Raw genomic sequence first — 288,358 nt, forward strand, 5'->3', positions numbered from 1 at the left:
TTGATGGGGGATTTTAATATGTGTGTTGATTCTTCACAGTCCATATCGGAGCATTCGGTAATGGATGCTCCGGAAAGTCATGTGTGGAATGTGTTGGCTCGTGACGTTCTTAAGCAAGACCTTTGTATGCGACTACATGGTCGCGGTTGGACCGCATGTACATCATGCAGACAGATGATTTTCTTCCTGAGATGCTCGAAATGAAAGTGTTGCAACAATATGCCTTGTCGGACCATTTCCCTCTACAGTTTGAGATGCTTGCACAACCCATTGCACCTTTTAAGCAATTTCTAGATAGACTCCCTTTGCGTTTCAACTCGTCTTATTTGAAGCATTCAATCTTTCAGGGCTATATGCAGCAATTGATTGATAGATTCTTATTGGACTTCTCTTCAAAGGGCAATGCTTCGTTTCAACGATTGCTCTCTAATGTGCAGCGGGTTGCCCGGCAGTATGGGATTCATCATGCTTCTCTTTGTCAGCGGCGTGGATAGGCAGCGGAGGACTTATTGGCTTTGGTTCGTTCTCTACAGGTGGACACTCTAGATGATGTTTTTCTGCTGTCACTAGAGATGCGTTTGGCTGCTCTTATTAGAGAGTTTCAGTTGAAATCTTATCAGTAGGCCAAATTGCAAAATCTAACGAAGAATTCGCAAGACAGTGCTTGTCAGACGCATAAGTTCTTTCGAGCTCTCCATGCCTCTCCTACTCGAGAGAATATGACTAGACTCCAGAATGCAGAAGGTCAAATGGTCCTTGATCCGCAGACTATTGTGAATATGTGCAGGAATTATTTCCTCGACCTTCTTGGTTTCACTTCTCCACCTTCACACCATATTACCCATGCTTGCTCAGTTTTCTATGATCTGGTCCGCAATCAGGTTCCACAGGACATGCAAACTACTTTGGAGATAGACATTTGTGAGGTGGAGGTTATGGATGTTTTATTACACTTGCCCAAGGATAAAAGCCCTGGCTGGGATGGTCTCACCAATGAGTTCTTTGAGGTCTTTGCTACCCAACTGGCGAAACCATTGACGGCTACGTTTCAGCAGGTGTGGGAAACGGGGTTCATGCCTTCCTCATGGAAAGGACTTATTAAACTGCTTCCAAAAGTTCCTTCACTGTTTATTGGCGACCAATTTCTTTGATGGGTTCTATGTATAAAATCTTTTCCAAACTCATGGTGAATCGGCTCCATAAGCATCTTCCTGTCCTGGTGCATCCTCTCCAATATGGTTTCATTAAGGGCCGCAACATTCTGCATGATGTATTAAATGCGCAACTAGCTATTGACTATGCAAGGCATTCTAATCAGGAGGTGGTACTGATTCAATTGGACCTAGAAAAGGCTTTTGATTATCTGGACTGGTCTTTCATTGCAGAACCTATGTCTACTATGGGCTTTGGTGCTCGGATGTCTCGTCTGATCTACACCATTAGTGCTGCAGCTTCTTCGCGAGTCATGCTGAATGGAGGTGTTACCGCACCTTTTGTCCTTGCCCACTCTGTGAGACAAGGTTGCCCTTTGAGTCCTCTCTTTTTTGCCCTTGCGACTCATCCAGTTCTTTCGATGTTATCTCATCTGGCAGTTTCTTTACAGTTTGCTGGATTGTCTCTTCCTTCTGGATAGCACTTCATTGGTCAGTCCTTGGCTGATGATAGCTTTATGATTCTGCGTGCGGACAAGGATAATCTTTGTAAAGCATTAGATGTTTGGGCTCTCTTTGGTCAGGTCTCTGGTCTTCGCATCAATGTTTTAAAATCAGCTATTCTCAGCTGCACGGAGTCGGATTTGCACTCATTGGACTGGTTGTTCCTCGTGGTTCCATTGTCAAGCATCTTGGGTACCCTTTGGGTGTTGATGTTCCGCCAAAGCAGCTACTAGAGTGGATTTCACAGAAACTGGCAGCAAAATTTCTGTATTGGAAGTCACAGGCTTGGCCCTTCCATGTTCGCCTCAAAGTGGCTTAGACAATTATGTTGCCAATGCTCACATATTTCTTGCCATTGCTGCCTTGGACTACTACTACATTGAATGCTCTTACGCAATATATTCGTTTCATGTTATGGAAGAGGGATTCCTTGCATGCAGGCATTTCATGGATTTTTTGGTCGCATGCATGTACCCCGAAACGCATGGGTAGTGGGGCTATCTTAGATGCCAAAACTCATATGCTGGCACTCCGTTGGTCTCTTTTTCGCGCCACGTGCTTGGATCATCACCCGTGGGTTGTTATAGCCCATTATTTTCTTGAGGATCACGGGCTTCTGCATGGTAATACCCCAATTCGGGGTTCTTGGTGGCATGTTCTTAATGCAAACGCTACGTTTTCTAGTCCTTCATCATCTCTGCTTGCCCATTTGGTATGTTCCTGGAGACTGGTCCTCCAGAAGGCTCAGTGGCATCCAACGGAGGACCGCTTAGCTACTAACTCCTTGCAACTGGAATTGTTTGCAGTCTCGCAGTTACTTTCTTGGGAAGGGAAACATGAGCTTAGACCAAAATTTAACCGCATGGCACATTTGGGCTTGACTTCAGTCGCAGATGCCACCCTTGCCAGCCGCAATGTGTTGATAGCGTTTCATACAACCAGGAGACTTTTCAGGATCCCTCGTGGATACAGGGATTTATGGGGACAGCTTTTGATGATGCTCCAGAACAGACAACCCTTTCCTTCCCTTGCTTCAGATCGCCTGGCAGGACTGGGACCTTGCAAGCCGGCTGAATTTGGAAAAGGCTTCAGCTAACCAGGTGTGTCATCTTGTGGCACATCTTCCATCTCTTGATTTGGGGTTTTATTTTCAGCAGGCTTTGGTTGTTCAGGCGTTCTTCTAGTTAACCGTTTCAGAGGGTCAGACGGGAAAGGGCCAGGTTCATCTTCTCTTCTTCTCTTTTCTTCAACCAAGACTTCTTGATGATTGACTTCAGCCAAATGTGCAAAGGTGGAAAAAGAATCTACCGATTCTTCCCAACCAGTTATTCTTCGAATGCACTAATGTGTTAGTCAAATCATCTTTGGCTGCTTTGCCACGTTCCATTTGATCCAATGCTTGCATCCATACTTTAGATTGCACATAAGCTTTACATGCTTTCAAATTAGATTTAATTGGCTCAATTCGTAGCCCGTTAAAGATCATCAATGGCTGGTTACTAAAGCTAATACTCTATGGGGATTGCGTAAATCTCGGTCGTGTTGGAGGGTAATGGTGATGGAAGCCTGGTTGAACAAGACACCTTTCAAATATAAGGTCTTTCTTTGGAGGGTAATGATTGGTGGTCTTCTGCTGGCTTCAGCCCTTTCCAAGCGTCGCATCTCCAATGGCAATTGTTTCTTTTGCACCACCAGTGTGGAATCAGCTCGCCATCGATTTATTTCTTGCCCTCTCGCTAAGAAAATCTGGTCCTTCTTGTCGGCAGTTTGGCGCGCAGTGGTCGGTTTCTCGCTACGCCCGTTTGATTGGGTTTTTGTGCAGCCCAAATACCCCACACCGACACAGCCACATATGAAGATCTTGTTTCACTTTCTTAGATATTGCGGCTGTTGGCATAACTGGACCATTCAGAATGCTTTTATTTTTTATTCCGCCTCTAATGTTCAGGGGCACATGGCCAGGCTTAAAGGTCTCTTACTCTGGCAGATAGATCTTATTCGGCTCTCTGACTTGCTCCCTCAGGAGGACTTACTTCCCTGGCATATGGCAATTTCCGTTGCGTCTTTGCCATGACTTTTTGTAACTCTTGGGTTGTTTACTTCTTGTAGCGAGAGAGAGAGTTCTTGGACACGATGGCGTAGAGCCACCGTATATCTTGTAATCATGTAAACTTGTAATTTTTTTCGTAATTAATACAATTACCTTTTACGAAGAAAAAAGAGAGAGAGAGAGACTTCTATGTCAGCAGACCTAGTCCTTCCGGACATTGCTGCTCCTTGGCTAGCGATTGTTCGCTCTACTCTAGCTGTTCTTTCTGCCTGATTTATTAGAATTGGTTATGTAATAGGTTGTTCTAAGAAGCTTGCTCATATCTTGTAAATTTCTACAGTGATAGTGTGAGAGAGATCGAGTATGCTGACCTGATGGTTTGATGATGTAATAGCATGTAAGAGATACAGTGAGAATGTTGACCTGATGGTCTCATGTAAATATTTTACTACTTAATTCAATTATCTTCACGAAAGAGAGAGAGAGAGAGAGGAGAGTAGAGATGCGTCGCCTGCGCCCCGTTGCCTGCGCCACGTCGTCGTCGTCGTCATCTGCAGCCCTCTTGCCATCGCCCGCAGGCACGTCGCCTACATCTGGAGGCCCGTTGGCTGCGTCCTCCGCCCTGCTGTCGCCCGCCTGAACTGTGGGCTCTACGCCTGGTTGTCGCCCATCCGCCCTGTGCGTCAGGGTTCCTGCCGTTGCCTGATCCCTGCCCTGCGCCGCCGATTGTCCAGCCCAGCCGTCGGACCTGGCCCCTCTGGATCGTCGCCTGATCCCTGCCCTTCTCTGCCGACTGTCCAGCCCTGCTGTCGTCTGCCAGTCCTTTGTTTGGCCCTCTTGCACCTGCACTGTTAGGGTTGTGCCCTGCCACACGCGTTATTGGAACAGGCCACGACCCTGGACAGCGCCTCTGTACAGAAGAGAGAGAGAGAGAAAGAGCAAGCGCGTGTGTGAGAGAGAGAGAGAGGGAGAGCGGCCTGCGTTCGTTTTCTACCACCCGTGAGCTCCTGGCTCTGCATCTGACCTGCACAAGCAGTGATTCAACATGGCTGGTCTGGATATGGCTTTAAGCGACCAAACGGTGGCAGCCCTTGGTCCGGATTCTGATACAGAGGAACCAGAGGATATGGTTCCTTGCACAGAGGAGATGCCCCCTGGTCCTGATTTCCAGCCTGCGGGCAAACGCACCAAGCATACTTTGGAAGCGACAATGGATCATTAGGAACGTTCTTATGCACAGGTTGCCTCGGATTCTGTGGATTCTCAGGATGTTGACTAGGAGCATTTGCTGGAATTTGCCAACACTTTGCTTGGCGATTATGTCCAACATAATCATGAAGCTTTTTCTGACTCTGGAACTGAAGATGTGCTGGAAACCACGGTGGACCCGAAAAATGTCTTGTGCTCATTTTCAGTGTTTTATGACCATGCGGTTATACTCTTCTTCACTGGCAGGATCCCAGTGCTTTCCCATATTCGCCAATGGCTGCAGAATCTACTACAAGGGGAGTGTGTTGAGGAGATTTTTGTTGGGCCCCGAGGCTTCTATGAGATGTTGTTGAAATCTGAGAAGTACCGTGCTGATCTCCTATCTAAACTACCATTGTTCTTTGATCGCCGTTTGGTCCATGTTGTGCCATGGAGCCCAATGGCAGATTTTCAGCGTCTGCTTCAACGGGAATGCCCTGTGTGAGTTGAAGTGGAAAATTGTCCGGCTATCTATTGGCCGCTGTTAAAGGATGCCACGGTCGTTGTGGGCGCTGTTCTGGTCCCCCCGAGCGTGAGGGCCATGAATCGTAACCGTTTGTGTATGTTATGGGACACTGCTAGGAAAAGGCCGGCTTGGTTACATCTTAATTGCTCTGGCATGCATGCTTTGCACTTTCGTTTGAAATGGGGAAACTTTGCAGGACATTGCTTTTCGTGTGGAAAATTGGGGCAGTTTATGGCCGAATGCCCAGAGAAACAATAGACTTCAGGTGCTGAACATGTTGTGCTGCCCATGGAAGATATGGTGTGCGATGCTCCGTCGCAGGATACCACTCAGCCACCTAAAGTTTTGGATAAAGGTAAACAACCTGTTTTGGGTTTGGATTCCTGAGGCAATGACTGGATGGATGTACGTGCAAAAAAAGGTAAAAGGTTTGATGCTGGCCTGGCGGATTCTGGGCCTAATGCTTCACAAGATTCCATGTGCACTTATATGCGCCGGAAAGAGATGCTGTCTTCAGAGCATCCTGCTCATCCTATGGTTTCTTCAGCACCTCGTAATCAATCTACTAGGAAAGTATATTCGGACGGTCCAAAGGGCCCACCTGCTAAGTTGGCTTTTGATACTAGAGGTAATGTGATTACCCCATGGGATCGTCGTTATCCCCGCTCCACCCCCAAGACAGTGGATATTCCGTCTACCTCTAAAGCGGGCCGTCAGAACTCTTTTGCCGCGTTAGCTGATTTTTTGGATGAGGGAGTCCTTGACATTCTAGCAGAAAAGGTTAAATCGAGGCAAGCTGTGCCTCGGTCCTGATTTTCTTTTGAATATACATGAAGATAGCCACGTGGAATGTGTGAGGCATTTGTTCTCGCTATAAACAACATGCCATGTGGACTCTATTGCATGAGAATTAGTGGGATGTCTTGTGTGCTGTTGAGCACAAGAGTCACGGTGAAGCAGGAAAAGTTGTGGATTGCCATGGGTTCCGCTTGTTTTACGCAGGGACACATGCCATGCATTATTCTGGTATGCTTATGATTGTACATGAGAAATATCAGCCTATTCTTATTAAAATTGATGTACATGGCCGTTTTGTGGTGATTAAAGTTTTATTTGAAGGAGAGATCTTCTGGTTGCTGGGCCTCTATGCTCTGAATGACGGTTATCCCGCTAGGATCTTTGGAATACTTTGTAGACCTCCTTGTCACTTGGCAGACGGGGTTTTTTGATGGGGGGTTTTAATATGTGTGTTGATTCTTCACAGTCCACATCAGAACATTCGGTGATAGACGCTCCGAAAAGTCGTGTATGGAATGCCTTTGCACTTGCTGTACTTAAGCAAGATCTATGGTCTTGGCTACACCCTTCTTCTACAGGGTTTACTTTCCATTCTGCGTAGTATGTCACTACATGGTCGTGGTTGGACCGCATGTACATCATGCAGGATGATGATTTTCTTCCTGAGATGCTGGAAATGAAAGTGTTGCAGCAATATGCCTTGTCGGACCATTTTCATCTGCAGCTTGAGATACTTGCACAACCCATTGCACCTTTTAAGCAATTCCTGGATAGACTCCCTTTGCGCTTCAACTCTTCTTTTTTGAAGCATTCAATCTTTTAGGGCTATGTGCAATAATTGATTGATAGATTTTTATTGGACTTTGCTGCTGAGGGCAATGCTTCTTTTGAACGATTGCTCTCTAATGTTCAGCAGGTTGCTCAGCAGTATGGGATCCATCATGCCTCTCTTTGTCGGCGGCGTCAGCATGCAGTGGAGGACTTACTGGCTTTGGTTCATTCTCTGCTAGGGGGCACTCCAAATGATGTATTCCTGCTGTCATTGGTGAGGCGTTTGGCTGATCTTATTAAAGAGTTTCAGCTGAAATCTTATCAGCAGGCCAAATTGCAAAATTTGACTGAGAATTTGCAAGACAGTGCTTCCTAATGATTTCGGGAAAAGGTCAGCTCATCAGATCTATCATTAGATGGCCGAGGCCAAGAGATAGGTCACTGGAAAGGCTAATAAATTATGGCATAATCTGGACAACAAAAAAAGTGCCAAGAAAGATTTATCCAACTCTAAAAGTCAAAGGTTCCTTATCATGGTAAAGTGTTCATGTGGAGGTTGCTTATTGGGGGTCTTCCAACTAGGGACGTGTTGCGTGCTCGCAAGATCTATGGTGGCCGCTATGTATTTTGCACTACATGTGATGAGACATTGCTTCATCTCTTTGTCTCTTGCCCTGTTGCTTAATAGATTTGGAGTTTTGTTTTCCGTGTGTGGTCCTCGGCGACTCAGCAGTGGATATGAGCTCGTTTGTGGATTATGGGAAGGATGACTTCTATGTCTGCTTTGCAATCAGATTATTCCCGCCTCTTCCATTTCCTTAGATGGACAGATCTATGGCATATTTGGCGTACTCGGAATGCTTTTATTTTTGATTCGGCCTCAGGCATCCATGGTCATGTGGCCCGTGTTCATGGCTTAGTGTTATGGCAGATCTCCTCTATGGTTTCAGCTGATTTGGTTCTTCCTGACATTGCTGCTCCCTGGTTGGATATTGTTCACTCCACACCAGCTGTCCTTTCTGTGTGATATTTGTGTGTTGTCTTCGTAGCCTTTCATTTGTGTTTGTTCTGTTTTTCTTAGCTGACCTCATGGTCTGATGTAAATATTGCTACTTAATTCAATTATCTTCATGAAAAGAGAGAGAGAGAGATAGAGAGAGAGAGAGAGAGAGAGAGAGAGAGAGATGCGGCTTCTTCAAGAGTTATGCTTAATGGTGGGGTTACAGAGCCATTTGTCCTTGCACGCTCGGTCCGACAGGGTTGCCCTTTGAGTCCTCTCTTCTTTGCCCTGGCGACTCACCCGGTCCTTTCAATGTTATCCTCCATGGCGGCTTCTGCCCAGCTGGCAGGGTTGTCTCTTCCTTTGGGGCAGCACTTCATTAGCCAATCTTTGGCTGATGACTCCTTTATGATTTTGCAAGCGGACAGGGACAACATTCGCAAGGCATTAGATGTTTGGACGCTCTTTGGTCAAGCCTCTGGTCTTCGCATCATGCCTTTAAGTCAGCCATTCTCAGTTGCACGGAGCCTGATTTACAGTCATTAGACTGGCAGGGCCAGGTGGTTTCCCGTGGCTCCATTGTCAGGCATCTTGGATACCCATTGGGGGTGGATGTACGGCCAAAGGACCTGCTGGAATGGATTTCACAAAAACTGGCCGCGAAGTTTATGTATTGGAAATCGCAAGCCTGGCCGTTCCATGTCCGCCTCAAAGTGGCTCAGACAATTATGCTACCAATGCTAACGTATTTCCTGCCATTACTGCCATGGACGCCTACTACTTTGAAGGCTCTCACTCATCCCATTCGTTTCATGCTATGGAAGAAAGATTCACTGCAGGCAGGCATTTCCTGGATTTCATGGTCACATGCATGTACCCCTAAGCGCATGGGTGGTGGAGCTATTTTGGATGCGGAAACTCATATGCTGGCTCTTCATTGGTCTCTTTTTCGTGCCATGTGTGTGGATCATCACCCGTGGACCATCATAGCCCGTTATTTTCTTGAGAACAGCGGGCTCTGCCAGGGTAACACACGGCTTCGGGCCTCATGGTGGCATGTCCTTAATGCTGACTCTCGATTTTCCAGTCCCTCTTCCTCTTTGTTACTGCACTTGGTCGGCTCTTGGAAAGTGGTGCTCCAAAAGGCCCATTGGCATCCTGTAGGGGACCGCTTGCAGACTAATTCCTTTCAGCTGGAATTGTTGGCAGTATCCAGATTACTTTCATGGGAAGATAAACATCAGCTTAGACCAAGATTTAACCGCATGGCCCGTTTGGGTGTGACTTCGATTGCGGATGCTACCCTTGCTACTCGCAATGTCCTCGCATTGTTTCGGACTGCTAGGAGACTTTTCAGGATCCCGCACGGATACCGTGATTTATGGGGGAAGCTTTCGTCAGAACTTCAGGGTAGGCAACCCTTTCCTGCCCTGGCTATGGATCGCCCTTGGCAGGACTGGGACCTTGCAGGCCGGTTGAGTCTGGAAAAGGCCTCTACTAATCAGGTGTATCATCTTCTCATTAAAGATCACCAATGGCTGGGTGTGAAAGCTAATACTGTTTGGGGCCTGTGGAAATCACTGTCATGGTGGCAGGCAACGCTGATGGAGGGATGGCGGAATAAGGCAACTTTCAAATGCAAGGTCTTTCTTTGGCGGGTAATGATTGGTGGTCTTCCTCTTGCCTCGGCCCTTTCCAAGCGTCGAATCTCGAATGGCAATTGTTTCTTCTGCACCACTACGGTGGAATCGGCCCGACATCATTTTCTTTCTTGCCCGCTCGCCAAGAATATCTGGTCACTCTTGTCGCAAATCTAGCGCGCAGTGGTGGGGTCCTCACTGACTCCTTTCGATTGGGTTTTTGTGCGCCCAAAGTATCCCACACCGCCACCGTTACATATGAAGATCTTATTTCACTTTTTCAGATACTGGGGATGCTGGCACATTTGGACCACCCGCAATGCTTTTCTCTTTGATTCGGCCTCTAATGTACCGCGACATATTGCAAGGCTTAAAGGGCTCTTGCATTGGCAGCTAGATCTCATCAGGCACTTTGACTTGCTCCCTCGGGAGGATTTGCATTCCTGGCATTTGGCAATTGCCGCTGGGTCCTTGCCATGATTGGTGTAACCTTTTTAGTGTATTAGTCCGGGGATTTCCCACACGTTGGCCTAGGGCCCTCGTGTCTCTTGTACTCATGTAATCATGTAATCTTGTACTTTTTTCCGTAATTAGAGAGAGAGAGAGAGAGAGAGAGAGAGAGAGAGAGAGAGAGAGAGAGAGAGAAGAGAGAGAGAGAGAGAGAGAGAGAGAGAGAGAGAGAGAGGCAGAGAGAGAGAGAGAGAGAGAGAGAGAGAGGTTGGGGTCCGGAGAGAGAGAGAGAGAGAGAGAGAGAGAGAGAGAGAGAGCGAGCGTGAGAGAGGAGCGATGGCGGGGAGCGAGCGATCAGCCCGTCTCTGCAACTGTTGATGCTGCGCCTATCGTTTCGGCGCCTGTCGCGACTCGCAGGTGCGTTGCACATCCTGTCGTCGTTCGTCCCTGACCTGCCCACGCTTGTTCGAACCAGGCCGCCCTGGTTCGCGCCGTTTCTGCTCGCCTTCGTCCGCCCTAGTTCCTGCCGTTTTTGCCCGCCTTCGTCTGCCCTTTGTCCGCCCCACTTCACGCCTGGTCGCGCCTGCCTGCGCCCGTTCGCCCAAGCTCACCCTGGTCCGCGCCCTGACTGACCACTGCCTGACGTTGATCAGCCCGTCTGCGGGACCCCGCGCGCACGACTGAGCCGAGTTCCCTGCCAGCCGCCGCCTGCAAAACCCTACCTGTCGCCACCCCGCGTTTGCCTCAGGCGCGTCGTCGCCCCTGTTCGCCAGGCGTTCGAGTTCGTCACCACCATCATCCCTGGTGCCGTCGTCAGGCAGTCCAGCTCCTGGAGCCGGCGGGAGCAGTTGCCCTGCCCCTGGAGCTCGCATCTTCTGTTCCGGCCGCCCTGTCAACGCCCAGCTGCCCTCTCGCTGTTGCCCTGTTCAGGATAGCATCCTCCTAACGCCCTGTTCCCGGACGCTGCCGACGGACCCCTAACCGACATCCCAGCCTGTCCCGTCCTGCTGTGGAGACCGCCCGGCCTGTGTTTCGCCTGTCTGCCCCTGCACGGAGACAGGTAAACCTCGGTTTTCATTAGCTCTCCTTGCTGAGTGCACCCCTGGACAGCGCCTCGGTACAGGAAAAAGGGAAAGCGAGAGAGACGGCAAAACAGAGGGTCAGTCCTCATTCGAGAGCAAATCATCATCTACGATGGCTGGTTTGGATCTGGACTTCATAGATCAAACAGTGGCAGCACTGGGCCCGGATTCTGATGCGGAGGAACCCGAGGATATGGTTCCATGCAATGAAGAGATGCCCCCTGGTCCTGACATCCAGCCTGCGGGGAAACGTACCAAGCATGCTTCGGAAGAGATAGGCGTTTCTCAGGATCGGTCCTATGCCCAGGTTGCTTCGGATTCGGTGGACTCTCAGGAAGTGGACTGGGAACACTTGCTGGAATTTGCAAACACTTTGCTGGGCGATTATGTTCAACATAATCAGGAAGCCTTTTCCGACTCTGCACCTGACGATGTGCTGGATGCCACCGTGGACCCAAAAACGGTTCTACGCTCCTTTTCGGTATTCTATGATCGCGCTGTGATACTTTTCTTCACTGGTCGAATCCCGTTGCTTTCCCGTATTCGCCAGTGGTTGCAACATCTGCTGCAAGGGGACTGTGTTGAAGAGATTTTTATTGGCTCCCGGGGTTTTTTTGAGGTCCTGTTAAAATCAGAGACGCACCGTGCTGCTCTCCTGTCGAAACTGCCTTTGTTTTTTGAACGCCGATTGGTTCATGTGGTTCCATGGCGTCCAATGGCAGATTTTCAGCGTCTGCTGCAACGTGAATGCCCGGTTTGGGTCGAGGTGGAAAACTGTCCGGCTGTTTATTGGCCGCTATTGAAGGATGCTATGGCCGCTGTGGGCACTGTTCTGGTCCCTCCCAGTCTCCGGGCTGTGAATCGCAACCGCTTGTGTATGCTATGGGACACTGCAAGAAAAAGGCCTGCCTGGTTACGCCTCAATTGCCCTGGCATGCACCCGTTACACTTTCGATTGAAATGGGGCAATTTTGCAGGGCATTGCTTCTCCTGTGGACAATTGGGGCACTTTATGGCCGAGTGCCCGGAACAGCAACACACTTCCCATAATGGCCATGCTGTGCCGCCCATGGAGGAGATGGTGTGTGATGCTCCATCACTGGATGCTACTCATCAGCCCCAAGCTTGGGCCAAAGGTAAACAACAGGTTGCGGGTCTGGATTCTAGCGCCAATAATTGGGTGGAAGTAGGTGCAAAAAAAGGCAACAGGGTTGTTGCGGCCATGCAGAACAATGTGCCTACTACATCTCAAGATTCCATGCGTACATACATGCGAAGGAAGGAAATGCAGTCGGCTGAGCGCTCGGCTCCTGCTATGGTTTCCTCTGGCCCCCGGTATCAGTCCGCTAGGAAAATGTCTTCGGATCGTTCTAAGGGTCCCTCTGCGAAGCTCGCATTTGATACCAGAGGTAATGTTATTACCCCGTGGGACCGTCGTTATCCCCGGTCCATCCCAAAGCCAGCAGATATGCCGTCTACTTCCAAATCTGGTCCGCAGAACTCTTTTGCAGTGTTGGCAGATTTCTTGGACGAGGGAGTCCTAGACATGCTCGCTGACAAAGTCCAATCGAGGCAAGCAGTGCCTCGCACCTGATTTTGCTTGGAGTATACATGAAAATCGCCACGTGGAATGTGCGTGGAATTTGTTCTCGCCACAAGCAACATGCTATGTGGACTGTGTTGCATGAAAATCAGTGGGATGTCCTGTGCGCTGTTGAGCACAAGAGTCACGATGAAGCCGGACAAGTGGTAGATTGCCAGGGCTTTAGACTGTTTTATGCTGGGTCACAGGCCATGCATTATTCGGGTGTGCTCATGATTGTCCATGACAAATATCAGCCTGTTCTGATTAAAAATGATGTTCATGGCCGTTTTTTGGTGATTGAAATTATATTCGAAGGCGAAATCTTATGGCTACTTGGCCTCTATGCTCCGAATGATTCCATATCTCGTCGGGCGCTTTGGCAAACTTTGCAGGCCTCCTTGGCGCTTGGTAGACGGGGCTTCTTCATGGGGGATTTCAATATGTGTGTGGATTCCTCCCAGTCCACATCGGAGCATTCGGTGATGGATACGCCGGAAAGTCGTATGTGGCAGGCGTTGGCTCTTGACGTCCTCAAGCAAGATCTTTGGTCCTGGTTACACCCGTCCTCTACAGGGTTTACTTTCCACTCTGCCCAGTATGCCACAACATGGTCGAGATTGGATCGTATATATATCATGCAGAATGATGATTTTCTTCCTGAGCTGCTCGAAATAAAAGTATTGCAGCAATATGCCCTGTCGGACCATTTCCCTCTGCAGCTTGAGCTGCTTGCACAACCCATTGCCCCGTTCAAGCAATTTCTAGAGAGACTCCCTTTGCGTTTCAATTCGTCTTACCTGAAGCATGCCCTCTTTCAGGGCTATATGCAGCAATTGATCGACAGATTTCTCTTCGACTTCTCTTTTCAAGGCACTGCGTCATTTGACCGATTGCTCGCTAATGTGCAGCGGGTTGCGCGGCAGTATGGGATCCACCATGCCTCTCTTTGTCGGCAGCGTCGCAAGGCAGCTGAGGACATGCTGGCTTTGGTTCGTTCTTTGCTGGGGGACACTCCGGATGATGCCTTTCTGCTCGCACTGGCCATGCGACTGGCGGATCTTATTAAAGAATTCCAATTGAAATCATATCAGCAGGCCAAACTGCAACATCTGACAGAGACGTTGCAAGATAATGCATGTCAAACCCATAAGTTCTTTCGAGCTCTTCACGCCTCTCCTGCTAGAGAAAATATGACCAGACTTGAGGATGCAGAAGGTCACCTTATCATGGATCCGCAGACTATTGTGCAGATGTGCAGGAATTATTTCCGTGACCTTCTCGGCACCACTTCTCCACCCTCAGATCAAATCACTCAGGCCCGTTCCGATTTTTATGACCTGGTCCGCAATCAGATACCGCAGCACATGCAAGCTATTATGGAGTCGGATATTGGCGAGGCAGAGATTATGGACGTCTTGTTACATTTGCCCAAGGATAAAAGCCCGGGTTGGGATGGTCTCACCAATGAGTTTTTCGAAGCTTTTGCTACCCAACTGGCGAAACCATTGCAGGCCTTGTTTCAGCAGGTGTGGCAAACCGGGATCATGCCTTCCTCATGGAAAGAAGGCCTTATTAAACTGCTTCCAAAAGTTCCTTCGCCATCTACGTTGACACAGTGGCGCCCCATTTCTTTGATGGGTTCAATGTACAAAATCTTTTCCAAAATAATGGCGAATCGGCTTCATAAGCATCTCCCGGCCATTGTGCATCCTCTACAGTATGGTTTCATTAAGGGCCGAAATATTCTGCACAATGTATTGAATGCTCAACTAGCTATTGATTATGCAAGGCATTCTAACCAGGAGGTAGTACTGATTCAATTGGACCTGGAAAAGGCTTTCGACTATCTGGATTGGTCTTTCGTCGCTGAACTTATGTCGGCTATGGGCTTTGGTCCCCGGATGTCTCGTCTAATCTACACCGTTAGCGCTGCGGCATCTTCGCGAGTCATGCTGAACGGAGGTGTTACTGAGCCATTTGTACTTGCCCGCTCCGTCAGACAAGGATGCCCTTTGAGCCCGCTATTCTTTGCCCTCGCGACACATCCAGTTCTTTCCATGTTATCCCATATGGTAGCCTCTTCTCAGTTGGCCGGTCTGTCGCTTCCTTCAGGCCAGCACTTCATTAGCCAATCCCTGGCGGATGATACTTTTATGATTTTGCGGGCGGACAAGGACAACCTCAAGCGCGCATTGGATGTTTGGGGCATCTTTGGGCAAGCCTCCGGCCTTCGCATCAATGCGCTCAAATCAGCCATTCTCAGCTGCACGGAGTCGGATTTGCAGTCCTTAGACTGGCAGGGTCTGGTTGTTCCTCGTGGCTCCATTGTCAGGCACCTTGGGTATCCTTTGGGTGTCGACGTTCCACCAAAGCAGCTTCTGCAGTGGATTTCTCAGAAAATGGTGGCCAAGTTTATGTATTGGAAATCTCAAGCCTGGCCCTTCCATATTCGTCTCAAAGTGGCCCAGACAATTATGCTGCCAATGCTGACATATTTCTTGCCATTATTGCCCTGGACTACTACCACTCTCAATGCTCTTACTCAGTCTATTCGCTTCATGCTATGGAAGAAGGACTCATTGCATGCAGGTATCTCCTGGATTTCGTGGTCGCATGCCTGCACCCCTAAACGCATGGGTGGCGGAGCTATTTTAGATGCCCAAATTCACATGCAGGCACTCCGTTGGTCTCTCTTCCGCGCCATGTGTTCAGATCATCATCCATGGGTCGATATAGCCCGTTATCTCCTTGAGAGCCATGGGCTTCTACATGGCAATACCCAAATCCGGACTTCTTGGTGGCATGTTCTTAATGCTGATTCGAGGTTCTCCAGTTCCTCTTCGTCGCTGCTCAATCATTTGGTATTTTCCTGGAAACGGGTCCTTCTAAAGGCTCAGTGGCATCCAGCGGAGGATCGCTTGACTACGAATTCTTTTCAATTGGAATTATTGGCAGTCTCGCGTTTACTTGCATGGGAAGGCAAAAATGAGCTTAGACCACAATTCAACCGGATGGCTCGTTTGGGCTTGTCTTCGGTCGCGGATGCCACCCTTGCTAGTCGCAATGTGCTTATCTCATTTCGTACAGCCAGGAGGCTTTACAGGATTCCGCGGGGATATAGGCCTTTATGGGAACAGCTTTTGCGGATGCTCCAGAGCAGACAACCCTTTCCTGCCCTTGCTTCAGATCATCCCTGGCAGGATTGGGACCTACAAGGCCGGCTGCCTTTAAGCAAAGCTTCTGCTAATCAAGTTTATCATATTCTGATCAAAGATCAACAATGGTTACTTACCAAAGCCAATGCTTTATGGGGCCTACGAAAATCCCGGTCCTGGTGGAGGGCAACTGTGATGGAAGGCTGGTTGAACAAGACCCCCTTCAAATGTAAAGTATTTCTTTGGAGAGTGATGATTGGTGGTCTTCCGCTTGCGTCGGCTCTTTCCAAGCGACGAATTTCCAATGGCAACTGTTTCTTTTGCACCACTGCGGTGGAATCAGCCCGCCACAGATTTATTTCTTGCCCTGTCGCAAAAAAAATCTGGTTCTTTTTGTCGGCTGTTTGGCAAGGAGCGGTTGGAGTCACGCTGCGCCCCTTTGATTGGGTTTTCGGGCAGCCCAAATACCCCACTCCTGCACAGCCACATATGAAGCTCATGTATCATTTTCTTCGATATTGGGGCTGTTGGCATAACTGGACAATTAGGAATGCTTTTCTTTTTGACTCCGCCTATAATGTTCAGCGACATATTGCGAGGCTTAAGGGCCTTTTGTATTGGCAGTTAGATCTTCTCCGGCATTCTGATTTGCTCTCTAGGGAGGACTTCCGTCCCTGGCTTATGGCTATTTCATCTGCCCCCTTGCCATAACTTTGTAACATGTAGCACTTAGCCCCTCTTTACATGATGGCCTGGATTGGCGTCATGTATCTTGTAATCAAGTTATCTTGTACCTTTTTTCGTAATTAATACAATTACCTTTTACGAAAAAAAAGAGAGAGAGAGAGAGAGAGAGAGAGAGAGAGAGAGAGAGAGAGAGAGAGCACACATTGGCCCTCCGTTGGTCTCTTTTCCGTGCTATGTGCTCAGATCATCATCCGTGGGTCGTTATAGCCCATTATTTCCTTGAGGAGCAGGGGCTTCGGCATGGCAATACCCAAATCCAGAGTTCGTGGTGGCATGTCCTTAATGCCGATTCCCGATTCTCTTGTTCCTCTTCATCACTGCTTACCCATTTGGTATGTTCCTGGAAACTGGTCCTCCGGAAGGCTCAGTGGCATCCAGCGGAGGATCGCTTAGTTGCTAATTCTTTTCAACTGGAATTGCTGGCAGTCTCACGGTTACTTTCATGGGAAGGTAAACAAGAGCTTCGACCACAATTCAACCGTATGGCACGTTTGGGCTTAACTTCAGTCGCGGATGCCACCCTTGCCAGTCGCAATGTGTTAATATCATTTCGTACAGCCAGGAGGATCTTTAGGATCCCTCGTGGATACAGGCATTTATGGGAACAGCTTTTGATGGTGCTCCAGAGCAGACAACCCTTTCCTGCCCTTGCTTCGGATCGTCCTTGGCAGGATTGGGACTTTGAAGGCCGGCTGAGTTTAGACAAAGCTTCCGCTAACCAGGTCTATCATCTTCTGATTAAAGATCATCACTGGCTGGTCACTAAAGCTAATGCGCTATGGGGATTGCGTATATCCCGGTCATGGTGGAGGCCAACTGTGATGGAAGGGTGGCTGAACAAGACACCCTTCAAATATAAGGTCTTTCTTTGGAGGGTGATGATTGGGGGTCTTCCGCTTGCTTCGGCTCTTTCCAAGCGACGAATATCCAATGGCAATTGTTTCTTTTGCACCACCAGTGTTGAATCTGCCCGTCACCGATTTATTTCTTGCCCTATCGCTAAGAAAATATGGTCGTTCTTGTCAGCCATTTGGAGAGCAGTGGTTGGTTTCTCACTAAGGCCCTTTGATTGGGTCTTTGTGCAGCCCAAATACCCAACACCGGCACAGCCACATATGAAGCTCGTGTTTCACTTTCTTCGATATTGGGGTTGTTGGCATAACTGGACCATTCGGAATGCTTTTCTTTTTGATTCCGCCTGTAATGTTCAGCGGCATATTGCTAGGCTTAAGGGTCTCTTGTATTGGCAGATAGATCTTCTTCAGCATTCTGACTTACTTTCCCGGGAGGACTTGCGTCCCTGGCATATGGCAATTTCCTCTATATCTTTGCCATGACCTTGTAACTCTTAGAACTTGAACTGTTTCACATGATGGCTTAGTGCCATCATGTCTCTTGTAATCAAGTAAACTTGTACTTTTTTTCGTCATTAATACAATTACCCTTTACGAAAAAAAAAAAGAGAGAGAGCACACAAGCTCTATTATCCTTTGGAGGCCAAAATTGACCTAAAGGATAGATCAAATGATTCATTACATTCCACTTCAAGTATCAGAGCCATGAGGACACATAAAATGGAAAGAAGGAAAAATAACTAAAAAGGGATAAAGTCTAAGCTGTTATGACTCATGAGAACTTTAATTACAACATTGAGTTCCATTACAAAAATAGAGGGTAGCTAAATCCCATTAGAAGATACATTTATTTCTGGGAAAGTGGGGTGGAAAACTCCTTGATGATTGCTTTTCCTTCTTGATACATTGCCCACATACCATATCTTTGTGCTTCTTTGACTTTGGCTAATTCTATTGGTCGATTTTTAAGTTGGAGATGGTGTGACTTTGTTGCTGCCTCGAGCCCTATCATCGCCTGATTGAGCCCTGTCACCACCCTGCACCCTGCATCTTGGTGCCACTCTCTACTTGCTTGCCACACACCACTGGTCCATGTGCTCGCCTATCTCACATCCCTCTTTGCACACCTTCAGACCTGTTCGCCTACTCGTCTGTAGACCTGTTTGCTTGCACGCTTGCAAACATGCGCCAGTCTCAAGCCCATTGTCTTGCAGCGATTGCCTTGTCTCCTTCAACAGTTCTATGCATGCCCTGTAGACTTGTTCGCCTGCTTATCTACTGGGCTTGTGTTGTGCAGAGCAAGGCAGTAGCAACATCCTGTGAAGAGCATGGCGTTTTGACATCTTTCGCTCCATGTGCACTTCCCCAACCATGGTGTGGCATCTTGCGTCCCACCCCAACCCAAGCATGACATGGCAGCCCTCCCACCCCCACACATTTCAAAGTATACCTAAACTGTCATAGTACACTATTTGAAATATACTAGTATGGAGTTGGATGTTTGAGTATCATGTTGATAATAGTCCACTACACAAAAAGTGAATTTCTTTATGAGTAAGAGAGCTAGTGTAGCATCAGCTTTCAATGAATAGACACAATGTAATGAAAGGATAAGCTGAATGAGAAAATTGAAAAATGAGTTACCATATCACTGGTTGCTGTGTATTGGAAGACAACGTCTGATCCAGAATCATGACAAGAATCAAAGTCCCCATCGTAAACATTTTGGTACTTTGAGGTGTCATCATAGTAATAAAATGGAAGGGATGGCATAACTTTAGGATTTTCTGCAGTCTGTCCACAAGGGTTGCTTGGCGTATATTTGCAAACATCTACAGAAACATCCATGAAACACCTGAAAATTTTCAGAGTATGCACAAGGTTTCTTGGAATACATGTGCAAAGATCTATACAAATTTCGAAAACATAATCAGGTCCATGCTTTCAACAGACTCTACATGTTACAGATTTCTTCTGTAGTCATTTTTCATATCAACTTTTCTGGCGTAAATACTAAAATTTCCAGTTTTCCAAGTGTCTTTTTTTCTCCGCTTCTTGGAACTAACCATGATGCATCTTTGTTGACTTGATGTTGGAAGTTTATTAGTACTGCTAACATTTTTGTCTTCCTCAATTCCTTCTCCCAAACATTGTTAAATTGAAACTAGGAAATCAAGTAGCTTCTAGAACTTCTATAGAAGTTTAGTAAACCCATCTTTGTGTGATGTCTACAACTACTTTCATCAAACCCTTGATATACCCAATCTGGTAAGGATGCAACATCCTACTCATATGCATGAGGCATTGCATAGTGCATTAGTATTAAAGTTTTATGTGGATAAGAAATAAAATGGTTCATGGAGAGAGAGAGACACATTGCCTATGGGACTCCCCTAAAGTCTATGAGGTTTGGAGGAGAGCACAACAAAGACCACAGTGGCGACTTGCGGGGCTATAGCATGGGTCACAAATAGAGGTCTAGTGCGTGGCTAGGAGGATGTTTAGGGGAGCTAATCTTTTCTCATCATTAGACAGCATCTGAGCAGGATCCCTACTGGCAGGCAGAGTGGACCCAAGGACACTGCCATTGATGGGAGTTGATTGCCAGTATCATAGCCCAGTATATTTGGACTGTGAGATGCATCCATGGTATTGACCTTCTGGATTTATCCACAGCAGAGTCTATCAAGGATCTGGACAGAGATACATTTACACTCCACATGAAATGGGAGAGGATGCAGGGCAGCTCTGAGAAGATGAGGAAGAGAAGAGAGGCTTTCTTGTGGACATGGAATTCAGGCACTTACTTCCATATTGCCCTCATATGGTTTGGCAATTATAGCCCACCAGATTGGTTGTTCACACAACCATTGTATTTGTGATGTACTTAGTTCCTCTTCATAGAGTTCTTTGAACTTTGTATTTTACCTTAGGCTTTTTGCCAAGGTGTTACTAATAGAAATTTATTTTCTTGAAAAAAAAAAGGTTCAATGAAAAGCCATTAAATCCTTTTTATGAGGACTTGACAACAGTATACTATTTGGATGCAAAGGATCTCTCTCTCTCCCTCCCTTTCTTTGATGGTCAATTAGGTGTTCTTAGACTATTCAATTTCTTGCTGAATTTTCCCTAGAAGTGCAATGGAGCTTAAAGTCCCTCTCCCTCCTAATTGATTGCAATACTGATGGGGAAAAGTTGTACAGTGTATGTTTTGATTTTTGTGTTAGTGTAGAATATTTGTATTTGATTAGGGCGCACAAGGATAGGGAGGTGTTTATGGAGACGATTAGCCATGACTTTAGTGAAAATTTTGTACATAGATTCCATCAAAGAAACCACTCTTTTAGCATCAAGGGCAACATCACTCTTGGAATCAGCTTAATGACCACCACCTTCCATGAGCCATGCATAATTGTAGTCTACCTGATGTGTTGACACATGGCTACCAAATGTTTGGCAAGAGTGGCAACATAGACTTCAAAAAACTCATAAGTCAAGCCATCCCATCCTAGACTTTTGTCCTTGCATAGATGCAACAAAACATCCATGACCTCTCCCTCTCAGATATCTCTATCCAAGTCATCATGCATATCTCACGCCACTTGATCCTTGAGCAAGGCATAGAAAGCAAGACGGGCTTGGGCAGTCTCCTTAGTAAAAGGAGATGAAGTACCAAGAAGGTCAAGGAAATATTCTCTATACATACACACAATGGACAAGAAATAAATCTATAATAGGAAGACTCCACACTGGTAGTACAAAAGAAACGGTTGCCATTTGAAATACGGCACTTGGAAAGAGCTGAGACAAGGGACATGCCACCTATGAGCATTCTCTAAATGAAAACTTTTAAATGGAGTCTTATTGAGCCACCCTTCCATGACAGTCGATTTCCACTATACCTTGGTTTTATGTGGTCCACAAAAAGCATTGGCTTTGGTCACCAACCCATGGTGATCTCTAAATAGAAGGTGCAATATCTGGTTAACTGAAGTGCTCTCTAGACTCAGCCAACCTGCAAGATCCCAATGCTATCAAGGATGATCTAGATGCTGGGTGGGGAAGGGCTATCAATCTTGCAATTTTATTGAGATTTGCCCCATAGATTACGGTATCCACGAAGGATCCGTAAGATCCGTCTAACTGTGCAAAAATACATCAACACATAGTGAGCCAATGGAGTCCCACTGCAATAGAGAACAAAACCAAACGTGCCATCCAATTGAACTTGACCAAAGTAGGTGAGAACATCCAAAACAGCCCCATCACCCATGCTTTTTAGGGTACAAACATGGTTTCAGGAAATCCAAGAAATACTAGCATGTACTAAATCCTTTTTCCACAGCATGAAACAGATATGCTTGATAAGGTTGTTCAAAGTTATCCTGAATTCTAGGCTACAACAAAAGTAGTAAAAAATAGGTAACAATAGACAACATAATAGTCTGTGTCATTTTGAGGTACACATAAAATGGCCTATGCTTGATATTCCAATAAGCAGAGTTAGTTTCCACCTTTTGCGAGATCCATCACAGCAATTGTTTGGGCATTGAAGTTGATCCCAAACAATCTAGATGTCGTGTGATATTGCCACATGGAACCACCACACCCTACCACCCCAAGGCCTGTAAATCTAATTGAGTGCAACTAATAACAGATGATTTAGCAGCATTAATATGGAGGCCTGAAGAATGCCCAAATATCCAATGTCTTATAGAGGTTATCTTTCTCTTCTTTCAACTTCCTACCCAAAAAAATGTTTATTCAAAGGAAGGGATTGCCGAACCAACTGCCTAGTTTGAGCTAGATGTGATAACATGGACAGAACTGGATGTATATCAGGGGCAAAAAATAGGAGACTAAAAGGGAAGCCCTATCTAACTAGCCATGCAAGAGTAAAGGGTCAAGGCATCATTTGGTGCACAACCCCCAAGCAGCCATAAAATCTCACATTCAAACATAATTTCGATTACTAAAAAGCATCCAAACATATCATTCTTTACCAACACCGGTTGATTGTTTTAATGGACCACCATGAGGATGCCAGAGTAATGCATTGCAATACCCCCAACATAAAACACTCCGAACCCATGGCAATCCAAAATGCTACCTGTTTTGTGTAACTTTTATGTTCAACAGGATACAATACATCCCAATTATTCTCATGCAAAATACACCGCATGTCGTGCTACTTATTTCAAAGAGTAAATTCCACAAACATTCCAAGTGGAAATCTTCATATATTAACAAAAACTAAATCAGGTTCTAGGCTGATCCTGCCTTGATTTAACTTTCTCTGTCACTGCCTCAAATATCCCATCATCCAGAAAATTAGCCGGTCCAAATGTATTTTATCCTTGATGGCCAAACATGGAAGTAGAGGGATTATCTCGAGTCTTAAGAGCCGATCATGGATATCCTAGGGAGTGATCATCTTGCCTTCCCTACCAAAGGCAAGATGGGTTGGTAGATCCCGAGGATAATCAGAAGACACTTTAGCATTTCGAGACCTTTGCTGACCAGAAGGAATCACTTCAGAAGCAATACATTCAGAAGAAGGCTTATCCTTCCTTTGCACGCATGTATGTAAGGAATCTTGAGTCCTTGTGTGCATGGCAACTAGCAAACCAACATCAACCTAACCAGATTCAGATTGATTTGAGGGCTGCATAGGCTTTTTCATTTTATCCATATTTCTCTGCACAGGGATCTCATCATTATTAGGACCCTCAACTATCACATTTGCAACAGCGACAAGACCAACGTTGGCATTGAATTGTTCTAGACAATCAGCCATATAATGACCCAATTTCCCATAGGAAAACTAGTGGCCTGTGAAAGTGCCCCATTTAAGACAAAAGAGTAGTGGATGCATACTTGAACAATTCAAATGCAGCAACTGGGCCTTCTATGAGAAGTATCCTACAACATGCACAAGCAATTGCAATTTTCTGCCCTAATAGTCGGGGGAACCAGAACACGGCCAACAGTCACCATGGTATCTTTTAATAGAGGCCAATACATTGCAGGGCATCCCTCAACTTGCACCCAAATCGGGCATTCCTGTTGAAACAGACTAGAAATCCACCATAGCTCTCCTTGGCAAAACATGCACTAGCTGGCAATAAAAAACAAATGCAACCTTGTTAGGAAGTCATCATGATTCTTAGATGATTTGCGTAGCACCTCATTTAAATCCCTTGGTCCCAAAAAATTTCATCCACACCTCCTTCCAACAGTGAAAACAAGCATTGACAGATCCAGAAAAGCACAAGGATCCTTCCTGTGAAAAAGAGAATGACACCTTTCTCCTAGAAAACCTGAAAGAGGACACATCACATCCTTGGTGTCCACATATGCATCCAGAACCTCATCCTTATTAGTGTCAAGAAAAGCATTATGATTATGTTGAATATAGTCACTCAACAAAGTATTCGCAAATTCCAACAAGTGCTCCCAGTCCAAATCCTGAGATAACAGATGCTGATTATTTTGAGAATGCTTTTGGGATTGTAGATATTGCCATGTATATTGAGATGCACAAGTGCACTGGTAGGCATTTACCAGGTGGGAGTCAGCCTTTCTCACTCACACACAGCAGGGGGAACAAGAGGATTTGAAGGAGTAGCAGTATTATTTAGGGAGGAGCTCCATGATCAGGTTCCATGTACATAGAGATACTCAGGCATGATATGTATGGATCTGAGTATGCAAAGATGGACTCAAAGACGTGTACATAGCAGTTTGTTATTTTCCACCAGCTGATCCTAGGTATGTACCATCAAGAGATGCAGCAAAGGAGTCTCCTTACATGACATTATGTGCAAATACCTTACGGTTTGTGAGTGTAGGTGACATATTGTGAGTCAAAGATTTCAATGCATGCATGGGTACTGCCAAGACAGTGATGTATGACACACATGATGTCATGTATCGAGAATGTCCTACAAAATGTAAACATGCAAAGATCATCGTGATGGGACACTAGGAAAATAACAAAGTATGGTAGACATTTCATTGAATTGGGGACTGTACATAGGATGGTCAGATTTAATATCATGTCACAATGGCCAGGTTTAGGAGGGTTTACATGTTGAAACCCCAAGGGGGATATCGAGTATAGTAGACTGTTTTATAGGACGACCCTCTTTGTTCCCAGATATCATTGAATTTAACCTCTCAGGCAGACCTACTGGTTTAGTAGCAGATCATGCATATCTGAGTTTTACAATGGCAAGTGTCAGCACCAAGAGCTCACTTGTCACTCCAATTCCTAGACATCCTAGATACCAGATTCTGCAGGAGATGGCTCATGTATATAGAACTGCACTATATGATGGATTGTTTACTATGGACCCATGTTGCTCTTTGGATGAGATCACGATAAGGGTGGGAGCAGTTTTGCATGCATCTGTGACACATAGCTTCCCTCATATTATGGCTTCTTCCACCCTGCCACACTCTCATGAAACACAAGCATATACCAAGTACTTGTGTCTCCAGATCTTTGGTAAAATCTCATCAAAAAGAAAATAGTCTTACCTGTGTCTAATGATGTGATAAAACCTTCAGGACAAACAACAAATCTTTGATCTCGACTAGTGAATGACCATTGTATTAAGGAGCTATGATCCAAAAAATCTGTACAGCAAACAATAGGATGAACTAGTAAGCCTTTATCAGTGCTCAAACATGTTGATGTATGCCATAGAACAAATTCAATGAAATGGTTTTTATAAATTAACAACAATAGAATGAGCTAGTAAGCCTTTATCAGTGATCAAACATGTTGATGTATGCCATGGAGCAAATTCAATGAAATGGTTTTTATAAATTAACAACTAGTTGTAGATCTTCTGCTGCCATATTTTCTATTAATCCAATTACATAAAAAGGCATAGCATCCATCTAAGACAGACGGGATGAGATGCAGGCAGATGTCTGTATCTGCATAGGTGAGCATTGGCCTCATGCAGTTTAGACCGTCTGTCCATGACCCACATTAACCCGAGTCCACCATCATCATCCATGAGTGTCGTGGAATACAAATCTAAGGGCTCTCCTCAAAACTTCTGGGGCCCTGTAATAACCCCAAATCTAGTGCTTCGGAGTCTCCTCTGCTGTTCCGCATTTCAGGTAGGCTTCTGGGGCTTTGTCAAACTCCAAGCCAGCTGCGTACTGCAAAGCTCCTATGTGTCAATAACTACAAGAACAATGAGATGCTTTGGGCTGGAAGCTATCCTCCAATCTCCTCTTACTCATTTGTATCCACTCTCTTAGATCCCACTTGAGTATCTGCAATATTCTCCTCTAATATGCCCAAAGCTCCACCCCAGGACAACAAGCTGGGTGGGGGGTAGTGTACAATCTTTAGTTGATGTTCACTACTACTAATCCTCTTATCTCCCTGAAGCTATCACCAAAAGTAATGCATCTTCCAGGAAAAGACCAATCCAAGCTTGTAAGGTAAGAAAATCTATCTTCTACCCCTTCACAGAGTCCCCTTGTATGGACTGAATCACCATCTAGCCTCACCTAAGAGATTGTAACCTCTCTCTCTGAATGTCTAGAGGGAGGTCTATGAAGGAGAACGACTCCCCCATGATGTTCCCTGTCTACAATGAGAATCTCCATGAAAAAGATGTGATCCATATCCTTGAGCGTATCCAATGTATGATCTAACCTGGTTATTCAATGAATGAGACTGCCTCAACCTCTCTTCAACATGTGCAGGAACACCAATTCTAGCCTTTGCTGGAAGAAAATCCATCTGACAATTATCTATTAAGGACCACCCTTAATCTCCTCTAGTCTCCAAAGAAACAGCACCTTCTGAGCCCCTTCACATAGGTGGCCTCTAACTACAAACTTGACCAACAAGACCCTGCTTCAAGAATTTGGGTAAATGATCCCAATTCTGCCTCTGAAGCCTGGCTGAATAATAACCGTCCCTCTCTGAAAAATAATACTAATAATAATAACGATCACCAGCCACCTTCAACCTAGCTTGGTTGCCCTCTCCCCCATACCAAATGAAGTTATTTATGAGACACTTCAGTTGGCCAATGTAGCATTTGGAGAAGGCCCAATGGGAAATCATATACCATATAGTCACCAAGAGAACATGGATAAGCACCACTACTCTCCATGCTGGAGAGAGTTACTCCAAAAGTGAATTTTCTATCAAATGCTCGATAGAAAGAGAACCAGTTGATGCTTTGAAGCAATATTTATCCCCACATGGTATCCTGAATACTTCACCGAGGTCCAGGGAGAAATCCAAGTAAAGAGCACCTAAGGCCTTCAGACACAGCCAATACCCAGAATCCTCAAGATGTTTGCTGATTAATGAAGCTGCGTGATGCTAGGGAAAAATGTATATAGCTTCCGCAGAGGCCCTAAAATTACCCTCAGCACCATCAGGAAATACAGTTGTATGAAAGGATACTCTCTCCACACTCTAGCATTTCTCTCCTCTCTAATAGCCCTCTTTGGACTTTCAACTTTTTTTCCGGTAATGGGTAATTTTATATTAATTACGAAAAAAAGTATAATATTTCAAGATTACAAAGGGCAGGTTGGCTCTAGGCCATCATGTATGAACCAAATACAATGGATTAACTACAACAAGACAAGAGTGCAAAAGACATCTCGAGACTAGACAGATACGAAGGATCACAAGTTTTAGCACGATTTAGTTGCATGGGCCTGGGCTTTGGCTACCAATGTCTCTTTTTTTGCAAGTAAAATGTGGCTGATTATATTACTCAAAAAAACTGATTACAACGGAGTACTCTTTTTTTTTTTTTTCCAAGAAAATGTGGCTAAATATATTACTCAAAAAGCTGATTACAACAAAAAGCTGATTACAACAAAGTGCTCAAGCTCAACAGAATAAACTGGAGCTGATGCAAAGTCACCACTACATCATGTATACAAGCCTCTCAGGGCGGTCTACCGATGGGGGCAAGGAGCCATGGGGGAGGGGTATATCGCCAAATGGGACTGCCTGCCTGCAGCACAAAGAATAGGCCCTAGCCGCCCCGGGTATGCATGAAGTGACCACGGAGCTCCTGACGAACCCTGGACTCACCCTGCACTTGCTCCCATCGGCTGCAGAGGGAGTGAATGATGGAGGTCCATAGCTCTGCCAAGGTCGCAAGTGCTGAAAGTCTCTCTCCGGCGAAAGCCACCTGGCATCGCGCCTTCCAAATATGCCATCCAGTAAGACTCCCTATGATCTCCCATATCTCTGAGCGGTCTGCTGTGGGCTCTAGTACCTGGCGGATGGGTATAGCCTCCAGACCAACCACTGCACATGACCCTGCCTCGATCATGAAAATCGTGTCCTGCATCCCGGCCTCATACAAAAGGTGACGGCCCTGGCTAACTGCCTGCCAACAGAAAGCTCCCCATGAAATACACCCAAGGCTGGGGGCTATACATCGAAGGATACGGCATGCTCCTCTCCATACAAGCTGCACCTCCTCACAAGACCAAAGGCAATGCTTTGGGGTTTCTAGAGGCTGCTGTGTGCAGCGCTTACAATCTCCTTCCTTCTGCATGTGGGCAAGCCAGCTTTCCACCGCCAAACCTCCATGTGCCACCGGCCATAAAAAATACGACACCCTCCTCGGCCTCCAACTATCCCATAGGCAGTGCGAGAAGGTCCGTCAGAAGGGCTCCGTGATGCTGTGCTCCGCCCAGTGTCTGCTGCGTGACGGCACCCAATCCATATCCTCCTGCATCAATACATGTCTGCCAATCCTGGCAGTGTATTCTAGGAGCCTGGGTGGCTTTTTTCCAACCGCAGAGGCCGGCCATAGCCACTCTCCTGGGTCCCACTCTAGCTCATCAAGTGGTCTACCCTCCCAGATCCAAAGGCGCCACTCCTTGAGCTCCATCCAGAAGACATAGGGGTCTAGTCGCCATGTCTTCCCCTAAAGACCCACCACCCGAATCCTCCTCCATGAAAGGGTGGCAATCCCCTCATCCTCTTGCCCTCTGTCAAGGGCCAGACGTCCCCCCTCCTGAACGGTAAAGAAGGTCCCCTGGGGGGCGCCGCCCACTCTACCTGAAGAGGGATGCCTCCTGGAGAGAACCTGGCTGCCCATACCTCCCCGGCCTCTATCGGTTCTCGTATCAGGGGGGCAAGCCATTCCGGAGGTATTGCTGCGTCTATCTCTCTTCTCCTCAACTCCACTCCTCTCAAGCACCCTGATACTCGCTATAGCACCTCCTTGTTTGCCATCCTGTACACCTCCTGCCATGTCCTGATGGAGCAAGCCAGGCCGGCCTCCCACCCACCCAGCCCATTGGATGTGGGGGCGCTCACCTAACTGTGCCCCTTCCCTGTCTTTGACCTGGAGGTTCCAGATCACCGGCTGACGGTCTATTTCCTCCTGGTAGCTCGGGGGGCTCTGAATTAGGGCCTTATGGAGGCCCTGCCACACGCAGAGTAGGCTCCGCAGGAAAGGTGATCTGGGCGGGGTAATCTGGGCTGAAGTGAAGATCCATCTCAGGGACGGCCTCCATTCCCTGCCAAGCCTCGGTTTACAAACCTGAAGGCCCTCCTGCAGTAAGACCTTCCAAGTTTGCCCACCTGATGTGAGACCGTAGACAACTAACTTGCCCAAGAGGGCCCTACTCTGATATTCTAGGTCTATGATCCCAAGCCCTCCCTCTGATCGATGTCGTATGATGGTCACCCATGCCACCTTGGCCCTGGAGTCTCTGGAACCATCAGACCCTGACCAAAGGAAATTCCGCACCAGGCGGCGAAGCTGCCCTGCGCATGATGAGGAGAAACACCAACACGAGGCGATGTACCAAGCCGTCCCTAGGAGGACCTGGTTAACCACCAGGGCTCGACCGGCTAGTGAGAGGCGAGTCACGCTCCAATAGGTCAGTTTCCTCCTAATAAGCTCTAGAACAGGAAGAAACTGCTAGGCAGGAGTGATATCAAGTCCCACCTAGAACCCTAGGTATCAGACGGTCTGCCCTCTACTCACCCATCTAAATCCCAAGGGGACTCCCCACTCCGTGCTGGATTCTGGGTCTGTGAGGAAGCCAACCAACTTTCACCAGTTGATTTTCGCACCCGCTGCAACACAGAACACCTCAAGAGCCAACCTCATTCTTTCCAGGATCACCTCATCGTCCTCTATGTAGAGTCCTATGTCATCTGCGTACTCTGAGTCTAGCAACTCAGTCTCCTCTCTCACTAGAAGTCGGAGGCCGCGTAGTCCACTCACACGTGACCTGAGGAAGTGGGACATCGCCTCTGCGACAAATAGGAACAGGTATGGGGCCACGGGGCAACCTTGTCGGACCGATCTCTCCATTCGGACCTCCTCCCCTCGCCTTCCGCCTATGAGAACCCTGTTGGTGGCTGATCTGTACAGGCCGGAGACCCCGCGAATCCAAGCGTGGGGAAATCCTAACTTTACCATGGTACCCTCTAGGAAATCCCAGTCCACCCTGTCGTAGGCTTTCTCGAAGACCAATAGTAGTACTGCCAGCCTTTGCCCACTATGCTGAGCCCACTCTGTCGCCTCAAAGAATGTAAATACATTGTCTAGGATGCTCCTATCCTGTACAAAGCCTGTCTGTGTGTCATGAATGATGTTTGGAAGCACATGGCGTAATCGTCTATCAATCATCTTTGCCAGAGCCTTATAGGTCACTGACAATAAGGTGATCGGTCTCCACTGGGATAGCTCCAACCGGTCTCCCCCTTTGGGGAGGAGACTGATAAGGCCTGTTGATAGCCTCCCTGGCATCTCTCCTGAGGAGAATATCTCCTGGAAAGTCCTCAGTAGGGGATCCTTCACCACCTCCCAGTATGTAGTGAAGAAGGCCTTAGAGAGGCCATCCTCCCCCGGGCATTTTTGCCCATCCTGTGTATGGAAAGCCTCCTCTAGTTCCTTCTCTGTGAAGGGAACTAGGAAGGCGTGTCCTATCTCCTCTGTGACGAGGGACGGGATGTGATCCCATACCTGTTGTCTGCATCTCTTTCCTCTAATTGAAGCTGTCTCCTGCTGGAAGAGGCGTGTGTAATAGTCGGTGGCAATCTCCATCACCTCATCAGGGCTAGAACGGGTCCTCCCATACTGATCCCTAAGGCTGCGTATCTGCTCTCCCGCGGTGCGGAGCTGGTGCACCTGGAAGAACTCCTTGCACATCGTGTCTCCCTTCCGTGCCCAAAAAGCTGCTGAATTGCGGAAAGAGAACTCCGAGCGCCTGTCCTCTAGGCCAGCAATGGCTGCACGCGCGCGCACCTCCTGTGCGTGGAGGATGGGGTCCCCTGGTGCCTCCCGCAACAATCTCTACGTAGCTGCCAGGTCCCGCCGGAGTGCTTTCTCCTCCCAGCACTGCTGCCTGGCCTGTAGGGCTGCCTCTTGGCAAATTCTACTTGACTCGACTAGGACCTCTGCGACCTCCTCTGCTATCCTGTCCCTCCTCTCCCACTCTCTGGTCTAGATCTGCTCTATCTGTCTCGACACCTCCTCCCTCCTATAGATCGAGTCAGGGATCCGACAGGATTGTGTATCTAGGGCGGATGCTGGGGGATCAAGTGCGAGGAGAACCAGGCAGTGATCGGAAGTGTGGTACCTGCCAACTGCTCAATCTAGCCTCTGCAAGAACCTCCCCACTCTCCTACATAAAACCTGTCCAACCGCTCCAGCAAGACTCTGCCTAGTCGCCTGTATCCCCAAGAAAAGTCCAACGACCTCTCCCTCTTGTGGAAGGCAGGGCCTTTCCAGGCATCCGGTGCTCCGACTGCAAGCAAAAAGACCTCCGATGCCTCCTGCTCCTCCCCAACCATACTCTCGTAGTTTCTTCCCCTGCCCTGCTGGTCCTCCAAAGCCTCCAGATTGTTGAAATCTCCTCCAACAATCCAGGAGTTCACCTCAGGGAGTCCATTTACAATTTCCCCCCAAAACCTGCTGCGTGCCCTAACCTCCGTAGGGGCATAGACATTGAGGACTCCAACACACGAGTCCCCAATATCCAGTCTGATCCATAGAGCCCTTCCTACCACTATCGTCCCATGGTCTCGTACACAGGTGGTGAGACTCGGACCAATCGATGTGCATACACCTCCGCTCCTGCCGTGGGCACCTATGGCTTGCTCCCAATAAGTATGCGAGCTGCCTGGCAGTACCTTCCCAACCCGCTAAGCTTGGGCGAGGGTGAGCTTGTGCTCCTGCAGTAGCAAGATGTCTATCCGTCTGGCGAGGGAAGGCTGCAGCTCTTGTCGGACAATCAACTTCCTCGAGCTATGCGCCCCATTGTAATGGAGACTATTCACATTCCAGGATGCAAGGTGTAGGCTCATGGGGAAACTTCTGACTAACCGAACAGGCATCTATTCGGCGTGGAAGCTGCAGATGAAGAAGAGAGACTGCGAAGCATGCAGGTACGTTTTGCCGCTGGCCTGGATGGTGAGCTCCAGTCCCCCATGGTGGCCCTCGGCCGACCATAGGGGTGATAGATGCTCCAGGTGGTACTATCAATGCATCTATTAGCCATGCTGAAAACCCCGACTCTATACACTGGTAGAAGCGGGCCGCCTGTGCCGGGGGCCACGCAATCACATCCCTCGGCGCTCCCCACTGTGGGGGGGCTCGAAAGATAATGCTCAAATGCGGGACGTCGGCGTCAGCCCATCAGTTAATGTCCATCATGCAGCCTGGCCACTGTTGTGCGAACAGTGCTAGTCCTTCATCTCCCATCCACTGGGAGATGTGATCTGCCACTTGACTCTTCAATTCCTCCTCAATCTGTGTAGTCGTCCACTCCTCTGAGAAGGATGACTGGAAGAAGAAAGCGTAGTTTGGTCCATCCGGTGGTGCTAGTAGGTGGACCTTTCCCCTCCTTGACTTACGAACCACGAAGATCCGCACCTCTAGAGATAGTGGGAACTCTCCACGCTCCGCAACTCGCAGGTAAGACCATGGGCCAGTGTGAAAAAACTCGTGGTAGTAGCTGTGCCCGTCTCGGGAAAGTAAGGCGGGTGACAGGGGCAGATGAGCTAGTGGCTGTGTGGATGGGGGGGGCTGCTGGTGTGCAGAGGAGGTAGGTGTGTGTGGCTCATCACCTCCTGTGGGAGGAGGGGGAGTGGGTCTGGGGGGAGTCAATTGACCTGGGTGCGGATCAAGGGGAGTGCTCCGTAGGGGGGGGGGATGGGGGTGGATTGGATCGCGCTATGGTGGAGTGGCTAGAGATGCATGGTGGGTGTGGGGAGGGGGTGGAAGCCCTGGAAAGGGGGGGCTGTGGGCCATGGTCAGTGGAGGGAGGGGGGGGATGGGATGTGGGGGAGGGGTGGGTGAGGGGGCTGTGGGGGCTCCGGCGAGGCAGTCTATGGCTCATGTGGATAAAATGGGGGGGGGATTGGTCCTGCCGAGTGGGGCGGGCAGGGGGGGCTGTGGAGTGCTTTGCCAAGAGGGGGGCGCTCGTCTGCCATCACCCTACTCACGAGGCTGGGCTTGAGGGGATGGCTGTGCCCCCCCTTGCCGTCTCCCTCTCTGTTGCCTCTGGACCCTTGTGAAACCGTCAGAATCCACCTGCGGACCTATAGGCGGAGCCGCCTTGGCTCCAAACCGTGTGCAAACTGCTGCATGATGCCCAAAGTCTTGGTAGCGCAAGCACTGCCCTGGTTGCCCAGTCACAATGACCTGCTACCTAAAGGAATGCCTGTCTACCTCAATCTCTAGGAATTGTGGGATATTCTTTACCTCCTTCACTGCCACCCATACCTTTGGGACCCTTGCCGCCGCTGTCACTGCATCCGCGAAGGACGCAAGAAGGACAGTGCCGAAGAGCCTCCCGAAGTCTTCCACTAACTGGCGGTACTCAATCACTAGGCCGGGGAAGAGGAGGGTCACCGGGTGCCGAAGAAACCTGTTGTGGAGTGCAAACGCCTCCACCGTAAAGCCACTGTACCAAGGGACCATGTATATGACCCCCTTCGTGGATGCATAAGGTGAACTAGCGAGTAGCTCGTGAGCTGCGTCTGCCAATTTGAGGCGGAGCATGAAGATCCCTTGGCCCACTAGGACCGCCTCCATGATCTGCACCGAGCCGATGCTCGGCGTGGAGTGGAGCCAGTCACGAAGCTGTGGGAAATGTCCTACTACCTGACCATAGATTGCTGTTTCCATTAGTTCTAGCTCCTTAGCTCGGACGGCTAAGAGCTACATCTTAGAGAGGACTATGCGCAAGGTGTTCGACTGGGGGGGCACTCGGTGAGTACGTCGGCGTCTGACCAAAGGTTTCCATTGCCCGTCCCTACTGGGAGAACCTACCTATCGCGCTGTTGTGTCGCTGAATGGGGAGTGGCTATAGGAGGAGGGAGCAACTGGAGGGGAAGGGAAGAAAAAAGAGGGGACGGGAGGGGGGGTGTTCTGTTTTCAGTGGTGGTGGTGTTGCAGACTGATTGTGGGCCAGGCCTCTCGTCAAGGCGGCACTCGGGAGGGGGGGGGAGGGGGGGGTGTGCAGAGACGGTCAACCCCGGGGGATAGCCAGGCAAGAGGGGGGATAGGCGGCCGTTACACACCTTGGGGGCGAGGGCGCGCAAGCCGAACAGAGAGGCGCGAGCAGTGCTAAGACGGCCACGATCAGTCGGGCAGTGTGCAGGACAGTCGGACAGCAACCACGACCAGCCGAATTGCGCGACCGTCGGACAGTGGGCGTGACGAAACGGAAGGCGCGATCGGACGGGCGACCAATCGGATGGCACGTGTCAGGCGGGGAGACAGCAGCGCGACGTGTAGGCGGAACTTTTTTGAGTTATGCAACGGAGTACTCATGCTCAACAGAGAAGCTGGAGCTGATGAAAAGTCACTGATACATCATATATATAAGCCTCTCAAGGCGGTCTAGGGGGGATGGGGGGCAAGAAGCCATGGAGGGGGGGTGTATCGCCATCTGGGGCTGCCTACCTCCATCATGAAGAACACGTCCTGGCCGCCCCAAGTGCGCATGAAATGACATCGGAGCTCCTGACGAGACTTGGACTTGCCCTGCACCTGATCCCATCGGCCTCGAAGGGAGTGGATGATGGAGGTCCAGAGCTCTGCTAAGGTCACCTATACTGAAAGTCTCTCTTCGCCGAAAGCCACCTGACACTGCGCCTTCAAGATATGCCAACCAGTAAGACTCCCTATGATTTCCCATACCTCAGACAGGTCTGCTGTGGGCTCGTGTACCTGGCGGATGGGTAGAGCCTCTAAACCCACCACTGCCCACGACCCTGCCTCGATAATGAATATCGTATCCTGCATCCCGGCCTCATATAGAAGGTGACGCCCCTGGCTGACCGCCTGCCAGCAGAAAGCTCCTCAAGAGATACATCCAAGGCTGGGTGCTATGCGGCGAAGGATGCGGCATACTCCTCTCCACACGAGCTGTGCTACCTCACACGACCAAAGGCAGTGCTTTGGGGCTTCCATAGACTGCTGTGCGCAGTGCTTACAAACTCCCTCCTTCTACACCTGGGCAAACTAGCTTCCCACCGCCAAGCCTCCATGTGCCACGAGCCATAAAAAATACGATACCCTCCTCACCCTCAAGCTGTCCCATAGGCAGCGCCAAAAGGTCCGTCGGAACAGCTCCGTGATGCTATGCTCCGCCCTGTGCCTGCTATGTGACGGTGCCCAATCCATATCCTCCTGCATTAGTACGTGTCTACCAATCCTGGCGGTGTACTCCAGGAACCTCGGTGGCTTCTTGGCGACCACAGTGGCCGGCCAAAACCACTCTCCCAGATCCCACTCTAGCTCATCAAGTGGCCTTCCTTCCTAGATCCAGAGGCGCGACTCCTTGAGCTCTTGCCAAAAGACCAAAGGGTCCAACCGCCATGTCTTCCCCTGAAGGCCAACCACCCGGATCCTCTTCCATGAAAGGCCAGCTATCCCCTCGTCCTGCTGCCCTCTGTTAAAAGTCAGACGCCCCCCTTCCTGCACTGTGAAAAAGGTCCCAGGTGGAGTGCCACCCACTCTTCTTGCCACCTATAGGGGGATGCCTACTGGTGAAAACCTAGTAGCCCATACCTCCCCGGGCTCTATCGGCTCTCGTATCGGGAGAGCAAGCCACTCCTAAGGTATTGCTGCATCTATCTCCCTTCTCCTCAGCTCCACTTCTTGCTACCAGCCTGATACTTGCTACAGCACCTCCTCGTCCGCCATCCTGTACACCTCCCGCCATGTCTTGATGGTACGAGCCGGGCCAGCCTCCCAACCAGCCCACTGGATGTGGGGGCGCTCGCAAATCTGTGCCCCTTCGCGGTCCCTGACCTGGGGGTTCCAAATCACTGGCTGATGGTCTATCTCCTCCTGACAGCCTGGGGGGCTTTGGATTAGGGCCTTACGAAGGCCCTGCCACACACGGAGCAAGCTGCGTAGGAAGGGTGATCTGGGGCCTTGGAATCCCTAGAGTCGTCTGACTCGAACCAGAGGAAATTCCGCACTAGGCGGCGAAGCTGCATTACACAGGAGGAGGAGAAGCACCAACACGAGGCGATGTACCAGGCCGTCGCTAGGAGGACTTGGCTAACCACCAGGGCTCAACCGGCTAGTGAGAGGCGAGCCGTGCTCTAGTAGGTCAGCTTCCTCCGAATAGAATTGAGGACTAGAAGAAACTGTGGGCGGGAGTGCTGTCCAGTCCCACCTAAAACCCTAGGTACCGGACGGCTTGTCCTCTGCTCACCCATCTAAATGCCAGGTGGACGCCCCACTCCATGCTAGAGTCAGGGTCTATGAGGAAACCAACCGACTTTCGCTAGTTGATTTTTGCTCCCGCTGCAGAACAAAACACCTCAAGAGCCAATCTCACTCTCTCCAGCATCAACTCATCATCTTCTATGTAGAGCGTTGTATCATCTGCATACTCTGAGTCTAACAACTAGGTCTTCTCTCTTACTGGAAGTCGGAGGCCACATAATCTGCTCACACATGACCTGAGGAAGTGAGACATCGCCTCTCCAAAGAGAAGGAACAGGTGCGGGGTCAGGGGGCAGCCCTGTCGGACCTCTCTTACTGGAAGTCGAAGGCCACATAATCTACTCACACGTGACCTGAGGAAGTGAGACATTGCCTCTGCAAAGAGAAGGAACAGGTGCGGGGTCAGGGGGCAGTCCTGTGGGACCGATCTCTCCAGTCGAAACTCCTCCTCTCGCCTCCCTCCTATGAGAATCCTGTTATCTATAAAGTGTGGAGACCCTGGAAATCCAAGCATGGGGGAAACCCAACCTCACCATGGTGCCCTCTAGGAAATCCCACTCCACCCTGTCATAGGCTTTCTCAAAATCCAAGAGTAGTACGACCAGTCTCTCCCCACTATGCTGGGCCCACTCTGTCGCCTCAAAGAAGGTGAATACATTGTCCAAGATGCTCCTATCCTGGACAAAGCCTATCTGTGTGTCATGGATGATGTCTGGAAGCAAGGGGCATAGTCGCCTACCAATCATCTTTGCCAGTGCCTTATAGGCCACTGACAACAAGGTGATCGGTCTCCACTTGGAAAGCTTCAGCAGAGCCGGCGGTCTCCCCCTTTGGGGAGAAGAGTGATAAGGCCTACCGAAAGACTCCCTAGCATCTGTCCTGAAGTGAAAATCTCCTGAAAGGCCATCAGTAGGGGGTCCTTCACCACTTCCCAGAAGGTAGTGAAGAAAGCCTTAGAGAGGTCATCCTCTCCCGGGCATTTTTGCCCGTCCTGTGTATGGAAAGCTTCTTCTAGTTCCTTCTCTATAAAGGGGGCTAGGAGGGAGCGTCCCATCTCCTCTGTAACGAGGGACGGGATGTTATCCCAGACCTGCTATCTACATCATTGTCCTCTAGCTGAGGCTGTCTCCTGCTGGAAGAGGTGATTGTACTACTCGGTGGCAATCTCCATCACCTTGTCTGGGCTAGAACTGGTCCTTCCATACTGATCTCGGAGGCTGCATATCTGCTCTCCTGAGGTGCAAGGCTAGTGCACCTAAAAAAACTCCCTGCACATCGTCTCCCCCTTCCGCGCCCAGAAGGCTGCTAAGGTGCGGACAGAGAACTCTGAGGGCCTGTCCTCTTGGCCAGCAATGGCTGCTCGCGCATGCACCTCCTGTGCGTGGAGAGTGGGATCCCCTGGTGCCTCCTGTAATAATCTCTGCGTGGCTGCAAGGTCCCGCCGGAGTGCTCTCTCCTCCTCCTAGCTTTGCTACCTGGCCTGTATGATTGCCTCTTGGCAGATTTGGGGGTGTGTGGCAGATTTGCTGGTGCAAAGAGGGTGTAGGCGTGTGTGGCTCATCACCTCCTGTGGGAGGAGGGGGGGTGGATTTGGGGGGGATCGCCTAAACCAGGTGCGGATCAGGGGGGATGCTCCGTACTGGGGGTGGTGGGGGAAGGATGATCGAGGGATGGTGGGATGGACGGAGGTACATGGCGGGTGTCGGGGGGGGGTTGGTGGCCCTGGAAATGGGGGGCTCTGGGCCAGGGTCAGTGGGAGGGGGGGGACGGGGGCATGGGATGTGGAGGGAGGTGGGTGTGGGGGCTGTGCGGACTCTGGAGAGGTAGTGTGTGGCGCGGGTGGTGGATGTGGGAGGTTGCGGTTCTGCCGGGTGGGGCGGCCAGGGGTGGGCTGTGGAGTGCTTTGCCGCGGGGGCGTAGCACGCCCACATGCTCCCTGCTGCCGAGGCTAGGTCTGAGACGCTGGCTATGCCCCCCCCTGCCGTCTCCCTCTTTGTCGTCTCTGGACCCGTGTGAAGCCCTCAATGTCCACCTGCGGGCCTGTCGGCGGAGCCACCTTGGCTCGGAAGCGCATGCAACCTGCTGCCTGATGCCCAAAGTCGTAGCAGCGCAGGCACTGCCCTGGCTGCCTCGTCACAATGACCTGCTCCCTAAAGGGGAGTGCCCGCCCGCCTCAATCTCTAGGAACTGTGGGATATTCTTGACCTCTTTCACTGCCACCCATACCTTTGGGACTCCTGCAGTTGTCATTGCATCCGCGAAGGACGCGAGAGGGATAGTGCCAAAGAGCCATCCAAAGTCTTCCACGAGCTGGCGATACTCTATCACCAGGCTGGGAAAAAGAAGGGTGACCGGGTGCCGAAGAAATCTGTTTTGGAGTGCAAATGTCTCCACAGTAAAGCCACTATACCGAGGGACCATGTATATGACCCCTTTCATGGATGCATATGATGAACTGGTAAGCAACTCGCGAGCTGCGTCTGCCGAGCTGAGCTTGACCATGAAAATCCCTTGGCCCATTAGGACCGCCTCCACGATTTGCGTTGTGTTGACGCGCAGCATGGAGTGAAGCCAGTCCCGAAGCTGGGCCCCGGCTGGGGAATGTCCTACTATCTGACCATAAATCACTGTTTCCTTTAGCTCCAGCTCCTTAGCTCGAACGGCTAAGAGCTGCTCCTCAAAGAGGACTACACGCAAGGTGTTTGACTGGGGGGGACTCACTAAGTGCGCCGGCGTCTCACCATAGGTTTCCATTGCGCGTCCCTTCTAGGAGAAACCACCTATCACGCTGCTATGCTACTGGAGGGGGGAGTTGCTGCAGGGGGAGGGAGCAACTTGGGGGGGGGGGGGGGGGGGGGGATTTTGTTGTTTTCGATGCCGGTGGTTTGCGGGGGGTGGGGGGAGGAAAAGACAGGCGGGGGCGGGGACTGCGGCCAGGGGAGAAGAAAACGGGGCTGGGGTGGGTGGGACATGTGCAGGGGGGGGGGGGGGGGGGACAGGGCGGGCGCAGGCGGCGCGGAAGCACAGACGGTGGCGCAGGGGGATGGCGATGTGGCCCTGGCGATGGAGAGGGGGATGGGACGCAGGCGATGAGAGGGATGGCGATGGCGATGGCCTTGGCGATGGGGATGGCCCTGGAGAGGGGGATGGCGATGGCAATGGCTCTGGCGATGGAGCGCAAGTGATGGCAAGGGGGATGGCGATGGGGCCTTGGCGCTGGTGATGGCAATGAATTCGGCGAGACATGACGATCGAACGGGGGCGGGGGTAGCGTACACGACGTGATGGGGGTTCGAGCTCCACAATCCCTCTTGTTTGACTACCAATGTCTCTAGTACACCATCTTCAAAGAAGCCCACCAACACGGAAAAGTTCAACCCCATGGAGTGATGACTCTACCAATAGCATCAAAAGCCAACTGAGGCGATGGATCGTGGGTGCACGGTGATGATAGGGATGGTTGCTGATGTGGTTATGACTCTTTAGAGGGTGGCGGTTTCTTGGTAATAGTAGGGGCTTGAGTGGTAGGTGCATCCAAGGATTTGTCTCTGCGATGGGAAAAAGTGCAGAGAGGGTCCTGTGAAGAAGAAGGGGCACATGTGTGGCTAAGATAGAAGTCTCCTTTGCCTTTCTTTTGTTTCATCTGGCTTCCATCCACCCTTGGGTTTCGAAGTTTGAAGAAGGAGCAGGTTGCTTGCCTTTTGACTGATGAGGCTGAGCAATCTGTTGCTCAACAGAGTAAGGAGACAAATTTTGGTCCTTGTCCATGGGCTGATCCACCAAAACACTCTTGTGATTTGAACATTTGCCCATGAAATGACCCACTTGACCACATGAGAAATAGTGGCTAGCAGAAGTACCCCACTTGAGCCAGCACCAAAGAGGCCACATGTCTGTACAATTGAGGCACAACCAGTTGGGTTGCTTCCTGGCAGTATCCCACAACATGCATAATGAAACCAGCCTTCCTTCTTGGAATGGGTGGTGATAACCTGATTTAAGAGTTAATTACAGCAATAAATAAATGCACATAAAATGAAATACACACTTTACCATAACATTCTTGGACAGTAGACACCCTGTTGGCCCCAAAATTGGCGCCCCTTGCGGTATTTCTTTAGCTTTCATCCAATTGCAAGGAGTAAAACTCGAGATTCTTCAATCTCCTCCTGCTAACCAATTGCTCTTGCTATCATAAATGACCAGCAAGCCTTTTGGGTCATTTGCCCTTGATTCACCCAGGACTTCTTCTCCAATTTGACCCTTGGCTGGCCAAATGCTACCCCAAATCAATTTGGGATGGGTTGGCTCCTGAAATCCCTTGATAATCTTCAATTATCAGCTGCAGATTTCAGTCCCTTGAGCCTTCAATCTCTGGCACGGATCCCAAGGTGACTGCTAAACCCTAATTTCTGTTGTGAATTGGGGTTTACTGCAGAAATTACAGATCAGCCCACCAAAACTGGCTGAGATCTCCTCCGAATGGCTGAGAATTGCTCAGAATGGCTGAGCATAGGCTGAAGGAGATGAGAGAATGCTGTAGAGAGAGAAAATTTTGAGATTTGTCACGAAGAACTGATCAAAATTAGCTGTTGCCCTGTTGTACCAGCCCCAAACGGATGCAACAACCACAATAGGAGCATCAGACACTGCGATCTTCAGGAGAAAGTGCATCAGCAGCAATTGCCAGCTTCCCAAGGTCAAGAATATGCAATCTCCATCACCAAAATGGTCTCCAATGGTTGGGAAATGGCCCCAAAAGCTGGCAGCAACAGTCCAACACCTCTTTCCAACAACTCCAAAATGAAAAAACGAGATTTCCCTCTCCCTTCAACCCTATTTAGCCTTTCCCCCACTTGCATGGGAAAGTTTTGCCAAGTGGCAGCTTTCTTAATCCATTTTCAGCAATTTCCAGTCATTTAATTAATTTTTAGAAATAATTAATTCTGAAAATTAATTCAGCCCTTAATCCATGCCAGAAAATTGACCTTGCCTATCCAAATATTAATTGGCTAGGCCATTTGCAACCCAAAGTGGTCCCATGCATTAATTGACCCTTGGACAAGCATTAATCCATTAATTAATGCCTAGTCCCTAGTGTCACCACTGACACTTAATGGCCAATTAATGGTCCTAGGGGCAAACTGACACCAAAATTCACCTAGAATCTAACAAATGTAACTTGTTACAACTTTTGTCTTTGACACCCATCTTTTTCACTGGGTCCTTTAGCCTTCAACTGTGAAAAAGTAGCTTGCACCTCACATGTGCAACACATGTGCAACTTTTAATTGCGCATTTGATTAATCCTTTAATCAAATGTCAATTAAGCATAAGTAAAGCTACAAATTTTCACATCCTCATGACAGACCACCCCCTTGAAATCCTTGCAATCGTCCTCGATTGCACTGTAATGTGTCAAAGCAAACAATATTGCACTGGAATTTTCACAAGGCATCATAGTCAACACAACATTGGCCACTGTTGACTAACTATCTCTTATGCCCACCATTTGCTGAAAATTTCCAGCCAGCATAAACATAGCATAAAGCTCAACAATAGTCCAGAACTGTTGCCGGAAACTCATCAAATGCATCCCAAACGCTTGTTTCTCAACAGTGCTGACTACACAACCATAGTAAAGCATAAACCGAGCCAAAACCATGGCTGATTGTCAATGGCATTCAATACACATGTTGCTGTCCATAGAACCAGCTGAATACCACTGAAACTAATGATCATACACTGAAAATCAGCACTCGGTAATCGGTCTCTCATGATCATAACCTAATGCAAATGTATAGTTTCAGAGCTGCAATGAAAACCATACTCATCTGCATACATACTACAGTGACTAGTACACTGAATAGTGACCTCATGGCAGACATACTGTCAGCATAGTACCTTGGATGCATGCTGAATACATCCGAGATCCACTATACACGAGAGCAGTCCATTCCCTGGAGGAGTGGAAGTGCTACCTCCCCCTTGATTATCAAGTGGTACTCTGGACCCTTGCCCTGCTGAACCTGAAAGAGCCCGATCCAAAGTCGGCTCTAACTGAAAGGCATCAAGGTAAAGCTGTAACAACTGAGGATGGTCTACCAAGTCATCCTCTTCCATCCATTTAGCATCCATTGGTGAACAGTTGTGAAACTTCACCCAATAGCTTATGGAAGCTTTACCTTTGACCTTTTCTCTTTATGTGCCAAAATCTGCTCGGATACCAATATCTCATTCAACTCCTCTACATTGGACTGAATTTCAGTAGATACATCCTTAGGCACATCAGCATAAAAAGGCCTCAACAAGCTCACATGAAAGGCATAGTGTATCCACTAGTGTAGAGGCAATTTCCATGATACCAGCATTAAACAGAGCATTTGCATAACCAGTACTCATTCCTTGAGCCCCAAAAGCACGACGGAATACTGATGCTTGCCCATATGCGTGATTTTGCACACCAGGCATCATACCGATGCCGCCATACATCAGATTATGCATTCCATGAGCCATGCCCGATACATTGGGTTATGCAAGCCATGCATTGGTTACTGAAAATTATGGGGAGGTGTGCCATACATTCCAACGTTCGGTCGCTCACACACCATAGCATGACAAATTGTGCTACCACCGAAGTAAGCCGGTTGCCCCAAATTCTCATGCAAACCTTGCTGTCCAAAAACCATAGGATTAGCATTTACATCATGAACTTGCATTTGCATTTGCATTTCTTGCCCAACTGGCACCAACTGCTTTTGACCATGAGCATCTTTAGGAGCAACTTGAGAAGGCTTTGGCTTGTTCTTTGGTGCATCTGACTTTCCTGAAGTTCTAGAAGAGGATTTTCTCTTCTTGCCCTTGTTGTCCTTCGTAGGAGTGTTCAAAAACCGAGTAAACTGAGGATCTTTTGCCAATTCAGCAAAGATATTGGCTGCTGCCCTCATTTGATTCTTGAATGCATTATCGAATTCCATTTCCCCTTATTGATCATCATCCTCTTTCTGTATTGAGGGTCCAACATCTTGGCCTTCGACCACGTTTTCAACATGCTGTCCATGATTTGTGCCTTGTCCAAGATCAGGCATTGCATTTCCTTCTTCCCCATGTGAATGTGCATCATGAGAGGCATCATTACTGCTTGATTGCATCCCACTCTATGAAGACATCTTGCTATAATTTCTCAACTGAGCACAAAGATAAACACTAGCACAAAGCTTTGGCTTGCAATCAGGTGCCTCGGGCCCACCAAATCAAGAGATTTGATGTATCCCGGAAATGGAACCATGAAACCAGCCTTCCTTCTTGGAATGGGTGGTGATAGCCTGATTTAAGAGTTAACTACAGCAATAAATAAATGCACATAAAATGAAATACACACTTTACCATAACATTCTTGGACAGTAGACACCCTGTTGGCCCCAAAATTGGCGCCCCTTGCGGTATTACTTTTGCTTTCATTCAATTGGAAGGAGTACAACTCGAGATTCTTCAATCTCCTCTTGCTAACCAATTGGCAAGGTCAATTTTCAACCCAAAGTGGTCCCATGCATTAATTGACCCTTGGACAAGCATTAATCCATTAATTAATGCCTAGTCCCTAGTGTCATCACTGACACTTAATGGCCAATTAATGGTCCTAGGGGCAAACTGATACCAAAATTCACCTAGAATCTAACAAGTGTAACTTGTTACAACTTTTGCCTTTGACACCCATCTTTTTCACAGGGTCCTTTGGCCTTCAACTGTGAAAAAGTAGCTTGCACCTCACATGTGCAACACATGTGCAACTTTTAATTGCACATTTGATTAATCCTTTAATCAAATGTCAATTAAGCATAAGCAAAGCATCAAATTTTCACATCCTCGTGACACATAATCTATTTCTATTGGATGCCTTCACATTGGGACATACCTATACATGGCCTTTGGCAGCCATTGCATCCTTGAGAAGGACCCAGTAAAGAGTCGGGCAATTCTCCACTTCCACCCATAATAGACATTGTTGCTTGAGTAAAGATTGCAGTTCTGGGAATGGATGCCAGGAGACAATATGCACCAACTACTTTTCAAAGAAGAGGAGATGCTTTTGGAGGAGAAGTTTGTGGGCCTAAATTCTCTCCCAACATCAGCTTTTCTCTCTCTTTTTTTTCATATAGGGTAATTGTATTAATTACTAAAAGAGTACAAAAGTCACAAGCAAACTAAATGGCCAGCAAAGGAATTGAAGAAACTACAACATGCCAAGAAACGGAATCGTCCTTGGGAAGAATGCTTATATATTGCATGATACCAAACTGCCGATGGAAAGACCTCTGAGTCAACCAATTTGACTTTGCATTTTGGAATGGGAATGAAAATGAATGCATTTTGAGTAGTCCAATCATGCCAGCAAGACCAGAAATGCAAAAAGTAAAACACAATCTTCACATGCAGCTACATAGGATCTGGCAACTTAGGCTTTCTAAATACCCAATCATGGGGATGCATGGTACCTCCAACCACACGATGCCAAATCTCGGAAAAATGAGATCAGATCTTTCTTCAACCGAAACTGATGAGGACAGGCCTCCACACTCGTAGTGCAGAAAAAGCAGGAATCATTAGAATTAGTGTCTTGAGAAGTGCAAAAGAAAGAGGGAGACCACCCACCAAAATATGCCAAAAAAATACTTAGTATTTGAAGGAGGTTCTATTGAACCAACCCACCATCTGTGAATTTCCACTAGGTTGTGCTGCATTCCTCTCTCTGTGTCCTCTCTCTAGTGTTTCTCTTTTCTCCCTAGCAGCACTCTTTGGACTTGAAGTCTTTCTCTCTGGACTTCAGAATTTCTCTCTCAAAACTTCCTTAGAATTACATTTTCCTCTAGACTTCACCATTTCTCTCTGGATTTGCGTTTCTCCTTAGAGATTCTACTTCCATTTGTCTCAAAACTTCCAGCATGACACTCTAGAAATTTTATTTGTACTTTAGACCTCCATTTCTCTGGACTTCCTAGACTTGCAGTTGCAGAAACATTTCTTTGTACTTCTCCCTAGACTTCCATTTTTTTCAAGACTTTTTGCACCACCTCAAGATTGGCATCTCTCTAGCAGTTCACAATTCTAGGTGATCATGAGCTTGCATTCTTTTTTCTTTGACTTGGAGATTCTCCATGGTATCTGAAATCTCTGTGAGATTTTGATATCTCAAAGACTACCCAGCTATACAGCTAAAAAAGCATATTGCTCTAAGGAACCCATCTGCGCCTTGCACTCCTACTCTAAAATGAAGACAATTCACACCCAACGACGCACATTTGAGATTGTACAATAAATGTGTAACACTAAAAACTTGGCACTACATGTGATCATATCGTCTCTTAAGTCTTCTTAAACTTTTCAAAGTTGACTTTCAAAAGTTACTATGACTTCCAATCGTGTCCAATTGTGACTACTATAATTAAGACATGAACTACTTAATGATTGGCTCCACCTAAATCTTCATTAGTATCCAAACTAGGTCTTTTTGTGCAGTCAAAATAGTCTAGAAAGTGGAAAGGTCAGTAATGAATTCAAAAAATCCAAATTGTGAGAGATGGGGAAAATCGAAGCTTAGCTAAGAGTACACAGTTGACAATGAAGACAGTGTGAGAGTGAAGACATGAATCCCAATACAGTAGTCAAAGAGTAATGTGCAAGTACAAAGTACAACCCATAAACCTTAGGGTTGTTAATGTGCGTTCACACCCAAAAGGTGTAAAACATGATAAGTGCCTGAATTGTGTAACATAAGCACATAAAATAAAGAACAAAGCAACTGGGGGGGAAAAATTCTCACAAGGAGAGTAAAAAGCGCCCCAATGTCCTACCGAGGATCACTGATACTCCTCTATGAGCATACGTGTAAGTCAAACCCAACAAACCCCCCTGGAGTGAAGAGTGATGAGCATACAAGGATCATCCACCAAAGGAGATCAAATTTGAACCATTGCGGAATGTTTCAAATTTATCACGAGGAAAAGCTTTGGTGAAGATGTCTACCACATTATTGGTGGTAGGACAATAGACAAGGCTGATATCTCCTGCATGTAGCCTCTCTCTAACAAAGTGATAGTGGATCTCTATATATTTTGTGTGTGCATGAAACAGTGGGTTCCGTGCCACTGCAATGGCACTCTGATTGTCAGTAACCAAAGGAGTAGGCTACGTGACAGATACATTAAGATCAACTAACCAACATCTCAGCCATACACATTCAACTTTGGTAGTGAAAGTTGCCTTGTATTCAGCTTCACAAGGCGATGTGGCAACAATGGATTGTTTCTTGCTAAGCCAAGAGATGCAAGATGAGCCAAGAAATAAACAATTTCCACCCGTAAAGTGACGTGAATCAAAATCACCAACCCAATCTGAATCACTGTAAGCATGTAGTTGCACTGGTCCTTCTTGGCATAAAGCAATCCTAGAGTCCTAGTCCCCTGCACATAACGAAAAACACGCTTCACAGCTTGCTAATGTGACATGCATGGGTTGTGCATATATCTACACAGGGCTGAAACTGCAAATTGAATATCTAGCCTTGTGTTGCATAAATAAATGAGACATCCGATTGCTGGAGCATATGTATGGATGTCAAACAAATCATTGTCATCATGCAAGGACTGCTGGAGTACAGTCTCCATTGGTGTGCAAATTGGCTTGCAATCTTGTAAGCCAAACCTCTCAAGAAGTCTATCAATATATCTAGTTTTAGACAATCCAATGCCTCTAGCATCATGAATGAACTGAATACCCGAATACTAGTGCAAAGCCCTAAGTCTAATATCTCAAAAGTTTGCTGCAAACTTTGCTTGAATGCTGAAATCTGATCAGCATGTGTCCTTGTGAGTAGAAGATCATCTACATAAAAACATATGACCAGCAAGGATCCCCCCTCTTTGCATACATAAAGAGTAGACTTTGATGAGCTGTTAATGAACCTTTGGCTGAGTAAAAAGGCATCAATTTTTGTATACCAAGCTCGTGGAGCTTGCTTTAAACCATACAAATCCTTTTTCAGCTTATATATCAAGTGTTCGGATCCCTCAATTGCAAAACCAATGGGCTGCTATACATACACTTCTTAAAGTTCCCCATGTAAAAATGCAGTCTTAATATCAAGCTGGTGCACAATCCAATCATGATGGGTAGCCAAAGCAACAATAAATCAAATGGTAGTCATACGAGATGTGGGAGCAAATGTCTCCTCATAGTCAATACCTTTCTTTGGTGTTTAGCCTTTGGCCACAAGCTTGGCTTTATACTTGTCAATGGATCCATTTGCATTTCTTTTCAGCTCATAGACCCACTTTGTACCAATGGCTTTCTTTCCAACAAGCAATGTTACTAAATCCCATGTTTGATTCTTTATGATAGAATCAAATTCAGCTTGCATTTGTGCCATCCAGTGCACACTTTGTTGTGCATCCTCAAAACATTCAGACTCATCATCGAGTGTATGTAGAGAAGTATTATTGTGGGTTACCAAAGGAGATTTGTGACTATCGAACGCTCCTATCTGTTGAGCTGCTGCCGGCCATCGCACCCAACCCCCCCCCCCCCCCCTTTGCCCATTGCGCTGCGCCTCCTCCCGTCGCCCAACCTCCCTCCCCTCCCTCCTATCCCGCTGCGCCTCCCCCTCTTGTTAGCTTCTCCTCCTCACGCTCCCTCCCCCCCCCCCCCCCCCCCCCCCTGCTCACTGCCAAGCAAACTCCTGCGCTGCCCCGCACTTGTAACTCCCCCCTCCCTCCCCCCCCCCCCGTGCTGTCCCCGCCTCCTTCCCCCTGCGGCCCCATCCAGCAAGTCCCCACCTGTGTGTCCTCATCAGGAGCCAACCATCCGTGGAGTCCAATGCCTCCCCCACCGCCAAAAAACAGCATCTGCCCCTCCTCGCCATCGTCCCCCTCTCCCCCAAGTTGCTTCCTCCATCTGCAACAACACTCCACCCCTCCGGTAGCATAGCAGTGTGATTGGTAGGTTCTCAGCAGGGACGTGCAATGGAAACCTCTAGTCAGGACGCCGGCGCATTCTGCGAGTGCCCCCTAGTCAAACACCTTGCGCATTGTCCTCTCTCTGAGAAACATCTCTTAGCCGTCCGTGCCACAAAGCGGGAGCTGAAAGAAACAACGATCTTTGGTCAGGTCATAGGACACTCCCCATCTAGGGCCCATCTTCGGGATTGGCTTCACTCAATGTTGCGCATTGGCACATTGCAGATTGCGGAGGCAATTCTCATGGGTCAAGGGATCTTCATGGTTCAAATCACCTCGGCAGACCTAGCTCGTGAGCTAGTGGATAGGTCACCTTATGTCTCCATGAAGGGGGTCATCTACATGGTTCCCTAGTATAGTGGCTTCACAATGGAGGAATTCGTGCTCCACAACAGGTTTCTTAAGACATCCGATCACTTTACTATTCCCTGGACAGACAATGGAGTACCGCCAATTAGTAGAGGAGTTTAGACGTCTCTTTGGCATAGTTCTTCCTACCTCTTTCGCGGATGCAGGGTAGGCGGACACTCCTTCAGGCAATAGGTTATAGTGACTGGGCAGTCAGGGTAGTGCCTGCGATGCCATGACTTTGGGCATCAGGCAGTAGATTGCACACGCTTCGGAGCCAAAGCGGCTCCGCCAACAGGCCTGTAGGTGGACGCTGACGGCTTTACATAGATCCAGCGAACAACGACATAGAGGGAGACGGCAAGGGGAGCCTTAGTTAGCCCCTTAGACATAGCCATGGCAGCAAAGAATAGGAGAGCGAGTGATGGACCCCCGACAGAGCACCTCGCAGCCCCCCCACCTCATCCCACCTGAGAGGAACACAGACCCCCACATCCACCACCCACGAAGGCGTCACATGTTACCTCACCCGAGATCCCACAGTCCCCACACACACCCCCCGACCCTGGTCCACAACCTCCCCCTTCTAGGGCCACGAGCCTCCCCCCACATCCGCCTCATACCTCTGATCACCCCACCATCCCTCGATCTTTCTTCTTCCCACCATCTCCCCCGCCGATTAGTTCCCCTAATCCTCACCCAGTACAGGTGAGTCCCCCCCCCCTCCCCCCCCCAAATCCCCCCTCCTTCCCACAGGAGGTGAAGAGCCTCATACACCTATATCCTCCCCTCACCAGCAGCCTAGCCCTCCCCCTCCCCATGGAGCCACAGCTCATTTGTCCTTATTGCCCGTCACACTTTCCCGAGACAAGCGCGGTTGCTACCACATGAGTTCTTTAGCAATGGTCCGTGGTTCTACTTGAGAGTTGCGGAGCATGGAGAGTTTCCACTTCCTCTGGAGGTATGGATCTTCGTGGTCTGCAAGTCAAGGAGCCGCAATGTCCATTTACTAGCAGCACTACATGGACCAAACTATGCTTTCTTTCTTTACACCTCTCATTCAGGAGACTAGACAATGACACAAATAGAGGAGGAGGTGATCTCCCAATGCATGGGAGAAGGAGGACTAGCACTCTTTTTCCAGGAGTGGCCAGGTTGCATGATGGATATTAACTGGTGGGTAGGAGCCAAGGTCCCACATCTGAGCATTATTTTTGGAGTCCCTCAACAATGGAGAGCATCGATGGATGTGATTGAGTGGCCCCTAGCACAGGCTGCCCGTTTCTACCAGTGCACAGAGTCACGTCTCTCAACCTGGCTGATAGATGCCCTGGTGGTATTTCCTGGAGCATCTATGACCCCCATGGTCTGCTCGAGGGCCACCATGGGGGAATGCAGTTCACCTTCCAGACCTGTGGCAAAGTATATTCGCATGCCGCTCTTCTTCTTCATCAACAACTTCCACATCGAACAGATGCCTGTTTGGTTAGTCACAGGTTTCCCTATGAGTCTACATCTAGCATCTTGGAATGTGAATAGCCTCCACCACAGTGGGACATGTGGTTCCAGAAAGTTGATTGTTTGGCAGGAGTTGCAGCCTGCCCTTGCCAGACGAATCGACATCTTACTTCTATAGGAGCACAAGCTCACCCCCGCCCAGTCCCATCAGGTAGGGAAGATACTCCCATCAGTTCGCGCAGCTATTGGGAGTATTCCATTGGTGCCCATGGCAGGACTGGAGGCATATGCACCTCTATTGGCCTGAGTTTCACTGCTTGTATATGTGACCATGGGATAATTGTGGTAGGGAGGGTCCTATGGATCAGATTGGATATTGGGGACTTGTGCCTTGGAGTCCTTAATGTTTATGCCCCTACTGAGGTCACGACACGCAACAGATTTTGGGTGGAGATCACAGAGCAGAACTCCCAGAGGTGGACTCTTAGATTGTTGGAGGAGACTTCAACAACCTGGAAGCCTTAGAGGACTAGCAGGGCAGAGGCACAGATTACGAGGGTATGGCAGGGGAGGAGCAAGAGGCATGGGTGGTCTTCCTCCTCACAGTAGGAGCACGTGATGCTTGGCGAGACCCAGCTTTCCACAGGAGGGAGAGGTCACTGAACTTCTCTTGGGGATATAGGCAGCTCGGCAGAGCTCTTCTGGAGCGGCTAGACAAGTTCTATGTGGGAAAGTGGGGGTGCTCTCGCGCTGGCCACGTAGGGCAATTGGCTCACACCACTTTGTTTGCCTGGTCCTCCTTAACACTTGATGCTCCAGCTTCAGCCCTGGACACACAATCCTGCCGGATCCCTGACTCAATCTACAAGAGGAATGAGGTGCGGAGGCAGATTGAGTAGCTCTAGACTAGGGAGTGGGACAAGATGGACTAGATCGCAGAGGAGGTTGCAAAGGTCCTAGCCAAGTCGAGCAGGATCTGCCAGGAAGCAGCCCTACATGCTAGGTAGCAGAGCTAGGAGGAGAGAGCACTTTGGCGAGACTTGGCAGTCACACAGAGTCTAATCCAGGAGGCACTAGGGGATCCCACTCTCCACTCATAGGAGGTGCATACACAGGAAACCCTCGCCAGTCTCGAGGACAAGCGCTCGGAGTTTTCCTTCCGTATCTCAAAAGCCGTTTGGGCACGGAAGGGAGGCACGATGTGGAGGGATTTTTTCCAGGTGCATCAGCCTCGCACCTCAAGAGATCAGATTTGCAGCCTCCGTGATTAGTATGGGAGCATTGGCTCTAGCCCAGATGAGGTGATGGAGATTACGACTGACTACTACAGACACCTTTTTCAGCAAGAGGCAGTCTCAACTAGGGGGCAGTGCTGTAGAGAGCAGGTGTGGGACCACATTCCGTCCCTCCTCACACAGGAGATGGGACGCTTCCTCCTAGACCCCTTAATAGAGAAGGAATTAGAGGAGGCTTTCCATCCACAGGACAGGCAGAAATGCCCCGGAGAGAGTGGCCTTTCTAAGGCCTTCTTTACTACCTACTAGGAGGTGGTGAAGGATCCCCTACTGCTAGCCTTTCAAGAGATCTTTAACTCAGGACGGATGCAAGGGAGTCTATCGGCAGGTCTGATCAGTCTCCTCCCCAAAGAGGGACCAGCTGGATCTATCCCAATGGAGACCAATCATCCTGTTGTCAATGGCCTATAAGGCACGGGCCAAGATGATCGGTAGGTGACTCCGCCCTGTACGTCCAGACATCATTCATGATACACGGACAGGTTTTTTCCAGGATAGGAGCATCCTAGACAATGTCTTCACCTTCTTCGAGGCAACTAGTAGGCCCATCATAGTGGTTAGGGATTATCTGTACTTCAACTAGACTTCGAGAAAGCCTATGATAGGGTTGACTGGGACTTCCTAGAGGCCACCATGGTGACGTTCAGCTTCCCCCAGGCATGGATCCGTGGGGTTTCTACACTTTATAGATCAGCTACCAGCAGGGTTCTCATAGGTGGCAAGAGGGGGGAGGAGTTTCGGCTTGAGAGATCGGTCTGGCAGGGCTTTCCTCTTGCCCGTATCTATTCCTACTCTTTACAAAGGCGATGTCCTACTTCCTCCGGGCACGTGTGAGGGGGCTACGTGGCGTCCGACTTCCGGTGACGGAGAAGACGGAGCTGTTAGATTCAAAGTATGTAGATGATATTGCCATTTATATAGAGAATGATGAGTTGAGAGTGAGACTAGCCCTGGAGGTGTTTTGCAGTGCAGCTGAAGCGAAAATCAACTGGCGAAAGTAGGTTGGTTTTCTTATGGACCCGGACTCTAGCACGGAGTGGGGCATCCACTTGGGCATCCACATATGTAAATACATCACTCTCTCCTCGATTTCCCATGGTAAATGTCACCGTTTCAAAGAGCACAAGAACAAGAGCTAAAATTGGACCGATCTGGAAATCTGAAATTTTCCAAAAATTACAGCAAGCACCATGCTGTAATTGACAAATCTGATCACATTTTGTCAAAACTATCCAATGTACACACTGTCCAATGCACAAACAGTGCTTAGTAGCATAAAAAATGCAAGAGCCCCAAAAGTTCATTGTCCAAAATGCACAATTTCAGTCTATTTCAGACTGAACTTGAAGTACATATGCTGCTGCATTGAACCAAAAAGCCCCAAATTTTTGGCCCGAATTTCAAGAAATTTCTGCAATAAATGTGTCCCAGACACATCCAAGAGCAGAAAATAGACTTCCTGGGTAAAAGCCCCTATTTGAATTCAAATTTTAAATTTAAAAATTTGGATAAATGTCTCCTTTTACCTCTAATGTTGGCTTTGAGAGCCAGTTGGCCAGGTGGTGCAGGAGTCTGTGATGTTGGCGAAGGCGGAGAGCTGGTGGAGGAGATCTGGAACAGGCGGCGCAGTTACAAGTGACATTGGCTAGTGGCAGTGCAACTGTAGGTGACCAGGCTAGTGGCGGTGGTGCTGGACCAGGGTGCAGGCAACTGGAGCAAGAGGCACAGTTTGCTGCACTGCAAGCGGCGTTGGAACAGGGTGCAGGTGGTGCAGGCGACCAGACTAGCTGGAGGATGTGCTGTCGAGCAAGCTACAGGCTAAGCACTGCAGGTGACTACGCAGGCAGCTGAGGGCTACCCTGCAGGCACTGTAGGTGGCTGTACAGTGGCAGAGGCAACAACTGACCAAGCTGGAGCTGACCAAGAGCTCAACAAATCTGGATGCTGCTGGTACAGGACTGGACAATGTGAGAAGCTGAGCTGGACCTAAGCTGTATCCCTGCTCTGATACCGAATGTGAGAGATGGGGAAGATCAAAGCTCAGCTGAGAGTACACAATTGACAGTGAAGAGAGTGTGAGAGTGAAGACACAACTCCCAATACAATAATCAAAGAGTAATGTGCAAGTACAAAGTACAGCCCTTAAACCTTAGGGTCGTTAATGTGCGTTCACACCCGAAAGGTGTAAAACACAATAAGTGCCCGAATTGTGTAACATAAGCACATAAAATAAAGAAAAAAATAACTAGGGGAAAAAAACTCTCATAAGGAGAGCAAAAAGTGCCCCAGTGTCCTATCGAGGATCACCGACACTCCTCTGTGAGCATAGGCGTGAGTGAAACCATCAGGCAACACATCTATCCATTTTGAGAATATTAAATTGGAATGTAACCCTTATATCATATTATCCTAGAACAATATCACCAAACCAACAAACCTGATTTTTTTGCTACAACTATTTTTATTACTTGAGCAAAAGACCAGCTTGAATCCATTCGGAATACTAGTTGACTTGGTGAAAAGTATCCTGCAAAATGCAAAAGAATTCAGGATTATATGTATATGTACTCTTATAGTGGAAATGATTCAGTATATCAATGACTACATCTATCATTTTACGAAGCTGAATATTTTGACACTGACCTATGCTGGAGTCCGAAAAGTAGGGAGTCAACGTGACCAGATATGATGGCTTGTTCATCAAGCTTACAACAACATAATAAGTTGATCCTTCAGTTGCATTGTACAATGATCTAGGATGGATGTTTACTGGAGGTGACTGCATATTCACATTTAGTAGCTTATCCGTTGTGGAAGCTTTCACATTTGAAACTGCTTTAGGCTCAGAGGCATCAAGAATACTTTGCCTGACTTCTGAGGGCCTGGCATCTACATTTTGAGAAAGATATAAAGCAGCCGCTCCTGCCTGTGCAATTGGAAATACAGAAAAACATGCATGTTCTTCAAAATTTGCTTAGGCAGAACTTTTAGTGCTATGTTACTTTCATCTGCAGTTTTGACTAACTGCACTCAAAGAAAACTCTGTGATTATGACTTTGAAAGACATTTTGAGTACAAATTTGGTAGTCAACTGTCTTTAAGAATTTAAATTTAAAATATCTAATGGTGATGGTTTGCTTGATATTCTAGGAACATCAGCACGCCAAATGATCATCTCTACCAATGCTTACATGTTTGCAACAGGATCAAAGTCTAAGAAAAACTCAAAGAAAAAGAGCTTAATGGACCTAATTCTACATGATGAGTATGAGGTATCCTAATTTAAGTATCAACTCAACTACTTGGCTTGGTTATGGTATAGACCATGTTCCCTTGTGCTAGTTACAGGGAACCAGAGGAGACATAGAGACACTGCATTTGAGGAGTCCATGAAGCACAATCCTCATTTTCTTTTTCCAAGTAAAATGTGATTGATTATATTACTATTTTTTTTTTTTGATTACAACGGAGTGCTCATGCTCAACAAACGAGCTGGAGCTGATGCAAAGTCACAAATACATCATGTATACAAGCCTCTCAAGGCGGTCTGGGGGGGATGGGGGACAAGAAGCCATTGGCGCGGGGGGGGGGGGGGGGGACCACCAACTGGAGCTCCTTGCCTGTATCATGAAAAACAGGTCCTGGCTGCCCCAAGTGCGCATGAAGTGACAACGGAGCTCCTAATGAGCCCTGGACTTGCCTTGCACCTGGTCCCATCAGCCGTGGAGAGAGTGGATGATGGAGGTCCAGAGCTCTGCTAAGGTCACCTAAACTGAAAGTCTCTCTCCGCCGAAAGCCTCTTGACACCACCCTTCCAGATATACCATCCAATAAGACTCCCTATGATCTCCCATACCTCCGAGTGGTCTGCTGTGGGCTTCAGTACTTGGCGGATGGGTAGAGCCTCCAAACCAACCACTGTGCACCACCCTGCCTCGATAATGAATATCGTGTCATGCATTCTAGCCTCATATAGAAGGTGACGGCCCTAGGTGACTGCGTGCCAACAGGAAGCTCCCCATGAGATATATCCAAGGCTGGGTGCTATATGGCAAAGGATGCGGCACGCTCCTCTCCACACGAGCTGCGCCTCTTCACATGACCAAAGGCAGTGCTTTGGGTTTTCCAGAGGCTACTGTGTGCAACGCTTACAACCTCCCTCCTTCTGCATCTGGGCAAGCCAACTTCCCACCGCCAAGCCTTCATGTGCCATGAACCATAAGAAATACGACACCCTCCTCAGCCTCCAGTTATCCCATAGGCAGCGCTAGAAGGTCCGTCGGAAAGGCTCCATGATGTTGTACTTTGCCCAGTGCGTGCTACGTGACGGCGCCCAATCCATATCCTCATGCATCAATACCTGTTTGCCAATCTTGGCAGTGTACTCCAGGAACCTGGGTGGCTTCTTGGTGACTGCAATGGCTGGCCATATCCACTCTCCTGGATCCCACTCTAGCTCATCAAGTGGTCTGCCCTTCCAGATCCAAAGGCGCCACTCCTTGAGCTCCTTCCAGAAAACATAGGGGTCCAGTCGACATGTCTTCCCTTGAAGGCCCACCACACGAATCCTCCTCCAGGAAAGGGCAGCTATTCCCTTATCCTGCTGCCCTCTGTCAAGGGCCAGAGGCCCCCCTTCTTGAACAGCGAAGGATGTCCCCTACGGGGCGCCGCCCACTCTACCTGCCACCTATAGGGGGATGCCTGCTGGTGAAAACCTAGCTGCCAATACCTCCCAGCTCTCGTATCGGGGGAGCAAGCCACTCCAGAGGTATTGCTGTATCAATCTCTCTTCTCAACTCCACTCCTCTCTGGCAGCCTGATACTCACTACAACACCTCGTCGTCTGCCAACCTGTACACCTCCCGCCATGTCCTGATGGTACGAGCCGGGCTGGCCTCCCAACCAGCCCATTGGATGTGGGGGCGCTCACCGATCTGTGCCCCTACTCGATCTTTGACCTTGGGCTTCCAGATCACCGGCTGATGGTTTATCTCCTCCTAGCAGCCTGGGGGCTCTAGAATAGGGCCTTACGAAGGCCCTACCACACGCAGAGTAAGATGCATAGGAAAGGTGATCTGGGGGGGGTGATCTGGGCTGACGTGAAGATGCATCTCAGGGACGGCCTCCACTCACCGCCAAGCCTCGGTCTACATTCCTGAAGGCCCTCCTATAATAAGACCTTCCACGTCTTGCCTGCCTGGTGTGTGAGGCCGCGGACATTAGCTTCCCCAAGAGGGCCATACTCTAATACTCTAGGTCAATGATCCAAAGCCCTCCCTCTAACCGATGCTGTATGATGGTCGCCCACGCCACCTTGGCCCTCGATCCCTGGAAGCATCTGACCCTGACCAAAGGAAGTTCTGTACTAGGTGGCGAAGCTGCACTACACATGATGAGGAGAAGCACCAACACGAGGCAATGTACCAGGCCGTTGCTAGGACTTGGTTAACCACGAGGGCTCGGCCGGCTAGTGAGAGGCGAGCCGTGCTCCAATAGGTCAGTTTCCTCCGAATAGAATCAAGGACAGGAAGAAATTGCTGGGTAGGAGTGATGTCAAGTCCCACCTGGAACCCTAGGTACTAGATGGTCTGCCCTTTGCTGACCCATCTAGATCCTAGGTGGATGCCCCACTCCGTGCTAGAGTCCGGATCTATGAGGAAACCAACCGACTTTCACCAGTTGATTTTCACTCCTGCTGCAAAATAGAACACGTCAAGAGCCAGCCTGACTCTCTCCAGCATCAACTCATCGTCCTCTATGTAGAGTGTTGTATCATCTACGTACTCTAAGTCTAAAAACTCAGTCTCCTCTCTCACTGGAAGTCAAATGCCGTGTAATCCGCTCACATGTGACGTGAGAAAGTGAGACATCGCCTTTGCAAAGAGTAGAAACAAGTATGGGGCCAGGGGGCAGCCCTCTCAAACTGATCTCTCCAGCCGAAACTCCTCCCCTCGCCTTCCACCTATGAGAATTCTGCTGGTGGCCGATCTGTGAAGGGCGGAGACCTCGCGAATCCAAACCTGGGGGAATCCGAACTTCACCATGGTGCCCTCTAGGAAATCCCAATCCACCCTGTCATAAGCTTTCTCGAAATCCAAGAGTAGTACGGCCAGTCTCTGTCCACTGTCCTGAGCCCACTCTGTCGCCTCAAAGAAGGTAAATACATTATCTAGGATGCTCCTATCCTGGACAAAGCCTGCCTGTGTGTCATGGATGATGACTTGAAGCACGGGGCTTAGTCGCCTACCGATCATCTTTGCTAGTGCCTTATAGGCCACTGACAATAAGGTGATGGGTCGCCACTTGGAAAGCTTCAACCAATCTCCCCCTTTGGGGAGAAGACTGATAAGGCTTGCGGAAAGACTCCCTGGCATCTCTCCTGAAGTGAAAATCTCTTAGAAGGCCATCAGTAGGGGGTTCTTCACTACTTCCTAGTAGGTAATGAAGAAGGCCTTAGAGAGGCCGTCCTCTCCCGGGCATTTATGCCCCTCCTGTGTATGGAAAGCCTTCTCTAGTTCCTTCTCTGTGAAGGGGGCTAGGAGGGAGTGTCCCATCTCCTTTGTGACGAGGGACGGGATGTGATCCCAAGCCTGCTGTCTACATCTTTGTCCTCTAGTTGAAGTCTCCTACTAGAAAAGGCGCGTGTAATTGTCAGTGGCAATCTCCATCACCTCGTCTGGGCTAGAACGAGTCCTCCCATACTCATCCCGAAGGCTGCATATCTACTCTCCTGCGGTGCAAGGTTGGTGCACTTGAAAGAACTCCCTGCACATCGTGTTTCCCTTCCGCGCCCAGAAGGTTGCTGAGGTTCGGAAAGAGAACTCCTCGTCTGTCCTCTAGGCTAGCAATGGCTGCTTGTGCGCGCACCTGTGCGTGGAGGGTGGAACTCCTTGGTGCCTCTTGTAGTAATCTCTGGGTGGTTGCAAGGTCCTGTCGGAGTGCTCTCTCCTCCTCCCAGCTCTACTGCCTGGCCTGTATGGTTGTCTCTTGGCAGATTTTGCTCGACTTGGCTAGGATCTCTGAAACCTCCTATGCTATCCGGTCCCTCCTGTCCCACACTCTGGTCCAAATCTGCTCTATCTGTCTCGTCACCTCCTCCCTCCTTTAGATCAGTCAGGGATCCGACAGGATCGTGTGTCTAGAGCGGATGTTGGGGGATCAAGTGCCAAGAGAGTCGAGCAATGATTGGACAATGTGGTGCCTGCCAAGTGCTCAATCTGGCCTCCACGAGGGCCTCCCCACTCCCCCACATAAAACCTGTCAAACCGCTCCAGCAGGGCTCCACCTAGCCGCCTGTATCCCCAAGAGAAGTCCAACGACCTCTCCCTCTTGTGGAAGGCAGGGTCTCTTCAGGCATCCGTGCTCCTACTGCCAGCAGAAAGACCTCCCATGCCTCTTGCTCCTCCCCAGCCATGCTCTGGTACTTTCTGCCTCTCTCCAGCTCGTCCTCCAAAGCCTCTAGGTTGTTGAAGTCTCGTCCAACGATCCTGGAGTCCACCTCTGAGAGTCCATCCACGATCTACACCCAGAACCTGCTGCGTGCCCTAACCTCCATAGGGGCATAGAAATTGAGGACTCCAAGGCATGAGTCCCCAATATCCAATGTGATCCATAGAACCCTCCTTGCCACTATCGTCTTGTGGTCTCGTACATAGGCGGTGAAACTCGAGCTAATATAGGTGCATACGCCTCCACTCCTGCCGTGGGCACCTATGGCGTGCTCCCAGTAAGTGTGTGAGCTGCCCGGAAGTACCTTCCCTACCCGCTGGGCTTGGATGGGGATGAGATTGTGCTCTTGTAGAAGTAAGATGTCAATCCGTCTGGCAAGGGCAGGCTGCAGCTCCTGCCGAACAATCAACTTCTTGGAACTACATGCCCCACTGTAGTGGAGACTATTCACATTCCAGGATGCAAGGTGTAAGCTCATGGGAAAACCTATGACTGACCAAACATGCATCTGTTTGGTATGGAGGTTGCTGATAAGGAGGAAAAGCTATGGGGCATACAAGTACGCTTTGCTGCTGGTCTAGTTGGCGAACTCCAATCCCTCATGGTGGCCCTTGATCGGACCATAGGGGTGATAGATGCTCCAGGTGGTACTATCAATGCATCTATCAGCCATGTTGAGAGTCATGACTCTGTACATTGGTAAAAACGGGCTGCCTGTGCCAGGGGCCACTCGATCACATCCCGCGGAGGTCTCCACTGTGGAGGGGCTTGAAAGATAATGCTCAAGTGTGGGACCTCGGCACCAGCCTACCAGTTAATGTCTGTCATGCAACCAGGCCATTGTCGTGCAAACAATGCTAGTCCTTCCTCTCCCATCCACTGGGAGGTATGGTCCACCACCTGACTCTTCAGCTCCTCCTCTATCTGTGTCGTCATCCACTTCTTTGAGTGAGAGGATTGAAGGAAAAAAGCGTAGTTTGGTCCATCTGGTGGTGCTAGTAGATGGACCTTGCCCCTCCTTAACTTACGAACCACGAACATCCCCACCTCTAGAGGTAGTGGAAACTCTCCACGCTCTGCAAGTCTCAGGTAGGACCATGGGCCACTGCGGAAGATCTCCTGTGGCAACAGCTATGCCTGTCTCGAGAAAGTGTGACGTGCGGTAGGGGTGGATGAGCTGGTGGCTCTATGGAAGGGGGAAGATTGATCGTGCGAGGAGGATGTAGACGTGTGTGGCTCATCACCTCCTATGGGAGGAGGGGGGGTGGGTCTGGGGGGGATCACTTGAACCAGGTGCGGATCACGAGGGGTTCTTGATAGGGGAGGTGGTGGGGGGGAGGAAGATCGAGGGATGGTGAGATGGACAGAGATGGCGAGTGTTGGGGGGGGGGGGAGATGGATGGGTGTGGGGGTTGTGGAAACTTAGGTAAGGCAGTCTGTGGCACGGGTGGTGGAGATGGGGGGTTGCGGTCCTGCCGGGCGGGGTGGGCACGGGGGGACTATGGAGTGCTCTGCCGAGGGGGCATCGCTCGCCCACCGGCTCCCTGTTGTCAAGGCCGGTTTTGAGGAGCTGGCTACGTCCGCCCCCCGCCGTCTCCTCTCTATCGCTTTGGACCCATGTGAAGCCGTCAGTGTCCACTTGAGGGCCTGTCGGTGGAGCCACCTTGGCTCCGAAACACGTATAAACTGCTGCGTGATGCCCAAAATTGTGGCAGCGCAAGCACTGCCCTGGCTGCCCTGTCACAATGACGTGATGCCTAAAGGAGTGCCTGCCCGCCTCAATCTCTAGGAACTGTGGGATATTCTTGACCTCTTTCACTGCCACCCGTACCTTTGGGACTCTTGCTGCTGTCACTACATCCGCGAAAGATGCAGGAAGGACAGTGCCAAAGAGCTATCCAAAGTCTTCCACCAACTGGTGACACTCTATCGCCAGTTGCCAGGGGAAAGTAGGGTGTGACCGGGTGCCAAAGAAACCTCTTGTGGATTGCAAATGCCTCCACAGTAAAGCCACTGTACCAAGGGACCATGTATATGACCCCCTTCGTGGACGCATATGGTGAACTGGTGAGTAACTCGCGAGATGCGTCTGCCAAAACTGAGCCCGACCATGAAGATCCGTTGGCCCATTAGAACCACATCTACGATCTGCGCTGTGCCGATGTGCAGCGTGGAATGAAGCCAGTCCTGACGCTGGGCCGTGGGTGGGGAATGTCCTACTACCTAACTATAAATCATTGTTTCCTTTAGCTCCAGCTCCTTAGGGAGGACAACATGCAAGGTGTTTGACTGGGGGGCACTCGCTAAGTGCGCCGGCGTCTGACCAGAGGTTTCAGTCGCGCGACCCTTCTGAGAAAACTACCAATAATGTCGCAGTGCTACTTGAGGGGGGAAAGTTGCTGCAGGAAAGGGAGCAACCCGAGGGTGGGGGAGAACAATGCTTGGGGGGGGGGGGGGGGGGGGGGGGGGGGGGGTTGTGTTGGACACGGCGGATGGAACCGAGATCGTAGATGGAGGCAGCGTGCCAGGGGGGGGGCAACAGGACGGGGGGTGGGTATGGCGGGCGGCGGGGGGGGGGGGGGGGGGGGGGGCTCGCGTGGGGGGGCGAGCTGATGTAGCAGGAGCTGACGATGGCGCAATCAAACTGGCCAGGCACGAATAGACGTGATGGGGGGGGGCAGCTTGTGACGTGACGGGCGTGAGCTTATTACGAAAAAGTCACACAAGCACTTCTCTATGATGCTCGAAGCACAATCCTCATATGCCATTAGGGATGAAGAAGATAATCACTAGTTGTCAAGGGACCGAAGTGTAATCCTCAGATGCTAGCCAGGGCTGCAAGCACAGATGTCTGGAAGGACCATGGCTCCAAATGCAAATGCCAAAGGCCTATAGATGATGGCACCTGTGTGGGAGAAGGTCACCAAGTGGAGTAGATGCCTGAGAATGGCAAACGCAAAGTGGTGGAGCCTCGTGGCTGACAAAAGCAAGTGGAAGGACTGTAAACTTGATATCAAGAGCTTAATGGTGGCGTCAAGCAAAGAGGAGCCCTCTAGAAAGCTAAACACAATGATGAGTGATGCATGAAGGGAGAGGAATTTTATGCCAATGCTGTGGATTCTGACACCAGGTTGGAAGGAAGCTGCAAACGCAAGCCTCGAACTGCAATGTCCTCCTGTAGGGGTATAAGCAGTAGTGGTGAGGAGAGAGAAGGGTGTCAAAATGATGAAGAGAGAGTGTATGGAATGAATGAAAGAGCTGGACGATGAATGAGGGAAGAGATGGTCTATATATAGACCTCAGCTATTCAGGGTGGCACACCATTGTGGGCACCCACTGATAAAGTGCCCTAAATGACGCCGCCAGCCCTTTTTGTGGCTGTCACTACAAAACCCTATCTGATTTGAATAATTGAAGAAGTGGTTTCTCGATACATGACCAACATGTCTCGACTGATTGAGACAACAAATACAGCTGATGCATTGCCATGTATTGAAAAGCTAAGGCTAAAATAGATGGAAGGAGAGGAGCCTTGTATCAAAAGCTGAATATGCACTATGGGGCACTTCCAAGTGTTGGAAAAGACAAGTGATGTAGTAAGATGAAAGAGGATGACTTGATAGATCATCCTCAATTGTAGCTTTATCGTGATGCATTTTAGTTAGAGCTGACACTAGATTGGGCTCATTCAAGTTCAAGAGGGCAAGGGATTTTGAGTATCATGTGATACTCAAGGGGGAGGTAGCACTTTGACTCTAGTGATGGAAAACTCACGTATATAGTGGACCTCGAATGTACTTTTCTTGCATCCAAAGGATTCTTTGCTGACAGTATTTCTCCCATTGGGATTAGCATTTAGTGTATTAGGCACTATTTTTTGGTACGTAGATGAATATGGTTTGCACTAGGATCTCAAACTATGCATTCCTATCAATTATGTGGGATTCGTAGCTGATGTGTGCATGGGTATCATGTCATATATCTTTGTTGTAATGCATTGTTTATGCCCAGTTTTCACATCACTTTGCCTCGGTGGTCAAAAGGTTGGTGGTATTTGGAGTGTGAATGCATTCTTTATGGTTTTAACAACAATTATGGTTCGTATGTAAGAATTATGACTTGATGTTGCTGGCTGGAAATTTCAAGATCCTAGGGGTAACAATTGGGTTAAGCAAGAGGTGCATATATTGTTTGACTATGATGATGTATGCTTTGCCAATGGTTACACATGCTTCTGTCATATTGTATTGCAGTTGAGGTTGATGACGAGGATTTAAGGGGGAGGACTGTCATGGGGTGTGAAATTTCAACATATTTTTTGGGAATGATTAAGTTTTCTACATGTGAGGTGTGCATGTGAATGTAAATTAAATCATAGGCACAGTAAGAGTCAAGGCGGTGGAAGACATTGGCACAAGTTATGGATAGGTGCCAATGGGTGCTTGGTGTAAAGTCTTGGCTCTAGGCATTAAATGTCCCCTTGGAAATGATTTTTTGTGTTATAGGGGCAGAGAATTAAAATATGTAATGCCTTCCAGGGCAGTTCCAAGTAATTTTTAATGTTTACAAATTGTTGCTGGAAATTTCTTTCTAGAAGCTGAGTTATACATAGGCAGGTTTGCCACTTGGTACTCAGGAGGAATCATGCCATGCAAGGCAATTTATCATCATTTTTCTGCTGGTGACCTGATCTAAGGAGTCCCAGGTTGTAGGTGACGGCATTTTGCATACCTAGATGATCTGATTGTTGGACAATTCTGCAGAAATCAGCAGGCAACAGCTGCTGTTGGATTTTCTTGGCCTAAAATGGAAGATTTCTCTCTGTTCTATTGCTCTTTTCTCTTTCTCGCATCAGTTTGAAGGTTCATAGCCCTGTAATTTTCTGTTACAAACCTGATTATAGCAGTATTTATGGTTTTACAGCTGAGTTGGAATGTGTGCCAGAAAATCTCAGTCTTGTATGAAGGGATTTTCGGATAAACTGAAGATTTACAGTAGATCTACAAAGAGGTCACAAAACAAGGGTGACTTGCATATGACTGTAGAAGACCCAATTTGTACCCAAGCACTTCAGATCAAGGGGAAATTTTGGGGACTTTGTTGCTGGTCATTTGAGACAACCATTTATTCCTGATTTTGTGGGAGAGTTGGCTTGATCAAGCGAGAAGTTGAGACCCGAGGCACATGTCTTGAGTGTGTGGCAAGGCCTTCCATTTTCTTGGGGATTCAAACCTATTCTCAATTGTACTATAACATCTTGCAATACAATCTAAAGAAATACTGCAAGGGGAGAAAAATTTGGGGCCAATCGAGTGTCAGCTCTCTCTTGAAGTTGTAAAGTGTTAATATTATTTTATCTTAAATTATTGCTTGTTGTAATTTTCTGGAAGGACTTCCAAAACAAAAAATACACAAGAAATGGAAAGTCTATTACAAGGCCCAAGTGAATAACCAATCAAGAGATCTGTAGTACTTGACCATGCCTGGTTAACAATGAAAGAAAATGTCAAAATCCGAAGTTTTGAGAGAGTCTCTGCAGTGGATATGTCCAACAGATTTTTAGCATGGCTACATCTGGTGATTCAAATCTACCAAGCAATGATGCTATCTATGACCTCCCATTTGTGGCACTACCCTCGAGTTCATAAAACTTGGGAAAGGTCTGACATGGAAATCCTGCTCAAGAGCTGCCCCTACATGAGATAGGCACGAATCCCCTATACATCCTAATATCCATAGGTTGGGCCTCTATTCATGACCTGGCCCACCATCCCCTGAGTCACAATCACCCACCTCTACCCTCTCCATTGCCAACGCCAGAAGCCCCCCCCCCCCCCCCCCCGGCCTTTTGCCTATGGCCTGTTACCTTGCCCTAGCCGTTGCCCCTGACCTTGCCATCTGCCACCGCCTTGTCAACCCCCCTGCCTGCACTTCCACCTGCTTGACAACTGCCCGCGCCTCCCCCCCCCCCCCGCACCCATGTCTGCAGCTGTACTAGATCTGCTTTCCCCCCGCCTGCAGATCAGTGGAGCGCCTACCCTACCAAAGGTGGGACCAAGATGCCATGGCTATGCTGATTGCAAAGCTAAGATATTGAAGGAGGCTTTGAAGAGCCCCCTGCGCTGCCCCTGTTGCCTCCACCCTACAGCACACGGTCCAGCCATACAAACCCACCATCCGTTCTTGCCCCCCCTGCCCCCTGCGCCCCGCCAAGTTGCTCCCTTCCTTTGCAACAACTTTCCCCCACACCGATAGCAAAGCAACGCGCTAGGTAGGTTCTCCGCAGGGACGCGCAATGGAAACCTCTGGTCTCTGACCCCAGCACATTTTGCGAGTCCTCCAGTCAAACACCTTGCGCATCATCCTCTCTGAGGAACAACTCTTAACCGTCCGTGCCACAGAGCTAGAGTTGAAAGAAACAGTGATCTTTGGTTAGTCAGGTCGTTAGACACTCCCCATCGAGGGCCCAGTGTCACGAGGAAATGAAAATTTGATGCTTTGCTTATGTTTAATTGACATTTGATTAAAGGATTAATCAAATGTGCAATTAAAAAATGCACATGTGTTGCACATGTGAGGTGCAAGCTACTTTTTCACAGTTGAAGGCCGAAGGACCCTGTGAAAAAGATGGGTGTCAAAGGCAAAAGTTGTAACAAGTTACACTCGTTAGATTCTAGGTGAATTTTGGTGTCAATTTGCCCCTAGGACCATTAATTGGCCATTAAGTGTCAGTGGTGACACTAGAGACTAGGCATTAATTAATGGATTAATGCTTGTGCAAGGATCAATTAATGCATAGGACCACTTTGGCTTGCAAATGGCCTAGCCAATTAATTTTTGGATAGGCAAGGTCAATTTTCTGGGCATGGATTTAGGGCTGAATTAATTTTCAGAATTAATTAATTCTGAAAATTAATTAAATGTCTAGAAATTACTGAAAATGGATTAAGAAAGCTGCCACTTGGCAAAACTTTCCCATGCAAGTAGGGGAAAGGCTAAATAGGGCTGAAGGGAGAGGAAAATCTCGTTTTTTCATTTTGGAGCTGTTGGACAGAGATGTTGGACTGTTGCTATCAGCTTTTGGGGCCATTTCCCAGCCATTGGAGACCATTTTGGTGATGGAGATTGCATATTCTTGACCTTGGGAAGCTGGTGATTGCTTCTGATGCTTTACAGCAGAAATTAGGGTTTAGCAGCCACCTTGGGATCTGTGCCAGAGATTGAAGTCTCAAGGGACTGAAATCAGCAGGTGATAATTGAAGATTATCAAGGGATTCCAAGAGCCAGCCCATCCCGAATTGATTTGGGGCAGCATTTGGCCAGCCAAGGGTCAAATTGGAGAAGAAGTCTTGGGTGAATCAAGGGGTAAATAACCCAAAAGGCTTGCTGGTCATTTATGACAGCAAGAATAGTTGATTAGCAGGAGGAGATTGAAGAATCTCAAAATGTACTCCTTCCAATTGAATGAAGCTAAAGAAATACCGCAAGGGGCGCCAGTTTTGAGGCCAATAGGGTGTCTACTGTCCAAGAATGTTATGGTAAAGTGTGTATTTCATTTTATGTGCATTTATTTATTGCTATAATTAACTCTTAAATCAAGTCATCACCACCCATTCCAAGAAGGAAGGCTGGTTACATGTTCCACCGTATAGCACCCAACCTTGGATATATCTCATGGGGAGCTTTCTGCTAACAAGCACTTAGCCAGGGCCATCACCTTCTATATGAGGCTGGGATGTAGGACACGATATTGATTATTGAGGCAGGGTCGTGCACAGTGGTCAGTTTGGAGGCTCTACTCATCCGTTAGGTACTGGAGCCCACAGCAAACCGCTCTGAGGTATAGGAGATCATAGCGAATCTCACTGGATGGCATATCTAGAAGGCGCGGTGTCAAGAGGTTTTTGGTGGGGAGAGACTTTCAGCACAGGCCATGTTAGCAAAGCTCTAGACCTCCATCATCCACTCCCTCCGCGGCGGCCAATGGGATCAAGTGCAGTGAAACCAGCCTTCCTTCTTGAAATGGGTGGTGATAACCTGATTTAAGAGTTCATTACAACAACAAATAAATGCACATATTAGGAAATACACACTTTACCATAACATTCTTGGATAGTAGACACCCTGTTGGCCCCAAAATTGGAGCCCCTTGCGGTATTTCTTTAGCTTTCATTCAATTGGAAGGAGTACAACTTGAGATTCTTCAATATCCTCCTGCTAACCAATTGCTTTTTCTGTCATAAATGACCAGCAAGCCTTTTGGGTCATTTGCCCTTTGATTCACCCAGTACTTCTTCTCCAATTTGATCCTTCGTTGGCCAAATACTGCCCCAAATCAATTCGGGATGGGCTGGCTCCTGAAATCCCTTGTAAATCTTCAATTATCAGCTGTTGATTTCAGTCCCTTGAGCCTTCAATCTCTGGCACGGATCCCAAGGTGGCCGCTAAACCCTAATTTCTGCTGTAAATTAGGGTTTACTGCAGAAATTACAGATCAGCCCACCAAAAATGGCTGAGATCTCCTCCGAATGGCTAAGAATTGCTGACAATGGCTGAGCATAGGCTGAAGGACATGAGAGAATGCTGTAGAGAGAAAATTCTGAGATTTTTCGCGAAGAACTGATCAAAATCTGTTGCTGCCCTGCTGTACCAGCCCCAAACGGATGCATCAACAACAATAGGAGCATCAGAGACTGTAATCTTCTGGAGAAAGTGCATCAGCAGCAATTGCCAGCTTCCCAAGGTTAAGAATATGTAATCTCCATCACCAAAATGGTCTCCAATGGCTGGGAAATGGCCCCAAAAGTTGGCAACAACAGTCCAACACCTCTTCCCAAAAGCTCCAAAATGAAAAAATGAGATTTCCCTCTCCCTTCAGCCCTATTTAGCCTTTCCCCCACTTGCATGGGAAAGTTTTGCCAAGTGGCAGCTTTCTTAATCCATTTTCAGCAATTTCCAGCCATTTAATTAATTTTCAGAATTCATTAATTCTGAAAATTAATTCAGCCCTAAATCCTGCCCAGAAAATTGACCTTACCCATCCAAAAATCAATTGGCTAGGCCATTTGCAACCCAAAGTGGTCCCATGCATTAATTGACCCTTGGACAAGCATTAATCCATTAATTAATACCTAATCCCTAGTGTCACCGTTGACACTTAATGGCCAATTAATGGTTCTAGGGACAAACTAATACCAAAATTCACCTAGAATCTAACAAGTGTAACTTGTTACAACTTTTGCCTTTGACACCCATCTTTTTCACAGGGTCCTTCGGCCTTCAACTGTGAAAAAGTAGCTTGCACCTCACATGTGCAACACATGTGCATCTTTTAATTGCACATTTGATTAATCCTTTAATCAAATGTCAATTAAACATAAGAAAAGCATCAAATTTTCACGTCCTCGTAACATGCAAGGTGAGTCTCCAGCTCGGCAAGACCTCCCTTTTCATTTCATGTGCATGTGGGGTGGCCAGGTCCTGATTTTTGTGATACGGGTAGATAGCCCCAGATGGCGTTACACCCTCCTCCATGGGTTCTTGCCCCCATCCCCCCTAGACCACCCTAAGAGGTTTGTATATTTGATATATCAGTGACTATGTATCAGCTCCAACTACTCTGTCGAGCATGGGCACTTCCTTGTATTTTGGTTTTTTCTGAAGTAATATAATTAGCCACACTTTATTTGCCAAAAAAATTTAGCTTTTCTTCACATAGCATGATTCAGCACTTCATCATCTTGTTCTTCTATGTTTTTTGAGTTTTCTCTCTTGGTGTTTGCTATGCACACACTATGTTTCTCCTTGCAAACTCTACTATCTCTCTTGTTTGTCGCTTACTTTGACAGATTAGTGTTGTCCTAAAATACAAATCTTGTATTTTCCTTTGGCAACCCACAACATTACTTATACTTGCATTGAGAAGCATCCAACTTATGCCATGAAGTCGTTATACCCACTTAAAATTTACTTGTCAACTACGCACAAGCAAACACTTCCTTCAACTATGTCCAACTAGATGGTGCTCTACCTTGAATTAAGAGAGAATTCCACCACTGCAAAGGATTACCTTTAAAAAAAGTGGCAGCCTTATGCACCTCTGAAGACCAAGTGAAATTGCCTCTTCAGTAGGAAACTACTGAATGAAAGTCAAAGTTTTGGATTTATCCTACACACCATTGAATGTGTCAAACTTGACAGCCTCGCTATCTTTGTTAAACTCCTTTGCTCGTGTCTTTGGGTCCAACATTATCATAAATAGATGGCGGCAAAAATGGTGCATTTTTTGCCATCCCATCTTGACTAACATTAAACATCACCTTCGATGGACCATGACCAATGCCATGTGTACCAAATATGCCAGAAGTAGAAGATGCACTACCGAACATGCTTGTTTTGTGCATTGGGGGACCATACCAATATGGCTGTACATGGAATTTTGCATTCCATCAACCAATCTGTGATACATTTGCCCATGCATTCCATGCATCCCTTGCTATGTATCAAAAGCATTTGGACTATGCATACCAAATAAGGTAGTACCATGGCCAGCGATTACATGAAACAAGGAACCACCTCCAAAGTACCCCAGATGGCCAACATTGGGATTTCCAAGATTGTCGTGCATTTGTTGTCCTTACCCCTACCCAAGCATTTGCATTTGTTCACTCATAGCATTAGGTACATTTTGAGGCTGTGCCACCTCTACCTTGGTGGCCCATTCTTCTAGAAGCTTTAGACAACGTTTTCCTCCACTTCCCCTTGCTATCCTTCTTCAAAGATTGCATAAAATCAGTAAATCATGAGCCCTTTGTGACACAAGATAGAATACCCATTATTGCCATTAACAATGCTTTGAACTATGTATCATGATCTTTTGCTTCTTGATGATTCTCAGCATCATGTGTCCTTGAAGTATTTCCTTCATGACCTTGAGACACTTTTGACATTGATGCATCATCAAAGCATGATTTTTCACTGCTAGATAAAGAAATGCTTATTGATTTCTAACAAAACCAGGAAGAATTTCAGCAAATTGCTTGCATTCTAGCTTGCCATCAAGTGCCTTGGCCCACCTACTCAAGAGAGTCGATATATCCTAGAAATTTAGCCATGAAACCAGCCTTCCTCAAGGGAGAGGGTGGTGATATACTTGATTATCCAGTAAAACATAGCATGCAATAACTTGAAATAAAATTAACTCTTTAACACTTTGAGGGAGAGAGACAACATCCAACTAACCCCAAAATTGGTGCCCCTTGCAATCTTTCTTTAGACTGTAATCCAAAGCCTTGTAATATAACTGAAAATAGGTTCCAATGCCTACAAACATGGAAGTCCTTTCCACAAACTCAAGAAATGCCCCCTCCAGTCTCTCCTTCCTCTACTAATCAGGCCCCTTCTCCTATAAAATCTAGAAAAAATGGCTGCCTTGAATGACCACCAGCAAAATCCCAAATTTGCCCCTTGATTTGAAGTGCTTGTAGATATGAATTGGGTCTTCTACACTTGCGTGCAACTCACTCACCCTTGCTCTAGATGATCAATCCCTCATATATTTGCTGTAAATCTTTAGTTTACTACCAAATCCCCTTTATGCATGGTTGATATTTGTTGGCATGCAGTCCAAGGCAGCTGTTGAACCCTAATTACTGTTGTAATCAGGTCTGGCAGAAAACTGCAGGGTTGTGAGCCTTCAAACTGATGTGTGTGAGAGAGTAAAGAACAATAGAACAAAGAGAGATGTTTAATTTCAGGCCAGGAGTAGCCAACAGCTGCTTCCACCTTGATTTTTGCCCAAAAATCAGATTGCCTTCGTCAATAGGTGTGCAAAATGTTATTGCATATAGCTTGGGAATCCTCAGATCATGTCACAAGCAAGGAGATGATGATCAGCTGCCTCCAGAACCTCCAGAACTGCCATCCACTAGCTGAGAATGCACTTCCTTGGACCTCCTGCCAGGTCAACGGACTCCCTGCCCCAGCCTTGCATAGCATGGTTTCTCCTTGTGTGCCAAGTGACAAACCTGCTCAGCCTCTAGAAATGAATTTCCATCAATAATTTAATTTTTTGGAAATTAAAAATTGTTTGGTCTTGCTCCAAAATTGGCCTCTGCCCATCCACATTTCAAATCCTAAGCCCTTTGAACCTAAAAGTGTGGAGGGATATAACAAACCTTTCGTATATCAATTGTTAGAGACATATTGGCTCAATGATTCCAAATTAATTTGATGCTCATGTACTTTGAAAGGTGATTTATATTATTTAAGTGTTTCAAAATATGATTAAATGTTCATCTTTCTATTTAAGGGTGGCCAATGGCTAGAATGCCCTACAACTATACTTGGGTTGTCATTGACAAGATGCCCAAGAGAAATTAAAAGTTTAGTCCGGTGGTCAAACAGACCAAAAAGCTCAGATGACTAAGATTTTTACACTCAGATAGTTACATTGATCAAAAGCCCATATAATGAGTAGTTTCAGAAAGTGAAACTAAATACTCATGATCGAAAACAAACCATGAACTGGTGAACCTATAGCTCTCCAGAAGCTAAATTTAGCGAATTCCTAAAATTTAGGAGGTTACTATTTTTGGAAGTTGCTCAAATGGAAATTCTGTTCACTTCAAAGGCTCTGGAATTTTGCAAGGAATAATTTTTTATCCAGTAGCTATCTCAAATTCTTAACCATTTGAGAGATTTTTAGAGCAAAAGGCTTAGAAGCTTCTTTCTCCAAAAAAGTGACATGTGGCATCTAGAAGAGGACATGTGTCATTTTGAAGAGACAAGTTCCCTATACTTATCATTTTCAGCAAACACTTGTCATTTGTAACCTCTACTTTTCACTTTTAAGCACCTAAGCCCCACACCTATACATTGGAGGTCTCTCTCTTTATTTAAGAACAAGCTCTCATGCTGAAATTTCAGCCGTATACTTTGTACTCTCCTATCCGTCTCTCATCCAAGAAAGACTTTCTACTTAGCTTCATCTAATCCAACCACTAAAGAAGAAAATCAACTTGCAGCTTGAAGTTTGCAGAAATTAGGGTTTCAAAATCCTCATTTTCAAAATTGCAGCAAATCAGTCCTTTTATATATGGTTTAGGCACTTGGTGCTCATGGTTTTGTTTCAATAAATTCCTATAAAGGGGGAGGGGCCAGTTCCCCTCTCAATGTGGTGTCGACTCTTCTCTCTTTTTTCGTAAAAGGTAATTGTATTAATTACGAAAAAAAGGTATAAGTTTACATGATTACAAGATACACAATGGCTCTGAGCCAGCGTGTGTCAACTGTCAGTACAAAACCAAGACAGAGTTACACAAGTCATGGCAAAGACGTAGAGGAAATTGCCATATGCCAGGGAAGTAAGTCTTCCCGAGGGAGCAAGTCAGAGTACCGAATGAGATCTATCTGCCAAAGCAAGAGGCCTTTAAGCCTGGCAATGTGTCCCGGAATATTAGAAGCCGAATCAAAAAGAAAGGCATTCCGAGTGGTGTCGACTCTTCTCTCTCTCTCTTTTTTTCTTCGTAAAAGGTAATTGTATTAATTACGAAAAAAAGGTACAAGATTACATGATTACATGATTACAAGAGACACGAGGGCCCTAGGCCAACGTGTGGGAAATCCCCGTACTGATGCACTAAAAAGGGTTACACCAATCATGGCAACGACCCAGAGGCAATTGCCATATGCCAGGGAAGCAAATCCTCCCGAGGGAGCAAGTCGGAGTGCCGGATGAGATCTAGCTGCCAATGCAAGAGCCCTTTAAGCCTGGCAATATGTCTCGGTACATTAGAGGCCGAATCAAAGAGAAAAGCATTGCGCGCGGTCCAAATGTGCCAGCATCCCCAGCATCTGAAAAAGTGAAATAAGATCTTCATATGTAACTGTGGCGGTGTGGGGTACTTTGGGCGCACAAAAAGCCAATCGAAAGGAGTTAGTGAGGACCCCACCACTGCGCGCCAAATTTGCGACAAGAGTGACCAGATATTCTTGGCGAGCGGGCAAGAAAGAAATCGATGTCGGGCCGATTCCGCACTAGTGGTACAGAAGAAACAATTGCCATTCGAGATTCTACGCTTGGAAAGGGCCGAGGCAAGAGGAAGACCACCAATCATTACCCGCCAAAGAAAGACCTTGCATTTGAAAGGTGCCTTATTCAGCCAGCCCTCCATCAGCGTTGCCTACCACCATGACTGCGATTTCCGCAGTCCCCAAACAGTATTAGCTTTCACACCCAGCCATTGGTGATCTTGAATGAGAAGATGATACACCTGATTAGTAGAGGCCTTTTCCAAACTCAACCGGCCTGCAAGGTCCCAGTCCTGCCAAGGACGATCCACAGCCAGGGCAGGAAAGGGTTGCCTACCCTGAAGCTCCGACAAAAGCTGTTCCCATAAACCACGGTATCCGCGCGGGATCCTGAAAAGTCTCCTAGCAGTCCGAAACGATGCGAGGACATTGCGAGTGGCAAGGGTAGCATCTGCAATTGAAGTCACACCTAAACAGGCCATGCGGTTAAATCTCGGTCTGAGCTGATGTTTGTCTTCCCATGAAAGTAATCTCGATACTGCCAACAATTCCAGCTGAAAGGAGTTAGTCTGCAAGCGGTCCCCCACTGGATGCCAACGAGCCTTTTGGAGCACCACTTTCCAAGAGCCGACCAAGTGCAGTAACAGAGAGGAAGAGGGATTGGAAAATCGAGAGTCAGCATTAAGGACATGCCACCAGGAGGCCCGAAGTCGTGTATTACCATGGCGTAGCCCGCTGTCCTCAAGAAAATAACGGGCTATGATGGTCCACGGGTGATGATCCACACACATGGCACGAAAAAGAGACCAACGAAGAGCCACCATATGAGTTTCTGCTTCCAAAATAGCTCCACCACCCACGCATTTAGGGGTACATGTATGTGACCATGAAATCCACGAAATACCTACCTGCAGTGAATCCTTCTTCCATAGCATGAAACGAATGGGATGAGTGAGAGCCTTCAAAGTAGTAGGCGTCCATGGCAGCAATGGCAAGAAATACGTTAGCATTGGTAGCATAATTGTCTGAGCCACTTTGAGGCGGACATGGAATGGCCACGCTTGCGACTTCCAATACATAAACTTCGCCGCCAGTTTTTGTGAAATCCACTCCAGTAGGTCCTTTGGCCGTACATCCACCCCCAATGGGTATCCAAGATGCCTGACAATGGAGCCACGGGAAACCACCTGGCCCTGCCAACCTAATGACTGTAAATCAGGCTCCGTGCAACTGAGTATGGCTGATTTAAAGGCATTGATGCGAAGACCAGAGGCCTGACCAAAGAGCGTCCAAACATCTAATGCCTTTCGAATGTTGTCCCTGTCCGCCCGCAAAATCATAAAGGTGTCATCAGCCAAAGACTAGACGAGAAAAGCTCCCCAATTGAAGATGCTACAGCTCTTGCCACCAAAATTGGAGCTACAAATGTACCCATCATTGGGGCTTGGCGAGTCGGGAAGGCTGACACAAAAACAAAAGTCCTCATCTTGAAGTTTGGAGACCTGGAAAAGAAGAGAACCTTCCTCTCTAAGAGGATCGCTCTCAAAGGAGAAAAGATCTACCTAGATGAAGACCTCACCCCAGCCCAGTTAGCCCACAGGAGGGAAAATATGCCACGTGTTCTAGAGGCACGGAAAGCAGGTAAATGGGCTGTATACAGAGATGGAAGAGTCATTATCACAGAGAAAAGGACGGCATGACGGTGCGCGGCCTATGAGACCCTGAAGTTCACACTGTGGAATTGCAATGGCTCCCTTAAGACAGATGTAGGTTATTTTGAGGATACTTTCAAAGGTATAGACATTGCTATGTATACTAAGACACATCAATGTAAAGACAGCCGTTTACCTGATGTATATGGATATAGATGGGAAAGTGTATATCGCCCTCAGCCTAGACGGCCTGGAGGGACGAGGGGATCAGGAGGTGTGGCAATTCTATTTAGAGAAGAGCTCCGAGATACAGTCCAAGTGGTACATAGAGATGTAGAGGCAAGATACATGTGGATCAGGTTACGTACAAGCAGAACTCGCGACATGTATATTTCCATATGCTATTTTCCCCCTGCATACTCTAAGTTTGCCCCTAAAGAGGCATCCCCGTATACACCACTATATGAGGACATAATGGGATACATGAGAATTGGGGATGTTCTACTAGCAGGAGACTTTAATGCACGCACAGGAAACAACCAATCTGCTTTCTTTGACACTAGTGATGAGATGTTCAGAGATATTGCATTAGATGAAGTGGGATTAGTTAGATCAGCCCAAGATAGAGAGATAACAGAATATGGAACACACCTACTGGCACTGGGAAGTGCACATGGTTTGGCCATCCTTAACGGGCTACCACAGTGGCCAAGATCTAATGGCTTCACATGTTGGAATAACAAGAAGGGGTCAAGCACAGTGGACTATTTGATTGGATCACCCAACTTGCTACCTGACATAAAAAGTTTTGAAATCTCAGACAGACCAATTGGATTAGTAGCAGACCATGCTATTCTAGCTTTCACAATGCAATATGGGCAATGTATTCCATATTCTTGGGACAGGACAGCAAGAGAGCATGGAAAAAGATGCATGAGAACCAGCCACCCTTACAGATTACTAGACCGGATGATTGGCATGGATATGCTTGCACACTCTATGCTGTTCCTGGCCAAGAGCCTATGCCACTCCCCTCAACCTCAAGACCAGCAAATTGCAGATTTTTCACAGAAAAAAAAGTGAGGAATGCCAAATGGAAATTGAAAAATGGAAAAGCCCAAGATCATGATGGTTTAATAGCTGAACACTTCGCGCATGCTTGTGATATCTTGGCACCAACGCTGGCTCACATCTTTAATAGGGCAGTTTGTGAGGGATTTCCAACCTGTTTGTTAGACCATATTATTGTGCCGCTCTTTAAGAGTGGAGACCCCGCGCTACCTAGTAACTATCGAACTATCATGATTGGACACATGCTGGCCAAAATATATGGCTCTATCGTGGAACAAGGATTGAGTGAATGGGCCGAGATGCATGGCCTGAGATCAAAAGGTCAGGCTGGCTTCAGGAGGGGATATACAACTCTAAACCATATCTTTACATTGAGGGCAATCATCGAAGAAGGCAAGGCATTCAAGAAAAAGATCTACTGCTATTTTGTGGACTTTCGCAAGGCCTTTGACATAGTGCCACGTGCTAGACTCATGAGAAGAATGCAAAACATTGATGTGCCTGTAGAGATACAGTGGAGTATCTATGCCTTGTATGAGACAGTGACGGGCAGAGTACGAACACCTGAGGGCATCTCAGATACAGTTAATAGCACCATTGGGGTGAAACAAGGCTGTCCACTTTCACCGACACTATTTGGGTTGTACATAGATGAAATTTCAGAATATGTGGACAAAACTGGTGGAGCCGGAGCCAGCCTAGCTGGAGTGCTGATACCATTATTGCTTTATGCCAATGATATTGTACTTATATCTGACTCACCTGAGGGACTAAATAGACACTTGGATGCATTATCAGCTTTTTGCAAAGATTGAGATCTTAAGGTGAACCTTGGGAAAACTAAAGTTATGGTATTTAACACTTCAGCTGCTTGGGTGACAAGAGCTAAGCACCAGTTTACTTTTGATGGAGAGCCAGTGGAGATGGTTAGGCAGTATGTCTATTTAGGGGTCACATTGAAGGGACCACAGTTCTCTTGGAGAGAGACATCAGAGGCTCGTTTGGCAAAAGCATATACAGCCTTAGATGCATTGGAGAGGCAATGTGCTCACATACAATTTCATGAGCCGCGCACCAAATTGTGGCTTTTTGACACCTTGGTTACACCCATACTCCTATATGGGGCAGCTATTTGGGGTCCGAGTCTCTTTCACATGAGGAGACAGCCTTTGGGAGACCAGGATGGATCAGAGAAGGAATACTATGACAGGTGGGAGCATATGGAAAGACCACTGGTCATGATGATCTCACGTATGATACGAGCGAAGAGCTCGACCCCACATGAGATTATCAGAGCTGAGTTGGGAGCATCACCCATGGTGGCTGAGGCCTTGGTCCAGGCAGTGACTTTCATACATAGACTATGGGAGCTTCCCCAAGATAGATACCCACGGCTAGCCCTGGCCTCTTCTAGACAACTAGCAGCAGATGGTGACAGACATTGTTGGTATGCTCAGATGAGTACATGGATGAGTCTACATGGGCTGCAGCTTGACAGACTACCCCCCTTTGACTATAGCATGGATTGCCCTACACTTGACCTAAGCCGATCAGAGCTAAACCATGTGATCAGAGCAGACATACTGAAGTTAGATACGGAGAAGACCTGGATCCGACCCCCCTCCCCCCATGGCACGAGGATGGCACACTACTAGACCCACTTCCTTCAGGTATCTGAGGATGGTTTCATCACCCGACCCAATTACATGGACACACAGCTGCCTCATGGACTACGCACAGTTATTAGTCAGATCCACATCTCATCCCACCACTTGAGGATTGAGACAGGCGGATGGGAGGGTATACAAACAGAGGAATGCATATGCCCACTATGCGACAGAGAGCTAGAGACAGAGGAACACTACATCTGTCGATGCACTGTATATTATGATATACGAGGTAGATACCACTGTCTGTTTCGAGAGGGTTTTGGACCCCTGAGACGGATCATGCAGTTTGAGGATCAGAGATGCTTGGGATTCTTCCTCTTGGAACTCCAAAGGCGCAGAGCAACAATTCTACGGAGTAGGAGGCCCCCACAGCTCGGCTCACATAGACAGAGAGCAGTCACTGACTTTTTCACTGATACACGACAGAGTATGGCAGATACCACTACTACTGCCACACAGCCAACAAGAGTACATCATCATTGGACCTCATCATCTGTAGGTGTCCCTTTGGATAGAGCAGTGGCACTTAGCCGGTCTAGGCGCCCACGTCCACCCGGACGAAGGCCTAGACATCCACACCACAGACAAATTAAAGCCATCATTGAGCGCCACAGGAGACAGATGCTGAGACGCCTCAGCCATGTAGAGATACACCTCCTTAGAGGACAAACATCTCATTGATGGAGAGTTTTTCTTTTTCTACTTTCACTTTTAGATCATTGACATGTTTCCCTTTTATAGAACACTATTTCATTTTTTTAGTCTTATAGGCATGTTTTTCATCTTTTCTCGTTCCAAATGAGAAACACACCATCATTGTATGTATTGCTTTGGTCTCATAGGCCACATTGGCCTCTCTCTCTCTCTCTCTCTCTCTCTCTCTCTCTCTCTCTCTCTCTCTCTCTCTCCTAATTTTCATGGTGATAATTGATGGAGTTGCTTAAGTGCAAAGCATTATAATTCTCACGTTCTAAACTTTTATTTACCTTCATCCTTGGCATAAAATGTCTTAAGTCTCTAACCCCCACGACACCAACATTCATGGTGCATTTAATTCCTAAAACCAAGATTTCACACCAAGCAAGCACTAGCACCTATCCCCCACTGTCCAAGATAGCACCTCACATATGCACAACTTAATAGTTCCAAAAAAAAAATTTAAAATTTCACATCCCCATAACATACTTTGTCCTAAGATGATTTATTAATATAATCATTATTTTGTTTGATATGAACTCAACTAAAAAAAACACACACACACATTGATTCCTTTCCTATTTTCCCTTGGCCTTATTTTGGCACAAAAGAGTTTATAGACCTAATAGTGGAACATGGATATGAGGCATCCTTAAGTGTCAACTCAAACTCAATATCATATGTGAGACACACACACACACGTGCACACACACACACACACACACACACACAAAACATGGTGTATTTCTTTCATTTTTCCATTTGGGGTTATCTTGGTGGAACCCTAGTAAGTTTGCTTGGTTGTCTCGTGCATAAGCTATAGGAGCTTCACAAACCCCAAACTAAGTGTCTACTTCTAGACTCATGTGTTCTAGAAACCAAAGAAGAGAGTATTCCTTGGCCTAAAGCTCTTCTCCAAAATCTGTAAAGGCAAAATAACACATTGTCTATACCAATGTTATGCAGCAAGATGCAATTGTCCTAATCTTCAGTCATTTGACTTCTCCTCCCAAAGGCATGTCTAGAGTGTCATCCTAAAGTCGGCATCCTCTCTCATAAACCTCAGCAATTGACTTCTTAAATTCTTCATCACCTTATAAGAGTTGTTGCAAGGTTGTCAGGTACGAAAGGTAGGATATGGTACGGTACGAATTGGTACCTTAGGATTTTATAAGGTACGGTATGATAGTAGTACAAAATAAAAAACAAAAACTTGGTTATTTTAGATTACAAATAATAGAACACATGTTTAGAGCTAAAGAGCAATGTCACTTGAGTTAATAGGATGAATATATGAGGGTAACAAGGCAAAACCTCATGCACAACATGCATAACATGCTACTAGAAGACAAATGGGAGTGTATACGTAATACATCATACATCATACATCATACAACAAAGCAAAGTGTAGGGTGGATAGACAAAGAGGCTCTTCATTCTTTTGTGTGTGTGTGTGTGTGTGTGTGTGTGTGTGTGTGTGTGTGTGAGAGAGAGAGAGAGAGGGATGTGCTTGGAATTGCATATTCATCTTGAAAGTTGGGACAGAGAGAGAGAGAGAGGCTTGAAATTATGGTAATAAACATAAGGCTTGGGAGTTGGAAGATATTCTGTGCCCTAGTCTTCATAGGCCAAAAATAGCATGTTTTTTGGTACAAATTAGTACGGATATGTACCGTATGGCACGGTACAAACCGTATGGAACAAACTAGTCCGTACGTAGTATGAATACAACTATGAGTTGGTGGTATTACGCTCCACTAACAAACCATTTTCTGTAAATCTAAACACAAATCTTTAAAAAATGCATGCTCCAAAAAAGCCAAGAAATACCACAAATGCAATAGTACCAAAGAAAGATTTTTGAGCAGTCTTCATACCATGTGGGAATTTTTGGTGTATGCCTTTTCCCACAATCAAGCCTCCATGTGCAAACTTAAAGCAATAAAAATAGCCAAGAAAGTCCACAAAATGCAAAAATGAAATAGAAAGATATTTGGACAATTGACGACTATTCAACTGACCAAATTGCTTCATTTTGCACTTTTGCATTTTATGGGATTTCCTGGGTGATTACCATTGCAGATCAGTTGGCATCTGTTGGTTCACAGGTTGAATATGAAGACATGGTTGCTGTGACTTTGAATGGCTTGGGGCCTGAGAATAAGTCTTTTGACACTTCTGTGTCTGTGAGGGCCCCACAATCAAGCCTCCATGTGCAAACTTAAAGCAATAAAAACAGCCAAGAAAGTCCACAAAATGCAAAAATGAAATAGAAAGATATTTGGACAATTGACGACTATTCAACTAACCAAATTGCTTCATTTTGCACTTTTGCATTTTATGGGATTTCCTGGGTGATTACCATTGCAGATCAGTTGGCATCTGTTGGTTCACAGGTTGAATATGAAGACATGGTTGCTGTGACTTTGAATGGCTTGGGGCCTGAGAATAAGTCTTTTGACACTTCTGTGTCTGTGAGGGCTGAAATGCCTGATTTTAATGAGCTGGTTGCGTTGCTTATCCATGAGGAGGTTAAACTTGGCTTGGCTACAGAGTCAAGCAGTTCTAAAAACAAGGATGCAGTTTTCTATTCCAATCAATGCGGCCGTGACAGCCGTGGTAGAGGCTATGGATCTGGCAGAGGAGGCCAGCAGAATGCATCCTATGGCAATAACAACCAGCAAGTATCAAACACAAGAGGTGATGGAAACTTTAGAGGCAGGGGAGATCTAGTCTTAGAGGCAGAGACTCCTAGCAACAGCAGCGCCCATCTGACAATCCCATGATAGCATTTTGTGGGTTTTGAGGTGCTGATGCCAATCCAATGTGGTAGCCAAGGTACCTCATTTAGAAACTATGTGAAATATTCATGAGGTTCCCAAGCAGGTTGTTACATGTCCGAATCCAGGATCTATATGACCTAGGCCAACAATGAAGGTGCCTAAGCTTAAAGCCAAAGATCTCTATATTTGTGAATAAAAGGCTTTAGATTTACTCTCATCTCCTAAGCAAAAGATCTCCATGTTTGTAAGAAGAGGCCTTACTCTCATTCCCATCCAAATAGACAACCTTCACATCCACAAACTTGATACTTTTCTCAAAAGCTGGGATTGTGGCACTATCTTTCACTGTCAGCCACACATGGTTTGGCACTATAGACCTCTTGATTGGTTATCTACTCGAGCCTTGTAATAGAATTTTACTTTGTTGTATATTTTTTATTTTGAAATTGCCTTATAGACCTCACAATGTATTTTGTACTTGTGTAGGGATATTGTCCCAAGGGGATCTAAAAATAGAATTTTATGTAACCTCACCAAACAAAGTTTCATCTTTATGGTGCATTTTGTGCTTTTCAATCAAGAAGAAACTGAGATCCTCTACTATTAAAGGGAACAGGAAGGGATTTAGTGTGAGAAAACAATAACACTTTTGGGCCTCCATTTTACAGCCTTCTATTGTGACTTGCACCCACAAACATTGTAATTTCACTAGCCATGATAAAGACCACATGCACCCTTCAACTAATTTTATGAGCATAGAAACTTGAACGCAAGTTGTTTCTAGGATTCCAAGAAAAAATCCAGAACAAAGTATCAACCTACCACGTGGGGGCATGCCATGGAAGTTCCCGAAAGCGTAGCAAATGAAGTGTCACTATCCTTGTAAGCACTTAATATCAACTCTCCCTGTATCAGAAATAATGCAAAACTTAAAAATTCTCCATTGACCTTATTAGATCATCAGTAGGATATAGCTATACATATGTTCAGTTGCTTAGTTCATCTTTTGAAGACGAACTTACTGAAAGACCAAATACGCTAACTTTTGCTGATTATGGGAAGCATATATTTTATTTTCTTCCACTTCATCCCTCGTAAAATAGTTTATATCAATAATAAATGGAATCCTTTGAACTAAATGGATGCAGATATTTTACTTTTGAGTTTATATATACTCGAGAAAAAAATAAATCCAAAAACAAGCTTCTAATGTATGAATTTCATCTCATATACACAGCAGTTTGACAAGCAATACCTCCCATGTGTCCAACAATGCACCTAAGACATCATTGTCCTCTACCTCACTTGAATTTACTTGATGATTTTGAGAATATTCAGGAAAAAGGGAGTTTGCAACTCCAGCAGTGAATCTGTCCAACTCAATCTTCATGAATAGTCTCAACCCTTGCCGAATTAGGTCTGCTCATATGTTCATCAGGGTGGCAGCCACCGTGGAAGTATCAACAACTTTCTCTGTCATGTGTATAGTTCATTTTGTCTTGATAACCCGATCAGGTTGGCCTTCCATCATCCTCCGAGTCTGAACTTCTCTGGTGCACGAGTTTGTCTATGTAGGTGACATTCAGGCCTGTTGCCATTTTCCCAAATATCTCCAGCACCAAAAACAAATCTGTCCACTACAAAGGAGTGAAGGGCTGGAGTGAAGTAGAGTGGATGAGGTGGAGTGAGAGGATGGAGCCAATGAGAGTAGGTGAAGTTAAAAAGTGGAATGAGATAGAGAGACAGTAAGAGTATATGACTAAGACTTGGAAATAGAAAAAACACACTATATTACACACTACAATGTTGTGTTGGCCCTTGTTATAGAAGGGAAAAGGCAAGAAGAAAACCTAGATACAGCTCTTTCCAATGGAGATATCTTTGTGGGGAAAGAGAAAATCTTTATAGAACCCTAAAGAGAATCTCTGCTTGACCCAAATATTTTCTGGAGAATCCCTGTGGTTGAGTATAGTATCCCCATAGAAATTTGTCCTCAAAAAATACAAAAAGTTTACAGAAAATGTAGGCATATCTATAAAATTCAAAGCATGTAAGGTAACTTGGTACATCTATTGACAACTGGCTGAAGATGTCAAAGTCCTAACAAGATTATATTTATGGTACAGTAAAACTTAAAAGTAGTGCATAGTAAGCTCCAAACGTATGCAAGTCACCCACCACTGGATGACTCAGTCCTCAGCGAAAATCACTAAAGGTAGTTTGGAGACCTTCAAAGAACTCATGGGGATGCTGGGAAAGCCCACCAATCTCTAGGTAGGACAGAAAATTCAGCAAACAAAGGCTGAATCAGAGGGCAGCAACTTTTGCCTGCCCAAGAAGAGGCCCAACAGCAGGTTGCCTGCAGATGCCCAAAATCAGGTCACCCTGCCCGAGACGCCCCTAATCAGGTCACTTGCTGTCCTCAGGGTTCGTGCTGCACTTTTTCAGCCCAAAATTGCTGTCACCTACAACAAATGGATCTCCTCTCAGCTGTCCACTGCACAAAATGACCCAGAATAGTCTTCTACTCTGGCATGGCATCTGTTCCACTTCATGCCAAATGGCAGACCTGCCTATGTAGAACTCAGCCTCTAGGAATGAATTTTCAGCTAGTACTTGACCCTGCCTAGGTATTTGTCACTGCCCAGCATCCATTTTAAATTCCTAAGCCCTATGAACTTGGAACTGTTGAAACTTCTAGAAACCTTAGTCTAAGATATTAAATGTTTTAATACTCTAATCCCCATGACACCAAAAAACATTCCCAATGGCATATTCAATTTCTTTGACCAAGATTTGTCACCAGGAACCTACTGGAACTTGTCTACAACAACTTCCACCAACATTGCCAAAGCTAGGATTTGCATGCCAGTATGACTCACATTCAACATGGATAGCCAAAGAGCATGAAGTTAAAAATCACAACTCCTTGACAGAACTCTCCCTTAAAACCCCCCTGCAATCGTCCTTGAGTACATTGTAGTGAGACAAAGGCATCACCTACTGCTAGAAATACATGTGGCATCATAGTTAGACAACATCTATAGCTATTGCTTAAGCATGCTCATGTTCTCTGGATGCTGAAATTCAAGCCCCCAAAACCATGTTAAAATTCACACATGAATCATAACCACTGTTGAAACAAAAACCTATGTACCAACATATCAAAAATCCAAATATGTTACAACCATACAAAGGAAAAATAATGCAAAACCAGGAATAAATAGTGCCTCAAACCAAAGATATATCACAAATCCCTCGTGCAAAATGTACATCTTATCTATACCATGCATATGTATATCACCTGCTCATTGCACATAACTTATGCAAAGGTATAGTTTTCAAATCCTATATCCAAACCATATTCATCTACATACAAAACCACAACGACTAGTACATTGAATAGTGATCGTCTAGGCAAAAAAAAATCTTAACATACAATACCCTTAATGAAACCCATGTATATCCAAAATTCTTTCAATCCCAAAAAAGACAGAATGTTAGAAGAGGCCAATTCTGTACTCTTGGATCTTTCAAGATGTTATGTATCAAAGCATAAGACACAACGGGAATATAGTATTTGCCATCGGTTGGGTTTTCATACAACAAAACAAGGCATAGCTCTAGTTGAGATTGTGGAAGGTGGTAAGAAAGTTTTTCCTATCTTCCAAGCTAAGGATAAGATCTTTGAGGATGAAAAGTATGTGAAAAGCATGGATGTACTGACACTTCAAAGATCTCAAGATAAGCAAAAAAGCAGCTAATTACCATAGATATGCATTGGATTTCAGAGAGGGTGATTGGGTGCTTTTGCATCATGAGAAAGCAAGGCTGAAAAAGAAGAAAGACAAGGAGCATTTGTATCCAAAGCTGAACGTGCAATATTAGGGGCCAATTTAGGTGTTTGAAAATATCAATGATGTGGCTTCTAGGCTGAAATTACCTCAGCATTGAAAGATACATAATGCCTTTTATGTTAGCTTGTTGAGGTCTTTCCATGAGGATGTGGCAAAGAATGTATTTGCTGAAATTCAGCCTGAGGTTGAGGAACAAGATGAGGTTTTGGTACAATAGTAGATATTGACACGTAAGGAAGCTTAAAGTAAGAGGTAAAGTTTCCAGGCACTACTTCATGAAGTTTCAGCGTTACTAACCTATGGATGCAAAATGGATGGAAGAGGGTGACGTGGCAAATCATCCTTAGATGTTACAACTTTACCTCCATGCATTTTGGTTGGAGCCACCATTGGATCATGCTCATTCAGGTTTAATGGAGCATTATGTGAGGGATTCCTGAAGTTTTTTTAGACCATACTATACTACCACTCTTTAAGAGCAACAACCCTTTGGTGCCCAAGACCATCATGATTGTCCAAACACTAGCAAAGATATATCAATCTATATTGGAGCATGAGCTAAGTGTATGGGCTGAGATGTTTTTTTTTTTTTTCCCAAGAAAATGTGGCTAATTATATTACTCAGAAAGCTGATTACAACAAAGTGCTCAAGCTCAACAGAATAAACTGGAGCTGATGCAAAGTCACCACTACATCATGTATACAAGCCTCTCAGGGCGGTCTAGGGGGGATGAGGGCAAGGAGCCATGGGGGAGGGGTATATCGCCAAATGAGACTGCCTGCCTGCAGCACAAAGAATAGGCCCTGGCCGTCCCAGGTACGCATGAAGTGACCACGGAGTTCCTTGCGCGCCCTGGACTCACCCTGCACCTACTCCCATCAGCCGCGGAGGGAGTGAATGATGGAGGTCCATAGCTCTACCAAGGTCGCAAGTGCTGAAAGTCTCTCTCCGCCGAAGGCCACCTGGCATCACGCCTTCCAAATATGCCATTCAGTAAGACTCCCTATGATCTCCCATATCTCTGAGCGATCTGCTGTGGGCTCTAGTACCTGGCGGATGGGTAAAGCCTCTAGACCAACCACTGCACATGACACTGCCTCAATCATGAAAATCATGTCCTGCATCCCGGCCTCATACAAAAGGTGACAGCCCTGGCTAACTGCCTGCCAACAGAAAGCTCCCCATGAAATACACCCAAGGCTGGGGGCTATACGTCGAAGGATACGGCATGCTCCTCTCCATACAAGCTGCGCCTCCTCACAAGACCAAAGGCAATGCTTTGGGGTTTCTAGAGGCTGCTGTGTGCAGCACTTACAACCTCCTTCCTTCTACATCTGGGCAAGCCAGCTTCCCACCGCCAAACCTCCATGCACCACCAGCCATAAAAAATACGACACCCTCCTCGGCCTCCAGCTATCCCATAGGCGGCGCCAGAAGGTCCGTCGGAAGGGCTCTGTGATGCTGTGCTCCGCCCAGTGTCTGCTGTGTGACAGCACCCAATCCATATCCTCCTGCATCAGCACATGTCTGCCAATCCTGGCAGTGTATTCTAGGAGCCTGGGTGGCTTTTTTGCAACCGTAGAGGCCGGCCATAGCCACTCTCCTGGGTCCCACTCCAGCTCATCAAGTGGTCTACCCTCCCAGATTCAAAGGCGCGACTCCTTGAGATCCATCCAGAAGACATAGGGGTCCAATCGCCAGGTCTTCCCTTGAAGGCCCACCGCCTGAATCCTCCTCCATGAGAGGGTGGCAATCCCCTCATCCTGTTGCCCTCTGTCAAGGGCCAGACATCCCCCCTCCTGAACGGTAAAGAAGGTCCCCTGGGGGGCGCCGCCCACTCTACCTGCCACCTGAAGAGGGATGCCTGCTAGAGAGAACCTGGCTGCCCATACCTCCCCGGCCTCTATTGGTTCTCGTATCGGGGGGGCAAGCCACTCCGGAGGTATTGTTGCGTCTATCTCTCTTCTCCTCAACTCCACTCCTCTCAAGCATCCTAATACTCGCTGTAGCACCTCCTTGTCTGCCATCCTGTACACCTCCCGCCATGTCTTGATGGAGCGAGCCAGGCCGGCCTCCCACCTAGCCCACTGGATGTGGGGGCGCTCACCTAACTGTGCCCCTTCCCTGTCTTTGACCTGGAGGTTCCAGATCACCGGCTGACAGTCTATTTCCTCTTGGCAGCCCGGGGGGCTCTGGATTAGGGCCTTACGGAGGCCCTGCCACACACGGAGTAGGCTCCGCAGGAAAGGTGATCTGGGCGGGGTATTCTGGGCTGAAGTGAAGATCCATCTCAGGGACGGCCTCCATTCCTCGCCAAGCCTCGATTTACAATCCTAAAGGCCCTCCTGCAGTAAGACCTTCCAGGTTTGCCCACCTGGTGTGAGACCGCGGACAACTTGCCCAAGAGGGCCCTACTTTGATATTCTGGGTCTATGATCCCAAGCCTTCCCTTTGATCGATGTCGTATGATGGTCGCCCATGCCACCTTGGCCCTGGAGTCTCTGAGCCATCAGGCCCTGACCAAAGGAAATTCTGCACTAGGCGGCGAAGCTGCCCTGCGCATGATGAGGAGAAGCACCAACACGAGGCGATGTACCAGGCCGTCGCTAGGAGGACCTGGTTAACCACCAGGGCTCGACCGGCTAGTGAGAGGCGAGTTGTGCTCCAATAGGTCAGTTTCCTCCTAATAGACTCTAGAACAGGAACAAGCTGCTGGGCAGGAGTGATATCAAGTCCCAACTGGAACCCTAGGTATCAGATGGTCTGCCCTCTGCTCACCCATCTAAATCCCAGGTGGACTCCCCACTCCGTGCTGGATTCCGGATCTGTGAGGAAGCCAACCGACTTTCGCCAGTTGATTTTCGCACCCGCTACAACACAGAACACCTCAAGAGCCAACCTCATTCTTTCCAGCATCACCTCATCGTCCTCTATGTAGAGTCCTGTGTCATCTGCGTACTCTGAGTCTAGCAACTCAGTCTCCTCTCTCACTGGAAGTCGGAGGCTGCGTAGTCCACTCACACGTGACCTGAGGAAGTGGGACATCACCTCTACGACAAATAGGAACAGGTATGGGGCCGTGGGGCAACCTTGTCGGACCGATCTCTCCATTCGGATCTCCTCCCCTCGCCTTCCTCCTATGAGAACCCTGCTGGTGGCTGATCTGTACAGGCCAGAGACCCCGCGAATTCAAGTGTGGGGAAACCCTAACTTCACCATGGTACCCTCTAGGAAATCCCAATCCACCTTGTTGTAGGCTTTCTTGAAGTCCAAAAGTAGTATTGCCAGTCTTTGCCTGGGCTGAGATGTAAGGTAGGAGAGTAGAGGGAAAAGCCGGTTTCAAATGCGGATACACCACACTGGATCGTAGCCTCACACTCAAGGCAATTACTAGGGAGGCTAGAACCTAAAACAAGAGGATTTATTGTTCTTTGTGGATATTCACAGGGCATTTGGCACATCATCTCTAGTACTTTTAATGTAGAGATTGCAGGGTATTGGAGTGCTAGAGGGTATGCCGTGGGGTGTTTATGCATTGTATGAGAGAGTGATAGGTTGTGTACGAATACTTAGAGGAATGTCAAGGAGCATTGACATCACCATGGAAGTAAATCAAAGATGCCCAGTTTCACCCACACTATTTGGATTATAGATAGACACGATGTCCACTTTCACCCAAACTATTTAAATTCCACAGACATAGTGTTCAACTACATTGATAGGGGAGCTGGAGTTGGAGCTAGTGTAAACACCTTGTACAATGCAGTATGCTTACAATTATGATATTCACTCATTTCCAAGACTTAATAGTTCAACGAATTTGAAAGAAAGAATACTTAAATCTCAATATGATAGTTATTGAGAAAATTACAACCATGGATACAAAAGAAATGAAGTCAAAGTTGAGGATTCGAGATGGGCAAAAGCTCTCTCTCTCTCTCCTTTTTTTTTTTTTTTTCGTAAAAGGTAATTGTATTAATTACGAAAAAAAGTACAAGATAACTTGATTACAAGATACATGACGCCAATCCAGGCCATCATGTGAAGAGGGGCTAAGTGCTACAAGTTACAAAGTTATGGCAAGGGGGCAGATGAAATTGCCATAAGCCAGGGACGGAAGTCCTCCCTAGAGAGCAAATCAGAATGCCGGAGAAGATCCAACTGCCAATACAAAAGGCCCTTAAGCCTCGCAATATGTCGCTGAACATTATAGGCGGAGTCAAAAAAAAAAGCATTCCTAATGGTCCAGTTATGCCAACAGCCCCAATATCGAAGAAAATGATACCCAATCAAAGGGGCGCAGGGTGAATCCAACCGCTCCTTGCCAAATAGCCGACAAAAAGAACCAGACTTTTTTTGCGACAGGGCAAGAAATAAATCTGTGGCGGGCTGATTCCACCGCAGTGGTGCAAAAGAAACAGTTGCCATTGGAGATTCGTCGCTTGGAAAGAGCCGACGCAAGCAGAAGACCACCAATCATCACTCTCCAAAGAAATACTTTACATTTGAAGGGGGTCTTGTTCAACCAGCCCTCCATCACAGTTGCCCTCCACCAGGACCGGGATTTTCGTAAGCCCCATAAAGCATTGGCTTTGGTAACTAACCATTGTTGATCTTTGATCAGAATATGATAAACTTGATTAGCAGAAGCTTTGCTTAAAGGCAGCCGGCCTTGTAGGTCCCAATCCTGCCAGGGATGATCTGAAGCAAGGGCAGGAAAGGGTTGTCTGCTCTGGAGCATCCGCAAAAGCTGTTCCCATAAAGGCCTATATCCCCGCGGAATCCTGTAAAGCCTCCTGGCTGTACGAAAAGATATAAGCACATTGCGACTAGCAAGGGTGGCATCCGCGACCGAAGACAAGCCCAAACGAGCCATCCGGTTGAATTGTGGTCTAAGCTCATTTTTGCCTTCCCATGCAAGTAAATGCGAGACTGCCAATAATTCCAATTGAAAAGAATTCGTAGTCAAGCGATCCTCTGCTGGATGCCACTGAGCCTTTAGAAGGACCCGTTTCCAGGAACATACCAAATGATTGAGCAGCGACGAAGAAGAACTAGAGAACCTCGAATCAGCATTAAGAACATGCCACCAAGAAGTCTGGATTTGGGTATTGCCATGTAGAAGCCCATGGCTCTCAAGGAAATAACGGGCTATATCGACCCATGGATGATGATCCGAGCACATGGCACGGAAGAGAGACCAACGGAGTGCCTGCATGTGAGTTTGGGCATCTAAAATAGCTCCGCCACCCATGCGTTTAGGGGTGCAGGCATGCGACCAAGAAATCCAGGAAATACCTGCATGCAATGAGTCCTTCCATAGCATGAAGCGAATAGACTGAGTAAGAGCATTGAGAGTCGTAGTAGTCCAGGGCAACAATGGCAAAAAATATGTCAGCATTGGCAACATAATTGTCTGGGCCACTTTGAGACGAATATGGAAGGGCCAGGCTTGAGATTTCCAATACATAAACTTGGCCACCATTTTCTGAGAAATCCACTGCAGAAGGTGCTTTGGTGGAACGTCGACACCCAAAGGGTACCCAAGGTGCCTGACAATGGAGCCACGAGGAACAACCAGACCCTGTCAGTCCAAGGACTGCAAATCCGACTCCGTGCAGCTGAGAATGGCTGATTTGAGCGCATTGATGCGAAGGCCGGAGGCTTGACCAAAGATGCCCCAAACATCCAATGCGCGCTTGAGGTTGTCCTTGTCCGCCCGCAAAATCATAAAAGTATCATCCGCCAGTGATTGGCTAATGAAGTGCTGTCCTGAAGGAAGCGACAGACCGGCCAACTGAGAAGAGGCTACCATATGGGATAACATGGAAAGAACTGGATGTGTCGCGAGGGCAAAGAATAGCGGGCTCAAAGGGCATCCTTGTCTGACAGAGCGGGCAAGTACAAATGGCTCAGTAACACCTCCGTTCAGCATGACTCGCGAAGACGCTGCAGCGCTAATGGTGTAGATTAGACGAGACATCCGGGGACCAAAGCCCATAGCCGACATAAGTTCAGCGACGAAAGACCAATCCAGATAGTCAAAAGCCTTTTCCAGGTCCAATTGAATCAGTACCACCTCCTGGTTAGAATGCCTTGCATAATCAATAGCTAGTTGAGCATTCAATACATTGTGCAAAATATTTCGACCCTTAATGAAACCATACTGTAGAGGATGCACAATGGCCGGGAGATGCTTATGAAGCCGATTCGCCATTATTTTGGAAAAGATTTTGTACATTGAACCCATCAAGGAAATGGGGCGCCACTGTGTCAACCTAGATGGCGAAGGAACTTTTGGAAGCAGTTTAATAAGGCCTTCTTTCCATGAGGAAGGCATGATCCCGGTTTGCCACACCTGCTGAAACAAGGCCTGCAATGGTTTCGCCAGTTGGGTAGCAAAAGCTTCAAAGAACTCATTTGTGAGACCATCCCAACCCGGGCTTTTATCCTTGGGCAAATGTAACAAGACGTCCATAACCTCTGCCTCACAAATATCGGACTCCATAATAGCTTGCATGTCCTGCGGTAGCTGTTTGCGGACCAGGTCATAAAAATCCGAACGGGCCTGAGTGATTTGATCTGAAGGTGGAGAAGTGGTGCCGAGAAGGTCACGGAAATAATTCCTGCACATCTGCACAATAGTCTGCGGATCCATGATAAGGTGACCTTCTGCATCCTCAAGTCTGGTCATATTCTCCCTAGCAGGAGAGGCGTGAAGAGCTCGAAAGAACTTACGGGTTTGACATGCATTATCTTGCAACGTCTCTGTCAGATGTTGCAGTTTGGCCTGCTGATATGATTTCAATTGGAATTCTTTAATAAGATCTGCCACTCGCATGGCCAGTGCGAGCAGAAATGCATCCTCCGGAGTGTCCACCAGCAGAGAACGAACCAAAGCCAGCATGTCCTCGGCTGCCTTGCGACGCTGCCAACAAAGAGAGGCATGGTGGATCCCATACTGCCGAGCAACCCGCTGCACATTAGAGAGCAATCGTTCGAATGACGCAGTGCCTTGCGAAGAGAAGTCGAAGAGAAATCTGTCAATCAATTGCTGCATATAGCCCTGAAAGATGGCATGCTTCAGGTAAGACGAATTGAAACGCAAAGGGAGTCTCTCCAGAAGGTGCTTGAACGGGGCAATGGGTTGTGCAAGCAGCTCAAGCTGCAGAGGGAAATGGTCCGACAGGGCATATTGCTGCAATACTTTTATTTCGAGCAGCTCAGGAAGAAAATCATCATTCTGCATGATATATATATGATCCAATCTCGACCATGTTGTTGCATACTGGGCAGAATGGAAAGTAAACCCTGTAGAGGACGGGTGCAGCCAGGACCAGAGATCTTGCTTGAGGACGTCAAGAGCCAACGCCTGCCACATACGACTTTCCGGCGTATCCATCACCGAATGCTCCGATGTGGACTGGGAGGAATCCACACACATATTGAAATCCCCCATGAAGAAGCCCCGTCTGCCAAGTGACAAGGAGGCCTGCAAAGTTTGCCAAAGCGCCCGACGAGATAAGGAATCATTCGGAGCATAGAGGCCAAGTAGCCATAAGATTTCCCCTTCGAATATAATTTCAATCACCAAAAAACGGCCATGAACATCATTTTTAATCAGAACAGGCTGATATTTGTCATGGACAATCATGAGGACACCCGAATAATGCATGGCCTGTGACCCAGCATAAAACAATCTAAAGCCATGGCAATCTACCACTTTTCCGGCTTCATCGTGACTCTTGTGCTCAACAGCGCACAGGACATCCCACTGATTTTCATGCAACACAGTCCACATAGCATGTTGCTTGTGTCGAGAACAAATTCCACACACATTCCAGGTGGCGATTTTCATGTATACTCAAAACAAAATCAGGTACGAGGCACTGCTTGCCTCGATTTGACTTTGTCAGCGAGAATGTCCAGGACTCCCCGTCCAAGAAATCTGCCAACACTGCAAAAGAGTTTTGCGGACCAGATTTGGAAGTAGACGGCATATCTGCTGGCTTTGGGATGGAACGGGGATAACGACGGTCCCATGGGGTAATGACATTACCTCTGGTATCAAATGCCAGCTTAGCAGAGGGACCCTTTGAACGATCCGAGGACATTTTCCTGGCGGGCTGATGACGGGGGGCAGAGGAAACCATAGCAGGAGCCGAGCGCTCAGAAGACTGCATTTCCTTCCTTCGCATGTATGTACGCATGGAATCTTGTGATGTAGGAGGCACATTGTTCTCCATGGCCGCAACAACCCTGTTGCCTTTTTTTGCACGTACTTCCACCCAATTAGTGGCGCTAGAATCCGGACCCGCAACCTGTTTTTTGCCTTTGGCCAAAGCTTGGGGCTGATGGGTAGCATCCAGCGATGGGGCATCACACACCATTTCCTCCATGGGCGGCACAGCATGGCCATCATGGGAAGTGTGTTGCTGTTCCGGGCACTCAGCCATAAAGTGCCCCAACTGTCCACAGGAGAAGCAATGCCCTGCAAAATTGCCCCATTTCAAACGAAAGTGTAATGGGTGCATGCTAGGGCAATTGAGGCGTAACCAGGCAGGCCTTTTTCTTGCAGTGTCCCATAGCATACATAAGCGGTTGCGATTCACAGCCCGGAGACTGGGAGGGACCAGAATAGTGCCCACAATGGCCATAGCATCCTTCAATAGCGGCCAATAAACCGCCGGACAGTTTTCCACCTCGACCCAGACCGGGCATTCACGTTGCAGCAGATGCTGAAAATCTGCCATTGGACGCCATGGAACCACATGAACCAACCGGCGTTCAAAAAACAAAGGCAGTTTAGACAAGAGAGTGGCACGGTGCGTCTCTGATTTCAACAGGACCTCAAAAAAACCCCGGGAGCCAACAAAAATCTCTTCAACACAGTCCCCTTGTAGCAGATGTTGCAACCACTGGCGAATACGGGAAAGCAACGGGATTCGACCAGTGAAGAAAAGTATCACAGCGCGATCATAAAATACCGAAAAGGAGTGAAGGACAGTTTTTGGGTCCACGGTGGCGTGCAGCACATCGTCAGGTGCAGAGTCAGAAAAGGCTTCCTGATTATGTTGAACATAATCGCCAAGCAAAGTGTTTGCAAATTCCAGCAAGTGTTCCCAGTCCACTTCCTGAGAGTCCACCGAATCCGAAGCAACCTGGGCATAGGACCGATCCTGAGAAACGCCTATCTCTTCCGAAGCATGCTTGGTACGTTTACCCGCAGGCTAGATGTCGGGACCAGGGGGCATCTCTTCGTTGCACGGAACCATATCCTCAGGTTCCTCCACATCAGAATCCGGGCCCAGTGCTGCCACTGTTTGATCTATGAAGTCCAGATCCAAGCCAGCCATCGTATATGATGATTTGATCTCGAAGGAGGACTGACCCTCTGTTTTGCCGGCTCTCTCGCTTTCCCTTTTTTCTGTCTCCGTGCAGGGGCAGACAGGCGAAACACAGGCCGGGCGGTCTCCACAGCAGGACGGGACAGGCTGGGATGCCGGGCAGGGGTCCGTCAGCAGTGTCCGGGAACAGGGCGTCAGAAGGATGCTACCATGAATAGGGCGTCAGTGACAGGGCATCTGGGCGTGGACAGGGCGGCCGGAACAGAAGACGCTGGCGGCTCCAGGAGCAGGGCGACTGCGCCCGACGGCTCCAGGAGCAGGACGGCCGGAAGACGACACCAGGGATGCCGCCGGCAGCGCAGGGCGCAGACGCGACTGGCCGAAGTAGGCAGAGATGCAGCCCGCGATGGTGGCGATGACACGCGAACGCCTGGCGAACAGGAACGACGACGAGCCTGAGGCGAACGCGGGGTGCCGACAGGTAGGGTTTCAGGCGGTGGCGGCGCAGGTAAACGCGACCGCAGGACGCGCCAGACCTGGCGATGGCAGGGCGGCACGGAGCGGGATTCTCTTTCTCTCTCTCTCTCTCTCTCTCTCTCTCTCTCTCTCTCTCTCTCTCTCTCTCGCTCTCTCTCTCTCTCTCTCTCTCTCTCTCTCTCTCTCGCTCCCCCCCCCCCCTCTCGAGTACCCCTGTAGCTCCTCACCAAACAAAGGAATATATTTCTGCTAAACCCAAATCCTTTAGGAATGAGCTCTTTTACAATCAATCTAAGAGTGAGGAGAAGTAGTTCTCACTCTCACAAGATCATGCGAAAGTTGTAAATGCACATATGTATCACATACATATAGTCACTATAGAATAAGACAGCTAATTTCTCATAAACTCAAAGAATGTAGGGGTGTAGGTATGCACATGCAGTGTGGGGATTCCTCAGAGCAACATCCTCCTTTACAATCAGTCTAAACATCTCCAAGTGCCTTAATGTTTCCTGAAAGGAGAGTATAAGATGATCGAATGGTGTTTAGACCATCGAAGGAGCCACAACTCCAGGACAGACTTCCTCACTACTAGCATAATCCCAAAGATTTTTTGCAATCGGCACAATCTTCATCATAAAAGACCATAGAGAATAAATATTGCCGTCCAATCTATCCTCCTTGGATACATATGTAAATACATCACTCTATCCCTAATTGGCCATGGTAAATGTCACTATTTCAAATAACAAAAAAGCAAGAGCCAAAACTAGGACAACCTAGAAATCTGGAAATTTCCAGAAATTACAGCATGCACCATGCTGTAATTGACAAATCTGTTTCACACTTTGTCAAAACTGTCCAATATACACACTGTCCAATGCACAAATAGTGCTCAACAACACAACCAATGCAAAATCCACAACATTTTGCCATCCAAAATGCAAAATTTTCAGTCTATTTCAAACTGAACCTATTGTACATGTGCCAATGTCTAGCCTGCTTCCCAAGAAATCTCTACAATAAGTGTGTCCAAGACACATCCAAGAGCAGAAATAGCTCAGGCAAAAGCCCTCTACTGTGATTCAGATTTTGGAATTCAAAAATGAATAAATGCCTTCTTTACCTCTAATGTTGGGCATGACAGCTATCGTGCCTAAAGGAGCTGGCGGAGGGATGGACAGAAGTGACCAGCTAGAGGAGAGTAGCCAATTTCTAGTTGGCAGTGCTCATGTGGCTGAGACTAAACCAAGGCAAAGCTAAAAGGCGGCGGGCCTACAAGCAGAGCCTGGGCAGAGCTGACAGGTGACGGGCCTGCAAGTGGAGCAAGCACAGGTGGCTCCTATACTAGCACACCAGGAGGCAGAGTACTTGCAGCAGCTGGCGGCTGGTGACCAAGTAGCAGAGTTACTGTAGGCTGAGGTGGTGCTGGCGATTGCTGGAGATGCTTTGCACTAGACTGGTGGTAGCACTGGTGGCGGAAGCTACAGGTCTGAACGGCCAGCAGCTAACTGGCCCACAACTTTGATACCAAATGTGAGGAGGTGAGGATCGAAGCTCAAGTGAGAGTACACAGTTGACAATGGAGAGTGAGAGAGTGAAGACACAGCATGACTCCCAATGCAATTACCAAGAGTGTGATGAAAGTACAAAGTACAACCCTTAAACCTTAGGGCTATTAATGTGCATTTACACTCAAAAGGTGTTAAACATGATAAGTGACCAAACTGTGTAACATAAACACATAAAATAGAAGATAAGTAACTGGGGGAAAAAAACTCTCATAAGGAGAGTAAAAAGTGCCTTAGTGCCCTACTACAGATCAAGGATACTCCTCTATGAGCCTAGGTGTGTGTCAAACCCAACAATTTTCATTCCTTGCACGATTTTTTTGCTACATGCGCATTGTATATTCAATATTTATTCATTCATTCAGGTCTTCATTGTGTTCATTTTCTCTAAGTTACCCTAGCCCTAATTGTGTTCTATTGAGTTTATGCTTCGACATACGCTTTCATTTATGTTTCTGTCTTAGGGTATTTCTTCACACCAAATCCTCCATCATAGCTTCTACTGGCTCAAATTTACCAAACTTGGGGTGGCATCATGTGGTTGTTCAATAGCGAGACATTGCAAGACATCTTGGCTATCCATTGGGTATTGAGGTGCAACCAAAACTCTTGCTCAAATGGATATCACAAAAATTAGAAGCCAAGTTTATTTATTGGAAATCTCAAGCTTAGCCATTTCATGTGCACCTTAAAGTGGCATAGATCATTATGTTCCCCACCCTCACTCACTTTTCGCCATTGCTGCCTGGAACTTGAAGAATCTCACCTGGTACTTTTGTTTCATGCTATGGAAGAAAGATTCTGTGAATATTGGTATATCTTGGATATCCTAGAGCCATGTTTGTACCCTAAAATATCCATGGGGGATGGGGCTCTTTTGTATGTTGAGACCCATATGGCAGCCCTTCATTGGTCTCTTATGCAGGCGATGTGTGTTGGCCAACAACCTTGGATTGTTATCGCCCATTTTGTTCTCTCCTCAGCTAATGGAAGGAGGTATGCATCTATCACATAGCAAGTCGTATACCGTGAGAGAGGAGTGTGTCCATATACTATGGTTAGACAATAGATCTAACCTCAAAGAGGTGTAGGAAGTGGCTCCAATAAAACTCCATCTTTGGTCCTGGAGGAAGCAATGCTAGAGCCAAGTCCTCCCTGTCTTAGTTGTTAGGACATCAGCCCTAGCGACTAAATTTAGCCCAGATCAACTAAGGGGGAGTATGGTAAAATCCAAGATATAGTCAAAGGGCAGGAGCCAATTGATGTCCATCCCATGTAAGTTCATCCAAGTTGCCATCTGTGGAGTATTAACATTCCCACTCACCTGCCTCTGCTAGCTACCTAGAGGAAGTCAATGCCAATCTTAAATATCCATGGTGCATCCCAAATCTTGTGTAAGAAATTCATTGCTCTAAAGAGTGTCTTCACAACCATAGTTAATGCTCCTAACACTCCTTTGATGATAGGGTGTGGAGTGGAGGGCTTACTCCCAATCATGTGTGATATTATCCTCATCAATGGCTTCTCTATGCAGTTCTAGCCATCATAATTGTCTCTCTTTGTAGGCTAGTCTAGTCATTGAGTGGGTTCAATCGTTTGTGATATTTATTGAAACTGCAAACCTCAGCTCCATATGGAAGGGTAGAATGCTTAAATTCTTCTCCTAATGGCTCAAATTGTTGGAAAATAATGAGATAACTAGAGAGATGGTTGGGGGATGAGAAGGAATGCTGTAGAGAGAGAAATTTCAGAGTTTCATCATGAGAAATGCTGAAAAGCTATTGCTGCTCCGCTCAAACAACCATAGAAGCTACCACCTACAACATAGGACCACCGAAAAGAGTGTTGCCCCCTCCTTATGATGTCATTTGCACTAGAAGGACCTTGGGTTATTGTTACCTACTCCTGGAGGGCTCCAACATGTTGTAGGACCAATCCCTAGTGGTTGTAAATCACATGAGCAGCCTCTCCTTACTCTCTAACAGCCTCTTGCTCTCTCACAATGGCTGAAATAGACTTCCATGAGCTCCTAAAAACGTTTTTCTTGCTTACATGGGCAAGTTTTGCTAAGTGGCAGCCTTCTAATCCCATTTTCTAGCATTATCCATCTTATTGAATTAGTTTTTAGAATATTATTTCTAAAAATTAATTTAATAATTATTCTAGTTCTCAAAAAAATAATTCCACTAACTAGCCAATAATAAATTGGCTAGGCTAATTTGTCTTTCACATATCCTTGAGTAATTATTGACCCTTAAATTGGCATTAGTTAATTAATTAATGTCTAGTATCTAATGTCACTACTTACATTAGTAGCCAATAATTTGGTGTAGGCCCAAATCTAACACCACGTACCACCTAGTATCTATCAGGCATAACTTATTACAACTTTTGCCTTTGGAACCAACTAATACCTTGGGGTCTTGGGTCCCACACTGTGAAATAATTAACTTGTGCTTCCCATGTGTAAGTGACATTAGCACATTTGTTTAACTTTTAATAAAATGCTAAGCAAAGCAATGAAATTTCACATCCTTGTGACACCGACACCTTGTTTATGTATAGTCCAAATAGTGTAGATGAGAGTGGGCATCCCTGTTTTAGTGATATGGTGCATCAATCCTCTCAAACATCCCCCTTCGTGTGTGAATACGGTCTACCACTCTCTTGTACACTGCATCAATGCCCCACAACATACCCTCTAGCACTCCAATCTCCAGCAATCTTAGCATGAAACACATTCAAGGTACCGTGTCAAATGTCTTACCAAAGACTACAAAGCAACAAACAATAGGTCCTTCTATCTTGTCTCAGACCTCCTTAATGATCACCCTTAGTGTGAGGCTATGATCAAATGTGGTGTATCCGTGTTTAAAATCAGCCTGCCCTTGTGTTCCCCTATCCTACATAGCCCATGCACTGAGCTCATGCTCCAATATCGATCCATATTTCTTAACTAATATGTGGCCAATCATGATGGTCCTATAGTAACTAGGGAATAGAGAGTCACCACTCTTGAAGAGTGGGAGTAATAGTATGAACTGAATTTTAGAGAATTCCTCACACATTAATCTGTTGAATATACATGTCAATATGGGTGTCAATGTGTCACATGCATGTGAGAAGTGCTTTACCACTACACCATCATCATCCTATGCCCTCCCATTTTGTGGGTTATAGATTGCCTCTCTAACCATCTGACTAGTAAAAAGGATCATTGTGTTGGCCTATGGGGTTGTGGAGAGAGAGAGAGAGAGAGAGAGAGAGAGAGAGAGTATATTAACGTCTCTAAAAGGCCAATGTGGCCTATGAGACCAAAACAGTACATACAATGATGATGGTGTGTTTCTCATCTAGAACGAGAAGAAAGATGAAGAACATGCCTATAAGACTGAAAAGGAAATGAAATGAAATGAAATAGTGTCCCATAAAGGGAAACATGTCAGTGATCTGAAAGTGAGAGTAGAGAAAAGAAAACCCTCCATCAATGATATGTCTGTTCTCTAGGGAAGTGTATCTCTGCATAGCTAAGGCGTCTTGGCATCTGTCTCCTGTGGCGCTCAATGATGGCTTTAATTTGTCTGTAATGTGGATGTCTAGGCCTTCGTCCGGGTGGACGTGGGCGCCTAGACCGGCTAAGTGCCACTGCTCTATCCAAAGGGACACCTACAGAAGATGAGGTCCAATGATGATGTATTCCTGTAGGCTGTGTGGCAGTAGTAGTGGTATCTGCCATATTCTGTCGTGTATCCATGAAAAAGTCAGTGACTGCTCTCTGTCTATGTGAGCCGAGCTGTGGGGGCCTCCTACTCCGTAGAATTGTTGCTCTGCGCCTCTGGAGCTCCAAGAGGAAAAATCCCAAGCATCTCTGATCCTCATACTGCATGATCCATCTCAGGGGTCCAAAACCCTCTCGAAACAGACAGTGGTATCTACCTCGTATGTCGTAATATACAGTGCATCGGCAGATGTAGTGTTCCTCTGTCTCTGGCTCTCTGTCGCATAGTGGGCATATGCGTTCTTCTGTCTGTATACCCTCCCATCTGCCTGTCTCAATCCTCAGGTGGTGGGATGAGGTGCGGATCTGACCAATAGTTGTGCGTAGTCCATGAGGCAGCTGTGTGTCCATGTAATTGGGTCGGGTGATGAAACCATCCTCAGATACCTGGAGGAAGTGGGTCTGGTAGTGTGCCATCCTCGTGCCATGGGGCGAGGGGGGTCGGATCCAGGTCTTCTCCGTATCTAACTTCAGTATGTCTGCTCTGATCACATGGTTTAGCTCTGATCGGCTTAGGTCAAGTGTAGGGCAATCCAGGCTATAGTCAAAGGGGGGTAGTCTGTCAATCTGCAGACCATGTAGACGCATCCATGTGCTCATCTGAGCATACCAACAGTGTCTGTCACCGTCTGCTGCTAGTTGTCTAGAAGAGGCCAGGGCTAGCCGTGGGTATCTATCTTGGGGGAGCTCCCATAGTCTATGTATGAAAGTCACTGCCTGAACCAAGGCCTCAGCCACCATGGGTGATGCCCCCAACTCAGCTCTGATAATCTCATGTGGGGTCGAGCTCTTCGCTCGTATCATGCGTGAGATCATCATGACCAGTGGTTTGGCGAGAGAGAGAGAGAGAGAGAGAGAGAGAGAGAGAGAGAGAGAGAGAGAGAGAGAGAGAAGAAATAGAGTCTTGTCAGCAGTTTGGCGAGCGGTGGTCGGGTTCTCACTACGCCCTTTTGATTGGGTTTTTGTGCGGCCCAAATACCCCACACCGACACAACCACATATGAAGATCTTGTTTCATTTTCTTAGATATTGGGGCTGTTGGCATAACTGGACCATTCGGAATGCTTTTCTTTTTGATTCCGCCTCTAATGTTCAGGGCATATTGCTAGGCTTAAAGGTCTCTTCCATTGGCAGATAGATCTTATTCGGCACTCTGACTTACTCCCTCGGGAGGACTTACTTCCCTAGCATATGGCAATTTCATCTGCGTCTTTGCCATGACTTTTTGTAACTCTTTTGTCGTTTAGTTCTTTTAGAGAGAGAGACTTTTTACACACGATGGCATAGAGCCATCGTGTATCTTGTAATCATGTAAACCTGTACCTTTTTTTCGTAATTAATACAATTACCTTTTACGGAAAAAAAGAAGAAGGAATAGAGTCAAAAAGGAGATGCCAAGAATGATAGGCACAAGATTGTTAGTGAGAAATTTTGTGATAACCAAGAAGTTTTGTGATCAGAGCATTATTGAAATGTGTGCCATGATCTAAAGAAGTGCTTTGGCCTAGTTGGTAGCAAAGCTAGTGGTGACCAAGATATACTTGTTACCCGCTCGGGTCCACATCTCTAACAAGCATCTCAACTCTAGACATACACATTGGGAGAAGATATTTTAGAGCATGTGAGAGAATATGTATACTTGGGAATCACTTTCTCTGGCCTATGATTTTCATTAAGGGGGGCAAATGAGGCTATGCAGCACTAGGGGCCCATGAGAGTTGATATGCCCACACCCAAATTCAAGAATCTCAGACCTGTTGTTTAATACTCTACTCACACCTACTCTTCTATGTGGAACTGACATTTGGGGTTGCAACATATACCATAGATGACTGAGCCCGCTCGCTGATCACACTAGCCTAGAGAGAGACCATTATGATGGATGGGATCACATAGAGAGGCCATTGATGATGATGATATCATGCATGATTAGGAGTAAGCCCTCCACCCCACAATGGAGCTCCCACACTAGAAAGAGATCCCAAACTGGCATTGACATCCTCTTGACAGCTAGCAGTGGGTGCAAGGGAATCTCAGTCAGTACTCACACATGGCGACCTGGATGAGCTTACCATTGGCTGGGCATTCATCGGCTCCCGCCATTTTTGATTGTAGCCTAGACTGCCCTATACTCCCCCTTAGTTGATCTGAGCTGAACTTAATCTTTAAGGCTGCCATTTTGAGATTTGAGTCAGGAAGGACATGGATATAGCCATCTCTCCCTCTACAACCAAAGATGGAGTTTTACCGGGGTCATTTATTCTCTCTGAGTATAGATTTATTGTCTGACCATTATATACATACACACACCTCTCCCACAATATGTGGGCTGCTATTGGATATATGTGCACCTCCTTCCATCAGCCGAGCACAAAGACAAGCAAATGGGCAGATATTCTAGTAGAGGAGAGAATACGTCAGCTTTATGGCTAAGAACTCGAGACAGAGGAGCACTACATATGCAGTGTACAGTGATGATATATAGGGAAGATATCATCCCCTCTTCCATGAGGGGCTTGGACCCCTCAATCGTGTCATGGAGGGTGAGGACAAGATATGTCTAGGGCTTTTCCTCTTGGAGCTCCAGAGGCACCACAAAAGACTACTACAAGATGGGAGACCAGCTCACCTAGAAGGACCTAGGCATAGAGTAGTGAAAATTTTCTTCTGTAGACCAAATTCTACACACACTATTAGTTCAGCACACAAAGTCATCCCACCAAGCTTCACCTACCCCACACCACAGAGTCACACTAGACAGGGTCATTGCACTTTTCTGAGCACAACAACCTCAACCACCTGGTCCATGACTAAGGGGCATATACCATAGTCAAATCAAAGCCATCATTGCGACGCATTGGATACTCACCCCACCCCATACCAGTAGAGTGTCCATGGACCACATCATAGTCAGGATCATGTGCTGACCTTGAGATTCAGAGAGGAGCTACTATATCTAGATATCTTGTACCGAAAGGTTTTAGGCTTAGAGATCTTTAGATATTGGTCTTATAGACGAATACAATTTTCACTTTCATGATGAGATGACATTAGGAACATATGTACATTGGTTTTGCCGCATAGGCCACATCAGTATTCTCTAGATAAGATCACATAGTTTTGTCTTTTTTAAAGCTGAAAGAAGGATATAAAAATTCTTCAACAGGAATGTCAAAGGTGATTTCAGAAAAATGACCATTTCTTAGGGCCTAATGAGAAGTTTTGATTGTGTTCTAGCACCCTCAAGATCCTACACATAAAGCCACTACAAGCTCAAGCATCCATTCTAAGAGTAAATCATACAAAAGTCCATAAAACCATGTCCAGAACGACAAAGTGAATTGGAATCAAGATTGCACTATCCGAATAATTTTCTGTTGGCACACGATTGTCCTCTACATTGTTGTAATAAATGCATCCTACGATTTCAAATGATGCTGATTAGTCAATAACCTGATCTAGTGGAGGCCACACAGTCAAACCATCCCAATATCCAGTTTGTGATAAATTATCAAGCTAAACAGGAAAAAGTTATTTAGTCTTAAGAGGCCCTAAGCTCATTTGTTTAAGAAAATCAAGTCCAGAAATATAGTCATTAATAACAGAACTTCATGGCATCTAGTTATGCAAACCAAAAACAAACAATCAAAGTTATCCTGTACCGGTGCAAAAATCGTTGTGCAGTTTCCATAGTTTGAGAACCAACTCATTGAACCAGCACTATTTGAAGACGCTACAGATAGAACTCCACTTGCTCTGGAAGGTGAATAGTCACATGCAGGTTGAAGAAAGTTTCCAGAAGCTGCAACCTACCAATAGTTTGTATATGAAATCAATTTTCAAGCATTTTCATATGGTTTAGGCAGGTCCATTATCATTACACAGACCAGCTATAAAACCAGCATCCTTGCACAATTCAGGTATAGATAAATGAAAGAATGGCATATAGGTAATATCTGCTATTAAGAGAACTTCTTAAAAATTGAAAGTATCTTCTCTTAAGAGAAGTTCATAAAAAATGAAGACAAATATGGTAAAAGAATCAAAATTGCACAGCAAAGAAATAAGTTCTTACATCATTTAGTAATTTGTTTGCTTATGAAAAGTTTCACAAATCAAAGAACATTCTAGAACAATTGTAAAAAGGTAACTAAAGGAAGCCCCATGAAGGTTTAAAAAGCAGGTTGTTTCAATCATCATAAAGGGCAATGACTTGTCTACCTGATATCTTTGTCATTGAAAATGTTGAACATAATATTTCATCATCCTTGTTATGCATGATTGTATGTCTAACACATCATTACAGAAAGTTCAAATATGTGAAGAAGTTGAGCAGTCTACGAATAAAATAGCCATCTACAAAATGGAACATGCCTTGCAAGAAAAGGACAGTATCTGAACATCTACAGCACACACAAGTAAATGTGGTCATTGGAACCACTAACCTAAACCTACTATTTAGGAATGGGAGATCAGTGAACATGATTTTTGGAATGCCACATCTATGAAAACCTCTCAAGAGGGGGTTTATGTGTGAAGGCCTAACCATTGCTCCCCCCTTCCAACTAACCCCCACTCCACCCAACTCTCCTATGACAAGGCAAACCTCTCCCCCCCGCCCCCCACACACAAAAAAAAAGAACCCTGCCCCACCCAACTCCCCTACAACATGGTGCACCCCTCCCTTCCTCGCAAAAACCCACCCTGCCCAACTCCCCTATGACATGGTGTACAGGGCCCTCCCCCTGGAAAAACCCTGCCCCACCAAACTTTCCTACAACCCCAAGCATTGCAAATCAGCAAGAATAAAAGGATTCAGATGCATGGGAATCTTGGTAATGCAAACACTGCACCTTCTAAACAACAAGGTATGCATCCAATGTGGGACATCCAAGTAGACCGTCATGATCTGTCATACATTGTTCAAGATATATGGATCTATAATGGGGCATGAACTTAGTGAGTGACGTGAAATGTAGGACAAGAGGAGCACAAGGACATGCACGTTTCGGATGCGGGTATACCACACCTGAACATGTCCTCGCACTCAGAGCCATTATTGAGGCCATTTGAGCCTGTGACAAGAGGTTCTACTCCCTACTTTGTGGATTTTGGCAAAGCATTTGATATAGTGCCCCTTACATGCATCATGCAAAGACTACAGGACATTGGAGTATCAAAGGGGTAATTGTGCACTATATGAGACAATGGCAAGCTGTGTACGAGCACCTAGGGGGTTATTAGAGAGGATTAAGAGTGCCAAGGAATGAAACAAGAATGCCCACTTTCATCCATGTTGTTTGGTTCATATATAGATGAAATGTTTGACTACATTGAACAAGGAGGAGGAGCCAGAGCCAACCTAGCATGGGTGCTAATACTAATATTGTTATATGCAAATGAACTAAGATTTTCAAATTTACCAAAGGGATTACAATGCCACCTAGATGCTTTACAAGTCTTTTGTAGAGACAAAGACCTCACCATGAAAGTTGGGGATACCAAAACCATGTTCTTTAACACCACAACATGGGTGACTAGATCCATCTAGCGGCTCACATTCAAAGGAGACATAGTGGAGCATATGGAGGAGTATGCTTATCTAGGAGCCATCTTCTCCAGCCCATGAGTTTTCTTTGAGAGAGGTGGTAGAGGCTTAGGTGGCACAAGGCTATGTAGCACTAGGGACACTCAATAATCAACATGCTCACATATAGTTCCAAGGGCCTCACACCTAACTATGGTTGTTTGATACCCTAGTGACACCTACACTATTATACAGAGTAGAGAAATGGGTCTATAACTTGTACTATAAGTGCCTAAGTCTGCTTACCAATCAAAAAGGAACAAATAAAAATTACTATGATGGCTAGGATAGCATGGAGAGGCCATTGATTATAATGATAGCACATATAATTCACAATAAGCATCACCTACGTCCCTTCATCAGAGTAGAGTTGGTGGTAGTGCCTATAGTCACAAATGCACTCTTTAGAGAAATGGATTTTTGGCACAAAATATAGGAGCTTCCACACCCTATATGCTCCAAATTTGCATCCAAACTAGTACCAAAGTGTGAGGACTCTTGGTTTATACAAATGTCTTTTTGGATGAAGCTACATGGTTTGCTAAAACTGGCCTCTAGAAATAATGTAAAGAGCAATGAACATAAATTGACTTGCACACATGACATAAATCAACAAATAAACAAAAAACTCACTCAACAAGAGAGCTAGAATGCTCTTGTAGGGTAGATGACACATTATATAGGCCCCAAAGGTTAGCACCCGTTTTGGTATTTCCTTATCATTATTCAAAGCTTGTGCAAATCACAAGTGACCTATTGTAGTGGATGGTTGTCGCATGATGGTACATGTGGCCTCGAGGCACCAGGGGGTAGGGAGGGCATGGGCCCCGGGGGGGGGGGGGGGGGGGGGAGGGGGGGATGATGGGGGATTTCTTTAGAGCACTATGCTCACTTTGCAATCAATACATACATCTCCGAACTCCTTGACGTTGCTTGTTCATGCAAGAGAACCACGAAAGGTGTAGTGAAGATAGGAGAGTAGTGTAGGAGGAAAGGGGAGTCTAGAAGGATAAGGGACAATGCTGCAAGTACATCTATGAGTGGTCCTACAGGTGATGGGTCACCTACAGTAAATCCTTGGTCAGGACGCTTGCGGAGTTGTACTCCTACGTCCACTGACACGGATATGTCAGTGAGGGGGAGATTGGATAAGGGAAAAGAAAAGATACTTGAGGATGTGACAAGTCCACTTACAGCAGGTTATGAGTCATCCAATAGCGACAGTTTGGATAGTGAGTTGGGCATTCCGTCTATTATGATGCTTGGAGCAAGGCAGAGTCGTTATGGATGCCATGTGGTATCTCCTGGAATGCATTGCAATTGATTGATAAGCTTTGACCAACGCTGAGAGGATAGGAAACCTAAGCTGTAGGTTTAGATGGGTGCTTCCAATGGGAAAAGTTTTGTGAGGCAAGTCAAAATCTCCTGGAACACTGAATTATGAAAGAGTGGAGTTTGTCCGCATGTTATATGTATTAGAGTGACGCATCTTGGGGCTAATCCCCGAGGTGTAGGAGAGTTGCAGTGGAGTCACGGCAATCAGCCGAGAGGTGCTTCCCTATGTGTGTATTATGAGGTATTATGCCTATATGTTATGGGATCTCCCTCTGAGGAGAAGGGAAGGTGAACATTGGACTACATATTGGATACAAACGCAAAATCGTCATAAGCATTTAGTGTAAAGTGAGTTTTAGATGCTCCTGGCCTGTGACGCCGTGTGGTGGGGTTGTCTGTCGTATGCATGAGGTCCGGCTAGTGCCATAGCTAGTGCAAGCCCATTTTAGGTCCCATCAATCTTCAACGTGAGAACCAACAGATGCCAGCTGATCTCCAGTGGTCTTGATCTGTGTCACATAGTCCTGCATAGACCTGCTCTTTCTCTCCATATTGTTAAATTTCTACTTTAATTGCATCTTCCTGGCACTTGTAGTGGTTCCATAGTACCTGATCGAAATGTCCCATGCATCCTTACGAGAGCTGCAGTTCATTATCAGCATTACCATGGCATCTGATATACATAGAGACAGCCAATGCAACACCTTGCAAGCTCTTTCTGTCAAAGCTCAGTGTAATCATCTTTGATCAGCGGTAGGTCTCTTTGAGAGCTTAGCGGCAGCTCTAAAGGGTGTGGGAGGAGGAGGTGTGGGACAAAGATAAAGATAGTAGTGAAAGAAGTGGTAGAGTCTCAAAGTGGAAGAGGTGGAATGTTTAAGGAGATTCTGTACATGGCTATGAATGGCAAGATGGGTGATATTAATGTGGCAAAGGTGATTAGCAGGTAATGGTTCCTTAGGGAGGATGAGAATGGTGGCGATGTTGTTAGAGTCAAGCTTCTGACCTTTGAGGAGATGAAGATGCTTATATATGTAGGATTTGCAAAGATGTTCATCAGGAGGGGGAAGTTTAGAGGTGGGGGTATCTAGCTGGGCAAGTGAAAAAGGAGAAGCATAGCGGGGATGGATGGAGGAAAGAACAGGTGGGGGATGATCCATAAATGTGAAGGTGGATGTTTCCTATGAAAAGGATGGTTGGCATACATACATGAAGGGGAATTTTCTTGGGAATCTGATGAAGCTGATTGGAAAGATGGTCGATACGTCTCATTGTTAGTGTCACCACCGGTGCTCATAGAAGTATCCGTGGAGGAGTTGACCTCGTCCTCATCTTGATGGGATGAAGATCCTAGGATTTCTGAAGTATGGGGTGGAGTTTGGGAGAGGGCACCCAAGAAATTTTATGTTGGGCTGATGCGATAGGACGGGAGGAATATTAGATAAGCACGAATAGGCCGAGAAGAAGGGCGGATGCCTGCTCAATAGTGGCGCATGTGTGTGAAGAAGTGGCAAAGACCATGTGACCTATGGGAGAGTTGGGAAGTGCCACTGAAAGTATAGGTTGAGGAGGTGGCAATGGCCCTAAAGAGACGAGTGGCAACATCATAGACGACATGGGAGTTGCATTGAGGTTGAGCTCCTGGGATGGTTCTATAGATGGTGTGATGGGGCTTGCTAACAACTCCATGGCAACGTAGAACTACTCTCCTTTCTTCTTCTTCTTCTTCTTCTTCTTGAGTGTAACAGTGCATACCTGGTCCCACGGGTCCGCACGCGAAACCCGCACAAGCAACATGGCCCGCGAGCACATAGCACCGTGTTGCATCCTGAACACACAGCAGAAGCCAACTTGCAAGACATGTCAAGGCGACACGCCGTCGCATCACAGCATGACCCCGTCGCGTCGCATTGCGTCACGGGCCGTTACGCCCTTGATGTCCCTCCCGCCTCCTGGCTCGCTCATAGCACGCATAAAACGTTTTTCTAACTCACACAAAGGTAACATGGCGCTTGGAGTCACCGGATCACACCACGGAAGAGTTCCGAGCTCACAAGGATCCATAATCAACCATCTTGGAACACGGCGCCATGGGGGCGACACGGTTCATAACCCACCTCTCCTCATAATAAGTCATGGCGACTCAAACTCGGAGCAGGGGGCCCGGCTGCCTCATGAAGGGCTCTACTGTAGGAAATGCATCCACTCATACGGGGTCCGATTCTCCCGCATGAGCATCTTCACCCCTGTTCTTCAAGGAGACAAGTATGAAACATGCTTCCCGGAGACTGGTAACACATTCCATCCTCATCCCTTGCATGATATAAGTCCTTCAACTTCACACTGGGTCCCATACCCCACTGTGTCGCTTCCAGACCTGCACATGTTGCGCCCTTCTAGCTTCCACCTCGGGTCCGAGACACCTTGGTTTCCACGTAGTCGGGCGAAGTCCTAGGCCCGGTTTCTTTAAGCTCGCCCCAGGTACACGAGCATCCAATTCTTCTTCTTCTTCTTCTTCTTCCCCCTTCTCCCTTCTCCCCTCTCCCTCTCCCTCTCCCTCTCCCTCTCCTTCTTCTTCTTCTTCTTTTGTACTTACTTTCTTTTTCCCCCTTTTTGTTTGGCGGGGCGGGCTACCGAATGTAGGTGTGGGAAAGGGGTATAGAGGAGGGAGGTTAGGTGGAATAGGTGGGGAGGGCGGATGAGTGGGGCTGGGGAAAAGGCCAAGTCCAAGGGAAAGGACAAGGCGCAAGGTCGGGGGGGCAGGGCAGTGGGGTAGATACGGTGCAAGGTGGGTGCATGGCAAGGCGAATGAAGTCTCTCCCCATCTTTTTTTTTTTTGGCGGAGCGGACTGCCGAATGTAGGTGTGGGAAAGGGGTATAGAGCAGAGAGGTTAGTGGAATAGGTGGGGAGGGCGGATGAGTGGGGCGGCTAGGGGAAAGGCCAGGCCGGAGGGAAAGGACAAGGCGCAAGGTCGGGGGCGGTAGGGCAGTGGGGTAGATGCGGTGCAAGGTGGGTGCGGGACAAGGCAAATGAAGTCTCTCCCCACCTTTTTCATTTTCTCAAATTTTTTTTCTTTTCTTCATTTTCCCTTTCTTTTAAAAATGATAAATAACAATACATGCCTATGTATATGCGAGGTGAAACTTGCAAAAGCGAAGAGAGAGAGGTATGGTGAGGCAGTTGTTTTGCTTGTGCAAATATGAGAGAGAGAGAGAGAGACAGAGAGAGAGAGAGAGAGAGAGAGATCGATGGCGGGCCTGCAACCCCCGTGACCTAGCGACTGTCCGTGCCTGTCGCTGCCTGCCGTGCTGCGCCCGTCGGGACCTGTCCGTGCCTGCCGTGCCTGCCGCCGCCTGACGTGCTGCGCCCGTCGATACCTGTCCGTGCCTGCCGCTGCTGCGCCCGTCAGTACCTGCCGCTGCTGCGCCCGCCTGTTCCAGCCGTCGCCACGCCTGTCGCAGGTACGCCCGCCCGTTGGTACCTGCGCCTGTCTGTCTCTGCCCGTCGTCTGGACCTGCGCCCGCCTTCATCCGCGTCTCACGACTGCTCGCCGGACGTCGGCTGCGCCTGGGTGTGCCCGCCTTCGTCGACGTCTGACGTCTGCCCTGCTGGTTAAACGCTGCTCGTCGCCTGAACCTGCAGTGCCCTTCAACTCTGCACCATCGACGCCTGCCCTGGGCCTGACCCCGTGGCACCTGCCCCGTCGACGGCTGACCTGTGCAGAGTGCGCCGCCTGTGGTTGACCGCTCTGCGTCAGCGTGCAGGGCTGACGCAGCCCCGTTTACGCCTCCTGTGTTTGACCCGTTACACGGCGCCCCGGTGCATCGGCGCGTGTCTGTCCTGTTCGTCGTTGCAGTCCTGTTGCTGCAACCGGGTGATGCACTGATTTTGCAGGACTGTGGGACCTGCAGAGCGCGTGAGAGAGAGAGAGACAACGAGAGGGAGAGAGAGAGAGAGAGAGAGAGAGAGAGAGTTCGTCCTCTGTGTGAAGACAGCAGTATGGCTGGCCTGGATTTGGATTTTCTTGACCGGACGGTGGCAGCCCTTGGCCCTGATTCCGATGCAGAGGAGCCGGAAGATATGGTGCCATGCACGAAGGAGTTGCCGCCGAGTTCTGAACAGCCGCCTGCCGGCAAATGCTCCAAGCCTACGCTTGATGAGCCAATGAGTCCTCCGGAACGCTCCTATGCGCAAGTGGCCTCTGATCCGGTGGATTCGCAGGAAATCGACTGGGAGCATTTGCTGGACTTCGCCAATACTCTGCTTGGCGATTATGTCCAGCATAATACCGAATCTTTTTCTGTTGCGGGAACGGATGATGTGCTGGAAGCCACGGTGGACCCCAAATCAGTCCTGCGATCTTTCTCGGTGTTCTATGACCGTGCAGTTATTCTTTTCTTCACTGGCAGGATCCCAATGCTTTCGCATATTCGCCAGTGGCTGCACCATCTATTGCAAGGGGAGTCGGTTGAGGAGATTTTCCTTGGACCTCGCGGGTTTTATGAGGTCCTGCTGAAATCGGAAACGCATCGCGCTGAGCTCCTGTCCAAGTTGCCGCTATTCTTTGATCGCCGCCTGGTTCATGTTGTGCCATGGCGCCCCATGGCCGACTTCCAGCGTCTGCTTCAACGGGAATGCCCGGTGTGGGTAGAGGTGGAAAACTGTCCGGCGGTCTATTGGCCTATGTTGAAGGATGCGATGGCAGTTGTGGGAATAGTGCTGGTTCCCCCAAGCCTCAGGGCGATGAACCGCAACCGTTTATGCATGCTATGGGACACAGCCAGGAAAAGGCCCGCGTGGCTTCGCCTCAATTGTTCGGGCATACATCCTTTGTATTTTCGCTTAAAATGGGGCAACTTTGCGGGCCACTGCTTTTCATGTGGAAAATTGGGGCATTTCATGGCCGAATGCCCTGAAAAGCAATCGTCTTCGGATGATGCGCAGGTTGTGCTGCCCAAGGACGACATGGTGCTTGATGCCACGCCCCAGGAAGCCCTTCAGTCTCCTCATGTCATGGACAAAGGCAAACAACAGGTCCGAAGTGTGGATTCCCGTCGTACTGACTGGATTGAGGCACGTCCTCAAAAAGGTAAAAAGTTGGATACAGGCTTGGCGGATCCTGGGCCTCCCGCTTCCCAGGATTCCGTGCGCACGTATACGCGCCGGAAAGAAATGGCCACTTCACAGCAGGCTCCGCGTCCTAGGGCCCCGTCGGGCCCCCGCAATCAGTCTCCAAGGAGAGCCTATACCGACGGCCCCAGAGGCCCACCTACCAAGCTGGCGTTCGATGCCAAAGGAAATGTTATTACACCCTGGGATCGGCGTTATCCCCGCCCCTCTCCCAAGGTAGTGGATTGCCCTTCTACCTCCAACGCAGGTCGCCAGAATTCTTTTGCAGTATTGGCTGATTTTCTGGATGAGGGTGTCCTGGATGCTCTCGCGGAAAAGGTGAAATCGAGGCAGCAGGTGCCTCGTTCCTGACTTCCGTCTTTGAGGATACATGAAGATAGCCACGTGGAATGTGCGAGGCATTTGCTCTCGCCATAAGCAACATGCCATGTGGACCGTCTTGCACGAGAACCAGTGGGATGTATTGTGTGCAGTCGAGCACAAAAGTCACGGTGAAGCAGGAAAAGTGATGGATTGTCATGGATTCCGCCTGTTTTATGCAGGGACCCATGCTACGCACTATTCGGGCGTGCTGATGATTGTCCATGAGAAATATCAGCCTGTCCTTGTTAAAAATGATGTGCAGGGCCGCTTTCTGGTGATCGAAGTCTTATTTGAAGGCGAGATTTTATGGTTGTTGGGCCTCTATGCTCCGAATGATCCTGCATCCCGCCGGGATCTTTGGTCCACTTTGCAGGGCTCCATGTCACTCGGCCGAAGGGGATTCTTGATGGGAGATTTCAATATGTGTGTCGACTCTTCTCAGTCCACTTCAGGGCATTCGGTAATGGATACGCCGGAAAGCCGGGTGTGGAGTTCTTTTGCTTTGCACGTGCTCAAGCAAGATCTTTGGTCGTGGCTTCACCCTTCTTTTTCAGGGTTTACTTTTCATTCCGCTCAATATGCAACTACCTGGTCGCGGCTGGACAGAATGTATATCATGCAGGGCGATGACTTTCTTCCCGACATGCTGGAAATGAAGGTCTTGCGGCAATATGCGTTGTCGGACCATTTCCCCCTCCAGCTTGAGATGCGGGCACACTCTATTGCACCTTTTGTGCAATTCCTGGATAGGCTCCCTTTACGCTTCAACTCCTCTTATCTGAAGCATTCAGTTTTCCAGGGCTATATGCAGCAGCTGATTGAGAGGTTCTTATTGGACTTCGCCTCGGAGGGCTGGCCTTCATTTGCAAGGCTGCTCTCTAATGTGCAGCGGGTTGCTCGCCAGTATGGGATCCATCATGCCTCGCTTTGCCGCCGGCGTCGACATGCAGCAGAAGACTTACTGGCCTTGGTCCGTTCCTTGCTCCTGGATTCCCCTGATGATGATTTTTTGCTGTCTCTGGAGAGGCGGTTGGCCCATCTTATTCAAGTGTTTCAGTTGAAATCTTATCAACAGGCCAAGCTGCACAACTTGATGGACACAATGCAAGATAGCACCTGCCAGTCTCATAAGTTCTTTCGCGCCTTGCATGCATCTCCGCTCCGCGAAAATATGACCAGACTCCAGGATTCGGAAGGTCGCATGGTCACGGATCCGCAGACCATTGTCACTATGTGCAGAAACTATTTTATGGATCTTCTTGGTTCCTCTTCCTCGCCTTCTAGCCAGGTTACGCATGCCCGTGCAGTCTTCTATCATCTGGTCCGCCAGCAGGTTCCAGTTGATATGCAAGCCGCTTTGGAGACGGATATTTGCGAGGACGAGGTTATGGACGTTTTGTTGCACCTGCCGAATGACAAAAGCCCTGGCTGGGATGGTCTCACTAATGAATTCTTTCAGACCTCGGCTACGCAGTTGGCGAAGCCATTGGTGGCCATGTTTCAGCAGGTGTGGGAAACGGGGGTCATGCCCTCCTCATGGAAAGAAGGCCTTATCAAACTAATTCCAAAGGTCCCTTCGCCGTCAAAGTTGCAACACTGGCGACCAATCTCTTTGATGGGTTCCATGTATAAAATCTACTCCAAAGTGCTGGCGAATCGGCTCCACAAGCACCTTCCAGCTATTGTGCATCCTCTCCAATATGGTTTCATTAAGGGCCGCAACATTCTGCATAATATCTTAAATGTGCAAATGGCCATTGACTATGCGCGGCACTCCGGTCAGGAAGTGGTATTGATCCAATTGGACTTGGAAAAGGCATTTGATTATGTGGACTGGTCTTTCATTGCAGACCTCATGTCGGCCATGGGCTTTGGTACCCGAATGTCCCGATTGATCTACACCATCAGTGCTGAGGCTTCCTCCAGAGTTATGCTTAATGGTGGAGTTACAGAGCCATTTGTCCTTGCACGCTCGGTCCGACAGGGTTGTCCTTTGAGCCCTCTCTTCTTTGCCCTGGCGACTCACCCGGTCCTTTCAATGTTATCCTCCATGGCAGCCTCTGCCCAGCTGGCCGGTCTGTCTCTTCCGTTGGGCCAGCACTTCGTTAGCCAATCCTTGGCGGATGACACCTTTATGATTTTGCAGGCGGACAGGGACAACATTCGAAGGGCATTAGATGTTTGGACACTCTTTGGTCAGGCCTCTGGGCTTCGCATCAATGCCCTTAAGTCAGCCCTTCTCAGTTGTACGGAGCCTGATTTGCAGTCCTTAGGCTGGCAAGGCCAGGTGGTTTCCCGTGGCTCCATTGTCAGGCATCTTGGATACCCATTGGGGGTGGATGTACGGCCAAAAGCCCTGCTGGAGTGGATTTCACAAAAATTGGCAGCAAAGTTTATGTATTGGAAGTCGCAAGCGTGGCCATTCCATGTCCGCCTCAAAGTGGCCCAGACAATCATGCTTCCAATGCTAACATATTTCCTGCCATTGTTGCCATGGACTCCTACTACTTTGAAGGCCCTCACTCATCCCATCCGTTTCATGCTATGGAAGAAGGACTCACTGCAGGCCGGCATTTCCTGGATTTCTTGGTCACACGCGTGTACCCCTAAGCGCATGGGTGGCGGAGCGATTTTGGATGCACACACTCATATGTTAGCTCTCCGTTGGTCCCTTTTTCGTGCCATGTGTGTGGATCACCACCCTTGGTCCATCATAGCCCGTTATTTTCTTGAGGACAACGGGCTCCGCCATGGTAACACACGGCTTCGGGCCTCCTGGTGGCATGTCCTTAATGCTGACTCTCGTGTTTCCAGTCCCTCGTCCTCTTTGTTACTGCACTTGGTCGGCTCTTGGAAAGTGGTGCTCCAAAAGGCCCGCTGGCACCCAGTGGGGGACCGCTTGCAGACTAACTCCTTTCAGCTGGAATTGTTGGCGGTATCGAGACTCCTTTCATGGGAAGATAAACATCAACTCAGACCAAGATTTAATCGCATGGCCCGTTTAGGTGTGATGTCGGTTGCGGATGCTACCCTTGCTACTCGCAATGTCCTCGTCTCATTTCGGACTGCTCGGCGACTCTTTAAGATCCCGCGTGGATACCGTGATTTGTGGGAGCAGCTTTCGTCGAAGCTTCAGGATCGGCAACCCTTTCCTGCCTTGACGGTGGATCGCCCTTGGCAGGACTGGGATCTTGCAGGCCGCCTGAGTCTGGAAAAGGCCTCCACTAATCAGGTGTATCATCTTCTTGTTCAAGATCACCAATGGCTGAGAGAGAAAGCTAACACTGTTTGGGGACTGCGGAAATCGCTGTCATGGTGGCACAAAACGCTGATGGAGGGCTGGCAAAATAAGACACCTTTCAAATGCAAGGTTTTTCTTTGGCGGGTAATGATTGGTGGTCTTCCTCTGGCCTCGGCCCTTGCCAAGCGTCGCATCTCGAATGGCAATTGTTTCTTCTGTACCACACCGGCGGAATCGGCCCGACATCGTTTTCTCTCTTGCCCGCTCGCCAAGAATATCTGGTCACTCTTGTCGCTCATTTGGCGCGCGGTGGTGGGATCCTCGCTAACTCCTTTCGATTGGGTTTTTGTGCGCCCCAAGTATTCCGCACCGCCACAGTTGCATGAGAAGATCTTATTTCACTTTTTCAGATATTGGGGATGCTGGCACATTTGGACCACGCGCAATGCTTTTCTCTTTGATTCGGCCTCTAATGTACCCCGACATATTGCCAGGCTTAAAGGGCTCTTGCATTGGCAGCTGGATATCATCCGACACTCCGACTTGCTCCCTCGAGAGGATTTGCATCCGTGGCATATGGCAATTGCCTCTGGGTCGTTGCCATGATTGGTGTAACTTTTTCAGTGCATTACTACGGGGCTTCCCCACATGTTGGCCTAGGGCCCTCGTGTATCTTGTAATCAGAAAAAAGAGAGAGAGAGAGAAAGAGAAAACCTCTTCACATGATGGCTTTGTGTCATCATGTATCTTGTAATCCAGTAATCGTGTATTTTTCTCGTAATTAATATAATTACCTTTTACGAAAAAAAAAAGAGATTGTGTGTGTGTGTGTGTGTGTAATACATACTTCTTGCACATGTATGATAGAGAGAGAGAAAGAAAGAAGAAAGAAAGATATATTAACGTCTACATAAGGCCAATGTGGCCTATGAGACAAAATCCAGAGTACATCCATGTCTAATGTCATCTCATCAATAAGGTAAAGATAACATTACAAATAAGTGGATGGCCTATGAAACAATACTAAAAATAACTATACGATGGGACTATACTAGGGTTGAACCATGTGTAGTGTTGTTCCATCAATAGAAAAGAAAAGGAAAGGAAAGGAGAACCAGATCTGATAGAACCATGTACAAAAGTGTGGTGGAGACTATGGGCTATAGCTGATCTCAAGATCTGCACATGATCCCAGCTATGATACGGTCCCTAGCTGCTTCACTGATATGCCTGGTGGTGATTCTGCGGTGTCTCTTGATAATGGCTCTAATCCGACTGTGGTGTGGCCTCCTCAAATGTGGTCCTGGTAGATGGGGTCATCGTGCTCGACGAGGGAAATGGCTCTATCCAATGTGACTCCACGGTGTGGCCTGTAAGGTGTCTAGCGGGGTGGCTCTGTCACTGCTAGGCTGGTAGTATCAGTAGGGTCGGCTCTATAGAAGAAGTATGTCACTGTTCTCTGTGTGTCTCCCTCTGGGTGAGCTGGCCTCCTATCTTGCAGTAGTGCAGATCGGCACCTCTCGAGCTCCAAGAGGAAAAGACCTAGGCATCTCTCGTCCTCGTACTCCATGACGCGACAAAGGGATCCAAATCCATCACGAAAGAGGTAGTGGTACCATCCTCGTATGTCATAGTATACTGTGCATCTGCATATGTAGTGCTCCTCCGTCTCAGGCTCTTGACCACAAAGCTAGCAATTCCTATCCTCTGCTAGGGTATTTGTCCATCTGCGTGTCTCCATTTGAAGCCTATGTGAGGAGGTGTGAATCTGTCCGATAGCAACCCATATGCTATGGGAGAGATGGGTGTCCATATATGCTGGCCGAATAGTGAAACCATCATCAAAGAGACGCAAGAAATGACTCTTGTAGAACTCCATCCTCGATCCTAGACGGAGTGGATGGATGGATCCTAGAGAGAGAGAGAGAGAGAGAGAGAGAGAGAGAGAGAGAGAGAGAGAGAGAGAGAGAAGAGCGATGGCGCGCAACAGGATGGCGATGGCGATGGCGAACCTGTCCGTGACCTGACTGCGGCAGCGATTTCTCTGCCTCTCCTGCTCGTCCAGGGCAGCCCGTCGCCTCCTGCAGGTGAGAGAGAGAGAGAGAGAGAGAGAGAGAGAGAGAGAGAGAGAGAACGAGCGCCTGCTTCGGACGCCCTTTGCGCTGCCCTGCGCGCCGCCCTGCCCTGTCGCCCTTCGCTACCCCCTGCGCGCCCTTCGTCGCCCCCTGCCCCGTCGCCCTTCGTCGCCCCCTGCGCGCCATCCTTGACCTGCCTGCGTGTTGCACTGCCCTGCCCTGCGATTTCTTCGCCGCCCTGCTCTGCGTGTCGCCTGGCCCCTTCCCCCAGGGCAGCGCAGGCTCGACTGGACCTTGCGTGAAGCTGGGGCCCTGCAATCCGACCCTGCGCAGGATCGACCTCACCTAACCTAGCTCGCCCTCTGCCAGGATGTTCCGTCGCCCCCTGCCTGCTGCCCGCCCTGAGCCACCAAGGGCCAGTAGCCAGTCACCCCCAGGTTGCCACACAGAGCGCGCGACAGCGTGAGCCAGCAATGGGAACGAGCCCATCTCTGCCTGCGAAGAGGAAGAACGGCCGGTGCAGTCCTGCTTCCCGTGAGATTTTCGTTCAGCCTCTGACCGGTATACGCAGCAATACACCATGGCCGGCTTGGACTTGGATTTTATAGACCAAACGGTGGCAGCGCTTGGTCCGGACTCTGATACCGAGGAACCCGATGATATGGTTCCGTGCAATGAAGAGACGCCCACTGCTCCTGACTTTCAGCCTGCAGGCAAACGCACCAAGCACACTTCGGAGGCGTCAATGGATCATCAGGATCGTTCTTATGCGCAGGTTGCTTCGGACTCTGCAGACTCTCAGGATGTTGACTGGGAGCATTTGCTAGAGTTTGCAAACACTCTACTTGGTGATTATGTTCAACATAATCAGGAAGCCTTTTCTGACTCTGCACCGGAAGATGTTTTGGAAGCCACTGTTGACCCCAAATCTGTCTTGCGCTCCTTTTCAGTATTCTATGGTCGCGCGGTGATACTCTTCTTCACTGGTAGAATCCCCCAGCTTTCCCGTATTCGCCAGTGGCTGCACAGCCTGCTACAAGGGGAATGTGTTGAAGAGATTTTTGTGGGGCCCCGCGGTTTTTTTGAGGTGTTGTTAAAATCTGAGACGCACCGTGTTGCTCTTCTGTCTAAACTGCCTCTGTTTCTTGATCGCTGTTTGGTCCATGTTGTACCATGGCGCCCAATGGCAGATTTTCAGCGCCTGCTACAACAGGAGTGCCTTGTATGGGTTGAAGTGGAAAATTGCCCTGCTGTTTATTGGCCGCTGTTGAAGGAAGCCATGGCTGCTGTGGGCACGGTTCTGGTCCCTCCAAGTTTAAGGGCAGTGAATCGTAATCGCTTATGTATGTTATGGGACACTACCAGGAAAAGGCCCGCGTGGTTACGTCTCAATTGCTCTGGCATGCATCCCTTACACTTTCGTTTGAAATGGGGCACTTTTGCAGGACATTGCTTTTCCTGTGGTAAATTAGGGCACTTCATGGCCGAATGCCCAGAACAGCAACACCCTTCAGATGCGGGGCATGTAGCACTCCCCATGGAAGATATGGTATGTGATGTCCCATCGCAGGATGCTATTCATCCACCCAAAGCTCTGGATAAAGGTAAACAACAGGTTTCGGTTTTAGCCTCCCATGGCACCGACTGGGTTGAAGTACGCACAAAAAAAGGTAACAGGGTGATTGTTGGCATGGAGAATTCTGTGCCTTCTGCGCCACAAGATTCCATGCGTACTTATATGCACAGGAAAGAAATGTTGCCGTCAGAGCACTCTCCTCCTGCGATGGCTTCCTCTGCCCCCCGTCCTCAGCCCACTCGGAGAGTGTATTCGGATCGTCCAAAGGGTCCACCAACTAAGCTGACTTTTGATAACCGAGGCAATGTCATTACCCCGTGGAATCGTCGTTATCCCCGCTCCATTCCCAAGCCAGCAGATATGCCGTCTACCTCCAAATCTGGTCCGCAGAACTCTTTTGCCGTGTTGGCTGATTTCTTGGATGAGGGAGTCCTAGACATTCTCGCGGACAAGGTCAAAGCAAGGCAAGCCGTGCCTCGTACAGGATAAAAGTCCTGGTTGGGATGGTCTCATCAATGAGTTCTTTGAGGTTTTTGCTACCCAATTGGCGAAACCATTAACGGCTTTGTTTCAGCAGGTATGGGAAACGGGGATTATGCCTTCCTCATGGAAAGAAGGACTTATTAAATTGCTTCCGAAGGTTCCTTCGCCATCTATGTTGAAACATTGGCGCCCAATTTCTTTAATGGGTTCTATGTACAAAATCTTTTCCAAAGTAATGGCGAATCGGCTCCACAAGCATCTCCCTACCATTGTGCATCCACTTCAATATGGTTTTATTAAGGGCCGAAACATTCTGCACAATGTGTTAAATACGCAACTGGCGATTGATTATGCACGGCATTCTAATCAGGAGGTCGTACTGATTCAATTGGACCTGGAAAAGGCTTTCGACTATCTAGACTGGTCTTTTGTTGCAGAGCTTATGTCTGCTATGGGCTTTGGTGATCGGATGTCTAGACTGATCTACATCATCAGTGCAGCGGCGTCTTCGCAAGTCATGTTGAATGGAGGCGTTACCGCGCCATTTGCCCTTGCCCGGTCTGCCAGACAGGGGTGTCCATTGAGCCCGCTCTTCTTTGCCCTTGCGACTCATCCGGTTCTTTCAATGTTATCTCATATGGCCGCTTCCACTCAGTTGGCTGGATTGTCGCTTCCTTCTGGACAACATTTCATTAGTCAATCCTTGGCTGATGACAGTTTTATGATTCTGCAGGCGGATAAGGATAACCTTCACAAAGCATTGGATGTTTGAGATCTCTTTGGTTAGGCTTCCGGCCTTCGCATCAATGCGTTGAAATCAGCCATTCTCAGCTGCACGGAGTCGGATTTGCAATCATTGAATTGGCAGGGTATCGTTGTGCCTCGTGGTTCCATTGTCAGACATCTTGGCTACCCCTTGGGTGTTGATGTTCCACCAAAGCAGCTTCTTCAGTGGACTTCTCAGAAACTGGCAGCTAAGTTCCTGTATTGGAAGTCTCAGGCTTGGCCATTCCATGTTCGCCTCAAAGTAGCCCAGACAATTATGTTGCCGATGCTCACATATTTCTTGCCCTTGCTGCCCTGGACTACTACTACTCTGAATGCTCTGACTCAGTTTATTCGTTTCATGTTATGGAAGAAAGATTCCTTGCATGCAGGCATTTCCTGGATTTCTTGGTCGCATGCGTGCACCCCCAAACGCATGGGTGGAGGAGCTATTTTGGATGCCCAAACTCACATGCTGGCCCTCCGTTGGTCTCTTTTCCGTGCTATGTGCTCAGATCATCATCCGTGGGTCGTTATAGCCCATTATTTCCTTGAGGAGCAGGGGCTTCGGCATGGCAATACCCAAATCCAGAGTTCGTGGTGGCATGTCCTTAATGCCGATTCCCGATTCTCTTGTTCCTCTTCATCCCTGCTTACCCATTTGGTATGTTCCTGGAAACTGGTCCTCCGGAAGGCTCAGTGGCATCCAGCGGAGGATCGCTTGGTTGCTAATTCGTTTCAACTGGAATTGCTGGCAGTCTCGCGGATACTTTCATGGGAAGGTAAACAAGAGCTTCGACCACAATTCAACCGTATGGCACGTTTGGGCTTAACTTCAGTCGCGGATGCCACCCTTGCCAGTCGCAATGTGCTAATATCATTTCGTACAGCCAGGAGAATCTTTAGGATCCCTCGTGGATACAGGCATTTATGGAAACAGCTTTTGATGGTGCTCCAGAGCAGACAACCCTTTCCCGCCCTTGCTTCGGATCGTCCTTGGCAGGATTGGGACTTTGAAGGCCGGCTGAGTTTAGATAAAGCTTCCGCTAACCAGGTCTATCATCTTCTGATTAAAGATCATCACTGGCTGGTCACTAAAGCTAATGCGCTATGGGGATTGCGTAAATCCCGGTCATGGTGGAGGGCAACTGTGATGGAAGGGTGGCTGAACAAGACACCCTTCAAATATAAGGTCTTTCTTTGGAGGGTGATGATTGGGGGTCTTCCGCTTGCTTCTGCTCTTTCCAAGCGACGAATATCCAATGGCAATTGTTTTTTTTGCACCACCAGTGTCGAATCTGCCCGTCACCGCTTTATTTCTTGCCCTATCGCTAAGAAAATATGGTCCTTCTTGTCAGCCGTTTGGAGAGCAGTGGTTGGTTTCTCGCTAAGGCCCTTTGATTGGGTCTTTGTGCAGCCCAAATACCCAACACCGGCACAGCCACATATGAAACTAGTGTTTCACTTTCTTCGCTATTGGGGCTGTTGGCACAACTGGACCATTCGGAATGCTTTTCTTTTTTATTCCGCCTGTAATGTTCAGCGGCATATTGTTCGGCTTAAGGGGCTCTTGTATTGGCAGATCGATCTTCTTCAGCATTCTGACTTACTTTCCCCGGAGGACTTGCGTCCCTGGCATATGGCAATTTCCTCTATATCTTTGCCATGACCTTGTAACTCTTAGAACTAGAACTGTTTCACATAATGGCTTAGTGCCATCATGTATCTTGTAATCAAGTAAACTTGTACTTTTTTCGTAATTAATACAATTTACCTTTACGGAAAAAAAAAGAGAGAGAGAGTAAGTCAGAGAGAGAGAGAGAGAGAGAGAGAGAGAGTGAAACGAGCGATGGCGGGAGCGGGACGGAACACCTGCTGTTGGCCCGTCCTCTCAGCGCCTATCTGGTCCGTCGCCGCCGTCGTCTGACACGCGCGTCACAGTCTCCCCCATCGCCTGACACGCCCGTACCGGTCACCCCCGTGCCGGGCCATTAAGCACCATGTCATCCTTAGGCAGCACAACATGCGCATCCTCGGAAGACGGTTGTCTTTCGGGGCATTCGGCCATAAAATGCCCCAATTTACCACATGAAAAGCAGTGTCCTGCAAAGTTGCCCCATTTCAAGCGAAAATGCAAAGGATGCATGCCAGAACAATTGAGGCGAGGCCACGCAGGCCTTTTCCTGGCCGTGTCCCATAACATGCATAAACGGTTTCAATTCATAGCCCTGAGGCTTGGGGGAACCAGTACTGTTCCCACAACTGCCATCGCATCCTTCAACAATGGCCAATAGACCGCCGGACAATTTTCCACTTCCACCCACACCGGGCATTCTCGTTGAAGCAGACGCTGCAAGTCTCCCATAGGGCGCCATGGTACAACATGGACCAAGCGGCGATCAAAGAATAATGGCAACTTGGACAGGAGCTCAGCTCGATGTGTTTCCGATTTCAACAGCACCTCATAAAAGCCGCGAGGTCCAAGGAAGATCTCCTCAACACACTCCCCTTGCAATAAATGGTGCATCCACTGGCGAATATGTGAAAGCACTGGGATCCTGCCAGTGAAGAAAAGTATAACGGCACGGTCATAAAACACCGAAAAAGACCGCAAGACTGATTTCGGGTCGACCGTGGCTTCCAGCACGTCATCAGTTTCCACGTCAGAAAAAGTTTCATTATTATGCTGGACATAATCGCCAAGCAGAGTATTGGCAAAGCCCAACAAATGCTCCCAGTCAATCTCCTGCGAATCCACAGGATCAGAGGCAACCTGCGCATAGGAACGTTCCTGAGTACCAATTGTCTCGTCAGAAGTATGCTTGGAGCGTTTGCCCGCAGGCGGCAATTCAGAACCCGGAGGCATCTCCTCCGTGCACGGCACCATATCCTCCGGCTCCTCTGTATCAGAATTAGGGCCAAGGGCTGCCACCGTCCGGTCTAGAAAATCCATATCCAGGCCAGCCATACTCTTATCTTCTCTCTTTGTCAGGGTCTCTCTCTCTCTCTCTCTCTCTCTCTCTCTCTCTCTCTCTCTCTCTCTCTCTCTCTCTTGCTCGCTCTGCAGGTCCCGCAGACCTGCAAAATCAGTGCACCACCCGGCTGTAGCAACAGGACTGCAACGGAGAACCGGGCAGACACGCGCAGATGACCCGGGGTGCCGGGTAGCAGGTGAAACACGGGGGAGGCATAGACGTGGCTGTGTTAGCCTCGCACGCTAACGCAGAGGAGTCTACCACAGGCGGAGCAGATGTCAGGCAGGGCGGACAACAGGCGGAGCAGACCTCAGTCGAGGCAGACGTCAGTTAGGGCGGACGTCAGGCGGGGCAGTCGTCAGGCAAGGCAGTCGTCAAGCAGGGCAGACGTCAGGCGGGGCAGCGTTTGACAGGTGGGGCAGACGCCACACATCGATGCAGACGGGCAGACGAAGTCGCAACAGCCGTCCAGCGAGCAGGCGCGAGGCGTGAACGAAGGCGAGCGCAGGGACAGACGACAGGGAAAGATTGACGGGCGCAGTTACAGACGGGCGGTGGTACCTGCGACAGTCGTGGCAACGAGAGGGACTAACGGGCGCAGCAACGGCACGTCCCGACAGGGTCCGCGGCTGCACAGGGTCGATGACGGGGTCCCAACTACATCTCTCTCTCTCTCTCTCTCTCTCTCTATCTCTCTCCTTGCCACACACACACACACACTCTCTCTCTCTCTCTCTCTCTCTTTTTTCGTAAAAGGTAATTGTATTAATTACGAAAAAAATACAAGATTACTTGATTACAAGATACATGACGACAATCCAAGCCATCATGTGAAGAGGTTCTAAGTACTACAAGTTACAATGTCATGGAAAGGATGCTGAGGAAATTGCCATATGCCAGGGACGGAAGTCCTCCGTAGAGAGCAAATCAGAACGATGGAGAAGAGCTAACTGCCAATACAAAAGGCCCTTAAGCCTCGCAATATGCCGCTGAACATTATAGGCGGAGTCAAACAGAAAAGCATTCCGAATGGTCCAGTTATGCCAACAGCCCCAGTATCGAAGAAAGTGATACATGAGCTTCATATGTGGCTGTGCGGGAGTAGGGTATTTGGGCTGGCCAAAAACCCAATCAAAGGGGCGCAGGGTGATACCAACCACCCCTCGCCAAACAACCGACAAAAATAACCAGACTTTCTTAGTGACGGGGCAAGAAATAAATCGGTGGCGGGCGGATTCCATAGTAGTGGTGCAAAAGAAACAGGTGCCATTGGAGATTCGTCGCTTGGAAAAAGCCGAAGCAAGCGGAAGACCCCCAATCATCACTCTCCAAAGAAAGACTTTATATTTAAAGGGTGCCTTGTTCAACCAGCCCTCCATCACAGTTGCCCTCCACCATGACCTGGATTTACACAATCCCCATAAAGCATTCGCTTTAGTAACTAGCCATTGATGATCTTGAATCAGAAGATGATACACTTGGTTAGCAGAAGCTTTGCTCAAATTCAGCCGGCCTTGTAGGTCCCAATCTCTCTCTCTGGTATGCACAGACTAGAGCTTGGTTTGATAGACATGGGCTGGACATTGATAGACTCCCACCTCTTCTATATGATACTCAGGCTCCCACTTACACCCTCTCTCTCTCTGAGAGGAACAGAGTCATCAGACAGGAGATATGGCATATTTATATACAGAGGACATGGGTCAGCCCTGCACAGCCACTGCCATTGAAGATGGCACACTATTATACACAGTTCTTAAGCATATCAGAGCAGGGATTCATAGAGATTCCGAGATATATGCAGATCTATATGCCACATCGATTGAGAGTTCTTATTGGACAGCTCAGGGTATCATCACATCAGCTTATGATTGAGAGTGGCAGAGCTAGTGGCATCCCACGGGAGGAGAGGATATGCCCCCTTTGTAGATCAGAGGTGGAGAGTGAGGAGCATTTTGTTCTCAGATGCCCGGCATACTCAGAGTTGAGATCTAGATACACATTGAGCAGCTCACTTCAGGGATGTATGACTGATATGGATCAGAGATCATTTGGCCGTTTTCTGGGAGAGGCATGGCACATCAGAGAGCAAAGCACACAGCGGGTCCCAGTCAGAGAGGGGCCCACCCAGACGACTATTACACAGTTTTTTCAGACAGACAGAGTGAGAGCTACTATACCAGCCTCCAGCCAGACCTCCGGGCTCACACTACAGCAGGCTGAGGACCAGCGTACCCGACGCCGCACGAGGATCCGGGGGTTTCGAACCCCACAGCCACACCGACAGGAGATCCGGAGGATTCTTGATCTACATCGGCAGCAGACTGAGATCCGACGACACTCGACACATTGGATCTCAGATCTCCAGTTTGCTCTTTCTCCACCGCCGATGTACCACATCCTGCATCCAGGAGGGATCACCTGCTATTAGCGACTTCGACGACTGCTACTACATCCCAGGATAGTATATCTCCCTGCCTCTGTTACATATACACATCGCACCACTTTATCACAGCCGACAGTTGTTCCCCTATCACAGCCGACATTTGTTCTCCTTTTGTAGCCATTATCTGGAGTACCAGAGCTACATACACACATACACATATACGACACTTATCACACTCACAGCACTGTATTTTCAGTTTCTAGTTTTTAGCTTTTCATTCAGCACTTTTATTTTGGATAGCTGGACCTCATCAGTTGTATCACAGTTTGTCTCATAGCCCAGTTTTGGTCTTTAGAAGACGTTAATATAACTTTATCTCTCTCTCTCTCTCTCTCTCTCTCTCGTTCATACCTTCATGATATCCTCTTATATGTACCTTCATGATATCCTCCCTATCAGTGGCTCTATACCTCATGGATAGTTGAGGATCTTGTACACTAGGATTGTATCAGCTAGGGTGTTACCACTATATTGTAGCCTATTTAGCTATTTTTCTTTTACACTTATTTTCTTCCAAACAGTTGTATCATCACAAATGGTTGTAACTCATGGTCTAATAGGTCATTTTGGCCATTTGTAGACGTTGATATATCATTTCATCTCTCTTTTTTTTTCATAAAATCATTTCATCTCTCTCTCTCTCTCTCTCTCTCTCTCTCTCTCTCTCTCTCTCTCTCTCTCTCCCCCCCCCCCGGGCCCCAAGTCGACCCACCTTGCCTTGACTTGCCCTCCCCCTCCCTCTCCCTCTGCCCCCCCCCCCCCCTCTCTCGCTCTCTCTCTCTTTTTTTTCGTAAAAGGTAATTGTATTAATTACGAAAAAAAGGTACAAGTTGACATGATTACAAGATACACGATGGCTCTACGCCATCGAGGTACAAAAGTCATGGCAAAGACGCAAAGGAAATTGCCATAAGCCAAGGAAGTAAGTCCTCCCGAGGGAGTAAGTCAGAGTGCCGAATGAGATCTAACTGCCAATGCAGGAGACCTCTAAGCCTCGCAATATGTCCTAGAACATTAGAGGCCAAATCAAAAAGAAAGGCATTCCAGGTGGTCCAATTGTGCCAGCAGCCCCAGTATCTAAGAAAGTGGAACAAGATCTTCATATATGACTATGCCGATGTGGGGTATTTGGGCCATACAAAAACCCAGTCAAAAGGACTTAGGGAGAAACCAACCACTACTCGCTAAACCGCTGACAAGAGTGACCAGATATTCTTCGCGAGAGGGCAAGAAATAAATCGATGACGGGCCGATTCCACACTAGTGGTGCAAAAGAAACAGTTACCGTTAGAGATACGACGCTTGGAAAGGGCGGAAGCAAGAGGAAGACCACCAATCATGACCCTCCAAAGAAAGACCTTGCATTTGAAAGGTGTCTTGTTCAACCAACCCTCCATCACAGTTGCCTTCCACCATGATTGAGATTTACGCAATCCCCATACAGTATTTGCTTTAGTAACCAGCCATTGATGATCTTTAATCAGAAGATGATACACTTGGTTAGCTGAGGCTTTTTCCAAATTCAAGCGACCTGCAAGGTCCCAATCCTGCCAAGGACGATCCAAAGCAAGGGCACGAAACGGTTGTCTGCTCTGGAGCACTAGCAAAAGCTATTCCCATAAATCACGATATCCAGGAGCGATTCTGAAAAGCCTTCTGGCTGTACGAAATGATATCAACACATTGCGACTGGCAAGGGTGGCATCAGCCAACTGAAGTCAAGCCTAACCGTGCCATGCGGTTAAATTTTGGTCTGAGCTCATGTTTGCCTTTCCAGGAAAGTAATCCCGAGGCTGCCAACCATTCCAATCGAAAAGAGTTTGCATGTAAGCGGTCCTCCGCTGGATGCCACCGAGCCTTTTGGAGGACAAATTTCCAGGAGCATACCAAATGAGCAAGCAGGGATGAGGAAGGAGTAGAAAACCGCGAGTTTGGATTAAGAACATGCCACCAGGAGCTCCGAATTTGGGTATTACCATGCACAAGCCTATGATCCTCAAGAAAATAACGGGCTATAACGACCCACGGGTGATAATCCAAGCACATGGCACGAAAAAGAGACCAACGAAGAGCCAGCATATGAGTTTCGGCATCCAAAATAGCCCCACCACCCATGTGTTTGGGGGTACATGCATGCGACCATCTCCCTCTCTCTCTCTCTCTCTCTCTCTCTCTCTCTCTCTCTCTCTCTCTCTCTCTCTCTCTCTCTCTCTCTCTCTCTCTCTCTCTCTCTTTCAGTACAAGTTTACATGATTACAAGATACACGAGGGCTCTAAGCCAACGTGTGTAAAATCCCAGTACGAAGCCACGAAAAAGGAACACAAGTCATGGCCAAGACCCAGAGGAAATTGCCATATGCCAGGGAAGTAAGTCCTCCCAAGGGAGCAAGTCCGAGTGCCGAATGAGATCTATCTGCCAATGCAAGAGACCTTTAAGCCTGGCAATGTGTGTGTGTGTGTGTCTCTCTCTCTCTCTCTCTCTCTCTCTCTCTCTCTCTCTCTCTCTCTCTCTCTCTCTCTCTCTCTCTCTCTCTCTCTCTCTCATGAACATAATTGAATTAGATAGTGAATATTTACATCAGACCATCAGGTCAACATTCTCTTTGTATCTCTTACTTTCTATTACATCAGCTCATCAAGTCAGCATACTCTGTCTCTCTCACTCTCTGTGTAACTGATATTTATATAAGGCGTGCAGGCTCTCAGAACAACCAAAACAACCTATTACATGAACAATACTAACAGATCACACAAAAGGAACAGCTAGAGTAGAGCGAACAATCGCCAGCCAAGGAGCAACAATATCCGGAAGATCCAGGTCCGCTGACATCATAGAGGAGATTTGCCATAGCACTATTCCACGCACATGGGCCACATGCCCATGGATGCCCAATACTGAATCAAAAGTAAAGGCATTGCAAGTACGCCAAATATGCCACAAGGCTGGCCATCTAAGGAAATGAAATAGGTAGGAACAATTTGAACTCAAAGAGGGCATAGAGAACATATTTCCCATAAACCACGAATGAACTGATAGGTGAATCTATGTCTCATCATACGTAGTGCAGAAAACACAATGCCCACCAGTAGAGATCTTTCTGGCACGGAGCACTTCTCCTGTTGGAAGACCCCCAATGAGCAGCCACCACATGAACACTTTTCCCTAATACAGGACCTTAGACTTCCAAAGCTGGATAAATCTTTCCCGCCACTTCTTTTTACTATCCCTACGATGTTATAACCTATTCACTTTCCCCATGACCCATCTCTTGGCTTCCACCATCTGATGATCAATTTGATTAGCTAACCTTTTCCCAAAATCATCAGAAAGCACAAACATCTAGTCATACCACGAATCCAATGGCTGTAACGCAGGCAAAGGAAAGAACCTCTGAAGTCTGCCCTGTATGGACGACCAAATGTCCCTGTATCCACGAGGCACCCTAAAGTACTAATGAATACGCCTAAAGGAATAAAGACAGAGCTGCCCAGGAATAATACCATCGTGGACTGTCTTCAACCCCGACCTAGCCATCCGATTGAACTTGTCTCGCTGCAAATCTTTTAGTCCAACAACCTTGAGGAAGCCAGTATTTCTCCTTGCAGTGAATTTTCCTCTTTACGAATATCCAGGGGACGCCAATCTACAAAACGAAGCATCTCCTACCAGGAAGCTATCAAATGAGAAAGGAGAAAAGACTGGGAGATCTTTAAAGGCCTTGTAGAATTAAGCGCATGCCACCAGGAAGCATGAATAACCGTGCTACCATGAGAGATGCCAGTCTTTTCTATGAAGAATTTGGCAATGTTTGACCAAGGATGACACTGACAGTGAGTACATAGACTCTGCAACAGGGATAGCCTCAAAGCGGCCATATGCAAATTGACACCTAGCAAAGCTGCACCCCCCCCATCCTTTTCGGAGTGGTCACATGCTGCCAAGAGATCCATACCTACCCCAAACGATTGCCTTTCTTTTTCCAGAGCATCAATCTGATAGGCTGAACCAATTCCAAAATGGATTTCTTAGTCCAAGGAAGCAATGGCAAAAAGAATGAGATCATACTGATCATAATGCATTGAGCCACTTTTAGTCTAACATGTAGTGGCCAACTGTGGGATTTCTAGTACATGAACCTGTCATGAATTCGGGAGGCCATCCAATCCAGGGGGAGCAACCTCCACACCAATAGGATATCCCAAGTGCCTGGTTATATTACCCCTCGTGATCACAATTCCATTCCATCCCAAGGCCTGCAAATCATTCTCTGTATAGGAAAGAAGGGTGGATTTCTGAGTATTAATGTGAAGACCTGATGCCAAAGCAAAAAGATTCCAAGCCACCATTGCCCGGTTAACACAATCCGCCTTAAGGAACATAAAAGAATCATCTACCAAAGATTGACCCACAAGCTGGTCACCGCCTTGAAGAGTTAAGCCAAGTATCTCACCTTGAGCTGCCAACTTATCCAATAATGAGAGCATGGGGTGAGTTACCAAAGCAAACAGCAAAGGGCTGAGAGGACAGCCTTGCTGAAGGGACTGAGATAAGGCAATTTCCTCTGTAATCCCTCCATTAAGAGCAATACGGGCCACAGCACCCTGACTGATAGTATCAACTGGAGAAATCATACAGGGCCCAAAACCCATTGTGGACATTAATTGCCGCAAGAAAGACTAGCTGACATGATCAAAAGCCTTCTCAATATCCAGCTGAAGCATAACAAGCTGCTGGCTAGAAGCTTTGGCATAGTCAATTCTGAGCTAAACATTCAAAATGTTGTGCATTATATTCCGACCTTTAATAAAAACATATTGATGTGGATGAATGAGGTGCGGAAAAACTTTTTGCAATCTGTTGGCAATAATTTTGGAGAAGATTATATAGCGATCCCATAACAGAAATGGGTCTCCATTGTTTCAAAGAGGTCGGAGAGGGAACCTTGGGCAACAACCTGAAGACAACAATCTTCCAATCCGTAGGCATCATACCAGAGTTCCACACCTGCTGACACAAGCGAGTTAATGGGTCCTTAAGCAGTTGCACATGGGCTGAAAACAGCTCATTAGGAAGCCCATCCTAGCCTGGACTTTTCCTTCGAGGCAAGTGAGATAGCACTTCTTCCACTTCATCTTCAGAAATATCAGCCTCCATTAGATTCACCCATTCTAGTTTGACGTGATTACTAACCAGGTCACAAATATATGTTCGAGCAGAGAGAACAACATCGGAAAGAATCTCTTGCGGACCCAACAAGGCCCTATAAAAGTCAACAGTCATCCGAATAATAGAGGTAGGATCGGTCACCATATCACCTTGCCCATCCTTTAAGCGCACAATATTTTCCCGAGCATATTTCTGATTCAGACGAGCAAAAAATTGATGAGTTTGACAGTTGTTATCGTGTAAAGCTTCAGCTCTAGCCAACAGTTTGTATTTTGCATATTCCTCTTCCTGAAGAGATTGGACCCTGCCTTTCAGCCATTCAATGCATGTGAGCAAGTCATCATTGGAATCCCCAATCTGACACAGAGACAAGGAATGAGCTGATAAGGATTGAGCATACTGCAATCCAGATCGAAACGAGGAGGCATGTTGAATACCATATTGTCGGGATAACGCTCGTGCATTATCCCTAAAAACCACCCATGCTTCCATCCCTGTAGATAGGACCCTCAAGCTAAAAGAGGCTATCAGTTTGCTGAACACCTTCCAAAAACTGATTTTGCTGCAAAAAAGATTGATTAAACTGAAGAGGCAAACGGGCAAGGAGAGCCTTAAATGCATGAACAGGTCTATGGCTCATTTCCAGGACCAAAGGGTAATGATCTGACAAAACATGCTGTTTTTCCTCGCATATATCGATGACTGCAAGAAGAAAAGAGTCACTTTGGCAAATATATATTCTATTCAGTCTGGCCCAAGTGTTTGGATGCTGAAAAGAACGATAAGTGTATCCAGCTTGTGATGGATACATCTAGGACCGCATGTCATGTTTCAAAGATGCCGCTGCAAGAGCGTCCCAAGCCTCTCTCAAGACCATCCATAACCGAACGCGGAGAGGTCACCTGATCTACAGAAACACAGGCATTAAAATCACCCATAACAAAGCCTTGACGAGCCATGGCAAGGTAGTGCATGTCTTCCCAAAGCTGACAACATTCCCTTGCATTAGAAGGATCATACACACCTACATCCACAAAACCTCAGCCTCATAAATTATTTCTAGAATCAAAAATCGGCCACGAGGAACAAGGACAACCAGAGAGTTCTTAATAGACTACTCAAGGCACATAAGAGAGAACCGCTCAATAGGAACCCTCTTGGAACCAAAGAAAAGACCACAACTACTAGAAACACTATGATAGCTTCTCAAGCTATTGGGAATAGAATTGCATCTAAAAGGGGGAAGAGATTTAGGGAAAGTAATCAATAACATCAATGGTGGAGAGCTAGCACAAGGCCGTGATGGTGCCCAAAACATTGCTCCATGCTCAAGGGTTTTATGCGGGAAATTGTTGGATTTGGTTATCAACTGTCGATAGTGTCCATGGGGATGCTAGGGCCTGTCTGAGGCAGCTCTCTCTCTTTTTTTTTTGTAATGGATGTTATATTTATAAAGTACTAAACAACAAAAGAGTTACAAAAGTCATGGCAAAGACGCAGAGGAAATTGCCATATGCCAGGGAAGTAAGTCCTCCCGAGGGAGTAAGTCAGAGTGCCGAATGAGATCTATCTGCCAATGCAAGAGACCTTTAAGCCTAGCAATATGTCCCTGAACATTAGAGGCTGAATCAAAAAGAATAGCATTCCGAAGGGTCCAATTGTGCCAACAGCCCCAGTATCTAAGAAAGTGAAACAAGATCTTCATATGCGACTGTGCCAATGTGGGGGTATTTGGGCCACACAAAAACCCAATCAAAAGGGCTTAGCGAGAAACCAACCACTGCTTGCCAAACCGCTGACAAGAGTGACCAGATTTTCTTAGCAAGAGGGCAAGAAATAAATCGATGATGGGCCGATTCCACACTGGTGGTGCAAAAGAAACAATTGCCGTTGGAGATTCGACGCTTGGAAAGGGCTGAAGCAAGAGGAAGACCACCAATCATCACCCTCCAAAGAAAAACCTTGCATTTGAAAGGTGTCTTGTTCAACCAGCCCTCCATCACAGTTACCTTCCACCATGACTGAGATTTACGCAATCCCCATACAGTATTAGCTTTAGTAACTAGCCATTGATGATCTTTAATCAAAAGATGATACACCTGGTTAGCTGAGGCCTTTTCCAAATTCAGCCGATCTGCAAGGTCCCAGTCCTGCCAGGGACGATCCGAAGCATGGGCACGAAAGGGTTGTCTGCTCTGGAGCACCATCAAAAGCTGTCCCCATAAATCACAGTATCCACGAGGGATCGTGAAAAGCCTCCTGGTTGTACGGAACGATATCAACACATTGCGACTGGCAAGGGTGGCATCTGCAACTGAAATCAAGCCCAAATGTGCCATGTGGTTAAATTTTGGTCTAAGCTCATGTTTCCCTTCCCAAGAAAGTAATCGCGAGGCTGCCAACAATTCCAGTTGAAAAGAGTTAGTAGCTAAGCGGTCCTCTGCTGGATGCCACTGAGCCTTCTCGAGAACCAATTTCCAGGAACATACCAAATGAGCAAGCAGGGATGAAGGACTAGAAAACCAAGAGTCTGCATTAAGAACATGCCACCAAGAGCTCAGAATTTGGGTATTACCATGCACAAGCCCGTGATCCTCAAGAAAATAACGGGCTATAAAGACCCACAGGTGACGATCCAAGCACATGGCACGAAAAAGAGACCAACGGAGTGCCAGCATATGAGTTTCGGCATCCAAAATAGCCCCACCACCCATGTGTTTGGGGATACATGCATGGACCAAGAAATCCATGAAATGCCTGCATGCAAGGAGTCCTTCTTCCATAACATGAAACGAATGTACTCAGTAAGAGCATTCAATGTAGTAGTAGTCCAAGGCAGCAGTGGCAAAAAATATGTGAGCATTGGCAGCACAACTGTTTGAGCCACTTTGAGGCGAACATGGAAGGGCCAAGCCTGCGACTTCCAATACAGAAACTTAGCTGCCAGTTTCTGTGAAATCCACTCTAGTAGTTGCTTCGGCCAAACATCAACACCCAAAGGGTACCCAAGATGCCTGACGATGGAACCACAAGGAACAACCATTCCCTGCGAGTCATCTGACTCCGTACATCTGAGAATGGCTGATTTCAAAGCATCGATATGAAGACCAGAAGCATGACCAAAAAGAGTCCAAACATATAATGCTTTGCGAAGATTATCCTTGTCTGCACTCAAAATCATAAAGCTGTCATCAGCTAAGAATTGACTAATGAAGTGCTGTCCAAAAGGAAGAGATAATCTAGCCAACTGAGTAGAAGCTGCCATATGAGATAACATCGAAAGAACCGGACAAGTTGCAAGGGCAAAAAAGAGAGGACTCAAAGGGCAACCCTGCCTCACAAAGCATGCAAGGACAAATGGCTTGGTAACACCACCATTCAGCATAACTCGTGAAGAAGCCCCAACACTAATGGTGTAGATCAAACGAGACATCCGAGTATCAAAGCCCATAGTAGACATAAGTTTTGCAATGAAAGACCAATCTAAATAATCAAAAGCCTTTTCCAGGTCCAATTAAATCAATACCACCTCCTGATTAGAGTGCCTTGCATAGTCAATAGCCATTTGCACATTTAAGACATTATGCAGAATGTTTCGGCCCTTAATGAAACCATATTGAAGAGGATGCACAATGGCAGGAAGATGCTTATGGAGCCGATTCGCCATTACTTTGGAAAAGATTTTATACATAGAACCCGTCAAAGAAATTGGTCGCCAATGTTCTGACATAGACGGCGAAGGAACTTTTGGAAGCAGTTTGATAAGTCCTTTCCATGAGGAAGGCATGAACCCCGTTTCCCAAACCTGCTGAAACATAGCCGTCAATGGTTTCACCAATCGGGTAGCAAAAACCTCAAAGAATTCATTGGTGAGACCATCCCAACCAGGACTTTTATCATTGGGCAAATGTAACAAAACATCCATAACCTCCGCCTCACGAATATCTGTCTCCAAAGTAGTTTGCATGTCATGTGGAACCTGATTGCGGACCAAATCATAGAAAACTGAGTGGGCATGAGTAGTTTGGTCAGAAGGTGAAGGAGTAGAACCAAGAAGGTCTAGAAAATAATTCCTGCACATATTCACAATAGTCTGAGGATCAATGACCATTTGACCTTCTGCATCCTGGAGTCTAGTCATATTCTCTCGAGCAGGAGATACATGGAGAGCTCGAAAAAACTTATGAGTCTGACAAGCACTATCTTGCAAATTCTCAGTCAAATTTTGCAATTTGGCCTACTGATAAGATTTCAACTGAAACTCTTTAATAAGATCAGCCAAACGCATAGCCAATGGCAGCAGAAATACATCATCTGGAGTCTCCACCAGTAGAGAACGAACCAAAGCCAATAATTCCTCCACTGCTTGTCAACGGTGCCGACAAAGAGAGGCATGATGGATCCCATATTGCCGAACAACCCACTGCACATTAGAGAGTAATCGTTGAAAAGAAGCATTGCCCTCACAGGAGAAGTCCAATAAAAATCTATCAATCAATTGTTGCATATAACCCTGAAAAATTGAATGCTTCAAATAAGACAAGTTGAAACGCAAAGGGAGTCTATCCAGAAATTGCTTAAAAGATGCAATGGGTTGAACAAGCATCTCAAGCTGTAGAGGAAAATGGTCCGGCAAGGCATATTGCTGCAACACTTTCATTTCCAGCATCTCAGGAAGAAAAGCATCATCCTGCATGATGTACATGCGGTCCAACCGCGACCATGTAGTTGTATACTGCACAGAATGAAAAGTAAACCCTGTAGAAGAAGGGTGTAGCCATGACCAAAGATCTTGCTTAAGTACGGCAAGAGCAAACGCATTCCACACACGGCTTTTCGGAGCGTCCATCACCGAATGCTCTGATGTGGACTGTAAAGGATCAACACACATATTAAAATCCCCCATCAAAAAGCCCCGTCTGCCAAGTGACAAGGAAGTCTGCAAAGTATTCCAAAGATCCCGGCGGGATAAAGGGTCATTTGGAGCATAGAGCCTAAGTAACCATAAGATCTCTCCTTCAAATAAAACTTCAATCACCACAAAACGACCACGTACATCATTTTTAATAAGAACAGGCTGATATTTCTCATGTACAATCATAAGCATACCAGAATAATGCATAGCATGTGTCCTTGCATAAAACAAGCGAAACCCATGGCAATCCACAATTTTTCCTGCTTCACCGTGACTCTTGTGCTCAACAGCACACAAGACATCCCACTGATTCTCATGCAATAAACTCCATATGGCATGTTGCTTATTGTGAGAACAAATACCTTGCACATTCCACGTGGCTATCTTCATGTGCATTAAAAAAAAAGAAAATCAGGAACGAGGCAAAGCTTGCCTCGATTTAACCTTTTCTGCTAGAATGTCAAGAATGTCAAGGACTCCCTCATCCAAAAAATCAGCTAACAAGGCAGCTCTCTCTCTCTCTCTCTCTCTCTCTCTCTCTCTCTCTCTCTCTCTCTCTCTGTTTTTTTTTTAAGAGACACGAGGGCCGTAGGCCAACGTGTGGGAAATCCCCGGACTAGTATACTAAAAAGGTTACACCAATCATGGCAAGGACCCAGAGGCAATTGCCAAATGCCAGGAATGCAAATCCTCCCGAGGGAGCAAGTCAGAGTGCCTGATGAGATCTAGCTGCCAATGCAAGAGCCCTTTAAGCCTTGCAATATGTCGCGGTACATTAGAGGCCGAATCAAAGAGAAAAGCATTTCGGGTGGTCCAAATGTGCCAGCATCCCCAGTATCTGAAAAAGTGAAATAAGATCTTCATATGTAACGGTGGCGGTGTGGGATACTTTGGGCGCACAAAAATCCAATCGAAAGGAGTCAGTGAGGACCCCACCACTGCGCGCCAGATTTGCGACAAGAGAGACCAGATATTCTTGGCGAGCGGGCAAGAAAGAAAACGATGACGGGCCGATTCCGCCATAGTGGTGCAGAAGAAACAATTGCCATTCGAGATTCGACGCTTGGAAAGGGCCGAGGCAAGAGGAAGACCACCAATCATTACCCGCCACAGAAAAACCTTGCATTTGAAAGGTGCCTTATTCTGCCATCCCTCCATCAGCGTTGCTTGCCACCATGACAGTGATTTCCGCAGGCCCCAAACAGTATTAGCTTTCACACCCAGCCATTGGTGATCTTTAATGAGAAGATGATACACCTGATTAGTAGAGGCCTTTTCCAGACTGAACCGGCCTGCAAGGTCCTAGTCCTACCAAGGGCGATCCATAGCCAGGGCAGGAAAGGGTTGCCTACCCTGAAGTTCCGACGAAAGCTTTCCCCATAAATCACGGTATCCGCGCGGGATCCCGAAAAGTCTCCTAGCAGTCCGAAACAATGCGAGGACATTGCGAGTAGCAAGGGTAGCATCCGCAATCGAAGTCACACCCAAACGGGCCATGCGGTTAAATCTTGGTCTGAGCTGATGTTTATCATCCCATGAAAGTAATCTGGATACTGCCAACAATTCCAGCTGAAAGGAGTTAGTCTGCAAGCGGTCCCCCACTGGATGCCAACGGGCCTTTTGGAGCACCACTTTCCAAGAGCCGACCAAGTGCAGTAACAAAGAGGAAGAGGGACTGGAAAATCGAGAGTCAGCATTAAGGACATGCCACCAGGAGGCCCGAAGTCGTGTATTACCATGGCGTAGCCCGCTGTCCTCAAGAAAATAACGGGCTATAATGGTCCACGGGTGATGATCCACACACATGGCACGAAAAAGAGACCAACGAAGAGCCAGCATATGAGTTTCTGCATCCAAAATAGCTCCACCACCCATGCGTTTAGGGGTACATGTATGTGACCATGAAATCCACGAAATACCTGCCTGCAGTGAATCCTTCTTCCATAGCGTGAAACGAATGGGATGAGTGAGAGCCTTCAAAGTAGTAGGCGTCCACAGCAACAATGGCAGGAAATACGTTAGCATTGGTAGCATAATTGTCTGAGCCACTTTGAGGCGGACATGGAATGGCTACGCTTGCGACTTCCAATACATAAACTTCGCCGTGACTTTTTGTGAAATCCACTCCAGTAGTTCCTTTGGCCGTACATCCACCCCCAATGGGTATCCAAGATGCCTGACAATGGAGCCACGGGAAACCACCTGGCCCTGCCAGCCTAATGACTGTAAATCCGGCTCCGTGCAACTGAGAATGGCTGACTTAAAGGCATTGATGCGAAGACCAGAGGCTTGACCAAAGAGCATCCAAACATCTAATGCCTTGTGAATGTTGTCCCTGTCCGCCTGCAAAATCATAAAGGAGTCATCAACCAAAGATTGGCTAATGAAGTGCTGCCCCAAAGGAAGAGATAACCCTGCCAGCTGGGCAGAAGCCACCATGGAGGATAACATTGAAAGGACCGGGTGAGTCGCCAAGGCAAAGAAGAGAGGACTCAAAGGGCAACCCTGTCTGACCGAGCGTGCAAGGAGAAATGGCTTTGTAACCCCACCATTAAGCATATCTCTTGAAGAAGCCTCAGTACTAATGGTGTAGATCAATCGGGACATCCGGATACCAAAGCCCATAGCAGACATAAGATCTGCAAGGAAAGACCAGTCCACATAGTCAAACGCCTTTTCCAGGTCCAATTGAATCAAGACCACTTGCTGATTGGAGTGCCGCGCATAGTCAATAGCCATTTGCACATTTAAGATATTATGTAAAATGTTGCGGCCCTTAATGAAACCATATTGGAGAGGGTGCACAATAGCTGGAAGGTTCTCTCTCTCTCTCTCTCTCTCTCTCTCTCTCTCTCTCTCTCTCTCTCTCTCTCTCTCTCTCTCTCTCTCTCTCTCTCTCTCCGTAAAAGGTAATTGTATTAATTACGAAAAGTTTTCATGATTACAAGATACACAATGGCTCTACCCCATCGTGTGTACAAACTGACTGTTTACAAGAACCAGAGGGCCAAATAGTTACAAAATCATGGCAAAGACGCAGAGGAAATTGCCATGTGCCAGGGGCGTAAGTCCTCCCGAGAGAGGATGTCAGAGTGCTGGAGAAGATCTATCTGCCAATACAAGAAACCTTTAAGCCTAGCAATATGCCGCCGAACATTATAAGCAGAATCAAAAAGGAAAGCATTCCGAATGGTCCAGTTGTGCCAACAGCCCCAATATCGAAGAAAATGAAACAAGATCTTCATATGTGGCTGTGTCGGTGTGGGATATTTGGGCTGCGCAAAAACCCAATCAAACGGGCGAAGCGAGAAACCAACCACCGCTCGCCAGATGGCTGACAAGAATGACCAGATTTTTTGAGCAAGGGGGCAAGAAATAAAACGATAACGGGCGGATTCCACAGTGGTGGTGCAAAAGAAACAGTTGCCATTGGAGATTCGGCGCTTTGAAAGAGCTGAAGCAAGCGGAAGACCACCAATCATCACCCTCCAAAGAAAGACCTTATATTTGAATGGTGTCTTATTTAACCAGCCCTCCATCACAGTTACCCTCCACCATGACCAGGATTTATGCAATCCCCATAGAATATTAGCTTTAGTAACCAGCCATTGATGATCTTTAATCAGAAGATGATACACCTGGTTAGCTGAAGCCTTTTCTAAATGCAGCCGGCCTGCAAAGTCCCAATCGTGCCAGGGACGATCCGTAGCAAGGGCGGGAAAGGGTTGTCTGCTCTGAAGCACCCTCAAAAGCTGTTCCCATAAAAACCTGTATCCACGAGGGATCCTGAAAAGCCTCCTGGCCGTACGAAATGACATGAACACATTGTGACTGGCAAGAGTAGCATCCACGACCGAAGTTAAGCCCAAACGTGCCATACGGTTGAATTGTGGTCGAAGCTCATGTTTATCGTCCCACGAAATTAACCGCGAGACTGCCAACAGTTCCAATTGAAACGAATTAGTGGCCAAACGATCCTCCGTTGGATGCCACTGAGACTTCCGGAGGACCAGTTTCCAGGAACACACCAAATGGGCAAGCAGAGATGAGGAAGAACTGGAGAACCGAGAATCTACATTAAGAGCATGCCACCACGAACTGCAGATGTGGGTATTACCATGCAGAAGCCCGTGATCCTCAAGAAAGTAACGGGCTATGACGACCCAAGGATGACAATCCGAGCACATGGCGCGAAAAAGAGACCAGCGGAGTGCCAGCATATGAGTGTGGGGATCCAAAACAGCCCCTCCACCCATGCGTTTTGGGGTGCATGCATGCGACCAAGAAATCCAGGAAATACCCACATGCAAGGAATCCTTCTTCCATAACATGAAACGAATAGACTTCGTAAGATCATTCAGTGTCGTAGTAGTCCAGGGTAGCAATGGCAAGAAATATGTAAGCATTGGCAACATTATTGTCTGGGCTACTTTGAGGCGAACATGGAAGGGCCAGGCTTGAGACTTCCAATACAGAAACTTAGCCGCTAGTTTCTGTGAAATCCACTGTAATAGCTGCTTTGGGGGAACATCAACCCCCAAAGGGTACCCAAGATGCCTGGCAATGGAGCCACGGGGGACAACCATGCCCTGCCATTCCAGTGACTGCAAATCCGACTCCGTGCAGCTGAGAATGGCCGATTTCAAGGCGTTAATGCGCAGACCAGAAGCCTGACCAAAGAGAGCCCAAACATCTAATGCTTTGTGAAGATTATCTTTGTCCGCACGCAGAATCATAAAACTGTCATCAGCCAAGGATTGACCAATGAAGTGCTGTCCAAAGGGAAGCAACAATCCAGCCAACTGAGTAGAAGCTGCCATATGAGATAGCATCGAAAGAACCGGATGAGTCGCAAGGGCAAAGAAGAGAGGACTCAAAGGGCACCCCTGTCTGACAGAGCGCGCAAGGACAATTGGCTTGGTAACTCCTCCATTCAACATGACCCGCGAAGATGCTGCAACACTAATAGTATAGATCAGACGAGACATCCGGGCACCAAAGCCCATAGCAAACATAAGTTCTGCAATGAAAGACCAGTCCAGATAATCAAAAGCCTTTTCCAGGTCCAATTGAACCAGTAGACCTCCTGATTTGAATGCCTTGCATAATCAATTGCCAGTTGCGCATTTAAGACATTGTGCAAAATGTTTCTGCCCTTAATAAAACCATATTGGAGAGGATGCACAATGACAGGAAGATGCTTATGGAGGCGATTCGCCATAACCTTTGAAATGATTTTATACATAGAACCCATCAAAGAAATTGGGCACCACTGTTTCAACATGGATGGCGAAGGAACTTTTGGAAGCAGTTTAATAAGACCATCTTTCCAAGAGGAAGGCATAATCCCCATTTCCCATACCCGCTGAAACAAAGCCGTCAAAGGTTTCGAGAGCTGGGTGGCAAAAAACTCAAAGAACTCATTGGTAAGACCATCCCAGCCAGGACTTTTATCCTTAGGCAAGTGTAACAGAACATCCATGACCTCCGACTCACAAATATCTGCCTCCAGAGTAGATTGTATGTCCTGAGGAACCTGATTGCGGACCAGATCATAAAAAACTGAACGGGCATGAGTAATTTGGCCTGAAGGCGGAGAAGTAGAACCAAGAAGGTCGAGGAAATACTTTCTACACATATTCACAATCATCTGTGGATCAAGAACCATTTGACCTGCTTCATCCTGGAGCCTCGTCATATTCTCTCGAGCAGGAGAGGCATGGAGAGCTCGAAAAAACTTATGGGTCTGACAAGCACTGTCTTGCAGAGTGTTCGTCAGATGTTGCAATTTGACTTGCTGATAGGATTTCAATTGAAACTCTTTAATAAGATCAGCCAGACGCGTTGCCAGTGATAGCAGAAATGCGTCATTGGGAGTGTCCACCAGCAAAGAACGAACCAAAGCCAGCAGTTCCTCGGCTGCTTGTCGACGCCGCCGACAAAGAGAGGCATGATGGATTCCATACTGGCGAGCAACCCGCTGCACATTGGAGAGCAAGCGTTGAAAGGAAGCAGTGCCTTGAGATGAGAAATCCAATAAGAACCGATCAATCAATTGCTGCATATAGCCCTGGAAGATTTCATGCTTCAAATAAGACAAGTTGAAACGCAACCGGAGTCTATCCAGAAATTGCTTGAAAGGTGCAATTGGTTGTGCAAGGAGCTCAAGCTGCAAAGGGAAATGATCCGACAATGCATATTGTTGTAACACTTTCATTTCGAGCATCTCCGGAAGGAAATCATCATCCTGCATGATGTATATGCGGTCTAACCGCGACCATGTTGTGGCATACTGGGCAGAATGGAAGGTAAACCCTGTAGAAGAAGGATACAGCCAAGACCAGAGATCTTGCTTAAGAACGGAAAAATCCAATTGCTGCCACGTACGTCTTTCCGGCGCATCCATTATCGAATGTTCTGATGTGGACTGTAAAGAATCAACACACATATTAAAATCTCCCATCAAAAAACCCCGTCTGCCAAGGGACAAGGAACTCTGCAAGGTATGCCAAAGCTCCCGACGAGATAGAGGATCATTCGGAGCATAGAGGCCAAGTAACCATAAGATCTCTCCTTCGAATAAAATTTCAATCACCACAAAGCGGCCATGTACATCATTCTTGATAAGAACCGGCTGATATTTTTCATGTACAATCATAAACACACCAGAATACTGACTGGCATGTGTCCCTGCATAGAACAAACGAAAACCATGGCAATCCACAACTTTACTTGCTTCACTATGACTCTTGTGTTCAACAGCACACAAGACATCCCACTGATTCTCATGCAATATTGTCCACATGGCATGTTGCTTGTGGCGAGAACAAATTCCTCGCACATTCCACGTAGCTATCTTCATGTGGATTCAGAAGAGAATCAAGTACAAGGCACAGCTTGCCTCGATGAGACTTTTTCGGTGAGAATGTCTAGTACACCCTCATCCAAGAAATCAGCTAACACGGCAAAAAGAGTTCTGACGACCAGATTTGGAAGTGGATGGCATATCCACTAACTTGGGGATGGAGCGGGGATAACGATGATCCCATGGGGTAATGACATTACCTCAAGTATCAAAAGCCAGCTTAGCGGGTGGACCCTTAGGACCATCTGAAGACACTCTCCTAGCTGTCTGTTGACGGGGAGCAGAGGAAACCATAGCAGGAGCAGAGTGCTCTGAAGACATCATTTCTTTCCTGCGCATATACGTACGCATGGAATCTGATGAGGCAACAGGCACAGTATCCATCATGCCAACAGCATGCTTGTTGCCTTTTTTCGCACGTATATCTACCCAGTCATTACCACCAGAATCCAAACCCGAGACCTGTTGTTTACCTTTATTCAAAACTTTAGGTGGCTGGGTGGCATCTTGCGATGGCGCGTCACACATCATATCTTCCATGGGTTGCGCAACATGCTCGACATCTGAAGTGTGGTGCTTCTCTGGGCATTCAGCCATAAAATGCCCCAATTTTCCACATGAAAAGCAATGTCCTACAAAGTTGCCCCATTTCAAACAAAAATGTAAAGGATGCATGCCAGAGCAATTAATGCGTAACCAAGCAGGCCTTTTTCGAGCAGTATCCCATAACATACACACGCGGTTGCGATTCATGGCCCTTAGGCTTGGGGGGACCAGAACAGTGCCCACAGCAGCCATGGCATCTTTTAGCAGTGGCCAATAAACAACCGGACAATTTTCCACTTCAACCCACACACGGCATTCACGTTGCAGCAGACGTTGAAAATCTGCCATGGGGCGCCATGGCACCACATGGACCAGACGGCGATCAACGAACAGTGGCAGTTTAGACAGGAGACCAACATGGTGTGTCTCTGATTTCAACAGCACCTCAAAAAAACCCCGGGGGCCAACAAAAATCTCTTCAACACATTCCTCTTGTAGCAGACTGTGCAGCCACTGGCGAATACGAGAAAGCAGCGGGATCCTACCAGTGAAAAAAAGTATCACAGCACGTTCATAGAACACTGAAAAGGAACACAAGACATGTTTCAGATCCACAGTGGCTTCCAGAACATCTTCCGTTGCAGAGTCCGAAAAGACTTCCTGATTATGTTGAACATAATCGCCCAGCAAAGTGTTAGCAAACTCCAACAGGTGCTCCCAATCAACCTCCTGGAAGTCCACAGAATCAGAAGCAACCTGAGCATAGGAACGATCCTGATGATCTATTATCCCTGCCGAGGTATGCTTGGTGCGTTTGCCCGCTGGCTGGAGGTCAGGAGCAGGGGACATCTTCTCTGTGCAAGGAACCATGTCCTCTGGTTCCTCGGTGTCAAAATCCGGACCAAGAGCTGCCACCGTTTGGTCTATGAAAGCCAGATCCAGGCCTGCCATATTGTATCTGTTGTACTCTCTCTCTCTCTCTCTCTCTCTCTCTCTCTCTCTCTCTCTCTCTCTCTCTCTCTCTCTCTCTCTCTCTCTCTCTCTCTCTCTCTCTCTCTCTCTCTCTCTCTCTCTCTCGTTAGGGTTAACAGGCGACGCAGGGCGGATCGGCGAACAGGCGACAGCCCATAGGGCCCAGATCTGACGGCGGCAGGGACCCTGACACGCAGGGCTGACGAGCGACGACCACCAGCAGAACGCGCAGGTCAGACGGCCGGCAGTAGGGCGAAATCCACCATCGTGTCTCTCTCTCTCTCTCTCTCTCTCTCTCTCTCTCTCTCTCTCTCTCTCTCTCTCTCTCTCTCTCTCTCTCTCTCTCGTAAAAGGTAATTATATTAATTACGAAAAAAATACAAGATTACTGGATTACAAGATACATGATGACACAAAGCCATCATGTGAAGAGGTTTTCTCTTTCTCTCTCTCTCTCTTTTTTCTGATTACAAGATACACGAGGGCCCTAGGCCAATGTGTGGGGAAGCCCCGTAGTTACACCAATCATGGCAACGACCTAGAGGCAATTGCCATATGCCACGGATGCAAATCCTCTCGAGGGAGCAAGTCGGAGTGTCGGATGATATCCAGCTGCCAATGTAAGAGCCCTTTAAGCCTGGCAATATGTCGGGGTACATTAGAGGCCGAATCAAAGAGAAAAGCATTGCGCGTGGTCCAAATGTGCCAGCATCCCCAATATCTGAAAAAGTGAAATAAGATCTTCTCATGCAACTGTGGCGGTGCGGAATACTTCGGGCGCACAAAAACCCAATCGAAAGGAGTTAGCGAGGATCCCACCACCGCGCGCCAAATGTGCGACAAGAGTGACCAGATATTCTTGGCGAGCGGGCAAGAGAGAAAACGATGTCGGGCCGATTCCGCCGGTGTGGTACAGAAGAAACAATTGCCATTCGAGATGCGACGCTTGGCAAGGGCCGAGGCCAGAGGAAGACCACCAATCATTACCCGCCAAAGAAAAACCTTGCATTTGAAAGGTGTCTTATTTTGCCAGCCCTCCATCAGCGTTTTGTGCCACCATGACAACGATTTCCGCAGTCCCCAAACAGTGTTAGCTTTCTCTCCCAGCCATTGGTGATCTTGAACAAGAAGATGATACACCTGATTAGTGGAGGCCTTTTCCAGACTCAGGCGGCCTGCAAGATCCCAGTCCTGCCAAGGGCGATCCACCGTCAAGGCAGGAAAGGGTTGCCGACCCTGAAGCTTCGACGAAAGCTGCTCCCACAAATCACGGTATCCACGCGGGATCTTAAAGAGTCGCCGAGCAGTCCGAAATGAGACGAGGACATTGCGAGTAGCAAGGGTAGCATCCGCAACCGACATCACACCTAAACGGGCCATGCGATTAAATCTTGGTCTGAGTTGATGTTTATCTTCCCATGAAAGGAGTCTCGATACTGCCAACAATTCCAGCTGAAAGGAGTTAGTCTGCAAGCGGTCCCCCACTGGGTGCCAACGGGCCTTTTGGAGCACCACTTTCCAAGAGGCGACCAAGTGCAGTAACAAAGAGGAAGAGGGACTGGAAACACGAGAGTCAGCATTAAGGACATGCCACCAGGAGGCCCGAAGCCGTGTGTTGCCATGGCGGAGCCCGCTGTCCTCAAGAAAATAACGGGCTATGATGGACCAAGGGTGGTGATCCACACACATGGCACGAAAAAGGGACCAACGGAGAGCTAACATATGAGTGTGTGCATCCAAAATCGCTCCGCCACCCATGCGCTTAGGGGTACATGCGTGTGACCAAGAAATCCAAGAAATGCCGGCCTGCAGTGAGTCCTTCTTCCATAGCATGAAACGGATGGGATGAGTGAGGGCCTTCAAAGTAGTAGGAGTCCATGGCAACAATGGCAGGAAATACGTCAGCATTGGAAGCATGATTGTCTGGGCCACTTTGAGGCAGACATGGAATGGCCACGCTTGCGACTTCCAATACATAAACTTTGCTGCCAATTTTTGTGAAATCCACTCCAGCAGGGCTTTTGGCCGTACATCCACCCCCAATGGGTATCCAAGATGCCTGACAATGGAGCCACGGGAAACCACCCAGCCTTGCCAGCCTAAGGACTGCAAATCAGGCTCCGTACAACTGAGAAGGGCTGACTTAAGGGCATTGATGCGAAGCCCAGAGGCCTGACCAAAGAGTGTCCAAACATCTAATGCCCTTCGAATGTTGTCCCTGTCCGCCTGCAAAATCATAAAGGTGTCATCCGCCAAAGATTGGCTAACGAAGTGCTGACCCAACGGAAGAGACAGACCGGCCAGCTGGGCAGAGGCTGCCATGGAGGATAACATTGAAAGGACCGGGTGAGTCGCCAGGGCAAAGAAGAGAGGGCTCAAAGGACAACCCTGTCGGACCGAGCGTGCAAGGACAAATGGCTCTGTAACTCCACCATTAAGCATAACTCTGGAGGAAGCCTCAGCACTAATGGTGTAGATCAATCGGGACATTCGGGTACCAAAGCCCATAGCCGACATGAGGTCTGCAATGAAGGACCAGTCCACATAATCAAATGCCTTTTCCAAGTCCAATTGGATCAATACCACTTCCTGACCGGAGTGCCGCGCATAGTCAATGGCCATTTGCATATTTAAGATATTATGCAGAATGTTGCGGCCCTTAATGAAACCATATTGGAGAGGATGCACAATAGCTGGAAGGTGCTTGTGGAGCCGATTCGCCAGCACTTTGGAGTAGATTTTATACATGGAGCCCATCAAAGAGATTGGTCGCCAGTGTTGCAACTTTGACGGCGAAGGGACCTTTGGAATTAGTTTGATAAGGCCTTCTTTCCATGAGGAGGGCATGACCCCCGTTTCCCACACCTGTTGAAACATGGCCACCAATGGCTTCGCCAACTGCGTGGCCGAGGTCTGAAAGAATTCATTAGTGAGACCATCCCAGCCAGGGCTTTTATCATTCGGCAGGTGCAACAAAACGTCCATAACCTCGTCCTCGCAAATATCCGTCTCCAAAGCGGCTTGCATATCAACTCGAACCTGCTGGCGGACCAGATGAAAGAAGACCGCACGGGCATGCGTAACCTGGCTAGAAGGCGAGGAAGAGGAACCAACAAGATCCATAAAATAGTTTCTGCACATAGTGACAATGGTCTGCGGATCCGTGACCATGCGACCTTCCGAATCCTGGAGTCTGGTCATATTTTCGCGGGGCGGAGATGCATGCAAGGCGCGAAAGAACTTATGAGACTGGCAGGTGCTATCTTGCATTGTGTCCATCAAGTTGTGCAGCTTGGCCTGTTGATAAGATTTCAACTGAAACACTTGAATAAGATGGGCCAACCGCCTCTCCAGAGACAGCAGAAAATCATCATCAGGGGAATCCAGGAGCAAGGAACGGACCAAGGCCAGTAAGTCTTCTGTTGCATGTCGACGTCGGCGGCAAAGCGAGGCATGATGGATCCCATACTGGCGAGCAACCCGCTGCACATTAGAGAGCAGCCGTCCAAATGAAGGCCAGCCCTCAGAGGCGAAGTCCAATAAGAACCTCTCAATCAACTGCTGCATATAGCCCTGGAAAACTGAATGCTTCAGATAAGAGGAGTTGAAACGTAAAGGGAGCCTATCCAGGAATTGCACAAAAGGTGCAATAGAGTGTGCCCGCATCTCAAGATGGAGGGGGAAATGGTCCGACAACGCATATTGCCGCAAGACCTTCATTTCCAGCATGTCGGGAAGAAAGTCATCGCCCTGCATGATATACATTCTGTCCAGCCGCGACCAGGTAGTTGCATATTGTGCGGAATGAAAAGTAAACCCTGAAAAAGAAGGGTGAAGCCACGACCAAAGATCTTGCTTGAGCACGTGCAAAGCAAAAGAACTCCACACCCGGCTTTCCGGCGTATCCATTACCGAATGCCCTGAAGTGGACTGAGAAGAGTCGACACACATATTGAAATCTCCCATCAAGAATCCCCTTCGGCCGAGTGACATGGAGCCCTGCAAAGTGGACCAAAGATTCCGTCGGGAAGCGGGATCATTCGGAGCATAGAGGCCCAACAGCCATAAAATCTCGCCTTCAAATAAGACTTCGATCACCAGAAAGCGGCCCTGCACATCATTTTTAACAAGGACAGGCTGATATTTCTCATGGACAATCATCAGCACGCCCGAATAGTGCGTAGCATGGGTCCCTGCATAAAACAGGCGGAATCCATGACAATCCATCACTTTTCCTGCTTCACCGTGACTTTTGTGCTCAACTGCACACAATACATCCCACTGGTTCTCATGCAAGACAGTCCACATGGCATGTTGCTTATGGCGAGAGCAAATGCCTCGCACATTCCACGTGGCTATCTTCATGAATCCTCAAAGAAGGAAGTCAGGAACGAGGCACCTGCTGCCTCGATTTCACCTTTTCCGCGAGAGCATCCAGGACACCCTCATCCAGAAAATCAGCCAATACTGCAAAAGAATTCTGGCGACCTGCGTTGGAGGTAGAAGGGCAATCCACTGCCTTGGGAGAGGGGCGGGGATAACGCCGATCCCAGGGTGTAATAACATTTCCTTTGGCATCGAACGCCAGCTTGGCAGGTGGGCCTCTGGGGCCGTCGGTATAGGCTCTCCTTGGAGACTGATTGCGGGGGCCCGACGGGGCCCTAGGACGCGGAGCCTGCTGTGAAGTGGCCATTTCTTTCCGGCGCGTATACGTGCGCACGGAATCCTGGGAAGCGGGAGGCCCAGGATCCGCCAGGCCTGTATCCAACTTTTTACCTTTTTGAGGACGTGCCTCAATCCAGTCAGTACGACGGGAATCCACACTTCGGACCTGTTGTTTGCCTTTGTCCATGACATGAGGAGACTGAAGGGCTTCCTGGGGCGTGGCATCAAGCACCATGTCGTCCTTGGGCAGCACAACCTGCGCATCATCCGAAGACGATTGCTTTTCAGGGCATTCGGCCATGAAATGCCCCAATTTACCACATGAAAAGCAGTGGCCCGCAAAGTTGCCCCATTTTAAGCGAAAATACAAAGGATGCATGCCCGAACAATTGAGGCGAAGCCACGCAGGCCTTTTCCTGGCCGTGTCCCATAGCATGCATAAACGGTTGCGGTTCATCGCCCTGAGGCTTGGGGGAACCAGCACTGTTCCCACAACTGCCATCGCATCCTTCAACATGGGCCAATAGACCGCCGGACAGTTTTCCACCTCTACCCACACCGGGCATTCGCGTTGAAGCAGACGCTGGAAGTCGGCCATGGGGCGCCATGGCACAACATGAACCAGGCGGCGATCAAAGAATAGCGGCAACTTGGACAGGAGCTCAGCACGATGCGTTTCCGATTTCAGCAGGACCTCATAAAACCCGCGAGGTCCAAGGAAAATCTCCTCAACCGACTCCCCTTGCAATAGATGGTGCAGCCACTGGCGAATATGCGAAAGCATTGGGATCCTGCCAGTGAAGAAAAGAATAACTGCACGGTCATAGAACACCGAGAAGGATCGCAAGACTGATTTGGGGTCCACCGTGGCTTCCAGCACATCATCCGTTCCCGCAACAGAAAAAGATTCGGTATTATGCTGGGCATAATCGCCAAGCAGAGTATTGGCGAAGTCCAGCAAATGCTCCCAGTCGATTTCCTGCGAATCCACCGGATCGGAGGCCACTTGCGCATAGGAGCGTTCTGGAGGACTCATGGGCTCATCAGGCGTAGGCTTGGAGCGTTTGCCGGCAGGCGGCTGTTCAGAACTCGGCGGCAACTCCTCCGTGCATGGCACCATATCTTCCGGCTCCTCTGCATCGGAATCAGGGCCAAGGGCTGCCACCGTCCGATCAAGAAAATCCAAATCCAGGCCAGCCATACTGCTGTCTTCACACAGAGGACGAACTCTCTCTCTCTCTCTCTCTCTCTCTCTCTCTCTCTCTCTCTCTCTCTCTCTCTCTCTCGCCTTCTTTATAAAGATCAGTGGGCACGCTGTTCAGGATGCCGCCTCTCTGACAACCGCCAGATTTAGGGTTTACAGGAGCTGGACTCCGTTCTTCAGGCCCTATATGGAAATTTTGTGCACAGGTGCAGTAGCTGTGAACTGGCTTCTGGCTCTCGCAGTCGTTCAGTCACATGCCACAGGAAGGGAGGACAATGATCCTCCTCAGGCACTGCCGCTCCTGAACTGTGACTGCCGCAGGCCTGTGGAAACACAGATCCCACACGACTGCAGGACGACTAGGGTGTCAGCGGGGGGACAGGGCCGTGCTGTCGTTACCTCCAATCTGCCACGTAGCACAATCGCAAGAAGGCGGGGCGCAGGACGATTTGGAGAGTGCCAGGCGTAGACGCAAGCGGTAACAGAAGGCAGAGGCGCAGGCACGAACGCTGTAGCAAGTCGAAAGGCGGCTGACAGGCAACGGCTCCCAAGTCAGATGGCGACGGCAGGGTCCCCGACACACAGGACGAGCGCGGGTCAGGCAGCCGAAGGCCGCGCGAGGCGACCAGGCGACGACATCGCGCTCCCCGTCACATTCCTGGGGCTTCTCTCTCTCCTCATAGTTCTCTCTCTCTCTCTCTCTCTCTCTCTCTCTCTCTCATGTGTTCTCTCTCTCTCTCTCTCTCTCTCTCTGAGCACCAGTATGTTTACTTTTGACGGAGAGCCAGTGGAGATGGTTAGGCAGTATGTTTATTTGGGGGTCACATTGAAGGGACCACAGTTCTCTTGGAGAGAGACATCAGAGGCTCGTTTGGCAAAAGCATATGCAGCCTTAGGGGCATTGGAGAGGCAATGTGCTCACATACAATTCCATGAGCCGCGCACCAAACTGTGGCTTTTTGACACCTTGGTTACACCCACACTCCTATATGGGGCAGCTATTTGGGGTCCGAGTCTGTTTCACACGAGGAGACAGCCTTTGGGAGACCAGGATGGACCAGAGAAGGAATACTATGATGGATGGGAGCATATGGAAAGACCACTGGTCATGATGATCTCACGCATGATACGAGCGAAGAGCTCGACCCCACATGAGATTATCAGAGCTGAGTTGGGGGCATCACCCATGGTGGCTGAGGCCTTGGTTCAGGCAGTGACTTTCATACATAGACTATGGGAGCTCCCCCAAGATAGATACCCACGGCTAGCCCTGGCCTCTTCTAGACAACTAGCAGCAGACGGTGACAGACACTGTTGGTATGCTCAGATGAGCACATGGATGCGTCTACATGGTCTGCAGATTGACAGACTACCCCCCTTTGACTATAGCCTGGATTGCCCTACACTTGACCTAAGCCGATCAGAGCTAAACCATGTGATCAGAGCAGACATACTGAAGTTAGATACGGAGAAGACCTGGATCCGACCCCCCTCGCCCCATGGCACGAGGATGGCACACTACCAGACCCACTTCCTCCAGGTATCTGAGGATGGTTTCATCACCCGACCCAATTACATGGACACACAGCTGCCTCATGGACTACGCACAACTATTGGTCAGATCCGCACCTCATCCCACCACCTGAGGATTGAGACAGGCAGATGGGAGGGTATACAGACAGAAGAACGCATATGCCCACTATGCGACAGAGAGCCAGAGACAGAGGAACACTACATCTGCCGATGCACTGTATATTACGACATACGAGGTAGATACCACTGTCTGTTTCGAGAGGGTTTTGGACCCCTGAGATGGATCATGCAGTATGAGGATCAGAGATGCTTGGGATTTTTCCTCTTGGAGCTCCAGAGGCGCAGAGCAACAATTCTACGGAGTAGGAGGCCCCCACAGCTCGGCTCACATAGACAGAGAGCAGTCACTGACTTTTTCATGGATACACGACAGAATATGGCAGATACCACTACTACTGCCACACAGCCTACAGGAATACATCATCATTGGACCTCATCTTCTGTAGGTGTCCCTTTGGATAGAGCAGTGGCACTTAGCCGGTCTAGGCGCCCACGTCCACCCGGACGAAGGCCTAGACATCCATATTACAGACAAATTAAAGCCATCATTGAGCGCCACAGGAGACAGATGCCAAGACGCCTTAGCTATGCAGAGATACACTTCCCTAGAGAACAGACATATCATTGATGGAGGGTTTTCCTTTCTCTACTCTCACTTTCAGATCACTGACATGTTTCCCTTTATGGGACACTATTTCATTTCATTTCATTTCCTTTTCAGTCTTATAGGCATGTTCTTCATCTTTCTTCTCGTTCTAGATGAGAAACACACCATCATCATTGTATGTACTGTTTTGGTCTCATAGGCCACATTGGCCTTTTAGAGACGTTAATATACTCTCTCTCTCTCTCTCTCTCTCTCTCTCTCTCTCTCTCTCTCTCTCTCTCTCTCGTAAAGGGTAATTGTATTAATTACGAAAAAAGTACAAGTTTACTTGATTACAAGATACATGATGGCACTAAGCCATTATGTGAAACAGTTCTAGTTCTAAGAGTTACAAGGTCATGGCAAAGATATAGAGGAAATTGCCATATGCCAGGGATGCAAGTCCTCCGGGGAAAGTAAGTGAGAATGTTGAAGAAGATCGATCTGCCAATACAAGAGCCCCTTAAGCCGAACAATATGCCGCTGAACATTACAGGCGGAATAAAAAAGAAAAGCATTCCGAATGGTCCAGTTGTGCCAACAGCCCCAATAGCGAAGAAAGTGAAACACTAGTTTCATATGTGGCTGTGCCGGTGTTGGGTATTTGGGCTGCACAAAGACCCAATCAAAGGGCCTTAACGAGAAACCAACCACTGCTCTCCAAACGGCTGACAAGAACGACCATATTTTCTTAGCGATAGGGCAAGAAATAAAGCGGTGACGGGCAGATTCGACACTGGTGGTGCAAAAGAAACAATTGCCATTGGATATTCGTCGCTTGGAAAGAGCAGAAGCAAGCGGAAGACCCCCAATCATCACCCTCCAAAGAAAAACCTTATATTTGAAGAGTGTCTTGTTCAGCCACCCTTCCATCACAGTTGCCCTCCACCATGACCGGGATTTACGCGATCCCCATAGCGCATTAGCTTTAGTGACGAGCCAGTGATGATCTTTAATCAGGAGATGATAGACCTGGTTAGCAGAAGCTTTATCTAAACTCAGCCGGCCTTCAAATTCCCAATCCTGCCAAGGACGATCCGAAGCAAGGGCGGGAAAGGGTTGTCTGCTCTGGAGCACCATCAGAAGCTGTTCCCATAAATGCCTATATCCACGAGGAATCCTAAAGATTCTCCTGGCTGTACGAAATGATATTAGCACATTGCGACTGGCAAGGGTGGCATCCGCGACTGAAGTTAAGCCCAAACGTGCCATACGGTTGAATTGTGGTCGAAGCTCTTGTTTACCTTCCCATGAAAGTATCCGCGAGACTGCCAGCAATTCCAGTTGAAACGAATTAGCAACCAAGCGATCCTCCGCTGGATGCCACTGAGCCTTCCGGAGGACCAGTTTCCAGGAACATACCAAATGGGTAAGCAGGGATGAAGAGGAACAAGCGAATCGGGAATCGGCATTAAGGACATGCCACCACGAACTCTGGATTTGGGTATTGCCATGCCGAAGCCCCTGCTCCTCAAGGAAATAATGGGCTATAACGACCCACGGATGATGATCTGAGCACATAGCACGGAAAAGAGACCAACGGAGGGCCAGCATGTGGGTTTGGGCATCCAAAATAGCTCCTCCACCCATGCATTTGGGGGTGCACGCATGCGACCAAGAAATCCAGGAAATGCCTGCATGCAAGGAATCTTTCTTCCATAACATGAAACGAATACACTGAGTCAGAGCATTCAGAGTAGTAGTAGTCCAGGGCAGCAAGGGCAAGAAATATGTGAGCATCGGCAACATAATTGTCTGGGCTACTTTGAGGCGAACATGGAATGGCCAAGCCTGAGACTTCCAATACAGGAACTTAGCTGCCAGTTTCTGAGAAGTCCACTGAAGAAGCTGCTTTGGTGGAACATCAACACCCAAGGGGTAGCCAAGATGTCTGACAATGGAACCACGAGGCACAACGATACCCTGCCAATTCAATGACTGCAAATCCGAATCCGTGCAACTGAGAATGGCTGATTTCAACGCATTGATACGAAGGCCGGACGCCTGACCAAAGAGAGCCCAAACATCCAATGCTTTTCGAAGGTTATCCTTGTCCACACGCAAAATCATAAAGCTGTCATCAGCCAAGGATTGACTAATGAAGTGCTGTCCAGAAGGAAGCGACAATCCAGCCAACTGAGTAGAAGCTGCCATATGAGATAACATCAAAAGAACTGGATGAGTCGCAAGGGCAAAGAAGAGAGAGCTCAAAGGGCACCCCTGTCTGACAGAGCGGGCAAGGACAAATGGCTCAGTAACACCTCCATTCAGCATGACTCGCGAAGACGCCGCAACACTGATGGTGTAGATTAGACGAGACATCCGAGCACCAAAGCCCATAGCAGACATAAGTTCAGCAACGAAAGTCCAGTCCAGATAGTCAAAAGCCTTTTCCAGGTCCAATTGAATCAGTACGACCTCCTGATTAGAATGCCTTGCATAATCAATCGCCAGTTGCGCATTTAATACATTATGCAGAATGTTTCGGCCCTTAATGAAACCATACTGGAGAGGGTGCACAATGGCAGGGAGATGCTTATGGAGCCGATTCGCCATTACTTTGGAAAAGATTTTATACATAGAACCCATCAAAGAAATTGGGCGCCAATGTTTCAACATAGACGGCGAAGGAACCTTTGGAAGTAATTTAATAAGTCCTTCTTTCCATGAGGAAGGCATGATCACCGTTTCCCACACCTGTTAAAACAAAGCCTTCAATGGTTTCGCCAGTTGGGTAGCAAAAGCCTCAAAGAACTCATTGGTGAGACCATCCCAACCCGTACTTTTATCCTTGGGCAAGTGTAACAAAATGTCCATAACCTCTGCCTCACAAATATCTGACTCCATAGTAGCTTGCATGTCCTACGAAACCTGATTGCGGACCAGGTCATAAAAAACCGAACGGGCCTGAGTAGTTTGGGCTGAAGGTGGAGAAGTGGAACCAAGAAGATCAATGAAATAATCCCTGCACATATGCACAATAGTCGGCGGGTCAAGGACCAGTTGCCCGTCTGCATCCAGAAGTCTAGTCATATTCTCTCAAGCAGGAGAGGCATGGAGGGCTCGAAAGAATTTATGAGTCTGACACGCATTATCTTGCAAAGTCTCCGTCAGATGCTGGAGTTTGGCCTGCTGATACGATTTCAACTGAAATTCTTGAATAAGATGAGCCACACGCATTGCCAGTGCTAGTAAGAACGTATCATCTGGAGTATCCATCAGCAGAGAACGGACCAAAGCCAGCAAGTCCTGGGCGGCTTGCCGACGCTGTCGACAAAGAGAGGCATGATGGATTCCATACTGGCGCGCAACCTGCTGCACATTAGAGAGCAATCTTTCAAAGGAGGCAGTGCCCTGAGAAGAGAAGTCCAGTAAGAATCTATCAATCAATTGCTGCATATAACCCTGAAAGATTGCATGCTTCAAATAAGAGGAGTTAAAGCGCAAAGGGAGCCAGTCCAGAAATCGCTTGAAAGGTGCAATGGGGTGTGCGAGCATCTCAAGCTGCAGAGGAAAATGGTCCGACAATGCATATTGCTGCAATACTTTCATTTCAAGCATCTCAGGGAGGAAATCATCATTCTGCATGATGTATTCTCTCTCTCTCTCTCTCTCTCTCTCTCTCTCTCTCTCTCTCTCTCTCTCTCTCAAGATGGTTTCATCACCCGACCGAATTACATGGACACACAGCTACCTCATGGACTACACACAGTTATTGGTCAAATCCGCACGTCATCCCACCACCTGAGGATTGAGACAGGCAGATGGGAGGGTATACAAACAGAGGAACGCATATGCCCACTATGCGACAGAGAGCCAGAGACAGAGGAACACTACATCTGCCGATGCACTGTATATTATGATATACGAGGTAGATACCACTGTCTGTTTTGAGAGGGTTTTGGATCCCTAATACGGATCATGCAGTTTGAGGATCAGAGATGCTTGGGATTCTTCATCTTGGAGCTCCAGAGGCGCAAAGAAACAATTCTACGGAGTAGGAGGCCCCCACAGCTCGGCTCACATAGACAGAGAGCAGTCACTGACATTTTCACTGATACACGATAAAGAAGCCTCGTGATGCAGACATTGTAGTCACTTGGCAAAAGAACAATGATAAGGCTCATGCCATTATTAAATTGGAGCTAAACGACAGCTATATCCACCTTGTGGATAATTGTGACACTTCACAGGATACATGGACGAGACCTAACACCTTGTTTGGTGCACTGTCTAAATCATCAAAGTATGGCCTCTTGATTGAGTTTTTCAGGATTGAAATGAAGTCCAGCACATCACTTGCCACACATCTAAATTACATGGAAGGACTTCTAACCCAACTTATAGGAATCAACATTAAAATGGAAGAAGATGTTTGCATTGGTGTTCTACTGAAGAGTTTGCCTCCTGAATATAATAATGTATGGCAGATACCACTACTACTGCCATACAGCCTACAGGAGTACATCATCATTAGACCTCATCTTCGGTAGGTGTCCCTTTGGATAGAGCAGTGGCACTTAGCCGGTCTAGGCGCCCACGTCCACCCGGACGAAGGCCTAGACATCCACACCACAGACAAATTAAAGCCATCATTGAGCGCCACAGGAGACAGATGCCGAGACGCCTCAGCCATGCAGAGATACACCTCCTTAGAGGACAAAAATCTCATTGATGAAGAGTTTTCCTTTTTCTACTTTCACTTTTAGATCATTGACATGTTTCCCTTTTATAGAATACTATTTCATTTCTTCAGTCTTATAGGCATGGTTTTCATCTTTTCTCGTTCCAGATGAGAAACACACCATCATTGTATGTATTGCTTTGGTCTCATAGGCCACATTGGCCTTTTAGAGACGTTAATATACTCTCTCTCTCTCTCTCTCTCTCTCTCTCTCTCTCTCTCTCTCTCTCTCGTGACCCGCCTCAACCCTGCCCTAGCCCGCCCCCCCTGCCCCTGCCCTCTACAAATCGTGCCCTGCCTTCTATAGACCTACCTTGTGTGTAATGTGCCCCTACTCCACTGTCGTGCCCTACCTGCACTGCCCTCAGCTGCTGTCACCTCGAGGTCCCCAAAATGCCTGAACCCGTCTAAGCACATGGACTACCCACCCCGGCTCCCCCATGGCACTTCCGTAACTGCCCTGTGGATGGAAAAAAAATAGGCAACAAGCAGTTATGATGGGATCTGCCAAGCAAAGCCAGATAACCCCATCATCCAGCCGCTGCACAAGTGTGGAGAAGAGCGAGAAATACTTGGCTATTTGGAAGAACATTGACAAAGTGACAAATTCTCATACGAAGAAGGGGATGAAGGTGCTCTGGGATTTATGTAAAATGCAGGGCCAAGATGTGAGAAATGTCAAAGAGATGATGGCAGCAATGTGTGATAAGGCCCACACATCAAATCAAGGAGGAGATGGCTAAGAAGATGCAAGAATGGAAGAACAACATATACGAGGAGACCTAGAAAGCATACATTGAAGCCTCTCTACAAAGTAGGGTGATTGAAGAACTTCAACAAGAGATCACCAGCTATCAGACCCTGCTTGACCTCCTTAAGGAGAAAGGGGAAATCAATGTAGTGATGCCCAACAAAGTACAGACTGAAATAAATGTGCTGAAGATACACATGAGGAGAAGGAGATTAATACATGGGCAACCATAGTGAAACAAGCACAAACTTAAGTGGCTGAAAACTCCAAATGGATCGAAGTGGCAAAGAAGACACCAACAAAGAAGGAAGAGCTCGTGAATGCAGCACTTAAGAGGAGAAGAGAAGGAAAATTTGAGTTGTACATGTGTTGGTGGTTGGATGGAAAGAGGGAGGCAGCCCTCTGGAAGATGCCAAGAGCATAAGTGGAAAAATGGGAGTGGAGGAGCCCTCCATTGTGGAGAACGCATGGCACATAGGGAATGACCTAGAAAAGGGCCAGTCCCTTATCCTCAAATTTTCTGATTTGGAGACACGAGGAGCCTTCCTCTCCAAAAGGAAGGCTCTCAAAGGAGAAAAAGTCTATCTTGAGGACAATCTCACACCCGCCTAGGTAGCCCACTGCACGAAATACATGCCACAGATTATGGCAGCCTACAAAGTGGGAAAATGGGCAATATATAGAGATGGACACATCATTATCATAGATAGGCACCAATGATGGGGTGTGGTCTATGAGACACACTTGAAGTTCGTAGTGTGGAATTGTAACGGAGCCATAAGGATTGATGCAGGGCTATTCCAAGAGACCACTAGCATGGACATCATCTTGTATATAGAGACGCACCAGAGTCTCGGCACGTACTTGTCAGAGGTGAGAGGCTACGGATGGGAGAAAGCATGCCCCCCTAGAGCTTGGTCCTGAGGGGGGGATCAGAGGGTCTGGAGGAGTAGTTGTATTGTACAAGGAGGAGCTACAGCATATAGTGCAGGTCATACAAAGGGATCATGAGCCTCGCTTCATGTGGATCTGGATACATACAGATCACCCCCGTGATATTATGAGATCAGGGAATGCTTCCATTGCCTATTTAGAGAGGGATTCGGGCCACAATCCAAGGTGATGGATTTCCCTAATCAAAAATGTCTTGGGCTCTTCTTATTGGAGCTACGTTTTCACAAAGAGCATCTCTTACGGACCCAAGAGCAGAGATAGGGAGTCGTACACCAACATACACTTATAGAGCTCTACAAAGCATCGACTACTCCCTCCACTAGAGAGCCCTCATCAAACCGATTGGCGGCCCCTTCATAGGGGACCATCCTAGACATAGCCACAAAGAGATGCAAAGCTTGTCATCCACACCCAACCAATCCACACCCCCACAGGAGGCATCATCTACGCATATAGAGGATACTGCACCATTATTGGGGGACCATACCCAGCCACTTCAACTTCTCTATGTTAGATAGACCCACGAGAGATATCTTGGGATGAGAGTGCCTCCTAAGCAGTTCCACATTGTATCTAGCTTTGACAACATTTTGTACTCATCAGCTACGTATTGTTTGTTGTTATTTTCCATTTTGTTAGTCAGAGCATTAGATGACGGTTGTTTTGGGACTTGGAAAAATTCCCTGCCTTTTTAGATGTAACATTATTTTCTATGTCAACAATATGATCTCCAAATATTATAATTGTATGAACTCAATATAACTCACAATAACTAGTTTTGCACACAGCCAAAGGAAGAAAAGCTGGTCAAACAAATACCAATGTAGGGATATCCAAGAAAAAGGCTTATATGTCAACAAAATGATATCCATATATTATAATTGTATGATTTCAATATAACTCACAATGCCTAGTTTTGCACACAACTGAAGGAAGAAAAGTTAGTCAAGCACACAGCTGAAGGAAGAAAGGCATATATGTCAACAAAATCATCTCCAAATATTATAATTTTATGATTTCAATATAACTCACAATGCCTAGTTTTGCATACAGCTGAAGAAATATAAGGAGGATGTGTCAAGGCATAGGAAATAATCCCAAATGCCTAGAAGTGTTTCCCAGAAGTATAAGAAGGAAATCAAGCTCATGAATAAGCCAAGAGTCTATCTAGCAAGCTTTGAGCAGCAAGGAAACCCCAAAGAACACAAGGAACCGTTTCTTGAGTGCATAACAACATGCACAAATCAAACCTTCCATTCCTCATTTGGCCGAAAAGTATACACTCTTTTTTGGTTGGAAAAATATTATGTGACATGTGAGACCAAAATAATGAACAATCACTTGATGGTATGTTTAATTTGCATAAATAAAGGATATAAATATGAAGGGCACAACCATCTAAGTGTGCAAGAGAAAAATCCAATGATTGATTATGATAAGAGATCTTAGCACATTCATATGGTATCCATTGAGGTCTATTCCTTGGGATCTCTAACAATGATGAGGGATAATTCTCTAGATCCTCAATAAGTCCCACAACATCACTTAGCAGCACAATCATAGAGCGACCTGGCTTGTAGCTCTATCCATGTTCACAACAGATGGTCTAGGTGGAGCCAGTACTTGTACTGGAGTCTGTGCCAATGTTGGTAAGGCATGAATTCAGCAAAGAAAATGCATTATCCCATGAGACACCATCATGGCTCTTCCCTCGTCCATTTGGGGATGGGTCAGAAACAAGAACAAGTACAGAAATTTCCATCCCCTATCACCACAAGAGGGGGCTCTAACATGGGGATAGGACCGGGATGGGATGGGAAGCCATACAATGTGTGTCCCATATTACTATTGATTGACCTTTAGAGGAACACCTAGTCATAACAAGTTTCACCCCTTTTCTAGGTCTTCTTTTGTAACCTCTAGCAAAATGGAAGAAAAGAATGAAAACACAGCTTCAGACTACTAAAAAGAGTTCCCTTGTATATTTTCCTACCTCATAATGAGAAGACATGGAGAGGAACTACTAAGAAAAATACCTTGAGATTATTAGACTGTTGTTATCTGCCATGAGTACTTTTTTAGCATTCTTTATTTTAAGTTTAAAACAACTTTCCACATTCGAACTACATGCTTCTATTTGTTAATGACTTACAGCAAGAATACCAGTGGAGTTCACAAGGTTGTCCACAGCCTGATCAATGCTAATCGAAGCTTGAGTTGCTATAGACATGGATAAAACAGCTGGCTGAATGATATTTTCACTTATCCATTCTAATGCAGCCAAGATTGCACCAAAATTTCCTGTTCCATCACAGGCCATTGCACGAATTGGATGGACAAAGGCACTCTTTGCAACACCACTTTTGAGGCCAGCAACGATTCCTGTAATAATCTAAAGAACGTTTGGATAAGTCTAAGAATATTCCAAATGGGTGAGTCTAAGAATATTCCAAATCATTGCTTCTATTATTAAATAACAAAAACCAAAAAGGAAAATAAATCACGTTTTCACTGTCAAATAGAATCTTGCTAACAAAGTCGATATGGTAAGTCATTTCACAAAATGTTCCCTTTTCTTGGAACTTTAAGGTAGGAGATGACCAAATGACCCAAAATGAAACAACAAAAAAGTGAATTATTAATCATTGTGCAAACTAAGTACCACCAACCAATTCAATTTGAGAGTCATAAAAAAGCGTAGATGGCAATAGCAAATGCAGCAACATTGGAACCTCAAATGTTCAAAAGTCTAGGTACTATGTATTTAGGTGAAGTTCAGGTGGACTCTTTCTTTTTCTAGTACCTATCAGTCCTAAACCTCTAGATGGACCACTGGTGAATTATACATTTTCTTATTCCCAAAAAAGATCCTTTTACCAGTCCAAATTGCCGCCAAATTTTCTCTAAATGGCTAGAAAAGAGGAAAAAACAAGGTATTCAAAATATACTAGGCCAATCTATGAGGTTGCTATGGCATTATAGTCTTTTCTTTGGTCTACAATGATTAACTATGACAATGCCCCTCTATCTACAATGTCTATAAGTAATCTGGTGTGAGAACCCTTTTCAAATGTTGACCAGCGATAAGAAATGAGGGGCTCTCCTAAAGATCCTCACATCCACATATTGGACCTTTCTCCACAGTGACCCAAGCTTCTAGCTCCATGTTGCTAAGTCTCTCCTGCACACCTCCTAAGCCTTGAGACAATTCCATAGATAGTGCATATGTCATGAGGGCATGATTTATCTTGGAACTGTCTGGTGGGTAGGACATTGCATCAGTTGTGCTAGATAGACAATTCCATGGATAGTGCATATGTCATGAGGGCAAGATTTATCTTGGAACTCTGTCTGGTGAGTCTAGGACATTGCATCAGTTATTCTAGATTCAAGTGGGTCCATCCGTAATTAAGGGTTGCATAGCCTAGGTGCAAATCATACACATCTACATACTAATTCATAGTGACTAGTACACTAAATAGTGATCCCAATGGCAAAAATATTGTTAGCATATAGTACCCAGGATGCAAACTGAGCACACCAAAGGTCCACTTAAAAACTAAACTATCCATCACTAGGGGAGTGGAGATGCAACCTTCCCCTCCAGCATCATACAATACTTTGGACCCTCTATGCTCTACTAAAACTAAATGAGCCCGATCCAAAGTCAGTCCTAATTGAAACTCATTAAGGGAAAGTGCAACACAAAGGATGATCTACCAAGTTATCCTCCTCCATCCATTTGGATTCTTCCATAGTTGAAATAATCTTGAAATTTCACCAAGTACCACATGGAAACTTTACCTCTAACTTCACTTGCCCCAAAACCTCCAGTAGATTCTAGGCCTTTGTCCCTTTGGACCACACAAATCCTTGGAACTTTCACATTCTTACCAAAATTGGTACATTTGCACTACTACTCCAGCTTGTTCAACATTAATCTCTGCATCTAAATGACCAGCCCCATTATCATATGTACCAAACATACTAGGAGCATCAAATGCATTGCTAAACATTCTTGTTTGCATGCTATGGACCATTAAAATGTGATTCTACATCGGAATTTGCATACTACCAACCGTTCTAGGAACATTTGCCCATGCATTCCATGCATTATTGGCTGCATAACAAAGCATTTGGGCCATACATACCCATAGCTGAACCATAAACATCCATTGTATCGAATATCGAACCTCCACCAAAGTGTCACATATGCCCAACATTGGGATACATATTTGCGGTCCAAAAGTCATTAGATTGGTATTTCCAAGATTTCCGTGCATCTATTATGCTTGCCCCATTGCCAACATTTTCTTCTGCTCATTGTTGACATTTGGTGCTTCTTGAAGCTAAACTGCCTCACTTTTCAGTAACTCATGCTGTTCCAAGGCTTTGGATGAGGATTTCTTCTTTTTGCCCTGGCTGTCCCTCTTCAGAGCATGCAAAAAATCCACAAATCAAGGATCCTTTGCAAGTTGTACAAAGATATTAGTTGTTGTCCTCAATTGTGCTTTGAATTGAGCATCATTATCATCTTCTTCTTGCTGGTCATCAACATTTGGAGGCCTCGAAGGATCCAACTCATTATCAAATCTAACATTCTCAACATGCTACCCATGTTGCGTACCCATATCAAGATTAGACATTGCATTCCTTTCAATGCTTTGTGATCCTTTGGAATGTGATGCATCATCCTTGCTTGGACCCATATCACTAGAGTATGATGATGATATGCTTGTTGATTTGCACTCACCTGATCACAAATTCAACAAATTGCAAATACACTATCTTGAAACTCGATGCTTCGAGTCCACCTACTAGGAGTTGATACATCCCAATGATGGAACCATGGAACCAGCCTCCCTCTTCAAGTAAGGTGGCAGATGACTTGATTTAACACTTATTATAGCAAGCAAATAATTCAAAATCTGAAATTTAAACTTTTTCACAATATCTTGAATAGCTAACACCCAATTGGCCCCAAAATGTACACGCCTTCTGGTATTTCTTTAACATGTATTGCTATGAATATCTAATACACTGAGATGTAGATGAATCTCTCTACAAATTCCAATAATTTGGGCAGTCACCCAATGACTAGAACACTTGATTCAAACACAATTCAAGCATAGATTTAATTGAGAACACTTGCATGCAGGTCAATACAAATGTGGATCTACAAACCTCTTCAGATCAGCTGCAATTACAGCTGTTGCTCTAATCACCAGGTCCTCAATTCATGGGCAACTTCGAGGTGGCTGAGAAACCCTAATTTCTACTGTGTAAATTAGGGTTTTGATAGCAAATGCATTGTTTTCCACCCTGAACCTACTAGGAATGGTTGAGAACGGTTGAGGGTGCATCAAAGAAAAGGAGAAATGGCTAAAGAGAGAGAATCTTGCAATCCCAGCCCTAAATAGTGACCAGCATCAAAATCCCCAAAATTTCCCCTTGATTTCAGCATATGTGAGCACAAATTGGATCTTCTACACTTGCATGCGAGTCAACCTGACTATAGATGAGCAATCATTTTTAGATCTACTGTAATTTCTCAGATTTCCAATATATCCCATTGCTGCATGGCTGAGATTTGATGGCACACTTTCTTGAGACATATGAGAAACCCTAAAATCCATACAAATTCAAAGTTGTACCAGAAAATTAGAGCTGAAAAAATATCAAATTCTCTGAGGGAGAAGAGATGAGTAGCAAAGTAGACAATATGCCCACATATGAGAAACCCCAAAATCTGTAGAAATTAAGAGCTATACCAAAAAATTAGAGCTGAGAAAATATCAAATTTTTTGAGGGAGAAGAGATGGGTAGCAAAGTAGAGAATATGCCTTAACTTTTTCATGATAGGCCCCATAGTTCAAACCCTAGAAAGTGTTGTAAATCAAGTCTCTTTGCTGTTATTGATCACTCAGCTACTCTCTCTCAACCCACACTCAATTCTGGACCCTCATATCTGCCCTAAGTAGCCTAGAATGGGAGAAAATGAGCCCAACATGGAGGATACACACTTGCATGTGACCCACAACTGATCCAAACTTGACATTTGGCAAATTTCCAATTTTACCAGAGCCTCCACATGCAAAAAAGAGCTGCATAGCCCTTTGGCCTTGCCCTCATTTTTAATAGCATTTAATGCTGCCCAGTGTCAATTTTAAATTCCTAACCTCTTTGAATCGGAAAATGTTGAAACTTTCCACAAACCTTTGTTTAGGACATTAAATAATTTAAATCTCTATCCCCATGACAATGAAAGCCATTTCCAAGGGGAAATTCAAAAATCCATGACCGATATCTGCCCTTACTACCCCATTGGCTCCTATCCCCATTCTGCCAATGTCTCCCACTACCAAATCTAGAATTGTCTATTGTTCTGACACACATTTAACTTAATCTCGCATGTGCACCTCACATCTACACAAATTTTAAGTGTCCAAAGAGCACCAAGTAAAAAATTCATGTCCTCATGACAGAATAAGTAGGCACATGTGGCATAGTGGCAAGGCAGCGATGAGCAAGTACTGTTAGGCAAGGAGCAAACTTGGCAGGGTAGGGTGATATAGACATTCAGCTGGTATCCTAATGGATTTTGATCTATTGTTGGATAGTAAACAGTGATTCCAACAATACATAGTGTTTCGATTCAATAGACTACTATTTTAGGCACTAAAAATAATGGACACGGTAATGTTCCTTGTTTGTACTTTTCCTCAAGGGGGGTTTTTCTCCAAGGTGTTATAAATAGAATTTTCCTTGCTGAGGAAAGGAAACTCAGCAAGTACAGCACACAGTTCAGCCACCATCTACTCGTCCATATTATTTTAGAGGAGGCTCTATGTTTTATGCTGTGACAGCCAATGATCAAGCTAGCCAAGGCCCTAGCGATAGTTCTCCATCCTCCTAGCGGCTCCACCATTGCTGCATTTGTAGCTTTCTGCTATCACCTTTCTCCTTAGGCACCATCCTAGTAGTCGCCTTAATCTCGACTCTCTAGTGATTTGTGTTTGGTATTTTCCTCATCTTCTGCACTCCGACCATTGGTCTCACAGCACTTGGGATCCATCTCCAATAGACATTCTAACACTTCATTGCTCTGCCATTGGGCCTTCTGTACTCTTACATTCATTTACAGCATTTAATCACTTCAAAGTTTCTTCTCTCTATGTTTGTCTCTATGTTTGAGTTTTGAGTTTTGTATTTTGCATTTAGGGTTTGAGTTTTGCTTCCCATTGTCTGAGTCTTTTTGTTTTTAGTCTTGATCATACATGTTGTATCTCCTCAATGCAAAGCCTACCATATCTTCATATGGTATCACAATCTGTGCTCTTCTAAAGTGTATCTTACAGTGATTATGGAGGCTAGTCTTTGTGCGAGACTCACACATAACACAATTCTAACTCATAATGTCTCACACACCTTCTTCTAGGGATCCTATGATGGCCTATCAAGCTTTCCCATCATTGGAGGCTCTGAGAAGACATTATAGTCTCGAGGAGGAGGTAGACACACCTTCACCTTTACCATCTTCTTCTTCTCATTTTTTTGGTCATCTTACACATGAGGAGTTTGAGGAGTACTTGCACATCACGTACAATCAAGTTTACACCCCTCCAACAAGTGTTACTACTCCATCTCGGCCAATTGGTGAGATTGGCCATCTCTGTGATCTTGGAGGAACCATGACATTTGACATGTCTAGCAATTCATCTCCTTTATCTTAACCAAGCCTTATGCCAGGTTCGTATACCCCTTTTGAGTCATATGAGCCAAAACCCTCTCCTGTTTCTTCTTTTGTTGTGCAAGATCAGGATGATTTTCAGTATGTTAACTTTAATAGAGGGGAGGCTCTCGAAGCAAATATCCTTCATTAGGTATATCTCTACCATTTGTGTCATTTGAGCAACTAAACCACACTTTTCAACTCCCTACCATCCCACCACTATCTTCTCCACATTCTGATATACTCACATCTTTTCACAGTGTGTGATAGGCTGGAAACAGGCACCAGATTGTTGTAGACAGCAATGGCCAGCTTGGACTGCAATATCCTCCGCGTCCGGGGTGTGGGCAGGAAGCTGCAATACCTGAAATCTGCAAAAACGAGATTGTTTTCTGAATGGAGAGTGATCAGCAACAGTCGCTTTGCTGTAAACAGCTGCAAACTGCGGATGAAAGGCTGAAAATAGGCACCATACTATAGATGACAGCAAGGGACAGCTGAAACTGCGATGTCCTCCGTAAAAGGGGTGTGGGCAGCAAGCTGATAACACCTAAAACCTAGAAAAATGAGATTTTGATGCAGCGGAAGAAGAAGAGAAGTGGATGCCGAACCCACCACCAGTCTTTGCCTTCAGTGGAGTGGAGAATCTTTGCCGTTGTTTGAGCAGATCCAACTCTGATACCATGTCAAAAGATGCCTTCACTGGAGTGGAGAATCTTTGCCGCTATTTGAGCAGATCCAACTCTGATACCATGTCAAAAGATGACCTACCAGCGAGAGAGTAGGGTTTGCGGGGAGGAACACGGAGTAAACTCGGCAAACATGGAGAAGAGAAGAGAAGAGAGAAGAAACTCTAATGAATGGAATGATGAAGTTCTGAATCATGGAGGGAATGTGATACAAGGGAATAAGGGTGCCGTAGCACAAGGAAGATGATGAAGACAACCACGAACCATGAACCGCAATGTCCTCTTGAAGGGGTGTGAGGGTAGTGGAGAGGCTGGAGAGAAGAGGTGACGGACTAAATGAATCAACCATAAGGAATGAATGAGAGAGTGGCCTATAAATAGGCACAGTCGAAAACAAGCCAAAACCTGCACAACTCTCGATCGACATGCCACTGCTCTCGTCCCCGGCCATCACAAACCGTCACCCCCCCCCCCCCGCTGACTGGCGTCGCACCCTGCGTCTCTCTCGCCTACCGCCCGCCACCACGCTGCCTCCCCCCTTCCCGGCACTATGCTGCCCCACCCCTTCCTCGTCACCACACTGTGCCCTGCGCCCATCCACCTCACCATTACACTACCCCCCCCCCCACCCTATGGCCCCCCGCCGCCTGCCTCCTCTGCACCACCTCCTACCGCCCCCCCCCCCCCCCTCCGCCTTGTGGCCCCCCGCCGCCTGCCTCCTCTATACCACCTCCTATGTCCCCCCGCCCCGACCTAAATCCCATTTGCAGGAGGACTCTGTCCGCCTGCAACCATCCACGCTGCCTCCACTTCCTTCCCCGCCCTGGTTTCTCCCTCGCACTACCCCCACGCGAACATGCCAGGCCCACCACACTCAGCGATGCGACTCTACCCCCCCAAGCACTCTTTGGCCTTCACCCTGCAGATCCAGGCCCCCCACCCGTGCGGCTCTAGCCTGACACAATCACCCGTGGCGCCCGGTGCTCCACCACTGTCAGAAAATAGACCCCCAACCCCATCCTCGCTATCACACCTCCCCCCCCCCCCCCCCTGGTTGCTCCCTCCACTTGCAGCAACAACACCCTCTCCTCTGGCAGTACAGCAACGTGTTTGATAGGTTTCTCAGAAGGGACGCGCAATGGAAACCTCAAGTCAGACGCCGGTGCATTCTGCGAGTGTCTCCTAGTCAAACACCTTGTGCGTAGTCCTCTCTGAGGAACAACTCTTAGCAGTCCGTGCCACAGAGCTAGAGCTAAAAGAAACAGTGATCTTTGGTCAGATCGTAGGACACGCCCCATCTAGGGTTCAGCTTCGGGATTGGCTTCACTCCACGCTGCGCATCGGCACGACACAAATAGTGGAGGCAATTCTCATGGTGCAAGGGATCATTGGTCCTATTGTAGGAGGGTCTCAAGGAGTGTAGACCGAGGCTTGGCGGTGATTGGAGGCCATCCCTGAGATGGATCTTCACGACAGCCCAGATCACCCCTCCAAATCCCCCTTCCTACGCAGTTTTCTTCGTGTGTGGCAGGGCCTTCGTAAGGGCCTAATCTAGAACCCCCCAGGCTGCCAAGAGGAGATAGACCGCCAGTCAGAGATCTCGAACCCCTAGGTTAGAGATTGAGAGGGGGTACAAATTGGCGAGCACCCCACATCCAGTGGGCTGGGTGGGAGGCTGGCCCCTGGCTTGTACCATCAAGACATGGCAGGAGGTGTACAGGATGATGGATGAGGAGGTGTTGCAACAGGCATTAGGTTACTAGAGAGGAGTTGAGTTGAGGAAAAGGGAGATAGACACAGCAATACCTCAGGAGTGGCTTGTCCCCCCGAGATGAAAGCCGATACAGCCCGGGGAGGTATGGGCCGCCAATTTTTCACCAGTAGGTACCCCCCTACAGGTGGTAGGTAGAGTAGGAGATGGTCCACATGGGACTTTCTTCACCGTACAGGGGGGGGGGGGGGGGGGGGGGGCGCGTCTAGCCCTACAAAGGGTAGCAGGTGAGGGGATAGTTGTTCTTTCATGGAGGAGAATTCGAGTGGTTGGCTTTCAAGGGAAGACATGGCGGTTGGACCCTTATGTCTTCTGGGAGAAGCTCAGGGAGTGGCGCCTCTAGATTTGAGAGGGCAGGCCACAAGATGAGCTGGAGTGGGATCCGAGAGAGTGGCTATGGCCAGCCACTACGGTCGCCAAGAAGCCACCGAGGTTCCTAGAGTACATAGCCAGGATTGGCAAACACGTACTGATACAAGAGGACACGGATTGGGCACCGTTGTGCAACAGTCACTAGGCGGAGCACAACATCATGTAGGCTTTCCGACGGACCTTCTGGCGCCGCCTATAGGATAGTTGGAGGCCCATGAGGGTATCATTTTTCCTATGGCTAGTGGCACATGGAGGCCTGGCAGTGGGGAGTTGGTTAGCCCAGACAAGCACTGCCTTTAGTCGTGTGAGGTGGCGTAGCTCGTGTGGAGAGGAGCATGCCACATCCTCTGTCGTATAGCACCCAGCCTTGGATATATCGCATGGGGAGCTTTCTACTGGCAGGCAGTCAGCCGAGGCCATCACCTTCTATATGAGGCTAGGATGTGGGACACGATATTCATTATTGAGTTAGGGTCGTGTGCAGTGGTCAGCGGTCTAGAGGTTCTATCCATCCACCAGGTAGTACTGGAGCCCAGAGCAGACCTGGGAGATCATAGGGAGTCTTACTGGATGGCATATCTAGAAGACGCAGTGTTAGTAGGTTTTTGGTGGGGAGAGACTTTCAGTACAAGTGACTTTAGCAGAGCTTTGGATCTCCATCGTCCACTCCCTCCGTGGCCGATGGGACCAGATCAGGGCGAGTCTCAAGCTCGGTAGGAGCTCCAATCTCATTTCGTGCGCACTTGAGGTGGCCAGGTTCTGTTTTTCGTAATGCAAGCAAGCAGCCCCAGATGGCGATACACCCCCCCTCCATGGCTTCTTGCCCCCATCCCCCCTAGACCTCCCTGAGAGGCTTGTATACTTGATATATCTGTAACTCTAATCAGCTCTAGCTAGTTTGTTGAGCATGAGCACTTCCTTGTATTCAGGGGTTTTTTTCTGAAGTAATATAATTAGCCACATTTTATTTGCAAAAAATAAATAGGCTCAGTCATTCTAGGATGGCGCCCCTTTTTGGGGCTGCAAACCCTAAACACAAAACGCAGAAACACAAAAATGCAAACTGCAGGTGAAGGGTGAAGGGTTTCTCAACAAATTCTACCCCAGAAATTCTGGCCAGTGATAGGAGGTGACCTGCACTGTCTTCTCAACAGTTTCAGCAGAAAAGCTCCATGGACAGAGAGGTGAACAAATGCCTGATCAAAGTCATTCCTAGGTCTACCCAGCGATTGGAAGTTCACCAGGATTTCTCTACAGCTTCCGGCTCTAAACTCAATCAGTCCAAGACTAAGCTCATCTACTTGTCCTGGGAGTGGCTAACAGAGCTGGGATCAAGTGCATTCACCCAGATCAGGCCCTGAAATACTTGATCTGCCCAGTAGGGCATGGTGTATCTCCAACACAGAAGTTTGCCTGGTTTTTGGAGAAGATCAAGGCTAAACTGCAACAGTGGGCAGTTCAAGCCTGGGGGCTGGTGGGCAGGGCAGAACAATTTTGGTCCAATCGATCTTCACTTCGTTCACTCTGTTTGTTGGTGCCATGACCCCATTCTGCAAGTCTAACTTGGAGACAGTGGAGAAGCTGTTCAGAGCGTTCGTGTGGGCATACAGGGATCAAAAGCAACCCCCCATGGTAAGCTGGGTCCAAATCACTACCCCAAAGGAGGAAGGTGGATGGGACCTGGAACCCCTTAGGGCAAAAATTAATCAGATGTGCTTCGCCCTGGCCCAGAGACTCAACTGGTCCCAACCTTGGCATGGAATACTGCAGTACTTCGTAATGCAAGCTGTGTGCATACCACTGCTGTCTGAGCTAGGCTTTGCAGACTGCATCTTTGGTTCGAGCTTCAAGCTGCTAACTAAGGGGTCACATGCTGCAAAAGCACTGGTTGGCAGCTGGCAAGAGATTTTGGGAAATGCCAAATTGCTGGCCTGCTCTAGGGGTGATCCAGCCTTGTTGCAATCCCTGTGGACTCTGACAGTAGCATATGATGGCAGCTTCTGCCCTCTGAAGGCCAAGGAATCTCTGCCTAAAGCCATAGATCTTACGGCATCCATAGGTAGAGGGACCTATGGGATTGGAACACCCAAGACTGGAAACCATGGTTGAGTGTGCAAGAGGAACACGGCTTTCTGACAGGAAGCTCAATTGGTTAGTGGAGATATTCAGCAAGAAGAATGAGGGTTGGCCTACTACTTTGGCCATGCATGATGGGACCCCCTTTCGGTTTTGAGCTACACAGAAGGGAATCCCCTCGAACCAGTCAAAAAGTAGGAAAGCTTTTCACCAGAAGTCGGGGGTCTGGGGCTCCAAATTCCCTCATGATTCTTGTGAAGTGTGGGCAAGAAGAGTCAGAAGAGTCTAGATCACAACCCCCTCCTTCCAGCTCAATATGTTTATGTGGAGGATTCTGTTTCTGAAACTCCCCACAAAGAAGAAGATTGGCAAGTTCAAAAGAGGAATCCCCCTTTGCCCGTTTTGTCAAAGGAAAGAAGAAGATGCGGTCCATTTGTTTTGTGAATGCCCCCTAGTGCGCTGAGTGTGGAAGAAGTTTGAGAAAGCTATGTTTCAGGTGGGTTTTTACAGCACCATTTCCCTCAAGCAGGCACTTGTGGGAGAATAGGGGCCAACGGTGGAAGAGTCCTGGCTTATGTGGTGTGTCATAAGGGTGTCAATCTGCAGCACGGTATGGTCCATAAGAAATAGAATGATCCATGACACCCTGATGATGGGAAGGAATGACATTGATCAGGCATATGAAAGGTGCCTGCAGGAGGTCAAGAGTCTTTTCTGGTCGGTAGAAAGAATAAGCATGTGTATAGAATAGCTGTCAAAGCCTTTCAGAGGCTGGGGTAGGATTTTGGGACTAGGTACTTCTCATTTGTGAGAAACTCCTTTTGGAGGTTGTACATATTCACTACTTCCTTGTCATTAATATATCAAATTATCTGTGCATTTCAAAAAAACTTTCTAACAGGTGTTACATGGGACCACCATCAGAAATTATTTTTGCCAACCTTACATTGGCTGGCACTTTGGACAAATACACAGACTGAAAAGCTTAATATGGTCGTACTTGAAATCTATGGCTTAGGCATTCCATTTTCTTGGAAGAATGCTACTTCTTTAGACATAAGAAACCTATTGGGATGTAGAAGTCATAGTATTGCTGGTTTCAAATTGACTTGTGTAACATCATTGCCTTTGAACTCATTGCTAGCACTCACAACCCTAATTTATTAAAGACTGTAGGATGGTCAACTGTTTCAATGACTGAATTTCGATCACCAAAAGTTTCAACATCTCTATCGAAATCTTTATTATGTATATGCAAACTTCCAAACAGTTGTTGCATATTGTCAGTACCAGCAATCTTTTTATACTACATAGGAAGAAACTGATTTTCCAGAATCCATACTGCACAAAAAAGTATCCTAAGTGAAATGCTGTAGATGCCAAATAAATTCCTTTTATAAGCCTCAATGACTTGAAATCAGATGGTATATGATTTGGAGAGCAAAGGTACTGTGTTTACAAGTTTACACTTCAACCACCTTATACAGAGAAAACCAACAAAATTTAGAAAGGTGGAAAGATATGGAAGGGGGCATATTCAGGCTTGATTAATAAAGTCACTATCAAGAACACACATAAATTCAAAATTACTTCTTGGACTAGTCTGCGAAGAGAGTAAGTGTATAAAAAAGAGTATGCAGCATACCTGCACAGTGTGTGCCATGCCCATTGCAATCATTAGTCCCCTGCCCATCTCGTATACCATCGAATCCATTCAGGCATCTACTTAAGGGTGAACGTTTTGAATCAACCCTTCCATCTGAGTACCAAAATTCCTGGTGAGAGCACCTAATTCCCTGTGTAAAACCATTTAATCCTCAATAAGGCTACTTGCATATCAGAGTGCCATCTCAGAGCACACCAGCAAATGATGAACTACTAAAGCAAAGTGCCTAATGACAACAAACCTTTAGAACAGAAATCCTGTAGGCAATTAATTTAGTTAGCTTATGTATTGAACTTATCATGGTGTATCATTCTCCAAACGGAAATACTCCAATGTTCCTTTACCCAATGTGTAGTATGTGTCAAAGTCTTACAGAAACATTTTAAGGGGAAGGGGAAAGCCATACTTATGGCCCATAAGAGAGAGCCTAGGATGGAATGGTCCTATATTCTTATAATTTTTGAACCCATACAAGTCTTTTTCCAGATTAGTTAATAAAACACACATGACATAGAGGGAGAAGATACTAGCCTAATCTTGGTTAGTTATACAGGGAGGGCACTCTAGCCCTGGGGACTTAGGGACTTGTAACTCAAAAATGAAGAGCTTTGTCAGGACACAAAAACAAGACATCACACAGTGATTTCCTTGGAAAGTTTCACTCATACCGTGTCAAGAATGTAGACATGAACACCATCACCAGAAGAAGATACATTATAAAGCTGGTTGAGGGCTTTTTGGCCAGGTGTACGATCGATCCTATCCAAACCCCATGGAGGATTGTATTGAATGAGACTGATTCTGACAGTTCCTTCAACCTCCACATGATCAATAACATGTGCTTCCTTTTGTAACATGTGTGTAAGATTACTCCCAGGTATCATCATAAGCATCCCTTTCCAGACCTTTTTATATCTGTTTTCATAAAACATGTGGTTTTCAATCAACATCCAATATCTGTTGTAAATCACATCTCTACCTTAGAGAAAAATCTTTAAAAAACAAAGCTGAACCTGCACAATGATTTCTTAGCCCATAAATGGAACATTTTTCCCTGCAATCTCTCCAAGCAGAGAAATTGTGCAAATCTCCATAGTTTGAAACTTCAACACTTGTCTATAATTGCACTTTAATGCTCTAAGAAGGTTCTTCAGACAGGCATGGCTTTTGAATTTATAAATTCACTGAGAAAAGGCTACACATAATTTGGCATGGTCTAACATTTGAAATTGTGCACCTCTAACCCAGAAAAGTCTGTTGTAGAGAATAGATTGGAAACCCTGTCTCAAATACTAGTATTCCAATGCTTATAGTTTATAAGTATGATACACTAAGTTCAAAGAAAATCAAGAATTTCTTATCATACATATTTTTATAATGAGATATGATGCTTAAAATTCAAAAAGATGAGCTCAAGGACACCTTCTTCAAAGATTCAAACATGCATCTCTCTTTCATTCTGCTAAACTTTCCATGTAAGCATTCACATTTTACGTATGTTGACGTCCTAGCAAACAGTGAACCAATATTTTCAATTATTTTGTATAGAAACACAAAAACCAGGCATCTGTGAGGCTTGACTTGTGGCTAAAATAGAGATTCTCTTCCCCACAGTCCCCCCCAACCCCCCTTTACCCCTGTCACCCTGCAGCCAGCAGGGCAATTCAAGACATTTTTGTTAAGCTCATTTGTGAACCTGCACTTGCTTATGGAATTCAAAACTGGCTTTAAATAAAGGTTGCAAGAACTGCCTTAAAATAAGTTTCAGGAGATTCTTTTTGTTTGACCATTTCAGCTGATAGTTTTCATTTATAAAAGCTTTATTACAAGGTTCAGAGTTGTACTTGTGAATACAGTATCCAGAATATGCTTTTGTATTCTCTGCCTTGTCACAAATGTGATCAACCATTTCTGGTTTGACATGGTCCTTCAGCTTTACAAGATATCTGAAACAAGGTTAAACTTTTTCTCAAACATGGATCAGAAGTCACATTTTAAGGAGGGAGTGTAATTACACATTCTAAATTTTAAGACATAACAAGATGAAGAAGAAGAAGACAATGCAATGAACATACTTTACAGCTTCTGAAGGCTGAATTTCTATCATATTTCAACAAACAACATGATCCCTCACAGCCATCCCTCCTCCTCACCCCCCCCCCCCCCCCCCTTCCCCCTCCTTTTTTGCCAGCCCCTGGGCAATGAATATACTTAACAGCTTTTTTGAAGGCTGAATTTTCATAGTTTGGATCCTCCCTGCCCTAGGTATGACTTTTTTTTTTCAATTTGCTTATCTCACAGGTGTGTGACACTGACATAGGAGGAGCTAGTACAGTTCTTGAGCAGGAAGCTCAGCATACAGAGACAGGTGGTGTAGCTGAGACAATTGCTGAGGCTTTACAGTAGGTATATCCACTAATTGGGGAGGGAGGTGGGAGATGGGAAAGGAGAAGGATGGACCTTCAAAAAAAAAGTGTTCTCAATGTAAAAGGGACAACAGTGTGCAGGATCAATGTTTTTCTTTTGTCCACGAAAAGAAATTTCTTTTAATGACACCTCGGAGGAAGACCCTAGAGGTTAAATGCAAAGTACAAAGAAGGCAGCATAAGGGGTTGCTATGTACATCACAGTGAATAACCTATCTAGTGAGCTATAATGCTAGAGCATACGTGGTGCCAAGTGAAAGAAAGTGCCAGAGTCCCATGTTTGCATAAAACCATCTCCTCATCCCCATCCACTCCAAGTCAGCCTGAAGCGTCTCCCATCTCCCACTAGCAGTATGAATAGTCTCTGACCAGTAAAGGAAGTCTTTGCAACAAAGACATCCTGCAGACCAATAGCATGGCTGACCTCACAGTCCAAACTGAACCAAGCAATGCTGCATCCAGTTCCCATCTCTGATAATGTCCCTGAGTCCATTGTGTCTGTGAGTAGTTTCGAGTGTGAATCCTATTCCAAGTGCTCGCCAACAATGAGAAATGAATGGCTCCCCTAAAAATCTTCATATTCACATGATGGGCCATTGTTTGTGACCCAAGCTACTACCTCCAAGTAATTACCATAGTCTCTTGTGCCATGAAAGACCATCCTAAGGGGTCTCCTCCACACCTAAGCTACCATGCCTCTGGGTCTCCTCTAAAACTCTGCATCGTGCACATGCTACTAGAGCCCTAGCATCGCTAAGCCAAGTACCAACTGCCAAACTCCTATGAGCTACAAGCCAAAGGAAGAAAGAGTTCTCCAAAATCTATCAAGGACCCTTAGATGTCAGGTTTGTACTAGCTCATCAAACTCTATCATAAAGGAGTTAATCTCTCTCTAGCAAAGGAGTCGATATCTCTCTAGCATAGTCCTATGCCAAGATCTTGTAAATAGTGGTAAGAAAGCCAAGAGCTTTTGTAAAAATTGTGGCATCAACATCTTTGTGTTCAAATTAGTTCTTAATATTATTTGTTTACCCATGACAAGACATACCATGAATTAGTTTCTTTTCTTTTGTAAAGGAAAATTTTATCAATTACCAAAGGATAATCTCAAAAGTACAAATGTCCAAGAGTACAAAGATACAATCATGATCAAAATTACAAAGGAACTAGGTGGCCTGCAGAGGGGCTGAAGAAACTGCACTATGCCAAGAAACCAAATCTTGTCTAGGGAGGATATCCGCCATCTCAATCATGTCGAGCTGCCAATGGAGGAGACATCTCAAGCAACTTATGTAACTCATCACTCTACACTCCACATGAAGCACCAAAGATAAAGGCATTCCTCATATCCATGAAGCTAGCCTTCCTCCTCACATAAAGCGGTACCAACCTGATTTAACAATAATATAGCAAGCATAAAACTCACATAAATTGAGAATGCAAATGTTACAACTTTAATCTTGGACAATGGATAGCCTATTGGACCAAAATTGGCACCCCTTGTTGCAATATTTCTTTAACTTTGATTGCAAATGGATGGAGTACAACTAAGATCCTCTAACCTCCTCTACTAATCAAAGTGCCACTTATTAAAACTAACCAACAAGTCTCCAAACCAATTCGCCCCTTCGTTTGCTTGGGGATTGGCCTTCACCCTACTCCTTGAAATACAAATGCAGCCCCAAATCTAATATTGGTTGGTTGGCCTCTTGAGTCTCCCCAAAATTCCTCAATTTCAGTTTCTAGAATTCATGTCCTCGGCTCTCAATTCTAAGCACACATCCCGAGGTAGCTATCAAACCCTCATTCACAGCAAAATGAGGGTTTACAACAAAAATTTTCCAATATCTCCAACTCTGATGACTTAGATTGCTAGAAAATGCTGAGATAACTTGAGAGATGGCTAGGGGATGAGAAAATGTGCTATAGAGAAAGAAATTTCAGAGTTTCATCGTGAGAAATATTGAAAAACGGTTGTTGCCCTGCTCAAATAGTCATGGAAGCTGTCATCTGTAGCTTAGGGCTACCAAAAAGACTGTTGCCCTCTCTTGCAAGTTGTCACCTGCACTAGGACCTTGGGCTACTGTCACCTACTCCTAGAGGGCTCCAAGGTGCTGTCACCTGCTGTAGAGCTAGTCCATGGTGGTTGCAAATTACACCAGCAGTATCTCATCTCAATGATATACTACATGATACTCATGTTAGGCATACATCAATTGCAAAAACCATGTAGCTTACGCAATTATACTTCTCTTACATCACTTACAAATATATATTCCATGTCATTCATGTATTCCATACATGCCTTCCAATTGCACATCACATCCAAACATACATTCCATGTATTCCATACATGCTAGCAAACTTGCAAATATATAGTTTCAGAGCCTAGGTGTAAACCATACACATTTGCATACCAACTCAATGACTAGTACATTGAATAGTGATCCTAATGGCAAAAATATTGTCAACATACAATACCTTGGATGCAACCCAAATATATCAGAGATCCACTACATAACCAAGTTGCTTATCACTAGGGAAGTGGAAGTGTAACCTTCCCCTTGAGCATCAAGCAATACTCTGGACCTTCTGTGCTCTGTTGAGCTTAAAAGATCCCCATCCAAAATCCGCTCTAACTCAAATACATGAAGGTAAAGTACATCATTAAGGATAACATGCAAGTCACCCTCCTCGAACCAATTACATTCTTTCATAGGTGAAAGAATCCCAAAACTTCATCAAGAAGCACATGGAAACTTTACCTCTAACTTTACTTGCCTCAAAACCTCCACTAGATTCTAGGCCTTTTTCCCTCATGAGCACTGCAATGCTTTATACTTTCACGTTGTTGCGATTGCAACTTAACTAATATGCAAATTGCATCCAATTGACTAGCCCCTCATGTATACCTATCATGCTAAGAGCACAAGATCCATTAGGAAACATTCTTGTTTGCATACTTTGGACCATTGCAATGTGATTGAGCATGGGAATTTATACACTACTAGCCATACCAGAATACATTATCCCATATACATTGCATGCATGAATAGCTGCAATTTTTTCCTCATGCACGCATTATTAGCTGCATTTTTCCTCATGATCAATACTATATGGAGTATTTGCATGACCAACATTAATAGTATGAGTCCCAAACACAATGGCTACATATATGCATTGTCAAACTTGCCACTTTGTGCCTTAGCATCATGCCAACATTGCTACACATGGGATTATGCATATTACCAACCATACCTGGATACATTGGGCCTTGTGCACCACGCATTGGTTGTTACATACCACAAGGAGTTGTTCCATGAATCCCTATATGTGGTCCCTGACCCACCATAGCATGGAAACTAGTGCCACCACCAAAGTACCTTGGCTCCCCCATCATTGCATGTATGCCCTCCTATCCAAAAAGATTGGATTGGCACTTCCAAGTTGGCCTTGCATATGCATCAATTGCCCCACTAGCATCATTTGCCTATGCTCACTATCCACATTTGAAACATCATGTTGTTATATTAGCTCTTCCTTCGCTGTATCTTGCTATCCCAAAGCTCTTGAAGACGACTTCCTTTTTTTGTCTTTGCTGCCCTCCTTTAAGGGGAATAAGAAGCACGTAAAATGAGGATCATTTGCCAGTTGCATAAACATTTCAGCTGTTGTCCTCAGCTGATCTTTAAATTGGTCATCAAATTCCTCTTTCTCTTGCTTGTCATCAATTTCAAGAGACCTAGGACCCACATTTTGGTTTACACCAACATTATCAGCTTGCTATTCATGTTGTGCCTTGTTCTAAGATTAGGCATTGCATTTTCCCCTTCATTATGTGCATTTTCAAAATGATATGCGTTATCATTGCTTGATCCCATCTCACAATTTGAAGACATTCTTTTGTAGTTACTCAACTGAATACAATTTCAGCACTAGAACAAAGCTTCTCAAATTCAATCAAGCACCTCGGGCCCAACAATTTGAGGGGATTAATGGTCTCCTAGTGATGGAACCTTAAAACCAGCCTTTCTCCTCCAATAGAATGATACTAACCTAATTTAATAGTAATTATAGCAAGCATAAAATTCACATCAACTAAAAATGCAAATGCTACCACTTTAATCTTGGACAATGGATAGCCTCTTGACCCCAAAATTAGCATCTGTTGTGGTATTTCTTTAACTTTTATTACAAACGGATGGAGTACAATTGAGATTCTCTAACCTCCTCCATTAATCCAAGTGCCATTTGCTATCAAAACTAACCAACAAGCCTCCAAACCAATTTGCCCCTTCGTTTGCTGGGGGATTGGCCTCCTACTTCTTGAAAGACAATTTCAGCTCCAAATCTCATATTGGCTGCTGGCCTCTTGAATCTCCCTGATACTCCTCAATTTCAACTGCTGGAATTCAAGTCCTAGGCCCTCAATTTTGAGCATGCATCCTGAGGTGGCTGTCAAACCCTAATTTCTGTTGCTGTGAATTAGGGCTTACAACATATATTTTTCAATATCTCCACATCTGATGGCTCAAACTCCTAAAAAATGTTGAGATAACTTGAGAGATGGTTGGGGGATGAGAGAGTATATTGTAGAGAGAGAAATTTTAGAGTTTCATAGTGAGAAATGCTGAAAATTTGCCCCTACCCTGCTCAAATAGCCATGAAATTGTCATCTACATTTTACGACCACCAGAAAGATTGTTGGCCCCTCCAATATGTTGTCATGTGCACGAAAAGGACCTTGGGATGTTGTTATTTTCTCCTGGAGGGCTCCAAACTACATTCACCTGCTCTAGGACTGGTCTATGGTGATTGCAAATCACATCAACACCATCTCTTTGCTCTCTAAAGTCTCCTCTCTCACAATGGCTGGAATAGACATCCACCAGTCCCAAAAACATATTTTCCACTTACATGGGCAAGTTTTGCCAAGTGGCAGCGTTCTAATCTCACTTTTCAACATTATTCAACTTATTAAATAAAATTTTAAAGGATTAATTCTGAAACTTAATTTAATAATTATTCTAGTATTCAAAAAAATAATTTCGCCAACCAATAATTAAATTGGCTAGACCAATTTGTCTTCCAAGTATCCCTAAGCACTTAGTCGCCCTTAGATCGGCCTAGTTTCTAATGTTACAACTAACATTAATGACCAATAAATTGGTCTGGGTCTAAATCTACTGATACTGGGTACCACCTGGTGCCTATTAGGCATAACTTATTACAACTTTTTCCTTTGGCACAACTTATATCTTGAGATCCTAGGTCCCATACTCTAAAATAATTAGCTTGCACCTCATATGTACAAGTCATATTAGCACACTTGATTAACTTGTAATCCAATGCTAAGCAAAGCAATAAAATTTCACGTCCTCATGACAATCCATATGTGCCAACAACCCCAAAAACATAGAAAGTGAAAAAGCACTTCCATATCGGCTTGCACAAAATCCACAAATTTAGGACATCCGAAGACCTAATCTTTTGGAAGCATGAATAGCCCAACCACTCACGACCAAATGGCTCATAGCAATGACCAAACCTTCCTCGCCACTAGACAAGAAAGAAACCAATGGCAAGAGGTTTCCACAGATGTCTAAAAAAAGAAATAGCAACCATTGGAAATTTGGTTCTTGGAGAGTGCAAAGGCAAGAGGAAGAGCACCGATCAGCATTCGCCAAATGAAGACGTTTTACTTGAAATGAATTTTATTAAGCCATCCTGTCATCACCATAGATTTCCACCATGCTTGACCTTTCTAGAGACCATAGGTGGTGTTTCCCTTTTGGACAAGCCAATCCTTATCGCATATACATAAGTGGTATACTTGATTGACCGAAGCACATCCCAAATGCAGCCAACCAGTAATTATCCATTCTTGCCAAGTCCAAAGGTGAGAGAGGCTGCATGGCGCGTAAGGAGGTTGAGATGGAGTCCCACAAATGATGACAGCCTCTAAGAACGTGAAAGTAGCATCGAACCAATTTGAACGACATGCCAGCCCTGTTGGTAGGTAGAAGAGCATCAACAACAATGACCAGTCCCAAGCACACCATTCTATTCAGCATCTGCCTCTACTCCTGTTTGCCTTGCCAAGTGAGAAACTGCAAAACAGCCAGCACTTAAACTCTCAAAGAGTTTGCCAGCTCTCGATCTGGGGGTGAGAGCCAAGAAGATTTACAAGGACCAATTTCCAAGAGTGGAAAAATGATTCAAAAGTATGGAAGACTTAACATGAGGATGTTGTTCAGCATCAACCACATGCCACCATGAAGCAAAAATACTAGTGTTTCCATGCTTATTGCCCTGAGTCTCAAGGAAGAACCTAACAATCAAAGACTAGGGCCATTGGCCCTTTCACAAACCCTGAAGTAGTGACCAGCGGAGAGCCATCATATGTGCCTCCAAATCCAAAACAGCCCACCTCCCATTCTTTTAGGAGTACAAACATGGTACTAGGAGATCAGGCTATACCCATCCGCATAGAATCCTTCTTCCAAAGCAAGAACTAGATGGATTGAGTAGTTTCCCAAAGATAAGACTTCAGCAAGGGAAGCAAGGGTAGGTAATATGAAACCATTGGCACCATGATAGTTTGGGCCATCTTCAATCTCACGTGAAAAGGCCAAGCTTGCGATTTCCAATACACAAACTGTCCATAATGCTTGATGATATCCAATCCATTAGTATCTTAGAGGAGACATGCACCCCCAAAGGATAGCCCAATTATTTGAAAATAGTGCCTTTGAGCACAACCTCCCCTTGCCAGCCCAAGGCCTGAAGATCACTATCAATGCAACTGATAAGGGCTGATTTAGAGGCATTAATGCAAAGCCCTGAAGCAAGGGCAGACAAGTTCTGTGTATCCATTGCTTTGCAGTTGAGACGCAACCAATTGGGTCTCTTTTTGGCTGTGTTCCACAGCATACGCAACTAATTTCTATTTGTTGCCTTTAGGCTAGGGGGCACCAAGACATGACTAACTACAACCACAGCATCCTTAAGAAGGGGCCAATAAACAGCTAGGCAGTGCTCCACTTCCACCCATATTGGACAAGCGTGCTTGAGTAGGCTTTAGAAATCAGCCAGTGGACACCACAAAACAATATCCACCAACTACTTCTCGAAAAAAAAAAACGAGGGGCTGCTGATGAAGAAGAGAATCCCAGGCCAAGGGAGAACGGAGTACAACCTCATAGAAACCACATCGATCAGCAAAAATCTCCTCCACACTATCACTCTAAAGAAGGGATGCCAATGAGTGGTAGATGCTGGGGCAGAATTGGAATTCGGCCAGTGAAGAAGAGGATAACTCCTTCCGATTCAGAGAGGGACCCTATGTGCCATGAATTTCTTCACACACCACCACCTTTCACTTTCGAGGAGTGGCTCTCCTTTGAGCAGTCATTTCCTCGCACCTCTACTCATACCCAGGATCTATAGGATCTACCTAGATCAGGGCCCTTGGGTCTTCAGCAGCGACTTGGTGGCTAGACCTTCGTATTCCTTCCAACATGGAGTCACGCAGATAGTGGCTTCTCTCCCAAGGTTGAGTTTTGGGTTGTACAACTCATCTAGTCTCTTGACTATCTTCAAAGGTCTCCTTTTAGGTGGTATTCTCAGATTACAAGGTGGATCTTCTTCATCCCTTGCTCAGCATGGAGCCATCTCCCAAGATCAATTACGGGCATATCCTTATGGTTATCGGTACCACACAAAGTCCGACATTCCTCCTATGCATTGCATATTTTCATCATCTTTGTACTAGGTGCTTGGGCAAGTGAACAATTTCCCCACAAGGGACACTGTCTAAGTGGCACCTGCTGCATGAGCATTCTTCAGCATGTAGCATTCCATCTCTACCTCACTCTTCTTTTGTTTCCCTTTTTGGGCCTAAGAGGGTAGACCTAAGAGGGGGTGTTGGGAAACCCTTCACCCGCAGTTTGCGTTTTTGCGTTTCTGCGTTTTACGTTTAGGGTTTGTAGCCCTAAAAAGGGGCGCCATCCTAGATTGGCTCTGCCTATTTATAGGCTACTCTCTCATTCATTCCTCATGGCCGATTCATTCAGTCCATCACCTCTTCTCTCCAACCTCTCCACTACACTCACACCCCTTCAAGAGGACATTGCGGTTCGTGTTTCGTAGCTGTCCTCATCATCTTCCTTGTGTTACAACACCCTTGTTCCCTTGTATCACATTCACTTCATGATTCAAATCTTCATCATTCCATTCATCAGAGTATCTTCTCTCTTCTCCATGTTTGCCAAGTTCACTCCGTGTTCCTCCCTGCAAACCCTACTATCTCGCTGGTACGTCATCTTTTGACATCCCTGTCAGTATTTCTTTAGCTTTATTGAAGAAAAAGTTGATTTACAATGGGATTATTCCGATCCCCTTCACAATCCAAACTTCCCTTGTTGTCCAAAGTGACCAACAAGTCTTCAATCTATTTTGCCCCTTGATTCGGGCACTTGATTGGCCTTCATTCACTTCATAGAGACGATGAAAATGCCCCGAATTCAATGGTTGGCTAGTCCTCCACCTGAATTTAGCTGAAAATCACCTTCAATCTTGTTGAATCCAAGTCTTGGAGCTTCCAATTTCTAGCACGCTTTCCAAGACTGCTGATAAACCCTAATTTCTGATGTAAATTAGGATTTACAGCAGAGAAATTGTCAATTTCTCAACCTCCAAGAGTCCAAATGCTGAGATCTTCGGAGCAAGGCTGCGAAATGGCTGGGAGATGAGAGAGAAAGCTCTAGAGAGAGAAAATTCAGAGTTTTGTCGTGAAGAATGACTGAAAATCAGTCAAATGCAGCTGCTGCTCTACCACAACAGCTTGTAGATGCAAAGAACTCAAGAAAATCAGTCATTTATTGTTGCTGCCCTATCTCAATAGCCTATAGATGCTATCACCTGCTATTGATTGGTCTTCTCCTGCCCCTGGCTGCCTCTCAGAAGGTCCTCCAATGGCTGCAAATCAAACCAGCAACATCTCCTCCCTCTCTCTTGTAGGCTGAATATACTAAAAATGCCTCTCTCTAGCCTCTAAAGACATTTTTCAGTCTTGCATGGGCATTTTTGACAAGTAGCAACCTTCCCAAATGGTTTTTCCAGCATTAGCGATAATTAAATATTAATTTCCAGTCTTTAAATACTGAAAATTAATCTAATAATTATTTCGCTACCTTGAAAGATAATCTGGCTGGCCAATAATTTACTCTAACCCCAATTACACCTCACATGTGCAACATTTACTTAACCATGTGATTAAAAATTAATCCACATATTAAGTGAGATTTCAAAAATACATGTCCTCATGACACCTTGTCCATCAAACTCTAGGCCAACACAGTGTGGTTTCTTTACGGAAAAGATGGTGAGATATGCCATTTGGAGGTTGAAGAACGGGAGAGTGCATGATCAAGATGGCCTTGTGGCATAGCATTTTGCACATGCATATTATACATTGGCCCCTATCTTGGTGAATCTCTTCAATAGAGCCGTATGTGAGGGGTTTCTAGTAAGTTGGTGTGACCAGACAATAGTGCCAATTTTTAAGAGTGGAGATCCATTGGTCGTTAACAGCTACCGCACTATTACGATTGGCCATATACTAGCAAAGATATATGCCTCTATTGTGGAGTATGAGTTGAGTTGGTGGGTTGAAACAAAGAAAGTACGGTCTACAGGACAAGCTGGTTTCTGCCACAGATACAATACGCTAGACCATATATTCACGCTAAGAGCCTTGATTGAGGAGGGACGATCACGAAGGCAAAGAATCTACTGTTGTTTTGTGGACCTCCGCAAAGCCTTTGATATTGTGCCATGTGCAAGACTCATGCAAAGGTTGCGAGCCATTGGGGTCCCAGAGGATATACAGTGGTGTATTTATGCATTGTATCAAACTATGACAGGGAGGATACGAGTGCCTGGAGGCACAACAGACTCACTCTCTAGTACGGTGGGTGTAAAGCAAGGCTGTCCCCTCTCTCCTTTGCTGGTTAGACTGTACATTGACAAGATTTCCGATTACATGCAAAGATGGGGTGGTATAGGAGCCAGCTTGGCTGGGGTAATTTTGTTATATGCTGATGATATGGTGCTTATCTCAAATTAACAGAGGGACTACAATGGCATCTGGATGTAGTACATGTGTTCTGTGAAGATAAAGGTATCAAAGTTAATATTGGAAAGACTAAAATCATGGTCTTTAACACCTCAGCAACTTGGGTGACACGCTCGGAGTACCACTTTACGTATGATGGCCAGCCTATGGAAATGGTTAGACAATATGTATACCTCAGGGTCACTTTCAAGGGGCCACAATTTTCATGGAAGGAGACTTCAGAGGCTAGGCTTGCACAGGCATATGCAGCTTTGGATACTCTAGAGCGGCAATGTACACAAATACAGTTTCAAGAGCCTCATACCAAATTGTGACTTTTTGACACTTTAGCTATGCCCCCACTACTCTATGGGGCAGCCATTTGGGGCCCAAGCCTTTATCATACTAGATGGATGCCACTTATGGACTGTGATGGACCGGAAGCACAACATTATGATGGTTGGGAACACATGGAAAGACCGCAGGTCATGATGATAGCACGTATGACAAGGGCAAAAGCCTCCGTACCACAAGAGATCATCCAGGCAAAATTAGGTGCTGCTCCCATGGTAGTTGAGGGATTATTCCAAGCAATTACTTTCCTTCAGAGGATATGGTAGCTCCCTAAAGCAGGGACGGAATGTCTTTCGTCGTCTTGTGAGGAAAAAGAAGAGAGATTATTTAGCCAAACTAGAGTCAAAGATGTATCAGCTCTTTTAGAGTAGAGATAGCAAGAAGGCATGGAGGAAATTTCATGGGAGACAACCCCCAATTTAGTTGACATCACCTATGGTATGAAATGAACATGCTAGGGCACTATATGATGTTCCATCACAAGAGCAGATACCCTGTCCATTAAACTCTAGGCCAACACAATGTGGTTTCTTTTCCAAAAAGATGGTGAGATATGCCATTTGGAGGTTGAAGAATGGGAGAGCACATGATCAAGATGGCCTTGTGGCATAGCCTTTTGCGCATGCATGCTATGCACTCGCCCCTATCTTGGCTAATCTCTTTAATAGAGCCATATGTGAGGGGTTTCCAATAAGTTAGTGTGACCATACAATAGTGCCAATTTTTAAGAGTGGAGATCCATTGGTCACTAACAACTACCATACTATTATGATTGGCCATATGCTAGCAAAGATATATGCATCTATTGTGGAGCATGAGTTGAGTTGGTGGGCTGAAACAAAGAAAATACGGTCTACAGGACAAGCTGGCTTCTACCACGAATACAATATGCTAGACCATATATGTTGGGCATTTCACTCACGCCTCACTTACGCCTACGCTCACATAGGAGTGTCGGTGATCAGTAGGACACTGGGACACTTTTTACTCTTGGTAGGAGAGGTTTTTTCCCCCAAACTTATGGTATTTATGACACACACTTACGGGCCTTCGGGTGTGAACACCCCCTACCACCCTAAGGTTTAAGGGTTGTACCTTGTACTTTCAGCTTATACTCTTTGAGTCTATTGCATTGGGTGTCGTGCTTCACTCTCTATTGTCTACTATTTTCTGTGCTGAGCTTTGATCCTACCGTCCTCTCTCACATTTGGTATCAGAGCTCCGGCTTTGCTCAGCAGCTCCGCTCAGCCTCCAGGAGTCCCCGCTCAGTACTAGATCTGCCCCCTGTCCACTATCAGCTCTGGAGCTGCCCTACTCCTGCTCAGTTAATCTGCACCTCCATCAACTCGACTGCCTTTCTGACTGCGACCAGGGCATTACCTGTGACCAGTGCCCGCCCTCTGTGCTGCTCCTGCCAGGTCTGTGTGACACCCAGCCTTGTCAGCATAGCCCTTGTCAGCGCTCTCCTGCCTGCGCCTCTTCCCGCAGCTACTCCCCTGACCAATGACCAGCCAGCAGTCGCCACGTCGGCCACCAATCTTGCTGCGACATCGCCTGGATCTTGCAGCCCATCAATCACACTGCTTGCGCCTGAGAACGGCCACCCATCAGACTGCCTCGTAACGACAGTCGCAGCCTCCTGCACTAGCCCGCCAGTCTTCAGCCGCCCCATCAGCCCGTCTGAAGTGCTGCCTGTATCTACCTGTCGTCAGCGACAGCTCGTCTGAAGCACTGCCAGTCAACCCACCTGACACGCGCTAGTAATCAGTGGCAGCCCGTCATTACGTCAGGTATTTTTTTTTATCCTTTCATTCCAGATAAATTTCTGGAACAGGGGGTTCCTACCCAGCTGGCAAAGCATTCAGAAACGTGTCTAGGACACATTGGATGCAAACTTTTTGGGCATATTCATCCAAAATTTTGGGGCTTTTATGTTTTTTGGGGACATTGGCATATGTACTGCAACTATAGTCATAGAAAGACTGTTTTAAACACATTCGAGGCAGGAAATTTTAGGGATTTTGCTGATACAATGTTGCTAAACACTGATTGCACATTGGACTGCATGCATTATAGACAGTTTTGACAGAGTGCACTTCTGTACACTAATTGTAGAAAGTTATTTCCTGCAATTTCTGGAAATTTTCAGATTTCCAATGTGGTCCTGCTTCGACATTGCTCTTTTGCTTTTTGTTGGTAATTGATAATCATGGTAAATCAAGGAGGAGATGTTTTCACCTATGTATCCAAAGAGGACAGATTGGATGGCAATAACTATTCACTTTGGTCCTTCATGATGAAGAATGTACTTGTGGCCAAAAATCTTTGGGATTATGTCAGTGGAGAAGAAGCTCGACCTAGAGTTGTGACTCCAGCTACTCCTCCTCCAGGAGGACATGCACAACGGGCACCTCAACCTGCTCCACTTCAGCCACTTCCACAAAGAACAGCAACTCAAAAAGCATGGGATACACGGGATGCACAGGCTTTGTCACTGATTGCATTGGCAGTTCAGCAGTCAATCATCCCCACATTTGTTCAGCAGCTTCTTCACGAGAAGCTTGGCTAGCTTTGGGGCAGATGTTTGCAGGCAAGAATGAGACTCACATCTCTTTCTTAAAGAAAGAGCTAGAGACATTGAAAATGGATGAAGGTGATTCTATTCAGGATCACTTGAACAAAAGTCAGGACTTGCGAGAGCAACTCATGAATATTGATGAGTACTATTCGGATGCACAGATGATATCTACCACTTTGAACTCATTACCTCCTTCGTACTTGGCTTTTCATACGGCCTTAAACCTCACCATGAGGATTGCCGCACAGCCAATCACTTTTCTTCAGTTAGTCAGTTTGCTTCTAAAGGAGGAGCAAAGAAGAAGAAATATTGGTGTGGATGCTATAGCCTCTGAGTAGGCTTTTATGGCTAGACAGAAGGCAAAGGCAGCCAAGTGAATAATGCTCCGCAAAGTTCTCGAACTTCTGGCACATCACAAGCAATTAAAAAACAAAGGGGCACGCAAGCCAAAAATGGAAAATGCCATTACTGTAAGAAGCCAGGCCACTACATCACTGAGTGCAGAAAGCGAATTGCCAAGGAGAAGAAAAAGAAGTCAGGAATGTCTATTTCTGATGCTCCTTCCACTGCTACTGAGTCCACGTCCTTTGTTGTAGATAGGGACTATTGTTTTTACACATGCAGTTATGATACCTCTTGGGCAGATCGAGCATTTAGCTCTACTGACAATGCAGGCACTTGGTTTTTGGACAGTAGTGCTTCTAGGCATATTACATCTCGCAGAGATTTATTTGCTTCTGTTAGTGCTGCTCCAGTTGGCAAGTCTATATAGTGTGCCAACAATGCATCATACCTTGTTAGAGGTATTGGGGAGATTGTACTCACAGCCATTGATGGCTCTATTCTCCTCCTACAGGATGCTTTGTTCGTGCCAAGCATAAAGAAGAATTTTCTCTCTATTTCTTCTTTGACACGTTGTGGATTGCAGGTCACATTTGATGATGAGAGATGCATGGTGAGAGACAAAGAACACATGACTTTGGTCTTGACATGCACTTTATGTCATGGGTTATACGAGTTGGATGCTCTTTCAGCTAATCAGTCAGCATACTTGGCATCCACTCTTACTCTTGGTATGATACAAGCAGAGTTATGGCATGCTAGGATGGGGCATGTAAACTTTGGCAGCTTGATGCTCTTACAGCGTACGCACATGCTAGATGGATTACCTCTACTGGAGAGACCTCCTGAGCACTTGTGCGAAGGATGTATCTTGGGGAAAATGCATCGTTTTTCATTTCCCCGTAATGTTGCTTTTAGAGCAACAGCCAAATTGCAGTTAGTGCATTCAGATGTATGTGGGCCTATGCAGACAAAGTCATTGGGAGGATGTTACTATTTTGTGACTTTTATTGATGACTTTACCCGATTTTGTTGGGTCTACTCTTTGGTCAAAAAGTCAGAGTGTATGATGCATTCTTGGCTTCTATTACACTTGTTGAGAACCAGTCTGGTTGTAAAATAAAGACTCTCCGTTCGGACCGAGGGGGGGGAATACATGTCCTCTGTGCTGAATTATTTTTTGAAGTAGAAGGGCATTGTCTATCAGTACACTACTGTTTATACTCCACAGTAGAATGGGATTGTAGAGAGGAAGAATCGGTCACTCATGGAGATGGCCAGATGTATGCTGAAGGCAAAGCCTCAGTTTTTGGATGGAAGCAATCATGTGTGCTTGCCATGTTTTGAACAAATGCCCCACCAAAGCTTTGAAGAAAATTACACCTTTTGAGACTTGGAATAGCCCGGAAACCTTCTGTTGGACACTTTCGTATCTTTGGGTGCCTTGTATATGCACATAATCCAAAGGTACTCAGAAAAAAGTTGGACAACAAGTCTGTTAAATGCATTTTTGTGGGTTACAGCAGTGAAAGAAAAGGCTACAGGCTCTATGATCCTGTTTCTAAAAAGGTGTTTGTCAGTAGGGATGTACTATTTGATGAAAAATCAGAATTGTCCCTGGCTAGTTTAGGCACATACCAGCCTGCCCGTGATGTATTTGAAGGGCTGCTGCCCATTACATTTGGTGATTCAGCTGGAGTTTCAGCAAGTGAACTCAATGTTCAGCCAGCTGCTCCTTTGGAAAATGCAGAAAATCAGCCATTGGCTGATCTGAATATTCAGCAAAGTGCTGATACTAAAATTCAGCAAGAGCTTATGCACAGTCAGGAAGCAAGACAAATGCCTAGATGGTATTTACAAACTATGAAAGATAGTCATCTGGATGCACCCATGGCTGGTAGTACTAGAAGACAAGCTTGTATACATGATACTACACATACCATGGAGTTCGTTATGGCAGCAAGCACCCTTGATGATGAGGAGTCTGAATGTTTTGAGGATGCACAACAGAGTGTGCATTGGATGGCAGCAATGAAAGCTGAATTGGATTCTATTACTAAGAATCAAACATGGGATTTGGTGTCTTTGCCATTTGGGAAGAAAGCCATTGGAACAAAATGGATCTACAAGCTGAAACGGAATGCAGATGGATCCATTGACAAATACAAGGCAAGGCTTGTAGCCAAAGGCTATGCACAGAAGAAAGGCATAGACTATGAGGAGACATTTGCTCCTACTTCTCGTATGATGACCATCAAGTCTATGGTTGCTTTGGCTGCTCATTATGGATGGACTGTGCATCAGTTGGATATTAAAACTGTATTTTTACATGGGGAACTTCATGAGGAAGTATATGTACAGCAGCCCATTGGTTTTGCAAGTGAGGGCTTGGAACACTTCGTTTGCAAGCTGAAAAAAGCTTTGTATGGTTTGAAACAAGCTCCTAGAGCTTAGTATGCAAAGATAGATGCTTTCTTGCTTAGCCAAGGATTCATAAACAGCTCATCTGAGTCTATCCTTTACGTATGTAAAGAGGGGGGATCCATGCTGATCATTTTTCTTTATGTTGATGATCTCTTGCTTACAGGGACACATGCTGATCAAATTTCAGCATTTAAACAAAATTTGCAGCAAACTTTTGACATGTCAGACTTGGGGTCTTTGCATTATTACTTGGGCATTCAGTTCATACATGATGCTAGAGGTATTGGGTTATCACAGTCAAGATACATTGGTAAACTTCTTGAGAAGTTTGGCTTACAGGATTGCAAGCCAGTCTGTACACCAATGAAACCTGGACTTAAGCTGTCATTACATGATGACAATGATTTGTTTGATATACACACACATGCTCCAGTAGTTGGATGTCTTATTTACTTATGCAACACTAGGCCAGACATATAGTTTGCAGTTTCAGCCTTGAGCAAATATATGCATCAGCCACGAGTGTCACACTGGCAAGCTGTTAAGCGTGTCTTCCATTACTTGCACGGTACTAGATCTCTTAGATTGCTTTATGCCAAGGGAAGACCACTGCAGTTACATGCTTACAGTGATTCTGATTGGGCTGGTGACTATGATTTACGTCACTCCACTAGTGGCAATTGTTTCTTTCTTGGCTCGTCTTGTATATCTTGGCTTAGCAAGAAACAGTCTACTGTTGCCACATCGTCATGTAAAGCTGAATACAAGGCAGCTTTCACTATCACAGTTGAATGCATATGGATTAGACGCTTGCTAGCTGATCTGGATGTATCTGTTACGGAGCCTACTCCTTTGTTCAGTGACAATCAGAGTGCCATTGCAGTGGCACGGAACCCAGTGTTTCATGCATGCACAAAACACATTGAGATACATTATCACTTTGTCAGAGAGAGGCTACATGCAGGTGATATCAGCCCTGTCTATTGTCCTACCACCAATAATGTGGTTGACATCTTCACCAAAGCTCTTCCTTGTGAAAAATTTGAAGCATTTCGTCATGCTTTAAATTTGATCTCCTTTGGTGGCAGATGATCCTTGTACTCTTGATCACTCTTCACTCCAGGGGGGTTTGTTGGGTATTTCACTCACGCCTCACTTACGCCTACGCTCACATAGGAGTGTCGGTAATCAGTAGGACACTGGGGCACTTTTTACTCTCGGTAGGAGAGGTTTTTTCCCCCAAACTTATGGTATTATTTCGTATGTGCTTATGACACACTTACAAGCACTTACCGTGTTTGGGTGTGAATACCCCCTACAACCCTAAGGTTTAAGGGTTGTACCTTGTACTTTCAACTTACACTCTTTGAGTCTATTGCATTGGGTGTCGTGCTTCACTCTCTACTATCTACTGTTTTCTGTGCTGAGCTTCGATCCTGCCGTCCTCTCTCACAATATATTCACGCTAAGGGCCTTGATTGAGGAGGGACGATCGTGGAGGCAAAAAATCTATTGTTGTTTTGTGGATTTCCGCAAGACTTTTGATACTGTACCACGTACAAGACTCATGCAAAGGTTACAAGCCATTGGGGTCCCAAAGGATAGGCAGTGGTGCATTTATGCATTGTATGAAACTGTGACAGGGAGAGTACAAGTGCCTGGAGGCACAACCGACTCAATGTCTAGCACGGTTGGTGTAAAGCAAGGTTGTCCCTTCTCTCCTTTGCTGTTTGGACTATACATTGACGAGATTTTTGATTACATACAGAGATGGGGTGGTATGGGAGCTAGCTTGGCTAGGGTACTGATACCGATTTTGTTATATGTAGACGATATGGTGCTTATTTCAAATTCACCTGAGGGACTACGACATCTAGATGCATTGCATATATTCTATGAAGATAAAGGTCTCAAGGTTAATCTTGGAAAGACTAAATTTATGGTTTTAACACCTCGGCAGCTTCGGTGACACGCTTAGAGCATCCCTTTATGTATGATGGTGAGCCTGTGGAAATGGTTAGAAAATATGTATACCTCAGGATCACTTTCAAAGGGCCATAGTTTTCATGGAAGGAGACTTCAAGGGCTAGGCTTGCACGGACATATGCAACTTTGGGGACTCTAGAGCGGCAGTGTGCACATATACAGTTTCAAGAGCCTTGTACCAAATTGTGGCTTTTTGACACTTTAGTTATGCCCACACTACTCTATGGGACAGCCATTTGGGGCCCAAGCCTTTATCATACTAGACGAATGCCACTTATGGGACTGTGATGGACCGGAAGCACAATACTATAATGGCTGGGAACATATGGAAAGACCATTGGTCATGATGATAGCACGTATGATAAGGGAAAAAGTCTCAGTACCAGAAGAGATTATCCAGGCAGAATTGGGCACTGCACCCATGGTAGTTGAGACATTATTCCAAGCAATTACTTTCCTCCAGAGGATATGGCAGCTCCCTAAAGACTAATATCCTAGACTAGCTCTAGAGTCTTCAAGATAGCTTGCAACAGAGGAAATAGAGAGTGTTGGTATGCACATATAAGCACGTGGCTGAACTTACATGGCATGAGTACAGATAGACTGCCACCATTCGATTACAGCCTTGACTGCCCTACTTTGAGTCTCAGTCATGCAGAGCTGAATAGTGTGATAAGAGCAGACATCACTAAAGTGGAGACAGAAAGGACTTGGTCCAAGCCCCCTTTCCCATTAGGTACAAAAATGGCACAATACCAATGTCACTTCTTGCAGCTTTCTCATGATGGTTTCACAGTGAGGCCGAGATACATGGATGCTCAACTTTCTCATGGACTCCCAAGTTGCTAGTGGTCAGATTCGAACCTCTCACATCAACTGATGATTGAGACAGGTCAATGGAGCCATGTTGCAGCCAATGAGAGGATGTGCCAACTTTGTGGATGGGAACTAGAAATGGAGGAGCACTACATTTGTAGATGTACTATATACTATGATATTCGAGGACGCTATCATTGTCCCTTTAAGGAGGCCTTTGGACCACTAAGACGGGTGATGGACTATGAGGACCAAAGATGTTTGGGACTTTTCTTATTGGAGCTCCAGCGGCGCAAAGCAGTATTGTTACGGGATAGGATGCGACCCCAACCTCATCCACCCCTCCAGAGAGCAATTACAAACTTTTTCAGTGCACTTGAACCCCCAACTACTGCCACCCCAGACACTACATCTCCTACTGATAGGCGTCATCGAGGGACATCATCACGCAGCATCACAATTGACAGAGCTATGCATTATGCAGAGCATGATGCCCTAGAGCACCAACTCAGCAACATAGGCATGCCCATATGTGTCACATTCGCATCACGATTGCTCGTTACAAATGCAGATTGCCATGCTGACTCAGTCAGAGACAGCTTGCAAAGTCTTGGTGGATTCCATAGACTGAGGGGGAGATCCTCTACACTCTTTTTAAACTTAGTTTTTCCAGCTTTTTCAGTTTTCCATACTTCTCATTCCAATCTACCATGTAGACCTACACATAAATTTTTTCTATTCTTCTCTAATGAGAGATGATGATACCAGTTGTATTGGTTATGGTCTCATCGGCCATTCTGGCCTTTTAGAGAAGTTAAAAGATCCTCTCTCTCTCTCTCTCTCTCTCTCTCTCTCTCTCTCTCTCTCTCTTTCGTAAAAGGTAATTGTAGTAATTACGAAAAAAATACAAGATTACTTGATTACAAGATACATGATGACCCTAAGCCATCATGTGAAGAGGTTCCAATACTACGAGTTACAAAGTCATGGCAAAGACGCGGAGGAAATTGCCATATGCCAGGGACGCAAGTCCTCCCTAGAGAGCATGTCAGAATGCTGGAGAAGATCTAGCTGCCAATACAAGAGGCCCTTAAGCCTAGCAATATGCTGCTGAACATTATAGGCGGAATCAAAAAGAAAAGCATTCCGAATGGTCCAATTATGCCAACAGCCCCAATATCGAAGAAAGTGATACATGAGCTTCATATGTGGCTGTGCCGGAGTGGGGTATTTGGGCTGCCCAAAAACCCAATCAAAGGGGCGTACGAAATGATATTAGCACATTCAAAAGCTGTTCCCATAAATGCCTATATCCACGAGGGATCCTGAAAAGCCTCCTAGCTGTACGAAATGATATTAGCACATTGCAACTGGCAAGGGTGGCATCTGCGACTGAAGATAAGCCCAAACGTGCCATCCGGTTGAATTGTGGTCTAAGCTCGTGTTTACCTTCCCATGAAAGTAATCGCGAGACTGCCAGCAATTCCAATTGAAAAGAATTAGTAGCTACGCAATCCTCCACTGGATGCCACTGAGCCTTTTGGAGGACCAGTTTCCAGGAACATACCAAATGAGTAAGCAGCGATGAAGAAGAACTGGAGAACCGCGAATCAGCATTAAGAATATGCCACCAAGAACTCCGGATTTGGGTATTGCCATGCAGAAGCCCATGATCCTCAAGGAAATAACGGGCTATAACGACCCACGGATGATGATCCGAGCACATGGCGCGGAGAAGAGACCAACGGAGTGCCAACATGTGAGTTTGGGCATCTAAAATAGCCCCTCCACCCATGCGTTTGGGGGTGCACGCATGCAACCAAGAAATCCAGGAAATACCTGCATGCAATGAATCCTTCTTCCATAGCATGAAACGAATAGACTGAGTAAGAGCATTCAGAGTCGTAGTAGTCCAGGGCAGCAATGGCAAGAAATATGTGAGCATTGGCAACACAATTGTCTGGGCTACTTTGAGGCGAACATGGAAGGGCCAGACCTGAGACTTCCAATACAGAAACTTAGATGATTTTTTATGGAAGAAACCATGGTTATGATAATGATGTGCTTTAGGAAAAAGGGCTGCACTGCCTGAGAAAATTGAAGTCAGACAAAAAGGAAATCTCTAAATTTGAGTTTGGTGTTTGTTTCTTGTAAAAACTGCCTCTACAATAGTTTTTTGATCATCTTTTCAGGGTCAATTGCTATTCCCACTGAACTGACCACATGGCCCAGCAATAGCCCATAAGGTACTCCGAGTCACATGTGTTCTATGTTAGTGCACAAGGAAGCAAAGCTTGTTGCCTCTAGGCATTAATTACTCTGTACTAGTGTCATTGTCAGTACTACACAAGAATGTCTTTATGAGTCCAAGTCTCAATCTTGGAACCTAATTGACTGCCGCCATTTTCTGAGAAATCCACTGCAGAAGCTGCTTTGGGGAAACATCAACACCCAAAGGGTACCCAAGATGCCTAACAATGGAGCCACGAGAAACAACCATACCCTGCCAGTCCAAGGACTGCAAATCCGACTCCGTGTAGCTGAGAATGGCTGATTTGAACGCATTGATACGAAGGCCGGACGCCTGACCAAAGAGAGCCCAAACATCCAATGCTTTTCGAAGGTTATCCTTGTCCACACGCAAAATCATAAAGCTGTCATCAGCCAAGGATTGACTAATGAAGTGCTGTCCAGAAGGAAGCGACAATCCAGCCAACTGAGTAGAAGCTGCCATATGAGATAACATCAAAAGAACTGGATGAGTCGCAAGGGCAAAGAAGAGAGAGCTCAAAGGGCACCCCTGTCTGACAGAGCGGGCAAGGACAAATGGCTCAGTAACACCTCCATTCAGCATGACTCGCGAAGACGCCGCAACACTGATGGTGTAGATTAGACGAGACATCCGAGCACCAAAGCCCATAGCAGACATAAGTTCAGCAACGAAAGTCCAGTCCAAATAGTCAAAAGCCTTTTCCAGGTCCAATTGAATCAGTACGACCTCCTGATTAGAATGCCTTGCATAATCAATCGCCAGTTGCGCATTTAATACATTATGCAGAATGTTTCGGCCCTTAATGAAACCATACTGGAGAGGGTGCACAATGGCAGGGAGATGCTTATGGAGCCGATTCGCCATTACTTTGGAAAAGATTTTATACATAGAACCCATCAAAGAAATTGGGCGCCAATGTTTCAACATAGACGGCGAAGGAACCTTTGGAAGTAATTTAATAAGTCCTTCTTTCCATGAGGAAGGCATGATCACCGTTTCCCACACCTGTTAAAACAAAGCCTTCAATGGTTTCGCCAGTTGGGTAGCTAAAGCCTCAAAGAACTCATTGGTGAGACCATCCCAACCCGTACTTTTATCCTTGGGCAAGTGTAACAAAATGTCCATAACCTCTGCCTCACAAATATCTGACTCCATAGTAGCTTGCATGTCCTGCGAAACCTGATTGCGGACCAGGTCATAAAAAACCGAACGGGCCTGAGTAGTTTGGGCTGAAGGTGGAGAAGTGGAACCAAGAAGGTCGCAGAAATAATTCCTACACATATGTACAATAGTCTGCGGATCAAGGATCAGGTGGCCTTCTGCATCCTCGAGTCTGGTCATATTCTCCCGAGCAGGAGAGGCATGGAGAGCTCGAAAGAACTTATGAGTCTGACACGCACTATCTTGCAAAGTCTCCGTCAGATGTTGCAATTTGGCCTGCTGATACGATTTCAACTGAAACTCTTTAATAAGATCAGCCACCCGCATTGCCAGTGCTAGCAGAAATGCATCATCCGGAGTGTCCACCAGCAGAGAATGAACCAAAGCCAGCAGGTCCTCTGCTGCTTGTCGACGCCGCCGACAAAGAGAGGCATGATAGATCCCATACTGCCGAGCAACCCACTGCACATTAGAGAGCAATCTTTCAAATGAAGCAGTGCCTTGAGAGGAGAAGTCCAATAAGAATCTATCAATCAATTGCTGCATATAGCCCTGAAAGATTGCATGCTTCAAGTAAGACGAGTTGAAACGCAAAGGGAGTCTCTCCAGAAATTGCTTGAAAGGTGCAATGGGTTGTGCAAGCAGCTCAAGCTGCAGAGGGAAATGGTCCAACAAGGCAAGGCATATTGCTGCAACACTTTCATTTCGAGCATCTTAGGAAGAAAATCATCATTCTGCATGATGTATATGCGGTCCAACCACGACCATGTTGTTGCGTACTGGGCAGAATGGAAAGTAAACCTTGTAGAAGACGGGTGTAGCCACGACCAGAGATCTTGCTTAAGAACAGCAAGAGCAAACTCATGCCACATACGACTTTCCGGTGCGTCCATTACCGAATGGTCCGATGTGGACTGGGAAGAATCAACACACATATTAAAATCCCCCATCAAGAAGCCCCGTCTGCCAAGTGACAAGGAGGTATGCAAAGTCTGCCAAAGCTCCCGGCGAGATAAAGGATCATTCGGAGCATAGAGGCCAAGTAACCATAAGATCTCCCCTTCGAATAAAATTTCAATCACCAGAAAGCGCCATGCACATCATTTTTAATAAAAACAGGCTGATATTTGTCATGTACAATCATGAGCACACCCGAATAATGCATGGCCTGTGTCCCTGCATAGAACAAACGAAAGCCATGGCAATCCACAACTTTTCCAGCTTCTCCGTGACTCTTGTGCTCAATAGCACACAGGACATCCCACTGATTCTCATGCAATACAATCCACATGGCATGTTGCTTGTGGCGAGAACAAATTCCTCGCACATTCCACATGGCTATTTTCATGTGTATTCAAAACAAAATCAGGTACGAGGCACAGCTTGCCTCGATTTGACGTTTTCTGCAAGAATGTCCAGGACTCCCTCATCCAAGAAATCCGCCAACACAGCAAAAGAGTTCTAAGGACCAGATTTGGAGATAGACGGCATATCTGCTAGCTTGGGGATGGAATGGGGATAACGACGATCCCACGGGGTAATGACGTTGCCTCTGGTATCAAAAGCCAGCTTAGCAGGTGGACCCTTTGGACGATCCGAATACATTCTCCTGGTGGGCTGAAGACGGGGGGGAGAGGAAACCATAGCAGGAGCAGAGCGCTCTGAAGACAACATTTCCTTCCTGTGCATATAGGTACGCATGGAATCTTGTGAGATAGTAGGCACAGTATTCTCCATGCCAGCAACAACCCTGTTGCCTTTTTGTGCACGTACTTCAACCCAGTCAGTGGCACGGGAATCCAGACCCGAAACCTGTTGTTTACCTTTGTCCAGAACTTTAGGTGGGTGGATAGCATCGAGCGATGGAGCATCACACACCATATCTTCCATGGGCAGCGCAACATGGCCAGCATCTGAAGTGTGTTGTTGCTCTGGGCATTCGGCCATAAAATGCCCCAATTGTCCACAGGAAAAGCATGTCCTGCAAAATTGCCCCATTTCAAATGAAAGTGTAACGGATGCATGCCAGAGCAATTGAGATATAACCAAGCAGGCCTTTTCCTTGCAGTGTCCCATAACATACACAACCGGTTGCGATTCACAGCCCTTAGACTTGGAGGAACCAAAACAGTGCCCACAGCGGCCATAGCGTCCTTCAACAGTGGCCAATAGACAGCCGGACAATTTTCCACTTCAACCCACACAGGGCATTCACGTTGCAGCAGACGCTGAAAATCTGTCATTGGGCGCCATGGTACAACATGGACCAACCGATGATCAAAAAACAAAGGCAATTTAGACAGGAGAGCAGCACGGTGCGTCTCAGATTTCAACTTCACCTCAAAAAAACCTCGGGGCCCAACAAAAATCTCTTCAACACATTCCCCTTGTAGCAGACTATGCAGCCACTGGCGAATACAGGAAAATAGTGGGATTCGACCAGTGAAGAAGAGTATCACAGCGTGATCATAAAACACCGAAAAGGAGCGCAGGACAGTTTTCGGGTCCACAATGGCTTCCAGAACATCGTCAGGTGCTGAGTCAGAAAAGACTTCCTGATTATGTTGAACATAATCGCCAAGCAGAGTATTGGCAAATTCCAGCAAATGCTCCTAGTCAACATCCTGAGAGTCCATAGAATCCGAAGCAACCTGAGCATAGGAACAATCCTGATGATCCACTGTCTCTTCCGAAGTATGCTTGGTACGTTTACCCGCAGGCTGGATGTCAGGACCAGGGGGCATCTCTTCGGTGCACGGAACCATATCCTCAGGTTCCTCAGTATCAGAATCCGGACCAAGCACTGCCACCGTTTGGTCTATAAAATCCAAATCCAGACCAGCCATATTGTATCACGATTGGATCTCGAAGGAGGACTGACGCGCGGTGAAGAGCCGGAGACGCAACCTTGTCCGCCGCAGTCGCGACCTGTCCCAAGAGGGCATGCGGCAAGGCACAACCCTAACAGTGCAGGGGCAGGAGGGTGGAACACAGGGCGCACAGGCCTCACTCTCTCTCTCTCTCTCTCTCTCTCTCTCTCTCTCTCTCTCTCTCTCTCTCTCTCTCTCTCTCTACAACGTGCGTGACGTGACGGGATGCTGGTCTGACGTGCGTGCTGACGGGATGCTGGTCTGACGGGCGTGCGTGACGGGATGCTGGTCTGACGGGCGAGCGTGTCTGACGGGCGAATGTGTCTGACGGGCGAGCATCTGACGGGTGAGTGTCCCACGGGCGAATGACGGGCGGGCTGACGGGCGTGCTGACGGGCGTCTGACGGGCGTGGACGAGCGTCTGACGGGCGTCTGACGGGCGGGACTGTCGTGAGTGCCGCCACCAGGGAGCTACTCTGCAAGGTCACGTCTCTGCACAAGGAGACAGCCACTGTCCTGCAGGACACGAATGTACTTAGAATGACATGAATGCTGGCTTGTCTGCTGTGTCCTGGGTGAATGTTTTGTGGCAGCAGTGACGAATGCAGACACTCTCAGATTGCACTTACTCTCTCAGACTGACACAAATGCAGGCACTGTGAATGTACTGTGGCAGCAGTGACGAATGCAGACACTCTCTCAAATTGCAGACACTCTCTCAGACTGACATGGATGCAAACTGACATGAATGCAGACACTGTGAATGTATCGTGGCAGCAGTGACGTATGCATACACTCTCCCAGATTGCAGACACTCTCTTAGACTGATATGAATGCAGACGCTGTGAATACACTGAGATTGCAGATATACTCAGACTGATGTGAACCTTGCATGCTGTGTGGACTGGAAACCTACGGGATCTCAAACTGACGCACATTAACATTTCATGTTACAGTCATACCTTATGATGCAGTCACATTGACAGTCTATGATATACTGTCTCTAGTTCATGCTAGAGTGATAGTTTATGTCACTGGCTTACTACTCTACCCAGACTGTAAACAGTTTATGCTATAGCGCATACTATAATTACGATGGAAGAAACTGACAATGAAGGAATCACAAAACCAGCCATGGAGACAATGTTTCATACACCGCCAAAGAACACGAGATACAAAACCTATGGGCGTAAAACCCGAGATTGGAATGTCTCTCCAGGGTCGAGTAGATATGGGAAGACATCCCGCAAAATTAATGAAACACTATATGAGGAGATGTTGACCATACTCCGTGCTGAAATACGTACCATGAGGAAGGAAATGGAAAAGGACATACAAGAGCAGGTTCGAGCTGAAATGATGGAAGAACTAAAAAAGGAGATGCAAACTTTGGATGCACGTATGGCAGAGAAAGACTCATTGATCTCTAATCTACAAGAAGAACTAGACGAATGCAAAAAGAAACTGGACACACAAAAGGAACCACAAACCACACCGGAACTACAAAAAGAAATGGATGTTTTAAAAAAGGACATGCACACCTATGCAAGTGTGGTGGAAGGCACCCAAAAGAAAATGGAGAATGTTGAGAATACCGTCAAAGAAAATGCAGAATGGATAGATGTGGCAAAAAAGAACAAAGGAATGCATGGCAACAAAGTGGAAGTCATGAATGCCACCTTGGAAGAAGAGGCAAAAAGGCGGGTACGCGCACTCCACGTAAGAGTGGTTGGACTAGACGAGAAAAGCTCCCCAATTGAAGATGCTACAGCTCTTGCCACCAAAATTGGAGCTACAAATGTACCCATCGTTGGGGCTTGGCGAGTCGGGAAGGCTGACACAAAAACAAAAGTCCTCATCTTGAAGTTTGGAGACCTGGAAAGAAGAGAGCCTTCCTCTCTAAGAGGATCGCTCTCAAAGGAGAAAAGATCTACCTAGATGAAGACCTCACCCCAGCCCAGTTAGCCCACAGGAGGGAAAATATGCCACGTGTTCTAGAGGCACGGAAAGCAGGTAAATGGGCTGTATACAGAGATGGAAGAGTCATCATCACAGAGAAAAGGACGGCATGACGGTGCGCGGCCTATGAGACCCTGAAGTTCACACTGTGGAATTGCAATGGCTCCCTTAAGACAGATGTAGGTTATTTTGAGGATACTTTCAAAGGTATAGACATTGCTATGTATACTGAGACACATCAATGTAAAGACAGCCGTTTACCTGATGTATATGGATACAGATGGGAAAGTGTATATCGCCCTCAGCCTAGACGGCCTGGAGGGACGAGGGGATCAGGAGGTGTGGCAATTCTATTTAGAGAAGAGCTCCGAGATACAGTCCAAGTGGTACATAGAGATGTAGAGGCAAGATACATGTGGATCAGGTTACGTACAAGCAGAACTCGCGACATGTATATTGCCATATGCTATTTTCCCCCTGCATACTCTAAGTTTGCCCCTAAAGAGGCATCCCCGTATACACCACTATATGAGGACATAATGGGATACATGAGAATTGGGGATGTTCTACTAGCAGGAGACTTTAATGCACGCACAGGAAACAACCAATCTGCTTTCTTTGACACTAGTGATGAGATGTTCAGAGATATTGCATTAGATGAAGTGGGATTAGTTAGATCAGCCCAAGATAGAGAGATAACAGAATATGGAACACACCTACTGGCACTAGGAAGTGCACATGGTTTGGCCATCCTTAACGGGCTACCACAGTGGCCAAGATCTAATGGCTTCACATGTTGGAATAACAAGAAGGGGTCAAGCACAGTGGACTATTTGATTGGATCACCCAACTTGCTACCTGACATAAAAAGTTTTGAAATCTCGGACAGACCAATTGGATTAGTAGCAGACCATGCTATTCTAGCTTTCACAATGCAATATGGGCATATACATGAAGCACAGTCACATATACCAAAATTACCACGCTATGATTTTGTGGAAGCGACCTCACACATATACAGCATTACTGTGCGAGATGCATTGAGGGAGCTAGACACACAGGCCTCTCTGGATGAGTTTACAGGACAGTTGGCCGAGATAATACACACTTCAGCAGCATACGCTTTCCCACACACTACACCGTCAGATAAACCTCCACGAGGTAATGCTCCACACAATGGCTGGTATGATGATGAGTGCAGAGAGACACGAGCACGTTTTCAGCGAGAGCTGGCACTTGGTATATGCACCCATAAGCATGCTCGAACACTCTTCAGACGGTTGGTACGCAAAAAGAAGCAGGAATACCTGAGCAGACTAGAAACAGAAATGTATTCCATGTTCTTGGGGCAGGACAGCAAGAGAGCGTGGAAAAAGATGCATGAGAGCCAGCCACCCCTACAAATTACTAGACCGGATGATTGGCATGGATATGCTTGCACACTCTATGATATCCCTGGCCAAGAGCCTATGCCACTCCCCTCAACCTCAAGACCAGCAAATTGCAGATTTTTCACAGAAAAAAAAGTGAGGAATGCCATATGGAAGCTGAAAAATGGAAGAGCCCAAGACCATGAGGGTTTAGTGGCTGAACACTTCACGCATGCCTGTGATATTCTGGCACCAACGCTGGCTCACATCTTTAATAGGGCAGTTTGTGAGGGATTTCCAACCTGTTGGTCAGACCATATTATTGTGCCGCTCTTTAAGAGTGGAGACCCCGCGCTACCTAGTAACTACCGAACTATCATGATTGGACACATGCTGGCCAAGATATATGGCTCTATCGTGGAACAAGCGTTGAGTGAATGGGCCGAGATGCATGGCCTGAGGTCAAAAGGCCAGGCTGGCTTCAGGAGGGGACATACAACTCTAGACCATATCTTTACGTTGAGGGCAATCATTGAAGAAGGCAAGGCATTCAAGAAAAAGATCTATTGCTGTTTTGTGGACTTTCGCAAGGCCTTTGACACAGTGCCACGTGCTAGACTCATGAAAAGAATGCAAAACATTGATGTGCCCGTAGAGATACAGTGGAGTATCTATGCCCTATATGAGACAGTGACAGGCAGAGTACGAACACCTGAGGGCATCTCAGATACAGTCAATAGCACCATTGGGGTGAAACAAGGCTGTCCACTTTCACCGACACTTTTTGGGCTGTATATAGATGAAATTTCAGAATATGTGGATAGGACAGGTGGGGCCGGAGCCAGCCTAGCTGGAGTGCTGATACCATTACTGCTTTATGCCGATGATATTGTACTTATATCTGACTCACCTGAGGGACTAAATAGACACTTGGATGCATTATCAGCTTTTTGCAGAGATAGAGATCTTAAGGTGAACCTTGGGAAAACTAAAGTTATGGTATTTAACACTTCAGCTGCTTGGGTGACAAGAGCTGAGCACCAGTTTACTTTTGACGGAGAGCCAGTGGAGATGGTTAGGCAGTATGTTTATTTGGGGGTCACATTGAAGGGACCACAGTTCTCTTGGAGAGAGACATCAGAGGCTCGTTTGGCAAAAGCATATGCAGCCTTAGGGGCATTGGAGAGGCAATGTGCTCACATACAATTCCATGAGCCGCGCACCAAACTGTGGCTTTTTGACACCTTGGTTACACCCACACTCCTATATGGGGCAGCTATTTGGGGTCCGAGTCTGTTTCACACGAGGAGACAGCCTTTGGGAGACCAGGATGGACCAGAGAAGGAATACTATGATGGATGGGAGCATATGGAAAGACCACTGGTCATGATGATCTCACGCATGATACGAGCGAAGAGCTCGACCCCACATGAGATTATCAGAGCTGAGTTGGGGGCATCACCCATGGTGGCTGAGGCCTTGGTTCAGGCAGTGACTTTCATACATAGACTATGGGAGCTCCCCCAAGATAGATACCCACGGCTAGCCCTGGCCTCTTCTAGACAACTAGCAGCAGACGGTGACAGACACTATTGGTATGCTCAGATGAGCACATGGATGCGTCTACATGGTCTGCAGATTGACAGACTACCCCCCTTTGACTATAGCCTGGATTGCCCTACACTTGACCTAAGCCGATCAGAGCTAAACCATGTGATCAGAGCAGACATACTGAAGTTAGATACGGAGAAGACCTGGATCCGACCCCCCTCGCCCCATGGCACGAGGATGGCACACTACCAGATCCACTTCCTCCAGGTATCTGAGGATGGTTTCATCACCCGACCCAATTACATGGACACACAGCTGCCTCATGGACTACGCACAGCTATTGGTCAGATCCGCACCTCATCCCACCACCTGAGGATTGAGACAGGCAGATGGGAGGGTATACAGACAGAAGAACGCATATGCCCACTATGCGACAGAGAGCCAGAGACAGAGGAACACTACATCTGCCGATGCACTGTATATTACGACATACGAGGTAGATACCACTGTCTGTTTCGAGAGGGTTTTGGACCCCTGAGACGGATCATGCAGTATGAGGATCAGAGATGCTTGGGATTTTTCCTCTTGGAGCTCCAGAGGCGCAGAGCAACAATTCTACGGAGTAGGAGGCCCCCACAGCTCGGCTCACATAGACAGAGAGCAGTCACTGACTTTTTCATGGATACACGACAGAATATGGCAGATACCACTACTACTGCCACACAGCCTACAGGAATACATCATCATTGGACCTCATCTTCTGTAGGTGTCCCTTTGGATAGAGCAGTGGCACTTAGCCGGTCTAGGCGCCCACGTCCACCCGGACGAAGGCCTAGACATCCACATTACAGACAAATTAAAGCCATCATTGAGCGCCACAGGAGACAGATGCCAAGACGCCTTAGCTATGCAGAGATACACTTCCCTAGAGAACAGACATATCATTGATGGAGGGTTTTCCTTTCTCTACTCTCACTTTCAGATCACTGACATGTTTCCCTTTATGGGACACTATTTCATTTCATTTCATTTCCTTTTCAGTCTTATAGGCATGTTCTTCATCTTTCTTCTCGTTCTAGATGAGAAACACACCATCATCATTGTATGTACTGTTTTGGTCTCATAGGCCACATTGGCCTTTTAGAGACGTTAATATACTCTCTCTCTCTCTCTCTCTCTCTCTCTCTCTCTCTCTCTCTCTCTCTCTCTCTCTCTCTCTCTCTCTCTCTCTCTCTCTCTCTCTCTTTTTTCGTAAAAGGTAATTGTATTAATTACGAAAAAATACAAGATTACTTGATTACAAGATAGTTGATGACACTAAGCCATCAGGTGAAGAAGTTCTCTCGCTCTCTCTCTCTCTCTTTCTGATTACAAGAGGCACGAGGGCCCTAGGCCAACGTGTGGGAAATCCCCGTAGTAATGCACTAAAAAGTTACACCAATCATGGCAACGACCCATAGGCAATTGCCATATGCCAAGGAAGAAAATCCTCCCGAGGGAGCAAGTCGGAGTGTCGGATGAGATCTAGCTGCCAATGCAAGAGGCCTTTAAGCCTGGCAATATGGCGCGGTACATTAGAGGCCGAATCAAAGAGAAAAGCATTGCGCGTGGTCCAAATGTGCCAGCATCCCCAGAATCTGAAAAAGTGAAATAAGATCTTCATATGCAACTGTGGCGGTGTGGGATACTTCGGGCGCACAAAAACGCAGTCGAAAGGAGTTAGTGAGGACCCCACCACAGTGCGCCAAATGTGCGACAAGAGTGACCAGATATTCTTGGCGAGCGGGCAAGAAAGAAAACGATGTCGGGCCGATTCCGCCGTTGTGGTACAGAAGAAACAAGTGCCATTCGAGATGCGACGCTTGGCAAGGGCCGAGGCAAGAGGAAGACCACCAATCATTACCCGCCAAAGAAAGACCTTGCATTTGAAAGGTGCCTTATTCAGCCAGCCCTCCATCAGCGTTGTCTGCCACCATGTCAGCGATTTCCGCAGTCCCCAAACAGTATTAGCTTTGTCACCCAGCCATTGGTGATCCTGAATGAGAAGATGATACACCTGATTAGTAGAGGCCTTTTCCAGACTCAACCGGCCTGCAAGGTCCCAGTCTTGCCAAGGGCGATCCACAGCCAGGGCAGGAAAGGGTTGCCTACCCTGAAGCTCCGACGAAAGCTTTCCCCATAAATCACGGTATCCGCGCGGGATCTTGAAAAGTCGTCTAGCAGTCCGAAACGATACAAGGACATTGCGAGTGGCAAGGGTAGCATCCGCAACTGACGTCACACCTAAACGGGCCATGCGGTTAAATCTCAGTCTGAGCTGATGTTTATCTTCCCATGAAAGTAGTCGTGATACTGCCAACAATTCCAGCTGAAAGGAGTTAGTCTGCAAGCGGTCCCCTACCGGGTGCCAACGGGCCTTTTGGAGCACCACTTTCCAAGAGCCGACCCAGTGCAGTAACAAAGCGGAAGAGGGACGGGAAAAACGGGAGTCAGCATCAAGGACATGCCACCAGGAGGCCCGAAGCCGAGTGTTACCATGGCGGAGCCCGCTGTCCTCAAGAAAATAACGGGCTATGATGATCCACGGGTGATGATCCACACACATGGCACGAAAAAGGGACCAACGGAGAGCTAGCATATGATTTTCTGCATCCAAAAGAGCTCCACTACCCATGCGCTTAGGGGTACATGTATGTGACCAGGAAATCCATGAAATGCCTGCCTGCAGTGAATCCTTCTTCCATAGCATGAAACGGATGGGATGAGTGAGAGCCTTCAAAGTAGTAGGCGTCCATGGCAACAATGGCAGGAAATACGTTAGCATTGGGAGCATAATTGACTGAGCCACTTTGAGGCGGACATGGAAGGGCCACGCTTGCGACTTCCAATACATAAACTTTGCCGCCAGTTTTTGTGAAATCCACTCCAGCAGGTCCTTTGGCCGTACATCCACCCCCAATGGGTATCCAAGATGCCCGACAATAGAGCCACCGGAAACCACCTGGCCTTGCCAGCCTAACGACTGTAAATCAGGCTCCGTGCAACTGAGAATGGCTGACTTAAAGGCATTGATGCGAAGCCCAGAGGCCTGACCAAAAAGCGTCCAAACATCTAATGCCTTGCGAATGTTGTCCCTGTCCGCCTGCAAAATCATAAAGGTGTCATCAGCCAAAGATTGGCTAATGAAGTGCTGGCCCAAAGGAAGAGACAACCCTGCCAGCTGAGCAGAATCTGCCATGGAGGATAACATTGAAAGGACCGGGTGAGTCGCCAGGGCAAAGAAAAGAGGACTCAAAGGACAACCCTATCTGACTGAGCGTGCAAGGACAAAGGGCTCTGTAACCCCACCATTGAGCATAACTCTGGATGAAGCCGCAGCACTAATGGTGTAGATCAATCGGGACATCCGGGTACCAAAGCTCATAGCAGACATGAGATCTGCAATGAAAGACCAGTCCACATAATCAAACGCCTTTTCCAAGTCCAATTGAATCAATACCACTTCCTGACCGGAGTGTCGCGCATAGTCAATAGCCAGTTGCACATTTAAGATATTATGCAGAATGTTGCGGCCCTTAATGAAACCATATTGGAGAGGATGCACAATAGCGGGAAGGTGCTTGTGAAGCCGATTCGCCAGCACTTTGGAGTAGATTTTATACATGGAGCCCATCAAAGAGATTGGTCTCCAGTGTTGCAGCTTTGACGGCGAAGGGACCTTTGGAATCAGTTTGAGGTCTTTCCATGAGGAGGGCATGACCCCTGTTACCCAAACCTGCTGAAACATGACCACCAATGGCTTCACCAACTGCGTGACCGAACTCTGAAAGAATTCATTAGTGAGACCATCCCAGCCAGGACTTTTATCCGTTGGCAGGTGCAACAAAACATCCATAACCTCCTCCTCGCAAATATCCGCCTCCAAAGTGGCTTGCATATCCAATGGAACCTGCTGGCGGACCAGATGATAGAAGACCGAGCGGGCATGCGTAACCTGGCTAGAAGGCAAGGGAGAAGAACCAAGAAGTTCCATAAAATAATTTCTGCACATATTGACAATGGTCTGCGGATCAGTGACCATGCGACCCTCCGAATCCTGGAGTCTGGTCATATTGTCGCGAGCCGGAGACGCATGCAAGGCGCGAAAGAACTTATGAGACTGGCAGGCACTATCTTGCAATGTGTCAGTCAAGTTATGCAGCTTGGCCTGCTGATAAGATTTCAGCTGAAATACTTGAAGAAGATGGGCCAAACGCCTCTCCAATGACAGCAGAAAATCATCATCTGGGGAATCCAGGAGCAAGGAACGGACCAAAGCCAGTAACTCCTCTGCTGCAGATCGACGACGGCGACAAAGCGAGGCATGATGGATCCCATACTGCCGAGCAACCCGCTGTACATTAGAGAGCAAGCGTGCAAATGAAGGCAAGCCGTCAGAGGCGAAGTCCAATAAGAACCTCTCAATCAATTGCTGCATATAGCCCTGAAAAATTGAATGCTTCAAATAAGAGGAGTTGAAACGTAAAGGGAGCCTATCCAGCAACTGCATAAAAGGTGCAATAGATTGTGCCTGCATCTCCAGCTGGAGGGGTCTCTCTCTCTCTCTCTCTCTCTCTCTCTCTCTCTCTCTCTCTCTCTCTCTCTCTCTCTCTCTCTCTCTCTCTCTCTCTCTCTCTCTCTCTGTGTGTGTCTTGCTGCAGCACAGGTCTCTGTCTGCTGAGTTAGAAATCTGCACCCCTGAAAGCTGGTTTCTCACACGGCGGAGGCCGACCCTCTGCTGTATCACAGAATTCTTTCTGCTGTGCCAGAAACCTAGAAGACTGCGTGCCGGTCGCTCTTAGTACAGGGGCTTCGAAGGCCAGAAGAGACGGGGGACTAACGGTGAAGTCTGACGGTGAAGTCTGCAGTGCAGCCGCCTGCTATACAGACGGTCGGGGTCGTCGGGCAAGAAAATGGAGCAGATTCGCAGGGTCAGGTCGCTCCTGCACAGGGTCAGGTCGCAGGGTTAGGTCGCAGGGTCAGGTCGCAGGCAAGGCAGGGAGGCTCTCTCGGGGAACCAGGCGGACGGACGAACAGGGTAGGGAGGCGCTCTCAGGGAACCAGGCGGACGGACTCTCTTTTTTTTTCGTAAAAGGTAATTATATTAATTACGAAAAAAATACAAGATTACAGGATTACAAGATACATGATGACACAAAGCCAACATGTGAAGAGGTTTTCTCTTTCTCTCTCTCTCTCTTTTTTCTGATTACAAGATACACGAGGGCCCTAGGCCAACGTGTGGGGAAGCCCCGTAGTAATGCACTGAAAAGGATACACCAATCATGGCAACGACCCAGAGGCAATTGCCATATGCCACGGATGCAAGTCCTCCTGAGGGAGCAAGTCGGAGTGTCGGATGATATCTAGCTGCCAATGCAAGAGCCCTTTAAGCCTGGCAATATGTCGGGGTACATTAGAGGCCGAATCAAAGAGAAAAGCATTGCGTGTGGTCCAAATGTGCCAGCATCCCCAATATCTGAAAAAGTGAAATAAGATCTTCTCATGCAACTGTGGCGGTGCGGGATACTTCGGGCGCACAAAGACCCAGTCGAAAGGAGTTAGTGAGGGCCCCACCACCGCGCACCAAATGTGCGACAAGAGCGACCAGATATTCTTGGCGAGCGGGCAAGAGAGAAAACGATGTCGGGCCGATTCCGGCGGTGTGGTACAGAAGAAACAATTGCCATTCGAGATGCGACGCTTGGCAAGGGCCGAGGCCAGAGGAAGTCCACCAATCATTACCCGCCAAAGAAAAACCTTGCATTTGAAAGGTGTCTTATTTAGCCAGCCCTCCATCAGCGTTTTCTGCCACCATGACAGCGATTTCCGCAGTCCCCAAACAGTATTAGCTTTCTCTCCCAGCCATTGGTGATCTTGAACAAGAAGATGATACACCTGATTGGTAGAGGCCTTTTCCAGACTCAGGCGGCCTACAAGGTCCCAGTCCTGCCAAGGGCGATCCACAGTCAAGGCCGGAAAGGGTTGCCGACCCTGAAGCTCCGACGAAAGCTGCTCCCATAAAGCACGGTATCCACGCGGGATCTTGAAGAGTCGCCGAGCAGTCCGAAATGATAGGAGGACATTGCGAGTGGTAAGGGTGGCATCCGCAACCGACGTCACACCTAAACGGGCTATGCGATTAAATCTTGGTCTGAGTTGATGTTTATCTTCCCATGAAAGGAGTCGCGATACTGCCAACAATTCCAATTCCAACTGAAAGGAGTTAGTCTGCAAGCGGTCCCCTACTGGGTGCCAACGGGCCTTTTGGAGTACCGCTTTCCAAGAGCCGACCAAGTGCAGTAACAAAGAGGAAGAGGGACAGGAAATACGAGAGTCGGCATTAAGGACATGCCACCAGGAGGCCCGAAGCCGTGTGTTGCCATGGCGGAGCCCGCTGTCCTCAAGAAAATAACGGGCTATGATGGTCCATGGGTGATGGTCCACACACATGGCACGGAAAAGGGACCAACGGAGAGCTAACATATGAGTGTGTGCATCCAAAATAGCTCCTCCACCCATGCGCTTAGGGGTACATGCGTGTGACCAGGAAATCCAGGAAATGCCGGCCTGCAGTGAGTCCTTCTTCCACAGCATGAAACGGATGGGATGAGTGAGGGCCTTCAAAGTAGTAGGCGTCCATGGCAACAAAGGCAGGAAATATGTTAGCATTGGAAGCATGATTGTCTGGGCCACTTTGAGGCGGACATGGAATGGCCACGCTTGCGACTTCCAATACATAAACTTCGCGGCCAGTTTGTGTGAAATCCACTCCAGTAGGTCTTTTGGCCGTACATCCACCCCCAACGGGTATCCAAGGTGCCTGACAATGGAGCCACGGGAAACCACCTGGCCTTGCCAGCCTAAGGACTGTAGATCAGGCTCCGTACAACTGAGAATGGCTGACTTAAGGGCATTGATGCGAAGCCCAAAGGCCTGACCAAAGAGTGTCCAAACATCTAATGCCCTGCGAATGTTGTCCCTGTCCGCCTGCAAAATCATAAAGGTGTCATCAGCCAAAGATTGGCTAACGAAATGCTGACCCAACGGAAGAGACAGGCCGGCCAGCTGAGCAGATGCTGCCATGGAGGATAACATTGAAAGGACCGGGTGAGTGGCCAGGGCGAAGAAGAGAGGGCTCAGAGGACAACCCTGTCTGACCGAACGTGCAAGGGAAAATGGCTCTGTAACTCCACCATTAAGCATAACTCTGGAAGAAGCCTCAGCACTAATGGTGTAGATCAATCGGGACATGCGGGTACCAAAGCCCATAGCCGACATGAGGTCTGCAATGAAAGACCAGTCCACATAATCCTTTTCCAGGTCCAATTGGATCAATACCACTTCCTGACCGGAGTGCCGTGCATAGTCAATAGCCATTTGCACATTTAAGATATTATGCAAAATGTTGCGGCCCTTAATGAAACCATATTGGAGAGGATGCACAATAACTGGAAGGTGCTTGTGAAGCCGATTCGCCAGCACTTTGGAGTAGATTTTATACATGGAGCCCATCAAAGAGATTGGTCTCCAGTGTTGCAACTTTGACGGCGAAGGGACCTTTGGAATTAGCTTGATAAGGCCTTCTTTCCATGAGGAGGGCATGACCCCCGTTTCCCATACTTGCTGAAACATGGCCACCAATGGCTTCACCAACTGCGTGGCCGAGGTCTGAAAGAATTCATTAGTGAGACCATCCCAGCCAGGACTTTTATCATTCGACAGGCGCAACAAAACGTCCATAACCTCATCCTCGCAAATATCCGTCTCCAAAGCGGCTTGCATATCAACTGGAACCTGCTGGCGGACCAGATGATAGAAGACCGCGCGGGCATGCGTAACCTGGCTAGAGGGCGAGGAAGAGGAATCAAGAAGTTCCATAAAATAGTTTCTGCACATAGTGACAATGGTCTGCGGATCCGTGACCATGCGACCTTCCGAATCCTGGAGTCTGGTCATATTTTCGCGGGCCGGAGAAGCATGCAAGGCGCGAAAGAACTTATGAGACTGGCAGGCGCTATCTTGCATTGTGTCCGTCAAGTTGTGCAGCTTAGCCTGTTGATAAGACTTCAACTGAAACACTTGAATAAGATGGGCCAACCGCCTCTCCAGAGACAGCAGAAAATCATCATCAGGGGAATCCAGGAGCAAGGAACGGACCAAAGCCAGTAAGTCTTCTGCTGCATATCGACGACGGTGGCAAAGCGAGGCATGATGGATCCCATACTGGCGAGCAACTCGCTGCACATTAGAGAGCAGCCGTGCAAATGAAGGCAAGCCCTCAGAGGCGAAGTCCAATAAGAACCTCTCAATCAGCTGCTGCATATAGCCCTGGAAAATTGAATGCTTCAAATAAGAGGAGTTGAAACGTAAAGGGAGCCTCTCCAGGAATTGCACAAAAGGGGCAATAGAGTATGCCCGCATCTCAAGCTGGAGGGGGAAATGGTCCGACAACGCATATTGCCGCAAGACCTTCATTTCCAACATCTCAGGAAGAAAATCATCGCTCTGCATGATATACATTCTGTCCAGTCGCGACCAGGTAGTTGCATATTGTGCGGAATGAAAAGTAAACCCTGGAAAAGAAGGGTGAAGCCACGACCAAAGATCTTGCTTGAGCACGTGCAAAGCAAAGGAACTCCACACCTGGCTTTCTGGCGTATCCATTACCGAATGCCCTGAAGTGGACTGAGAAGAGTCAACACACATATTGAAATCTCCCATCAAGAACCCCCTTCGGCCGAGTGACATGGAGCCCTGCAAAGTGGACCAAAGATCCCGTCGGGATGCGGGATCATTCGGAGCATAGAGGCCCAACAGCCATAAAATCTCTCCTTCAAATAAGACTTCGATCACCAGAAAACGGCCCTGCACATCATTTTTAACAAGGACAGGCTGATATTTCTCATGGACAATCATCAGCACGCCCGAGTAGTGCGTAGCATGGGTCCCTGCATAAAAGAGACGGAATCCATGACAATCTATCACTTTCCCTGCTTCACCGTGACTTTTGTGCTCAACTGCACACAATACATCCCATTGGTTCTCGTGCAAGACAGTCCACATGGCATGTTGCTTATGGCGAGAGCAAATGCCTCGCACATTCCACGTGGCTATCTTCATGTATCCTCAAGGAAGGAAGTCAGGAACGAGGCGCCTGCTGCCTCGATTTCACCTTTTCCGCAAGAGCATCCAGGACACCCTCATCCAGAAAATCAGCCAATACTGCGAAAGAATTCTGGCGACCTGCTTTGGAGGTAGAAGGGAAATCCACTGCCTTGGGAGAGGGGCGGGGATAACGCCGATCCCAGGGTGTAATAACATTTCCTTTGGCATCGAACGCCAGCTTGGCAGGTGGGCCTCTGGGGCCGTCGGTATAGGCTCTCCTTGGAGACTGATTGCGGGGGTCCGACGGGGCCGTAGGACGCGCAGCCTGCTGTGGAGTGGCCATTTCTTTCCGGCGCGTATACGTGCGCACGGAATCCTGGGAAGCGGAAGGACTCTCTCTCTCTCTCTCTCTCTCTCTCTCTCTCTCTCTCTCTCTCTCTCTCTCTCTCTCTCTCTCTCTCTCTCTCTCTCTCTCTCTCTCTCTCTCTCTCTCTCTCTCTCTCTCTCTCTCTCTCTCTCTCTCTCTCTCTCTCTCTCTCTCTCTCTCTCTCTCTCTCTCTCTCTCTCTCTCAAGGTGAATCTTTCTTTTGTAATAGGTAGGTATATTAATTACGAAAAAAGTACAAATTACAAGATGCAGGATGGCTCTAGCCATCGTGCATAAACCAGATACAACAGACTCAACAGTTACTATCTGAGGCATCCTGATCAAAAGTAAGAAAATCCTATCTAGAGAGAATATCTGCCAACTCAGCCATGTCAAGTTGCCAATGAAGAAGTCCTTTCAAGCGAACTATATGACTCTGCACTCCTGATGAAGATCAAAGATGAATGTATTCTTCATAGTCCATATGTGCCAACAACCCCGAAAACATAAGAAATGAAAGAGCACTTTCACATCCTACGAAGGATCCACGAACTTGGGATGTCTAAAGGCCCAGTCTTTTGGAAGCATCGATAGCCCAACCACTCAGGACCAAAAGGCCGATAGTAGTGACCAGACCTTCCACATCACCAAGCAAGTAAGGAACCAATGGCAAGGGTTTCTACAGATATCTGACAAAAGAAATAACAATCATTGGAAATCTGCCACTTGGAGAGTGCACAAGCAAGAGAAAGGGCATTGTGCAAGAGAAAGGGCACCAATCAACATTCACCAAGTGAAGACCTTGCATCTAAAAGGCATTTTGTTAAGCTAGCCTATCATAACCACAAATGTCCACCATGCTTGACCTTTTTGGATACCGCAGGTGGTATTTCCCTTCTAAGCAAGCCAATCATCATCATGTATAAGCAAGTGGTATATCTGATTGACTGAAGCACGGCCCACATGCGGTCGACCATTAATCATCCAATCCTTCCAAGGGGCCTCTTGGTCCAAAGGGGGGAGAGGTTGCATGGCCCGTAAAGAGGTCGAAAGGGAATCCCAAAAATGAAATAGCCTCTAGGAATATGAAAGTAGCATCAAACACTGATCTAAAAGACATGACAGCCCCACTTGCAGGTAGAAGAGCATCAACAACAATAACCAGTCCCACACAGACCATGCTATTCAACATTGGCCTTTGTTCCTATTTGCCTTGCCAGTTGAGAAGCTTCAAAACAGCTAGCACTTCAGCTCTCAAGTAGTTTTCCATCTCCCGATCCAAAGGTGGTTGCCAAGAAGATTTAGCAAGGACCGACTTCCAGGAGTGGACCAAATTATTCAAAAGCATGGAAGACTTAAAATGAAGAGGCTGTTCAGCATTAACCATGTGCCACCATGAAGCAGAAATATTGGTGTTCCCATGCTTACTACCTTGAGTCTCAAGGAAGAACCTGGCAATCAAAGATAGGGCTGTCTACCCTCACACATAATCAAAATAATCACCATGACTTTGATAAGAGTGATGTCCTCGTCTACTATGGATACAAAGAAGGTGCTGCAATTATTTTACTCCTTTCATGAAAAAGGGGTCATCTTGTTTTTTATTGCCAAAATTCCTATAATGTCTTCTATATGCTCATGGGGTTGATGAGCATTGTGCAAGAGGACTATGTTCAAGGAATTTTTGTGGACCCAAGGGGGTTTTTATGAGGTCATGTTCCAATCCCCTCATCCACATAATGTGCTTTTAAGCAAGCTATCATTGTTTTATGATCACAAACTAGTGCATATTGTTCCATGGTGACCAATGGCAGACTTCACAAAACTGCCAAAACAAGAATGCCCAGTTTGAGTGGAAGTGAAGGATTGTACCTCTCACAAGTATCCCACTTGGCTACATTCGAATTCCCATGGTATGCATGCCCAGCACTTCCGCCTCAAAAAGGGAGCCTTTGCGGGACATTGTTTCAATTGTGAACAATTAGGTCATTTTATGGAAGAATGTACTAAAAGGAAAGAAGAAACAAGACATGCAAATGATGTTCCTACTATACAAGAGGATGGTTCTACCTCACATATGTATATAGATGCCCAATCCATGGAAAAAAATTTGGACAAAGGAAAACAACTCTTTTCATCTCCCACTGATGTTGCCCATGACTGGCAAGAGGTGCATTCAGAAAAAGGCAAAAAGTCAAATGATGTTCAGAACACTGGATCCTTGGAGGATGCACAAAATGCCCTGCACATCTATAAGTGCCATAAGGGAATTTTTTGTCCCAAGGTGTTGATATGACACCTTTGAGCACTAAGGTGACCTCTAATTCTAAGGCGCAACAGGAGCCATTACGTGCTCCCCCCAAACACACACTGTAGTACAGTGGATATCGATCAACCCTCAACTTCTAAAGCACTTCGTAATGGGACAAATACTTTTGCTATGTTCACAAATTTTTTGGATGAGGATGTTCCTACTATTCTGGCAAATAAAGCTGCAAAGAGGCAGTTGCGACCTTGCACTTCATCTCCTTTTTGTTTATCATAAAAATAGCTACATGGAATGTTCAGGGTATTTGTTTGTATAGCAAACAACATGCTATGTGGCAAACCTTGCACTCTAATACTTGGGATGTCTTCTATGTAACCGACCATAAGAGTCATAGAGAACCCTACACTATCATGGCTTCAAGCTTTGCTAGTGTTCCTACAAGAACCCATTCTAGTGTGTTGCTAATTGTCTAGGAGAAATTGCAGCCAATAGGGATTAAGAGAGATGTATTAGGCAGATTCATAGTTATGGAAATTACTTATGATGGAGAAGTGCTATGGCTAGTGGGCCTATACGCTCCTAATGATGTTTCTCATCATTGTGTGTTATGGTTCCAATTGAGAGCATGTATCTCCCTTGGAAGACTTGGACTGATCATGGGTGATTTCAATATGTGTGTCGACCCATCTCATTCAACTTCCAGACATGGACTCAATGATGGCCCTAAATGCTAGGATTGGAACGCCTTTGCTTCAGCAATGTTGAAACGGGATCTGTGGTCTTGGTTACCTCCCCTTAACCATAGTTGCATCGGCTCATTGGATCAGCTCTATGTTATGCATGATGATTCCTTCTTACCAAAGGTTTTGGAAATCTAGGTTTTGCAGGGCTATGTTTTCTCTGATCACTTCCCCATGGTGCTTAAGATGCATAAGCATTTTGTCCATCCCTTTCAATCCTTTTTTAGTAAGTATCCTTTGCGTTTCAATTCCTCTTTCCTTCGGCATGAGAAATTTAATGGTTATATACATTAATTGCTCCATCAATTTTCAAGGGGTAGCTTCTCTTGATCTATTGATATGCAATGTGCAATGGTTGCTAGACAATATAAATTTCATTATGCTACCCTCCACAAGCAAAGGTTGCGAGCTGTAGAGCAATTCCTAGCTTTGACATACTCTGTTTTGATGGATTTGCTGCAAGATTCGCTTTTACTTTCTATCTTTACAAGATTGACACAACTCATTCATATTTTTCAAAAGAGATCCTATTAACAAGCTAACTTGCTATGTTATCAGAGGGTTTGCAAAACAATAATTGTTAGTCACATAGATTTTATTGATGTTTGCATGCTTCCTTTGCCAAGGAAAATGTGGTTCTCCTAAGCAATTCCGAAGGTGAAATAGTCATAGATCCTCAAGCAATTGTGCAAATGTGCATGACCTATTTCATGGACTTGCTTGGATCGCAATCCTCTATTCCTCTTACACTCTGTGCAGCTTGCTCATTATTTTGTAACTTGGTTCAAGATCAAGTCTCATCAGATGTTGCTAACAGTTTGGATATGGACATAACACAAGATGAGGTGATGGAAGTTCTGTTGCATTTGCCTAAAGACAAGAACCCTTGGTGGCATGGTATCACTAACAAGTTCTTTGAGACCTATGCAACTCAATTGGCTACACCTTTGACAACCTTATGCCAATAGGCTTGAATGACCAAAAACATGCTGCACTCTTGAAGGAGGGTCTCATTAAACGATATTTACCAAAGTCTTAGCTAATAGATTGCATGAATACCTTTTGGACCTTGTTCATCTTGCATAATATGGATTCATCAAAGGAAGGAATATTCTACACAACATCTTGAACATCCAAATGGGGATAGATTATGCTTGCTACATAATGCAAGAAATGGTGATTGTTCAATTGGATCTAGAAAAAGTATTTGACCACTTAGAATGGTCTTTCTTGGGTCAACTAATGCAATGCATGGGATTTGGTCCTAAAATGTCTAGACTTATTAACACTATCAATGTGGATTCCTCTTCAAGAGTTTTACTCAACGGTGGCATCGCAAAATCCTTTCCCCTCTGTCAGCTGTTAGGCAAGGTTGCCCCCACTGAGTCCTTTATTCTTTCTTTGGCCCCTCATCCCATTCTAATGATGTTGCCTGGCATGGTGGCTGATGGTGAGCTGGTCTGATTCTCTCTCCCTTCACAAGAACAATTTGTTGGCCAAGCTTTGGCAGATGATAGTCTCATGTTTCTCATGGCTGATCCTAATAATGTACGAAGAGTGATGGATACATGGGACTTATTTGCCCTTGCTTTGGGCTCCACACAATGCATCTAAATCGGCCCTTAGCAGTTGCACTGAGAGTGATCTTCACACTGGCAAGGAAAGGTAATGCTGAAAGGCTCTGTTTTCAAGCATCTACGCTATCCTTTAGGGGCGCAGGTTCCACCTAAAGTGCTAATGAATTGAATATCCTCAGGCATTATGACTAAGTTTGCATATTGGAAATCACAAGCTTGGCCTTTCCACGTAACATTGAAAATAGCTCAGACCATCATGGTACCAATGGTTTCATATTACCTCCCCTTGCTCCCTTGGCTGAAGTCTAATTTACAAGAAATTACTCAACCCATCCAGTTCTTGCTTTGAAAAAATGACTCTACATGGATGGCCATATTGTGGATATCCTAGCATCATGTTTGCACTCCCAAAACAAGGCAAACAACCTCACCTTAGACTTTGAAGAAAGCAAAAGCTTTCAGGCTATGCCCAGGGGAAAAGGGACACAAGTGGCTAGGAGAAAAGGGATGCAAGTGGTTAAATACTTTTTCTTCTACTTGAGTTGTTTGGGTGAGCTCATTTATAGTTTATTGTGTAGCTCCTTCGAGTTCCTTTGAGTGACTTGCTTCTAAGATCTCAATTCTCATTCTTTTTTTTTTTTTCGTAAATTCTCTCTCTCTCTCTCTCTCTCTCTCTCTCTCTCTCTCTCGCAATCATGTGTGTCTCCAAATCCAACAATCAAATAACTCTAAAAGGCTGCAGGGATTGTCTCCCTTTCTATACTCATCTAGTTGCTTGGCTATTATTGTCCCCCTTTCTATACTTGTCTAGCCGCTTGGCTCTAAAGGTAATCAGTTCCAGGAGTGACACCCATTATTGTAAGTAATGTGTTGGCTATATGCATTCCTATCTCTAGCACGCTTGAGTTGTTGAGTAACTTCCCCCACAAGGTCTGCCAGGGAGTCGTTAAAGAAAGGTGCTAGGTAAGCAAGGAAGCAGAAAGTATATCGAGAGGGCAGAGTCGCAGTTCTGTATCCAAATGACTGGCCCTAGCTGCAGCATCATCACCGTATGTAACAAGATTTTATGATTACGGGTTTCCGTTATCCCTTCTTTTCTTCTTATCAGGCACACTGGACTAGATTGTACCGGTATTGTGGTTTTGTCCCATACATGTACATTTTTAAGGCATTCTGAGGACATTGATAACACACACACACACACACTCTCTCTCTCTCTCTCTCTCTCTCTCTCTCTCTCTCTCTCTCTCTCTCTCTCACCAACCTGTCTGGAGATAATAGTCCCGTAATATTGGCATATCCATGCGCCGACCTGTACTTGCTGTGGCAATTATACAGCTTGATAGATCCTTTTCCAAAGCGGCAGTGAGTGTAGGCAGCATTGCGGTTGTAGCCCGCATTGATGGAAAGATGGCTGGGAAGCAAGGAAACGAGAAAAACGACGAAGAAGAGAGAAGGATAAGAGGATGGCAGCATCATCATGATGTCACCGAGCTTTCCTGCGCCAAAATGGAAGGGGCCCTTCTTCGTCGTCGACATGATGAAAAGTACGAAAATGGAAAGCCCAAATGGGGAAGCGAAAAGGTCCATGTGATTTCCCCGTTGGTTGAATGTCTGTTAACCGTTGGTCTCTTTAAATAGTAAAAGACCTTACGAGGGATCCTCAAGCCCCAAAACATTTTTTTGGTAGCAAATACAGAAACATTTAAGAGCCGTGTCGCACCGGCGCTTATCATGTGGTCGCACAAGCAACTAGCAAGCTTGCAAAGAGAGAGCTCTATCATCGCTACTCTGTCGCAGTTAAACACAAAAAAGTAAAGAGTGTGACTGGGTGGGGAGCAAAATGCCATGCATGTTGGACCAATGAGATCATGATACTTTTCTGGCTAGCCAACGGTATTCCTTAGTGCTGCTAAAACTATTCAGGAAGTGCCTTCCTTCCCTACGTTTACAAGGGTAGCACTACTAGGCTACATTCGCCCCACTCCCCTTGTTGTTCATTGGTGCAACTACGTGCTTGCGAGGATATCCAACCCCTCCTCCCCCTTGGGCGCGACCTAGCTCTAACTCCACACCACTATATTTAGATCACATTTACATATTTATTATTCGTATCAGTAAGAAATCGTATAAAATTCAAGGTTTTCAACCTTATTTCCAGGTTTTTGAATATTTCTTTTTTAATCATATAATTCATTTTGGATTAAACTTGGGTTTTTCTTGTGAACACTGCCTAACATCCAAGTGGTAGGGACGTTGCATGTGCAAAGTCTGCTCATGATTGATGGGGTCAAGTCCATGGCAAGTAATACCTTCAGTTATCAACCTTTGGGCTAATGGATTTTGGCCCAAATCTTGAAATATAATGTCATAAGGCACCATATATTTAAAAAGTAAGGTTTTTTTTGTGTGTTAGTTCCTTGTCAAAATTAAGTACTAATGGCTTCCTTCACAAATACAATGATCCTTGTATAGCGAAAGGTATTGTTCAATTTAGAGTTCGTCAAAAATTGGGCATTGGGCCTATCCAAATTATGAAAAAGCTCTTAGTTTCAATTATATTATTGTAGGAGAGCAAATTCAAAGGCTAAAAAGCCTCCTTGATATAGGGTGGGAAGGATGGATGTTTAACAAAATAATTTCCCAAACCTTAGATGAATTCAAGACATACTTGAGTTTCTTTGATGGTATATAAATACTTTGGGAGAATTGTTGTCAAAATTAAAAAGGCTATAAGCATCCTTCATTTCCAAGCAAAGACACTCTCCCAAATCACTTATAGTCTAATATAACCACAACAATGTTAGGTATACATTTAAAATAAGCTTTGTGTGACGCTTCCACTTCAACTTTATTTACTCTATTAGCAATCTACTAAGAACATTAGAGACTTGAGATAACCATGTAAGCATATTTATGTTCTTAAAATCCATACAAATTCATGAGATGAATGCCTAATAGACTTAATAAAGGTTTATATTCATCTTTATTCAACTTAATCTACAAAGTCTATTGGCTAGGACCAACTACTGTGAATAAACTCAATTGGCAAATAACTAAGTTCAAATAAAACCATGACTTTACTATGTTAGTATTGTAAATTTGTTAAAATATCATATAGGTGTACTTTTGAATGACAAAACTCTAACACTCAACATTGAGCCTTAATAATCATGTAGGTGTTATTTTGAGATGACAAAACTCAACATTGAGCCTTAATAAACTTTTTATATACAACTCCCAAGCATGTAGGTGTAATTTTGAGATGACAAAACTCTAACACTCAACATTAAGCCTTAATAAACTTTTTACATATAACTCCCAAGCATGTGTTATTTTTTAACCCAAAAGGCTTGCAGGTATATACAACGCCCAAGCATGTGTTATTTTTTAACCTAAAAGGCTTGAAGGTATTTTCTTCTACAACTTAGGCTAATTATCATTCAAAGACAACAAAGCGTGAATCCTACCAAATAACCTCTCATTTCATTGTTTACAAATCTATTGTATGATGTGACTACCCTCAAAAGGTTCCATACTTTCAAATATTATTTAATTTAATCGGCTTGGCCCCAAGCCTCAAATTGGTGTCATAAGCAAACTTGTGCTACCTTCTAAATAACTCTAACTTCCTTTGCAAGTGCAAAATGTTCTCTTCTTTCCTTTCACATAGCTTACAACTTGCATTGATTTACCAAGCCTATCTCTAATAGCACATTTGTTCATAACTCTAACTTCCTTTGCAAGTGCAAAATATTTTCTTCTTTCCTTTCACATAGCTTACAACTTGCATTGATTTGCCAAGCCTATCTCTAATAGCACATTTGCTCATAACCACCTTCCAAAAGAACTAGGTTTAGCTTTTGAGAGAGAGTAGCATTCCAAACAACATTTTAACCCTTCTTTTTCCAAGTCTTAAACTTCGACCGCAAAATCCATTTTTTTCTAGAAGTGCCAAGTTTTATATGAAGATTGTCTAATGTCTTCTTATAAAGCCCTTCCTCTCTACACTAATTAATGGTCACCTATGTGCTTGTTAATACTTCTTACATGATAATAATTACTTTATGCTACGTAGCAAACACATGCATGTATTTTTATATGTAGTCACCTATGGAGCATTTTCTTTGATCTCTTGTATCTCAAATTTTTCAACTACAAGAAGTATCGTTTTGCTATGTGTTTAAGTTTTTGCACTTAAGTAATATAACTTTATTTGTAAGATATTCTACTCTTGGTATTGTTAGTAGTCAAGGGATGTGGGTATTCTACTTAAGAGTCCAACCTATTTCAAAATGTGTTTCCACATATATCGATACCCATATTAGTGTGTGATGCACTGTTCAAAGCATTGTTGTCTCTAAGGTCAGAACTAACAAAGAAAAGTAGAGTAGAGTAAACCAAAGAAAACATAGAGTCATTGAAGTGGAAGAGATAGAGATTGAGTGGGAACCACTTACTGCATAATATGTAGTCCCACATTCCAAAAACTAATATCTTTTAGGAAAGAATGTTTAGTGAGCACTAATATTCCCTCCCAATGGTGTGCTAGTATGCAATTTTAGGAAAAAATAGAAGATTTCATGATATGTAAGGTGCATCATACATGTAAAATGTGATTTTGGAGAGCTAGTGATTCTAATACCAAAAGCTACTAAGGTTTTACTCTCATGCATAGACAGTTTCACACTTTATATCTCAAGGTGTGCTCATGCAAAGAAAGTGCACAAAATATTTAGAGCAAGATTCTCAAATGTTTCTCCTAGACCAAGAACAAATACTCTAGTCTTTTCAAAGTATTCCTTAGATTTTTTGCAATAGTTCCAATTTTTCAATGAAGCAAACACTTCAATTACATTGATGATTCAGTAAATAAGTGCTTCAAAAATCCACACCCTTATTGTTTAATCACTCAAAAGTTGATAGATCTAGAAAAGATAGAAATATCAAAGCCTTATGCTAGCAAGATCCTTACTTAGTTTTGGGATTGGCTATGTATAGAATGTTGTTAACAATCTGCATTTTGAGTGTCGAATGCACATACCCTTATGCAATGACAATATGTTTCACATGGAACCTAAAAATAAATACTATAGTCTTGGATTGTGAATATTTTTGGCATATTACTTGCATATCATACTGTAATTATTTGACTAGTGCTTGTACATTGAATTGTAAATTTTTGGTTGGTGCTTGTACATAAAATTGTTATTTATTTGACTCATGCTTGTGAATTGGATATCGATTCCTACTTTTTATTAGAAAATGTATGTATTATGAGAGAGTATTGTTTAACTAAAACCATGTTTGACAACTCTTACTAGTACGTTAATACAATATGGTCCCTGGCAACCTAAGATGGACTATTAGAGCTCAAATTGGAAGGGAATATCCTTTAGATATCTATTCAATTTGTGCTTTGGTTAAAACACAAAATAGATCAACACTACAAGATATAGGCCTTATACCGACGTTTAAAGCAACGAAAATACAAACAACAAAATTTGCCCCCGTCGTCGCAAAAAGCGTCGTTATTAACGATGCCATAGAAACGTCGGTATTGACGTCGATATGCACGTCGCAAACCGCCGCTATCAGTGTCGGTATTGGTATCGCTATCGGCGTCGGTATTGGCGTCACTATCAGCGTCGGTATTGGCATCGCTATCGGCGTCAGCAATGCCAATACCGACGCTAATAGTGACGGTTTGTGACGTGCATAGCGACGCCAATAGCAACGCGAGCAGTAAAATAGCACTGTGTGCTTTATGAGAGCCATACAAAATAGTTTCTGCACTACTGTGTACAATGCGCTTGCAAACAAAAACAATGTATATACTGAAATCATAAAACTGATACATGAAATAAATACATGATCGCATAAAAAGCGATTGGTACAATCATGACAAGATATCACTAATACATAGAATATGTCTACATAGATCAGGCAACTCAAAAATAAAGGTGTGTGAGCTCGAGGGATCCAAGGGCGAGCTACGCATCCTCATCCCCCGAAAGCTCGTCCCGCCGCAAAGGAGCATCGAACGGACTCTGTAGAAAAAGAAACAACACATCAGTCCACCATACAATAATGCATTCAAATATCTCATGGTAACTACGGGCAAGAAAGATGAGTGACTTACAGGGCCGCCGCGTCTATACAATCGGTCAATCAATGCATTGAGACCGTGCTTCTCTGCATATCGAGTCTCAAGGCCAGACGGATTGCGATTTGTAATGAAATGCTGCAAAGAAAATAAAATGCTAGTTGTTAGAAACATGATTATCAGTACAAAGAATATTTTAAAAAAATAAACAAGCAAAACAAAAGAAAAACTTACAAAGTCCTCCAAATATGTCATGTGGCCGCCACTCCCAAGATGATGGACCACTCCGGTCTCGAGTCGTGCCCTCGCCGCCTCACGCTGCTAACTCCAACGTCCTGGAGAATCTGTAGCCTCCTCCCTCAGTCGGCGCCAGTTGCCTGCATCTAACCACTCGGACTTTGTAGCCCCACTCTTGATTGCCTTGCGTGCATCGGATCGTCTATGTGACATGTATGCATGCATGCAATCCATCATCCATCCCGTAGAGAATCTATCTACTGCGGCTGGCACCGGAAACTCCTCGTGCAAGGATGCTACTATGTAGTCCTTGCTCCCCTCCGGTATGTTCTTCCAATGATCCAAGACGTTGTGCCGAAAAACTTGTTGGCACAACTCTCTCATGAGAGCCATCACCCTCCTCCCCTCACCATTCATGATGATGGCTCCTGACCTACTATCGACCAGATATCCATAACCCCTAGGAGTATGCCTAAGATGGGTCCTCTTCCATCTGTGTCCACACTCCTGGGCATATCCAGGAGACCCCTCTGCATCCGGTGTATCGATGGGGGTAATCTCTCTCAGAGTGGCACCCAAAGGGGTGCCACCTGTGCTGACGGCTGCGCAAAAGTCGGAATAACTGGAGTAGACGTTCCCACAGGTGTGACAAATCCTGGAGGTGACGCAACTCCAACTAAACGATGAGATGGAGACACCGCGTCCGTGTCTGCACAGCATCCACCTGAGCCACGAGAGTGAGGAGTTGCACCCGTATCCCGTGTCGATCGCGGGCTCACTGCCTCTGTATCTCTGCAGCAACCCCCTGATCCCGATGCACTCCCTCCCTCTGGCCCAAGTCGTAAGCGTTGAGATCGTCTGCTCGAAGCCAAAGCATCCGATCGCGCTGAAGCAGATCTAGCAGAGCGCCCTGACGAAGAACGAGACAGCTCCTGGTCTGCCATCTCTCTGAATCTGGCGATCTGGTTTGGAGACATGCGTACGAAGATGCCATGTAACTCCTCATCGCTCATCCCTCCACTTATCCTAAAAATGTCACCTGCACGGACAAAAAATAACGTTAGAATGATCAATTTAAATCATACAAAGCACAGTAATATAAATCATTTAAAAAAAAATTCACTTAAAATGCATATCTTATGTACCCTTATAAGCGATTGGTCAACAAATTGAGTAAGTGGATGCTCCAAGTATGAAGTATCCTATGGTCCCACGTTAATCTCTTGACACAACTCTGCATACATTGAAAGGTCGATAGACATGTCACCACAAAAGAATGAGTCCGCCTCGTTCTCAAAGAATTCTTAGACTCCTGTATTTCCATCATTGTTAGCTGATGCTGGCTCCAAGCTTTTGACGGCCTCCACCCCTTGCAATATCGACCCCTCTATTTGCATATTATCTTCATCTATGCTCGGAACATCGCTTTGATCATATACTCTCGCACTTCAGGGAGTTGAAGGTATAACATACCACCATCGAGGTTGTCGGGGGTTTGGATAGAAGATTACTTGTTCACAAACACGTACATGAGAGTTCAAACCATTGTGACATAAACCATGTCGTAATACAATTAGCAAGCAAATGACTCCATGCACCTGTTCACAATGGGCCGGCAATACAAAGGTGTCGCGCAAATCCGTCCATTTTTTTTCGGAATCTATTTCGAGAAATTCAGATGGACCTCGTCGAATTGTTGCTCCAGCTCCTCCAAGTACCACTTTGAACCACTGCACATCGAATAGTATCATGGAGAAGCTACAGTAATCCACCATAATAATACTTTGCAAGTTTCCAAAATACTCCATCTCATCCACAACTGTGTTTGGATCTATTGCTCGTCGCCGGCTCTCTTGCTCGAACCTTGCCATGACACCACAGTCCATTGTGGAGCGCATTTTGTCAATACGCTCCACGCGAAAATGCCGTTCGCGCAACCACGCTACACTATATATTTTGTACTGTACATTGAAATACTCAAATTAGATGTCGCATATAAAATTTAGATACGACAGATTCTAAACCCCTCATCACCTTTGGACTACATCCCCTCAAGAATTCCCACTCCTCCATTGAGACCTCTGTCCCTTCGCGAGATGCTACGGTCAAGGCTCCATGCAACCATCGCGTTGACATAAACCGTGGCATCTCCTCCATGCCTTCGGGATATCGAATCGGTCGATGACGCGTACTACGTCGGGATTCAGCTCGCGCTTCCTCTCGATCTTGCCTTGCGATCTGGTACTTGGCAAGCCATGTCTCCATAGAGGCATGGTGCAACATACAAAAGCGATTCACCTTCTCTTCCATTGAGGCATCCATTCTTTTTTCTACCCCATTTCCAACCACCACATCTCCAGTCAATCTATCATCGTCCTTCAGCGACTATAGCATTTCATTGTATGGTTCCACTATTGGTAGCCATTGTGAAATATGCACTAGCGCCTCAGACACCAACCAACCTTTACCCATGCTACCTTCTGGCCGAGCTCGTTGTCGCACAAAGCCTTTCAGGGTTTTCATGAAGCGCTCCAAGAAGAACATCCATCGCGTATGGACATGTCTAGCAATCTCCACTTCATCCACAAGATGCACAAGAAGGTGGATTTGTATCGTGAGTATGCTGGTGGGCAGGTATTTCTCAAAGAGACAGGCTGTCTCCACTACTCCCCGCCTCGCGGATTCAATAGAGGATGTCTTAATCTCCTTCTGTGAGATCCATTGCGCCAAAGTCGACAACTTGTAAATGGCCCCGCGAATTTCTGGAGTAAGACATCCTGTGATCGCGATCGGTAGTACAAACTGCCACAAATGAGAAAACATTATGAATAATGGCCACATTCCAAATAGCAAAGTGCCCACGCTAATTACAATCCATTCGTAGTACAAACCTAACATATCTTATGCCAATCATGGGATTTTAGCCCTGATAATTGGTCGTCTTTAGAAAATGCCGACCTAAGAGAACGCATCATACCCGTCGAAGTGCGGATAGACTTGATTACTTGCTTCACAATGCGCTCTTCTTTAGTGGACAAAACCCATGGAGTGCGAGGAAGCTGCACGCAACCATTAGCACTCGACTGTGGCCAAAGCGCCTCCATCTTACCTACCTCCTTCAAATCCATTTGTGCCCCTATAGTGTCTCTCTTTCCTGTGATGTGGTCCCATAACAAGCTGCCCACATTCTTGAAAATATGCATGGGATCCAACAAGTGGTTGACCTATAAGTGGGTCCAATATGGCAACTCATAGAAAACTGAGAACCGCCGCATTCCATTTGGATGTGATTCCACGTGGACCATTTTCAGCTCGTACCAGCTTGCGGCATTCATACGTGTTGGAGCTCGTCCAAGGAAATCTTCCCTGAGTTCATAATCCTCCGACAAGAAAGCAGCGTGTCCTTGATATACCATCTTCTTCATGGTTCGTGACCTTCGGGAGTCTAACTGTGGCCCGCACAATGGACATGCATGATAACCTGAGATAACCAGACATGTTCCAACACCACGACCTAGTGAATACTTGATTGAATGAGATAAAATATAGATATTACCAGCGAGAACAGAGGCATGCTCACCTGAGCACTCTCCCAATCCCGAAAAGTCATGCATCGTCCACATGAGAATGGCTCGAATATTGGCTGACCACCGACCATCGCGCTGCTCATATCTTGCATAGTGACCCTCTCTTCCCACAAAATCTTAAGCTCATCAACTAATGGACGAAGATACACGTCCATATTTTTTACTTTGTAGCAGCCTGGGACAAGCAAGCTAAGGATGAGATGTCCTTTCTTCGTAGAAAGCCATGGAGGGATATTGTAGTTGACAAGGACTATAGGCCACACACTGTAAGAAGTTGAGCGCAGACCGAATGGGTTCACGCCATCCATTGCGAGACCGAGCTGAAGATTCCTTGGCTCTCGTGCAAAGCCTGGGAAGGTAGAGTCAATGTGGCTCCATGCGCGCGAATCCGCTGATATTCGTTGAACTCCATCCGTGGACCTATTCTGCGCATGCCATGTTGTCAAGCTCGCCATGCCGGACGTACGAAACATGTGGTTTATGCGGGGGATGAGCAGAAAGTGTTTGAGAACTTTTTGAGGGATGGTTTGCCCTTGCAAGTCCTGTCGATACCTGTGAGCACCACACTTTGGACATGTCTCCATAGTCTCGTATTCTCCTCGAAACAGACAGCAATCGTTGATACATGCATGGATGTTATTGTAGTCCATGCCAAGCTTCCGTAAAACATGTCGTACATCATCACGAGACTCAGGCATGGTATTTGCAGGTGGTAATATATTATATTTCAATAACCTGAAAAAAATCATAAAACACCTTGAAAAAGCACAAATGTTTGTAATAATAGTGTCGAAAAAAAAAATCAATGAAACGTATATACAAGGTATCTGAACAACTCGGTCACACTCGTATCACTCCACCCGTATTTTGCTTGCACACTTAAGAGTGCAAGTAGTGTCTTCAGTTGAGATACTCGGCACCCATCATATAATGGTATGGATGCTTCCTCTCTAAGCGGATCAAAAGTCTCGACATCCATGGGAATCAATGCATCGATCATTGCCTCCATCTCAAGCTTCAAGATTGTAGGTAGGTCTGGAAGGTTGCCTGTCTCCTCTGGCACTGACGGTATAGATTGGCCTTGCGAGTGGTGGATTGGCTCCTGCACTCCATCCCTCGCACTCCCACGAACTCTTCTAATTGGCCGCAAAGGGTGCACTCCCCCTTGGGACGAGCATCACCTCCCTAGATAGAAAATTTGCCTGCAAGACCCAATCTTATTGTATATGGTATTCAATTAGCTTGCGAGTATAATACATGATTGATATTAACTTCAAATTACCGTTTACTGAAAATCCGCAACCGCCTGATCAATGATCTTAGATTGAAACTCACCAAATCCTCGTGCGTGTTCTATAGACAATCAACCTTTTCGTCTAATTGCCAACTTGCATTGAGAGCAAAGACATGGGACACGCTGATTAAGATACACCTCGCGATCTTGAACAACAAGATCTTCTTCGTTTTCCATCTTGTCTACGTTACAACAAACAATTTAATGACTTGTAATACAATTTGAAAAAACGAGGCTCAAATGGATAGCTTTTTGGAGATGTATGTCAAGTTGCAAGTTGACCATAAGCTCTTGCTTGAAAGGTTTTAGCCTCTATAAGAGGTTGAGAAGCAAATTTTGAAAAACATTGAGGTTGATATTGATGCATCCATGGTGTTGAAATCTAAACTTCAAAATATAAGAAATGCTTTACTGATTGATGTAAAAAATGCATGGGACATAGTAGTTGAGAGATTTATTGATGTTATATCTCGGCCATATACCATGCTCAAGGATTTGTTTGTCCCGGTAGATAATTATTCATTATTGTAGAAAAAAAATGCATTGGTTCATAAGGTTCATGAGTTGGAGACTAAATGTTTGGACTTGACTAAAAGATTGGATAATGCCTTAGATGCTAAAAGGAAAAGTGATGAATATGTTACTTCATCATTGCAACAAAAAGATTGGTGACAAGGATGCTATGATTAATGAAGTTCTTCACGAGGTGAATATAGAGTTGAAGGGGATGGAACACGATTCTTCTTTGGGATTTAGTGGTGATCAGTCAATTATTGAGGTGTCTTCTTGTATGGCCATTATACCTTATATACCTAGCTACGGTCTCTAGGTTATGTACTTTGAGTATCTTAGAGGGGCTCTACTAGGATTACTTATACAACTGCACTAGAGGGCTTTGAGTATAAGTAATCCTAGTCAACAAAATACAACTTTGTTAACAAATCCTAGTTGTATAAGTAATCCTAGGTGCCCTTGATGCATAACACTTTCCACTTTGTATCATCATAGTTCTTTCTTAGTCTCATTTTGTTGACACCTAGGATCACTTATACAACTGCACTAGAGAGCTTTGAGTATCTTAGAGGGGCTCTACTCAATGTTGCTTGCTCAGTGTGGTTTATTAAGGGATGCAAGGCCTTTAGCAAGGTATAACTATGTTCTATGCGTTAGTCTTCATGCTACTTAGTTTTCATGCTATATACTACTTAATTGCATACTAGTGGGTTTTGAGTCCTGACTATCCCAGTAATACACTAGGTTGTGCCATATGTTAGGGCTCAAATTGCATCATCTACATTAGTACTTGTAAGCATGTAGGTGCATGAAATCAATATAAGTATCTTTTCAGTCATGACGAATGAAAGATCTTTAGGGCAGTGCCCGTATAGGGTCGATGATGCTTGATTCTACTACTCTGTTCTTGTTTCCTAGAAATTAGTCGTATCTATAATAAGTTATTTGTTCAAGAACGATCGTGTTGAGAGTATTTTGATTCATAATTTTTAGGTGAGCAGTGCTTTGTAAATGATTATGATGTATATCTTATGTCTGCATATTAGTCCTAAAGAATTAATGATCAATATGTATGTAAATCAATTCAAGAAGTTATATGCAGTAGTAGGAATATTTTAGGCAAAACTAGTGTTTCTGTGTTTCTATTATGGTCTATTGAGGCCATAAAATAAACTAAAGAAAATAATCATCATATATTCATATATTCTTTCTAGCACAACATCAACATTAATGGTATAGAAAATTTATGAGTATCATTGAGGATCTCTTAGTCTAATAATAAACCAATCTCAACAAAAAGCATCTTAGTAATGTGGTTTTTTTGTCCTAGGTCCATGTATAAAAATTAATGCCATCTATGAAATTTATCAACTTTTATTGTAATGATTGGAAGACATCAAATGCAACAATGTAATACAAGGTTACCATGTCAAAGACAATATCAAATAGTAAAAATGTTTGTGCATGTGTGGGGGTGTGTGTGTGTACCATAGTTATAAAATTTGTTCCAATCAATTATACTCATAGTCATAACCTTTGAAGAAAATATCCTATGCTCAATTTAAGGGATTCTTCTTCTATGGCAACACTTTTGGGTTCATTTTGATGAAGTATCATAATGACCATTAGCTAGGGGATCATTTTCTTTTAGTCCTTCCGTTGACTAGTTGGCATGATTACTAATTTGTTATGCCTATAAAGTTAATACAAAAACAAGGAATTATGCATATCACAATTAGATCCCCTACTTGGACATTATGAAGGATATGACCAATTTTAAGCCATCTTAAAGAGTCACCAATGTACGTGGCCCATGGTAAAGCACATTGCATACCATTATCGATAAGTCCATTATCGTGCATCTTAAATCTCTTAATTAGACTTTATAAAGTGTATGACCAATTTTTAGCCCTCTTAAGGAGTCGTTGATGTAATGGTACCCATAAAAAAAGCAAAGTGCATACTATTACCATAATCATGAATATGTTATCGTTTCAATATATACACACACAGGTGGACTACATCTTGAGTAGACAAAAGCTATCCATTTGAGTAGACATACATCTCCATAAAGCTATCCATTTGAGTATACATCTCTTTCTCTTTCTCTCCCTCTCTCATTTCCTCCCCCTCTCTCTCCCTCTCCCTCTCTTTCTCTCTCATTTCCTCTCCCTCTCACAATATATCTTAACACTCTCCAAAAGCAAAAGGGAGAGGGAGAGAGATAATGCACTCTCCCTCCCTCTCCCTCTCCCTCTCTTTCTCTTTCTCGCCCTCTCTCATTTCCTCCCCCTCCCTCTCCCTCTCTTTCACTTTCTCTTTCTCTTTCTCTCCCTCTCTCTTTCTCTTTCTCTCCCTCCCTCTCCCTCTCCCTCTCTTTCTCTCTCATTTCCTCTCCTAAACAAGCAAAAGAGAAAGTGATTTAAACCCTAAACAAGCAAAAGAAGAAGAGAGGGAGACTCACCGATGAGATATGGCAACTATGGGGCGGCTCCTCTTCGCAATGAAGGCTCCTCCTCTCCTTCGCGAACAACGGCGGCGGCGGCGGCGGCAAGCCTTCTTCCTCTCCCTCTCTCACGACGGTCGCTCTCTCTCTCGCTCTCGCTCTCAAAACACAAAACGCAAAAACGCGAAATAAAGACGCAAATTTTTGGAGTTTTTCGCATGTGAACCCCTCCTACTTCCACCAGAACTGCGTTTTAACATGATAACCCTGTGCCACTCCTTCCTGCGGACATTTTTCCTTCTTACTGCATGTCATTCCGGTGAACGGTTCGTCCAATATTAATTTCCGATCCCATTTTCGGGTTTATTTTTTGGGTTTTTCCCATGTAAACGCGTCTTATCTCCGTCGGAATTATGTTTTGATGAGATAGGATTGTCGGGCACATCTTTTTGCACAGTTTTCCTTTTTTCTGCCCCTTATTCCGAGCGACGCCGGTACCCGCCGTCGCTATAGGCTTAAATCCTTGTAGTGCAATGATTGTAGAATAGAAAAGAAAGAGAGATGAAGGGAATGTTGGCATTTCAAAGAAAGTAACTATTGGGGTGAGAAGTCTACGCCTCCTACTAGACCTAAACTAGAGCAATATATGGAGAGTATATAGCAAAAAGAGAAAAAAAAAGAATAGAAAGAGCAAAAAGAGCAAAAAGAAGAGGAGGAAAAATAAAAGAGAAAAATCAAGTTGCTTTGATAGAGGGCATTCTAGATATACTTGCAAAGTATGATACATATGCTTTACATGAGGATGCAGGTATGCTAGAGATTATGCAAGTACATTTTGATAATGTTGTGATTATAAGTATAGATGCTACAATGCTTTTGAATGCAAATGAAACAGTGATCGTGCATGTAAATAAGGTATTGTGTGAGGGTGCACAACATACATGTGCTTTGTCTATTGACAATTCTTAGATAGTGAATACAGAGGATACAGTGATTCTAACTCTCGATAATGCTTTGCGTGAAGATATAGCTTTTCCTGAAGATATTACAAATGCAAAGGTATCAAAGGATGTATTGCTTGAGGATAATATACATGCTTTGTCTAATGATGTGGATATATTCTTTACCTATGCTTCGACATTACAAGCAATGGAAGTAGTGAAAATGATGACTTGAGATACAAAGGAAATGCTTTAATTGATGATGATGATGAATTGGTTACCAATGGTAATATGTCAAAAAGTTTGTAAGAGATTGTAATGAAGGATGCAAATCCAGGTGACTGCTTTCAAGAGAATAACTTATGCAAGGTAATGAAGTGGATTTTGATCTTTGTGGACTTTGTATGTTACTAAACACGATATGCAAGCAAGGTGGACATTGTGTGGTTACACATTCAATGAAGTAAAAGCAAGGAAAAGATATCTATATAAGTACATTAACCTATCCATAGAGCATTCATGAATATTTTAGTTAATATATGAAGCATAATCTTTCATTGTATTACTATAACAAAGAGTTTCAGATTGCATAGAGTGGTCAAGAAATTGTCTTGACATAGTTTTTTCTAAGCCATCATCTTAAACACAAAGTTCATAATTCAAGGAGTGGGGTTACATACAATGTATAGAGATCATCAAAGAGCAATACACATAGTATTTTTTGTTCTTTTGTTTCTTCTATCTATCTTGTCTGGTTTCTTTGAACCCCTGTGGTTCATGGCTTGATATATACGCCCTTAACACTAGTCCCACACCTAAAGGGTATATCTCCTTGCAACTCCATATCAAGGTCTTGGGCCAACTTAACTTGCCACAGTCTCTCTCTTTCATGCACCATGATCAATTGTTGACCTCATCTAGGTCTTTGTTTAGATCTTCAACCTTCTCCTTTATATTTCATAGCACCTTGGTTCCTTGGTGAGTCTTTTTCACTTTCTTAATTGTCTTTCATGTTTGTTTGATCTTTTTTATGAGTAGTAGCTCTTTCTCCTTGTAGGTAGCTTTTGAGCTAGTGACATAGCTCGAATTCCCCTTTGAATGAGGTTTCCTTCTGTAGCTTGAGGCTTTTTCATGTGGCTGCCATCTTGGATGGTATGCTACCATATCCTATTGTGTCATGGCTCCTTTATAACTTGGTTGGTATATATGAGTCAGCTTTGTGTTTTTTCAGGATTCCCTTTGCCATGGGCATGCTCCCTTATCAAGCTAGTTTGCTCCATGACAAAGTTGCTCTAATACGAAGTGTTATGGATCTTTATGAGACTTAAAGTTGTAACTTATCATGAGGCACAAACGTGTCACAACAGAAAGGGACACGCAATATACCAATAAGGGATTCTTATATTCATGAAATAGAAAGATGCAATATACATGCACATTTCAAGACTACACCCTCATGGCATAGCACATGTGAGGATTCACCAGCACTGAGCATAGGGAATCACATGTAGAGCACAACCCAAGTAGAGCTTGAGTGACTACTACTCCCTATATAGGTACACTCATAGGCAATGCCATGGTATACCTACAAAGCCCCAAATTGGGGGAAGGGGGATCCCACACATCCCCTCCCCTCCCCCCCCCCCCCCCCCCCCAAAAAAAACCATAAGAGATGCAATTGTGCCTACTAAAAAGCTTCAAATGAAAGCTTACAATCTTATTTTTATAAAAAAATGTGGTTTGGATAAGTAGCCCAATATGCTTCTTGCCTTTCTTTATGACAATGCTACTTTAGAGGCTCAACTGCCATCTACCATTCGTGTCTCTGCTAGTAGATCAACAACAACCTCGCTAATTTTTTCTGACACCTGATCAATGCCCCACCACAATCCAATATCTTCATGGCCAAAATTAGCCAAAATTATTTGGGACTTCCCTACCATGCAAGTTGCACGATGCTATTTCAGTCTACTAGCATCACTACTTTTAACTCAATGCTTACTTAAAAGCTTTCCATTGTGGGCAAACGATATTATTTCTTCCATCATACAATTGCATATACTCCATTGTCATTAGCTCTTAGTGTTCACATGAAAACTTTTCTCAAAACATATTGAATGTAGCATATTGCATGACCATGATAGCTCATACGTAATGTATTTTAAATGTATGTATGTGTGTTTCTGTGTTGTACTCCTAAGATAATCTTAGGATTGAGATTAATTTAAGCTGAAAGCTCTTAATTAGTCTTCGAAAAAAAATAATTGCATTTTCTAGGACTATCATAATGTTGATTTTGGGTTATTACCATTAATATACTATAGGATTAAAAAGCATTCCATTGGTCAATGTTGAAAGGATAAGTGATTTCAAAATCAAACTATGGGATTTTGACCACACATGAACTTCAAAAGTCTCTCCTAAATTAAGGGGTAAAAGGAAAGAAAGAAAATTTTGAACAACACAAAATCACAAGTAATCTTTTTTAACTAGACAACATGGTAACATTGTTCTTTTACATATAATTCTAATTATACATGTATTTAAGTTGTTCAATATAAATTACACACACCTACATATATCTATGTATTTATGTTTGTAGAGTTTTTTTTCAAATTTCATTAATACTTACATTATTATTTAATAAAATATTAAGCCTACATCATCATATCTAAAAATAATTATTTATTTAAAATGTTATATATTAGCTATTTTATTAGTTATTTAAGGTTTTTAGCTTTTATCTTGACCTCACTATAAAGTAAATCTCACTTAATATTATTTACGATTTATAATTAATTACATGAATCGACTTTAGTTGAGAAGATATTAATATTTCTTATATTCTATGATGAAATCAAATATATTATATTATTTACTATCTCAATATATCAAAATGCAATGAAAGAGAGGTAAAAGTATAAATATATTATAGAAGTAACCGTTAAATCTACCTTACTTCAATCTTAGGAATAAATGAGTTAAATGCACCTAAGAAAATTGATTGTCAATTGACTTAAACTCAAGATTTGCTAATATTGATGGAGTATTAACCCAATACATTTATATTTAATAACTTTTGTTTTGAGATTTTATTTTAGCCACCATGAAGCAAACCCCCTAGATATCCATTATTTCATGTCATCTAGGAACCATCCCTTCTTAGGCTACTTAGTTACATTCTTAGAAAATCCACATGTGAAATGACCTTTTTGAGCAAAACCATTTATATATCTTAACTCAAGTTTTTTTATAAAAGCAATCCTACATAGTGTATTAACAAGATAGATGGAAGAAACAAAAGAATCCAAAACACACCATATATTGCTCTTTGATAATCTATGTATAGTGTAACTACTCTTGTCGGATTACAAACTCTGTGTCTAAGATGATGACTTCGATGAAACTATGTCAAGACGGTTGCTTGACCACTCTATGCAATACAAAACTATTAGCTACAACAATACAATGAAAGCCTATGCTTCATATATTAACCAGAATCATCCAGAATGCTCTATGGATAGCTAGATGTACTTCAGCCCGTTTATGGGTATGTACATCAATAAAAGTTCACTCCTTTGGTGCTCAAAATCACCCAAAATAATGCCCTTTGATAGCCCAAAGCACCTAGCAATAGTAGCAAGTAGCAGCCTTAAGCAAAAAACCTTGTAGGCAATGGAATATGATCAAAATCCTAAGAACAATAGTCATTTCCTCAGCTTGGTTGTAATTGGTTTTCTTTCTCGCTTTTACATCCAAACTATTAACATGGTTATTTAGGTAGTCAAATCGAAAGGAACAAACCTAATCTATAAGCTAATTTGGGTAAAATTTCCAAAACTCCTTCCAGGATGGTGAAAAATACCCCTTTTTGAAAAACACATTGCTTTTTTATATTTTTAGGCCTGGACACCTTGTAGCACTCAAGTTAACTCCTTATATGTGTTTTGATCCACCTAAAGTTCTCATGAAGTTAATAGAACTTAATAATGAAAACTTAAACTATTTCAGTGCATCAATTTTTATCCTAGAAAAAACTATGAGAATCATGAGTAAGCATGGCATAAACATATATCTAGAATACTTTTATAGATGTCTTTTCCTTGCTTTTCCTTCATTGAAAGTGTAACCACACAACATTAAGAGACCGCCTTTAGATTTGAAGAAGTACAAGAGTGGGTTGGACTATACCTAAAGTAGACAACATCTCACAAAGTCCAATAGGTAAAGAGTGAAGTGAAACTAACCAAAACAAAGAAGAACATGGAAAAGAAGCCAAAGTAGAGATAAGAGAAATAACATGTGATATGCGAAGATGAGTTCAAGTCAAAAGAAGAAGAATAAGAGTATTAGCTGCCAAACATAGACTACTACCTTGAAGACTATTATGAAGAAGCTCACTATCTAAAAGAAGACTGCTTCAAAGATTGATATTCCATTGCCTACTATGCAGAAGAAGATGAATACTAATACCCTAAAGAATATCCCATCAACTACCACCCAAAAGTAGAATACCTTGAAAATAACTAATATCTTGAAGGAGAAAAATGTTACCCCAAAGAATACCTAGGAGGATGCCAACCCAAAGAAGGAGTGAAAAAAGCTCAAGAAGAAGAAGAGATAGAATACTATGTGAAAGGAGAAGGATGAAAGATAGATCTTAGATCAAAGCTAAAGACAACCATGGACTTAAGCTATAAGACAAAAGATGAAGATAGGTGGACATGGAAGAAGGATGAGCCCTCGCACCCATAGGTTGCTACCCAACTTGAAGAAGAACCAATATTAGAAGAAGTACAAATAGAGAAGGGAAAGGAGATACTCGACCACATGAATCAAGAAACACCTATGCCTAGTGAGATTGAGGGTGAGGCCAATGTGATGTTCCCCTTTGAGGCATGAGATGTCTTTGATGATGAAGATGATGAGGAAGTAGATGAAGAGATAGCCTTAGAAGATGAAGATGGTAGGAGGAAAGTACCTTGGGTAGGGAATCCTCTACATGGAGCCAACACTTCATTGTGCATGGGTGAGATTCCAAAGTTAGATGAAGAGATAGGTGATGAAAAAGAAAAAAAAAGTCAAGGGAAGAGTTAGAAGGAGAAGAACTAGGTGAAAAATAAGGGAAGGAAGAGGAATTGCTCAAATCAAATCATCAAGAAACACATTTACCTCGACAACCTAAACCCCAACAATCACCCAAACCAACCAATTTTAACTATGAAAAGATAGGAGGAGAGTTCAAAGATAGGATCATGGAAATATGGGAAGAGATAGAAAAAGATGATAGAAAAAAAGAAAAGTAAGACTTGTTAGATGGAGCCATAGCAAAGATAAAATAAAGGATGAGGAAAGAAAAGATAAGAAAAGAGATAGAAGAGCAAGTAGAGTTAGCAAGGAAGAAGATGAGTAAGGAAGAGAAGATAGAGCAAGATGGGAATAATGAGAGCAAGAAAAAACAAGTAGAAGAAGGCAAAAAGAAGAAAGTTAGGAAGAATGAAGGGAAATCAAAAAGAGAAGGAGGAGCCAACTTAGATGAGACACTGTAGAGAGCTAGAAATCCAAAAGAAGAAAATTAAAAGCAAGAAGAAGTTGAGTTAGAAGCTGCACAAGTCAAGATAGAGCTAGGCAGCATGAAGGCCAAAGAGAAGCAATGAAGGAAGAGCTACACTTAGATAAGAAAGCAAAGGAAAAAGAGGAGAAAAACATAGAGTTAGGCAAAGAAGGCTGAGAAGAAGGAAAAAAGATAGAGACAAAGGAAGAAGAGAATGATATCGAGGAGAAGAAAAAGACGAAGGAAAAGCCAAATGCCAAGAAATGGAGACAAGCAACCTTAGCCAAGATAAGAGATGAGAATGAGAGTACCTCCAAAACCCTCCAAGCTAAGCTTGTGGCTAAGGAAAAAGTACAACTTGCATTTGATTCAAGGCCACACTCTATCCCAAAAAAATTAAATCAAAGTAGGAACTAAGTGCATCTTAGCAATGGAGTCATTGGCTACACCTTTGAACCTCTCCTTTCGATGCCAAGAATCTAGTCTAAGTGTGACAACTTAGTCCATAGCCCCAAAGAACTTTAACTCCAAATGAAGCCAAAAAGAGCCAAAGAAAAGCTTTTATGCAATGGGATTGCACCTTTTGTATGAAGAGATAAGTTGCACCAACCCGCCTGTCCAAGATCAATGCTACCAAGAAAGATCTAGTGAAGAGATAAAGGAAGATAGCCCAAGTATTTGATTTGGTAATGAGAACAAAGTATATTGGAAAATGACCCAAAAGACTCAAATCTCAAAGTATATTGGAAAATGACCCAAAAGACCCAAATCTCAAAGTTCCATGATGAAAGCGGAACTAAAGGGAGAAACGACACCAGAAGCAACCTAATGGATTGCCTCCCTTAAGGAGTGGCACAACATGGTGACAATTGAACAACTGCACCTTAACCCATTTGGGGCTTTGTAGGTGTACAATGGCATTGCCTACAAATGCTTCTATATAGGGAGCAATAGTCACTCAAGCTCTACCTAGGATGTGATCTACATGTGATTCCTTATGCTTAGTTGTGAACCCTCCCACATGTGCTACATCACAAGGGTGTAGTCCTGAGATGTGCTTATATGTTGTACCTTTCTATTTCATGAATACAAGGATTCCTTATTGATATATTATGCCTCCCTTTCCACTATGCCATTTATGCGCCTTATGATAGGTTACCACTTGAAGTCTTGTAAAGGTCCTTAATAGAGGGGTTAGATAGAAATAAAAAGTCAAGAGAGTGGAGAGTGAACCTAAGTGGAATTTATCGCTAACGGAAAAGTTGCCTCTTACGACTCTTTTCTCCTTCCCTACATGCAAGATCCAACTTTCCCTCCCTCCCTTCACTGTCACAACCAATACATAGTATTGAGGGGAGAAGGGCAAGTAACTAGTCTTGCCCTTTTGGGGGAGAGTAAGACAAAACCACTTCCTAAAATCATTGCATATCTACTCCCCATACAATCTCCATAATTTGGCTCTATTCTAGCTGGAATCATGACATCGACTAGTATTTCTTTCCATTAAGAAGGACAAGGAATCGTGGATTCTCTGAGGGCTTCCTTAATCCCCCTTTTCAATACAAGCACTCCTACAACACCAAGCTCATGTTTGCTCATTGAAGCAAAATATCTAGCAACAAAGTATCCAATAAAATAGAAGCAACTATGAATGGGATCACGGCATAGAAAGATATCGAGCCCAAGAGGGTCTACAAGAGAGTTGCAACTTTTGGATTGGATTGTTAATTCTAGGGTGGGGGTCATAATAGCATCAACATCTTGAAGGTATTCAATACCCAAAGGCATCTAGAACCAAGCCAATAGGCAATTTTGGATAGAGTTGCACCAACTAGAAAGCAAAAATAGATGCATGTGTGCCAAGGAGGTGATGTTGAAGTTATCATTTTGACAACAATTTCAATTACTAGTTTAATTTGGAATTCTAAGTTGAAAAAAAAGTGATTGTAGGTATCTACCATGGCCCCAACTACCTACACAATACATGAGAACTTGGATTAAAAATAGATGGGAGCCATTAGGTTGTTGAATTGTCAAAATGAATTATATGCCTCTAATAACTTCATTTTTTAAAATTTGAGAATGAAAAGATGGCTCTATATATATTACGAATTGGTCAATGATGATTAAAAATTATCCCCTTACTCTTTTCAAGTGGAATCTTGATTTCAATCCTAGAATAGATAAATATACAAAGGTCTCTATGTGGGTAAAACTCAAATTGTTAGTGCAGAGACCTAGGAACCTAATCAACCCTTACTAGTTCCCATAGGTTCTTACTGAAATAGACATGAGCAAGAAATTACACGACTTCTTCCTCATCACAAACTTAGAAGGTAATGTAATTATAAAGCAATCCCTAGCCTATAGAAACTTATCCAATGTATGCTTCAAATGCATGAAGATTGGGCACTTCATTAGGGACTTCATGGAGCTCGAGCCAAAAGAATCCATAGAAAATAAAGAAGAGAAAATGAGTTCAGATGATAGCTTATAGAGACAGAATAGAAGAAAGGGAAAAATAATGGTAATCATAACCAAAATAATAATCAAGATACAACCAAGAAAAAAATCAATAATAATATATATTCACCCCTTCTCATGGAGGTTCCTGATGATTTAGGCCCAAAGCTAATACAAGGGAATGTCAAAGAGGCCCTCCTCTTCTAAGTTTGAGAATGAGGAAATTCTGGTTGAAAATAGTCAAAAGAAAGAGAATTCTTACCTCGAGTTGAATGAAAACTATGATGATGTCTTAATTGAGGATGTTGATGAAAAGGAGAATGCTTCTAATCACTTTTGGAATCTTAAGATCTTACTTATCTCTCAAAAAAATTCATCAGTTCACTCTAACGGTTCTAAACTTAATGAAAGTGAAAGCAATCTATTCTCTAAGGGCAAGGAGGGAATAAGGAAGGGTAAAAATAAAAGATAATCCCCATTATTAATTCCCTTAACATTATATGATTTAATTGTAAAGTGCTAACTAGAGCCAAAACTCTCAAGAGCTAGATGAGAGATCTCCATACAACTCTTGACATAATTTTTCTCCAAGAGGTCAAAGTCGCTAATAAAAGTCTAAGTAAAAATATCAATATAATACATCAAAATTGTATTCATGCTTTCATCTAGCACAACCACAAAAGTAGAGGTGCAATGATTGGGATAAGCAGCAATCTCAAAGGTCTGTTAGTTAAAACCACCATAGATGTCGAAATCAGATGGGTTGCAGCCCATACTAAGGACCTAGAAGAAATTGTCATATCATAACTCTATGCCCCATGTTCATCCTAGGAGAGAAGTTGCAAATTTCATGCCCTATAATATTGGTTGGTGATTACAATATGGCGGAAGATACAAGTGATAGGTATGTAATGAAAGGTCAACTCATTTTAGCCAATGAGAAGAATGCTTGGATGAATTGTATTTCATACCATGGGTTGATTGATATCAATATAGGAATCAGATATACTTGGTTGACAATCATAAGGAAAACTCTACTAGAAAGATGAGATTGGATAGGACCTACATTTCATCACGAGTGCTCTCTACCTATTCTAATTGCACTCGTAAAGTTATCAAATATCTCTTATTGTCTAACCATTATCCCATTTGACTATTCTCCCCAATAATGCTAATGTTATAAGAGTAGAATGGTTCCATACAGATTCATCCCTATATAAAAGCCAAGCGGTGAGCAAGAGAATTCAAAATCTTTGGGAAAGAGCCTTTGCCAATAATAAATACCTACACTGGGCAACTATAGTAAAGACTACACATGACCTATTGAAACATATAAAAAGGGAAAAGATTAACAAAAGGTAAAAGATAGAAGACAAAAATATGTTAGGATAACAAAACTAGAATCATAAATCAATCTACGAAGAGAAAATCCTCAAGAAGAACTACTAGAAGTCAAATGCATAGACTCGAGATCCTAGAAGAAGAGGAAGCAAAAAGCATCAAAATATATATAGGAAATTGGTGGGCCGGGAAAATACATAGACCCACTAAGGAGATGTTCAAAACAATTAAAAAGGAGGAAAAAGGTATGGTGCCATGAAGGAAGAGAATCTTGAAACAACAAGACTATCCTTTGAGGAAATCTTTTCTTCTCCTATGGTTTAGATGCAGTAACTAATGGTAGCTAGAGCTAAAGAAAGAAAAGTGGCCAAAATCAGGCCCAAAGTGGTCCCACAATCATTATCCCACATTTTGGACTTTAATCTTATAGAAATACAAATACATGACAATATCAATAGCCTTGCAAATGGGAAAATCCTAGGCCTTATGAACTCCCCAATGAATACTAAAAGGAATTCAAAGAATTTATCACTCTACCCCTCCTCTAGGTGTGGAGAGAATCCATAAAATTCATTGTACTTCAAATAGACAATAGTTAAGAAGTTATAAAGCTAATACATAAAAGAGATGACAAGAGTTGTCTCTCCAACTAGATACCACAATCACCTGCCTCTCAACAACCTACAAGATAATTACAAAAGCCCATGCTAGAAGGCTAAGCCCTCACACATTGATGGGATAGTTGAGAAAGGAGCAAGAAGGATTGTTAAGGTAGATTCATTCTTGACTCTATAACTAGTTTGTGGGAATGATTTAATATGCAAAAAAAGGATGCAATATTTTCTTTTCTTCAAAATTGAATTTGCTAAAGCCTATGATAGGTTGGTGCTTTATACTCTAGTCCCTCTAGGACATGGGGCTAGGAAAAAGATGCATCAAGTTTGTAAGTACCCTGTTTGGTAACGGAAGTGCCAAAGTAGTAGTTAATGGGGAATTGTCAACCTCATTCACCTTGTATAGGTCTATTAGGCATCCTCTTACTTTTTGCCATATCAATTAATACCCTAGATTGGTTAGTTGAAGAAGAGATAACATAGGGTAGGCTTAAAGGACTCGAGCTACCAAACAATAAGGATAGGATTTTGAACTTATATGCTGATGACGCAAATGGAACAGTAAACAATGACTTCTCATTCATTAGAGCATTCTAGAAGTGCATTCAAGTCTTTTGCCTTACATTTGGATCTATAGTCAATCCAGCCAAGACTGAAATAAAATGACTAATAACTCTCCCTCCCAATGCACCCTCCCCCCCCTTCTTATTGCTAATTGATGAAGGATAGAAGGAAATAGAAGAATGAAAAGTCTTTAAGCTACTTCATATCCCAATAGGGTTTGGTGTAACACTCAAACAAAGATGCGAGTGGATATGAACCAAAATTAAAAAGAAATCAGAACACCTAAGAGGTCTACAATGAGGTTTTGTAGGTAGAATTGTGGTTCTCAAACACGTCCTCATACCTCTGACATATATTTTATGTCTTGTTGGAAGCTAGCCACCAAGACTAGATTGAAACATCTTAAAAACTTGGTTAGAACTTTCAATGGCTAGAAATAATGGGAAATTCAAGCTCCCCAAAGTAGCATGGAAAGATTGCACTCAACCCAAAGAAGAAGGAAATCTAGGACTATCAAACCTAACCAAATTGGCAAAATGGATAGCAAGAGCATTCCAAAAGGAAAATGAGGACTAGGCCATCCTTGTCCTATGGTTGTCACACATTCCCACTTTAGGAATACCCTAGATGGAAAGAGCATAAAGCAATCATAGTGGCATATAGTCAAGCCAAATAAACTGCCAAAGGATGCTTAGACTTTCTAAAAAGTATTTGGAGTGTGGTGTTCCCATTTAAAGAACATGTAGGGCTCTCTCTAATCAAGAATTTTACTCCCCTAATGCGCCTCAAGTTCAATCTAGTTCAACATCTTTCACTATAGTAGTAGAGCAACTCCCCCTGGCACACAAAGTCTCTAAACAAGGGATAACCAATTAACAAGATATATGAGACTACAATACAGGGATATGGAAGGTTCCAAACCCTCTTATCAGCAATTCAACTTGTCAAGAGAGGGACTTCTCTTAGTACTACTTAGAGGTGCACCACTAGGCTAAATATATCTCGTCCCTCACTCACATTATCCAAAACCACCTTACTATCCAATACCATCTCTTTTGGTGGCTTTTCTCAAGTCGATGGTTTTCATTTGGACAAAAAGATTTTGGGTTTTCCTAAGTCCACTTCACACACCTAGTTAGGCTCTAAGAGAGAATTCTTGGTCCACAAGCTTACAAGTAATGTGTTTACTTAGAAGCCAAGGTTTGATGTGATGTTGATGGTGCCTTCAAGGATGGATGTATGACTCCTTGATTTTGACATGTAAACCAATCACCTTGCTTGGATATGAATGTTGTATCCTTTCACTATACACTAATAATTATTAACTAAAAATTGAGAGAGCACACAAATTGCATAATAGGGAAAATAGAGACAAGAGTGAGCCATTGTTATGGCTTAAATATTGGCAATGTATTATTGGTCATTAAGACTATTGAAGAAAGATAGTGGAGGGACTAACACATGGCCCTCCTCCTCTCTTGCATGCATGGAATCTACCATGAATAGGAAGATATAGGACAATGGGGGAGAGACCTATGGAAAATGCTCCATGACCAAAAATGGGACCTCCATAGAGATGGACTATGAAGCTACTACAAAGGGCGTTGCAAAGGATCTTGTCAAGGAGGAGAGGGATGTTAGAAGCGAGCCTCACTTCAATAAATTTGTTCTAGGACAACGTGTGCACTTCCCCAATCACAAACACATTTATTACCACTATTACTGCACAAGCACCCTTATCATGGAACCAATGGTGGCTTTCACATACCACACACACTATGCCATTCTCCCCACTCAAAGAAAAGGATTCTCCACCCACAATCTAGTGAACAAGGTAATGACAATGTTTCGTAGATTTTTCATATTATTGGCATCTTTTTTTTACTTTACAAACAAGAAAAGGAAACCTTGTGTTCTTACTACCATAGAGTGCTTATTTCTCCCCTAAGAATGTCCTTGTGTATGAATGCCCTATATGAATTGCTTTTGAAGACATGCCAATCTAGTTGGATGATGAAGTTGCATCTCTCACAAGTGCCTTGGGCAAGGTCTTCTATGTTTCAACAATGGCCTTTATTATAGGAGCTCTCAAGCCTAAGCAAAGGCCTCTATATTGTGGGGTTGCCAACAAGAGAGCCTTAAACTTAGAGATCCTAATGGCTTTGAAATTGTATTGCAAGTTAGGTCCGAATGTGTGCTACCTCTGTAAACAATGTGGGCACTTTGCCAAATACTATTTATCTAAACAATGGAGGAGGTTGGTTGGGCATATAGCAAAGGTGTAGAACAGCTCGAAGATTTAGGGAGACTTTAATAATGAATAGAGGGTAAAGCATCATCAATTAAAGAGGAGATGTATGAGGAGGAAGAAAAAGGTGAATACAAGTAGTGTAGAGTAACCAAATGCAAACCTAAAGTGGAGATAGACCAACTCAGATAGAAGTGGTCACATGGCTTGGCTGAAAGCTTAAGGTAGAGATAGGTATCTAATAAGGAAAATATTGACTCTTCATTGTCCAAGGTTCAAAGTAAACAAAAGGAAAGGTAAGATATCACTTAAGAAGTTGGCACGTACCCCCCCTTATGGATAAAAATTATTATGTTGAGTTGAGGAACTAGTTGAAGAAATCTATTATTAGCATGGATTGAGCATCTAAGAGCATCACTACCATTTCTTGGAACGTAAGGGGCTTAGGCTTAGAGAAGAGGAAGGAGGTCAGATATGGAATTTTTTGCACAAGAGAAAGTTTGATATCTTGGCCCTTCAGGAGATTAAACTTCTAGAGGAGAATGCATCAATCCTTATGGCATGTGGCCATACTACATTGGCTAAGGCTATAAGAGAGACCATGGTAGCACCACGATATTGGTTTAAAAAAATTTGTAGTCGGGTCTTTGCCTATACAATGTTAAGGGAAAACATGTTGGAGGATATTTAATCCTACATATTGATAGAGGATATTCAATATCCTACTCCCCAACAACCTTATGCATCCACCTCACCTCTTAGTTTATGGATCCACATATCACCCACTTTTTGGGCCCAACTATACCACCCACTTTATGGATGCACCTACCATCCACTTTATGGATCCCACTTTCTCACCTACTACATTGATCTCTTTATGAGGTTGTTGTGAATAATACAACCTAGCTATTTAGCATGTTGTGATATACCTTCTACACTCACTGTCCTCCATCTAGGATCTATCTAGATTAACATCGAAACTCGTAGGAGTGCATGGGTGGACGGAGCCTTCAACCATCAATTATATTAGCTTGGTAAAGAGAAATATATTTTCTCTTGTTTTCTCCCAATCCCTCTTGTACTTGTGATTGTTGTTATCTTATGTTGTTCTCTATTTTCTTACAAAAAGTATATTGTCGAGGTGAGGTCTAGGCTACATGGCTTTAGTGAGTTATGCCAATATATGAGTGTTGCCTCTTTATGATGTTATGAGACCAATCAACCTTGAGAGATCTTGAGAATGGCTAAACTCAAGATCCATTCATTTAAGCAATCAATTCATTCTTTATCTTAGTGAGTCAAATTTAATAATAAGTCTCAATTGTTATACGTAATTTCTTAAGTAAGGCATAGGCATAGACTAATGTGCATTACTTAGTTAATTAAATAAGTAATCGACATGCATTATTGATAAGAGTCAAAATCTCTAGCGCATTGCTTCCATCATTTCATGAAGTCAAGGTATGTTGCAGTATTCTTTTTATGAAGCCTAAGTGAGATGCATTACTCTGATCTGGCATGAAACTAGAGTGGGATGCATTTTTTATGATAAGCCTAAAATGGAATGCTAATTATGACGATGCAATCCATCACATATCATTACACAATTTGCATTGCAAATCCTTAGAGAGCCTCTCTCTCTCTCTCTCTCTCTCTCTCTCTCTCTCTCTCTCTCATGTGTGCCCCCACCCACACACGAAAACATACTTGCATTGTCTCACTCCAAAGCTGGAATTCAATTTAATAAGCGTAAGTCTAAAATAACCAAGCATTCAAATAAGAAAATCCAATAAGTGATCAGCTGGCATACAAAAGATGTGTTTACACGTGCAGCTAATGGAGATAATTTATTTATCTTTTTAATATTTGTTCAAGTGTATATGTTTCATGTCTCTCGTCTTTGTCGTTTTCGCTTCCACGGCAGTAAGCTTCGTATCTTTGCTTTTTTGGCAAGAAGCTTCAATGGCGCTCAAGTCTGGGACGCTTGCTTTCGTGGGTGCACTTGTGGAAGGAGGATTTAGCTTGTGCCTGAGCGTCAAGTGGCTCCGTCATTGTGATGTAGTCAAGGTAAGGTAAGGGGTAAAGCTCCCTCTCTTACATCAGAATCATTCGAATGTCCCCTCTCCACAAGACAATCAAAGGCTTTACGGTTGTGCGTGAGAGTAAGAATAATCATTCATGCTGGTTCATCGTGGTAATAGGAATCGAGAATGAGGACACTTCTCCATTATTACTCCTTGCCCTCGTCGAAGTTTGCTTTGCACTAGGGATACTATTGCATTACTGCCCTTTGTTTTAACAGAATACTATAATGGTGCATTGACAACAAACCATTGAATTTAGTACATGGCAAAGTGGCAATGCCTTCACAAAGATTCAAAAAACCACCTTCAAAGCCAAAACAACTAGCAAAAAGTGGTGTTCGTTGCTTAAAGGCGGTTCCGGAGAAGCCAAGGTGGATTTCTCCTTTTAAGAGGCTATTCACATGGAGTTTCGATTTCAAAGAGGGAGAGTTTGAGCCATGATCCAATAACATCTTTGGAAATTTCAAGATCCTTCAAAGAGAGATTGGTGAAGAATGGGCATGTTGAGAGTGGGAGAGAGAAAGAAAAGGGTCAAGGCTGCCAGGTCTACAAGGGCGATTGGGAGGAGAAGAAAAATGGATGCAAGAGCTTAAAATTAAAAAGTGAGAGGTGTCTTTTCACCTACTCAATTTTTTCATGGGGCTGAATGAAAGTGTGCCAACATGTTTGTACTAGGCAAGACGAAACAAAATGGAGAAGAAAATGCAAAAGCAACAGACTTATATGTTGTTCAAAGAACAAGTGATATCTTACTAGGTGATATTGTAGGGACTTCAATAAAAAAAGCAAGCTGCCAATTAAGACAAGAAAGAGAGGTGCCTGTTCAAAGGGCGGTCGCTAATTTGATAAATATTCTTCAATTATGGTTGATAAATGAAGGTTTATTCCATTGAATGACAATTGGGCTGGTAAATCCCAAGAGGCTACTCTAGTCTAAATACTTTCTATATTTGTTAAAATCAATGATTAATTCTTGGTAATATTGAACAGGAAACTAATGAGTCTTGAAGTTAGGTTTAATATGATGTGCTCATTTAGTTCTATGTCATCATTCCAAGCTTAACTTCAACAAAGTGAACTACAATCTTCTTTAATGCAATCTTTCACAAGGTTATAATATACCACACTTTTTTTTGAGATTATAAATAGTAAAGAAAGCACAAATATCAAAAGACGGTAAATGGCACCTTCCCCTATAATTATGAAACAATGAAGAGGCTTGTCTTAGCTCTTCGACATAATGCTTGGATAGCATGTTTATGTGTTTTTTATGTAATGGTTATGCTTTCATGAAGTAATAAGTTAATTCTTTATCAAGAAATGGTGAAATATCAAAGTTACTACACCTTAGACTTTGACCAATCAACTTTCTAGTTCTTGGTTTTAATTTTTCAAGGTACTCTTCATCAATATGACGTGCTAGTAATGTTTTCAATTAAATCTTATTAGGTTCAAAAACTTGTGAGTGTTTTATATCTCATCATAGTTTAAAGCATATATTTTTATTTTGCTTAGATATCATAAAATAAAAACACATTTAATTCACCAAAATTAGTATGATTCATATTACTCATCTTTTTTTAAAATGCATTTTTTGTCCAATTGTTATTTTTAAGCAATGGAAAGAAAGCCAAACTCTACCAAAATACACAAGATCAATTTACTTGAACATTGATACACATGTCAACCTAGTTGTGACCTCTATATAGGCCTCACATGGTTGGAGATGAGCTCAACAAGAGAGGAAAGTTGGTTCTAAGAAATTGTGATGAGAAAGAAGGGGGAATGACTTATTAAGCCACCTAAAATGGCTTTTATCAAGTTATTTATTATTAGTTTTACTAATAATCACTATCTGTTTAAACTGTAGCAAATCAATTGGTCAAGACATGGTGGTTCCAACTTATTTATTTGTTGGATTGATTTCTTTGTTAATTTTGATTTTTCTTTTTAAAGTTTCTTTTTTCGCTAAAAATGGATGTTATTATCATTGGGACAAACTCGCAGCTAATTATGACATCATTTTGTTTAAAAAGTAGAGCTTAAGTCTTTAGTTAAGTCTTAATATTAGTCATTATAATAGTTATTGTTACTATTATTACTTAATGCTTTTTTTTTTTGGCATTGTGATGTTACTATGACTGTTATGGCTATTACAATGATCATTACTCTAGCTACTCAGATTGTGGTTGTGACTAAGGCAATTAATACTAAGGTTACTTAGACTTATTATTGATACTTGTATCATTATTAAATCTGTCTAATTATCAAATTGTTACATATGCAAGCTAATGGGATGCTATTTGGCTAACTCGAGAGCCTCAAAACTGTAAGATAATAATGAGCTTTTTATGTCCAAAGATGTTGTTCTTATCACTAACCTAACTTTTACAATTAACTCAGTTTGACAAACATGATTATTCTGCTCATAGGGCTCTATAATAACATTAGTAGCATCATCACTATTAACAATGGCTACAATATCTTAATGCATTGAGTAATACTAGTGTTGGCATACCATTCTCAATCTTATTACGAACATGACTATCATGCAACTATTAATGCTATAGATAATATCTATGTGCTAGTCTCAAGGGTCAATATCTCAATAACTTTAAGAATTCCTATGAGTGGTAGGCAAAATCCAGTAGGGGTAGCAAAATTTGAGAGATAGGGACTAGTATTATTTTTTAATTGTGACAATCAAGTACATTACAATTTTATTATCGTTCTTTGTTTGGAAATGAAATGTTTGGTCCAAGGTCATAAAAGCTTTGTCTGGAATGATGATGGTATCACTAATAATTTTATTTCAGAACAAATGGTTAGAAGAAAGATGACCCTTAGAAATTGTATATTTGAATTATAAAATCAAAGTTATATTTCTACTAAGAAAGGGAAACGAGAATTTTGTATTAGGTCTTACATTGAAAAGCAAGTTCTTGTTGCATCTTTGGAGTAAAGTGACTTTATTCTAGGTACTCCTTGGTGTCATTAATTTAACCCATAGATTGATCCTCACAACAACAAGAAGGAGCATCGCAATAGCACGTGTTATAGAGCCCCCAAAGCGAAGAAAGACATCAGACAATCCCCAAAGAGGATAAAAGATCTCCTTGGTGAGAAGACTAGAAAATAATATTTTGTGTAAGAACATATCAACAACAAAGAAAATAGGTAAGCATTATCATCTTATTTCATATTTTCTACATTGAACTTGGTTCTTAACTATGATTTCTGCTATATTTTGTAAGTTTTTTTCATGTTTGACACATTAGTGCAATGGATTTGGTTTAGTGTGCCATTTATTATGGAGACACTACATGCATGTTGCTTGCATCATAAGTGTTGAATTGCAAGAAAAAATAAAATGGATGAGTACCTAATACTCATCAAATTATTCTATACAACAAAAGAATTGCATGAGGCATGGTTTAACAATAGAGGGTATTAGAAGTATAGTATAGGAACCCTATGTAAGCAAGGGTGCATGAGGAAAGGTGAGGTGTGAATGGACTGAAGGGCAAGGGAAACCCTAATCCTAGCCCACAATGAGGATATATAAACAACCTAAAGGTCACTCTCAAGTAGATGAGAGAGTGTACCTTGTTTGTACTTGAGCAACTTACTAAGCAAGATCTTTTTCTTGTACTTGAGTTGTCTTCTCCCTCTTGTACACACATTTTCATGCTTCTACTCTCATATTTCAACATGGTATCAGAGCGACCTTTGATCTATTGAGCTTTCCCTATCCATATCTCAACCTAATGCACATGAAAAGTTCATTTTTCAACCATATCTCTTAACCTCCATATTGAAGCTTGGTTTTCTTTAGTTTTCTTCTTACTAAAGTCATGAACAATGATCCTAATTACTGACTGAGCAAGATTCAAGTTCATTTCAAATTTGGAAGCTCAAAGCTCAAAGCTCAAAGCTCAAAGCTTCTTGCCCTAAAGGTGACTCTCAAGCTGACATTCAACCAGACTCCAATACAACCACTTCACTAAGCTTGGATACTTTAAACACTACTAATCATTAATTGTTGGTTAATCTCAGCAATCTGAACGTTTTCAGGTCCTAAGCATATTCATTAAGTGCTTAGTCATCATCATCTTACTTGACTATTATAAGGCTATGTGTTAGATATAGACACATAGACCATTTTCATCTCTTCATCTAATGTTATTTGTTTGGTTAGACATCAATTACTTTCAGCCTACTATTTACTTGGTTTAAAATATCATTTCATTTTCTTCCACATCTATTGCCGCCTTGTAAAGGATTAGACATTGCTATTTTCTTGTGCAATCAATAAGAGTTTCCTATCATGGCATATGTTGATGTAAAGCCTCAAATCCGTAAGTTTGATGGAAGAGACTTTCATCCATGGCAGGTATTAGTAAAATATAAAATGATGGAGAAGGGTTACTAGCCTTTCATCAAAGGGACCAAGGCCATTGATCCATCCAACACTATGGATGTAGAAGATGATGAAAGAGCCCAAGCCATAATAATGTTGCACTTGGATGAATCCTTAATCCACCACATTGATCAACTTGCAACTACAAAGGAGACGTAGGCTGAGCTCGAGAAATTGTATAGTGCAGGAGAAAAGAACTCCAAAATATTCCTTGAAATCGAGTTTTTCAGCTTAGAATACAAGTAGGGAGAAGACTTGGCAAAGTTCATTTTCCACATGAAGAAACTAATGGCCTAATTAGCTTCGGTCTAAGCTCTAATTATTGCTGAAGAAGATGCCATTGCCATTCTATTAAAAGTTGTAAGGAAAGCCTTTTCAACTCTTGTAACTATCCTAACAAATGTACCAAATCCTACACTTGAAGGTTTCATACAATCTTGTCTAGATGAGGAGAAAAAAAATCAAAAGGAAGGCAGCACCAACTTAGCATCTACCTTAACAATCCATGATCAACTTTGAGTCCATTCTGTTTTTACGAAATGTTCATTTTGCAACAAAAAGGGACATATTGTAAGAAAATACTAAAAAATATATACCAACAAGATGAAATGCAATAAATGTAAGCAAACATGACATATCACCACCAAATATTCTAACTCCCTTGAAGTACCAAAAGAATTGGAGGCCAACTATGTCTCTAAAGCACCTAATGACAGATTTTTACTTGAGCTCTCTTCTCCCTCTTGTGCACACATTTTCATCCTCCCACTTTGATATTTCAACACAGGGAAAGTTTACTAATGATTGATCTAATTGTGATCTTTCAAATGATTAGTGGCTATAGTTTTTAAATTATGGTATCAAAAGAGTGATCTACCTTAACTATTTATAACCTAGTTTTTTCAAAGATTGCACCTTTCTTTTCCATGAGGTATACTAGGGTCCCCCTTCATGTGGGGAGATTATGGCCAAGCTTGCTAGATGCTACGCCTTTAAGAGATACAATACTACTAAAAAAGACCCAATAGTAGAACATAGAATTGCATGGAAAAAGTTTAGGTAGAGCATGTTGATCATGTGAAAAGCAAGCCTAAAGGATTGAAGTGGAAGTTGGACAATTGAAAGAGGACCAACATTGCATTTTAGGTTGGGCTGTGTGGGCCCATTAAGAAGATGGATTGCGCATAGGGTGCCAAGAATATATGTATCGAAAAGGACAATGTATTGAAGTGTGGAATCTTTGTAGCAGACTACATTTGCAATTTGGAGGCCATTGATCATAGGATTCTAACTAGGTGCATTATCATTCATCCCCATATCCAATGTTCAAAAGTTGTATGACACCCTTGCTACTCACTCTATGACTCCCATCTCCCATACAGTGTACTAGCTTTTTGTATGAAATTATCCATATCAAAGCCTTTTCTGGTATCTTTGATATCAAAGCCTTTTCTCGTATCTTTGATAATTTCAATTATTTCTAATCTATAGTTTTTCACATGTTCTTAATATTTTGTTTGCTTTTGTATTTTTTGCTACTGTCGGAATCACTAGGGTCTAGTTAATTATGATATTCTAGGTAGTATTATGTGATACTCTTATGGATTTTAAAAATATCAATGATAATCACCTATACATTTCTATGATAACTTTTTCCAACACAAAAAATGCAGCCATTTAGTTATTTTTATTAAATAGGATTTTTTTGTCCCTCCCTTGAGTTTCTTTTATTTTAATAACCACCTGATGTTCTCAAAATACCAAATTTTCAATTGAACACATACTGTCATCTCATATTACCAAATTTGGTATTGCGTAGCACCCAATTTTGTACTTTTCATAGTACCAAATTTGAGACTCTAGAGTACCAAAATTTGATACTTTAGAGTACTAAGCTTGATACCAACTTTTGGTGCCAACCTACATCTAATATCAACACCAAAGATTGGTACCAAGCTTAGTACTCTAAAGTAACAAATTTTGGTACTCAAGTCTCAAATTTGGTACCATGAAAAGTACAAAATTGGGTGCTATGCAGTACTAAATCTGGTAATATGAGACGATAGGTATGTGTTCAGATGAAAATTTGGTATTCTAAGACATTAGGTTGCTATCAAAATAAAAGAAACTCAAGGGAAGGGACCAAAAAAATCTAATTAATCAAAATAACTAAATGGTTGCATTTTTTTTGTGTTGGAAGAAGTCGTCGTAGAAACCTATTGGTACTTTTTGCTACTATTTGATAGCATTTGATACAGGACTACTACATCTTCATCATCATCATATGGTATGCTATTGTATAAATTTTCATAAAACTTGATAGGTAAGCTGAATCTATTTTGGCATCCAAGGATAGGCTCCATGGGAAACCTTAATCCTCTTACAAGATGAGATCATAATCAAAGATGTGTGATCTAGAAGGTTGTACATATCAATCTTGCCTTTAATTTGGCCATAGTATAAGCCTTTAACTACTCTACACCCCTAACAATTTTACTATACCATACATCCGTTTATGCCTACACTATCCAATAAATAGCTCTGGAGTATTTGATCAAATAAGGTCTTTGAATGTTTCACAGCAAAGCATTATGTGACATATTGGTGTTCCCCTTTCTGGCTCACTGCAACACGAGCAAAGTTGCTGTCCTCTAGGGTGGATCTTGTCTCGTAATACTAGGCCATTGTTTCGTGCCGGACGGAGATATCATTCTGCCCCATACTTCACTCACCTTCTCAGATTCATTCGGAACAAGTAGCCCGATGCGTCCTCTCACTTACATTGCAAGTTTGGTTTTAGGGCTTGACAGTCGTGTTCTTTGTCCCATTTAGTACCTATTAAATACATGCTTTTCTCGATACTTGGTTTTTACCTAACTCCATTAATGTAAGCTCATGGCTTTTTAAATAACCAATATTGTTTCTCAAACTCACTATTATAACTGAAAAGTGTGTTTTAGATCTAGCTTGTGAAGTCTTTTCCCCCATATAGTATACAATTGTAAATGTTTTGTATTATTTACATATTGAGATGATATTCCATCTACAGATTTCAGACATCGATTCATGGCCGTCGCATGCCATACATCACCTCCCTCCTCCATCATTCTCCATCAGGTTTAATCAAACCTCAATAAATCGCTCTGCCGATTTTGGATCAGATAGACGGCAGATATTTGTTTGCCCAAAAACCAAGTAACGATTCGTTGCCACTGTATCATACACCAAATTTCGTAGGAACCTGGTTGAGTTTTTGCCAAAAAAAAAAAGGGGAATGTCAAAAACTCGTGCTACAAGAAATCTTCTCGGTTAAGAATGTAGAGTGAACAGAAGCACCATTTGAATCACGCATTTAAATTCTTACACGATCAGCATACTAACATGCCATGAGATGGCAGTGGCATCATAGCCCTTGATCCTCTCCTCCCCTTTCCTTCCCTCTCAAGAATGCTGGGTACACACCATACATGCCCCTTCACGCAGATATCATGAGGTTCTATAGACTTATAAGGGACTTCAATGCTGGGGGTACAAGCCACATTCAGACCTCACACTCTGACAGGGAGGACCCTTCAACCAAGAGATTGAGGTTGAGGGGATGGATTTCATGAAAATCTTAGAGGACACAACATGTAAACAGAGTATGGGGAGGATTTTCTCGCAATCATTAGCGCACACAGCTTGGGTATATAATGGCCTCTCATCATGGCCACCACTACACTCTACACATGCTATCCATTTGGTCATGTGGCTGGCACAGTGGACCATGTGATGGACGCCCTCTCCTTAATACCTCACATACAGGAAGTTTCCATCTAGATCACGCATACATATCCTCCATCTACAGCAAGTACAACATCCAGACCCACTTGGCTTTTTACGGTTTCCCTATAACCCGTCACAGATAGAAAGGCACATTTTTCTGTCTCTGCACTCACCTCTTCCTATATGCTGTAGTAAAGTAGCCAGTCTGGTGGCCAAACACTTATTTTCTATACCAAACAGTGTTCTCTCTCCATTTTGTACGGATCATTGCCTTGGCTAAGCAATGCCTAACTAAACAAGTATCTTCCATCAAGAAGAAAGAATCAACTGAGAAAAAAGGATCTTTTGCAATCAAAATGAGAATATGAACTTACAAAGGCACTGGATTTAACATAGATGCTACTACTGGAAATGGAAAACCCAAATATTCAGCTATCCGTAGCACTGCTTCTGATTTGATGTAGGATCTGTTAACACAGTAAGCATTATTAGCTGTCAGCTACACATTTCAGCAATTTCCTTATAGGAGTGACCACTGACTGTTCACTTTCATATACTCATGAAAGTGTTCCAATGTCGGTACCTGTTTTTCTCAACAAGAACAATGCTCGAAATGTCATCTGGAGAGCGCCCAGACCTTTGAAGAAGAGCTCTACCTGCTTCACTTTGTAAAGCAGCAAACCTTAAATTGCTGCCAAAATGCAGACCACTGATTTTTACAACTTGGCAAACAGTCCACAACTAAAACTATGCTTATGGTTGTATGCTACAAGTCTATAATGGTGTGAAGCAACAAGTACAACATATGGAAACTAGTATCAAGCAAAAAGTACAATTGCTACACAGTTCAAAAGATTAAGAACTATGCATTGAATTCTGCTCATTAATTTCAAGTAACAGATTCAAAAGTTTTCTGGTACTTGTATGCAAGTCTATATCAATTTCAATATTAACTTACCCATTCATGTCATTGTCAAGCACAAAGTTCACACCCCCATTGCATAGATTGCAAATGCCTGCAATCAGGATCTGTTCAATTCAGAAGCTACATCTTCCAAGACAGTATCGTCTTCCTTGTACATGTAATGATTCCAATTTCAAAAATGTACAAAACGAAAGCTGGAACCTGAAATATAGCTCCGCTTTTATCTATCATAGGCCTCATTATAGGGTGTATGCCACAAATTGATGAGTGAATGAGTTCAGGATATAGGACCAAGAGTTAGTTGGAGTACAAAATAAAGACAAGCTTATGCTGCTGTTCTGCTTTTGATCTTGATAGCACTATCAGAGAGCTCTGAAAACTCCTCTTACCTTCTCATGCTCTAAGCAATAACTTTTGTTCTTGCACTTTCAACCCTCTAAACAGGTAAACAGTTGATACTGTCACATTTTCAACAGACCCTTGATCTCAGAAGAGCTTTAACAAACAAGAAATCACTTAAGAACACTTGTGTTTGATGTATACAGACACCTATCGGTACAAATGAGCAGTGATTACAATATATCCCTTACCTAACTACAAGATCCTTGTCCATTCACTCAATGCCACATAAGTGCATGGTAATGAAAATCAGCTCGTGCAATAAGTGCAACTAAAAGAAAGAAAGCGGGAATATATCCCCATGCTGCACATGTAGAGCCCCTGAACACCAATCAAAGTTGAATGTGGAACACCGAAGCGTGAAGAGATGGGCCCGAAACACGTTTCCCCTAGCAAAACATTTCCATCTTTGAGAAAATGGCTGCCATGTGGCATTTCCCCAAGGGGAAATGTTTTAGGCTAACCTGTTTCACAACATAGCCAAAACGTTTTTTATTAAACATTTAAAGGTCTTGTTTACGTGATGTTTTTCATTTTTTGCCGTTTTAAATATGATCGTTTTGTACATTTCGTTGAAATGTTTCATTTTAGTGTCTCCCGAAACATTGTTAATAGTAAACTTTTTTTATGTTTAATAGGGAAATGTTTTTAATGTTTTGTTTTAAATAGCGTTATGTTTAAATTTTCCACAGGACTTTGTGGCCTATGTGGCACGACCCAACTCCACACGCAGGATCTGATTCAAAGATGTCTACAGCTTGATCAGTCACTTCCTTTTTGTGATGCACTTATTTAGAATTGTTCCTTCTTTGTAATTAGCATCTGAATTATGTTTCAAAAAGCTTGTATGCATCAAAAAGCTCCTTTGAGCTTATGCCTTTCTAGAACTCTTTTAAAACTTGGAAATTCGAAAGCTTTGATTTTGAGTATGAAACTTGTAATCTATGCTATAACTTCTAAGCACCTAGGCTCTAATCTCTCTCTCTCTCTCTCTCTCTCTCTCTCTCTCTCTGATGACATGGCATTTCCGTTCCTATGCTCTAAATACATTAGCATGGAATAACGCGATAGGACTCTAGTCTTATTGTGTTGGTCTTCGGGACCGGAGTAATGATTAATAGGGATAGTTGGGGGCATTCGTATTTCATTGTCAGAAGTGAAATTCTTGGATTTATGAAAGATGAACTACTGCGAAAGCATTTGCCAAGGATGTTTTCATCAATCAAGAACGAAAGTTGAGGGCTCGAAGATGATTAGATACCGTCCTAGTCTCAACCATAAACGATGCCGACATTTCCCCATTTCTCTCACCTATGGTTCACAATATATGACCAAGAGTTAGTTGGAGTAAAAAATAAAGATGAGCTTAGGCTACTTGTTTTGCTTTTGATCTTGATAGCACTACCAAAGAGCTCTGAAAACTCCTCTTACCTTCTCATGCTTCAAGCAATAACTTTTGTTTTTGCACTTTGAACCCTCTAAACAGGTAAACACTTGATACTGTCACATTTTCAACAGACCCTTGATCTCAAAAGAGCTTTAACAAACAAGAAATCACTTAAGAGCACTTGTATTTGATGTATACATACACCTATCAATACAAATGAGCAATGATTACAATATATCCCTTACCTAACTACAAGATCCTTGTTTATTCACTCAATGGCCACATAAGTGCACGGCAATGAAAATCAGCTGGTGCAATAAGTGCAACTAAAAGAAAGAAAGTGGGAATATATCCCCATGTTGCACATGTAGAGCCCCTGAACACCAATCAAAGTTGAATGTGGAAGGGAAGCAGGCTAACATAGAAGTGTAAACACTTAGAGACGGAGCCAACTAATCATTGGTAGCAATAGGAAGCTAGGCAACAGCTGTAGACGGTGTGGATGATGCTGATGTGGAGTGTATTGCACAAAATGCAAGCTGCAATAGCCTCTGGGAGTGGCATAACAGCAAGGTGGCCGGCTCTCACTGAAATGCAGCTGTCTAGAGTGGTCACAAGCAGTTGGAACAGTAGGTGGCAGCAGCAAACAAGGCATTAGGGGCTGGTAATGATGTGGCAGCAGTTGCTAGGGCTGGACAGCCACTAACTAGGGAGCTGATGACTGAATACTTGTGAGAAGAGTGATGACCTACAAGAAAAGGGATGAAGTGAGTGGCAGGGCAGCCTCCTATTTAGAGATGTGGATCCTCCCAAAATTAGGATTTCCAATTTTGGCTTATGGGACACAAAAACTTTGGTAATCTTTGAGTTTCGGGGCTGTTTTAATGAGCTAATGAAGATTTAATGTGTAATGCATCATTTTTAGCCTAATGTCCTGTGACATTAATGTGACATTAAAAGTAATATTTAATGTTACATTAAGGTCATAAGTGTGGAATGTAACATTAAAAGGGATATTTAATGTTACATTAAGGTAAATTTAGGGGAACATGCACGAGAATGACCGTCCGGGCTCTTGGGCGCCCGAACGGGGTCAAGGGGAGCCTAGAGAGTAAGGGAGTCCAGAAATAGTAGGACTCCAGCTAGTTGACGGCTGGCAAAGAGATAAGCTTTAAGGCCAGCACTTATCTAGGCGTGGCTGGGAGGTGAAAAAGTCTCGTGCTTCCATCAGTTTTCAGGAAATCTGTGCCCGTAATCTAACATTGGTATCAGAGCCTACGTTTCTGATCATTAAGAATTTGTCAAGCCGTCAGTCAAGAAGCGGGCCATCAGTTAGAAGTGTTCTGTTCCATCGCGTGAGAAAGCGTGTCGTCTACCCTGTCCCGTCGCGTGCAGTACTTCCGCCCTGCCCCGTCAGATAAGAAAACCGTCACACAATCTGACGGAGTATTTCCGCCCTGCCCCGTCACATAAGAAAACGGGCCGCGAAGAAAAAATTTAAAAGGAGAAGCCACGTCACGTCACATTAATGTGACCATTTCGTTGCGGGCAGGAAACGATTACACCACATCAAGGCGACCCGTCTCGTTACGGACAGAAAAGAATAATAAAAAAACGTAAGGACCAGGGTCACGAAGACCAACCAGACCAGCGCGAAGACCAACTAGACCAGGCGGGCAGCCGTCAGCATCCGCGAGGACCAACCAGCTCAGAAATGGAGCTGCCAGTGTCAGATTGCTGTTGATGGACAGGACTGCTCCTGAGACGGATAGAACTGCGACTGCTGTGAGACAGGCAGAAGCCTTCATACATAACTGAAACCACAGCCTGCCATTAAAAATCAGGGAAGTATTTTATCCTGTATGCAAATTTCTTATTTTTGCTTTCCAATTCCAGTGTATTAATGGCAGAAAAAGGGAAAGAAAGGGTAATGGAAAGTTCTAGTTCCGGGGATCAACCTATGGTAGATCCCCATGAACCAGACATACAAGAAGAACAATGGGAAGAATTTTTTGCCACGAGAGAGCAATTTGATGATCTTTCTGCTCGTGTGTAAACTCAGGGGGTTCAAATGGAGTTTTTAACTCAAACACTTACTGAAATAAAATCTCAGCTAACTTTATTATTGGAAAAAGATAAAAATAAGATAGAAATCTCAGATGTCCCATCTTCATCGAAAGATTTAGATGCGACCATTCGAGATTCTAAAGAACCCCAAACCTATCATAAATTGAGGGATAATCTGGTTTTAAAAGATATGAAACCACCTCAATTTTACGGGGAGGAAAAAGACAGGAATAAAGATACAATCTTTAATTTCCTCCAAAAATGGGAAGATTTACATAAATTAAAAAATACACCACCACATCTCCAAGCACTGGAGGCCAGTTTAACTTTGGGGCCCAAAGCATATAAGTGGTGGCGAACTTTAAAGGAGGCGAATAAAATACCTGAAACTTGGGCTCAATTTGAATCCGTCTTTTTAAAAGAATTTCTTCCTGAAAATGAAATGGAAAGAAATTGGGAAGATTGGGATTATGTTAGACAAAAGGGACGACCCCTACTGACATATCTGGAGGAATATCGTGAGATAATCCTCAAACTGGAAGGAATTGATGAATTCCAAAAAACAAGAGGATTCATTAGGGGACTGGATAAAGCCTGTAAAAAGGAAGTAAAACGGAGTTTACCTAAGACGCTTGAAGAGGCAATTAAATTTGCATTAATTTATGAAGATAGTATGCGTCCAGATACCCTCACCAGTCTCACTGATATGGAGCCCAAGTCTAAGGAATTAGAAACCTCAAAATTTGTGGGCAAATTTAAAAGAAAAATGCCATTTTTCAAAGGTAAAAAACAACCTTTTGAAAAGAAACCATATATGAGGCCAAAGCTAAGTCCTGATGACTTTGATAAGGCCAAAAAACAAAAATTGTGTTTTAATTGCCTATCCCCTAACCATGCTGCTTGGAATTGCACTCAAAAGACAAAGGGGGAAGACAAAGAAAAGGACAAGGGCAAGGGAAAAGAAAAACAAATCCATGTAGTGCAGACCTTAGAATTAAAGGGTCATGAAAAGTATAAATCTTTAAAGGTCTTGCACATGGATGTACAACATAAGTGTTGTATGTCAACTTCTTTGTGGCAGCCTACTTTTGGGCCACATGATTTACTTAGAGTACATGGATTGATAGCTGGAAAACGGGTTAGAGTCATGATTGATGACTCTGCCACACATAATTTTATAAATTATGCACTTGTCAAAAAATTGAAACTTCCCCAACAAAACAGTGAGCATCAATACGTTGTGCGTATGATGCAAGGCCAAGACAATAAAATATGGGATACAATGGTATCCAATTTGGAAATCGAGATTCAAGGATATAAAGATAAGCTTGATTTCCAAATAATGAATATGGAAAGAGCTGATATTGCTCTAGGGAGGGAGTGGCTATGGGGATTGGAACCATCCTTGAAACGTAGCTATCACCATAATACACTGGAATTTGAAAGGGATGGTAAGACTTTTGTCATTCAAGGTGAACATGAAGTATCTGATAATCCTTTGCTGTGTTCTACTGAAGTTCAGAAGCTGATAAAGAAGGAAGTTTGTGAGGTATATATGCTATGGTCTTTTCCTGTACAAAATACTTTTACTTCCTGTAATATAAAGCAACAATTTTCTTATGTTTGCAAATTGAATGTAAATAATGAATTGAACAGTTTGTTAGATGATTTTAAAGATGTGTTTCCTTCTGATTTACCTAGTGGCCTTCCACCAGATAGGGGTAAAATAAATCACCCAATTGATATAAATAAGGATACACACCCAATTTCAAAACCACCATATAGGTTAAGTGAAACACAGCATCAAGAAGTTAAGAGACAAATTAAGGATTACCTGGATAAAGGATTTATTCAACCTAGTAATTCACCTTGGGCGTCACCAATTTTATTGGTAAAGAAAAAAGATGGTTCTATGCGACTTTGTGTTGACTATAGAGCACTTAATAAAATAACGGTGAAGAATAAATTTCCTATGCCCAGAATGGAAGATCTTTTTGATCAATTGCAAGGGGCAAAATTCTTCACAAAGATAGACTTAAGATCAGGTTATCACCAAATAAGAATTAAGGCACAAGATATTTCCAAAACGGCATTTCGTACTAGATACGGGCATTATGATTTTTTAGTGATACCTTTTGGTCTCACTAATGCACCAGCTACTTTTATGAAGCTGATGAATAGTGTTTTACGGCCCTATCTAGGACATTTTGTAGTAGTCTTTTTGGATGATATCTTGATCTTTAGTAAATCAAGAGAAGAACATTTGGAACACTTATTATTAGTATTCCAACTGTTAAGAACACATTCCCTTTATGCGAAGAAAACTAAATGTGAATTCTTTGCACAAGAGGTCAAATATTTAGGGCATATAATCTCGAAAGAGGGAATCAACATGGATCCAGAAAAAGTAAGGGCAATTATTGAATGGCCACCTCCACGGAACCTGGAAGAGCTGCAGATCTTCCTAGGTTTATCTGGATTTTATCGTAGATTCATTCGAGATTATGCCAAAATAGCTGTTCCAATGACAGACCAACTTAAAGGGAAAGGGAAAAGTTTTAATTGGGGAACAGACCAAAATCAAAGTTTTCAAAAACTTAAGGTAGCTATTGCTACAGCTCCAGTATTATTAATAGTGGATCCCAATAAACCATTTGTGGTTGAAGCTGATGCCAGTGATAAGGCAATAGGCGCGGTCTTATTACAAGAAGATCGACCAATTGCTTTTGAAAGCAAGAAATTAGATCGTGCAAAACAGAATTATTCTGTTTATGAGAGGGAGCTGTATGCAATAGTACATGCAATGAAGAAATGGAGGCATTATTTGTATGGTGCCAAACTTTTGATTTTATCGGATCATGAAAGCATTAAGTGGCTTAATGATCAACCAGATTTACATGGGCGTAAAGCCAGATGGGCCGAACTCCTCCAAGAGTTCGACTATGAAATAAGATATAGAAAAGGAAAGTATAATATAGTAGCTGATGCACTCAGCAGAATGCCCATCATTAATGAATTGAGTTCTACTCAGTTCACTTCCAATTTGCTTGAATCTTTAAAAGGGAAATGTCAGGTTGATCCGGCATATTCCAACATATGGGAAGCAATAAAAAATGGGGATCCAAATGAAAGTGCTTCTACTGAGAAAGGAATATCTGAGGATGTTCAACTAGGAAATGGAGCATCAGGGGTTGCTCAAACTGAATTCAAGTGGAAGAATTTTACCATTGATAATGGTTATTTACTCTACAAGGGTAGGGTATGTGTCCCGAAAGATATGAAATAAGGCGCCAGATACTCTTTGAGTGTCATGATACCCCTAGTGCGGGACATCCAGGAGTTAATAAGACTTATAGTCTTATTAAAAGGCAGTTCTATTGGCCTGGAATGAATAAGGACGTCCTTGACTATGTGATCAAATGTAATAAATGCCAGGTTAATAAAGCTGAAAAATTAAAAATGGGAGGACTTCTCCATCCATTAGAAATTCCTTCGGAAAAATGGGAGAGTATCTCCATGGATTTTATTGTTGCTTTACCTAGAACACAGAGGGGGCACGACTCTGTGTGGGTAATTGTGGATAGGTTAACCAAAATGGCTAGGTTTATTCCAACTTCAACTGATGTTAAAACACCAGAATTGGCTAGATTGTTCGTAGAGAACATATACCGATTGTATGGCCTTCCGGCAAATATAGTTTCTGATCGGGATAGAAAATTTGATAGCCATTTTTGGCGTGCGGTATTTAGGAAATTGGATACTAAACTTAGCATGAGTACGGCGGATCATCCGCAAACAGGGCAAACTGAAAGGGTTAACCAAATTCTTGAAGATATACTTAGGGCATATGTGAGTAAAAGGCAAACTAATTGGGAAGAGTATTTACCGATAGCAGAGTTTGCATATAACAGTGCCAAACACTCTTCCACTGGATATAGTCCATTTATGTTGATGTATGGGTTTCAGCCCAGAGCTCCTTTTGCAGTAGGACTGCGTAAGGAAAAGGTTCAGGCAGCTAAAGACTTTTTGGAGGATATGAATAATATGTTAAAATTTGCTCAAGAAAATATTAAAAAGGCTCAAAGTCGAGCTAGAGCATATGCCGATCCTCACCGAAGAGACATCTCCTTTGAAGAAGGAGAATTGGTCTATCTTAAGGTGCCTGAACAAACTAAAACTATGAAAAAGGGACATTGTCCAAAGCTTTCACCAAGGTATTGTGGTCCTTTCATAATACTTAAAAAGGGTGGGAGAATTGGCTTACAAGCTCCAACTACCTGCTGGTAGTAAAATACATCCAGTTTTTCATGTAAGCAAATTAAGGAAGAAGCTAGGTGATTTGGATAATTTAGTCTTAAATGATGACATTGAGGAGTTATTCTATGACCAATCTAATCCACGTGAACCAGAAAAAATATTAAATGTTCGTAATAGACGAACGAGGAATACTATTTATCAAGAATGTTTGGTAAAGTGGAAAGATTGTTCAGAAGAAAGCTCAACATGGGAGCGAGTAAGTACTTTAAAGAAAAGGTTTCCCGATTTACAGTTAGACCTTCCAAATATCGTTTTCGAGGACGAAACCGATTCTTAAGGGGAAGGAAATGTGACATTAATGTGACATTAAAGGTAATATTTAATGTTACATTAAGGTCATAAGTGTGGAATGTGACATTACAAGGGATATTTAATGTTACATTAAGGTAAATTTAGGGGAACATGCACGAGAATGACCGTCTGGGCTCTTGGGCGCCCGAATAGGGTCAAGGAAAGCCTAGAGAGTAAGGGAGTCCAGAAATAGTAGGACTCCAGCTAGTTGACGGCTGGCAAAGAGATAAGCTTTAAGGCCAGCACTTATCTAGGCGTGGCTGGGAGGTGAAGAAGTCTCGTGCTTCCATCAGTTTTCAGGAAATCTGTGCCCGTAATCTAACATGTCCCTCCGCGGCCCAAAACTGAAATCAGAACGGAACTGCAAGTATAGCGCATCCCATAGTATCCAAAAGCATCCCACCCCAAACCAGCCAAGGTATCAGGCCAAGGACACCTATTGACTGTCCAAGAACCTACCAAGACTACAAAGGCGACGGTTATCTTATCACCCCAAAGAGGCCAAGGCATTAAACAAACGGTGCTTGTCAATTTCCCAATGTCCTACCAAGACTTGCAAAGTCGATGGAACAACTTTGAACCTTTTTTAAATTTTTTGGAGTGAGTAATTGTGCCCATGGGGGGGAAATAAAGGGATAGTCAAATTCAACATTACAAAACAAAAGAGTATCCCAACCACCTATGAAGTGTTTCAATGATGTAAAGGAGTGAAGAAGTATATGTGGTGATAAGAGAGATGCTATTGAAAATAGCTCAGGATTTGCTCAGAGATGCTCTGCACAATGAGATGTATAGATGAATGCTATATAATGAGAATGCATAAGTAGCACGTGCCACTTGGATAGTGTCCCTCGTGGGGAAGTTCACTTGCCCAAGAACCCTTTTATAAAGATGATGATGATCATGGAATCCCCTCTCCATCATGGATATTGATGTTGAAGGAGACCCATCAATAGGTCTCTAACAATGAAACGCATATCAAAGTGGGGAAATGGTCCTAAGTGGGAATGCAATAGGAGACCCTAGAATGGATGCAAAAAGTGCCTATGGTGAGAAATCTAATGGAATGAGAGTAAACCACTCACCTAAGCCTTCAAGAGACCTATAAAATAAGAAAGGAGGGGATTGTCCATATGCTACATGTCCAATGGCATATGTGCATGAAGGAGCAAATGGAGTAGCAATTGAGAAGCATTGCCCCACTCAATTGTCCAAGGCGAGTACCACTCATGGATGCAATTGCAGCCTGCTATGGTTTCTTAGCCAGAAGACATTGGGCCCTAGTACGACACTCCTTGTCTACATGGCTCAAAAATTGACAATGGATGCAAAACCTATCTTCTTAGGGAGTTGCTACCAAATGGGTTTTGATTCTTTAGTATCTTTGGTTTCATCTGAGGAAGAGGCGTCACCCTTGTTTTGAGTTGCCTTCTCGATTTGAGAGTTTTTGCCACCCTTGGTGTTCCCCTTCGTAGAAGTGGTTACCAAAGCCCCCTCTGAATATGAAAATGGCAAGAGGACTTCTTGTGGACTTGACCTCATGCAACCTCGCGTAACACAAGAACTAGCATTCAAACTCAAGAAGGTTAGCAATCAGGGAAACAAAATCATGTGCTACATAAAGTGGAAGTATTTAGAAGGCAACTTAGTTTAAGAAAAATGTAACCTCATCATTTGAACTTGGTGGGCCAATAGTGGTGAACTCAGCAAGTAACTACCTAGGTTCAGCCAACTTGACTTCCAATCAGCCCTTTTCTTAATAGAAAACTCTTGCGGCTCATAATCAAGATTGATACATTGGATTTGATCTCTCACTCCATAGTGGTCAAGGAGATCACTCCAATGATAGGATATAAGTAGAAGTGAAACCAATTGTATTAGGTTAGACCAAGTGGTGAAATTTGATGTGTTGAAATAAATCTTATCTGTAAAGGTGTTCTTTGTTGTAGCAACAAGAGTGACAATGCTAAGGGAGAAATAGTGTGGATAGAGTGGATTGGGTGGGTTGGGTAGATAGGTGGAGCACACTTGGGAATGAACCCCAAAGTGCCCACCATGCATGCGTGATGTGTGTATTCATCCAAAAGTAGGTATATGCTGACTAGGCATGGACATGGTTGCCGCATGAGTAGCCCAAGGAGGATGGGGGATAGGGACTCTGTAGATAGAGGATGGAAATCCATATGTGGGAGTGACCCATGGAGTGTGTAGTAACACACGATAAGTAGAGAATTAGCATTTGATTAAAAGTTAATCAATTGTGGTAATGTGACTTGCACATGTGAGGTGCAAGTAATTATTTCACGATGTTGAACCCAAGACCTCGAGATATCAATTAGTGCCAAAGGCAAAAGTTATAATAAGTTATGCATAGTGGTACTTGGTGTCAGATATAAGTCTAGACCAATTTATTAGCCACTAGTGTTAGTGGTGACATTAGAGACTAGGCATAAATTAATTAATGTTGGTCTGAGGGCTAATAACTACTAAGGGATACTTGGAAGACAAATTAGCCTAGCCAATTTGATTATTAGCTGGTGAAATCATTTTTCTGGGCAATAGAATAATTATTAAACTAAATTGCAAGCTGCCACTTGGTAAACCATGCCCATGCAAGTGGAAAAAGAAATTTTGGGAGACTAAGTCTATTCTAGCCATTGTGTGAGAGAAGAAGACTGATAGAGAGCAAGGAGATGTTGATGTGATTTGCAACCACTAGGGAGCACTCCTGGTGTAGCAACAGTAGGTGGGAGCCCTCTAGGTGCAAATGGCAGCAAATAAGGTCATTTTGGTATAGGTGACAACATACAAGCAAGGGCAACAACCTTTAGGGTGATCCTAAGCTGTAGATGACAGCTTCCATGGCTGTTTGAGTAAGGTAGTAGCAGTTTTTTAGCATTTCTCACGATAAAACTCTGAAATTTCTCTCTATAATATACTCTCTCATCCTACAACCATCTCTCAAGTTATCTTAGCAAAATCCAGCCATTTGAGTTATCAAAGGTGGAGATATTGGAAAATCTCTGCTATAAGCGAAATTAAGGTTTGACAACCACCTTGGGATGCATGCTTAAAATTAAGGGCCTAAAACTTCAATTCCACCAATTGCAATTAAAAAATTTCAAGGACATTCAAGAGGCCAACCAGTACATATCAAAATTGGAGCTTAATTTGTCCTTCAAGGAGCAGGGTGAAAGCCAATTCCCAAGTAAACCAAGGAGAAATTTGGTTTGGAGACTTGCTGGTCATTACAGCAAGTAGTACTTGGATTAGCGGAGGAGATCGATGAATCTTAGTTGTACTCCATCCATTTGGAATAAAAGAAAAAGAAATACCAAAAGAAGGAGCGTCAATTTTGGGGCGAACAAGCTGTCCATTGTCCAAGATTAAGTGGTAACATTAGCACTCCCAATTTATGTGAACTTTATGCTTGCTGTAATTGTTAATCAATTAGGTCATTACCACCCTCTTCAAGGAGGAAGGTTGGTTCCACGATCATGCACACTAGTAGAAATAGAAAAGGGTTTTGATCCATATGACTCAGAAGGGTTATACGAACCTAACATCGGACCTAGATATGATGAAGAAGATGACTTGCCAATCATTCCAAATGCAACATATCCTTCCCCGAGTGGAGAGGTGGCCAATTTCACCAATTGATCCTATCTGATGCGCAAGGCTCCCAGGAGGGTGGTGGAACTATTTAATGCACAAGAATTCATTAAGCTCCTCCTCTATCATGACCCTAAATCTGACCTAGAAGAAAAACATGATAATGGGTTGTATGAATATGATTAAAGCACAAAAACTCAGAGAAGATTGCAATAAGTACAAAAGCACAAAACACAAACACAAAAGAAAAAACTCTAAAGTGAGTCAATCAATGCTATAAATGAATATAAGGATATACAAGATGCTCAAAGGCAGAGCAATGAAAGAAGTCCAAGAGTGACTTCAATCAAAGATGGATCCCAAGGTCTATGACCACTAGTTAGAGCTACATGTGGAAGGGTAGTAGGCTAGAACCAAAACGCAATGATTTGGAGGGCTGGAACTACACATAGCAATGTAACTACATGGGGACAAAGCCAAATGTGTTAGAGATTCAATCATCCCTTGGACAAACACATACAATATACATATACAATTAGTACTCTCAAGCACAATTATGCATTTTCCTATGCAGGTCGATCGATTTTCGGTAGTTGCCTCACGGTTCTACAGCAATACAGATGCCATGTGGCAATGCACATCATTATTGGTGCATTCACAGCACAATCGACCAGTTTTTGGCTGGTTGGTCAATAAAAAGACTTGCTAATTTTTATTCATTATTTTGGGCTATTTATGCCCAGCCCCTCCCCGGTTTTTGGCACTTGTCCTTTCTAAGTGCAAGTAGAGAGATACAATCAACATATATGTATAACACCTTGTACATATCTGCCTTCTTCATTCTAAGGTTCATTCACTGTAGATTTCTACATTCTACCGTCTCTTTCTCTCTCCCCCTTCTCTCCATGTTCATTTTCTTTCAATCTGGTCACATGGGTCCACATTTGTTGCACTCTAACATGATATCAGAGCAATGTTGAAGGGCTGATTAATTGTGGCCAGCAGACCTGAAGGGGAGATTTCAATGCAACTAAAATTTGTGTTTTCAGCATTCGAGCGTGAACAAGTGGGCTATGCATTGACACAAGCCTAAGATGAATAAGTGAAGTGCAGGAAAGGAGCGAAGTTACTCTTCATGAAGGAGAAAAGGCTGTGTTTTCATACTTTTGGTGCAAATTGTGTGTTTTCATCAGCTTTGATAGTTGAACTAGGTTCAAGATGAGTAGAAGAGGCCCTAGCAAGCTGTGTTTTTGGAGTCATAGGGGGCTTCCCTTGTTTTTATGCAAGTTATTCACGTGACAATGTCTTCCAAGCTCAACATGGAGTTTCATGCTATTATGGACCATAAGGTCCCTGTGTTCCGGAGTTCTTTGTATCTTGCGTTCAACAGTTTATTTCAGCACTTGTCTATGCTTCCATTGCTACACCACTTCTTACATGGTATCAAATTGCAAAATCTAGGTTCCTATTGCGATTTTTCTGTTGATTACAAGTCTTCTCTCCCCCTGTTGATCGGGCTTGCGATTTTCAGACTAGCAACTTGCGTTTTCAGCCAATGCTTGGATTCCAGCCTGCAATTGTCAATTCGCTACATTCAATGCTCCACCAGCTTGCATTTTTCATTTTCTACCCCTAACCATGGCTGAACAACTATTTATACAAGCCATTTTTGCTATTTCTTGCAATTTTTGCAACCGGTCTATGACTCACATAAAGCGGTAGTTCCTTCAATTAACACCTGGACTTTACATACACACATATAAATAGAGACCTCAATCCCAGTTGCATAGGAACAGTATAGCATGTCCAGATCAACATCCCTTACTGTCCAGCATGTGCAAAATTCACTGTTCTTACTATCCAGCATGTGCAGAATTCACTGTTCTTATTGTCCAGCACACTGTTCTTACTGTTCAGCATGTGCAGAGTTCATTGTTCTTATTCAGCACGAGCAGAGTTCACTGTTCTTACGATTCAGCATGTGCACAGTTCACTATTCTTATTCAGCATGTGCAAAGTAAACACAGAATTGTACCTTCGATGGAATCAATCCATCATGCAAAGCATTTCTTTTGAGAATAGAGAGAGAGGTATACCTCTTACATTTTTTTTAATGCTCTCTCTTTTGGGAATTTGTGCCACATGGCATACATGTAACAATTTTCCGTTTAAACCTTCCAGTCTAAAATTTTCCATGATCAGTGCAAAATTTGACCTCGGCACAGACCAGGGAATTAATCCTCGTGTAAAAACGAAGACAATGACGTGAGCAGATTCTGGGGTCCAAAAATAGTAACTCCCTAAATTTTAGGGATGGTGACCCCTGCATTCCTCAAGTTGTTCTGTGCAACTTTTATCATTGCGACCACATCAAAAGTGTAATGTGGCTCAGTTACAGTGACTTTTATTCCGTGAGCATTCTCACATGTGCATCTTCTATCTTGGCCAGGCTCATTGTCCTGCACCATCTCCAGTGGCTAAGCACACAGTCCCAAACCACTGGCATTCTATTCTTCAGTGCCCATTCAATATGGAACTGGTCCTAAGGCTCAAACAAACCATTAGTCCATTATGTCCAAATGGCTGCCTCTTCTGGCCATGCAAAGATCCCGCTTATTCCAAGAGATCTCTGGGGTAAAAAGCAACAGCAACAAAAGAAAAGAAAAATAATATATTTAAATAAGTAAATAAGAAAAGCAATTGTAAAAAGTATCACCACCTGGTGACAGTTTTTGACTAGTTTTTCTTCATTTTGTAGCTGTTGGCCTTCGTTTCTAATCAGATTTTTTGTTACATTGAATGGGAACTCTCTTTGTGAAATCTTTGCTATTAGTTTGGATGTCTTCTCTCTTTGTATGCCTTCTATTCTCTATCTTCTTTTCTTATCCTCTCCCAATGGCTCCTCCATGCCCTTTTACAAATGATAAGTTGCATGGACCTAACTATCTTACTTGGAGTGCAATGATGAAAGCTTGGTTTGTGCAAAAGCGGATTTGATACATTGTATGTGAAGCTCTTCCTCAGCCTCAACATCCTTTTCTCTTCCCAAAGATTTTGATGAGGACAACAATGAGAAAGTTATATTTACATGGGATTCGAACGATGCACGTGTGTATTCTGCATTGCTTCAATGTATTTCTAAAGAAGTTCTACTGGTGGTTACCTCTTGCAAGACATCACCAGAAATATAGTCAAAGCTTCAAATGATGTACGAGGCACCTTCCACCATGTGTGTAGTGACCCTTTATGGACAGCTTCAACAGATGAAGTTTAGCCGGAGGACACCATTCAATCATTTTTGCTCCATGTTACACAAGTGCAGAACCAACTTCGACACATACAATTTGCCCTTCCCAAGGCACGTAGTGGGAATGGTACTCTACAAGCTTCCCCCGGAGTTTCATGGAATGGCAAATGCTTTGTAGGTGCAAACATCCCCTACACCTGTGAGCTTTACACATATGTTTATTAAAGAGAGGTTGCTTTTAAGCATCCTCTCAATGCTACTTAAGCATGAGGCATCTTTGCGTTTACAAGGGAGGCTTCCATCTCCTTTGGAGGTTCCAGTGAAGCCTTTACAGCTTCAGAGAGGGGTGACCAGAAGAAGTAGTCAAAGGCCTAGTGTTATCACTGTGGTAAGAAGGAACACTTATAGAAGGACTGCAAGAAGTTAGCAGCCTCATGGAAGAAGAAGGAAAAGCTGAAGAAGCGGAATGCGGACTCTATCAAGTCATCCTCTTCCTTAAACTCCGACTCCAATCCTCAGACCAAGGGGAAGTCCAAGCTACAGCAAGGGTCCACTTCTTCAGACCGAGGAATGGGCTTAACTGCCCTTCCTTTGTTGCTTTCTAGTCCAAGTGTTGTGGTCATCCCTTGTGACTCTACAGTGCCAAAGAGGGAGAGTGAGAGGGTGGTGAGATGGGGCAGCCAAGCCTCATCTATACAGTTATGCAGGTGCATAGGTTTCAAAGAGGAACATCCTTGACGCATCGACTGAATTCTAGTAGGTTCAAACCTTGGAGTTGGGATTGATATCTAGGTTCATGATGGGTTGTTTCTTTGACAGAGTGTGGGATTGGCTCCTAGTTCGAGCTCTCACAAGGGGACACTTTGGCAGTTGAACAAAGGCGAACAATCCATGGTCACATATGCTCTGAGGCATTTTTTACAAGATCGTCTTGTGTGCTACTACAAGACATTGTTGACGAACACAGAGATCTGTTATGACTCTTCTCTATTTTTAGAAGTTGGTATGATCGACATCAACATCAAGTTCTCTCTGAGGCACCTTGATGGTGCCTTCATCACTGACTGCTGAGGCATCCATGGTTCTACTCTGGTGGTTCTATGTTGTATGGACTATTGTGAGTCATTATCATTGTATCATTGTATTGTATCAGATCACCCATGATCTAAGAGAGGGTGTTAACAGATTGTCAACTCATGTGTGAGTCTGTGCATGCCAAATGGGCTGAGCATTTTAGTCTATATTTTAGGCATTATTTTAGTGATTTTTTAATGGCATTTTATGCCAATCGACCAGCATTAAATGCTAACTGAGCAACTATCTTATTTAGCATTTTTTGGGCCTATTTATTAAGGAGCTCCTCCTCCCCATTTAGTCATCATCATTCTTCAAGTGGTCTTCCTATTGGAGAGAGGAGTCAATGCCAATGCAACCAGTGACTCACTATTGTATGCGTCATTCTCATGTTTGGTATATGGGTTCTGTTTCCCAAGCACATCTCTGAGTTCTTCCTTCACAGTGTTCTTTTGTTTTCGTTCTCTTCTGTCTTGTGTTCAACAATTAATTTCATCACTTGTTTATGCTTTCATTGTTGCACCACTTTTGACAAGCGGTGCTTCCCACCACATGACTCCTACAAATGGTAATGCCTGCATGCATCCAATGATGGGCAAATTCTTATTGGTGACAACTCTTCAATCCCCATCGAAGGCAAAGGTGATATGCAGCTTGTTCCGAATGGGAAAGGTTGTGCTCATACATCAAAAGTTCTCTACGTGCTAGATTTAGGCTATTATCTTCTTTCAATGAGCAAGATTTATGCTCTTGGCCTTATGGTCAAGTTTGGTAAGGACTCTTTCCGAGTTCTTAATGGAGATTCTTGACAGATTCTTTGTGGAGGTCACGAGGAGAATGGACTCTACAAGATGCGAATTTTATCAGTCTTTACTCCTTTCTTCTCAACAAATATAGACCGAATTATAGCATCCTTGATGTGGCCATCTCAACTACGAGTACCTTAGGAAGGCAACTCACAATCAACTTCTGCATGGATTGCCAAAGATTGGGGTGAGCCACCCACCATATGTATCTTGCATTTGTAACAAGCAACTAAGAGATGTAATTCCTAACAAGGCTTCGCAAAGAGCAAAGGAGCCCTTGGAGCTCATTTTGACCAACTTATGTGGACCGATGCAGACGGAGTCCCTTCATCAACATCTATGTGTTGACTTTGACGTCAAAGCGTGGGCTGCTTTTTGGTTCAATGCAGTAGACTATCTCTTGTTGAATCTTGGATTATTGAAGGCAACCATCTAGAGACCTTGAAGACCCAACAAGGCAGAGGCACAAAGTTTCAGGGCAAGTCAAATGGGAAGTAAGAGGATTGTGAAACCTTTCTTTCCACTGTGGGGGCTAGAGATGGAAAGTCCCGATTTTCCACAGGAAAGAGAGTTCTTTGAAGTACTCTTCGGGCTATAGGTGGCCAGGAGGCAAACTCCTAGAGCACCTTGACAGGTTCTATACAGGAAACCAAGGTACTTCTCAGGGACCACAGATTGATCACCACTTCTCTAACCGTGTTTCCCATTATTCTGGCGTTGAGAGTCCCCCCATCTGCCTTGGATCCTTGTCCATATCAAATCCCAATACAGCTTTTGAGTGCAAGGTGGTGTGCAGACCAATACACAAGTAGTGGAGATTCAAAGACTCGGATCAGGAGACAGGAGGTGGCTCGGACTATTGAAAAGTCGAGTAGAATCCTCCACATCAAAGTGCTACCACAAGATATTTTCCTTTGGCTCTCGATTGAACTGAGGGGGGTAGTGTTTTGGAGATTTGCATCTCTATGTGCAAAGCACCCAAGCTGGCTGACAAGCTTGTTCTTTACATCAAGGTTACTAGTCACTATTGCCGCTTGATGTCACCACCAAGACTCGGCTCAGGAGACAGGAAGTGCCAAGGAGGTGGCTCGGACTATTGAAAAATCCTCCACATCAAAGTAGTGTTTTGGAGATTTGCATCTCTATGTGCAACGCACCCAAGCTGGCTGACAAGCTTGTTCTTTACATAAAGGTTACTAGTCACTATTGCCGCTTGATGTCACCACCAAGACGAACTGCTGGAATTGTCTTATTCTGAAATGCTTATTAACAGGCTCCTCAGCAGATGATGTGTAGCCAAAGGAAATCATTGACAAAAAACCTCACATTGTTTACGCATGTGCAAAAACCCCTTTAGTCCTTGTATAGCTGTAACTATTCTCAAAATCCTGATTTCAAACTTTTCCAGAGATGGTCAATCCAATGCAAGAATTCCAGAACTGAAACAAGTCGCCTGACTGTCCACTTTGTATTTGCTTGTTATGTACTCCTATCAGGAACTATACCACCATCATATCTATGGGATTTCAGCCCCCCTGCTATTCTGAAATGTTCTACTACATGATTTCCGACGTTTCTGTCCAGTGTGAATCTACTCCTACATTGATTTCTACATATATCTCGTGATTTTGCATGCTCATGGAGATTATGGCCTCTCTCTCTCTCTCTCTCTCTCTCTCTCTCTCTCTCTCTCTCTCACACATCGACACACACATTGATCGTGAAGAAAAGAATCGTGTGTAGCTGAAGGAGAAGCGATCGTACTATTCGAACAAAAGAGAAGGTAGACAAGATCCGAAACAGAGGGTGAAACTGACCATCAAAAAGGATGATAGGGCGAGTGTCTGTTGAGAAGTAGGACTCGGCTCTCTGGATGGGATTCGAGGCGGTGAGAGAAGAAGCGGCGGCCCGAAACGTCCTGCTGCGAGTGTGCCTGAGACGAGAAGACGAGGGGGAGAATCGAGGAGCAACACGAAATGTAGATGTAGATACAGAAGAGAGATGAGAGGGAGATGACGGAAGAAGCGGAGACGCCCACGCCAGTATCGCCATAGCTTCTTTCCTTCTTTTCCTCACCAGTACCACCCTAGTAGAGCGCACTGGTGACTGTACCCAGGCTCTGCATACGTGGCATCGTTTCCTACCTCGTTTGGCAAAGTGTGCACACCTGGCATCAACCCATCTTGATGGGCTCCCCAAGGAAACCACAATAACAGAAACTCAGGCCCGTTACTCGCCGGGAAAAGGTCCCCACCTGCCCTTAAAATAGACCGGGATTTCTTTACTTAGTAGGCGTCCACACTTTTACCAAAGTGATGTAGGTGGCCTACTACTTCGAGATCATGCCTTGAGCCTTGCATGTCATTGATCATTGATTCAACACCTGCCAATCACATTAAAGTTTTTTGGTATAAAGCTGTTTATCCTTTCCACTTGGGCGTGCAATTAACCCATTTCCCCTACCCACATCTATCCTTTCCACTTGGAAGTTGGCTGGGCACTTGACCCATTTCCCCTACCCACGTCTATCTGTCACGACTCACCTGAATTTTGCGGGTCCGATCAGACATTGACACATCTATAGTACGCTCCTTCATTTTGCGACATGTACTGAGAGTCTGTGCATGTGTGTAAGTGACCTCATGTACAACCACCAAATCGCACATGAATGATGAAGGCCCAAGGGCAACGATCTCCTGGTTTTGTAAGTGGGATTCACCTTTCCAACTAGCCTAAATTAGACGACATGCTTTTTAAAGTGCCTGCTTAGCAAGTTACACAGCAAATAACAAACACCTGTTATTTAGAGATTTTGGGCATCCAAAGTTCTTTATATACTAGAGAGGACATGACATGTTGTTTACCTGCCTACTAAACAAGTGACGAAGTGGCGGACAAGGGTCCATTTTTTGCATTCACCCAATTAGGAAAATTATATATTTATTTTTTAACTTTTTTACAAAATGTGCCTTTTTTGTATGTAAAGGTATTGAGCATATGTACACGCATAGTTAAAAAAATTGCATGCCCACACTCTAGGCATGGATTGGGCATCTGTCATTTGGTGTATAACTAGCATTATAGTCATTCAGATCACCATCCTTTGCCCAAGTTGCACCTTCTATGTATATGTGTCTACTCGCACTATTTTCTTCTTGTGCTATGTTCTTTGCTTTATGTATTTGCACTTCGTCCATAAATCACCTACACGAAGGGCTTGACCTCAGCTTTCATATCACAATACAAAGGGGATTAGACATTCATTCATCTATTGCATTAAGAGGATTGGTAGGAGGACTGCAACCTATAATTGCCCTTAGCCATTCCTTTCATATTCTAATAAATTGTTAAAATATATTGTATGTTATTATGAAAAGTAAATTTTTCAACACAACAACGAATGGAACGCGCTAATCACAATAGGGTTGTATTCATCAAAAATTTCCTCTCCTTCTTTTAGATGCAATTACTAACAACCTTGCATTCCCTACATTTAATATTGCAAAATATTAACATAGGTTGCATCATGTGAGGATTCAATCCCCCATCTACCGCTTCTATTCTTGCGACTTCCAAGAACAAATCAATCGTGTGATCTTGATGCTACAATTGATGGATTCTAAAAGTGTGTCATTTATGGCTTTAGTTCTTGGCACCTTCCTCTACTTCTTCATTCTCGTTCCATGCATTACTTTAGTAGCCAACTTCGTGCAAAATTCATTTAGGGAATGGTGGATTTTCTCAAGGGAGCAATCTTTTTGGTGCAAAGTGCAACAACACATATGGCTATGTGAGCTTGATGCTAGAGAGGACCACTTCCACAAGTGATAGAGAATGACATATGCTTCATTCTAGCATTTTTTGTGCCCACTACTTCCTCATTAGCCCAATGATAGTAATGGATATAAGGTTCGTTGCATTGTCATGCACCTTCATCTTGCTCAAAATGATTCCACACACCACATAGCCAATAGATTCGGCATCAAGGAGTCCATTGTCAAGAAATACTACCACATCATTCATTACACATCTCTACTGCAATAGGCTTTGAAGTTTAATTGTAAACTTCTAAAGTCTAACTCTATTCCTGAAGATATGTGGGGTAATTGATGGCACTTACATCAAGCTTGCAAAAGGAAGCCAAACATTCAGCACATCCCCACTTAGTACACTTGGTCCTCCTACCAAGCTATTTGTGATGTGCATAGAAAAACATGGGACGTTGTCAAAGGGCAATTGGGTCAAGCCATGAATCTGCAAAGGATAAGAGGTGAAGCAAGATGGAAGTGGACCTCCAATCAATATCAAAGGAAGTCCCTTGATTAAAAATCATCTATGGTAACAATGTGTTGTAAACGCATCATCGTGCCATAAGAGGAGGCAAGAGAACAATGGTTTGGGATTCCAATAATAGGAATCTTAATTTGTTGGCTTTCAGACATTGAAGTTTAGTGGTTCATCCTTAGAGCAATGAAGAAATAGAACATGAAGATAAATCATTTGAATTATTGTCACCACCTCCTTTAGAGAATCCACTCTTTGGAAGACAAATTGGGAACATGCATGATCATAGGATCTCCTTCATTGTTAGTTGCTTCATGTGACTAGGGAGGAGTGGACATGGTGTGTGCCAAGGTAATTGGCTTCCCATTCCCTTTCCTTGTCCATAGTTCCATTGAAGCAATCTTTAACTCCTGGACCTGTCTAACATCTTGCTTCAATTTAATAGTAGTGCTTTGCTTTCTCTAGAGATGACCATTCCACAACAATGAAGGACAAGGAAAACGCTATAGTATTAACTTTATAGAGCAGTATACAATCGTTGCCAACTTGGTGAACCTCTACATGAATAGCAACATATAATCATGGTTGATTGCCATGATGGAAAATTTTGGTTTGAAGATAGAATTAAGGAGGGTGTGCCACATCATTATTATTATCTCTATGAAGTGAGATTCACCATGTGCAGGTTGTGAAGTGGCCACACATTTCACGGGGGGTTGGCTAAAACCAGGTCATGTAGCTATTGTAAGTGAAGATAAAGAGTATGATACCCAAGATGATGGTTTGGTACCCAAGATAATGATCAATAGCCACACTCATGATGAATAGTATGGCCCATCCTTCTCTTGATATGTGCCCTTTGTAGAGCCGTTTTAGTAGCTGCCCTTGTGAAACTTAAGGCCACCATTTAATCACAATCTTGTTGCTCCTTCAGGAATCAACCTTTCAGTACAAAGCAATTGGACCTCAATGGCCATGGCTATGGTGGCCATCTCGTCTTACAAGTAATGGAAGTCTCACCAGCTGACACGAAGCTTCATAGCCTTTTCCTTCCTCCCCCAAAACAACTCTTTTTGTGCCAAACCTACCAAGAACTTAAAGTTCTCCTCTCCTTGCTTAAAGGCCTATCGAGAGAACACGCCAAAATCATCACCATGCAACCACAAACATGTGGAAAAAGGTAGCCGAGACCTAGCTCAAAGCTAGTTGAAAGCTAGTTGGAAGCAAAAGCTTAAGGCACACGCCACTAATTTTTCTCTCCACACTTTGTTTTCACCATGCATTCCACAAAAAAACTAGCCTTCCTTCTCTCATTTTCACAAAAAGCCTAAGCCCATTGATTGGGTCCAAGCTTATTATGTTAGACCTCATCAAGCAATGTCCTTAGAAGGCAAAGTCTCCTTAACTATTGCAAGGCAAAGCTTTAGCCATCATTTCGATGCACGTGACATCCTAACACTTTGAGCTCCATATGCATCTTGTATTCCAAACTTGCATTCCAAAGGATCATGGAATGTTTGCTTCCTCCCCAAGCACACCTTATATCTTCTCATAATCAACTACTAAGAAAAGTAAACTAAGTAGAAAAGTGACAACTCCTTATTCTAACTGGTCATTTTAGGTTTTTTGAGTGTGAACATATAGCATCACAACAATGTCTGCATTGTCACACTGTAGAGGTGAGTTCACGCTCAACCGCCAAGACCCATGGACCGCTTATTGTTCAACATTTCAAGACCCACTGATCGCTTATTGTTCAAGTGTTTCAAGCGAACACCTATGGCTATCTCTCACCTAGCCAACACACCTTCAATCCTACCAGGGTGTAATGAGCTTACCTCAATGCCCAAACAAGTTGCCTCCTCCCTCAAGCACACCGGTAGCTCCATGATTTGATATGTGAGCTCAAGCAACCTCAAGCCTCCACCTTCAAGCTCCATCCTCCATAGTCGTGTACAAGAGAAGAGAAGAGAAGAGAGGAGATGATGGAGAGCTTCTTCTCCTCAATCCCTCACCCTCACACACTCACTCCCTCACACTATCACACTCCCTCTCTTAAGCACACACAAGCAAGCAAGAAGAGAAGAGAAGAGGACAAGAAGACAAGTCCACTTTGCCACACACCAAAGAATGAGCTCCTCATTCACTTTTTGACCTTATATACAAAACCCTAAATCCCTTTTGGGCACGATCATCCCCTTTTTTACATGACTGGGGCCTAGGCCCTCTTTCCCATTGTCCTCCTATCTTTCTAGCTTTCTTCCTACCACCCATCTACCTTTACAATTTGCATAGGAGGGCGCCTGGCGCTCTTTTACAAAAAATTTTAAGGGCACCTCACATTTAAAAATGTGCTTTTGCCTTTGCCTTAGCTTTTAAGGCTGCCCTTCCTGCTTCTTCTGTTGTGTTCGATTTCTATCGAGGTGTCTCCTTTAGGTCCCGACTTGCGCTTTTTCACATTTTTTGTTTTTTCTTGTGATGCAGTTAACAGTACCCCTCTCCTAGCCTAGTGCCAGTCCCATGGCACTGATGAGTAGTAGTTGGAAGGTGGGATGGGTTTAGCTAGAATCTAATGGATTTTTTGAGTTTGTATACAAGCCCTTGCAGGGGATGGTGTTGGATGGATCGACCCTTGAAATTGAAGATATAGTTGGGGTAGGTCCCTCTCGGATGTTGACCTTGAGTGGATCTGTCTCTTGAAATTGAAGATCGTGTTGGATGGATCCTTCTTGGAGAATAGCAGATGGATGGATCCATTTTTGTAATTGACAATGGTGTTGGATAGATGCCTCCTCGCACCCTCAGAGGTTGCTATGATGTGAGCTTAACATGGCTTTTCCTTATTCCCTTCAAGTTGCCTTATTCCTTCACCTATTTCCGTGCAGACTTTACCACTTACATAGAAGGAAACCTGGCCTTCGTATAAAATGAATTACATTGCGCCTCACGCTTTTCTTGCGAGAGCCTTCGAAGGCTCTCCCTCATCCTTGAGAGAGCCTTGCTAAAATATCTGGTGCTTTCTTGCGTCCTTGAGAGAGCATCCTTCATCCTTGACAAGACCTCCCTCATCCTTGTGACAGGACCTCCCTCATCCTTGAGAGGACCTCTCCAAAATAATCGGAGCTCCCCCACATTTTTTCTGAGGTTGCCATCTCCTGCACTTTTCCTACCTAAGTAGAATGAGCTTCTTCATTTACTTTTTGACTTGGGCCTTCGTGGTCTTCCTTTGCTTTGTTTCGGCTGCATGGTGACACGTTGTGTGACAACGGTCGTGGAAGTTGATGATGATAGGGTTTCATGGGGATCAGTCTTAGGGGGATCAAGAGTGAATTGAGTGGATGATGGGGCCTCCGAAGTTGGTAGGTTGCATCATTTATATTTACCTAAAAAGAAAAGAAGGTGCACATCTAGGGGTGTGTCTACCTTACCATGTGGTACATTGTACTCGTGCTAGTGGAGTTGGGAGTTGGGCCAAACCATAGGCACCCTGGGTGTTGTCCCACACTTGAGGACCCAGCTTGTGCATAAGGGAGGTGCGGTAGGTAAGGTTAGGGGGGGGACATGTTTTGGATCTTGTCCTTGAGATACCCTAAGCGTGGAGTGGGGAAGCAAAAATGGGCTAAGGGGTTAGAGATGGAGCTGGCTAACCAAAGCCACCGGACTCGCCTAACTTGAGAACCCCTAAGTGCAGTGACTGTGGCCAATGTGGGGCTAACTACTTTTTCTTATGATTTCCTTCTCTTTTCATTCTATCTCTTCTTTCTCTTTTTTTCCTCCCTTTTTTTTGAAAATTACATAGTCATGACAAGGGCTAATCTTTGTCATCTGTGTCTAGAGAGGGTGGAGTTAGGGGTTTACGAGACTACTAAGGAATTTTCAGCTCTGTATGTACCCTCTGAGGTTTAGGCATACTTGGAGAGTGGTGGTGGAAAGAAATGGATGATTGCAACGTGTGAAGCGGCTATCATTCATATCTTCCAAGAGGGCTAAGAAAAATGAAGGAAGTAGAGTGCCTTACATCATCAATCTTGTCATGGAGTAGCTATCTATTCCATTGGGATAAAAAAAGAGGGATGTAAGGTGATGCTCTTCTAGCGGGGGGATCTTGTCTAAGTAGTATCCTAAGTAGTCTAAGATAATTATGGGTTGTGATGAAGGCATGATCGGGACAAGAAGAGAATTCATCGATGAATTGGACTATTGAATCATATAGGTCATCTAGCACGAAAATGAGGGTCTCTTCGGGTTTAGTAGCATTGGTGTTGTAGATCCATGGGAAGTCGTACCAGCCATGGATGCTTGGGTTAAAATCCACTCATACCCTTCTCAGATATGGCATGAAGGTTGGATTATTTCTCTCGAAGGGTAGGGTGTTACAAAAAGCTATCCAAGCATCCATGTTCACATCGAAAATGTGCCTCCTCCATGTGGGTTGGCACTCATAGCCCTTCATAGCCCTGGGCACTTCAAAAACTTTATCCTGCCAAAATTCTACATCATCGGTCTCCCATAGGGTGGGAATCTGCTCTCTTTCCGAGGTCCATTTGTCTCCTAGCTAGCTTCCCATATTAATCACCTCTTCCACTACCTTGACCGGCAGTACTCTGCACAAGTTGGTGGTCCGTGGAGAATTGGAAATTAAGGTCGAAGGGCCTTCTAGCAGTCTCTTGTTGCTCCTAGATCATAAGTTTGACATTGAAGCTCGCTGGGTTGTCGTCCTGGCTTGGTGGGATGGGCGTGGCCGGCACCACTGCTTGCTTGGCATTCAATCTTCTCCTTGCTTGCTCCACCATCCATTGCCTCTTCCTCTTAAGCTCCGCTTTTCTTTCAGCAAAGGTGTCTACCTGTTGCCTGTTCTTCTAGGCGTGGGGAAGGAGGATGTGGACAAGTTCTTCTTCATGAGGTCCCATGTCAAAGCTCGTGCTAGCCTCTTCTCCTTTGTTGGCTTGCCTGTTGTGCCCCCTTAGCGAACCCTAGTGCATCGACTTCTCGTGGGGTCAAGCCTGCTTGCAATAGATAGTTTCATTGCTCTTCAAGGCCAAAGCTGACACCCATGTGTTATACTGGCATCTGTAGGCCTGCTGCTCTCAAGGCCTTGCATGCAATCCCTAGCTTCTTCTTTATGGAGTCAACGGCCTCCCCTTCCTCTGATTGAGTGACATCCAACAATGTGTTCAAGAAGGTGCGTTGCTAGGCTTCGAAACTCACTCGGGTGGCCTCTGCTATGCTCTCAGCTACTAACAATTTGTCATTTTCTAGTTGAGCTAGACGGCGCGCCAAAGCTTTGACTTTTCTCTCATTATGGTTTGCCCAATCAATCTCTCTTTTCATCCTGTGTTGCGCCTCCTGCTCCGAGGTTGCCTCTTGCTTCAATTTCTTGATCTCCTCTTGGTACCTATATGATCTTTCCTCTCTCACCACCTCTAACTCTTCTATGGCTTTATGGACCTTTTCCATCTCCCCTTGCAGGTCTTCATAGAGCCCTACAAGCATCACTATGGCATCGCAGGATCATTAGGGCTTGAGTCTCTTCATCCAGCCTTCCCTGCCACTCGATTTTTGCTTCGTCCTTGGCTTGCAGATACTCCTTCAGCGCACGTGGCTACTTGACAAGTTTTCTCTAATTGTGACGCAGACATGGCCTCCTTTTCTTCCTCTAGTTCAACCACTGCCCTCTTATTATCTTCCTTTGCCTTCTCAAGTTGCGAGAGGAGCTCCTTGATGTATTTGTCACAGTCTGTAGGGTGGCAACTTTGTCATGGGAATGGAGGTTTCTCTCTTCTGCCTCTTGGGATCTTGCCTAGAATCAGCGTCTGCTCTCGATGGGGTCTTTTAGTTCCTATCATTTGGGTATCCTCTCCCATTCCTTGGGCCATTTCCTTATTAACAAAGTAACTTACTTAGGCCATGAGGTTGGTAGCATCCACTTTGGCTGTGGAGCTTGGTGCGGATATATGATTGTGGGAGTGGTGGGCACTATGAGGGTAGGGGTGGGATCGATCAGGGCCTTGCCCTTGCCTTCTTTCACTGTGGTTTACGTGATCTCCAGCACTTGTGTGCTTGAGCTTGGGCCTTCATCTCTAGACGGGTCCGGCTCATGGCACCCAACTTGACTTGCCTGCATAGTTGCTCTATAGATATGCATGTTGCTAGAGCCATGTCTTCTTCGTCCTTCCTTTTCAACTCCTCCTCTTCCTCTACTGCCTTCATCTTTCTCTCCTCAGATTTTCTTGATTCTTCCTCCAATCTCTACGACTCCTCCGTTTCTTTCTTCTTCCTCTCTTCCTCTTCCTTCTTAGACTCTCTTTTAGCTTTTTGTAAGTTTGCTTTTTCTTTTTTCCTACTTTCCTCCTCGGCCTTCGCTTGTGAATACTTCTTCTTTGGTTTTTTGGGTTTTTGTTGGCTACTTTGCATTTCTTGTTCTCCTTCCTCAGTGTGGTTGTTGTTCATTGGTGAGGAGATGACATCTCTGGTGTTTCTCTGACTCCTTCTTCTTCACCCTTTCCTTCCCCCAATGCTTTACTTATTTTAGTTGTCAAGACCCCACCGAATTCGATGGTAGAGGCCTTTGAGGATGACACTTTTCTTTTTGCCTTGGTAGCAGGGGACTCTCCTCATGTTGGTCTCCCTCATGTTGCCAGTGCTTTTGTTGAAGACTTAATGGTGTTCTGCACAAAGCCATTTAGGTTCACTTCATCAAGGGATTCTGCTGCAATGCTCTCTAACATAGGCACGTTGATTCGACTCATTATTGGGTTGTACCTATGGCTGGAGAATAGTGCATGCATCATTTTGGCTTGGAGGTGGATTTCGAGGTTAAGGATGTTTGCCAAGTTGATGCCATCATTTGTGTGGACCACCACCTTGTCCATTCCTAACATGGTGTACACATCTCTCTTTGGTCACCTTTCCACCTTATTGGGTAGGCCCAATGCTTTCTCCACTAACTTTGGGGTCAACTCGATCTAGACTTGGCGGGTTTCTTCTCTCTCCCACATTGTCATAGTGCCGCGGTTTCTACCAAAGGTTCAGAGAAATTATGCACACTTCTCGTAGTCGAGCTTGGTTGACTGCTTCCATGTACTTTTGCAGATGGCATTGTTCGACAATCTGCTTCATTGCTCGTTCCTCCATGGCAACATCCTCCAAGTTCAAGACATGCATGATGAATTTGAATTGGTTAAAGGCCCTTATTTCCATAGCAAGGCCATATTTTGCCTGATCTTCTTTTAAAAACAACAACTCATTGGTTTTCTCTTGGCCTGCCATGCTAGGTGCTTGTGATGAAGCCATATTCACCATTAGTGCTTTTCAAAACAATTATTTGCAGAGGAAAAATATCACATGCTTGCGGTATTGAAATTTTTAATTATAGGATTAAACTTCTCCCTCAAGCAGTCCATACATCCCAAATTTTATGACCCTTTTTCTTAATCATGATTTGGTTTTGATTTGTTTCCCTTTGCTTTTGAGTTTTATTCCTATTTCCACCTTACCCCCTCCCCCCTACTGAAAGAAGAAGAATTATTCCTAGGATTAAGGTTTGAGAGGTTAAGGGCATTTAGCACTTGGTTGTGGGGTTTTACTTTTGCATGAGTCAATCATAGAAGTTCTATTTTAGCATAGCAATCCATGTCACAAGGACAGATGCCTACTTGAGTCCAAAAGACCTAGGTCTAGCCGATCGTAGCTTTTAGCCAGCATGATAAATGTGGCATCCAAGCGTATGAGGCAAGCAACCAAGTCGTCGCATGTATTCTTAGCTAAGTCAACTACCAAGGTTAGAATGGATCTCCACTGCTATAAGAGGGTGTAAAGTCGACAGGTGGCTTTGGTTTGGTTGGGCTTGATAGTTTAGCAGTTGATAGGTGTAGCTTTGGTTGCGGTTTCGGTTGGGGGTGTGGCCGGTGCAATGGGTGGCATGTTACTAGATGCTTGGGCAGCAATTGGGGTAGTAGGGCAAGGATTGTTTTTGAGGTCTGAATGGTTGATTTTGGATGGATTTTGAGTGATGTATGGTTGATAATGGAAGTTTTTGAGAGTGTTTTGGATGATATTGATTATGTTTTGGAATTTCATGATGATTCTTAGTAGAAATACGAGGCTCTGTGATGTTCTAATAGGTTCTGTTGAGGTTCTGATTGGTTCTAATACCTTCTGTATAGCTTCTGTTTTGTTTTGATTTTCTTCTGTATGAAACATGGATTGATGATTGATAAAGGTTAAAATATTTTGAAGTTTTATTGAATAGTTTTTTATCGTTTGGAATGGTTTTAGTATGAGTTATGAGGATTTGCTGTTCTCTGATGACCTTTTGTAACCCTCCGTAAACCTTCTATAGAGCCTCTGTCTCTGTTTTGTCTCTACTATGTTCCTATTATGTTTCTATTTTGTAGATCTTCTGTAAGTGTTCTGTAGAATGTATGTGTGACTTTGGGAAAGTTTTCTAAATTTTGAAAAGGATGAATCTAAGTTCAAACAAG

The 288,358-nt window shown here is 45.0% G+C and overlaps 2 protein-coding genes across 2 annotated transcripts; both read right to left on the reverse strand.

Annotated features, from left to right (window-relative positions):
- Positions 1–18,983: 18,983 nt before the first annotated feature.
- On the reverse strand, positions 18,984–220,929 carry LOC148038190 (proteinase R-like). The gene is made up of 12 exons (XM_087675219.1): positions 220,554–220,929; positions 174,808–174,909; positions 173,632–173,878; positions 172,943–173,093; positions 160,810–161,039; positions 103,384–103,530; positions 81,513–81,596; positions 53,982–54,264; positions 53,776–53,865; positions 25,044–25,142; positions 19,146–19,333; positions 18,984–19,028 (listed from the first exon to the last, which is right to left on the reverse strand). Exons 1-12 carry the CDS (start codon positions 220,877–220,879, stop codon positions 18,984–18,986), a joined length of 1,992 nt encoding a protein of 663 aa, XP_087531345.1. The 5' UTR covers positions 220,880–220,929.
- A 35,689-nt stretch (positions 220,930–256,618) lies between these two features.
- LOC148038191 (Putative thiol-disulfide oxidoreductase DCC) lies at positions 256,619–277,722 on the reverse strand. The gene is made up of 5 exons (XM_087669828.1): positions 277,409–277,722; positions 258,425–258,482; positions 258,050–258,157; positions 257,841–257,933; positions 256,619–256,942 (listed from the first exon to the last, which is right to left on the reverse strand). Exons 1-5 carry the CDS (start codon positions 277,641–277,643, stop codon positions 256,825–256,827), a joined length of 612 nt encoding a protein of 203 aa, XP_087525954.1. The 5' UTR covers positions 277,644–277,722; the 3' UTR covers positions 256,619–256,824.
- Between the last annotated feature and the right edge of the window lie 10,636 nt (positions 277,723–288,358).

This window comes from Lygodium microphyllum, chromosome 3 (genome assembly GCF_053477565.2).
Source record: "Lygodium microphyllum isolate KBCC chromosome 3, Lygodium_microphyllum_v1.1.10, whole genome shotgun sequence".
Classification (NCBI taxonomy): domain Eukaryota; kingdom Viridiplantae; phylum Streptophyta; class Polypodiopsida; order Schizaeales; family Lygodiaceae; genus Lygodium; species Lygodium microphyllum.

Bases quoted from the DNA above. Each gene is read 5' to 3' on its own strand.
- LOC148038191 (XM_087669828.1), bottom strand. From the start codon at position 277,643: ATGGCGATACTGGCGTGGGCGTCTCCGCTTCTTCCGTCATCTCCCTCT. The intron at 257,934-258,049 runs GTACCGACATTG...CTGTGTTAACAG, and splicing joins GTTCTTGTTGAGAAAAACAG to ATCCTACATCAAATCAGAAG. The intron at 256,943-257,840 runs GTAAGTTCATAT...AAACTCAACCAG, and splicing joins ATGTTAAATCCAGTGCCTTT to GTTCCTACGAAATTTGGTGT.
- LOC148038190 (XM_087675219.1), bottom strand. From the start codon at position 220,879: ATGGACCTTTTCGCTTCCCCATTTGGGCTTTCCATTTTCGTACTTTTC. The intron at 174,910-220,553 runs GTTGGTGAGAGA...ACCTTGTTTCAG, and splicing joins GGACTATTATCTCCAGACAG to ATATCTTGTAAAGCTGAAGG. The intron at 25,143-53,775 runs GTTTGTTGGTTT...TTTGCTGTACAG, and splicing joins AGTTGTAGCAAAAAAATCAG to ATTTTTTGGATCATAGCTCC.